The 202,243-nt window shown below is 43.3% G+C and overlaps 4 protein-coding genes across 23 annotated transcripts; all 4 read left to right on the top strand.

Annotated features, from left to right (window-relative positions):
- Positions 1–4,606: 4,606 nt before the first annotated feature.
- On the top strand, positions 4,607–38,570 carry LOC104928535 (filamin-A-interacting protein 1). 5 transcript variants are annotated; one of them, XR_002042914.2, is made up of 8 exons: positions 4,608–4,992; positions 20,458–20,731; positions 23,792–23,965; positions 25,160–25,338; positions 31,451–34,223; positions 35,627–35,684; positions 37,745–37,986; positions 38,335–38,409. XR_002042914.2 is itself a non-coding variant. In XM_019275092.2 (7 exons), the coding sequence occupies exons 2-7, from the start codon at positions 20,465–20,467 to the stop codon at positions 38,370–38,372; spliced, it is 3,489 nt and encodes a 1,162-aa protein (XP_019130637.1). In that variant the 5' UTR covers positions 4,608–4,992; positions 20,458–20,464; the 3' UTR covers positions 38,373–38,570. The 5 variants fall into 5 exon arrangements, 4 of the variants coding, with proteins under 4 accessions (XP_019130638.1, XP_019130637.1, XP_010741138.2 ...); XM_019275092.2 differs by lacking the exon at positions 37,745–37,986 and having other exon boundaries at positions 38,335–38,570; XM_019275093.2 differs by lacking the exons at positions 35,627–35,684; positions 37,745–37,986; positions 38,335–38,409 and adding an exon at positions 34,337–35,127 and having other exon boundaries at positions 4,607–4,992.
- Positions 38,571–41,549: 2,979 nt separating this feature from the next.
- On the top strand, positions 41,550–45,929 carry LOC104928534 (cell cycle control protein 50A). The gene is made up of 7 exons (XM_010742835.3): positions 41,550–42,033; positions 43,206–43,325; positions 43,417–43,524; positions 44,170–44,257; positions 44,332–44,484; positions 44,573–44,782; positions 44,886–45,929. Exons 1-7 carry the CDS (start codon positions 41,791–41,793, stop codon positions 45,077–45,079), a joined length of 1,116 nt encoding a protein of 371 aa, XP_010741137.1. The 5' UTR covers positions 41,550–41,790; the 3' UTR covers positions 45,080–45,929.
- Positions 45,930–46,982: 1,053 nt separating this feature from the next.
- LOC109142204 (cytochrome c oxidase subunit 7A2, mitochondrial) lies at positions 46,983–51,672 on the top strand. The gene is made up of 4 exons (XM_019275085.2): positions 46,983–47,126; positions 47,531–47,620; positions 50,533–50,617; positions 51,418–51,672. The coding sequence occupies exons 1-4, from the start codon at positions 47,109–47,111 to the stop codon at positions 51,471–51,473; spliced, it is 249 nt and encodes an 82-aa protein (XP_019130630.1). The 5' UTR covers positions 46,983–47,108; the 3' UTR covers positions 51,474–51,672.
- Positions 51,673–54,261: 2,589 nt separating this feature from the next.
- col12a1b (collagen, type XII, alpha 1b) lies at positions 54,262–174,851 on the top strand. Of its 16 annotated transcripts, none has more exons than XM_027279114.1 (86): positions 54,262–54,498; positions 55,260–55,376; positions 59,260–59,376; positions 60,509–60,652; positions 62,031–62,090; positions 63,486–63,749; positions 63,847–64,011; positions 65,474–65,647; positions 66,334–66,624; positions 66,731–67,333; positions 69,999–70,277; positions 70,354–70,629; positions 73,289–73,561; positions 81,328–81,597; positions 83,533–83,799; positions 85,270–85,462; positions 86,590–86,714; positions 89,229–89,378; positions 90,440–90,559; positions 90,685–90,849; positions 90,951–91,097; positions 92,135–92,277; positions 97,092–97,221; positions 98,357–98,502; positions 100,657–100,786; positions 102,407–102,543; positions 103,922–104,051; positions 105,650–105,789; positions 107,968–108,100; positions 108,232–108,249; positions 110,022–110,161; positions 114,057–114,186; positions 114,439–114,578; positions 114,949–115,078; positions 115,444–115,583; positions 117,019–117,148; positions 117,515–117,654; positions 118,045–118,174; positions 118,544–118,683; positions 119,075–119,204; positions 119,381–119,529; positions 119,922–120,051; positions 120,421–120,560; positions 120,647–120,776; positions 120,866–121,005; positions 123,394–123,523; positions 123,728–123,867; positions 125,214–125,343; positions 126,477–126,616; positions 126,784–126,913; positions 128,362–128,501; positions 129,295–129,424; positions 129,939–130,078; positions 130,180–130,309; positions 133,943–134,085; positions 137,255–137,384; positions 138,354–138,496; positions 139,590–139,719; positions 140,631–140,750; positions 140,956–141,108; positions 141,253–141,369; positions 144,252–144,404; positions 145,061–145,135; positions 146,402–146,541; positions 146,780–146,903; positions 146,992–147,135; positions 147,247–147,411; positions 147,508–147,546; positions 147,648–147,786; positions 149,967–150,109; positions 151,524–151,633; positions 157,795–157,953; positions 158,937–159,014; positions 162,430–162,516; positions 163,845–163,898; positions 164,095–164,190; positions 165,220–165,273; positions 166,888–166,941; positions 167,048–167,101; positions 167,433–167,504; positions 167,587–167,622; positions 168,119–168,185; positions 168,329–168,511; positions 169,246–169,314; positions 171,192–171,362; positions 171,966–173,112. In XM_027279114.1, the coding sequence occupies exons 2-86, from the start codon at positions 55,298–55,300 to the stop codon at positions 171,974–171,976; spliced, it is 11,931 nt and encodes a 3,976-aa protein (XP_027134915.1). In that variant the 5' UTR covers positions 54,262–54,498; positions 55,260–55,297; the 3' UTR covers positions 171,977–173,112. The 16 variants fall into 16 exon arrangements, with proteins under 16 accessions (XP_027134915.1, XP_027134912.1, XP_027134914.1 ...); XM_027279111.1 differs by lacking the exon at positions 171,966–173,112 and adding an exon at positions 173,916–174,851 and having other exon boundaries at positions 54,263–54,534; XM_027279112.1 differs by lacking the exon at positions 171,966–173,112 and adding an exon at positions 173,916–174,851 and having other exon boundaries at positions 54,264–54,498; positions 119,381–119,520.
- Positions 174,852–202,243: the final 27,392 nt, after the last annotated feature.

The raw sequence follows: 202,243 nt of genomic DNA, 5'->3' as shown, positions 1-202,243 counted from the left end.
CCTGGAGTTTGTACATGTCAACTTTTTTATTCATGCCATGTTAATGTGAGTTTAAGAGGCACACAGGACAGTTTCATTAAAGCAGAGTGAAGGAGGTTTAAAAAATAAGAGACAGAAAGTCAAATTATCTCATTGTGATGTCATGTCTGAGGGATTATGAGACTCTGTCACTCAAATTATTTATTACAAGAGATAAAAAAAAACAACAACATAAATTTAAATCTCAGCTGTTATCTTTGTGTGTATTTCTCATGTGTACATCAGCATCATGATATAATCAGACTGATTGGATTAATAAAAAAGACAGCGATCAGAGCTAGATGGCGATGTTCCTCATTAAAATGAAATAAATAATCATCATGATGATGTCACTCCTCTGCAGTCACTTTAAATTACATTATCAGTTAACCTGTTGATAATCAGTGAATCTATATAATATGTGACTATAAAATGTCACAAAATGTTGGAAACTGCCCGTCAGTATCAGAGCATCGAATTAATTTTATTCTATTTTATTCAAACAAATAGTTGAACATTTAAAGATATTCTGTTTACCAACAGAGAGAAGCAGCAAATTCTCACATCTGAGAAGCTGCAAACAGAAACTATTCTGTTTATGTATAACAAATGATCATAAAATCATGAACAAACGATGATACTGTGGGGGATTGATTTTCTCATTTCAAGTGCAGTAATTCTATAAATAATGGAAGATGGATGCAACATGAAGTTATAATTCTTTATAAAGAGAATACCAGTGGAGACCGCAGACTGTCTAAAACCTGGACGTAGTCTCTGTGACGTCCCCGCAGACTGTCTAAAACCTGGACCTAGTCTCTGTGACGTCCCCGCAGACTGTCTAAAACCTGGACGTAGTCTCCGTGACGTCCCCCCACAGGTTTCTTTCTGAAGAGCCATTGTGTGTGCTGCCCAAAAAATGGGCAAAGCGTCCCCGCTCTTAACCCTGCATAACTTTAAGCCTTAATATAATGTGAACAGGTGAGTTGTATATAAATTCACCCTCAGTACAGTTGTCATGAACGGGGAAATTAGCTACAGAGACCAAAACTGTTTTTTGTACCAGGCTGTAAACATGTTTATTTCTGCTGTGAAGTTGGACATTTGGACATGGGGACTTATGGAGACTGACTCACTTCTGGAGCCAGCCTCAGGTGGACGTTAGAGGAACTGCAGTTTGTGGCTTCACTCCACAGCTACAGAGGTTGACCTAAGCCTAGCTAATTGCATCCTTGCTCTCACTCCAAACTCTGACATTATTTTGGTGTGTTCTCACCGACCTCGTGGAAACAAAGCACACTTCAGACATGACCTGATACCGTCACCGTGCTCGGGCTCCTCAGCCTCACATGCGGTGGTTGTACTCCTGCAGTATATATAGTGCGTGATAATTCACGGTGAAATGTGCAGAGTTGCAGGAGCAGCTCATTAGGGTGAAGTGAGTCGTGGCTTTCCCCTCCGTTAATGCACTGCGATGATTATCACACAGCGGCGTTCATTCATCTCCAGCTCCTCCAGAGGTTTAAATTAACGGAAAGTTACCGATAAAGCAGGAGTGTGGTCACTGCATCTGAATTTCATCAGTTATTATTCTAGTGTTGCATCATTTGTAGCACTGTGGCTCTATGAATGTTGATAGTTCAGTCCACCACTTTTGGTCCAAGGTTTTGTAAGGACATTCATGGTCCCCTGAGGATGAACCCCCGGATCTTGGTGATCCTTTGACTTTGACTAGTGTCACCTGCAGGTCGCTTCGCCTGAAATATCTCATAATCTGCATGCTTTGCCCCGCAGACTGTCTAAAACCTGGACGTAGTCTCCGTGACGTCCCCGCAGACTGTCTAAAACCTGGACGTAGTCTCCATGACGTCCATCTTCTGCAGATAACACACTGACTGTGGATCAGTACCTCAAACAACCACACTTCAAAAACCCTTTTACAGAAAACATATTGGATATTGGATAAAAACTCTACGGCCCAAAGCAGCCATAAAATCTGTTCTGTTACGTTCGTTATCATCCAGATTTTTTCGGTGACACGAGGGAACTATTAGGAATGTATTTTTAAAATTAAAATCATAATAAGAACATTCATCCACTGTTATAATGACGAGAGAGAAGTTTAGTTAACGCCACCTCACGCTGTGTGCTCGTCTCCGTCTGAGAGAGAAAATGGACGACTCGACCCGCTTGAGTCCACGGCACATGTGTGTGTGTGTGTGTGTGTGTGTGTGTGTGTGTGTGTGTGAACGTGTCGCCGTCCAGCAGCTGTTTTATTTCTTGGAATGATCTTTCACTCAACAACATCACGTCTGCCATCGCATCGCCACTTTCCCGAAGATTTCCAGGAAGAAGAAGTGAAAGCTCAGCAGGATTCGATGACCTCTGACATCTGTGTGTGTGTTTTATGAAATGATGTGAATATTTTTCAAGTTTTAAAGTGTTAAAGGGCAAAACAAAAAAAATCCCTCACTGCGTTTGTTCATCAGAAGATCTTCCATGATCAGTGAGTGACATCGAACACAACGCGCTGATGGGACGAGGCGTTTCACGCCAGCTGTGTTGTGTCTGCTGAAGCTGGATGTCACACTTTGTAACAGCACAGAGCTCAGACTCTCACTGGTTCTCATTTAATAACACCCCCGGACTCCGACTCCCTTTTATTAGGAACAAATGTTCGTGTATTTACAGGCGTGAATAAATCACTTTGTGTTTGAAAAGGCTCGCCTGGCCCTCGGCCGCTCCAGCTTCGGGAAAACTGCTGAGACAGTCAGGAGACTCGGTCCAAGTCAGGTTTTTTTGTTTTTTTGTAACTGAGAAACAATGAATAAAGAGAAATTAGCGAGCGCCCACGCCCTCTCATTTACTGAGCTGAGAACACACAGCGTGAAGGCCGACTCACATGAAGACGCACGATTTATCAATGATGTTCCTGCACCTTTTAAAAATATATTATAATTATATACAAAACAAAACTCAAATATTTGTCCTTAAAAAGTATCTTACATACTTTACCGTCTGTGATTTCTCCTCTCATCCCTCCAACAGTTCTTCATCTTGGTTCACCTCTATCCACAACATCTACATCAATGTTCTTATTGTCTTTGCTAGTGAAAGTAAACATGCAGTTAATCATAAGATGGAGGCGATGGAGGTATTTTATCTTTTAGGAAGCTGTCACGTTGTCTATGATCTCATAATGTTGACTAAATTTGGACTAAATCTAAATTCTTTCAACATTTTGAGCGTCTCATCATTTTATTTTTTGTCTTTTGTTACGTTTTATTTGACATTTCTATTTTGTCTTTTCCCGGCTTCCATAACATAAAATCCTCGTGTTCTTCACGTGGTAAACATCAGGCGAGCATTATATTTCCTCTCTCCTCCTCAGAGTGCAGATCAGAGACTGAATCACACATTTCAATCCAGTTTGAAATCAAAGTTAATTGTTTCTGCATCGGCCTCGTGAAAACTTTAATATTGTCCTCATGCTAAAATCGTGAATTCCATCCTTTCTGAACTCTTTCTTTATTCCCTGTCTTTCCAGCTGACGTCTACCACACAGCATCATTATATATTCTTTGTCAGCAGATTTAAACAGTGTGGTTTTAATCCCTTACCAAACTATGTTCCTGTTTTATTCCCCTCAGCGGTTGTTAAAATCATCTCACTCCACACTGTGACAGCGAGATCCAGCTGTTTGATGTTTGCACTGAAGGAAATATTCACGCCATGATTTTTTATGGCTGCATCATTATATCGGATGAAAATATACGGCATGTTCTTGTGCATCATTCCACAAACATCTCACCAAAACTCAGCCTCATGTATCTGGTATCTCTGGAAACTCTGAAAGCTCAAATTTAAAGTAAAGTTTACGATATTTCAGCGATAATTTGCTGCACAGCGTGAGTTTATCATGATCCATCTGTGGGTTAAACCAGAGTAAAAGTTCATAGTAGTAGATTTTCACCACAGACTGTCTAAAACATGGACAGAGTCTCCGTGACGTCACCCACGGGTTTGTGAAGCTCAGTGTGGTCGCTCAAACAAGCCACACTCTTAATCCTGCACAACAACTTTAGTGTTGGTGCTAAATGTTGACAATGAGTGAAAATAATTTGCTTAGTTTTTTAGTATTTCCACACAAACTGCTGCACTGCAAACATGCATGCTTTTATTTGATAGGACAGCTGCAGAGGGACAGGAAGGCGGCTGAAGTCGGGCTGGACTGCTATGGTGAGGACTGGGTGCAGCTCAGCAGCCTGGACCTCTGGATGTTTGTACAACCGCTCCACTGGACCAAACACAAATCTCATTTCCATTCAAAACAAATTTAATTTAATTGAGAATAATTTCACCCAAAATCCGACCTGACATATTTAATATCTTTGGAACCTCCAGTAGAATTTAAAGTGACGTTCTGAGAGAGAAAAAAGAAACTCAACAACCTGCTAAAACAAAAGTAAAGCTACAACACAACCAATGCAAAGCAGCACTCACTAAGCCAAGCCCCTGGCTGTGAGCACAGGGAGGAGTGGTCAGTCGCTGGACTGGCTGATAGTTCAGCTGTTGGGGGTTTGTTAAAGCCTCAGTGAGTCCGTCAGTCAGTTCAGCTGCTAACACAGACTGAGAGCACAGGTTAAATATAGAGCAGACTGTCACTGCTGACCAGGAACAAACAGGCTGAAGAAAGAGGCTGAAACATCCTGAAAAACTGAGTTTACTTCATCTGAAACAAAGAATCTCCCTGCAGACTCTTCCCCTGTCGTCCTGTGAGCTCACACACCAAACTTGGAGAGGAGGAAGCTTCACACCGGCTCTGCTTCTGCCTCCAACTGAAGCTGAAGAGGGAAGAAGATTTCAGAAGTAATCACACAAACAGAGAGATGTCCTGTCAGTGAACGCATCACAGAGGACCAGACTCAGTTTTGGGATTGAACAGCTGAGACACGCTGGACGAGCCGAGGCCAGGTAAGAGCTCGATGACATCACTGACAGGTGTTCAGAACAACTTGTCTGAAAAGATTTGATTAAAAATCAAATCATGTGTTTTTAAATCTTTTAATGTTTAAATTGTTGGCTTGAGTTTGATTTCATTCATGGGTTTTAAAAATCTCAATCTGCCGAGTAACAAGTAAATATATCCGTCATATAAATACAGTCGAGTTTCCCTCTGGGGTTAATAAAACAGTAGTACTACTAGTAGTAAGTAAATCTATGAGGGTTGTATGGAAGTAGAGTACTTGAGTAGTTTAGTTACACTGTAATGAAAAACAAACAAACACATTTTCATAGTTATTTTACGCTTTGAATCTATTTCTATACAATGAGAAACATATTTAATAATGTCTGTCATTTTGTATATTATATTATTTGTATATGTATACTGTATATAGTATATTTGTTGTGTTGAGTTCTGTATACAATTTTAAAAAACTGAAAATTACTGTAAAAAGTTTTTTTTCTTAAATTTCTAAATTTCCGATTTCTTTCACAGTGTATGTTTATTCAGACAAATTATTTATTATGAATAATATATTATTGTCAGTGTTTATTTTACATTGGTTGCTTGGTGAATTACCTTGATTAATATTAGTGTTAATGGTACTTTAATAATAACAAACTTAATATTTGCCCGAGGCCTTCAGTTCAACATGTGGTATTTGATTTGTGGTAATTTAATTAATGACACATTTGTTTGGTAACTCTGCCAAACTAAAACATTAACTTGAGTTGACATCTGCGTCATTACATCATGATGAGGCCTCAAGTTAACTTATTTAAATTTACATAAAACATATTCCAAAATAAACGTCACGTTATAAACTAATTACTGGGCGGTCAATGCGGATTAATCCTGGCTGTAATCCCGTAGCTCTAATCATAATTTCATATTCCTCAAAGTTTTTAAAATATTCTATTTTTTCTCGTCTCATGTCAAGTTCAGTTTATTCAAACCGTCTCTCAGAAGACTTTAAAATCTGTACGACACAAATGAATTCAGAAAAGGAAAAACTATATAACAGATCTTCTTAAGTAAATACAGTCCATAAAACCAGATTAAGTAACATGAAGTGTACTAAGTTGTTCTGGAGTGAAGAGTTACTGGAGTGAAGGTTCTCCCAGTAAACCACAGTGAGAGTCTGAGTGTTCGTACTGAGTCATGAATGGAGTGGCTGTTGGACACTTGCTCAGTGAATCAGTGACTTATGACTCCCTTCATTCACAGCCCAGTAAATGCTTGTTACAGGAAGCGGTACATTAGAAAGCATTAATTTAATAGATCTTTTACCAGAGTACTTCAGCTCGGCTCTCTGCGGGCTCGAGCTGCTCTTAGTGAACAGAGATGATGCAGCAGCTCCATGAAGAGAGATGCTGAAAACACTGAGGTTTGGGTTCAAGTGACGACATTGTTAAGGTTTGGAGGCCTTTGTCTTCATGTTTACAATAATAAACGTGGTTGAAGGATAGGGTCACAGTTTCTCAATGTTCTCAGGCTCAGATCAACAGTCTTCATCCAGCCTTGTGAAGTTCTGTAGTATCCACAAAGACGATATAGAAAACTGTGGTTTGGCCATGCTCATCAGGTGACCTACAGAAAGCTTCCTGAGAGACAGGCTGGGAATATAAAGAGCAGCAAAGGTTGTTTGTGGAGATGAATGGGTTAAAAACTGCTGTCTGTGGTTTGACTCTCATGTGACACAACTTGTTGAGTCATAACTTTCAGCTTTTTTCATTATTTTCAGCTACAGTTTGGTCGAGTTTAGGGAACTAAACTACTTGGTTAGAACAAACAAACTTGGTTTAGATCAGGGAACTAAACTACTTGGTTAGAACAAACATACTTAATTGAGTTTAGGGAACTAAACTACTTGGTTAGAACAAACATACTTAATTGAGTTTAGGGAACTAAACTGCTTGTTTGTGTTTAGGGAACTAAACTGCTTGGTTAGAACAAACATACTTGGTTTAGATCAGGCAACTAAACTACTTGGTTAGAACAAACATACTTAATTGAGTTTAGGGAACTAAACGGCTTGTTTGAGTTTAGGGAACTAAACTGCTTGGTTAGAACAAACATACTACGTCAGGTTTAGGGAACTAAAGTACCTGTTCAGAGTCAGTAAACAAAATGAATAGCTAAAGGCTAAACTAAGGTGGTGAACAGAGTATATAAACATTATACCTTGTTAGCATGCTTTGGTTCAGTGTTGCACTTAATGTCTGCTGTAAGAATCAAACCTGTGACATCTCCGTGTCAGGGCAGTCTATCTACGCTTCTGTTTAAATATGGAACGTGCCCCATGTGATCTACGTGGAACCCAAACAGTAAACAGAGGGGCTCTTTGGCTCTGTGTTATCATACCCAGCATGCTTTGCCCTGCCCAGATCTCGTGGGACCTTTCTCTCCAGTAATAGCTTCTTTTTTTTTTCCACTGTTTTTCTTTGCAAGTTATTCTGAATCATTTTTTCTCTGTGAGCAGCAGAAATACAGACCTGAGTCAGACACAGGCTTTCATTTCTATAAAGAGTTTTTCTGTTTAATTGAAGATGAAACATGAAAATTTCCCCCAAATTAACCTGTGTCAGTCGATGTGTCTGTCAGCAGGAAATATTCAGTTCACAGGTTTCTGTAAAATGTGGTGGACAGATCCTCTCCGGTCCAAGAGGACCACTGATTAGGTTTTGAAGGCGATCCAGATCTGGGATTTCCATCAGTTGTTATGAATCCATAAGGGACGCTGAACGGGTCAAAATATTAATTTCACTCAAAATGTTTTGTCAACACAAATGATGTGTTTGGGTCTATTAAACTGTTTGCCTTCGCAGTCAGCGTCGAATGACCATTACACCCAGATACTGAGTCATGTTTGGACGGTGACGACGGTTCTTTGGTTGGTTTGTTATCTGGACAGATTCTGCCGTTAATATTTCATGATCCCCAGAGTATGATTGCTTTCCTGTGGTGACCCCTTGACTTTTTGTCCATCTCTAGGCCAAAACGCATACGTAATATTTACTTCTCCCAAGTGTAACTATGTCAGTGAGCATGAACAGAGTCTTTATTCCTGCGATGACGGACACTGAAATTAGTCACCGTACTTTACTGTAACGTCTAAAATCCAAATGTTGTGTTTATTTGACTTGGCTGTGTCTGTAGATCTAATCAGAAGTTAGTATTAGATAATGCCTCAATGGCATATTTAAACATATTTGACTTTGTGTTGAGAATGCAGACACAGCTCTCACTTTGGTTGTGCAAGGACAGGATGGCTCGTGGCAACAGTCCCGGTACCTCATACTGCTTCAGTGCCCTCCACATGCTCCCCATGGCTGTAGGCCTTTTCCATGTCAACACATGGTCTGGACTGGATGGTTAAACTCTCATGACCCCTCCAGAACCCCAGCAAGGATGAAGCGCTGGTCCACTGTTCCACAGCCAGGAGCATTGCTCCTCCTGATTCGACAATGGTTGGTGTCTCCTTTCCAGCAAGATAAAACTTTCTTGGGGAGGCTGAGCAGTGTGTGTTACGTCGATAACTGGAGCACACCCTTTCAAAAATGGGAACCACCACCCTGGTCTGCCACTCCACAAGTACTAGTCCTGCCCACCACCAGCCAAGGAAGCTAAACAATGTCCAAAACCTTCAGCATCTCATCCACACCTAGTGCCCTATGGGCAAAGACGTTCTTAACTACCATGGTGACCTCTGCCATAGATACAGGCAGCAACATTCACAGATGGTCACATTTCTTGGTGTGTTTGGTGAGGTGGTGTTCCACCAAGAGCCTCCAGAACAGCTTCAGCGCTTTGTTCTCCAAGTTTCGTCAAACCTTGCTGCATTCAAGAAACACAAAGTAGGACAAAGACATTGGTATCATATCAAAATGCTGCAGATTCCATCAGTGCTGCTCCGAGACCTCCTCCGTCATGAATTCCATCGGTGTTCACCTCGAATCAGCTGCTTCAGTTGGAAACAGTGTCACTGTGTCTTCCAGCTGATAAGACAGGAGCTGTGAGATCATTCTGCTAATTCAGCGCAGTAATCTGTGTGGGAGATTTACATGGAGGGGGCGGGGGGTGTTCAACAATGTCTGCCGCCTTGTTTGGTTTCATAACAGCGGCCCTGTTCCCATGACAACATAACAGGGACGTCAGCCTCTACATACTAGTTTGAGGGGGAGGACGGTGTTTGTTTGGGTACAATTTTCTGCTCCGCACAGGGCATATCAAGCATCTGATAACATCATGATGGATGATGCTGGCAAAAACAGGATGTCAGCTTAAAGACTGTTTTGTTGCAGCTTCTCTAAGCTCAGCTCTGGACACCCAACAAGACCAGAACCAGAGAGTAATACGAACGGTCAGGGGTTAACATGCTTCTTTGATAAATACATATACAGTATATTCAGTCAAATTAAAGCTCAGACACGTCAAAGTGTTTCCAAAAACGTTTCTACAAAAAGTGCAGCATTCAAGAGCAAGTTGCACCAACTGCACCGACTCTCCAGAAAGGCAAATTCTACTGTATGTTCTCCTGAAACCTACATATCATGGTATACAGTGATGACTCCTTCATCTGTCTGTCTGTAGTGTTTCTATACCAGACGATTGGAGATCTCCCCACGATTGTCTTGGGATTTCTAAAGAGTGCAGCTTACACGTTCACTGTCCTGAGCAACGTTGGAGTATTTAATTCTGTATTATAGTCTGTAATGTTATGGACATATATAAGCCGACGTCAGCCTCTAGTTTGGGTTGTCTGTCTTCCATTGTCACTCGTCCAGTAATGCCCCCCCAAAGCGGATCTGAAGTGTTTTTGACCGATCGATATCTTTATATTTACTGACTGTGGTTGAGCCGTCTTATAATACGTCTTTCTTATAGGCAACTTCTGCTTCTCACCGTCAAGTCAACGGTTTGATACATCCGGCGTCAGCTGATGCAATCCAATCCAACCGGTGTTTATAGGGTTGACTCTAACCTGAACCCGAAACTGTTGACAGGACTTTTTTAATGGCAAACTTGAAATTTTCACAACATCAGGAAAGACAAAGACAAAACCCAACATGTTTCTGTACAGAGAGCAGCACTACGAGCACACTGTACGTGAATTTAACAGATTTTTTGTTCTGCAAAGTCACATTTATTGTATTTATTTAAATCTGGACACAAAAGCTGCTGAGTGACATGAGCGACTTCATGCACAGTTTGACAGGTTTCTGTTTTTATTGGTTTATGTGACGGTCTGTGATGGTGATGGGAGCCTCCTCTGAGGTCACTTATGGGATGGTCCTAGCTTATTCCTCTCTGGTGAGTCATTTCTCAGGTCACTGGTGTGTTTGACCACCAACCGCTGGAGATTCATCAGCACTCGGGAGCTAAATGCCTTGTAAAACGTAACATGAGCAGCGGTCAGAGCTTGCTCTTACTCTCATGATATTGTGCCTCTCTCCTCATCCACCTCCTCTCTTCACTCCCAGAGTTTATGAGGGAAGTGACTTCATGCTCATTCCATTTGAAAGGCATGTGAGACTTGGCTGTGGGTCGGCTGCATGTTGGGAGTGATGTCAGCTTTCTGGACTGGTCACCACTGATTAGAGCTCTTGCACAAACCACTGGGAGGATAAAAACCTGCCTCGTCTCAGCCCCAAAATTTCCCCCTGATGACTGACGTGGTCCGGGAATGTACTCTAATTTGGATGGTTAAAAGTCTCCTTGGGAAAGATTTTTATGTCGGGTGCAAGCATCCCACGCTGCTATAGACTCGCCTCAGCGAGTTTAAGGTGTCACGATGAGACAGTGTCTCACAAAAGCAGCTGATAAGTGCTTTGTTGTACAGGACTAAAATGAAAAACATTTAGCATTCAACTAAACGGCCAAACATCAACCAGGACACAGCAAAACCAGAAAACATTTCCTCCATAGAATATGATCCAGTTTCACCAGAATCAGTGAAATAGTTGCTGCTGTGTGACTTAGTGAAGAAATCCTCTTGGCACAAAGTTTACAGATGACTCCTCATCCTCTGCTCAGCAGACAAACCTTCCTGTAAGCTCTGTGGAATAACCTCTGACCTGGTTTTCTCTCTTGGTTTTTGCATGTATGATTTCTATTTTTATAGCAGCCTCTTCACCGTCCTGCTGCTCACTCATCTGTGGAGCCTTAAGACCCCATAAAAGGAGGCAGGTAATGAGGGCAGAGGTTATCTGCAACATGATACTGTATTTAAACCTGAGGGACCATGTCATATCAGTTCACACGAGGCAGCTACTGCAGATATGACAGATAGAAATGATCTCTCAGCTGCTGTTTATCACCTCGTCTCTACGAAAAGTGCAAACGTCAAAAAGACAAGGAGTGATGTATGTCTGAAATCTGGACGTAGTCTCCGTGACGTCCCCGCAGACTGTCTAAAACCTGGACGTAGTCTCCGTGACGTCCCTGCTTCACAACATCTTCAATAACAAACAAATACAGTATGAATACTAATAGAAGCAGCGTGGATGCAGCCGCTGGTGTCAAGTTCAGGTGTGAGCTTACAGAAGGTATTTAACCCTCCTATCGATGGTCCTGCCTCGGAGGGTTAAAGGACGGTACAGGTTGAGCCGGACTTCAGAAGAGACACAAAGCAAACCCTCGCAGCTCGTTAAACATGTATATTCAACATGTTCCGTCTTAAATCTGAATATAGAAACCGTTTTAATGATGCGGCCTCGTCACGTGCCGTTCACTGACGGGTGCTGATAATAATTGTTCTATTCTGGATGTGGGATGACGTGCTAAAGATGGTAATGTGAGCCTGTAGTGACATTTAAGCCTCCACTGTAAGTGTCACTATTTCAAGCACGGCGGGTGCTTGATAGACTGATATTAGTCGAGGCTGTACAGGATGCTTGAGCCTGCAATGTCGAGAGCTTTTCCGAGGATCCATAAAGATGCTGATGCAGGGAAACTCTGATTTATATGGAACCTGATACAGAATATGTATTTATGTAGTTATAGCACTCACAGTGCAGATAAACTTTATACTTTATCACCAATGCAGGAAATGCAAAGTTTCATTGTGTTCTCTGAACGTCTCATGACGTATGACCTTGACGCTGAGGCTGTCGAGTATAATCATGTGATTTACAAATCATGTTTCATGTGGGACAAGCAAAGTCTGTATTTTACTGTCAGATTTATTGACACTATCCCCCAGATATGACGTCACATTAACTTTACTATTAATAGTTTACCACATGATAACCGCATGTTGCCGTGCATGTCGTACATCTCATCATCTTTCATGATGTTTCTTCTTCTCCATGTTGTGTGGTGCCAAAACCAGGAGAGAGGCAGATTAATGCAGAAAAAACAAAAACAAAATCTGCAAATTGTATCTTGCTAAATTCTCTGTGAAGAACTTTGTGATGCACGTTTGCACCAAAGTTTAAGTTTAAAGATTAAATGACAGAAAACAACGAATATTGTTGCATGACCTCTGTGTTTGGCAAAACACACGTACGGTCATTTAAGGTGGAATTTTCACTTTGCAAATTGCAGACATGGTAGATTTACACATGATGAAGATCACAGAGGACCTGTAGGATTATTTCAAATGACCAGAAGTCTCTTCAGTAATACTACGCTGCTGTGAACGCAGCCAAAGACTGGATGATAGCTTGGACATGTCAGGAGATGTGAGCACTGTTTGATCTGTGGTTGGTCCACACAGAACCATCTGAACAACGGTTTGTATAAAACATTCGAGGTGCCCAGAGAATGAATCATACTGACTCCAATCCGTCCAATACGTACACACTTATACACACAGTGTGGTGTGAAATATCAGATAATACATGGTGTGTTCTCTGGATCGTGGCTGAATGACCTCATTGTTATGAGTTAAAAATAATCATTTCCTCTTGTGAGTTCTGTTTGACTTTGTCTGATTTGGCGTCTCCGTCGGACTCGTGAAAAGAACAGCAGCTTTTTGTGAAACAGGCACAAACGATTAGTAAGCCGCGAGCTCGAGGTAACCGAGTACGAAACAAAGAGCAGCGAATGCTGAGGTCACATTTTTTCAGTAAGGACGCTGTGACATCACCACGAAACTTTTTCACCCTCGTTTATGATGAAAGAAGGGAGTGAACCCAAAGATCAGCTGATCCAAATCTTCTTTAGTGGAGTCTTAGATAAGACAGAGGGCGACCACTGTTTGTTTTTTCATGCAGTAGCTGTCACCTCCCAGACTTCCCTCACACAGTTTTTAGGAGCTCAGCTGAGTTCACGGAGCAGACGAACCTCCGGCTGGTGGGATCTCCTCGTTTGAGTTTGAGGTTCTGTTTGGATGAACTGCTCAGCCACAGCGTGGTGCCACTTTATGACTGTGTCGCACCTTTCAACAACAAGGCGAGTCAAAGGGTTTTTTACGTAAAGAGCTGGAGTGCAACAACAGCAGACCCAGCAGCAGCTGATATCACTGCCTAGTCCAGCAGCAGTCAGCACAGAACCAGAACCAGAACCAGCAGCAGCTGATATCACTGCCTAGTCCAGCAGCAGTCAGCCCAGCTCGGCGTCTGTCTTTCAGCCTTTTATTTCACCAAGCTCTCACCAACCACTAAAAGTCAGTCCCACATTTACTCTTGTAACACTCTCCCAGTGCTCTGAGCTCACAGCCCGACTAACAAACTGAGCCAAATGAGCTAACAGCAGCTACCCTACGCCTGAAAACCTCCTCTTCTCTTCCCGGTGGTCTGTAGCTGTACATTCTTCTTAGTTTCCTACCTGCTGTTTCATGGAGGAAATTAGTTTCTGGAACTCGTTAAAGTTAATTCAATAAGATTTATTAAAGAATAACTGCACCACCCACTCATCACCCGCTTACTGTCCAACTGCCAGAATCCAGACAAGTCGATCAAAGTGGCCATTTAGTCGCCTTCGGTTATTTAAGCTTTGCGAGCAGGACCGAGTGATTTGCAGACATCTGTGGACTGATGGTGAAAACATGCAGAAGAAACAAAGATGAAATGACTCAGAACATAAACTTTAACGAGCTGTCCGGTGTTTCTTAAGTTAAGTCACATCAGTATCATTAAAAGAAAAAGTTCAGATGTGAGTCCAGCGGAGGCAGAGCGGAGAACAGAACAGGATGAGGTTGCTATGGTGTTTGAGATGGTTGCTATGGCATCGCTAAGCTCACAGGATGTTTCGAGTGAAATAAATCTGATATACACGTCTTTATTATTAAGTTGTGTCTCCAGCCGGCACACAGCTCACACACACACACACACACACACACACACACACACACACACACCGGTATGAATAAATATCAGTTGCAACTTTCTCTGACTTTAAATCTACAGAAAATATCTGATTCGTGATGATTATTTATCCTGGTGCAGTTTCATAAATCCATAACCCATCATGCAGCTCAGGTAGTCGAGCCGTGAAGTGATAATGGTGATTGTTTTATGTGAGGAGGTGCAGAGACATGAAGATGTTGCTGGTGTCACTCTGATGTTTGAGTCAGTTTTTTAAACAGATACATTGACATTAGTACTAACAGTGTATGTATGACAGGAGTGTTTGTTCTGGCTCTGCTGTGAAGTTATTCTACGTCTGCCTCCGAGGACCCCCCCCCCCCTTTATGGTGAGTTACAGCGACAGGCCAGACCTCTTCAGACCTCCTCGTGGAGCCGATCGTTCCCTTTTATAGTCATTTTTTAAAAATCCACATGACTAAATCATGTTTTGAAGAACGACAAACTGGCGAACGTGGACGGCTGCCAACGTCCAGGGAGCACCGCAGCAGGGAGCTCAGCACAGTCGCATTAAAGTCAATGTAACATTAAACCGAGCTCGGCTTCACATCATTAACAGAAAAATAAAAACACCACAGTTTAAAATAAACACCACTAAATCAGGCTGATGCCTTTATGTTTCTGTTTTTCCATCGTGGAGCAGAATATTTGGAAAGGACATAACGCTTTAAAGCAGGACACACAGAGACAAACAGCCACTCACATTCACACCTACGGCCAATTTAGAGTCCCAGTTAACCTGGTAAACCTGTGTTTGGACTGTGGGAGGAAGCTGGGGTATCCGGAGACACTCGAGAACATGCAAGTGAACCAAAAAGAACCTGAACCTGGTTCAAACTAGGAACCTTCTCGGTATGAGGCGACACTACTAACCACGAAAGTTCCTAAAAGATGATGGGACATAGAGACCAGCTTTAGCAGATCCAAAAGACAAACCAGAGACCGGCATCGGTTTAAACCAACTCAGGAGCAGGACTGGATGAAGTTCTTAACAGGCAGAAGGATGTGATGCTGGGACAGGACATGACCAGAGAATGACTGGCAGCCTAAAAGAAGAATCATGAGTGTTCTAAAACTGAAACTTAAAGAGTCATTTTTAGTTCATGTAGTTGGTGAAACGAGCAAGAATTTCAACACCAACGTCAAGAAGTTTGGACCAGCAGCATTTCAGCAACGCAACCGATGATTGAAACCTTCAAGAAAAGCTCAAGAAAGCAGATACTGACCAGTTCTCCTGCTGTAATTACAAGTTTCCAACTTATGAACACTGTTTACATCAACAGAAGTCATGGTCAGGATTTGGATTTTTCTGGTGTTCTGCTTGGTATTTAATAACGCAGATAAATAAATGTCTCAAAATCTAAAGGAGACTTTGGGACGTGCTAACCCCAAAAACCCTAAAATGAATCCTGCACTCGAGTCGTGTTGAGCTGAAATCGTAATGTTAACCAAGAACACGCTGTGAAGATGTCCAGTATGACAGATGTCATCTTTGGTTTGAATGCGATAATAACCAGCAAATGGCAGAACTGAAGTGTTGTCATTAAGAAAACAATTACTGACCGCAGAGTGCAGAAATGTTAACATGATCTATATTTACTCTGTGACACAGCCCGAGCTGAAACAAACACAGAGAAACACGAGCCGCGGATGTTTGCTTCCCGCTCTGGAGTTCTTGTCGCTGACCGTACGTGACCTCTTGTTCAGCTTTTCGAACGCCGTGATAAAAAGTCAGAGGCCGTTTATTTACAACGAGCGCTGTTGTTGTGGAGAAGCATGAGAGCTGCAGCTGTGAAGTAAAATGGAGGTTCAGGCATCCGTGGGATTGCTGATGGATCATAAAGTGATAGCCCGGGAGTTTCCCCCCACTCTTGTTGGACACAAGTGGGGAGACCCTAAAAATACCCCTCCTTTAAAAATTTCACCAAACAAACAGCTGCTCGGCTCGAAGGACAGCGATACGCTTCAGTGTTTGTTGTGGACCGTTGAATGGAACGGACCACACGCTGGGGCAATGCTGGTCCCAGTGCTTCTGGGAAAACTGGCCTGTTATCCTGGAAACATCAGAAGTGATTATGGTGCGTTCACATTATGTACTACAGACCTTAATCACACCCAGTGGGAGACTAATGAAGAGCCTATGTTCGTAGCTCTGTGAGGCTGTAAACACAACAGTGCCTTTAGCGACATGTTAGCCTCAGCTCAGAATGTTAATATGCAGACGATGAACTTATTTATATCCACAGTCTTAGAGGCATTTCTATTAACATACCACTATATAGTATGTATACAACCTATGTTTATAAGCATAAAGCATGCTAACAGTGATGTTTTGCATGTAATATGTTGGAGCCCATGTTAAAATGCTTAAAGTAGATTTAGATTTCGACATTTCAATAAGAAACTTGTCCCACTTCGGAGACATTTGCCAATCCTGGGATCAAACCTGTGACCTTCTCATTAGCGGATGAGCTTTCTACCCACTAAGACACTCTGCTGCCAACATACCTCCTTCTACCACTTATTCTCTGTCGGTCTCGTGTGTCGACCACAGGCCACAGCTGTCTGAGGTTTTATCCGAGCCGAAGCGTAAATCAGAGAGAACAGTTTAGCCTCATCGTGTCTCCGTAAATATCTCTCCTCCTGGGAGGACGAAGGATGCAATCTACAAGTTATATTTTTGGTTTATTTACATTTGTTCCATAGGAGTTTGATGTGCAGATCTTCCACAAGATGCATGTAAGGTTAGTCATCACATATTTACAGCCCTGTTATCAAAAGCTTAGATAGTAAAGCACATTGTAATCATGGGTCAATCATGGCCGAAAGTATACGGACATGGGAGCATTACACTCATGTGATTGACATATTAAAGTTTGGTGTTCCAGTTCAACCCAAAGGTGTTGGGTTGAACTGGAACTTGTGCTTTTCTTTGTGCTCAGGTTCAATGCACAAGATATTCACATAGTTTTGGAGAAAGTCGGCAGCGTTTTAAGGAACTCTTCTCAAGTGTCCTCTTTCCAAGGACGTCACGAAGCCTTCGCGTGTGGAATCTATCATCAGTGCTCGACTGTTCTTCTCCATCGCGGTGTAACGCTGATAAGGTCACTCTGTGAAACGACTCTATGAATCAGAGTTCCTCTCCCGCGGAGGGTAAACTGTTTACACGGATCAGTTTGCTTATCTGGGATTCGATACGACACCGCGCTGACATGTGGAGACTTGGTACAATTGTGACCAGCAACACTTTGATGTAACACTTGGCAACCCGATGAAAACTCCACAACAAAAACAAAAGTGTCTCTATTTACAGACCTGATATTCACTGTTGATGAAGGCGCCCTAAATCTTAATGATGTTATTTCAAAAACCTGCATGAATAAAATGTTTTTACTTTAATTAAAGGGGTGTGCATCAGACTGACATGACAACATCATAACCATGACATGACACTTGAACCACGAACATGCAGAAGTCTTTATTATTTGAGAAATCTTTGTTGTGACCACTTACTAAACATGCTATAGCAGGCCTAATTACTTAAACCTAAAGAAACTATTTAAAGCTAAATACTTTCTTTAATAGTTCTGCTATGGCATGTTTATGTCCAGACTTCACAACCAACATCATTGCCTGAATAACAGTCATAAACATTCATTCAAAGATGGCTACGTGTGGCAGCTGTAGTTCATATATAACAAACAGTCAATCAGCAGATGAATCCCGAATGAAAGGTTCAAGGAATCTTTATTATCCCCGATTGGGCAATTTGTTGTGCAATTAACAACAACCAGCAAAGATACAATGAATACATACAACATAACATTTCCTCACTCCACTGTCCGTTGTTAATAAGGCCTATAGCAGCTGAGGAGTTTGTGTGTCTATTAGTTTTACATTTAGGTAGGTAGGTAGTTCAACCACCTAGTTCAACTCCACCTCAACCAGCTATAACAGAAAAACTCAGTTTTTACATGAATGCATGTCATGATAATCTAATGAGATCAGATAGAGGAGGACATTTTCAGTGCTTGACTTTATTTGTACTAGAGTATTAGTACACTTACGCCCACCGCTGCTGTAATGTGTATCTGAGTGTAGGTACAGTAAATGAGGTAATATAAAACTTGCTGCACATGACAGAGCTTGTGATTGACTCCAGGCACTGGTCCAAATCCCCTCAAAAGGTTCTTCCTCTGAAGCCCAAACCTCCAGCTGCTGCCTCAGGCTTGTCTTGGCTTTAGTATTTGCCCACCAGCTCTACCAGAGACTCTTCCAGCTCACCGATCTGACCATCAGAAAGAAGACAGCCCTGTGGTTTCAACACGTGGGAGATTTTGGCATCCCCCCTGAAATAACTATTAATAACAGGCAGCGGTAACGTGGTTGCTACCGCTTCACTGCCAGGATTCTCTCTGGTTGAGTCACGGCCTTCTTTCATCCAGACCTGCAGCCTCGGGGAACTTTGGCCTCGTTCAGATCCAACAGGCTTTGACCTGTTCCTCCGTCAGGACCTCCATCAGATCCCAACCCCCCACCCGGTATCAGCCTGCCCAGCTGTCGATTTCGTCATTGTTTGTTTGTGCTCAAAAGACTTTTACAACTTCAATCAAGCTAGTGTGAAAGAGTGAGAACCGTCTGACTGAATGTGTTGATGTGTTTAAAGGTATCAAACTCAGCACACGATCAAAGCGGGCATCTTAAAATGGACCATTTGGACTTTCACTCTGTATCATTTGATGTAGTTGACAGTTCAAATCCAGACATATCCACCAACCATCATTCTTATTCTGATATTGGACAAAACCACAGATTGCGTTCATCGATGTTTTATTAAACTTACAATTACATTTTTCATAATACTTGTCCGTGAAACCACAAAGTTGTATGGGTAGGGGGAGATTGTGGTTATGGATAATTAAAGTACATGGCAGCTTCAAACTTTGACACTTCGTAGTGTTTCTTCTGGAAGCACCTGTTTGGCGTGATGTTTTGAAGTACCATTGAAGTCAGGCAATGGAGTATAAAGAATAAGACAGTATCCATACAGAGGAAGTTCAGGTGGAGGGATGGGTCAAACAAACACAGAACTTCCACCCAGGACACTTCTGTTTGTTTGTAATGTGAAACCAAAAGACAACAAGTACTTTAACCTAATATAAGCTGTGTAACATATTATGTTGGGTTAAGTGATGAGTTGGGAGAGAAATGTGTTGAGAATTCTTGAGGTTCGGATTAGGGTTACAAATCTGCTTCATCAGAACCTTTAAGGGAAGTCCAGGCACTCTTTTTAACTGATTCCCAACCTGGTGGATCTGAACCCAACTATGGGTCGTTAAAGATGTACGGGGGGTTGTGAGGAATGTAAGAAAACCTGTACTTCTGCATTTTATTCCTTTTCTTAAAGATAACAAAATAAAATGCTCAAAATGAAATACATAGTTAAAACAACAAAATAGTTTGTGGAACAATGGTCAAGCATCATAACTTGGCGATTCCAGGGTTCATTGTTCAGTTTATGAGCTGTTCTGTTCTTTTATTGTTATGTATTTCAATATAATCATGATATTTCCATAAAAAGCCACTGTTACTCAAAGAGAAAAGAGGTTCTTTAAGGACAAAGGTCAGGAGCTGCTGCTTTCTATCAACACTGTGAGCTGTAGTTCAGTTTAAGGCCTTTAAAGTCAATCCTGGTGTTTTTCTCACCTAGCTAGTCCAATCTATTTTACATAACCGCCTCACATGTTCCAAATTATACTTTTATTTTTTTAGATTTACCTTCCAGGAAGCTCTTGGTACAAGATAAGTTGATGAAAACCATTTTGCAGAATTTCGATAGGTAAGACAGGTAATCCATCATTTTCTTGTCAAATTCATCATCACTTGCTAATGTGCTTTTGTGGTGGAAGTCAAGAACAGTCAAAATCTGAGACTTGTCTGCCAAAAACTTTGTAATAACGGGTCGTGTTGCTGGAAAATCAAGCGAATAAGAGAAAAGATAAGCAAATATGGACGCTGGGTAATGAAGTTTGGTTGTAAATCTCAGTGTGTTGGTGTTTAAAATCACTCCACCGGTCACTTTCCTGGATTGTTTCATTATTGGCGTCCTTTTTATCCTCACAGGTCAAATATGCGATCCAGGAACTGCACCATGGAGGGTCCAGGTGACGGACACATCCAGCCCACGAAAGGTTTTATCAAACAGGAAGAGGAGAACACACCAGAGCTCACAAAGAGGAAGATCAAAGTCCAGCGAGAGGAGAAGGACGGGAAGACGGCGATGTCCGGACCGGCTAAGAAACCTCAGAAACCTGCAGACAGCCGGAAGACGGCGCTGCCGGATCTGTCAAAGAAGGACCTGCTGCAGCTGCTGGGAGTCATGGAAGGAGAAGTTCAGGTATGAATCACACCAAACGAACCAAACCCAAATGATAAGTTCACCAAAGTTGACCTTCTAGAGCGCTGAAACAGGAGAAACTCGGAACACTTCTGCATCTTAATTGATCTTTTTTAGGCACTTTTAGCTCCTAGTTTTTGTTTTGCTTCACCTTTTGTCCCAGTGGGTTTTATGTCCATCCGAGCCTTGACGTCCTCCACCTGTCAGTCACTTTACATTAGAGAATAAACACCTGAAATAATCCACACTATAATCACTCATCATGTAAAGACATCTCTTGTAACTGGTGGTTGGTCAACATTAGCTCAAACGATTTGTTAACGAGCAGTTTTTAAGTATGTAAATGTTAAATGAGCTGTACTTATAGAGCCTTTCTGGTCTTCCAATACATTGATGGCTGCAATGTAAGGTGCGAAGTGCTCATCAGTTTTTAGGAGCTAACCATTCATATGCATTCACAAGCAATCTGGGGTTCAGTATCTTGTTTAAAGACACTTTGACGTGCTCGCCCAAAGTGTTGGTGGGTAGATTGGGAATCTTAAAGGGGAACTTTATTGTTTCCTAACTGGAACCTCTTTTTCCACGTTTTCTGTTGAAGTGACTTGTGAGGACAAGATTTTTTTTAAACTTGTCCATTATTGAGCAAGAAACCTGCATCCGTGAAAGTGGCTGCCACCTCATCCTTCCAGGCAAATGCCCACTGTGAAAATACATCCACTAAAAGTGCCACTGGCTGCCTGACAACATTACGGAAGATTCAGAAACAGTAGTTATATCGCTGTGTTCAGACTCCTTTGACAAAAACCGATAAAACTATCCAAAATCTTGGTTTGTCTTTCCACAATCAGCAACTTTGGTTTGGTTAAAATGAGAAAATGTTGGAAGAGAAGCAAGAGGGAGGTCCAGGAATTTCAGAAGATAATGAAAATGATAATGTAAATGTTGACTTGATCAGTAACTAATGATATTTGTTGTTTTATATAGTCTGAAGTTTTTGGAAACATCCAGTTAGTCGCATTCTTCATCTTTTCCCCCTAACGCGTCGAGCTGATGTCGTCCCCTTCACCTGCAGCTTATAAACCATGAACACAGAGTCATGTGTTTGTGACATTTCTCAGTGTGTGATGAGTTTACATTTGGAAAATAACCTTTGTTGGTGTGAAACAGGCCCACCGGCTGCTGCTGCTGGGTTCCAGTCCGATAATGATTTTCTAATGGAGGCACATTTATAAACTCGTCTCCAGAGAGGCAGGATGCTGCTGCCTCACCCTCTGTTTCCATCTGTCAGGGCGTGTTAAATATTTTCCATTAGCGATGAGACAGAGAAACACTGAGCACAGAGCGACATCACACAGGAAGAGCTGATTCGTTCTGCTTTATATCAAACTTTACAAACACGGAGCTCAGTGTGTTTGAGGAGAATACATACATTTAATAATAAACTTTTGAGTTAGGGACAAATCTGAATCAATCTGCAATGCATTGTAGATATACTCATACTAATGTGTTAACATACTGTATTTATAGCAATATTATGACACATTATGTGTCATAATAAGTCATTATTAGTGACCTGCTGCAGTGTTTTGTTCTGACAGATTAATGCACTGATGATTGATATTCAGATAGTTGTTGGTGAAGGCCTAAAATGTCTCTATGAGCAGAATCATAGCGTACCATACTCCGAGGTCGATGCAGATCATCTGACAGAGCAGTGATGGATTCATTGTGTCTATATAAAGATAAGGCTCGGTGATGTTTGCTATCTCTGTGCAGGAATGTGTGTCATGGCCTTGTTGTCTGAAAGCAGACGCTGTGCAGAGCAGAGCACAGTGAAGGGAACGTCGCCCTCTGCTGCTGTAAAGCTGATTTCTGCCACAGTCAGTCACGTGATATCCGTGATGAGGTAATATGTTGGCTCCACACGGGTGCAGCATCACATTCAGATCACATTAGCAAAGCTGTCGGTGATGCTGCTCAGCTGATGTCTGAGCATCACTGTGTAAATATGCAGCGTTAGACTCTTTATGAATACTGACGTGCATTTTTATATCTGGAGACGTTTGAATGAGTTCATTCTGTTTTTCAAAGCAAATAAATAAAAGACAATTAACCCAACATGCTTCACAGGACACACACAGGAAAACAGGAAACAAACAAGGAGACAAACAGAGGAGAAACACAAGTCATAATCATAATAATAATAATCATAATAGTCATATTTAGGGAACACGGTGGGAGGCTGCAGTGCTGGATCTCTGTCAGATGATCTCAGGTCTTCACAGTGTGATGTGGAGACCGGAGACATGTGATGTAAGACGTAACAAAAACAAATATCAGGATTTTAAAATCAGTGTTGGAGCTGACAGAAAACCAAGAAGCTGCTGCTGCATTTTCAACTAGTTGGAGAGAGACGGGACTTTAATCAACTTTCTTTATTCAGGTCAGAGTTTGGAGATGATGCAGAGCCTGACTGAGAAGACGAGGAGACGTGATGTTGGTTAATGAAGTTTGCAGCCATCCAGGATTTGATGTTACGAAGTCAGGCTTTGTGTAGATCGCAGATATATATTTTGATTGGGGAAATGTCCCTCAGAGGTTTTAATGCAGAAACTAAATATTAGTGCTTTTTTATTTTTTATTTATTTATTAATTTACATATTGATTATGTTTGACCATTTGTTGGTTTGTGTCAGGCGTGCTTTATAAATAAAGTTTTAATTGCAAAGCACTTTATTATTTACGGCTTCATCAACAAGCATCAATATCACCAAAAATCTGTTTTTGTTTTTGTTTGTTTTGAAAGAAAAAAACATTAAGAGTTAGTTCTGGTAATAAATAAATGAAGATTCTAATAAAACTTTATTTGTCTGTTAAAGTGGTTCCATCCCTGAGTACCATCTGCAGTGTTCAAAGGTCCAAACACATTTTTCCATCCATAAAAACATCCTGATAACGCCGATCACCAAAAACAGGAAACAAAAACACCAAATAAAACTGTTCAACTTGAGACATTAATGTTCTCCAGTTATTGTTTTACACTCTGACGTGTCTCCTCAGGCCAGAGAGGACATCATCGGCATGCTGAAGTCGGACAGAACCAGACCGGATACTCTGGAGGCCCACTACGGCTCGGCGGTCCCCAGCAAACCCCTTCAGGCCCTGCAGAGAGACGGACTGCTCACCCACGGCAACAACAGCACCGAGGACGTGTACGAGAAACCCATCGCCGAGGTGAGACAAGGAGAACACTGAGAAGTTTCAGAAAGTTTCAAAATAAAAGACTTTTCATGGTCATACACAGAATATTTTACCTTTAAATGGAGCCGTCTTTATTTCGTGTTCAGTTAACACCAGATTTCTTTCCTGGGAGTTTCCAAGGAAAGTGTCAGGAAGCTTGGGATCTGTGGGAGTGGAAGAAAAGTCTTTTACTGAAGTAAAAGTAGCAAAACGAGACTGAAAATACTCAATTACAAGTACAAATAATAATACCACAAAGTGTTTTTCTTCATCACTTCAATAAAAACCAGCGTTCTATAAATATAAAACATGTATGAATAAATTAACAGACAGGAACTTTGAATAAGTGCATCGACGAGAATAAAGTACAATGAACTCAAAAGAATTGAAAATAAACTTAAACATTTAATACTGAAGTTGTGGCCTTGAACAAAAATCAAGACGAGATCGAGTAAAAATTGAGTTTTGATCTTGAGTACTACAATACTAATTAAAGTATTAAAAGTAAAAGTACTCATTCAGCAGAAACATGACAGCTGTGAGTGTTTTAAGATTATACACTTGATTATTACTGATTCATTCTGGTGCAAGTGGCCAAAGTAGAGTTTGAACTATTTTATTGGATGTTTGGTAGTTCAAAAAATATTTTTACATGTTCATCTGCAAAATAAAGTAACTAAAAACTACAATACTTAAGTATAAAGTAGTTTAAAATGGAAGTAAAGTACCTCGAATCAGTCTTTAAGTGACTGTACTTAGTTACATTCCACTGCAGCCTGTGAAATGAAGTTTGTTTACCTCCACGATCGTCTGAATACTGTCTTAAAACTCGGTGAATCTTAAAGTTTGTAACTGGGGTAAAAAAAACAAAAATCTCAGCTTGGATACCAAGACTGTCCAAACTTTATTTTGGCGGTTCATTTACAGCAGAGGGCTGGAACGAGCTCCTTTGTGTGTTGAAAATATAATTTCACGCTCAGTGAAGTCTGCTCGGTGTGAACACTTCAGAATAAAGCTCATGACTGTGTGGACAGAGTCTCTCTGCTCATTGTTAGCCCACAAACACAATACGAGCTCGGCCGTGGCCAAAGGCTCGGGATACTGTGCCGGCAGATGTTTGTGGTGTTGTGTCATGAGTGTGAGTTGTTGTCTGTAACGAGTGTTGACGTGCGTCTTCTTCGTCCTCAGTTGGACCGTCTGGAAGACAAACAGAAGGAGACGTACAGACGGATGCTGGAGCAGCTGCTGCTGGCTGAGAAATGTCACCGGAGGACGGTGATGGAGCTGGACAACGAGAAACGCAAACACACCGACTTCATGAACAAGAGCGACGACTTCACCAACCTGCTGGAGCAGGAGAGGGAGAGGTGAGTGTGCCCACATGGATGAATACATCAAACAGGAGGGGGACTATTTTCAGCGGTGGATGAATCTACATTTGTTGCTGCTTGCTTGAGTGTTTGGATGGAGTTGGAGCTCCATGGCACCGTCGATACGTTCACTAGATCAGCATACTCTGATGCATTTTGAAGTATCACATTGGAAAAGTTGGTCCACCAATGATCCGGGTTCTGCTCGAGGTTTTTGCGTCTCGAATGAAGGTTTTCCTCGCCACTGCCACCAGCTGTTTGCTCATGGTGGGAATGGTTGGCGTCACTGTTTTTGTCAAAGAAGTCACATCGATATTAACACTTTAGTTTCCTGTTGGAAAGGTCTGTTACTTAAAAGACGTTTAAGTTGAGAGACTTTTCGTAGCTCAGATTCGGATTGTGTTAAAAAATGTACGCTGACAAACGTATTTCCTTTAACGAGTGTTTGCAGATGCATGTTTATTTTTGCCTGGCACGTCAGATAAGACCCGGAGCATCAAGGTTCTGCATGATGGTTCTGATAGGAGGGGTGATGATGAATAGTGCCTTATCGAGCCATCGAGTTCACACAGCACAATGCACAGACACGACTCATTTCAAGCTGGAGCTGCAGCAGAATTCAGAATTAATGTCATCGCAGCATCTTTCGCTTTATTCTGATGGATTTTTACTTTAGTGTCTTGAAGTAAAGTCCGCAGACTGTATAAAACTTGGACGTAGCCTCCATGATGTCACACGAATGCATCTTTTGTAACCCGTCTCCTTCACCTGTCTTAAAAAATGAAGCTTGGCTTGCGAATACTTTGAACAGATGACCAAGGCAAACAGCTGTTTGGACCCGATGTGTTATCTGAAACCTCCTCGTGCTGGAATCAGAGCAAAAACAAACCAACCAGACGAAGGAGATGACAGAGAAATCAAACATCACGTCAGATAATCTCTCAGAGCTCACGCTCCGTAAAACTTAAAATACCATCCTGAATATGGAAGAGACGCTTCACTGCACCTCATTTACCTTCGCCGAGTCTCGTAATCTCTGTACGGCCTGAAGAGACGTCCATCAAACCGTCTTCTGTTTTATTCAGTGTTTGTGCAGCTGATATCACTGCCTAGTCCAGCAGCAGTCAGCTCGGCCTTTTATTTCACCAAGCTCTCACCAACCACTAAAAGTCAGTCCCACATTTACTCTTCTCCTCTGCCATCATGTCCATAGAAGCTGCTGAGCCTGGTTACCTCCTCTTCTTCTTCCATAACGCCTGTTGGTACAAACACTCAGTTCGTCAGCTTGGTGGTGAGCTCAGAGCGACGGGTACCCGTCGCTCTGAGCTCACCGCCAAGCTGACGAACTGAGCTAACAGCAGCTACAGCTGTCAGCAGTTTACTTCACTGTCCATCATAAACTCTGTAAATCACAGAGAGTTGAGGCGGAGGTTCAGTTTTTGTAGATCACTGTTCGCTTCATAGACCGTCGATTTGATTTGGACTCTGCAAGTTTGGGTCGGATTCTCACAGGTTTGATTTTTAACATCTCCTCCGGGCTTCAGCTTCGTCCCGTCGGGCTCTCGGCTCTGTCTGATAACACATTCCTGTCTGCTGCAGATTCACTGCAGGTGATATCACGAGTCGACCCATCAGCAGAGATCCTGCAGGACGATTAGACGCTCTGTCACAAGAGTTTTCTATAACGCTGGTCCACAAAAGTGTTTTAGTTCATATTAAATACATAAATAAACTCTATATTCATATTCACATGGATTTAAATGTGTATTGATTATTGTATTCAGGATTTAGTTCATAGTTTCATGTTCAGTTATTTCATATATTCATTATTTATTCATTAAGTTATTAAATATTTACTATAAACCATGTTTACGTCACAGCTTTTTGCAGAAGATGGAAGTGTGTTTTAGTTTTTTGGTTGTTATAAGGTGACACAGCGTCGACATTAATGCTGATCTGATCTATTAATGAACTCGAGGAACCTCCAAGAGTCTGCTACTGATGTGTTATCACCTTTCAGCCTCTCGTTAAGCTCCTGAGTCCTTTCCTAAACACTTTTCCTTGACCTTGATGGAAAACATCACAAGGTCAAGGAAGGACGTGAAGGAGAAGACGACTGCTCTTACACTAGACTACGTCATGACGTGATGGTGAATGTTATTGACGTGATCTGTGGTAAAACTACAAAGTTCAGAAGATGGACTACAAAACGATCATCTGAACGTCGTGTCGGTGTGTCCTATGCTAAAGAAAACAATACAGGAAGCATTGAAGCTCCTTTCCTCAAACGTCCACTTGAGGCCGGCTCCAGAAGTGAGTCAGTTCTTTAAGGAGGTCAGAGTTGGTCCTTTTTGCATTTGCTGCCATTGTGTCGTATAAAACCTACATGTTGACAGTCGATGAACATAATTCACCGCTGTGTTTCTCTCTGTATTTACTGCTTCATATATAAACTCAACTTTTAAGAGACATCAGCTCAAATTTGGGAGCTGCCGTTTTCTTATGGAAATGCGAGGCCACCTCTGAGGCCCCTGATCCCGGTCTGGCTTGGGTTTGTGTGGTTTGAGAAGTTACGATTTGAACCAGTAAACCATGTCTGTCTTCAGAAAAATGTAGGTTTGATTCTCTGTAATTTCACAGCGGTGGACAATTTGGATTCATGTTAAAATGCGGCCTGAAAAAAAGTCAACAGCCTCCTCGGTGTCAAAGCGTTCTTGTTGACTCGTCTGTTCAGAATGTTAATAAGGACGACGGTAATTATTGTGACTATAATTAGCTGCAGATCAGCATCTCCTCGTCTTGTTGTGTTTGCTGTGGGCTCAGCTCGGGTTTATGAGCGTTCAGGGCTCTCTTCTCTTCTCTGACGGGCTTCTGTCAGCACCGAGGCTATGAATAGACCCGAACAGAGAGAGACAGAGGCTTTCTGCAGAGCCATCAATGAGGCTATAATGACAGATCCTCAGCATCCTGAGAGCGGGGCGGGCGCAATCTGAGCCGTCAGAGGATTATTATTATTATTAATAATGTACATTTACCATCCAGTCATTGGTGCTAATCCAGAATGGAGGTTTAACCGCAGAGATCGTGTATTTAAATGAAAGTCTGGTGTAACGTGGCAAGACTTCTACCTCGTTAGGGTTGTTGAGGTTGGGAGAAATTAAAAAATGATTTTCCCCAAAGGCACGAGGGGAATGAGCCGGTGGCTACATGACATTTGGTGTCAGGTGCACCAGTTGGTCCATTTGACATTCATGGTCCAGTCTCAACAGCTATTGGTGGATCCTCACAGATTAATGACCAAATTAAAGTAATTAAAAGTCCCCATTTAACGTCATCACAGTGAACACTGAAAGTTTAGTGGTGGTGGCGTTGAAGTCGTGTGACTGCTGTTCATCTTCTTACTTCAGGCGTTTAAGCTTCAGAAATCCTGAAAGTTTTGGTCGTTTGTGAAGATAAAGATAAATATTCTAAACTTTTGCATTTTGTCGAGGGAACCAGCAGCGATGATAACTTCCTCCAAAAATACGTCAACCCTGCAGCTCTGTATTTGACCATAAACACAAGTCACAAGACATTTTTAAACGTGATTTTCTGGGCACAATTAATGTGTGGTCAAGATTTTCGTGGCAATCCATCCAATAGTTGTAGAGATATTTTAGTCTGGACCAAAGTGGTGGTTTGTTTCCCAAAATGTGGCCTTTTTTTTTTTTTTTTACTTATTTAAAACTGTTTCTTTGGTCTGTAACGGGAAGGTTCGATGAGGATGCTCTTCTCTGCTTCTACTCCAAAGCATCAGTAAAAAGATTAAATAAAAGTGTTATACCTGCAGATTTGACAAGATAAAAACGGCAGGAGAAGATTTCCTCCCGTGGATGCATGCCAACAAACGGCATCAACATGTTCATCTGTTTTATTCTGATTTCCCGACACTGGAAATTAATAGAAGATATATTGAAAGCTTTCATTCAACAGAAGATCTTCAAGTATCTGAGCCACAAGAACAGGCAATCAATGTAAAACGTGCTCTTGCATCCTGGGTGTATTTATGTATAACATGTATTTGGAGTAATGAAGAGCAGCATAGAAAGTCTCTGCATCTGTAAGCTCTTTGCACTGCTCATATTTGGCTCATTTAGGAGCCTCTGCAATGCAAACCACAGGCCTCCTCTGCTGTCTGAAGCTATGATCTCACACACATACAATTTAGCCACTATGGAGAATTTATATCCATGTGTCTTCTCCCTTTGCACGATACAGGGGGATTATAATGAGAAAGGCTGAGCGGGTCTGGCATTGTCCTCTCCAAAACAACAAAAAAAACCCTCTTGCATTGTTGCCTTGTTTCTATGGAAACAGTGCGGGCTGTGAGACGGATAGGAGACAATTAGGTCAAACTGGAGAGACATTTTGAGGATTTGAAAAATAGAAATGTTTGAACTTAAAAGTCTTGTGTTATGTCATACCTGCCGCCCAGTCGAGGGAGAACAAAACAGGGAGAAAGAGGAGGAGGACTGTTTGAAAGCCTCCTCCTCCTCCTCAGTGTCCAAACAAGGGCAGGGCCTCTTTAGCCATATATGGAGGGGTGGATGACATCACCCGCCAAAGCGGAGCGGTGCCGTTTAGCACAACATTCACCTTTTTCATTGTCCACTGATGACATGTTTGGAATGTGACGGCTAATTCCCCGCGGAGCTGGGCCCCTCCTTCCCTCCCGCTCTGACCCCCGTGAGAGACTCAGCAGCAGCTCAGCCTTGAAAACACTCTCAGCCATGGATCAACCTGCCCTGCATCACAACTCGTTGGTAAGTTTGAGTTTGATTCAAACTTTGCAGGATCTGTTTATCTGAGTGAGGCTGCCTCAGCCGCACAGACTCCCGCAGAGATTAGTTAAACATCTACCAACAGCACATTAACTCCGGCAGGTTGAATCACTGCTACTGTTGCTCTCCGGGTGTCGGGTTCTGCTCATTCACAACAAGATACCAAGCAGCTGGATTCACTTTTTTTATAGTAGCATTGCATACAAAGTGACTGGAAAGATGAGGCGAGGCTGATGCAAAGTGAGGTGCATCGATGCCTGACTGGCTGCAGGGAAATAAAAGATCAGTCTGAGCTCCACACATGTACATGCAAATCAACATGAGAGCAACATTTGTCTGCAAAGAGTAACTTAACCTCCATTGGTTTAACTATCCTCAGGTGTACCCACATCACTGCTGGGTGTGGTTACAGGTGTGACAAAGCCCATTTCTGACCGCAGCCATCACTGACTGTGGGTTTGTTCAGAGGTGAAACCTTTCAGCCTTGGTTTTGGGTTTCCTGTCTGGTTTTGATTGTCTGTTCCACCCTGATTAGTTTCACCTGTGTCTTGTTGCCCTTGTCTTCACCTGTGTATTGAAGTCTGTGAACTTCCTGGATTCAGTGTCACTTCATTGTCTTAATATATGTCAAGCGTTCAGCCTTGTTTTGTCCTTGTGTTTGGGATCTTTGCTTTTCTTTTGGACTTTTTGACCCTTGCCTGCACCCTGCCTCCTGTGGCGTCTACGTTCAGGCCTTTCCTCGAGTTACCTTGCTTGGACAACTCGGACAAAGTTACTGGTTAACATTAGAAGTCAAAATGGCAAATCCAGAAGCCTCGACTTCTGCATCAGCCTGAAACCCGAGCCAACGACGTGTTGCAACTTCACGAAACTGACATTCACACCTAATTCATACAGTGAATACCCAGGCGTACATAGATTAGGCTCTTGTTTTAGGCTCTAGTGTAAAAGGTTTAAGTATATATTTATATTCAATACAGGTATGCCTTGAAACCTGGATGGAGATGTTCTTATAGTTTTGTACAAAGTTGTTTTAGCACTTGTGATCAGTGATGGTGGACTAAAAACTCTTCATTTCATATCTAACATGATATATAAGAACTTGTTGATACCAGTGAAGCCAATGCAGGAAGTATCAAAAACTGCAGTTCCTCTTGTCGTCCATTTGATTCTGGCTCCACGTGACCAGTTGGGTAACTCATCCAGGATTGGTCATCTCCATTGAAACAATGTTCTGCTGATATTAACCTCCACTTATTTGTATTGTATTTCCTCTGTTTGTTTCTTAGACTCAAAAGGCTGTTGGAGCAGGAAAAGGCCTACCAGGCTCGTAAAGACAAGGACCACAGCAGGAGGTTGGAGAAGGTCAGAGCGGAGCTGGTTAAGCTGAAGTCCTTTGCCCTGATGTTGGTAGACGAGCGACAGCTGCACATTGAGCAGATTGACCAGCAAAGCCAGAAGGTCCAGGACCTGACTCAGAAGCTACAGGAGAAAGAGCAGCGTTTGGCGACAGTCACTGAAACCGCCAAGGAGGACGACCAGAAAGTCCTCAAGCTGGAAGCTGAGCTGGAGCATAGAGCAGCCAAGTTTGCACAGGAACACGAGGAGATGACCGCCAAGCTGGCCAGCGAAGAGTCCCAGAGCCGACAGCTTAGACTGAAGCTGGCTGGGTTAGCACACAAGATTGAAGAGCTGGAGGAGAGCAACAAGATGCTGCATAAGTCAGACGAGGACCTGCAAGAGCTGCGGGAGAAGATCAGCAAAGGGGAGTGTGGGGATTCATCTCTAATGGCCGAGCTGGAGAATCTCAGGAAGAGAGTGCTGGAGATGGAGGGCAAGGACGAGGAGATAACCAAAACAGAGACTCAGTGCAAGGAGCTGAGGAAAAAGCTTCAGGATGAGGAGAACCACAGCAAGGAGCTGAGGTTGGAAGTGGACAAACTGCAGAAGAGAATGGTGGAGCTTGAAAAACTGGAGGGAGCCTTCAATAAGAGCAAAACAGAGTGCGCTCTGCTTCATACAAACCTGGAAAAAGAGAAACGTGTTGTGAAGGATCTGGCCGGTGAGCTGGAGACAGTGAAAACCAGAATGAAAGAACTCGAGAGCTCTGAGTCAAAGTTTGAAAAGGCAGAAATGGTCCTGAAGGACGATCTCATGAAGCTGAAGTCCTTTACAGTCATACTGGTGGATGAAAGAAAAAATATGGCGGAGAGACTTAAACAGGAAGAACAGAAGAGTGATGAGTTAAGTAAGATGTTCAAAGCAGAGCAGGGCAAGGTCACGGAGGTCACGGAGAAGCTGATCGACGAGAGCAAAAAACTTCTCAAATTCAAATCAGAAATGGAGATTAAAGTGACGAGTCTCACTAAGGAAAAAGATGAGTTAAAAACTAAACTTGCAAGTGAGGAGGAAAGATGTAGGGAGCTGAATACCAAGATAAGTGGTATGAAAATAAGAATGGAGGGACTTGAGGAGACAGAGAAGGAAATGCAGAGAACGTGGGCCAACAGGGACAAACACAGAAATCCAGATGACGACAACAAAGTCAAAGAGCTCACGTTAGAAATCGAAAGACTCAAGAGCAGGCTCAAACAACTCGAGGTGGTGGAAGGAGATTTAATGAAAACAGAGGATGAGTATGATCTACTGGAGAAGAAATTCAGGACAGAGCAGGACAAAGCAAACACCCTATCAAAGATGCTGGAAGAAATGAAAGGTCAGATCGCAAGAAACAAAGCCATCGAGAAAGGTGAGGTCGTGAGTTCAGAGGCTGAGCTCAGAATTCGCTGCAAGATGGAGGAGGCTAAAACCAGAGAGCTGCGGGTGGACGTCCAGGCCCTGAAGGAGAAAATCCATGAACTGATGAACAAGGAGGACCAGCTCTCCCAGCTCCAGGTGGATTATTCTGTCCTCCAGCAGAGGTTCATGGAAGAGGAAGAGAAGAAGAAGAGCATGAGCCATGAAGTCACCAACCTCACCAAGGAGCTGGAAGCCTCCAAGCGATACAGTCGTGCCTTGAGGCCCAGCATAAATGGTAGGAGGGTGGTCAATGTGACCTCCACAGCAGTGCAGACAGATGTGATGGTCAGTGAACCCGCTGAGGATGAGACGGCGGCAGGCTTCATCCGGAAATCAGTCCTCGAGGAAAACCACTTAATGAGCAACCTCAGACAACGAGGTCTTAAAAAGCCAACAGTTCTTGAACGATACCCTCCAGCCTCAGCAGAACTTGGGGCAGGAAAGTCCTGGATACCTTGGATGAAAAAGAAGGAGGCCATCACTCTCACTCAGACAACTCCTCAGAAGACTAATGGGGCATCCATGCTCCATCCATCTGAGATGACCATGTCCCAAAAGCCAGGACAGCCACTACACATCCGAGTAACCCCAGATCACGAGAACAGCACTGCCACCTTGGAGATCACCAGCCCGCGAGCTGAGGATTTCTTCTCCAGCACCACCATCATCCCAACTCTCGGCCTTCAGAAACCTCGCATCACAATCGTCCCAAAGCCCACAACCGTGTCGTCAAAGAGCAAAGCCTGTGAGCTGATGGGAGATCCTGATAGAGCCAAATCTCCGGTCATGATAACCACCATCTCCAGGACCAAGAGTCCAGACAAGACCAACGGCTGCAGCTCTAATAGCCTCCAGTCACCGGTGTCTATCATCACAGTCAGCGCCACTCCTGTAGCCGAAGCATGCGCTTCACCTGAGCCTCACAACATCACCACAGGCCGCACGGTCATCAAGATGACCCCGGAGAAGCAACCCGGGCCAGCACCTTACAGGAAATACAACGGCAAAAGCAACATCATCACAACTGAGGACAACAAGATCCACATCCACCTGGGTCCACAGTTTAAGAGGCCCTCTGAGGGCTGCAGCAGTCCAGTGTTGACGCTTGGACTGGGCTCAGAAAGCAGCAAGGAAATGCCAACAGGAACGGTGCTCCGCTCCCCACGGCAGTCATCAATGGGGAAGACGACTCCGAACAAAATGACAAGCAGCATAACAATCACACCCGTCACCTCGGCATCCTCCAGGCCGACACAGTCAGTGGTGAGAGCTTTGGAGATCATTATGTTTGGTGTCCGTCTTGTGTTCTTTCTGTGTCATGATGCATACAAGGATAGAAGAAGGATCTGAACCATGTCTAATCTTTTACGTTGCAGTTGCATCTGAAATGTTTCAAAATGAAATCAGGTGGTGTGTGCTCCCTAGATAGCACTCTCTCCAGGTATAAAACAGTGAATTTATAAACATACGATCTCACTGGTCTGAACTAACACTGGAATGCATTAGATCCCACATCCCAGAGAGGTCTTTAAGGGTTCTTGTATGAACGAACACAAAATTTACCAACTGACAATGTCACTCCTTTTAACCAAACACAGGCAAGAAGTGACCGACTTTAAGAGGTTTGCACCTTAAGAGGTTACATTTACAAATAAATAATATGGTGTAATTTAATATCCAACAGGGTCAGCCCCAGTTAACCCCGACACACCTCTGTAAATGGACCCAGTAAGCTTTGATTTCATGATTTGCATGTCACCAAATCAATCAAGTCTCTAGACCTGATTCAGGACCATCAGTACTTGGACATTTCAGTCGCTTAACAACTGGATGGTAGACGACCTTCTTAGCAACTTAATGATCTATTCCTGGCCAGCGTGATGGTGTGGTGGATAGCACAGTCCCGACACAGCAGTAACGTTCTTGGGTTCATGCCAGTCGTCTTGGGAGTTTGTGAAGTTTTCATGCCTGCATGGGTTTGTTTGGTTTCCTCCAGTCCTGACATGCAGGTTAGGTTTATTGGTAAATCTAAATTGCCTCTGTGGGAACTTGTCAGCCCTGTTCAAGGCGTACCCCACCTTTTGCCCAGTGTGTGCTGGAAGAGGCACCAGTCACCCTGAACCCTGCAAGGATTATGCAAGAATGGATAAATGATTGACTCAAACCAAGAAAGGACTACAGTCACTAGAAACTATATGACAGTGAACTTTGGAATACTTTTTCAGATGATATTTTAATCTTTTTCATGTCATTTAACATCAGTCCAGATGCTGAATTTTATGTGTATGAGTGTTAGACGTGCAGGAAAGGACAAAGTCTCTTTGTTGTCACTGTAATGATTGGTGACTTGTTACTTTGCACTGACCTGGCATCTTTTTTTTACCACATTTGAAGTTGCTTAGAAGAATGCCTACCATCGAGTTTATTTGAATTTTCAATCCTGTGCCTGTAATAAAGATGTTAAATGAAATGTCTGAGTTATGGGGGATGGACAGTGATAGGTAGTACAGTGTCCTGAAGCAGGGCTAACCAAAACCATGCTTACTGTGGAGGTCACCTTTTCTTCATGTCCCAGTTACAGAGAGAAGTTAACAACAGATTTGTGTTTTTGTGTTTCTATGATCCAAAATCCTTTCCTCATGTTGTTTTTGCTGTTTATTTTCCAGCCCAGTTCGGATGTGCAGTCAGCTCGGAGCGCGGCCACACGGATCCCTGTGTCAAAAGGTATGAAACCGAGCAGCAAGGCCGTTCTGGGCGTGTCGACAGTGACGCGGTTAGAGTCGCGGGCTGAAAGCCACTCGATGAAAATCGAGCTGAGGAAGTCGACAATTTGCGGCTCTGCCTCCACAGCAGGAGGCAAGATCTGAGCCACCGACGACTCAATGTGAACGTCTCATAATTGAGTTTGTCGCTGAATCTGCTGCCAAATATTAGTTACAGGCCACATCCATACACAAACGGGACTGTGGGACGTCACCTCCTACAACTGCTTAGCTTTCCAAACATTACTTTATTTAATTCAGATCTTCAGTTTGCATTTACACATGATTTTATGTCAATTCAAGGGCAGGTTTTTCAGGTGTTATTTGTTTCTCATGAGGCATCTCTTTGCATGATTAACTTCATCTTGGTGATATTTGGCAGTAGCTCTAGACTTGTTGTCATCATTTACATTTTTCATAGCATGTGTTTATTTCACCGCCGCTTTTTGGAGGTTTCCAGTCACTGGAGCACTGTGAATTGTTTGTGACAGTATGAATTGTCCTCATTTGTGACAGGCACCCAAATAAAAACTATTTATCTCTGAGTATGGCATCGCTTCGTAGCATTCATTTGTTCATGTGTGTGTGTGTGAGCTTTGTGTGCGGGTAAGAATCAACAAGGAAACCTCCATAATATTAACCCGTGCTTCTAAACAAGACAGCCACGAAAACTAATTTTTACAACTTCCATGTTCATGTATGCTTCATGTGATGTTTCCATGGCCTGTGTGAAAAGAATACAAGTCTTATGAGACATAAAAAAGGTATCAATTCAAAACAAAGTGTAAGATGTTTACCACGGACATGTTTTCAGAGAGCACACACATACATAAAACTAATTTTTAAGTCCAGTGTGACTTACACCTTCTGACGATGTAATGTCCCGTGTCCGTCATGAATAAACATCCATAAATCTATTTGGAAGAAGAAAGGCGCCCCTTAGAAGTCCAGAATTTGTCAAGTCAACTTTGTCATCGCTGCCCTATGTACAGGACATACAGAGAACTGAAGTAACGTTTCCCTGCTGCAAACAGCAATAAACATGAAATATAAAATATATATACAAGTTTAAAATATAAAAAGATATTCACAGTGTAGATAAACAGCATGAACAGTGTGAATATATGAAGAATAAAAGATGTATACAGTGTAAACAGTTTGTGTAACATACAGCAACTGACTGTACATCGTGCAATGAAAGAAACAGCAACAGGTTTGTAAAAGTTTGTAAAGTGGCTGGTGCCATTAGTTTGAATTTTAGTTTTCTTCAACATCACAGCGATCCAGTGGAAGTTGTCAGCACAGCACATGGGTGCGTGCAGGAACTGCTATTTGCTAATTTGGCATATGTAATGTTGCTTTACTTTGAAAACTCCTGGTCCAGAGCAGCAAAGACATTTTTTTCTGGAAATATAAAATAAAAATCAGTTTACATCAGAAATCACAGTCATGGGCATCTACCTGGTTTAGTGGTTAATACACACACTAATGTTCTTGATTTGATGCTATCTGGGGACTTTGTTTCTTGATCTCTTTGACCTTTTAAGCATAGCAGACTCAGTAAGTGTCTAGCTCTCTCTGGTGGCCAAATACAACATTACAAAATGACTAAGGATTCTCTTAACGTTGATAAACTGATGCAAATTAAAAATCTGACATCTCAGAATCAGACTGATGTCACAGTCGAGGCCTCACATATCCTCTAAATGTCTCATTGTAGACAAATGCGACTCAATAAACCACAATTATCTGCACGCTATCACGTCTTCTAAAGAGGAGACCGGGGACCAGAATAAAAGATCTCCACAATCTGCCGCCTTAATTAGCTTCTAATAACCAAACAACCAAGAGGATGAGAGGGTGCTGATGTAAGGAAGCTGGCGAGGGAGGGATATGAAACAATGCAGAGAGAGCTGAGAGATGCTGTGATGAGTCTGGAGGAAGCATCTGGAAAGCAGGAGGGTAAACACGAAGAGAGTATAAAACACTGATTTATATCAAGCTGAGTGTTTTTTGTTTCAGCTGCAGCGTGTCGGCCATGACTCCCCCGAGGCTGCTGCAGAGATTTAGGTGGATCAGATGCTCTTCCTGGAAACAACATCAGAGGCTGAGCAGGATTATTAAAATCACATCTGAGCATGATCTCGCATGCCGTTCCTTTCACCCAGAGAAAACTGTTTGAAAACCAAGTGTAGGACCAGGACACGGCTGGGTGACATGCTGAATATCAAGAACCATGATATGAGACTAGACAGCTGCAACTGGTGATTATTTTTTATTACCGAGTCATCTGGTGATTATTTTTTACAATGAATTGTGTCCCAAATTCTGATAGCCTGAGGAGATGTCTTTAGATCATTTGTTATGTCTGATCAACCGAAATATATTCAAATCAAATCAACATGGGAGGAACTGAAACCAGAGAAAATGAAATCAGAGAAGAAAAAATGACTCAATGACGAGGGCTTGCAAAGAAAAAATACAATGTTTGTAGATTAACTGATTAATCCATCTATGAAATAACTACAACTGTTTATGTATTTGCAGAAGGTCGCAGAGGGCTGGAGCTGATCCCAGCTCATGACATGATTTGTTGCGATTTTCCACCACAGGTTCGCTGACGGACTTCAGCTCAAACAGCCGATGCTGAGCTCAGATCTCCGATGTCATGAGACTCCAGGACAAACAGCAAAGCATCGTTTCACCTCTCACCTTACAGCAATAATACAAGACATGATACGAACACGGCTGCAGCAGTCCTTTATGCAGATAGAGTGGTATGTGTGTATGTGTTACGCAGCTAGGAATGCAGTCACTATCTGAAATATAGCTACTTTACAGCTCACACAGGCAGGGGCGCAGATAGTGGGTGTGTCAGGTGTGTCATGACACACCCACTTTTGAATGACCGTAGATCCGTCCCACCCACTTTTATGTAGCTTAACGTTTTGTTTTTTTTTGTTTGTTTTTTTAAACTTTGTCTTCTTCAAATCTTCTGATTCAAGCATCACGAGGAAACCAAAATATGAATTAACATAATATTTGGTTTACTGAGGTGTGTGCTGATGTGCATGCGTTGTGTGTAACAACGCGTACGCATCAAGCAAGTGACTCGTTTGGACTGTGCAGCAAAGAGTGTGGAGTCGTCGTCGACTTTGGTTGCCACGGTTACCAACTGATCACTTGGACAGCTAGCTGCACGTTCAGCACGGCATGGCATGATGAGAAGGACAACAAAAAAGCAAAAGACTATTGCGTCATTTTTTCAAAAAGTCACTTCTGTAAGTAAATTGTACTTTTTAAATATATACTTCATCACACCACATTGCATTTCTGAGAGTCTCGAAGCAATGTCCTCTCGTGAAAGTAAAATCGTACGAGGCAAGAGACAAACTTTCGCCTTCTGTCTCCGCGTAGCCTGTAGCCTACATGTAAATACCTCGTTGGACATTAATAACGTAATGCCGTTTTAATGTTAATCTGACTTTCCTCGCCACGCACGAGCATAGGCAGGGCCGGTCCTAGCTATGGGCAATGTGGGCGGCCGCCCAGGGCGCATTCTCCGTGGGGGGCGCACGAACGCCCGAACGCGCGGGCGCCCCGGGAGCGGGGTGTTGACAAGGCAGAGGGGGGCGTCGGACAGACCGACGGGGGCGCACGCATCCCGGGGCGCACGGCGCATCCAGGGGCGCACGGGCGGCCGTTAGGGCGCACGAGAAAATGTTCGCCTCGGGTTGGGAGGCATTGGCGTCCCCCCCAGTTTCTCAAACCTATCTGCGCGCCTGCACACAGGCTGTGTTTGTAAAACATGATGATGTGCCCTCCAGTGTACCCTTCCAGTGGAGAAAATGTAATGCAGGACTCTCTTTGGTGCCCTATCCTTTGGAGAAAACATGATAAGGTGCAGTCTAGGATACCGTTTCAATAGAGAAAATGTGATACAGGGTCCCCTAGGATGCCCTTTCAGTAGAAAGATGTGATGTAGAGGTGCCCTTTGAGTGGAGAAAACATCATGCAGGAGTCTATAGGTCGGTCTCCAGTGGAGAAAACACTACAAGGTGCCCTTTCGGGTGCCCTTCCAATGGAGAAAACATGAGTCAGGGTGTCCTCATGGTGCTCTTCTACTTAAGAAAGCATCATGCAGAACCCTTAAGGGAACCCTTCTAGTGAAGAAAATGTAATGCATGACTCTCTAGCGTGGCCTCCAGTGGAGAAAACATGATACATGACCCCCTAGGGTGCCCTTCCAGTGGAGAAGGCATGATTCTATTGGAGAAAATGTCATGCAGGGCTCTCGTTGGTGCCCATCTAGTAGAGAAAATGTGATAAAGGGCCCTTTTAGTGGAGAAAACATAATGAACTTTCTGACTCTTCCAGTGGAGGGACCTAAGGGGTGCTGTTTAAAGTGGAAGAATTGCGATGCACAGAGAGGGAAAAGGTTTCAAAGTGTTTCATGTGTTTAAAAATTGCTTTTTGAAAGTTGCTGAATGGAAAGTGTACGGAGAGTATCACAGGTAAATCAGTGGCATGTTGGTTTAAAGTGTATTTAATGGTAATAATAAACATAAGAACCCATGATGACATCATGTGGATATAAACAGGAAACACATGAAGTGTTTGCGAATGTGTGGTTTGTTAAATACACATGCTGCACATTGTTTTAAGTCTGTGTGATCACAGACAGTTTTAATCACACATAATGAATGATCTCTGATTGGTGATGGAAGCAGACACAGGATGAGCGTCTGTACTCTGACTCTGTCCAAAGTGATAAAAAATAAACTCAGTGACATTAGAGACAAATTCAGCTGTTTCTGTGACTCATTGTTTCATAATGTTTGGCTCAGTGGAGACAGACAGCTAAATCATTTCAAAATGTTTTTATGTGATTAAATTATTGCCATCTTATGATGCCTTCAAGTGTCTCACGTAAAATCTTCAAAATTCAGGTATCTAAAATACTTATTTATCATTCCAGATGGAAATATATAGCAAAATTCAGTCTGACTGAAAGAGAGAACACACAGCATGTCAACATATCAGATCAATAACTGATGGTGGAATTCATTGCTAATAAAGAAAACAAAGTTTAACACATTTAAAATCAATCAAACTTTATTTGTACAGCACTTTTCATACAAAATATGTAACACAAAGTGCTTCACACGAAAACCCCGCTCCACTCCCAACACCCACAGTAGCTCAGTCCATAGGGACTTGGGAACCGGAGGGTGGCCCAGTATGGACCAAAGTATGGAAAGTGGACTGAGTGTGCCGGATCACTGCCGAGGTGCCCTTAAGCAAGGTAGCGAACCCCCACAACTGCTCGCAGGGTGCTGCTCATCACTCCACCACCTCTCTCTCTACATTTGCATTTATGTTAAAATGCATGTAAAAATTGGGTGAAAAAATAATTTCCCCTCGAGGGATTAATAAAAGTATCTCTTCTTCTCTTCAAAATAAAAGAAGAAGATATACTTTAACAGGTTTTCACTCAATTTTCTTATTTACATGCATTTGTAAACACACATACAGTACAAGTACAAGGCTCATAGACATGCAGGTGTGGAGAGAGATGGTGGTATAATATAATTTAATATAATATAATATAACATAGCAATCATCTACTCCAGCAGCTTAAAAATAAAAATAAAGGTTATGAATATAAACATGTAGCTGTTTAAATGTAACACCTGTCACCTGTTTATCTGTTATTAGAACAGCGCACGTGCCCTAAACATGTCTTTGGTGGATCTTTGTTTGTGTTCGCTAATTTCCTACATTTCCCGACAGCACTTGAACGCGTCGCCGCTATGTAAATGAACGTGTGACGTCACCGCGCGGTACGTTCACGGTCTTGTTTATAAACTTCCAGCAGGAGCTAGCTGTTAAAGCTAGCCGCGAGGATGGAGACGATCAATCAACCCGCCAAAATCTCCCGCCAAATATAAACCACAGCTGGGTTTATTCGTTTTGTTTATTATTCGTTTATTTATTATTCGGTTATTTCTTGGAGTCCACGGTTGTCGTGCGTGTGTCGTTAAAGGCGGTGCGTTCAGGGACCGATCATGATGGCGTCCAGCTACAACGCCAAAGACGAGGACGGACACATCACGGTGACCGGGCCCGGCGGCGGGACGCTGCGGAGCAAGAAGCCCGAGAACACCGCGTTCAAGCAGCAGAGGCTGCCCGCATGGCAGCCCATCCTCACCGCGGGCACCGTGCTGCCGGCCTTCTTCATCATCGGACTCATCTTCATCCCCATCGGCATCGGCCTGTACGTCACGTCCAACAACATCAAGGAGTTTGAGGTGAGGCGACACCTGCGTGACACCTGCGTGACACCTGCGTGACACCTGCGTGACACCTGCGTGACACCTGCGTGACACCTGCTGTGTCCACACATGATGACACAGCGGGACTCGGTCACGGTCATGTTCATGTTCATGTCTCCGCCCGAACTCCGCCTGAAAAATGCGCAATTTCTGTTTCATCCGTCGTGTCTGTGAAAAGTAACGACTTCTGTAACGTAACTTTAATATTTTCTGAAACGTTACATTCCATCCTTTAATTCGGCAAACATGTTACTAAAAAAAAAATCAGATTTAATTTCATTAATACTCTTCATGTGTCTGTGTGGTCAGAGATCAACTGTGTAGAGTCTGAGCTCAGAGGAAGCATTAAAATGCAGGATTTATGAATGGACTCTGGTATATAATATAATATAAAATAAAATACTATAATATAATATAAAATAAAATAATATACTATAATATAAAATAAAATAATATACTATACTATAATATAATATAAAATAATCTGCAGCACTGTTGGCATTAGACATAACAGGATCTGTAATGACTCAGGATGAACAGGGCCGTTTCTAGCTGTTTGGGGGGCCCTGTGCTCGATGCTGTTTGGGGGCCCCCTGTTTTGTTGTTCCAAACCTTTTCAGATGATCTGATCCCAACAGGCTCGAGTGCATTGATGAATACAGTATAAAATAAATAACTTAATGAATAAAATACAATGTAGCAGCCTCCATATTAATATGCAAACAATAAAAAACATTTACAACACTGCGACCCCTTCAGCACCATGTGATTGACCATCTTTTGGCTGACACATCTCGCAGTGAGTGACGTCTGCCGACAGGTATGACGGGATACGTGACAGTTGCATCATGACTCAGCCAAATCTGATGTGCAAACAATAAAAAAACAAAGAGAGATCCATCTTCGATCTGCTTCGTCTTGCTGGTTGTCGAACCCACCTCCCACCCGTACGCTCAGGACAATCCAAACCTTTCTCGTCTGTTGTTCCCCGTTGGTGGAACGTCCTACCAGTTCCTACAGATCAGGGGTGTCCCTCTCTACCTTCACAGACCTCCTGAAGACCTCCAGCTCTTCAGAGAGGACCTCCTCTTGGTTCTGTGTGAGTAGTCTTTATTGCTACATGTTAATGTGAATGGTTTGGCTTACAGGTTGACTACACGGGAGTCGACATGTCCAGTCCGTGCTTCAACTGCTCCCAGAACTTCAGCTGGAACAGCACGACACCTTGTACCTGCACGATACCCTTCTTCCTGGAGCAGCCGTATGAAGTGAGAATAATGTTGTCATATACAAAATGTTTCCTAAAAATTCACACAGCCAGTTTGAACTTTGTTTTTATACTTTTATCTGAACCAACAGAGCAACGTCTTCATGTACTACGGCCTCTCCAACTTTTACCAAAACCACCGTCGCTACGTTAAGTCACGAGATGACAGCCAGCTGAACGGAGACATGACCTCCCTCAAGGTACGACTCGCTTCTGCAAGACGTCTCCACAGCGTGACCGCTGTCACAGGCTTGAAAATGAATGATCGCACTGCTGAAGCTGCACGAGAACGCGAGATTTCAACTTGGGGAGCCGTAAATCCTGACACGGTTTATTAGTTACACTTCAGTGCACACAGAACTTTGTTTCTAACCGGTCTGTCGATCAATAAACTTCATTTAAAAAAACGCTAAAGTACCTGAAGTGAGATTGTATCTCTCTGGAGTTTGATGCTTCGTATCAAATGAACAAATACTTCCCCTGCTTCCAGCTGTCGCCTTGACAAACTGGTTGGGTAAGAACGTGCTTTGGATCTGTGCTCTGTTGGACAGTTGATGTTTTCTGTTGTAAGCACCGACCTGCATTCTTTCTAATGGCAGCATTTATTTGCACGGTTTATGATTTTATGGTCCCAGTCTCTAGTTCCAAGTCTTCTTCCACACGACATGATGTTCATTTAGTAAATTACGGTCCCATTTAGAGTAAAATAGATGATAAAGCAGGGTATGCTTTAGGGAGTCCGTCCAACTCGACACGCCGAGCTTAAACTAGCAAACCTGAATCCAGATTCTGCACGAACAGATTTTAGTTTCTATTCAGCTGTAACACTTTTTTTCCAACCTCAGGAACCCAGTAAGGAGTGTGAGCCATACGCGTATCACGACAACAAGCCAATCGCACCATGTGGAGCCATCGCCAACAGCATGTTCAACGGTAAGCCAGTTTCCTGCTCTGTGGACGAGAACATGACTGAAATATTTCTAATCAAACCTTTCCTCTTGTTGCAGACACATTGGAGCTGTTTTACAACGACCCCAACGGCACAAAGGTCCAAATTCCTCTGACCAACATCGGCATCGCCTGGTGGACCGACAAGCATGTGAAGTTCAAGAACCCTGGAGCTGGAGAGGCCAACCAAAACCTCACCGCTGTCTTCCAAGGTGTCACTACAAACCTCTGTCAAGATCAGCTGAGCTTTAGTCACCACCGGACCTTCACTTCACTGCTGCTCGTCTCCTTCGATTTCAGGTACAACGAAGCCGCTGAACTGGCGCCGACCCGTCTACGAGCTGGACGCCGCTGCGAATAATAACGGCTTCATCAACGAGGACTTCATCGTGTGGATGAGGACCGCCGCCCTGCCGACCTTCCGCAAACTCTACCGCATCATCAAGTCGCCAAGCAACGGCATGATGCCAACCATGCCCCGGGGAAACTACACCCTGGAGGTGGTCTACAGTATCCTTTACGTGAAACCCACAACATGATATATCGAATATGTTTGATGTGATAACAGTTACCACCATGAGCGAGCAGAACCTCTTTAACCAGTTGAACCCAGACTATCCCGTCCGCAGCTTCGAGGGCAGGAAGCGGATGATCCTGAGCACCATCTCCTGGATGGGAGGCAAGAACCCGTTCCTGGGCATCGCCTACATCACCGTGGGCTCAGTCTGCTTCTTCCTGGGCGTCGTCCTGCTCATCATCCACCACAAGTGCGGCAACCGCAACAACAGCGCCGACATTTCTAACTGAAGACGCCCGCTGACCTCCGGCTCACCTCTGCTGCAGCGATCTTTATTCATCCAGAGGCCAAAAAATGTAACATCCAGCTTCACTGAGGGTTCAAACCGCCGGACGCTGGCTGATTATCGCCAAAATAAATGGGAAAGTAGCCAAAAATTTGCAGCCATAGTCAGATTTTTTAAAATTAGAAATGTTCTGGGATATTTCTGGGGTTAAAATAAGTGTCTGTAAAGTTTACCTGACTTCTCAGACCTCTGTAGGATCTGTAGTAAAGGTGAGCTGGAGCGTTGCTGCTTTACGTCCTGAGTTGCATGCTGGTTAGCCGAGACGTCAATGTGATTACCGAGCTGCTCGAGCGGCTCGTCTTTGTGCCTCGTTTCGTCCGTAAAACACGCTTTCACTGAGTTGTTGCACTTCTAAATAAATAAAAAAAACGTGGAGAGCAAGTTCCACGTCCGAGGGAACACGATGACATGTGTGATTAAACGTTTAGTTTTTATGTATTCAGAGATTTAACAAGTGTTTGCATCGGGGAGCCAGTATTTGCACGTCAGACCTCGGAGGGTTTGAGTCTTGAACGCCGTCTAATCGCTTCATTCATTGTCGTTTACATGCAGTAACAATAGACGATCAGTGCAGCATGATAGAGCAGTAACATGTGATGTCAGTGTGTTGGTCGTTCAGCATTTACACTAAGAAACTAACGCACAGGAACCTGCCAATAAAACAAGCTGCATGTTGAAATGTGTCAGATGTTTAATTTATTTTGTGTTCATGTTTCAGATGGTTTGTTCTTTCTTTTGATACTTCGTTGTGTTGTACTGTTGCTTTAAGAGAATAAATTTGTCATTTAAGTCGACCGACGTGTTTGTTCCTCTTCAAAGTTCATGAAGTAACATCTCTGTAAATGAGTTACACACAGACAATAAGACGCCGTGAAGACGTCATGTCCAATATTCAGAGCATGAAACAGCAGAACAGGTGACACACCTGAGAGCTTCATCAGGAACAGATCAGCCGTGCAGACAGACAGGATGTTCAGACATTCAAAACTCAAGATTTTGTTTCTGATTCAGAAGCTCAGAAGAGAAAAGACAGAAAAGTCTGATTTAAAAAGTCAGATCTAACCACCAGGCAGCTGTCTGTCTTTGTCTGTCTGTCTTCAGTTGTCTGTCTTTGTGTGTCTGTCTTCATAAAAATCTTTCAGGTCCATGTTTGGACAGACAGACAGATGAAGACAGACAGATGAAGACAGACAGACAGACAGATGAAGACAGGTGAAGACAGACAGATGAAGACAGACAGATAGACAGATGAAGACAGGTGAAGACAGGTGAAGACAGACAGATGAAGACAGACAGGTGAAGACAGACAGACAGACAGATGAAGACAGATGAAGACAGGTGAAGACAGACAGATGAAGACAGACAGGTGAAGACAGACAGACAGACAGATGAAGACAGACAGGTGAAGACAGACAGACAGACAGATGAAGACAGGTGAAGACAGACAGATGAAGACAGACAGGTGTCTTCTGTGGACCAAAGTACAAACACAGCTACCTGTCAGCTGACTGCACGGTGCCATGGCAACAGAGCAAACACCGTTATCCCAGATATCGCGAGAACACGAAGGAGATACATGAATACACGACTGAGTGTGTGTGTGTGTGTGTGAGTGTGTGTGTGTGTGTGTGTGTGAGTGTGTGTGTGTGTGTGTGTGAGTGTGTGTGTGTGTGTGTGTGTGTGTGTGTGTGTATGTATGTGTGTGTGTGTTTGTGTGAGTGTGTGTGTGTGTGTGTGTGAGTGTGTGTGTGTGTGTGTGTGTGTGTGTGTGTGTGTGTGTGTGTGTGTGTGTGAGTGTGTGTGTGTGTGTGTGTGTGTGTGTGTGTGTGTGTGTGTGTGTGTGTGTGTGTGTGTGTGTGTGTGTGTGTGTCCTGCAGGGGGCAGCACGTGGATAAACCTCTGTAACCAGCGAAGAAGAGTCACAGAGCGGAAGTGGGTCTCCGGTGTCCTTGTGCTGAAGTGACGGATCAAAGATGAACAGACACGTTTATGTGAGTTATTCACCTTTAATTCACCTTTAATTCACCTTTAATTCACCTTTAATTCACCTTTAATTCACCTTTAATTTAACTCAGAGCTGGAGTTTAATCAGAAGACTTAATGTGTAATGAAGCAGGCATTACTCAAAGGCTTTAAAGTATCTTTAATGTTAGTATTTATGTAGCCGTTAGCTCAGGGTCAAAGGATAACGTTAGCATTAGCTTTAGCCTCCGTGATGAGAGGCGCACGAGCGGTTTGTCGGTTTTTACGCGGGAAATTATTCTGAGTGAATCAGGTTAAATGTTTATAAATGTGTGTGTGTGTGTGTGTGTGTGGCGTACGTGACTTCCTTCGCGCGCGCGTGTGTGTGTGTGTGTGTGTGTGTGTGTGTGTGTGTGTGTGTTGCTGTTCTCAGGCTCTCCAGCAGGTGGCGCGGCGGAGCTTCTCCAGCTCGGCCCGCCGGCAGGTGGAGAACAAGGTGCCGCAGAAACAGAAGCTGTTCCAGGTGAGAGGAGGAGCAGGGAGGAGCAGGAGCAGGGAGGAGGAGGAGGAGCAGGGAGGAGGAGTTAAATAACCTAAACACTGTGAGACAGGCAGACTGTGTGTGTGTGAGACAGACAGACTGTGTGTGTGTGTGTGAGACAGACTGTGTGTGTGTGACATGACAGCAGGTGAACTCAGGTGAACTCAGGTGAACTCAGGTGAACTCAGGTGTTCACAGTTCAGGTTCAGGTCATTCGAGGTCACGACCTGAACTTGAGACTTGAACCTGCTCAGGTTAGTTCCTGTTTTCTGGCTCATGTGCCTCTAAACTGTGTGTACATGTTTATTAGGGATGCACCGAAATGAAACCGAATAAATGCACTTGTTAAATTTTTCACTATTTTTTTTTTTTTTTATTATTGCACAAATATCCTAGAATAAATTTGTAGACATGTTTTTTTCAAAGGAAGTAAATGTTTATTTAACATCTTTCAAATATTCCAGTTAGTATAATTATTATTTCATTCATACTGTTAGAAAGCCCGTGTTGTTTTAATCACTGTTAATTTGTTCTTGAAAGAAATACTATTTAGTTTTGTTATTTCTGGTGAATTTCCATTTTTCCAAAGTTCACGAACGCATCATAGTCATTCCGACGGTCATTGAACGCACCTCACCTGTGTGAGATGCCGTAATGTAGAGAGAAGTTTATAGCTCCTCTAAAGAGCAGTGTATGATGTGTGATGTATTTCTCACTGTGTTTTTCCTTTATCCTGCATCGTGGGTTTATTGTGTGTGAATGAGAAAAGAATCAGTAACTCAGATCGCCACGCACGTTGTTTCATTGCATCAACTGCGTCACGCCACTATTCGGCCACTTCACCGAAAGCCGAAATGCACTTTTGGACAATTTTCGGTGCATCCCTAATATTTAAACATATGTACATATTATATTGCAGTTTATGTACGCACACTTGCACAGGCTAAATATATGACAGATCAGAAATACTTTATTAATCCTCACAGGGAAATAGTTTTTGTTACAGCAGCTCCCAAACGGTCAGTGAGATAATAAGAAAACAAAACTATGTGCATCTCTATAGATTTATTATTATAGACTGTTCATAACAAACATTACTTCACATCATCAGTTGTTTTTAACTGTCCTCGTCCTGTTCTTTGTTTTTATTTATTTTCTACCTCAGTATTTTATTCTATTGAATTTCTATTTTATTCAAACGACCTCATCTCCCGTTTTCTGTCTATGCTACGTACTTCAGTTGTTTTTACCATCAGCAGTTTGCACAGTGACTCGGCTGTGTTTTATTTTGAAAATCCACCTGTTTGTGTGTCTGACGTCCTGTCAGCTCGAGCTGCTACATGTAGAAACAGATTTAGAAAAAACATGAAGCAGGAAGATGAGAAAATCTGAGCAAGTAAACAAAGTCTGCAGGGAGAAACGCTGCTGGTGTGTTTACAGCCCTCGATGTCGTCATTAATATCTCAGGTTCTCTTGTAACTATTAGATATTGTGTCATTATTGTTTAAATACTGTTGGTAAGCTTTATTTAAATCAACAGGATAAGCTGGTGAATTATTAGTTTGGTCTGAGTCATGTGATCTGTGGAGGTCGTGGTGTTGGATCAAACTTGTTGATGATAAACGACACAGATCATAAATCTATGAAGTCTGACTGCTCCTGATCTCCTTACATGGTGGGAGCAGCAGTCTGTAGCTGCAGGAGGTGAGAAGACGTCCTCCTCTTCCTGCACCTCCTCTGTGCAGTCTATAGGGGGCAGTCCAGGACAGAGCTGGACCTCCTCACCAGGAGACAGTCCTGCACGCTGCAGAGGAGCTCAGTCTGTCCCAGAATATTAGAAAACAACAACAACCTGACGTTAGTGAAGGCAGGCGACAGGTGTGACTAAAGAAGCATCAGGTGAGTGTACACCTGTCCGAGGTTCGCTCAGACAACAGTCCAACGTTCCAGTCTGAGCTCACAAAAACATCTTCGCAGCTGCTGGACGACAGAGCAGAAATAAGTTTTATGTTTCCCAGGAGCTTCGTGTCGAGGCGCAGCTCCTGGAACGCCGCCCACTTCCCGTCTGTAAAAAAAACCCGATCACAGGGGACTTCTTCTTCTTCTGGAGGATTCACCCAATCGTTTCCAAACAGTGACTCAGCCTGCAGCCCTCAGGAGACTCTGGACAAATGTTGCCTCTTTTAGCTGCCGACAACCCAAATAAAAGACTTGGAAGTTGCCTTGAAAGGTCTTCGGACTTTCAAGGCTGACAGGCGAGTCACGCAGTCGCTGCTTCCTCGTTCTTTGTTGGCTGAGAGAACGGAAACGGTGAAAGACGATGAGCTTCAAGTCACATGAGCAGGTTCTCCTCAAAGATAAGTCAGTACTAACTCTGCATGTTTGACGTGCAGCTTCACTGCTTCATCATCAGGCCGTCCTCACATAGATCGTACATGGTGTCATAACCGCTCACACTAAGACGAAGAGCTGATGATGTAACCGGCTGCCAAAGTGTCTCGTAGACTAAACAAACCAGTTTTATGGTCGGATTGTTCTGTGCTGCTGCTGGATCATTTAATCCAGGCTGCACTGAAACTCTTCATCTGTGAACGTGACACAAAATTCAAACCTAAAACATTCAGAGGGGACAAACTAAAGTTACTGCTGGTCCTTGAAAGTCAGTGAGTTTAAGAGGAACATCATTGAAAGGGCTTGAGTTTATTTATTTCGCACAGGAACAGAAATGATCGGCTGGTTCTTGTTTGAGTTGTGTTGAATTGGTCCTGGAAAGTCATTGAGAAGTCCTTGAATCTGATGTTTAAGGTCCTGTGTGTGGCTCTCAGCTCATTGGTTCTTACTGACGGCGTACCTGATCTGTGTCTGAGTGTCTTGATGATGTTTGTGTCCTGCAGGAGGATAACGGCATGCCGATCCATCTCAAAGGAGGCAGCGGCGACGCTGTTCTGTACAGAACGACGATGGCGCTCACCGTCCTGGGTGAGGAAAACTTTAAATTCTCCGATCGTCAGGCTCGACTTTAAAAACAAAAGATAAATGTCAGACGGATGTCGTGTATATCTCCATCTCTCTCCTCACAGTCAAAGTGTTTCAGGTCGTCGCTGCGTTCAATAAATAAACAGCCTGCGATCAAACTACGCGCCGCTCGTGTTTAATCTGAGAATCTTTTCTCTGTCCACTGTGACATTAAACCAGATTTCTACACTCAGAATAAAGTCATGTGGTCGTGTTGACCTGCTGCTGCTACGACAGTCGGGTGTGGTTTGATATGAAGGGTGGGTGAACAATGTGACTCTCTGAAGCTTGCGCAGGTTCGTTGGTGTCCGGGATAAACAGAGCAGAAACTTTAAGGTTTATTTAACACAAATGTCCGTTGTGGTGGCAGCTGTCTGCAGTGCTCCATCCTGTGCCTCGGTCCTCATGCCACCACCCCCTCGCCTCGTCCCTGCCTGGCCCCGCGCCTGGCTTCCCCGTGCCCAATGTTCCCATCATTGATCAACACACTCTCATCCCTCCTCAGACCTCCCGGAGCATGCTCTCCGGCCTCTGTCGCCTCGTCTCTCTCGTCTTTAAAACTCGAGCTCTGCTCATTGACCCAATCATCAGATCGTGGTGCGTTCAGGGTCGTTGAACAAAGCTCGATCTCGTCTTGCACAGCGCTTCAATCCGACCAACCTGAGCTCAGAATATCTTTTGTCTGTGCTGTCGACTGAAGCTGCTTCTTTAAAATGATTATTTTTGAAGTGTTCATCCAAACTAACGTGGTGTTCTCCTTCCAGGTACCGGGTATGCGTTGTACGAGCTGGTGAAGGCGTCGTTCCCTCAGCAGAAATAACTCAGCAGCTCTTTGTTTCCATTTAAAAACCATCCAGCAGCTCTTTACTGTACAAAAACCTACAAATTATCCTCTGTGCACCGAGCTGCAGTCTCCTGTCATTGTTCATGTTCATGGGATCAATATTTATTTGGTGTGCTCTTCTTCTGATGACATGAGGATCAATAATAAATCAATAAAATGACTCATGACCAAAACCTGCTCAGGAGTCTGTCATTGATCTCACACACACACACACTGTAACTGATTATTGTCATGGTCTGTGAAGTACACTGACTCCAGCCGCTCAGATGTTTGAGCTGAAGATCTAAAGTTTTAATCTCAAACAGGTGAGTAACTTCAACGAGTAAAGTCCGCTCTCTGTGTTTGGCCTCTGCTCACTCTGCCTTCTTGTTTTAAATGTTAAATTAATCTCAGTAGGGATGTACGGTACCTGATTGGACCTTGAAAGTTTGAGAGGAAGAAAATCAAGGCCTTGAACGACACTGGATGTTTCACACAGGACTACAGGAGGACAAAGTCATGACCTGTGACTCGTCTCAGCAGCTTGTCTTCGTTGGACTATCAGGTAAAACGAAGGTACTGAACCTCGAATTTGTCCTGTAGATGCAGTTTATATTAAAAACGCTCACTGTAGTCGTGCAGACTCTGAACCGGAGTTCAATATTTCTAAATGTTTCACTTTGCACTGAGCAGTTTCCTGTGTGGGTGTTCAGTTTGTCGTCACTGGAGGGCGATGTTGACCAAGAAATCACCTCAGGATGAACTCTTTGTTTTCTCGCATCAAACTCTGTCCACATGTTCAATAATCACATCCTGATATGAACTTTTGCTGCTTCCGTACAAAAACAAACACAAAACCTCCCGAACGGAGAATGTTTGACTTGGCGGACGCCTCGTGTTCATCTATAGTTTGGGTCTTGGGTGGATTCTCGTCTGTCTGTTTCAATTTGAGTCAGAGAGCAGAGGGAGACAGGCCCCGGGCCTGTTCTGGTATCAGCCCACACCCACCGCACATCATTTAACACTTTAAAGTAACCAGATGAGCTGCAGCTCTTCTTCCATCCGCCTCCTCCGGAATAAACTCCAGCACTGATCAGCTCTCAGGAATCTGCTGTGTAAGCTGACGACGCCTTCTGATTGGACGGTGCTGAAAACTGAGAAGTGTCAAGTGCCAACACGAATAAAACTCATCTGATTCCTGTCGACATTTATGTGAAGTTTGATTGACAAACTGGCGGAGTCGGTCGGGGACACGAGCGGAGCCGAAGGGCCCCAGAGAGGCCGCTCGGCCACCAGGGGGCGTCTAAACATCGCGGAAACTTTAGTTAGTTAGCCGAGCGACGATGTTTCCGAAGATTCTAACAGACGTGATGACAAACTGCTGATTTATTTTGGGTGCTGCCCATGGTTTTGTCATCTTGATGCACAATAACAAACAAATGTGTGAGTTTTGTGAGCGCTTCAACAAGTTTGAAGATCGTAACTCATCACACGGATTGTAGAATTCTGCAAAATGAGAACAGGAGGTGCAGAATTACACGTTCAGTCACGGTTAATAACCGACTCAGGGAAAACTGACCCAACAACGCGACAAGGATAGATCCAAAAATTTAGTTGTCAACACGAAACATTTAAAAATTGTCAGCAAATTTGGATGCACCATAACATTTTTTTGATATTTTCCTGCTTCAGAGAATTTTGATATTTGAATTTGCTTTTAAAAAAGTTGAAGTTTCAGGATCATAATTATCAATTATAATTAATTTTGTCGTTGCTTTTACAAACTTCCGAACACCAATTACGTGATTATGAATAAGGAAGTTTTGATTATGGTAATTCGCATATTTTACAAATGATGATTTGTACAAATGATTCGCTGGGACAAATCATTGTAGGATTCTGCAGTTTGAAATATTTAAACTAACAAGGTGACGAAACAAAGTTTGTCATCACTTTTTTTTACAAACTGGAACACAATCGTGATTATGAAGAAGGAATGTTGTCAGCATGAAAAGAATTTTTGATTTTTTTTTTTTGGCATTTTGATGCAAAAGTTTTTGACATTTTGTGTTTTCTGCAAATGTTTGTGACTTTGGCGGCACTGTAACTACAAATCTTTGAGAACTTTTGAACAGAGTCGGGTGGTTTTCATGCTCTAACACAGTTTGAAGGTCTGTTCTAAACATTTGGAGAACTCAAACAGGTTTAGAAGTAACAACAAACAGACTTTAGGATTTCAAGGTGCCATCGTGGATGGATTCTGAATGAAGCTGGGACAATTTTTGACTCTTTTTTTGTGGAGTTTTATTTTTAGTTGAGAGTTTTCTCTCTCTGTTTGACTCATTATGGGTGTTTGTTAAAGTGATTTTAAATCTCCATACATACATGGAGAGTTTGGAGCAGCACTTCTCCATCAGCTCCAGCTGAGGGAACCCAGAAGCCTCTGTCAGGAAAGCGGATTGATCCATTAAAAAGTTAAAGACTGACTTTGGTTTTAGTTCACTAGACTGTGTAATATTTTCCCATTGATTCACTAAATAAAAAAAGTTTGTGTAGGAGCCTGTCAGTGATCTGCCCCCCTCCTCTCTTCGTCTCGCTGCGGCCGAGACGCACAGAAGCCCTCCATCAGCGGAAAGGAATGCAGAAAACTATGTAAAAGTTTCCGAGTGTGTGTGCGCGCTCGTCCCCGTGTGCGTGCATGTGTGCGTTTGGAGAGGTTACACATCATTTTTGGCCCGGCTGGATGTCGTAAGAGCTGGCGGCGGGGCAGGCAGAGCTGGGAGCAGCCCCCCTGTTAAGTAGCAGATTGTGTGGAGAGTCTTCCCACTTGGTAATAGGCTCGCGGACGCGTCTGGGAACACACAAACCCGCGGAGCGCTCAGACTCAGACCAGGACCAGGACCACCTCACTCTGCTTTGTCTCAGGTTGGGGGTCTGCAACAGAGACTTAAACTTTTTTTTTTTTTTTTTTTATTTTTCATTTCTTGAGCCGAGTCACAGAAACCCGAAGTCTCCTCTGTAGGTCAGTCCTGCATGGTTCGTTTTTCTGCAGTTTCAGGTAAATTTTAGAAATAAAACTGTCGCGTGCTTTGAATCATTTCTTGCACTTTTAAAAGTTATTTCCAGACTTTATCATCTCTAATATTCCAGTTTCCATCCATCCATATGTTTTTTTTTTTTTTAAAGGGGATATTTGGTGAAACGCGTGGACTAACTCTTGGCATATTCCGGTGCGTAATTGCGCACGGCGCCAGGACTGGATGCTTGGTTTGTTCTGGAAGTGTGTAAAGATTTTCTCTGCGTTAAAGCGGGAAACAGTCATCAGCAGATATCACAGATATTAGACATTGATGTGGAGCCTGTGCAGTGTGAGGAAGGAGAGCTGAAGCTTGCTTGCTTAGATTTAAAGCAGAGAGAGATTTGCCTTTGCGCGCCGTTATTCCCACATTTTGAAGGTTTTCCGTTGTTAGCTCGGTTTTATTGGTGGTTTAAAGCTGTCAGGTTGAGGATTCTTGGAGTTTGAACATTAATACATATAAAGTCTGTCATGTGTTAAGTTTCTGGCTGTGTGTGGAGCAGTTTTTACGAGCGCAAAGATCGTGGAAATGAGACTTTGTTAGTAAAAGCTGCGTCTTCTGGTTATTTTTAAGCAGTTCGTCGATACTAGATGAATGATTATTGGTTATTGAGAAGCAGGTGACGGAGGTCTGACACTTTAAAGGTCTCGTGAAGCCCGAGGCTGCCGTTTGAAAGCTCTAACCGCCTCCTCCGTTCCTCTCGCAGCTTCATTCATGCGCTGCTGAGGCTAAAAGGAGCTGAAGATGAAGAGCAGGCTGTCTCTGGCGGCGGCTGCTGCCCTCCTGGCACTGCTGCTGTCCTCCACTCAGGCCCAGAATCCAGGTAAAGCCGCTCCTCCTCCTCCATCTCCTCCTCCATCTCCTCCTTCTCCACCTCTCTGTGATCCAACACATCTGACTTCACCTCCTCTCACCTCTCTGCCTCTTTTCTTTTTCACTGTGTCGTTGCATATTTAGCCTGAATAAAAACAAAAATCACACGGTGAAAGCAAATGTGTGTGTTTGTGAATTAATTTGTTTAATCAGTGTAACCTTTTTAATTCAATGATTTGTCTTTTTTTATTCCAATAAATGTTCCCGTTTCCCGCAGGAATCCGTCAGAATTCTTCAAATATCTGCTTTGAATTTACTTTTATGAAGTTTAGTCGTGAATTTAACTTGTTAGAGCAGAAAGTGCAATGTTATATCGTCAGAGAAACTGAATTCTTTCACTGTTCTGGCGTTCTGGTTCTCCTTCATGCCTCCAGTTTGTCTCCAGAGACACAAATCGATCTTTGAAAAAGTAAAAAGAACCTCCTCCTCCTCTCCTCCTCATCCCCTGTGAGGCTGCAGGGCTGAAATAAACGTTAAAGCAGACATCCCTCCCTCCCTGCCTGCTCCTCCGACAGATGAAGTTTGATCTTCTTTACACCAGGAGGTGCTCTTGCTCAAAATCTGCTATCTTATTACTGTAGAAAAAAAAAAAAGAAGACAGACAGCACGTGGCCAAGTTTCCTCCCTATGTCCTTTCTCCTGATGGAACGGAAAGACAAAATATGAGTTTCACATTATTTTCCAGAGGTTTTAGAGGTTAGGAGAGGAGAAAATCTGAGAGCTTTCGACCTCCTTTAACCCCCCTTCCCCCTCCACCTCCTCTTTAAAGTCCCAGAGGAGGCTCGGGCCCTCGTCACAGCATCGCTACCCGCTCGTATATATTCTACCCGTGTGGAATGGTTTGACATGTCGGGGCCCGGAGTTTAAAGACTCCTTAAACACCTTGAAGAGAAAAGTCCAAACAGGAAGGCCTCTGCTCTGAACTGTCACACTCAAGGTTGAAAAATGACAAAATAAAAGCAGCTCAGAGCAGAGACCTGGATGCCGAGAGCTTCAAAGAAAACCCTGGATGTGAGTGTGTGTTTGCAGACGTGTGTGTGTGTGTGTTGGGTAGTTTTTTGTCGGTGTGGAAAACAGAAGCAGCAGCTCGAAGTCGCGGCCTCTTGAATTGACTCACCAGGTTGGTGGTTCCTCCATTTTAATGACGTCCTGTGTCACCTCTCCCCGGTCAAGCCTCGACCGGGTCAGCTGACCCTCGGTCTTGGCTTCACGACAATATTTTACAATGATATTCTTCACTCCCACACTAACAGATGAACTGGTTGGCGGTCTAGAATAAAGAAAGATCCCGTAAACTTGATGTGAACTCTAGCTAGATTATACGTTTTGTTCGTTAGATTAATGTTCCTCCAACATGAGAAGATGTAAGCATTGGTCAACAAGCATCGATGGGACCGATCGTTCCCAACTTCTTTATCGCGTGTTTGACAGTTTAACCGATTTCTGTCCGTAGTTTACTCCTTTATAGTTGTTCTTTCTTTGCGTTGCAGTTCATGGCGCCCCCTACTGTTCTATTTTAACGAGAAATCACTTGCAGATTTACGTAGACGTCTTTATTAGAATCTTCTCTTTCCGTTAAAACAAGCTCGTTATTTTTCTTCCAGAGCATCGAGCTCTTTCAGAAGCAGGTTTAGCTAATCTCGTCATTACACTACTTCTTTATTCGATTTTTTAAAATTTAGTTTATTAAGTTTAATTCAAGCGGGTCCTGACCGCTTTGTAGCGAGCTAGATGTGACGTTTAGGCGTTCCACCCCCAACCTGAAGAATATCATTTTAAAATATTCACAAAGAAACAACACGTGGTCGTCTGTGTACATGGAAACTTTTTGTCCGTTTGCTCCAAGTTGTCCTCAAACAACTTTTCATGTACACGTGCATGATTTCCCCTCATGCCAGTGATCACGAGTTTAAACTTTAATCTGTCTTTTATCTTGTTTGTTGGTTTAAAGACCAGCGGTTCTTAAATTATAGTCCAGACCCAAAAAAATTAGTTTCTGACAAAAGCACAAAAAAGTTCTGTGATATTTTTATTTATTTATTTTAAAATTTGGGTCTGGAGCTGAAATAATTTAAGAACCTCTGATGCAAATTTTTGGGGAAACGAACGAGCAGACAAAAGACGTACACGTGTCGTCACCGACATCGTGTCGTCTTTTACGAGGTTTGCAATGGAGACGGAGAAAGTGCTCGATCTTTATCCATTGTATAATCAGTATCGGAGAGTTTCATCAGATTTGTGTGTTTTTATGTCGTTTAGTCAATTCAACGTCACGAGTTGGATTGAGGTCATGGACAGTCTGCCCGATGTCAGCCCGTCCATGTTGTAGCTTGTTGACGGTGGGGAAACATTTTATTTTTTTATTTCACATAGCTGGTGATTTTCCAGAATTTATCAAACACTTCTTCTGCTACGTCACCAGCTATGGAGATTTTTTGATTACAACCCACAAAAAAATTTGTTGGTTATCTGTTAAAGTGACTGTACGGAAGCAAAGAAAGGCCAAAACTATTTACATTTGATAAAAAAGTGTGGTTTACTAGTTTATTGATTTTAGTTAATTTATAGCATTTAAATGTTTTACTTTTAAAAACAATTTATTTAAGGGTAAAAACTCGCTTGATCTTGATTTTCATTATAACTACAAACTATTTTGTTTTTTAAACAGGTTTCAGAAAAGTTTTGTGTTCTTTTGTCGTTAATTAAATTAATTTATACAACCCTAACCCTAACCCTTTTTTGGATTTTCCTGAGCTCGTTAAGTTTTCCTGCTTTCAAAAACTTAATATTTCAACAGAAAATTCTAAATTAATTTTGGTATCTTTTTTTGACTGAAAATAACCAGTTGAATGTTGAAAATGTGGGGTACAATAATATTTTCCAGCTGGCTTGGAAAAACCTAAAAAAAATTAGCTTTCAAGAATTTGGAAATTTAAAGCACATCAGTTCAGATAGTTTCCACAGTTTACATATTTCAGTGTTATAAATCCAGCAGTATTTAGTAGTGGATATCTTTTTTTACAACTGTATTGGCTATAAAAAATTGGCCGTCTTTAGTCGTCTTCATGTTAATCCTCTTTCCGTTAAAACAAGCTCATTATTTGTCTTTCATTAAGCTACTTCTTTAATTAACAGTCTTTTATTCATTTTCAGCTCTTTTTTGTCGTTAATTTAATGAATTTATGTTGTTTGAATTGCCCTTTTTCGGGGGGATTTTCTCTCAAATGCAATATTTAAACAGAAAATTCAAAATTTAAGTCATTTTGGTATCTTTTTGACTTAACTTGAATCCTTAGATTTGAAAATAACCAGTTGAGTCTTGAAAATATTGGACACTTTAATATTTTCCCCCTTGCTTGAAGAAACCTAAAACATTTTTTGAAAGCTCAAAAATTTGGATATAACTTTGAGAGTATTTATTCATGGAATTGGCCATTTTTTGTTTCCGTACATCCGTTCACAGCCAAAATTCAAAGTTTTCCATCTTCCCGTCCTGTTTGTGTTCCTTGTTGAATGTTCTGTAGGACGGTACCGTTGTGTTGTTTCGTTGTGTTTGTTGTCTCAGTGTGTTTTTGCTTGAGTTGTTGATCGTGGCTGCCGGCCACTCGAGCTCAAACCGAGGTCATTTTTTGTTTTACTGTTCCTCCAAAATGGCTTCCCTCACATCTGTAGTTTGGTTTGTCTTGTGTTGCCATTGTTGCTCCAACAGTGAACGTGTCAAACTTCACCCTGGAAGTGTTGACTGTTGGGGAAAATCCTTTTATACTTCACATTCGTATACACTGGCCTCCTAAAGCTGCAGGATTAACTGTGTTTACTTCTTCTCTTCACAGTCAACCCTCCGTCAGATTTGAGGTTTAAGATTTTAAATGAGAACACAGTACAGATGATGTGGAGCAGACCACAGTCGAGGATACAGGGCTACAGAATACAAGTGACCTCAGACACAGGTGGGTGCTCATTAAACTTGCGAGTTATGTCCTGCAGAGCCTGCAACATTACAAGTGCCATAAACTCTGTTAGACATCAATCTGCCTGACAAGACTCAACACTCCCTGCATCTGCAGATTTTTGCAGACACATGTTTGGCTCCAGGAGCTTTAATGGTAAAAGATGAGGGGGCAGAAGAAAAACATTAACACCGCTATGGAAATTTAAATTGTCAGCATTTGTTTAGCTCTGGAGTATGTCACATCCAACACGGTTCATTAAACAGCTGAGATGCTTTGGAAGTAATGTCTCAGCTCCCCCGACACCACATTCAAACAACGTGCTGCAAAGTTAACGTTACGTACGATGACCTGTCGAACCAGCATACGGGGTGTTTGACCATGGTTGGACTCTTAGTTCCATTAAAGAGAAATCTCAATGTTAAAGTGTAGCATTCATATTTTTAGACGATATTCTGCTTCAGACTTTGTGGCACCTTCTCCTGTTTCACCATGACATTGCTGCCATGCATGCACGAAGCCAGGAGCTGGTTGCCAGTATTTATTTACTAAATATTTACACATAGCAACAGCAGCAGCAAACAGAGCTTATTATATTTTATATTCATTAACTGTCAGGTGTGGGCCTTAACTAGATAACTTGGATATGTAACTAACTGTGAGAACTGATGCCAGCGTGCATTTTAGGCTAAGAGAACCAGCTAAACGACAGAACTAACGTTACTTCTGTATTTATATTCAATGACTACGAGATGTAACTGTTACGTACTGTCGGCTAATGGATCAAACTAACTTTATGCCAAGCTGGGCTAACAGCGGGCTTGATTCCAGCTCTTTACGTCACACAGACATGAGACTGATTTAAGGACGTTGTCTACCTGAGGTGAATAATTTCAAGTAAATAATTCATGCTTGACTTAATGGAAGAATTGTGTGTTTTGGTTCGTAGTAATGCGGAACGTTTTCATTAAATTGAATCATACTGTTGTTGCCTGTTTACACGGCTCTTCCAGTCCTCAGGTCAACAGTCGGCATCGGGTTTTTTCTGAAGCCCTGTTGTGACTCTGGGAAAAATGAAGTAATGCAATAGTTTCCTAATGGCTTCCCTCTGACTCTGTGTGCATTCTTGCAGAAGAACCAACGAAAGAATTCTCCCTGCCTGCATCTGCGACTAAAACCTCCATCTCAGACCTGAGTCCAGATGTGGATTATGTCGTAACAATATCCGCGTACGCCGGATCAGAGGAGAGTCTGCCCATCACCGGCACCATCACACGTGAGTCACAGCGTCCCCACTGAGTGTGTGTGTGGAAATTATCCAACCAAAAACCAAACCGATAATAGAGTTTGTCTGCAGCTGGTCTGTTTTGGAAGGAAGTCACCGAGACCGGGTGGACAAAATAACAGGAAACAGGAACACCTGATGACGTATTATAGACCAGAGTTTGTCCCTGGAAGCGACAATTTCACATATATAATCTGACATTCATGAACCAATCTATCAACATGAACAAACCTCTGTTATTCTGCAGCACAGGGAGCCAATCAGGACAAAGTCCAACCAAGTGAAACAAAACAAAAAAAAAAGCCATTAATTTATATTTAACTAGGCGAGGTCAGACAGATGTTAAGAAAACTGTCACCAAGAAGAGACGAGAAGCGCAAACAAAAATCCTGCTGATGAAGATCATGCACAAAAGCTCCAGAAGAGTTTCTTAACTGATCCTGTGGTGAGGCTCAGGAATGAACTCAAACCGTTCGTATTCAGATTGTAATTGAGGATGACGTTTTGATATTTGGTGTTTTTTACAATGTGGAAGAAGTGGTTTTTGTTAAATAAAAAAAATCAGTTCGGTGGTTACCAACCTGCAGGGTGGACCACCCAAAGGGTCGCCAAGATTCACATGACGGGCCATGAGACAATTAAAAACATACTTAACTTTCTTTAAATTTTTTGGTTTATTCTCGCCTCTAAAAATCGTTATTAAATGTTCATTCAGGTCAACAGTAGAGCTCCTCAAATGCGAATATTTTCTGGTTTCTCTAGTCTCTGATGACAATAACCTGAATATCTTTGACAAAGTAAGACATGAGGCTTTGGGACAGTGATCAAACATTTTGTCGACCAAACAACTACTAAATGAATCAAGAACATGACATTGCTATATTTGAAAGGGTCTTCCAACTGTAGATATTAAGAAGAACATCTGCAGAAAGCTCGAAGACATAAAGGTCCAGTGAACGTTAAGTCTCAAACATATGGATGATTATCCGAGTGACCCAGATTTCCAGCAGTGAGTGAGGTCTTCGCTGATGTCATGGCGGCCGTTGGGGGGGGACGCCTGCTTGGCACCGATGCAAACTCTGATCTGATCTCTGAGATTCCCTGTAAATCTGTCAAACAATGACATCAGCTTGTTAGTTTCTCCGTTTGGGAGCGAGTTTTGCGCCTTCGCTGGATCTACGTTTTGGGAAATGTTGCACAAGAACCCCTCAGATGAGAGAATAAATCTCATGTATGGAAACAAAAGGCCAGTTTTGGTCCAGTGTGAGCGGCCGGCTGTTTGTTGAAGGAAAACAGTGACGGTTGCTGACAGAAAATGGGACATAAATAATATTAAAATGGGTTGATGAATTGTCTTATTGTCTTTCAGTTCAGTCAAGCGGCAGCTCAAGTGGAACCTCCAGGAAACCAGACGCTTCAGATTCAGTCAGTAAGTCCTTTTGTTCATTCACGTTAAACGTTAATTGGTCGAGGGGTTTCCACTCACTGCTAAGATAATGAGTCACCAACGATCTTCGCTCTTCGCTTTGCCTCCTCGACTTTTCCACTTTTTGTTCTCGGACTTTCTTCCTCACTGCTGGGCGGCGTCCATCAGCGTGAGCTCAGCAGCGATGGGAGGCTCTTACGGCACAACACCCCATTGTATAGCAATAATCAAAAATTAGGCCCCCATAAATCTCTGAAGTATTTGGTCATCGCTTTGGTCCCCTGCCGGCCAATTATGCCAATGGCAGAGGAAGCCGCACATGCTCAGTGTGGGGGTCGTAGGTGGGGCGGGAGGCCACAGTGGGAGCTGGGGGAGCGAGCTAAGACGAGCCCAGCCCTGAAGTGCTGAGAGAAGTGGAAACCATTACAGATGCTGATTTACAAGAGCGCTGCTGCTGCTGCCGCTGCTGCTGCCCTGGCCCAGTTCTGCAGATGATGACGAGCTTGGGCAGATTTTTTTTTTTCCTTCTTTTCATGAGAGGAAAGTCAAAAGGAAACTCCCAGAAAGCAGAACGGTGCAGAGAGTCCTGTACCTCTACCTAATGCAGTCTGATTCAACATCCAGTGTGAGCGATTCTTAAACCACCAGAAAATCATGGATAACGAGCTTTAGACAGGTTATTTGGGTTAAACCAGTTACCATTAAATTAAGGTAGCAGTACATGGAAGTCCACCAAACCAAACCACCATTGAGCGGGTTCATGACCACGTTTTTCTGAGTTCTTATTTGAACACAAAACAAACTGATCTGCAAAAACCTTTGTTTACTTTTGATGCTGCGACTACATAGTTGTCACGAAGGCTTTGTTCAGACTTCAGATCAGATTGATTTCTAATTAGACAGACTGTCTACACTGTTATCTGTGTATCCAGACATCACCAGTCTATCTGCATGGATTGCTGTCGTAACAATGCTAGAACCAATTTCTACATACGCTGATGATGCACCTTTCTGTACAGAAGCCTCTCCACAAAGACTCTGAGTTCTGGACTCTGTTTGAAACCACGTCCAAATGTGGCTTGAATTTGATTTTCAAAAATCTCATTTCATGTATCCAGACTTCCTAATAACAATCTGGATACGCAAAAAAACAGACTGGGCCTAAAAGTGCCATGTACTCTCAAATAAGTTTGATCCTCTGAGGACCATGAATCTGTATTTGAAACCTGATAATCCGATTGTGGTGGATCATGGTTAGAGCTGATCTAACAAACCTAATGTTTGTTGGACTGAAACAGGAAGTGGATCTCATTTCTCCGGCCAAATTAAAAAAATCATCCTTCGTATGTCCATTTAACCTTTTTCCTCTTCTACCTACTTTATTTCTTTTTTTCCCAGAATGCTCTTACAGCGCCATCGCTGACGTTGCGTTCTTGGTGGACGGCTCGTGGAGCGTGGGCAGGCCGAACTTCAAATACATCCAAAAATTCATCTCTGCGACGGCCGGCGCCTTTCAGGTCGGAGAGGACAAAACCCGGGTGGCCGTGGTCCAGTACAGCAACGACGCCAAAGCAGAGTTCAACCTGAACACGCACATGACCCGACCGGCGCTGCTCCGGGCCATCGGCTCGCTGGCGTACAAAGGAGGAGACACCATGACGGGTATGCGGTTAAAGTGTTTATTTGAATTTTTTACATTATTTTGCAGTTTGGCCCAATAAAGAAGAAAACTTCCTTCCTGTCTGCCTCATTGCTTTAGGTGATGCTCTCAACTTCGTCCTGCAAAACACTTTCACCGAGGCGGCCGGCTCCAGGAGCAGTTTCCCCAAAGTGCTGGTAATCATCACAGATGGCAAATCTGAGGATTCAGTGGAGAGCTACGCCAGGCAGCTCAGGGACAGGGGGGTGGAGATCTTTGTCCTGGGTACGTAGCCAAAACAAGTTTATTACATTCCACCTCTTACATTTTTCCATTCGCATTCAATTCTTTAAACTGTGGTTCGTAACAAAAGCAGCTTTTGTGATGACGTGAAAACAGAAGGCGAAATTCCTCCATCATTAACGTTACAAGCGAGTGATAGCAAGTTTTATGTATGTTTAGACTCTGCCTTCGCAGTCAGACTTTCCACAACCTTGGGATGGAGAAACAGAAGTGGGCTGTTGCTATGGTGTTAAAGAGGTGGTTAATAATAATAACAGCTCATCTTCTCTGGTCTCTGAAAGCAGGTCACAGATTGGAAATTACTTAGTGAAACATGAAATAAGCTCTCAGCTTTTTGCAGGAGGAGCTGGAAACGTGCAGGACTAACACTATAAATGTAGAAATAATAAATAAACAGACCTCGTTAGACTCCTGGCCGGTGAGTTTCTGGGAGGTTTTCCATCCTTGGAGAGGATTTTTAAAATACTGAGGGTGGTGGAGTTTTCTCAGATCACAGAGGAGCTGAAGTCAAAGCTACATTTTGTGTAAGAAAACACAGAGGCCTTCAATGTCTGACATTTAGATATATTAGGACCAAAAGTGTTGAAATTGATTTGATAAAGAGTAAGATCCAAGTAAAAGTCCTGCAGTCTGTCATTTTCCACAGTAAAGTACAGCACCAATAATCCAGAGGAGTGGAGTTTAGTTTGATGTTTTCATACTGTCAGATACGTGATGAAAGAGGGAGGAGGAGCAGGACAGAAGGAAGGAAGAACAGGAATGAAAGATAAAAGACAGGGAGGAAACCATAGAGAGAGAAAAAGACAGAAAAGGCAACTTCAGCAATACCCGATGTTATCTTAGGCTCGAAGTTCATGTTCAAACATCTGAATGAGCAAAGTAACCAGAAACAGAAGATGTCAGAAGAAATGTAGAGTAAAAACATTATTTTCCTCCCTCCTTCCTCAAAAATGGAAATTACCATGAAGTACAGTATTGACTTTGCTTCGAACTTTGAATAAACTATCGCTGTAAATACTCAGCTTCTTAATAATGTTACAAAAAAATATAGGATTGTAAAACTCATATTTACTGCCTGTGCCGTCAGACTTTCCGAAGCTGAGGCTTGGCGTTTTTGTTGTCGATTCGTTGTGAATCCAGCTGGAGAGCTTTTAATATGCTAACGTGGGAAGCGAACGTTTAACTTTACGTCTTTATAGATCCAGCATTTATATATATATGGAGGAAATTCACCCTTTACCTCTCAAACAGAACTCCTCACATGATGCCAGCGACTTTACAAGGACTGCTATGAATTCACTGGTGTCGCCTCGTAGCTCAGAGCGCATAAATGTCCCTGAATTGGCTGCAATTGGTTTCAATGGCGCGATTTCAGAAATGATCACACTCTGAGCATTTACCACAATTTTACAACATTTCTTTTGTTTTTGTTTTTTCTTTGTAGGTATCCAACAGGCCGACGAGGCGGAGATGAAGCTCATGGCCTCCACTCCTTACAGAACTCACATCTACAACGTCGCCACCTTTGACGCGATCAAGAACGTGCAGAAAGAGTTCATCGCTCAGGTGTGCGCTGGCGTGGACGATCAGCTCAACTCACTCATCAGCGGAGAGGAAGGTGAGATGTGGCAACAGATCATAGACAGTCTAAAACATGGACACCTGTGACATCACCTGCAGGTTTCTAAAGGTCCATTGTAAAGCTCAGTGTGGTCGCTCTGGTCGTCTCCATCTTGGCAAACTCAAGTGGTTGTTCGAGGAACTGCAGTTTTTGGCACTTCTGCGTTGGCCTCGTTTCACAGCCACGGAGGTTGCGGCTTATAAAAATTTGTTTTATACAAACGTTTTCAAGTTTTCCATCTTTTGTCCTCGTGCACATCATTTTAAAGCAGTAGTTTTGGGAAATATGCTTCTTGTTGGAAGTTAGACGAACCGATCAAAACCACTCCGTGCGCCATATACAAAGGTACAGCCAACAGCTGGCTAGCTTAGCTTTTCAACGAGAATGGAAACAGCCAGTCTGGCTCTGTCCAAAGGTAACATAACAGACCTAGCAGCATCTCTTTTATTAAGTTCTGTTCTTTGTGGTTAATTTAATCCATAAATCTTTGAACGGATCCAGGCTTGCGGTTTCTCCATTTTTCCAGTCTTTATCCTGAGGTAAGCTAGCCTGCTGCTGCTTCGAGTTTCATATTTGACTGACAGATTTAAAAATGCTGTCAGTCCTTTCATGTAATTCTCAGAAAGAACTAACTATTAACTGTTCCTGTCTTATGTATAACTAATAGTGCACATTTTTTACAGTTGTTGAGCCAGCCTCCAACCTCCAAGTCCTGGAGGTGGCCTCAAAGTCCATACGGGTGAACTGGGATGCCTCTATCGGAGAAGTTACAGGATACAAGTTGCAGATGATCCCCATGATGGCCGGCAGCAAAAGGCAGGAGCTGTACCTGGGCCCGGGCCAGACCTCGGTGGTGGTCAGAGACCTTTCTCCAGACACAGAGTACCAGATCAGTCTTTTCGCCCTGAAGGGCCTGACGCCCAGCGAGCCTGTGATGGTCATGCAGAAGACGCAGCCAGTTACAGTTTCACTGGGTGGGTACAACAGAATGATGGTACCATTTAACCTACTGACGATTTATTGCAGAGACTTCAACATCAATACCTGTTAAAACTTTGTACTTTTGTTTTTCCAATCTAGAATGTTCTCTTGGCGTTGATGTTCAAGCTGATGTCGTCCTCCTGGTTGATGGTTCCTACAGCATCGGTCTGGCTAACTTTGCTAAAGTAAGAGCCTTCCTGGAGGTGCTGGTGAACTCCTTTGACATCGGACCAAACAAGGTCCAGATCAGCTTGGTCCAGTACAGCAGAGACCCTCACACCGAGTTCTACCTGAACACTCACCATGACCTGAACGCTGTGGTCAAGGCTGTGAGGACTTTCCCATACCGTGGCGGTTCCACCAACACCGGCAGGGCCATGACTTACGTGAGAGAGAAGATCTTCCAGGCTAACAGAGGAGCGCGTGCCCACGTTCCTCGTGTCAACATCCTGATCACTGACGGGAAGTCGTCCGACGCCTTCCAGGACCCGGCCACCAAGCTGAGGAATTCTGATGTGGAGATCTTCGCGGTGGGTGTTAAGGATGCTGTACGAAGTGAGCTGGAGGCCATCGCCAACACGCCTGCAGAGACCCACGTGTATACCGTAGAGGACTTCGATGCCTTCCAGAGAATTTCCAAAGAGCTCACGCAGTCCATCTGCCTGAGGATCGAGCAAGAACTTCGAAAAATCCACCAGAGACGTGAGTAATGCTGCTTTAATCCTCTATGCTGATGACACCGCCCTTTATTCAACTTCTTATTCTGTTGTTTTAGGATTGGGAAAACTTTGATTTGATCAACTCTGCTCTGTTTTTTATTTTCAAATTCTGGGTTGATTCTTGTCTTACTGTTTCAGAACAGAAAGCATGTTAATGTTCAGCAGGATTAGCTTTTAATAGTCACTTGTCATGGTTAAAGTAATTTGTGATGAAGTTAATGAAAAAGTTTCCATGCACAAGTTGCTGTTGGATGTCCGCTGGATTTAACTTAAGTTGGATCATATCTTTTGGTTGTAGAGGTGAGAGTTGAATGAATGAATTACTTGGTTTATTTACTTGTTTAATATCTCAGGGTCCCGAAAAGATTTATTGCATCATAATTGTTTTGATTTCTGGAAATGGGTTGTGCTGACCGAAGGCAAAAGATTTGCTCAGTGACACTGATTATTCTGCTTCCTCAGTTCAGTTTGAGGGTTTGGTTTTAAAGTTTGTTTTTTTCTAAGCTCGGCGAAATTACAAAAATGTAATCTTGGTCTGTGACTACACTCGTGTCTTTTCTGTCAGAGCAGCTGTGAGTGGTTGTAAGAATCCTCTGAGCTGTTTCACCTGTTGTTCAACAGTACGAATAGTATGCCAACTTTAATTTAGCATGGACAACCATGGAACACCAAATTCTCAGTGATTGAAGCGAGTTTGAGTTCTCCATCAAAAAAGAAAAAAACAGAAATATGCAAAATGATTTGTGTAGCCTGTTGATATCCAGTGTTTGTTTCATTTGAATGAGCTCACATTCATTCATCTTGATCATTTTCGAAATATGTTAATACTTTTAGAACTTCCGCCAATCCAAACTACAGTTCCTTCAGCAAAAAAAGTCATCCAACAGCTAACACTGGTTTTAATTAGACACGTACTGAGAACAGTGATGAAGGCTTTTCATCAGCATGTATTTCTTTTACATTCATGGAGACCTACCGGTCAGCTAATGTGACTGAACATTTGAAGTGATTAAAACATTTCAACAATCGATTACTGCAGCAGTCAGACGCCTCTACCACCCATCCTGATGGGGGAGGATCCAGAGTCGTACCAACAGTCTTCCATATGCACACAATTACTTTGTCACTTCTCCAAGCGTGTCTATGTCAACCGATCCCTCCTTTTTTTTGCCTCAATGTGTTAAACACATGTCCACCTTTTGATCTTTCAAGGCTAGAGAGAGTTCCTGCAAGTGGAAATATTAGAACTGGGTCAAATAATGGACTCACAGATTTCTTAGCTTTTGTTTAAAAACTAGTTGAAGCACCAGATGACTCGGTTATTACCACTTTGACCATCAAGTGTGTTGTCCGGCACGTATCCGTAAACAACTCTGAGACGAATCCATTCGCTGTGCTGAAATCATTAGCCACCCCCGAACATCTGCTGGTCAAGTTTAAATAAGCAGGGAGAGTTACTCGCTGGTTCACCCACTTAAAGCCAAATATTAATCACTCTGTTACTTTGCCAAAAGCTGCTTCCCGCTCTGCAAGCGCAGAATGTGACTCACACCAGCTTTGATTGCCGATTATATAATTCTTATATAATAATGACTTTGTGTCAACAAAGGGAAGTGTTCAGGAGCCTGAATGAAGCAGCACAGTCACAGCTTCCAGGCAACTCGCTGGCTCAAAGAGCTCCCTCAGTGGGGAGTTTCACAGCAGCCGCCCTCCTGATGTTTGTTTGAATGATGGAGCTGTCAGATGAGTTGTAGATTGTAGATCTTCATTTAAAGGTCATGCAGGTCAGCTCCTCAACCCTTTGGATTTCTTTGTATGCTACTGTTTTTTTTGTTTTTTTCTTTCTACAGTTTAAACCTAAATTTAATCAAGATATCGACTTGGCTCTCAATGTTGTTCTGCCATCCACTATTAATACTCTTTGGATGCCCTGCGAGTACAGAAGGATGGTTTTGAAAAGATTTCTTGGAATCTGAATAGCAGAACTGTTTCCCACCAGACAGACTGAGCTGATTGATGATGTAGGTTTTCAGACTGTTAGAAAGTTCTTTAAGTTGGACTGTGTTGAGTCTAACCTCAAATGATCATGGAGGAAAACAACATCTGATGTCGATCATAAAAAATATAATGACAGGACACCCATAGATATTACATCTGCAAGTATTAGCAGAGTAGCGTAGTTGTTGTTTTTTTAAAAGGTCAAAATCGGACACAAAAACAAAACAACAAATCTGGATTAAAAGATATTGCGTTGGTTCCCATTGCGATTTAACCTCTGGGGTCAATGACCGGTTTCCGGTGTAGATATCCAGAAGACGGATAACTGAGACTTCCTCTGCAGTCTGATTAGCCAGTTTAAAACCAAGAATGAAAAGAGAGACACATGTCTGCTAATCTGTATAAACAGATATCTGCATATGAATGCATTGTTGAGGGTTGCTGATGGGTTCAGTTGCTGTATTTCAGCCAATATGCTTTGCCAAACCTTTTTGTTCAATACCACTTGGGCTACAAATAAAAACTAGAACATGCCAAAATCTTGGTCCCTTTCCTACAGATTCATGTGCAGATATCTGCTTAAGTTGTACTGAGATGTTGAATATCTGTATATATATATAATACCTTTTGTCACCTTCCGCTCTCTCCAGGACTGACCCAACCGAGAGACCTCCACTTCTCAGAGGTTGGCTCACGAGGCTTCAGGGCCACCTGGGAGAACAGCGCCACTGATGTCGAGTCCTATTTTGTCCAGTTCAAGCCTGCAGATGATACCGATGGTCACTACGTGTCCATGGCTTTGCCCGGAGAGACACTCACCACCTACATCCCCCACCTCAACCCACTCACCCGCTATCAAGTCAACGTTATTGCTCAGTATGAAAAAGGGGACAGCTTGCCTGTGACCGGCTACGAGACAACTTTAGAAGGTATTCATGTGACCTTTGTTTTTTTAAGCTGATAAATGGGAACAGTAGCGCTCTAACTCATTGACATTTGTTTCAGAACAAGGACCCGTACAGAACGTAAGAGTATCCGAGGAAACCACAGACAGTTTCAGAGTATCGTGGCAGCCAGCTCCAGGCGCCGTCACTCGCTACCGGTTGACCTACGAACCAGTCGGGGATGAGAGCTCCAGGCTGGAGACGACAACAGCCGGGCCCGAGACGACGACGGTTCTGCAGAAACTTCAACCTAAAACCAAATACCGCGTCACCGTCAGTCCTGAATACCCGTCTGGCCCTGGAGTGCCGGTGCAAACCTTGGGCACCACCAAAGAAGGTGACTGTTGCTTCGTATTGTACTGTTACAGTTTGAGATGTGGCTCAGGGTGTCCAAACAACAAGGTTCTCATATTACTGGAACAAGACATGTCTGTTTCAACTCATTTAGAAGTGTCTTAGCAGAACATTCCATACGAGTTAGGACACTTTTCTAAATAGCCTAATTCATCTTGAAATTGCAATAAAGGGTATGACTCGCCAAGACTTACGTAGTGTGAAAACCATGAAAAAAACAGCCAAAGTGTTCAAAGGGTTAACAGATAATCATCAACAGATCATGAGCGTTTGAAGCTCCAATTGGTGGCGGATTTTTGTTCCAAAACACATTTTGGGCCAGAAGTTGAGCTCTGAAGTCCAGAAATCTGAGGCGCTGGTTAAGTAATCGTTGAGTCACTGGTTCTGATCCACAACAGGTGCCTGCAGATGTCTTCTGATCATTTTGTTTGTGCAATGGGACAGTAAAAACTATAAAAATCTAATCGTAACTTTCAATCACAAAACATGTTGGACCACGAAACCGCTCTGGGTCCAAGCCGTCTTTTCGTCTATTTGCGTCATTTTAAAAAACCACCATGGAAATAAGTTCAGACTTTCTTCTGACATCCTGAGTGACTCCACTGTTTTGTTTTGTTTTTTCTAAAGACGCCATCTGCCATTTTGGCGTTTGCTTTCATTCCAAAATTGTCTGGGAGTGCCAGGAGTCCACACATTTTTGACCCCAGTGGAAAGTGAGCTCAGTGTAGTGTTAGTACAACCTGCCACCCATCGAGCTCCTCGTCAGATCTATCCCGCCTTGCAGGACGAAGGAATGAAAAACACGAGGACGCACAGAATGCTGGGAAAGAGAAGATGTGCTTAAAGGTGATAAACAACCGAGGAAGGAGTGCGGAGGAGAGTTAACAACCCTCCACACTCGAAGACGGTTTCGTGATCTTTCGTGAGATTCTTGAAGGGTGATTATCTCATGGAGAAACTTCCAGTGGGGGCCGTTAGCTTTAGCACATTTAGGGAGGAATTACGTGTCTCCTGAAGATTATCACCCCTGAGCCAAAACGTTGAGGACACAGCTGGAAATAAACAAATTATATTCCTGCCTGCCATGGCAACAGCATTTCTTACCGTGTGTGAGCGTACTGTTCCCCCTCCCGGTTCTTCCAGCTCCTTCAGACGGTGCAGCTGCTTGTCGTCTGAGGTGAATTCTTCTTTTTTTCTGGATTTTTTGACGGTTTATAAAAAGAGGCAGAATTAATCCCAGCTTGCACCTCTTTGACATGAAACACCCAGCTGGCTCTCAGATGGATTTATGTCTTTCTTCCATCTGTATGGCTTACATTATTGTTCCCATTACAATGTTTACCGTGCCATGACTTTATCTCAGAACTATGAATTGATGCAGGGCCTTGGGGGGTTGCATGAGTAGAGCCCCCTCATAGTCTTTTCCACTAACCCACTTGTGGGGACAAAGGCAACATAATTACAGCAGCTTTACTCTGCTTACTTTTCTGCAGTTTTTCTGACTACTCTTGGGAAAAAAACAAAGTGTATTTCACTTAAAATCTGGGACATTTTCATCACTCTGTAGGAAAAACCATCGTCAGACGCAACAATAAAACGGTAACACCCAGCAGTCGGCTTTTGAGTCACCACTTTATTTTAACAATTATTTTTCAAAGGGGGGTGTCGTGTGAACACGCTGCACTTACTGTAAATCACATCCTGGTGGCTGCCCAGTACAAACACAGCAGCTCAACTGGAGCAACTGGGAGTTGTGTTGTTGTCTTGTCTTATCCAGTCAGGGACGTTAGTCCATAGTCATACCAGTTTGTGTAAATCTATTTTTGCTATTAGGGCACTCACTTTTATTCCTCAATACAAAGGCCAACAAAGGTTACACAAAGCAACTAAATGACATTGAAAAACACTCAACGATCTGAACGCATCTTTGTAAAACTGGCGTTAATCTCGGTAGCTTCCTTCCCAGAAACCCGTCCGGTAGATTTAAAAGGTTGGGAACCACAGTTATGTATGTTTCCATGTAGCAGTATGTGTTTCTTTTTGTTTGTAACCTTGAAATGATTCGATGATTCACAGTTTTAAGAATCAGTTGTATTAGATACATCAATCATTGGCTGGTTCCAGCCACTGACTTCATGATTAATTGCGTTTTTATGTTTTTTTAATGAGTTTAGGACAAATGCAAACAATTTACTAGCACCATCTCTGCTTCACTGAATGTGTGATGACATTTTACAGACTAAACAGTTCAATCAATCAAAAGGTAATTAAACTAGATTGATCAATATTGAAAATAATGAGACAATTATGGTTGTTTTAGTTAAAATGTTAAATAAATAGTAATGGTGCAAAACAAAGTCTACAGGCGTCCAGACGAATACGTTAAAATGTGTTTATTTAATATTTTTATGTCTCGTTTCCGAGCAATCATAAAATAATTGAACACGGAAAGAGTTTTAATGTCAGAAATATGAAGTAACACAATCTGTTCTCGCCTAAACAAAAACAGACATTTCTGATTTTAAACATTTCTCAAGAAGAAATTTACGTCAAGATCAATTTAATTTTATTTCTAGAAGTTAGTACTCGGCACGTTCTTGTTTGGCGGCTGGCTTCATTTTCTTATTTTCCTGCCTCTTCAGCCAAGGGTTCCCCTCGTGACCTGAGGGTTTTCGACGAGACCATGTCCACCATGAGGGTCTCCTGGGAGCCAGCACCAGGGAACGTGCTCCAGTACCGCTTGGCTTTCAGACCCTCCGCCGGCGGCCCAAAAAAGGAAATATCGGTGAAGGGTGACAACACGGCCGCCCTCCTGAAGAACCTGCAGCCGGGCACGCAGTACGACATCTTCGTCACCGCTCGATACTCGTCCGGCCTCGGTGACCCCCTGCAGGGACAAGGCACCACGCTGGAAGGTAAACCAGCTTCTTTTTTTGCTCAACCTGTCGTGTTTTGGTGGGTTTGCAGAAAAGACCCAGCCTGCACATATCCATGGGTTATAAATCCCATTGGAGTTCTTTTAGCTCTGTTTTTGGTCTCCACCACCTCCAGAATGAACTATCTGCCTCTTTAGCTGCTAAATGCGCCTCTATGTTCACCAGAGTCTGTCTGCTGTTTGGTGCTGAGCAGGTCATGTGATGTGGGTTTATTAAAGCTAAAAAAAGGTCAAAGCTATGAGCGTAGTGTTCCCAAGTTGGGTATTAACTGTTTTGGGTTTTTGCCAGCAATTAATTCACTTCATTGTGAGTCAAAAAATCAGATTTATTATGAGTTTGTATGCTGGAAAATACTTTCTCTGACATGAAATGAACCTTTAGTAATCCAGTGTCTGCAAAAGAAATGCCGAATAAATACACATATCAAGATAAAGTCTATTTTCACAGCTAATATGGAAACGCCAAATAAACAGTCTTAATAACTTAAAGCTCGACATTATTCCTATGTCAGTTCTGGCACGCAGCTGTGACCTGCTGATCCCCTGAGATCAAGCGATTACTTTACTTTTATTATGACTGCGTGGCTCAACAACCGCAGCTCATGTTGGAGGTTTTGCTCTAATTGCTGTGACTAAATCCTGGAAGGTGACCAAGTCGTCGGTAAAGGCTCTTAAACAAACACGGTTAATACGGTTTAAAACAAACAGCGATATCCAGAGGGGCTTCAAGTGTCTCGCTGTTTAGTGGAGAGTGATGATAAACGGTCAGAACAAGAGCAAAGAGACGTGGTGAGAAGGAAAAGACGGTTTCTTTACTGTTACTCCATAGATTTACAACATTGACCAAGTTTAAAGATGGGACTAAAACACAGTTCAACAGGTCGGGAACATAATGATCACCTAAACAAGAGTCGAATCTAATCCCTCAGTGAAGTGACAAACTGTATGTGTCTACGATAAACCCAGCAGGTCGTAGTCTGGTCTGTAATAAGGCTCATGATAATCTTTATTTTGTCCAACAGATATTTAATATTTATCTAAACCAGTGTTCAAAAAACTTTCTTATTGGTGACGGTTGTCGAGTCCTGAACAGAACGAGTTGTGTGGAAAAAAGAATTTTTCTGATCCATGCTTCTCTTCATAATAATAATAATAATAATAATAATAATAAAAATAATTTACCTATATGTCACATTTTAGCCTGTTAAATAATAATAATCATTTACTAATTTTAAACTTATTTTAAATTACATTCCTGCAGTCTCATAGTTTGAGTATTTTCATTCAAAAGAAAGTGTTTTAATAGTATTTGATGTTTCTAAGTAATTTCAGAGATTCCTCCATGTACCATGAGTGGTACTTGATGATCATCGATTATCAACATTGTTACCAATGAATTGAAATAATCAAACAATTGTTTCAGGGTTTTTTTATGCATTTAATATAAAATTGATTATTTATTAAGTTTTCCAGCTGAATCAAGAGAATTTTTTTTTTGGGATATGTTACGAGGCAGTCGTGTCATTGATCGGAGCTAGTAGAGTGTGACAGGAAATGTGGAGATATTTGTTGACTCGGTACATACGGACCACTACAAGACATGTTGGACTGCATGCAGGTGGTCTGTCAGCAGATAACATCGACTGCTGATGGCTGAAAAGTGGCGATAGTGTTGCTTTCCGGTGGCCCAGCAGTTAAGACAGATCTGGGGATGTTTGTTGCGTGTCTTCGTGTCACGATGGACGTCGTGTTTGCTGACTGGTTTTGAGCTCTGACAGTAAAAGTGGACGCAGCAGCCTGCCACACAGGCTCAGAGGTAAAGATGAGAAACAGCAAGACTGGACAGGAATGTAACCCTGAGCTGTGAGGAGGAGCAGGGAACACTGACTCATTCCGTCTCCGTCCTCTCTGTTTATGTCTCCATGCCGTCTCCCTTTCTCACCTTGTGTCTCTGTCTCTCTCGTCTCCCCTCCCGTTTTTAATCCTGTTTTCTTTATTTCTTTATTTTCTGTGGCACTCTTCTTTCTGTCTCTTCATGTCTGTCTGTCTGTCTTTGCTGCTGTCGATTTTTTTTTTTTCCACCTTGTGAGGGCTTGCCTGGAATTTAATAGCGTTGTCCACGGTCTCTGCACAGCCTCCAGATGTCTCCCTGGTCGTCGCAGTGCCATGCAATCAATACAACCTCCTCCTCCTTCTCCTTCTTTTCTTTCCGATCTTCACGTGGCCGCTGTCTTCCTGGCACAGCACGTTTGTCAGTGTGAGGACACTTTAAGTGTGTTAGTTGGTTGGTTGGTTGAAGCCCCCAGACATCCCCCGGTGTTGGCCCACATCAGAGGCAGCTGGCAGGCAGGAGGTTCCTCATTACCTTTGTTGCCCCCCCCTCACATGTCGAGTTAAAGCGGCAGTGGAAAACAGCTCTGATACTGTAACCACATTAAAAGCAGTGAGCTCATTCCTTCTTATTGTACAGTAAGAGCTCATGTTAAACTTCACGGGGGCCTCGTTTGTGTTAACGACCAAATGGGAGCTAAAATGGAAAACTAAGATTGGTGCCAAAATCAGCAGGTTCGGACGTTTTCTGCGATATATCAAATCTAATTCAGGTCGTCGCTCAAACTACTGTATAAATGCCACGGAGAGACTTCGTTTTCAGTCTTTCCTAATTTGTTCACACAATGGCACAGTAGATCCCAGGATGAAGTCCAATGACAATCTGTATACATGTGGTCCATTTGTTTGGTGTAAACCTGTCCACAGCTGAAATATTAAGGTCATTTTTTTTTCTCTACTTCACTTTTAACAATCATTTGGAAAAAACCCAAAAACTTGACATGAACCAGGACTTCCTGATTGTGGGACCGGGACTGCGTGATGCTGCCGTGGGGTGGAAAACCTTCGGAAACTGGAACATTTCAGGAAAACTTACTGTCAGAATGATGAAAGTGCATCCTTGAAATTACACTATTATTTTCTGATGGCTCAGAAAAACTCCAAAAGTTATTAGAATTGGACTGATGAGGTGCCTCAGGAGGTTTTCCAGACGAGTTCTGTGTCCTTTTCGTGAGCTATGCGTTGTCCTTTCATACATGAGTGATTTTCATGTTTCCATTAAAATGAGATCTCATAAAAACCTAAATATACCCGACTGTTGATTTAAAACCAGTCGTGTTTGTGTAGATTAGAAAAGTTGAAGCTGGTGTGAAGTTCTTTCTTTCTTTAATTGCGGATGTTTGCTTGTTCTACCTGTTGCTTCAGCGTTTGTTGGTGAGGTTGGAGTTAAGTTTTTGAGGTTTGGACTTATTTTCCGAACACGTAACGAAGTCGTACTTTTTCAGTTTGGCCAGAAAGCCGCAGATTTTGGCCTTCGCTCAATGTTCCTTGCTGCGACTCTGGCTGACAAAACACTCCATCTCAGTCTGGTTCCCAGTTTAGAGTCGTGATCAAAGAGCGCGACGTAAATTTGTCCTCACTTGTCACATGAAGGTGATAAAAGGGCTGTAGGGTGTTATACCTGGCTGTGAACGGATATTTTCCCTGTGGTGCGGTGGATTCATAAAAGATGATGTGTGAAAGACTTCAGATATGTTTCCTTCTTGTCTTCCATCAGTCGTTAAATCAAGTGAACAAATTAAGACGAAGGCTTGGAAGTACAGCTGCAGTTATCACTTATTCTGATGAGTTAAATTAATCTCAAGGCTTCGATACCTCTGCGATAAATGTCGATGTATTTTGTAGGAGTGTGATTGGGGATGTTGGAAAAGAACCTGAATCTCCTGATTGGACTGTCAGTGATCGTGTTGCGGGTTCTGACAAGGAAGATAATGTTTCTGGTTCTGCTGCATCGATTTTCATTCTTTTCTGAAGAAAAACTGTCTATGGTGCGTCCGACACTGTTGTAGGAGTGCTAAATTGGTGTTTTAATGGACCCACAATTAGAACATTTGAAAGCCATTACAGTTTAGTGGTTCTTGATACCCCACCATACCTTGAAAGGTGTCGATATGCTTGAAACGGATGTTTCAGTCCAGCACTCGTCATGATCGGCCACATTCGAAGACGGGATGAAGCCTCCAAATGGAGATGATGGAAGTATTTGTGTGAAGAATGAAAACTTGCCTTGAACACATTTGTCTAAGAAAGTTCAGAAAGTTGTTGGAAGTAGCCCCTCGTCTCGTCTCCAGGGAGGTTTCCTTTGGACTCCTTTGGTGTTGGTTTGTTGATTCGGGTACTGATGAGATGATAAAATCAGATCCAGAAAAGCTGATCAGAGGAACAGATCCATGAGTTTGATGGCTTATCACAGCCAAACACTGCATGTTGGCAATGAGATAAGTTCAACTTTTTGTTGGAGTCTTTGGCATCAGCACCCCGCTGACCTAACCCAGTGGTCCCATTCAAATGAATGAGGGGGGTAAAATGGCTTCTTGAGCTAGACGGGATTCCTCCTTTGATTTGAAGCAGCATCAACAGGACTGGGCCACCCGTACGAAAACTGCACTCACCCTCTGCACTTCAAGGTGCTCTAAACGGCTGATGGTGGATGGAACATGTCGAGAAGCCAAGTTTATACAAACTAATAAGCCAAGAGACTTTCCACTGTGACTGTAAGGTTTCAGCAGACGGGAGTCCCAGACTCAGCCTCCTCCTCCTCCAGCATTGTGTCAACTCGCTGCTTAGAGACCAACACAAGATCTTTGAGAGGTTGACCTGACCTGGACTTCAATTGTGTTGCCTTCAGGTGCTGGAGTTGAGGTTGTATAGTTGTTTCTTGTTGTAGGAGTGCTTAACTGGTGTTGGTTGGTTTTTGGATCTGTCAAACTTCACCAGTCCAACTCGTGACATGGTACTTTCAAATTATGAGCTCTTCTGGATCTTTCGATGTTATTGCACAGTCTTCTTCAGCAGATGAAGTTCCAACCAAGCAACCTCATTGGTCAACTTTTGGGACCTCACAATCACAATCATCTTGGTCTTGACTGCAACACCATCGTGCCAGTAATAGACATTAGAGAGTCGGTGATGTTGCTTAATTTAGGGACCCTCTGGCTCACTTTGTTCAATTATACCAGATAAACATGGTAAATGTTGAAGATAGATAGATAGATAGATAGATAGATAGATAGATAGATAGATGAGGCACATATGCGGAGCAGTGGAAAAATCTTTAAAAGTGCATTAAATTTCCTGCGGTTTTGTTCAGATTCGCCTCATGATGGCTCTGTGGAAAAATCGGTCTGAGTGTGTCTGCAGCACGCCAGATATTCCATCCTCCATCTGCGGCTGTTATTTATGAAAAAAAGCCTCCAGGCTCGGCTCCCAGCTTTGAGAGACAGCACTCCTCTTGAGCGGGTAAAAAAAAAGGCTAATGGCGGCGTCTGTGCGGTGAAGACTGAGTGACGGTAGACGAAAATAAACGAATGTACAGGATCTATGTGGACGAAGCAGCTTTGTGCGGCGCTTCCAAGAGGGGAAGAAGTGACATGGAGTTTAACGCACCCTGTCTGCTGGAGGATGTTTTATGCCACGCTTGTCGATCTGTTTTAATTCTCTAAAGGAGTTTTAATGGAGTGACAAACCGCTCATCCCTCCGTCTGTCCACGTTTAAAGTGACATTTCCTGAATGAGTCGGACATATTCGGACTTTCTGGCCCTTCAGTTCACCCAGAAACAACTTTTTTGAATCAAATATCCTGAATTTTGTTGTCTTGAATCTTGACCAGAAACAATTTTTCCAACTCTAAACATTTGTCTTCCTCCTCTTTCTCTCTCTCTCTCTGTTAAGATCTGTATCTATTGGCAAAAGCTGGAAAGGAATTTATTTCATGCTCATTCCTTTTGATTATATAGCTGGTTCTGATGTCTTTGATAATTATCATGTTGTGGAAACTTGGCCTCTCGCTCTTTCCAGCGCCTCCTCTCTGCACACTGTCATCTGCTCTAATCTGAAGATGTATTATAATTTGATATCAGTCCTCCTCCTCCTCCTCCTCCATCTCCATCATTCACAAATATTTCCAGCCTGCTGCTCGGTCTGTATAGGAAAGTGACCGTGTGTCTGCTTGAAGCAACACGAGCCGCTTCGGGAATTAGATTTGGTCTGTGTTGGTTAAACAAATCTATAAGAGCTTTGGCTTCCGTGTCCCGCCGCCGCCGCCGCTGCCGCCGCCCTCTCAGAGTTGAGTTGAGGTCACGGAAACCTCTGAAGACACTAACACTGTGTTTGTACGCTCGTGTTAAGAACCAGAGTTCAGAGCGACGGAGCGCATTTCTGGGAGCTGATGTCATTTAGTCGAGTGTTGAATGCGTGGTTTATGTTTACAGGTTGAAGTTGGACTTTAAGATTTGGAGTTCAATTAGTGGATTTCTGTGACAAACGCACAAACAAAAGGGAGCTCGCCTGTGTCTTATAACGGAGATGTTTTAAACAAGTCACAGTTGGCTTGCAGTGTTCCCTCTTAGAGGGGCTTTAAAAGTGATTACCGTGTCTTCAGGTTACAGAAGGTCTGAAGGCTGCTGGTACAAACATGCTGAAGCCTCGATGTGATAACAGTGATGCCAAGTGGTTAAAATATGACCACGAGTAACTACGAGCACTTCCAACTTACTACTCCTCCAGCAGTCAAATATGAAGTCTGTGTGCTCCCAGGCAGCTACAATAACAACAGTTCATATCTGCACCTCTGCAGACAATAAATCCACTTTTTAAACCCAAAGGTTTCAAAATTAACCGTGAGCCAAAAAGTTCCTGGAGCCAAAGCAGAAATATCTTCCTCTTGTTGTCTATGTTTTGTCCTGAGGGTGGCGCAAAAGAAACACACAAAATGTTTCAATTTGGATAAGAATCATTTTAAAAATACAATTTCAGTATTTTGCTCTTTTTGAGCTTTATTTGACAGACGGCTGAAGAGTGACAGGAATGTGTGGAGAGAGACAGATGGAGATAGATCCACAGGTCGGATTCAAACCCTGGGACTGAGCCTTCGCACATGGGGCTGATTCTTTGTTTCTATTGTTTCTGCTGCTCAAATAAGTCTAATGGTTTAAGAAAAATGTTAGACAAACTCATTTGGAATAGAAAATGTAGATAAACCGTCCAGTTTGCATCCAACACCCCAAAAAAACTTCACTGAAGGTTAATAGAGGTCAATACAAATACGTTGACACCGATAGAGGGAAGCACTGATCGGATGGATGTCCAATAAACTCTTGTTCTTCTCGTGGACACTTCGGGTTCATCTGGTTCCTGACATGTTTCATGTCTTTCCGCTGTCGCGTCTCCGACGCTCTGCGCTCACTAATGAAGCCGAAACGTTTTAAAATATCCTCACAGGTCTAAAAAAGTCTTGATGGCTGCGGTGAGTTGTTTAAATTCTTCTGTCCACTCGATGGCCTTTTAATAGTTTCCATTTTAGAGAATGCTCCGATTTGCCAGCACGTCCAAATGGTTCCTTTGTTTTACAGAGAAGATGGATTCACAAAAAAAACTGTCAAATACTGGAAAGAACATTTGAGCAGCGCAGCCAGTTTGACTTTCTACAATATAAAAATGCTCACAGTTGAGTTTTAAAACATCTGTTGTGATCTGGGAAGAAACTTTTGTGGGTTCTGGGGCGTTCCTGTGCACAGAACCAGGGAGTAACTCATGTTTGGACCCAGAAAACATTCAGTTTAATCTGTATTGTGCAGTACAAACTCCATGTTTTCATTGAAGCATATTAATCCGTACCTTTTGCTTCTTATTTTCAGAGGTTGGCCCTCCTAAAAATCTCGTCACCAGCGATGTGACTGACACCAGCTTTGCTGCGTCCTGGACGGCGGCGCCTGGGAACGTGAAGGCGTACCAGGTTCAGTGGCAGTCGCCGTTCTCAGACGAGTTCGGAGAAAAAACGGTGCCAGGAGACTCGACTAGCACGGTGCTGGATGGCCTGACCCCAGAGACGCTCTACAAAGTTTCCGTGGTCGCTGCCTATGATCGCAAAAACAGCGACCCGCTCACCGGACAGGAAACCACTGACGGTAAGACCGCAGAGTCCTGGAGACGATCTGCAGACGCTCAACAAACAAAGCAAAGATTTTCAAGAATAAAACGGCTCATGCCTGTTTCTCACTAATTGTCTCCAGAGAAGCTCTGCCTTTAAGAGAGGACTTTAACTCCCATAATCCTTCTGGTGTATTTCATTGTTTATATTTACCTGATGCACATGCAGGAAGCAGCAGCGGAGATTAACGTTGCTGGAGGCTGCAGAGATTAGTCGCTCTCAGATCTCCTCCGCAGGGTCGACCCAGGTGTTTTAGAAGTCAGCGTTTGGGTCGTGAACCCTCAGAGGGGAAGTTCAGGAAGTTTTTACTATATTCTCCGAGAAGACAACTGGCAGAAAATCCCATGTTTTGATTACGAGGCAGCGTGCCACATGAATATGAGTCAAAGTAGATTAAATACTTCCTTTTATCACAGAAACAAACCGGATTTTCAGAGTTTACATAATCATACAGTTGGCATTCGAACGGTTTCAGCTTTCTGGTGTGTGGAGAAAGTCCAAATTGAAATGAAAGTGTTCACTTCTGATTCTTTTCAAGCTGTAATTTAGAGCGTGGCCTCAACATGGTGACAGTCTGCTCTCCGTAATTAGCCGGCTCACGTCTAAAGGGAATATCGCTGCAACGTGTGTGTCCCGTGAATGACGCATGGCGAACGGCACGCTGACATCATGCATCACACACAGATCACACTTTAGAAATGTCAACACGTTCCTCGTGCTGTATTCACACACGCAGGAAAACAAAGCAACACGTTTGAGGACGTATCGCCGCTGGACGCGGAAACATTTAACGTCTCCGCCTTCGCGGATTTGTCCAAGTCTATCAACACGTAGACGAGCTGGATGGCGTGTTTTTTTCCGCCAATAAAAGGGAAATCAAGTAGTCTGAAAAAGTTTCCTCTGGATCATTAAATATAATAATATTCCCTTTGCAATGTTTTTTTTTTGTTTAATCACTTGCAGAATCATCGGAATAAGTTAATTTCATTTTATACGTCTTCGGTTGTTTCGAGGGGGGGAAAAGGAAAATGTGGTTATGGCATTTGCTCTAAAATTGATCACTTCTGGGCAAATGCCTAATTCATAACCAATTAGTTTTGGCATGGAGCTGGTGGCGTTACTCAACGTTTATGTCTGCTGTTATGAAAACATCACGATTACAGAAGGGATATAAAGGGAAACCACAGCTGGCCTGAAAGCAGGGAGGGAGAGATGATTGTTTCTAGATGGAAAATAACTGCATGTTTATGGCTGTAAAGTAGAAGACGGGCGTGTTTGTGCACGATAATCCTGCACATGCAGAAAGTATGAACTGTTAAAGGAGTTCTGATGGTAGAGAGAACATCGGATTTATCGTCTCCGTCAGATGAAAACCACAAAAATCGCTTCTTTCGTGAGGTTGCAAAAACTCTGTAATGAGACACGTTTAACACCAGATATAAAAGTCTTTGTTTACACAGTCATCAGTTTATTATTTAAATGGATTACGTGGTTTCAAGCCTCGACTCTGCTGCTTACGTCCACATCGGTTGTTATCTATCAAAATCAAGACTGTCCTTCATGTTTCCACAGAGCACATCGGCCTGATAGAAGCTATTTTTACTGTTTTAGATTGAATTACACTGACACGACACTGACGTCCGTTCATTAATCTGACTCGGAGGTTCAGAGACCACAGAGCTCGTCTGGTGTCCTCCTTCTGTCTGTCCTACATACAGTACATAATGTGAATAAGAATATGCTCATTACATATATAGATATATGGATGTTTGGGTATATTTTCAACTTTTATATGAGAGCCCTTTGGATGAACAGTCGATGGTAGAATTGATCTAATAATCTTTTGGGGAACCACAGAAATTTTAATCCAGTTCCACGTGGTTTTGAAAATCTGTTTATGTTTTGTTTTCAGCCAATGATGCCGCTAAAATATTGATCGTGTCGGACGAGACCGAGCATACCATGAAAGTCACATGGACGCCGGCGCCGGGCAAGGTGACCCACTACCGGCTGAAGTATGTTCCCGCAGACGGAGGAAAAGAAGTGGTCCTCAGGATCCCGGGCACGGCCACTTCCACAATCATGAAGCGCCTGCAGCCCAAAACCACTTACAACCTCACCGTTCACCCCATCTACAGGCACGGGGAAGGAAAAGCAAGGCAAGGAGTAGGAACGACACGTACGTTGGTCCATAATTCAACCCTATGACAGACAGTACACTGCAGAACCATCTTAACCAAAGACGTTTAAACCTGAGCGAGTCCTTCAAACGTTATCTTTGGTGGAATGAAACTCAAAAATCTGCTGCTGAGGTAGAGTTCAGCTTTTTATGAATCCCATCCTCGGAGTTCTTAGGGTGTCCTGTGATTGGCCTGCCAAGCTGGATGTTAAAATTTAGGTTTAAATTTAAAGGTTAGCTTTGGCTTTTGGGTAGTCCTACATATCCAGAGTCAGACTAACTCATGGATGTGTTTCTTTGGTCTCTTTGAAGCTGTGTTTAATGGTGAGATTTGCACATTTTAGCAAAATTTCTGGACGTCAATGGGATCCAGTAGCGGTTCCTCTCAAATTAAGGTAGTTGTATCTGTAAAGTCGCCTGTCAAATGAGTCTTTTTCCATGACTGACCCTTCTTTCCATCACAGAATCTGAATTTGGACTGAACTGTCAGTATAAAAGTGACCTTCACCTTCCATTAAATGGATTCAATGTATCTCATGGCACTTTCCATGTAGATTAGATCTAGACCTTTAGATCTAGACCTTTAGATTAGATCTACTCTTTATAATATTATTTACAGGGACCCAACAATTCTAACCATGAGCAAGCACTTGGCGACAGTGGCAAGGAAAAACGTCCTTTAGGAGGCATAACCCAGGTTATGGTGTACGGCCATCTGGCCATTAACCTTTGATGCTCCCAGAGTGTACATTCTGCATGTTTCTGATACATGCAATGGCTTTTTTTTTTTTTTTTACTTGAAGGTATATTTCTCTAAATTTGAAAGGAACTGGTGCTTTATCCCATAGACATCCACTTAGGCTAATCTCACTGTTAAACAAGACTGATCTGAGTAGGATTAGTAGTAGGAAAGAATTGTTGAAATCCCCTGAAATGAAAATATCCATCGATCACTGGGATAAGGAACTCCCAGATGTTCTCTTAAATGTCAGTTCTGGAAAACAAAAAGTGGCTTATTTGACAGTTTTGACAAGAAATATTAACACGAGTCACGCTGTTTTGGACACACGTGGGATTCTGTCATCCAAGTTGCAGTTTTTTTTTTCCATTGTTCCACCAAAAATAAGATTTCAGGACCAACCTCAAGTTTAAACGACTTGTTAAGATGAATATTTTTCACACTACAGGCGCTTCTGCAGCGTCTTTTCACTCCAACACTAAAATCACAGTTTTTTTTCCCCAACATATGCTCAATCACACGCTACCATTACTAACACACAGCATGACACTGGGCTTTGTTAACCAATGACAACGGGTTCAAGGTATTGTATTATGGACTAATGAGAAACTGGCTTGAATGTGGTGTGGCTGATCTGTTCGTCAAACTCTTTGCCAACAGTTGGAGATGTGTGAAATGTTTATTCTGCGTGAGTTGGTCCTGAAGTTCTGCGCCGGGTTCTTTTATTTCAGTGTCGCCTTACAAGGCTCCGAGAAACCTCCAGACCTCGGAGCCCACCAAGAACAGTTTCAGAGTCACTTGGGATCCAGCGCCCGGAAATGTTAAGGGATACAAAGTGACTTTTCATCCCACTGGGAATGATGTTGATCTTGGGGAACTATTGGTTGGTCCCTATGACAGCACAGTCGTTCTAGAGGAACTCAGGTAAGCTTTCCTAATTACTAAATATTTAAGAGGAAGTTCATGCCTTAATTCAGAGTTCACCATAAAGGGAAACCATAAATATTGAAGGACAGACTAATGTACACATTGACCAACCATCTACAGATGTAGCACCCTTAAAATGCAGTAAAGGGCCAATCAAGCATCGCATTAAATGGAGGAATGCTTGTGGTGATTGGCTGCAGACAAAGATGTACAAATTTTGTCCCATGTTGAACCCATTTCTGGGCACAACAAGGATTTAATTCAGGTATTGCTTGACTGGAGAAGTTGGGATACTACTCGGTGCTGGATTATTTGGCTGAAGCACTAATAGCCAGTTCTAGTCACAGGAGAACATGGACCTTACCAGTTACCAGTTGTTATACCTAAAAGAAACTTTTGAAACTGTGTCAGATGGTTAGTTACACAAAGCCATCAAGACCATTGTCAACCGTTGTTGGAAACTGTTTATGAAAAATACTTGGGCTGGTGTTTAGCTCAGTTGGTCGAGCAGCCGCCCCGTGTTCGAAGGGTTCGAATCCGACCTGTGGCCCATTTCTCTCTCCCCACATTTCCTGTCACTCTTCAGCTGTCTCTATCAAAATAAAAAGAATGAAAAGGCCAAAAAAAAATCTTTAAAAAGAAAATAAAAAATACTTGTCAGGTTCTTGGACAAATCAAACTTCAACCAGTAAGTTTAACGTACCATGAAACGTAGTCGAACTCTTTCCGAAGTCATTCGGAAGAAGATTAAAAACGTTTTTCCTTCAGCGTCCTGTGCTCTTCTTCCAGTGAAGAAATACTCTCCAGTTCGGATATAACCGATACTAGATTTAAACCACACCTGTAGCTCATGACTTTGCTTGCAAGTGCTTCCTCAGTGGACGCTGGTTGGTCTAAATCACTGTTGGCTGAGCTCGAAGCCTGGCGAGATGGATTCTTGTGTGATTTCATGATCTCATGAGTCAAGCTGCCTCATTACCTGCAGCTGTAGGAGATCCAATAAAGGGTTTTCTCTGGACCAGGAGCTACTTTTTTCAAATTTCATCATCTCATTATGGTATTAGTCTTCTAAATGAGATTTTAAAGGACTGATGTAGGTTTGTTTCATTTCCTCTTTCCTTCAGGGCAGGAACAAAGTACTCAGTTGCCGTGTTTGGGATGTTTGAAGGCGGGGAGAGTCTTCCCCTGGCAGGAGAGGAGAAGACGACTCTCATCGAAGGTCCAGATCCGCCTCCTCTCGACTCTTCTGGTAAAAGCCGATAACTCCACCACACTCCAACCCTCGGTCCCCGATTAGCAGCCCTTAAAAGAGCAGGCCTGCAGACCAGACGCGCTCTGATGCAAATCACTTCAAAACAGGAGTGCCGCCCCGATTCGTGCCAGAACGTTGAGTTATATGTTGTCGTGGGGAATTAATATCACTGTCTCTGTGGATTCACGCACCGAAATTTGGTGCAGATGATTATGATTACTAAGAATTATTTTGAGCTGCTTGGCTCACTCCTCACCTCCCTCATATCTCATTTGCAGTTTGATCTGGAGCGTAACGACATGCCATTTAACAGACATGTGCTGAAGTGTTGACACTAACATTTATAAATTGCCCAGTTTGCCTCACGTACACATCTGCCATATTTGTGTGCGCAGCTACCCCGCGATGTGCTGACCTTCAGCGGCGTCGCCACACACATATATCTTCATTATCTGCAAGACGGGTTACTACTGAACTCCGTATCTGCTGCACAAATGTTTTTTTCAGTCATGCAAAAGTAGATATTTCCCATTTTTATGTTTTTCAAAGCACAGAGATGAGCTCTGCTTGCAATTACAGACTTTTTTAAAGATCCAGAGGGATGTATGCAGTAAGAAAACTGTTATTTTCTCATAAGACCCCGAGGAGGTGCTGACCCTGGGCAGAAATTCTTGCTGTAATGGGGAGCAGACACGGTGACCAACTGCCCACTGAGCGGGGAACAGTCCAGGATGTTCCACCGAGGTTCCACTTGGAGATCCTCGTATATTAAACCGTGCGTTGGCGGGCTGCTTAGCGGAGGCTTCCAGACTTTGTGACAGGTCCATATGGTCTGGCAGAGCAGCTTCGAGCCGTCCTTCAAACGCTGCAAAAACGTTCTACATCAAACGCTTGATTCCTTTCTTAGGTTTTGTTCTTTAAAACAAAGTGTGAAAAACTTGACAGGGAGGTGAGAAAATTCAACTTGTTTCCAATCACCTGACGTTTTTTGGAACAAAGTCGTGCTAAGATTTCTGAACAATAAGTGAAGCGCCGTTGGAAACGTTAAAATTCGACATGATGATGGATTTTTTTTGCCATAACTTTTGAAATTTATGTTTTTAGACATTAAGAGACAAACGGATTAGAGGGTAGCTTGTTAAAACCTCGACTTCCATATCGAAATGAGGCGGCGGGAGCACTACCGCTTTTGTCCACAGGGGTCGCCAAAGACAAAAAAAATTACACTTAGTTTTAATTATTTTAGTTTCGTCAAGAGAAAGAGCTGCTTTCACAAAACAACCTCAGCTCAGGGTCGCGTGGTCTTCATCCACGGTCAATAATGAACTTGACTGTCCAACTTTATATAAAAGACACCCTTCATGCACTCCTTCGAGGTCTTTAAGTGTAAACAGTTTGATAACAGACAAATTAGCATCGAAGCTTGCCATGATGTAACTAACCCGCGTACATCTGCGGCCATGAAACACTTCAGATGGCTCCCTCCGGAATGATGTCACTAAAGTTGGCGCTGTCAGTTTGCGTTTCTGACTTTTAGATTGAAACATCATTTTATTTCAGACTCGCAGCTGCTGCCGGCCTGAGAGCGAAAAACAGAAAGTCCGAGTCGCCGCAGGTTTGTTGCAGGGCCTCTGATTTATCTCCCACAGTCAGGACTGAGCTGCATATTTATTTTCTGAGCCTCTCAGCTCGTGGAGACACTGGATCCAGCCGTCGTCTGCAGTGTATTAGATGCCTCTTAAAGCTGCCTCTGTTTATGACATCTGTTTTTATTAATGAATGTCGGAGGGACACATGAGCATGTTGTTTACCAGCGGTGGTATAACTCAAACAGACTGCGGCCAAGCATCCGACTCCGTTCTTCTTAGCGTCAAGCATCTGTTTCTTCAGCCTGCTGAAAGAGAACAAAAAATATTAAATCGGTTGTGTCCTAACCCTGTTTCCATTTGTGCACACACACTGGCTTTTTCAAACAGGGCCAGGTCGTCCTAGAAAATGAGGACGAGGTGGCCGTTTTTCACCCGTACAGGTGCCTGGAGCAGGAATGTACTTTTTGGAGCAGGAGGCCTCGTATATCACGGTGTGAGAGAGGCTTAGTGCTGCCGCTGGAGGTGACAGCAGCAGTTTGAGCCAGAAAACGACCACAGGGCCGACTCGCCGCTGGATGTAAAAACCCAAACGACTCGGAGAAAGAGAGAAAAACAGAAGAAGAAGAAGAGAGCAGTTAATCCAGAAACGACAGCTGTTACATAATGTGTCACCAATGTGAATTATTTGCTGTAAAACATTCTGCTGTGTAAACATCTTGTGATTGTGAGACTTTCTGTGATGTACTCCTTCTTCTTCAAGTTCATTCCTCACTCTTTTACACTTCTTCACACACACATTCATCTCAAATGCTTCGTATAAAACCGAACGGACGCTCGTGGTGGTGAGTGTCTGTGGTGTACCAGGTGTGTCGCTCACCGCCTTCCTCTTCCTCCTCCTCCCTCGTCGTCCTTCTGTCTGCAGACACTCAGTGTAAGACCGCGGCGAAGGCCGACATCGTGCTGCTGGTCGACGGCTCCTGGAGTATTGGCCGCATCAACTTCAAAACCATCCGCAACTTCATCGCTCGCATGGTCAGCGTGTTCGACATCGGCGTTGAAAGAGTCCAGATCGGTACGATTTTCACCTCCATTACTACAACTGTGATCACAATTAACTAATCAACAAAACTAATTCTAACATTTTCAGTGCTAATACTACAGCTACTACTATGACTTAAGCAAACGTCTATTAACAGTTTCCAAACAAACTCTTCTCAGTATTTTAACATTTATATATTGTCACTCGGTTGTTTATTTCAGCGATTTATCATATTTTATGTTGCATGTTACGTACAGCTGTTAAATAAAAGTACACGTGATGTAAGAATATTGACTTCTGAGTCTCAGAACTGTCCTAACTTTCCATCTACAACTGCTAAAACTACTATTACTGTTAAGACTACTTCTGCTAATACTGCTGCTACTGTTCCCACTACTATTACTGCTTCTGTCATGACTTTAAATACACTATATGGACAAAAGTAGCTATAACAGCTTCCACTCTTCTTGGAAGGCTTTCCACAAGATGTGTTTCTGTGGGAAGTTTGGGAAGTGTGAGTTCAGGCACTGATGTTGGACGAGGCCTGGCTCGCAAGCTCCAGTTCCAGTTCATCCCAAAGGTGCTCGATGGAGGGTTGAGGTCAAGGCTCTGTCCATGTCTTTATGGACCTTGCTTGCTCCATCAGTCATGTTGGAACAAAAAAGGGCCTTTCCCAAGGTGTTACCACAAAGTTGGAAGCATAGCATTGTCCACAATGTCTTGGAGCATTAACATAGTCCTTCACTGGAGATAAGGGGCCGAGCCCAAACCCTGGAAAACAGCCCCATACCATTATCCCTCCTCCAACAAGTTGTTGTGTGGCCAGATACTTTTGTCCATATAGTGTACTTCCAATGCTCTAATACTCACCCTGCTGTCACTACTTTAAGTACTGCTACTAATGCTGCTATGAATACTATTCCTACTACTGTTGTATTAACACAGCTTGTACTGCTTTGACTGCTGCTGCCAGCTGGTGATGTTACTGCATAAATGAAGGTGATTGCATGGTTTTCACCTAATTCTCGCAGTTTTTGTTGGTAAAATTGTGTAATTGGTGGGTTTTTTTACACATTGCTGTGTGTTTTCTGTAGGTCTGGCTCAGTACAGTGGAGACCCGAAGACCGAGTGGCACCTGAACGCCCACCCGAACAAGGCGTCCCTGCTGGACGCCATCGCCAACCTGCCGTACAAAGGCGGCAACACTATGACAGGTGAGTTAACAGCACTCACGTTGTTTGGGTCTATTACCTGAAGAAAACTGGAGCTCAAAAAGTGCAACAGGAAAGTTTGAAGTAATGCACGGCCAACAACTCGCTGGTTTGTTCCCGTCACGCAGGAATGGCTCTGAACTACATCCTCCAGAACAACTTCAAGGAGAACGTAGGGCTGCGTCCAGACGCCCGCAAAATTGGCGTCCTGATCACTGATGGAAAGTCGCAGGACGAGATTGTCTTCAGCTCGGAGAGCCTGAGAAACAGCGGCATCGAGCTCTATGCAATCGGTGAGTGAATCATCAATCTTTTTTTTTGTCTTTAGGACTCGTTTTAAAGATGCAGTTTGTGACGTTGATGTCGTTTATTTTTTGTTTTTTTCCTCTCTCAGGTGTGAAAAACGCAGACGAGAACGAGCTGAGGTCCATCGCCTCCGACCCTGACGAAATTCACATGTACAATGTCAACGACTTTCAGTTCCTGCTGGATATCGTTGACGACCTCAGCACCAACCTGTGTAACAGCGTCAAAGGTCCAGGTAGGAATGACGGCCACGTAGCATCAACATCAAACTTCTATTGATGCAAGAACCGATTGAAAGAAATGCCAATCGAAAAGGAGCCAAACTTTGTATTTTGACAGTAAGACATAAAAGATCAAAACTTTGTAAAACACACTTGACCTTTGGCGTACATCCATGCAGAACGGCGTGGGATGGACCAAAAAGGTCAAATTCTCAAAATGTTTCCTTCAAAGAATTTTGCAAAATGTTGCAGTTTCATCCAAAGTTGACGTATTTTCTTGAATCTGGTGCTATAAACAACACCTTAGAGATGCATTGTATATAATTCAGAAGAAGCTTTTTCGCTGCAGCTTTTTTTCTGAGTCTGATTTACACCTTTCAGCAGTAACTTCTGCTGCTGGTGGTGGAGGTCAAAAACTTCACAACGTTCGGCTTTTCCAGAATTTGTGTTTAGACTGTCAGTCATATATTTTTTTTGAATAGTTACTGCAGGCTTTCATTTGGTTTTACAGGTGCTCGAGGGCGTGAAAGTCACTCTCGACATACACCTTTAGTCCAAGTAAAGACACGAATATGAGTAACATTACACTTCCTCGGTACAGCTGCTTTTCGGATACTGACACTAATGACTGTTGACAAGGAGAAAGTAGAAACAATGCGGCCCCTGCTGCGAACAAAGCGTTCTGTTATTCACAAATCTACTAAACAAAAGATCAGATCCAGAAAATTGCAGATAGATAAATTTGACTGAAGTCTGCCTGACAACAGCCATTATTTCAGACATTCAGAAGATGTTGCACCACAGATCCAAGCATCTCGTCTCCTGGAAACTTTCACATTGGAAGTGCTTTGAGAGTCTGTAAATCAGTTTTGAGAGGAAATACAAAAATGATTTACGGCACGCCCAGAGGAGAAAAAAAAAAGTCTCTTAAAGAGTCAAAGAGCTGAAATATACAGCGAGCCAACAGCTTCACTACACGACGAGGGCAGATTTGTGGCGGCGGGTTTTACGGTGTGAAATACTTGACGTGTCGGATCATATTCCCTTTCAGGACTTGATCTGGATTCACCCACCGACCTGGTGACCTCGGAGGTGACCCACCACTCCTTCCGTGCCAGCTGGACGGCACCGGGCAGCCCTGTTGACAAGTACCGCGTCACCTACATGACCGTGGCCGGAGGACCGACCCAGGAGGTGAGATACAGCTTCTTACCTCTTCCTTCCTCTTCTTCTTTCTCCTGTTGGTCCTAACTGGAAACACAAGGATGATGTCATGGAACTGGTTTCGATATTGTTCCTTGGGAACACTTCTACTCCACTGTTCCAGGTATAAATGCTCAAAAAGAGTCACACAAATGCCCGACTTCATTGAACTTAATTGGAGGAATCTGCACTTTGTGCTTCCTGGTTCAAAAACTTTATCCCTCCCATCTGTGAGCGCTGGATACGATCCGGAATATCAAACAGCATCTTGTTTGCTTATTAATTCCCCTTGGCTCGCATTAGACACGCCTTAAACTGCAACAGATAACTCTGTTTGTTGTGAACCTTACAGCTCAAGGTGGGATTTACTACTTCCTGTGAATTTAGGTAATGGCAGTAGTTCCTCCTGTTGTTTTAATCTTCCGGTTTGTGTAGCACCGTGTGGCAAAGGTCACAAAACAAACTCCTGAGAGCTACCCAGAAAAACCCAGACCTGGCTTCCATTCAAAGCCCCTCCGGGGAGCTGAAATCTGGATGCCAGTTGCTTTTTGGGGGAACCTGCATTTAGTTTACACTTAACCTCCTGTCAGTCCTGTCTTTAAAGATGCAGCACTGGGTCCTTTCCATCTTTTGTGTGCTTTTATTGGCCCCTGTCAGACGGAGTCTGTGCGATTATAATCGGGCTCGTCTGAAATCAAGCAGAGTTTCCATCGGAGCCCCTTAGTTTAATGTTATAGACCTCACACTGGGTCTGTTTACATTGGACTGTAGAACATGTATGAGCATAACAGCATGAGATATATGGTATTTACACGCTGGGTATGTAGTGCTGCTCTTATCGACGGTGATTTACAGCCAGCGTAACCGTAAATTACAAGCAGCCGGCAACAAGGAGGGGCAGGGTTGAGGTCATGGCATGCAGCCAAGAGATGCAACACATATGAATGCAGAACATTTATGCATAAAGTAGAAACAGAATGTGTACAATAAATACAGCTGACGTGGATGTTGTTGAATCAGTGTAAGCATTTAAACTTTCCAGGAATTCTCAGGGGGAAACCTAGAACCTTCTTAACGGACGCCTCTAATGGTTTTTGCATGTAAATACACAAGTTTAACTTCAGGGGTGGGACAAAGTCGTAGTTTTGTAAACCACAAGTGTCGAGAATGGATGTATAAAGAGGACAGGGCTCCGTTTATTCTTATTGAGGCTGCTCAGTGGGTCATAAAGTCCCCAAAAGTTTCATTTCTGGGCATAAAATTACCCAGATCTTCTGCATCATGTGGCCCATAGAGCAAGCACACTAGCTTCCATCTACTTCCACCTAGCCAAGATGATAAACTTCCTCTTTTCAAGAAACTTTTCAAATGTTATTGGACAAAACGGATCAAATTCTTGTAGTGAAACGAGTCATTTTTTTTGGAGCATCACAACGCCCCCAAAAATGACTCAAATCCACCGTTTTACAGCCTCTTTTTTTACAATGGAAAACTTTTGGCTGTCGTTACACGGTTTGAGGCCTCGGCGTTGAGTCTTTGCTATGAAGTCCCGAGTCCTAAACTTGGTGTTACAAGTCTTGAACCGTTTTTGGGTTGGCTGTTGGGTTGTAATCAAACCCTCGGTACATTGGGTGCTACCAGGGTGTGGGAGTCTTTATTCAACCTGTCATCACATTCTCTGCTTAGTAAACAGACTAACAGTCAATTTAATTACAGTAATAATGTGTTTTGAAGGTGTGCATCAGGTGTGTCTTGTTTGAATCAACATTGAATCAATGTCGCCGTGCTATCTGGGATGTTTCCATCAGTTTTTTGTTGACCACAGAGGCCATACGGGTACCATATGGGGCCCATATTTACATCTGACTCTGATAGTCTGAGCTATCATCTGTTGTCTGACTGCTCGTCTACGGCGTCTTCTCTGCTCACGCAACGTGATCGGCTCCTGTCATGATTGATTTAAAGTATCTCCAGTGTTTCTTCTGTGTTCGTTTAGTGGCGATGCACCACCACTGCAAGGAAATGACTACAGCTGCACACATATGTGTAAACACTGTAATTTAACTTTAATGTTATCTACAACCAAACTCATTGTAGTCCACATGCTTTAGTTTATAGAAGTACTGTAATGATTGTATAAGATTTCTATCAGAACTTTAAATATAACTTCGACAGCAACAGATATGAGATAAAACTAAAAGAATATGGCCCAAAGCAGCACAGCTGTATTAAGATTACAGAGGAAACACTGATATCCGTTTTATAATTTTTATTAATTATTTTTTATCTTTGAGACGATATCAAATCACTCCAAGCCCGAGTGAAGTCAGGAGTCATTAAGTCGGCTCGAGTTGAAGTCACGACTCGGGTCCACGCCTCTGTCTTCCATTACCGCCATCCACGTCTCCGTGCATGTTTGTGATGCTGCGATCTTTGAATGCATCATAATAAAACACGTCTGCGCTAAAATATTTGTGTTCTGACAACATTCACGCCAGATTAACTGACCCAGCAGGAAACTGCACACGAAAAAGGGGGATTGAATGTCTCTGCTGTGAAATATCGCCAAAACAAGAAGATAATTTAATTACAGAAATTATAACTACTGTGACTAATTAATGTTGATTGATGCTAAATTGATTGAGGCGTAACCACAATATGTTCGGGTCTGTTCGGCTGTGTGTCCGGTCTCTCTCCTTTTTATACCGACTGCAATCAAAAAAGAAACAAAACAAAACACCAGCCTGGTTCTTTTAAATCAGGAATGTGGACTGATGAGGTTATCCCGATAATTGGGTAACGTTGCTGCACAAAGCACGCTACAAAAGATCTTTATTTCTGAAAACGGGTAGAAAAATAAGAATATTTCAACCAACAGAAACCAAGACTTTTCTAGAAGTGTGTGCTCAAGAAAAACTAAAGCTGATTTTAGAAAATACTTGACTTATTTTGCATTGGAAACAGGTTGAATTTAATCGATCACAGACTCAAATAACTGGACAAAAAGGACCACAGAAGTGAACATACCACCAGCTCGAGAAGCTGCAGCCTCTTAGTGTTTGTTTGTCGCTTCTCCTCTGGGTTTGATTTTCCAGCAGAATAGTGCAGGAATGTAACGCTGTTTAGCAGCCAACTTGGACGTCCCCACATGAAGACTTTCCCACCAGCACATGAACGTAGCACGATAAGTTTGGACACGCTAAGACTCAAATCATTTAATGGTGAAAATACGACACCTGGACCACCACCAGTCAGTGAGAGACGGATCCTGATGAACCGATCGCCAAGAGAGATCAGACTGCCATCTTTCATCCAGATCTTTAACTTATGAAGTCATTAGCTGATCTTTTGATGTGACGTTGATGTTATATTCCATATTTAGCTGAGTCAAATTTCTGCCTGGAATTGACAAAAGAAACCTAAAAAAAGCCTTTATAAATCATTAAATCATTTCGGGTCTCAAGTTCATGAGACGATCTGGCAGACCGAAGAGAAAAGTAAGTTTCCAGCCCTCCTAACCCGCCCTGTGTCCTCTGAGATGGATTCGAGTCAGTTCAACTTGAAGAAAGTCAAATTTCATTCCTGGTTTCTTGCGGACCAATCCTCCGCAGCTTTTGAAGTTTTGATGTGTTTGCATTTGGCTGATTGGTGATCAGAACTTTTTATTCTCAACCTGCTGTCCGTTGATCCTTTTTCTTTTATAATCAGCAGAGAAGTCCTTTTCAGACCGCACTGATTTTTGTTCATGTGCGGCTGTATGAGTCGAAGATATTTTATCCAAAATGAGATTTGGTTACTTCATGAAAAGAACAAAAAGTTGGCAGCTTCACCTTCAGCTACCGGCCTCCCAAAACATAATGACATACTTTACAATAAGACTAGACAGCACTCATGCAGAATACAATATATCTATCTAGATTATATTTGAAAGATGTTGTTATTGATGAGAATGAACATGACATTTGGTGGTTTAAGGTGAACAGTATAGTAGAAATACAATATTTTAAGCATGCGGATTATAGCAACATCTGTAACTCAGCTAAGAGACAATTAAGACAACAGTTTATTCAAAGAAGCCAGCGATTCTTCTTCGATAGCTCATAAATACAGTCAAGAGCAGATTTAAATCAAGAACTGTCTGATAAAACGATTAAACAAGATTATGAATCAGACACACGACAATTGATGCCAGCTCTCGAAACAAATTTATTTCAGTACAGAAAAGGATTTAATCCCCACCTCTCAACAGCTCACTCCCATCTATCCATGCAGAAAGTTTTGGTTTTATTTGGCCAGATCTCCGTCATTGAGTCTTCTCTGTTTACCTCAACTTGATCTCAAAACTCAACACTGTTGAAAATTCTCAGAACTTCCTGTCAATGGAAATATTTTTCTTGCAAAACCTAAAAATATGGAAACTATCTTCAGCAAAGTCTTTAAATCATCCTGAGATTTCACTTTGCTCATATTCTCAGACCAGACTCGCTGAACTTGTCCGCTTTTTTAGGGACATTATTATGTAATGTTTTGGAATGAAATCATCCTTGGATACAGTTTTTTCTGACCGTCATCGCGACCTCTGCTGATACCTCACCTTAAGGTGGGTATGTTTTAATCTGGCTCAGATTTGGTTGAACTGTCGGCAGGGTATGCGCCAGTGTTTGGCTTCATTTATGTCAATAAAACTTTACGACGTGCGAGAACTTTGTCGTAATTGTTCCATCCGTTGGGATTAAATCTTAAAAAATTAGTCAGACTGGAAAATGACTGGCCATGATGTAATAACCAGACCTTTATCGTTTCAGATGATGGTTGACGGGTCGGTGACCACCGCTGTCCTGCCAGGCCTGACTCCGCTGACCGAGTACCTCGTCAATGTTTACTCTGTGGTCGGCGAGCAGAGCAGCGAACCTCTCAAGGGAACCGAGACCACCTGTAAGTGTGTTTCCTCTTCACCGCCGTCTTCCTTCTTTTTGGCCTTCACCACTGAACTTCAAGAGACTTTCCCCTTTATGAGAGAAGTCCTTTTCACAAGACACTGGCTGCCCTTTGGGTGTGATTAAAGAGGGCTGTGAAAGGCGGATAGCATCATCTCTCTGCGGTGGGAAAGTGTTCTGTTTCTTCCATATGTTTTGTGAGATAAACATCGTGATCTCTGCTTGTTATCCTGTTTCACACACATCGTTGGAGCTTGTTTATTTGCTTTTTTTCTGCTGCAAGTCCACTCCAACATCTCTGTTTATACGGCATATATTTAGCATCTGATCTGAGGCGGAAAACTGCAAACACAAACAACACCCCACGATGCAAATGTTGTGAGCAGCTCGCACACAAAGTTATTCATCATGGCTGCGGTCTTTGCGTAATCTTATATAGACTGTTCAGATCATTTAAGAGCGTTTTTAGTGCACAGCTCTGGGTGCTTTTATTTGCTCATGTATCCTCAAATGTTCACTTTATTTGTTCTTAAATGTAACAACAAGCTGTCATAAAACAACAGACTGTCGATTGGTGGACGACGCTCAGACTCTGTGCCACAGAGGAACAAGATATGTTAAGCTTTGGAAACCCACACACCTGTTAATTGGATTCATTAATTGTTAGTTTGAAGGAAAGTAAGGAGCATTGTCAGCCTGGTTTGCATGATGTTTAAGAAATCAGTTTTCAGACAGTAAACAGTGACCAGGTTGCTTAGGTCCATTCAAAACAACAGTGTGTCATCCAACTAAGCCAAAAAACACAAGATATAAATAAAAACCAGAAATCCTTACTGGACATGTGATACCACATCTTCAGAAATCAAAAGTACAAACATTTTACGATCTCTTTGGGACACACTTGGATTTTTTTAAGTATGACCTTGATGTTGCACGCCTGTTTGTATCATCATCCCATTTTCTGTGCCAGAACGTCTTCCAAATATTAAATTTATGTATAAAAAGATCATTTCTGACCCACTTAGTCCGTCAGTTGGTCCAAAGAATCTCCAATTGCAGCACTGGATTCATGTTAGAAAATGTATACGCCAATCTTTGGGATATTAAACTGAATGTTCCTGTTGTCCTTTCAGTGCCCCTGTCAGCAGCTACGAACATGAAGGTTTATGACGAGACCTCCACCACCATGAGGGTGAAATGGGAAGAGGCAGCTGGTGCCACAGGTTACATGCTTCTGTACCAACCCACCAACAGCACTGAGCCCCGGCTGCCAAAGGAGGTAAAGTTATTCTACTTTCAAATGCAGCTTGTGAGGTCGTGTCTCGCGTTCATGTGACAAACATCCATTTAAACACCAGTAATTCATTTTCAAGAAACTCTACAACAGAGAAGAGGTGACTAACTGACTTTCTTTACCCACTGGAGGTTTACACCAGCTGAGATTAAGTTGGCTGGCATTGGTTTTCCAGTAGCAAACTAAACTACCTAAAACAACAAACTGACTTAATTGTATGTTAGTCATCCCCTGTTAGCTGGCGTGAAGTTCATCCCATCTGATGTTTTGTTGGGGGTCGTCAGCTGATTGGTGGTGATTTTGCTTGGGTCGACCCCCCCCCCCTCAACTTCCTCCTGTCTACATGCTGCGGTGTCCTTGGGCAAAACATTGAACCTAAGGTTTTTTTCCTTGTCCACTTGCGTCAAAAAAGGGCATCTGGTATAAAAACCTGGAACTCAAATATGCAGATCTTCCATGCCGGGTTGGACAGGGCTTGGTTTTCCAGCGACCCCATCCAGAGAGAAGAAGGAGAAGAATGTTTTGTTAGCCTCATGTCCTGTTAGCTGAGGGTAGAATTCTTGTAGCTTAGGCTGTAAGACAATGCTGTAATAAATCCAACTGGACCTGCCAGTGAATGATGGAAAACTGAGTCCTCACAGGAAATCAGGAAGGAATATAGAGTATATAAAAGAAGAAGGGAAACATTACCCTTACACTAAGTGTTAACAGCATTTTGTCCCTGAATGTTAGGTGAGACCCCGTAATGTGCTGATTAAACAGATGTCCCCACAATGTAGGAAAATCAGGAATATACAATAGATCAATAAGAAGGGAAACGTTACCCTTACACTAAGAGTGTACTGGTCCATTAAATTCAAATTTAAAGGCCCCAAAATGAAGTTTGTCCCTGAATGTGAGGTGAGACCCCATAATGTGCTGGTTAAACAGATGTCCCCACATTGTAAGCTACACAAACACACTACAACACCAGCGATACGAACACACTTAAACATAACAAACACACACACGTTAATTTGTGTGCTCAGCATTTCCACATTGATTTTATAAGAGGGGCTTCTGCTCGCGCCCTCCGTCCTTACTGCTTCCAGATGGCAACACGACGAGTGCTTTGCAGAACGGGAAGTGGACTTTAGCAGCACAGCTCAGGCCAAAGCTACAAAAAGCAGAACCCACAGACACACACACACTGGGTAATGGGAAAGGATTAGCTCACGGCGTGAAGTCATCGGGATGATATAAACAGAACAGATGCTATACGAGTGGGACTGAATGCCTGTGTGGTGTTAACCTTTATGTGCTATTATACAGCACAGGAAAATGTAAGGGATGATTTAATGCACAGCGAGGTGGTCTTCACTGGAAAATATGCACCTGAAGTGTAAATCAGGACCTCAAAATGAAGTGAGGCGTCGCATTATTTATCAGCATTAATCATTTGACGTGAAATACTGATTTTAATAGTGTATTTCTGTCCATTTAATGTCTCTGTAAGCAGGAAGGAAACATTCATGAACTACACAATACTCGCTGGTATTTGCTCCCATTTATCCACAAAAGGATTAGTGACACTGACGTTTGGTGATCAGCTCTGGCTTGCGGTCGGAATTTCAGTTCATCCCCAAAGGTGTTGGAGGCGGGTTGAGGTCAGGGCTTTTGTGCAGGCCAGTCGAGTTTTTTTTCCCAAACCTAAAACTGGGAAAGACATCTAGAGCTTTGCTTTCCTGGCTTTGCACACAGTTGCATTGTCATGTTGAAGCAAAGGAAAGGGACACACGCACAGCGCTGACACAAGATTAGAAGGAACTTGTGCACAAAAGCATTAAGGATCTGTCTTCACTGGACTGAATGATGTATTTCAGTTCATTAATCTGTTAGTATGCTGTAGATAATTTGTGATAAATTAGGCTAAAAACAGGGTAAACATCAGAAGTTTTGGTGCTGTTTCTCTACAAGGCCATAGAGTGTGTGTGTTGTTTTTCAGAGGTCAGCAGGGATGAGAGTCAGGCCTGTTCACCAGGTGTTGAGTTAAAAGTGCAATAACAAAATAAAACACTTTCTTCTGCTGTCCGACCCCCACCTGCATTCCTTTTCCCCCTCTATCCACCCCCATCCTCCCTCTTGTTTTTCCCCCTGTAGGTTCGTGTTGGAGGAGGTACAACTAACACCGAGCTGGTGGAGCTGATACCCAACACTGAGTACGCCATCACACTTTATGCCCTGCATGGAGAAGCTGCCAGCGACCCTCTGGAGGGGAAAGGAGTCACCTGTGAGTAACACCTATGAACTCTGCATGACATGAGCTTTACCGACGTTTGTTAGAGGCCGAGCTCCTCTGGGGACAGCTGAGTCAAACCTCAGTTGACAAGGCAAAAAAAAAAAAAAAGTTACTGGGTGAAAGTGACCCATAGAAACTGAAGCGTAATCCTCGCTCCACTGTCAAGATGTGTAAGAAATGAAAGGAAAGTCCAACAAAAATGTCGACGTTGTTCCCCCACAAGCTTCCAATAAAAGTGAATCTTAATTTCTTAAAGTCTCTGAACTCTACAGGAGGGATGAACACCGTTATTCCAAAACACGTTCCCTCATTTGGTGTTTCGAAGACGGTGGTGGAGAGTCAAGTTTCTAACACATTGCTCGGAAATCTCCCAAATGTGTTCAGTTGGGTTGAGATTCCCAGACCAAAAAGCTGAGCTGCAGGACTACACCACTCTCCTCAGGAGGCAACTTAAGTGTAGCCTGGATTCAGACCTCTGAATGCCACCCACAACATTTTATCTCAGCAATTTAAATAACGGCTGATTCCCTGGTTAGAGAAATTAGGTCTATTGCTAGCTACCATCCTTTTCATGGATGTACCATGAACATTAACAATAAAGGAATGGTGGGAACTTTGGAGGAGATGTCTTGAACCAATATACTTCTTCAAACTTTGTGAAACGTCGTAAGTCAACTGCTCCTTACGACTACTACTGTAGCTTCTGTGCCGAATGGTTCGGACAAAACCTGACAACAAGAAAAGTGGCGAACTTGAACACGATATCGAGTTGAGTTGAGTCTGATTGTTAGGCTAACACAAGGTTTAAGAATCCAGTAAAGTATGCAGGTTCCTGCTGACACCTGATGTGAAGTGGCTCAAAGTCCGCTGGCTGTTCCTTCAGTCGAGCCACATGTGATATGTGCTGCTGCTGCAGATTTCCTGTAATGTTACTTTGGTGTATTTGCAGTTCTTGAAAGTTTGTTTTCGTCGTTGACTCCCACGTCGGGGTGATAAATGAAAAGACTGAACTCAGCTTTTAAAAACCAGTTCTGAAATATCCTGTCATTTCTCAAGGCTCAGTTTCCTCAAGATGTTGAGTTACTTTTCTTAATTACATGCTCAACTTTGGCTGTAAAGTTTAGCCTCCAGTCAAAGAGTCTTTCCAAGTACATAAACTGCTCAGCTGTCACTCATAAATTGATTGTTTTCATATGCTTCCCAAGTAATGAGATTACTTCTGTCTTCAGAGGAGGTTAGTCCAGCAAAAACAATTAGTGCTTATTAAGAAATGTTAGTGTTCGAACACATTGTTTCACAAATGTTTGTATCATGTTATGCATGCGTTATTTACAGGATACCAGAACTTACATAACTTTATTTTATTAGAAAGGTTTTAATCATCAAACGTCTCCCACATGCTGGATTGAGACCTTATAGATAGAAAACAGATGCACTGAAAACCTGAATATAAATAAAACTAGCTGCTGTCTGTTCAGCTATTCAGTAAGTTTTTGGCTCTGCCGTGTCCGTCAGCGTCTTTTAATGTCTTCATGAAAAAGACTGATAGTGATGCTGGGGTAGGATGGTTACAGTTTTAATGGATGTCCGTTCCCCCCTGTCTTCCCTCAGTGCCCATACCTCCTGCTGGAGTCCTGACAATCAGTCATGTTACTCACAGCACCATGAAGCTCACGTGGGAGGCTGCTCCTGGAGCAGTCCGCAAGTACTTGATCACCTACAAACCGGAGGACGGAGAGCTGAAGGAGGTAAGACTGACGTTTTGATTTAAAAATGCTCCTTTGTGCAGACTTAAAATGCTCAATGATCAAAGAAGGGGAGAGGACCTAAACGAGTCTTTGCCATGGGGCGAAGGTTAGGGTCCATCCATTTGCTTTTCTTCTTTGCATGAAAACATTTAGGTTTTATTTGTTTTGGAGTCCTTCTTTGTTCTTGTTTAAATGCTTTGAACGTACCGTCTAAATGAGTTTCACGTGTACAGCAGGGGATGTACAGCTGTGACCTTTTCTATTGGCAGGTATCAGTTGTTTTTCCCTCACAGTGGCTGAGAGACTTGTTTGAAAGTTTCGTATTGTTTGAAAGGTCATTCAAAGGTACTTTTTAAACAATAAAACCTCACCGTGAGTTTTGTGAGGGTGAAGCTTTAGTCAGCGGTGATATCGTCATTCTGGGAAAGTGAGAAAGTCAGAACCGAGTCAAGAGTTACAGCCGGACTCTCAGCAGCTCCGCTGTGTTGGCCGATCTCGATGAAATAGCAGTCTGCTGGCAGAGGAGCCGGGCTCAGGCTGTCAGCCCAGCCTGATTGGATCATCCAAGCACCACTCCGACCTCATAATTTCTCACTTGGATGTCAGCGGAGGACAAACAGTCTGGGGTGAATCGGCAGCCGAAGGTGTTGTCGGTGGTCACCTGCAAGACGTTTCCAGAAAGTTTGATGGATGATATACATCAAGCTCAAATCCTTTTTAAGGATTACGGCTGAACGCTTCTTGTCTCTAGAAGAGGCCCATACTTTGGATTAAAGCCTGCTGAGTGCTCAGTTTGTTGTGGCTCTGCTGCTATTATTTCACCAAGCTCTCCTGTGAAATAGAAAATTCAAAGTTAATATTTGATTTTTGGGAAAAGCTGTTGGCAAAACACTTCAAGGTCCATTTAGTGGCTGTTTTTGATCAAATCGCAGCAGCAGAGGGAGTTTGCTCAGTTGTAGGTGTTCAGTGAACACTTCATCCAGGAAAAGTGAGTTTGAGGCGGCTCGGCTGAGAGTTTTTAAAATCCTGAAATTTTAAAATCAGGCCACGTCACATACGTGAAGAGAAATTTATTGATTTGTGTTCAGATTCACATTGATTAATAATTAAAATGACATTTGCGTGGTTGTTACCTTTTTACTGGTTACACAAATAACACTAATTCAAAGGTGTTCGGTTATACTGTGCTATTATTAGGAATTAATTAACACCTGCCGGCCAATCAGAATTGTGAAGTTGTCAGTCTGCATGATATAAAACCACATTTTTCCAAATGATAACCATGATGATGCAGATTAGCAACATTTAAAAAGAGTAGATGATTGTGCAGCTCTGTGACTGATGTTTAGTGACTAATAATTAAATTTCTGACCGGCAGGTTGAAGTCAGCGGTGATATCACCACCTTGGACCTGAGCAGCCTCATCTCCCAGACCGAGTACGACGTGGCCGTCACCCCGATGTACGATGAGGGACCTGGAACGCCGATGCTCGGAACCGCTATCACAGGTCTGAATCTGCTTCTTCTTTGTCTTAAACTTTCTCACCTCAGAGTTGCTCAGTTGGACCACAGAAGCTCCGCTGGGCATTCGGTGCCTTGCATAATGGTTCCCCAGCAGAGTTTTTAACCCCAATTTGTCAACGCGTCCTTGTCTGTGTCTGCATTTAATTTTCTACCATTGCATCTTCTAGATTTAGACTTTTGATTTAAAGCTCTTAAAGGCTGCTGACAGCGAGGTCTGTGGGTTGTTAAGTGTACTTTTACTTGAGTTTCATTGGCCTCCATTATATCGGAGTGGCAGCAGAAGGTTTGGTTGCAATTAAATCCAAAACACGGGCAAAAAAAAAAGGAATCTCTATGGCAAGAGAGCACCAGGGATTAGTGAAAAAACATTGTAAACTTTAACTACATTAGACTTGATCACCGTGACAAACCCTGTGCAGCACCTGAACAGTACATGTGTTTTGTGTACGATGTCTGCGATGGTGATGAGTTCTGTATTCACTTCCTCTCCCGGAGTGAAAACAGCCTCCAGAGAGAAACTGGACTCTCTCTGTGCACCATTAAATCTGTGCGTGTGATCATTCACTGCATTGGCTCTGTTTATCATTATTGCCAGGTGAACTGTGGAAAATCGTGTTTTCCCCTCATTGACATAGATTCTGTGGCTAACTCTGAACGAACCTGACGTCTGAATGACTGCCCACGTCTCAAGATTTGTCCAGTGATTTAAAATGTCTGGTGTGATTGTAGAAGCAGCTGACTAATCAGAGCTTTGTTGGCAGGATTAAGAACGGGGGATGCCATCTTCTTACGTAGCGAGCTGCCCAGCTACATTTACAAAACATAGTGACAGAAATCTGGCCATAAAAATGAAATTTGACTAATCTGTACAGGTCAAATTGTAGAAATAACAACCAGTTAACTGACATTTGATTAAGAAGGATTACAGAGGAGACACAGCGGGTGAAAACATGTTTTCTTCATGCACTGGTCAATTTTAAGATTTTAAGATCTGTCTTCTTTCAGTTAAGTGGAAAGAAAATACCTAAAATCCACTTTTAGGTGTTTCTTTGACTTAATTTGTCTGTTTGTGTCTGTAGATTTCACCAAAGGTTACATTAGATAAAGCCTCATTTACATGTTTAAACACCAAATTTCAGAAAACAAAAAAACTGGTGATCAACTGGAGAAGTTTCATGATGATACCGGTCAAAAGTCCTTGCTCTGTTTACCTGTAGTGACTCCCAATCACTAAAGAAATGAAGGCCAAAATAATGTCCTCATATTTCAACAATGTCCTCACTTCAAGGTTAATAAATCAGGTCCTCCGTTCGATATGAGAACGCGCTCACATCCAAGCACACACACATTAATATGTGCATGCAAACTTGTACACGAATCCAAACACAAACCACTTGCATATAATACAAGCACACACACACACACACACACACACACACACACACACACACATGTTGGCCTACAAAGTGCAGTCATTTCCACACTCGTAGCTGCAGTAAATAACCTTCACATGATGTTGCCTCATCTCTCAGACCTGCTTGTAATCACCGACACATCCTTCCTCTCTCTTGTTTCTCAACAGATGTCGTTCCTGCCCCCAAGAACCTGAGGTTCTCTGAGGTGACCCAGTCCTCGTTCAGAGCCACGTGGGAACACGGAGCCCCGGACGTGGCCCTCTACCGCATTGGCTGGACCAAGAGGGGCGAGAGCAACTTTCAGTTTGTAAGTTATATCAGTATGTGACGGGGCTCGTTCTTAAATACTGTGTTCAAATGCAGCCTGTAAAAGATCCAGACAGGACAAAGGCCAGACCAACATAAACAATATTTTGCATATATTTTAGCATGTTTTACTCCATTTATGCCAAAACAAATACTACTGTACTTAACATTTCACAAGGCACGTATTTTTTTTTTTTAGATTATTGGTACATCATTCCTTCCTACATTAGTGTTGGAACATTCAAGAATTTTTGGGAAGCTCCAACAAGACTTGTAGGTCAGCTGTGAATAGTTATTTTTTTTATCATAAGAAAAAAAACATTTACAGGTTAAGTAACATGACTCAGTGTGTTACTTTCCATCATTAACAGTTGATTCTTGCAATAAGTCATAAAATTTCTTCTGCAGTGTTTGAGTCAGAGACGTGGAAGTTAAAAAGAGAGTTATAAACAAACAGAAAATACTTGGAAATGCTTCAGTCCTTGACAAAATAAAAGAGCTTTGAACTCTTCAACACATAAATGAAGGTTTTTGTGGGTAACTTTAAGTCGTAAATGTTCTACATTGTACGCACAATAATTAAAACAAAGAGCCATGCGGACGTCTCCAAACTTGTGTTTCAAGTGTTTTCTAATCCTTGGGAAAAAAAGACACGTCTTCAAAAAGTTTTAGAGAGTTTGGCAAATCAGCATCCATGACTGGCTACCAGCTAAAACATCTGGTATGTTGACTTGTATCCAGAATGTATCTGGGTTTGTATTGTCCACTTTACATTTATATTTGTTATCAAAATTGCATCTTCAGCAGCTGGATACTTTTTTGAAATATGCAAATGAGCTTTGTTTGGACAGCTCTGTCTGTCTGGAGTGGCACTAAACATCTGGTTTGAGTCGCCTTGTCCGTACAGAATCCAACCAGCAGTGGAGGGTTTTTGTTGCCTGTAGCCTCACGGTATTTCCTCTGATTAAAGCTGGAGCCTGAACTCAAAGACGCAGAGTTCAGGCTACGAGCAATTCGAGCACACCTGCTCGATACTGCTCAGAACTAGTCCAGACTTAAACCCTCCTGCCTCTCGAACACTCTTCAGTAAGTGTTCATTAAGATCCGATTATGAAACCGGAGATGGTTTTTGTTTAGATCTTAAAAAATGAAACAGCCGTGCTGTGGAACTGTCGTTTAAGATTTTCCTTATTACCCAAGTCTAAAAGAAAATCAGAAGAATGGTCCATTGTGGTTTCACAGATCCCTAAAACTGACATGCTTCACAAAATGTAGTTATTGTGAATGCCAAGACTTAAATAAAAACATCCAGTTCAGCTGAAGCAACAATAAAGCTCCCTTTGTTTTCTTTTTGTTATGCTTTGGCCCTCCAAGGTTGTTTTTGGGCCCACTTTTGTCTTCCCATCCAACATACACTTCAGCACAAAAATTTGTGAATGAACTCAGCGCCAGGTTGTTAATTACCGTCACGATTAATCTCAGAATTTCATATTATTCGTCTTTCGTTATCGACCAATGAAAACACTGCAAAATGCTTCTTGACTTGGAGGTTGGGCCTAAAATCTGAGTTAATCAGTGTCAGAGTCCATTAGGAACACAACTGGCAGTGCAAGGTTATTCCAGTTAACTTAACCTAAACTGAAAACCAAGACATTTTAATTAGCTGATTAGATTATAAAAGAAATGAAAACTAACTGAAATGATACTGTGTAATTAAATAAGCTCAAATATAAAGGAGTCTTTAGTTGAAGTCTTTCTCAATTTGACAGATTTGTCAAAACAAGCATGAAGAGGAATAAGTGCATAACTCTGTTTATTTAAACTGAGACGTCTACATGACTGAGTCAACCTGTTTGGATTGTAATACCTATACTGAACTCCTTAAATCCTGCCCTTGATAACTATGCTGTGATTTTAATAAATAAAACTAACGCAAATAAAAAGGATACCGATAGGATGGAACAATAATTCAGTCCAAAAAGTTCTGGTATATAAATTATAACTGACTTTGATCCCACCCTGAACTCTAATCAGGATTTCTTTCTTGTTAATATCACAGAAAAAGTTATTTTGGTGGACTGCAAACTTCAGCTACTCAAATAAAATATCATGTCTATCATGTTTGTCACTGTCTGGATGTCTGTTAACATTCTTCTTCTCCTCCCGTGTCCGTCCCCAGGCCATCCTGAATAGCGATGAGACCTCCCACGTTCTGGAGAACTTGGACCCCGACACCGAATACTCTGTAACCGTCACAGCCATCTACCCCGACGAGTCGGAGAGCGAGGACCTGTTCGGAAACGAGCGCACATGTAAGCAACCCCCTCTGCAGCCACGTCCTGCCCTACCGGCCCCTGAAAACCAGCCATCACATTTTACAGACTCACAGATGTAACTCAGGTTTAAATAATAACGCTGTTGTTTTCTCAACGTCTCTTTCTAGTGTTAAAGGCTCCGGACGGTATGTCATATGAGAAGGACAGGTTCCTTTTCATTGTAATGTTCATGGTTTTGTGTGGAATGGTTTTGTGGACCACGAGGGACACAGTTGATGGAAGCACACTTTTTTTTGTTTTCTCTTTTAACTGCATGTATGTGCATTTCAGTGCTTCACTGTGCGTTCACACCACAAACAACTCGAGTCAGGCGATGTTGGTCAGAGCTGTTTTTTATCATCTTGTTGCTTCAGAAGGGCTGAACAACTTCCCTGTAGGCTTGGCTAAACAACTCTCTTCACATCTGGACACCTTAAACGTAGTTTTACTCATCCGTTTATCCACCTTTTTAAATGAGCGCAAGTTAGGCTGCCGGTCACAGAGCAAAGACACAGATGTTTTTTTATATGTAAACAGTTGAAATTACCTGATAAATAAAGCAAAGTCACTTCATTAGTCAAAACTAGTTTCATCAGTTTAGTTTATTTCTTTTCATGTTTTCTAAACACGATAACGCACATAGAGATGATCTGTTATAGAAAATAAAGAAACCTGACGGCGGACCGGACTTGGTTGCCTCCTGGACAAATATTATTTTAAATCAGGACTGATTATTGTTTACTAATCGCATAATAAAGTGACTAGAAATTTACTAAAATTCATTAGTTAGACAGATTTAACTTACCTGTAATTAATGACGGTGGGAAAGTTATCATGACTTTCACTCTGTATATTGAGTGATTTTGGTATTAACATTCATTTCCTTATGAATTTTTGTGTCATAAACAAACATCAAGCCGTGCATCATGTTTAGAAATCTACATTTGCAGCAGTAGATCTAAATGTGTGGTAGATTGTGGTGTGAACGTAGATTCAGAGCTTTAAATGCAAAAAGTGTGTAAGTTAACCTGTAACATGTCATCCTCCACAGACTTCCATCCATGTGAATGATTGTTTTAATTTAGCTGTCAATCATTTGTTTATATCGCCCCCCCCATCCTTCATCATGTTGTCATTGTAACATTTCTGTTGTCACGGTTTCATTCATCTCACATTGTAACGCCATTTTATCATCATCACGTCATCCTTCAAGTGTTCATTATGTTAATGTTGTTGCATGTTGTTGCATTATTGTACAGTGTTTCTGCTGGAGGTCAATGAGCTTCGAATTCAACTAAATCAGCAAGAAGATTTCATTTAATTGACAGAAATTTTGATATAGAGCCAAATTTATTTTATACAATAACAAAATGTGTTATAGGGTTACCAATTCCCAATTTTGTTAGAAACCGTCAATTTTATTTGTTATATTCTCAGATAGAGTTGTTCTCCTCCCTGAAATGTTGTAAACCCTAAAGTTTGTTGCATGCCACCCTAAATCTATTAGTTCTAATCCCCAAATTGGCTATTTGCCCCCAAAACCAACCAAAATCCCCAATTCTTTTGCCTGCAAATTTCTTGGTATAATCTTAAAATGTTACTTCATAACATTATTATTTGTTATTTGTGACCTATATATGCTTAAATGTTGATTATTTGATGTGAATTAGAACTTTCTGACCTCCAGCGCTGCTTTAAACAGCTTCATTGACCAAACTGCTGCTCCTGTTTTGATCCTCAAAACTCTGCTGCTTTCATGCTAAAATTGACCCTTCCAGCTTTTGTGACCCGCGGGATTGTGGGAGCATCGCCATCACTGCCATCATCATCCTCACCATCACCATCATCATCGCTAATCAAACACCCACATGCGTTGATTTTTCTGTCTATCTCACTGGAGTTCTCTGTGTGCTCCCAGTGCCTCCCGAGCCTCCTCGAAACTTGAGGGTTTTCAACGCCACCATCTCCTCGCTGTCAGTGAAGTGGGACGCCGCCCCCGGGCCCGTCCAGAACTACAAGATCACTTACAAGCCTGTTGCCGGAGGCGAGCCTCTCTCAGTAAGTTCACTGCTTTTACAGTTTTTTAAAATAACACCAGGTAAAAGTTTTGGATAAAAATAGGGCGCTGTCATCAGCATACGTGGATCACAAAAACGGGTTTTTAAACTATGAGAACGTGAATTTGTTCTGTTTGCACAAAAAATCTAAACTGGAAGTAATCATTGTTTTTTTTAAGGATAATAACAGGGTTTTTTTTAGATGGGTTCATCTTCACCAAGTGACTTAAGGCAGATTTATTTACATATATCACCTTTCACACACAAAGGCAGTTTAATTTTCTTTGCACAAGGCAGAGATTTAGAATGACATTTAAAGTGAGAATACACGTATTTTGCTTTAACTCATCATTATGAAGTAAATGTTGATTGCAGTGTGTTTGATGTCTTTAGAATAATAATATAACATCTGCTTTTAGATAGTTTCCCTATAAGCCTCACTTTCATTATGTAATTCTGTCTGCTACCGGGCGTGATATATCCCGGGAAAACCTAAACATTGTGTATCGACTGAATGAGCCAACTTACTTGTTTGTGCAAAGTGATGATGTTACTCAAACTATGTTATTACCATCACTGCAGTAGCTTTTTTTATAGTAGCTCACATACAGAAAAAATATCCAAACTTCTATTCATATACAAACCGGAGCCAGTTGATGGTGTAGATAAGTGTAGATACAATTCTAAAAATTCCAGCTGTGAAGCGAGCCTCAGGATAAACACATAAAATACTCTCTGACACACACACATACACACTTGGCTCTTCCTTTTATCAAGAGACTAAAGCTGGAGCTGCTCTGCTTACAGTGAACAATAGAGTGACTGAAGAGATTTTTAAAATGTTTATCTAAGTTTTTACACCCAAACTGGCTGAAGTTCACGAACAGCAAATCTGAGGTTTACGAGAAAAGAAATCCCTCGCTCTCGTCACCACACGGCTGTGACCGCACACCGGGTAGCATCTGTTTGTCCAGGGTTACAGGAACAATATGACCGGATTCCTTTTTAGGGTGGATTTTCCTGACACTGCCTCACAGTGGTCCACTCTTTTTGGGGTGTGGTGGTGCTTTCTGACCACTGGGAACATCTCCAGCTCGCTCAAGCTGCTCGATGACAAATCGATGAATGTCTCGACCTGATGGAGAGCTCTAAATCTGTCAGACAAGTTCAAAAACTAGTCCCAGTGCACATATAGAAACAAGTCAATTATAAACTGCTTAATATGATGGGAAGTCCTGTCTCCCACTGGAAGTACATGTTCAGGACATCCAAAATGAAATAAAAGACATGAACTTCTGCAGGGAAGGAGCTGAAAGGACTGAACGGGAAACAGCATTTTTATAAAATAGACTATTTGAAGTCAGAAATGTTTGAGTTAAATGAGTTAACTCTGCAAAAGTCTGACTGACTGTCTGATACATGAGACGAAAATGATGTCAGCTGAGATGACGATCATCATGAGCCACAGTTGACATGTCTGAAGACACAAAAATTCAATAATTCAGAGAACGCCAAAAACACAACATTTAAAAGGCAAGTTCAGATTTTGTTTTACAGCAACATGATGTAGCAATTTGTTTTGTTTTTTTTGCCATTTGGCGTCCCGAGTTTCACAGTATAATTCTTTTACACACTGCTGTCATAAATATGGACAGTTGGACTCGTGTGTTTGTTATGATTATGATCAAAAACTAGGGAGTTGACAACTTTAAGAACACAGCCAAACATCGAGCAGGTGCAACAACAGCAGACACAGCAGCCAGCTAATATTACTTACAGCAGTCGGCCCAGACTTTTAAAAGTCACTCCCAGATTTACTCTTAGCTTCCTCCGTCAACGTCCTCTTCACTCTCTTCTCCTCTGCCATTATGTCCATGAAAGCTGCTCACTGCTGGGCCTGAAAACCTCTTCTTCTTCTTCCCAGGGGTCTAAAACACTTCCCCCGGTGGTCTGAGCTCAGAGTCCTGGGCAGCTAAGCTAATAAACTGAGCTAACATCAGCTAACAGCAGCTACAGTTGGCAGTTTACTTTACTGTCCATCAGGAAACTTTTATGTTAGAAAAGTTGCACAATGTCTCTCAAAATCTCGTCTCCCTCCTGAGGTCAACAAAAACGTCCTGGAGGTCTTGGTAAAACGCCCCTGGTGCTCTGCGAGAAACATTTCTGGCTATTCTTGAGCTCCTTCATCATATTCTGATGTTTGGTTTATGACAGTGTCGCGCAGCTCGGTTGTATAGTTAAGAGGAGTCCTGGTTTGGCCACAAGATCGCATTCCTGGTCGATGACTACACCACGATTGGCCGTGGAAATAAGTTGAAAGGAAGCTGTGGTCTGTATGAGAAGAATTTCAGTGAGTTAGAAATTTTATTGTGTGTTTGAGATGTTATGACAGTGTTCCCCCAAACAAAGTGTCAGGGTCGAATCATGATGTCAGCGGTACAAATCTGTGTAATGGATCTCTGATCCCTCCGCTACATCGAAGACTGAGAGCATCTGGTGTCGTGTTGTCGTCTGCAGGCTTGTTGTTTTTAACATCAGTCATGTGAAAGCAGACAGGATGTTTGTGCAGGATGAGCTCAGGGTTTTATTATGTATGGAAAGTATGGAAACTACTGTGTTTTTCAGGTCCAGCTCTGCACTGATGCTATAACATAAAATATAATGAAATATCACAGTTAAGAAGAATGATGGCTTCAGACTGAGGTGGTCCTGCTGTAACTCAGAGCAGAGTAAATCAAACCAGACACCTGCAGAGATAAAAAGGTGATGAATCTCAGAGTCTGCAAGCTGGACTTGATTTCAGCTGCAAGTCTGGAGATATTTTGTGTTGTTCTTGTTCTCCACTGAGAAGTATTGTGTGTAACAAAGCCAGAAATACTCACTGCAGCACCAAATGTGGATTAATCCGCCACTGAAAATAGTCCCCAACAAAGACTGTGGGATCATTTATGTTTAATAAACTTAACCTGCAAATATTCGTCCCTAATCTGTTTTACTACAGATTTTGCAGCGAACATTTCACCTTGCGTTCGTTGTGAACCCACGAACACGTAACATATTGTTTGGTTTTTTGGTCTTTTCATGAATTTGTTGGGAGGAAGGACACAAATGGAATAATGCCAGACTTCCTCCTCAATAATCAAGATCATAAAAATATATTTTATAAAATATTTTCGAAGCAGAAGTTATAAAGACAATATGGTGTTTTGATTTTGGAGTGGCCTGACGAAACTTGTTTAATATTCAAGATGATAAAAAATGATTTCCTTGATTTGTTGTTACAAAATACTAATATTTATGTAATGACATAGCTTCTGTGATAAATACAGTGTTATGAAATTAGCGGCTCGCTTACCTCATCATTAAAAGATCGTCTCATAAACAAAACAAGTTTCTCAGAATGGAGATTCAGCCAAATACCTAAAATACTGATGTAAATGTGATGCGATACTCTCTGTCATTTATCTCTTAGCTACCAGGCAAACTGTTTACACCCTCCATGAATGTGTTTACAGTGATGTTTCCATTCCGTGATATACTGCAGAGTTGTTTGCTCAGGATTTCCCACAGGCCTATTTGGATTCTCTTCCAGAGAAATGCTGAACTTACTCACGGATAAATAATGTAAATAGTTTGCTGACATTGTCCTCGGGAACTGCGGATCAGTCTCCAAAACATGACACACTGCGGATTGTTCTACATTTTAGAGTTTGCAGTCGAGTGTTTTTGGAAGACTGAGCGATGACAGCGGGGATAAATGATCACAGATTCAGAGACACGATGATTTCATGTTCGGATTTGCATTTTTATTTGATCTTTTGTAACTTTTTGTTCAAGCTGAATCCCCCCGACACTTGACGACAATGACTCACAGCTGGCATGTTTCTTGTCAACAGACACAGGTTGGAGGGAAGAAGACCAGCATCATCCTGCAGAAGTTGGACCCTGACACTCTGTACTCCGTCAACGTGGCCGCCGTGTATCCCACTGGCGTCAGCAAAGACATCGCTGGAGAAGGACAAACCAGTAAGGACGTCCAAAAAATCTGATAAATCTGACTGCATGTGCCTTTAGCCTTGAGTTTCGAACATTCTCATGATTTTAAGGTAAATTAAGGTGAAATGCTTAGGAAGTTGATGCGGTTCTGACCAAGGTTTGCTCAACTGTGATTGGTCCACTAAGTGAAAAGAAGCGGGACTTAATACGGGTTAGTTGCATTATCTGAAGTTGACGTTTGGGAGATACAAGAAGAAAACACCTGTATTTCTGCACCGTCAGAGCCTCTGGGTGGAGTAAGGAACCTTCAGGTGTTGAACCCAACTATGACCACCCTGAACGTACGCTGGGAGCCCGCCGAGGGCCGGGTGAAGGAGTACAAAGTCATATACACTCCTGCAGCCGGTGGACCTGAGAGCATGGTAGGACTAGTCAACCATTGGCTTCCTGTTGACTCACACTGTGAAGCCAAATGATTGACCTGTGTGGACACGTCCGTTCAGTGTTTGCACCTCTGCAGCCTGATATTACAAGTTTCAAGATTCTCTTTGATCCAGTCTTGCCTGTTGATAACAGCTAATCTAATGAAATATTTCACCGCAGACTAACCCGCTGCAACCAGTCTGTTAATGTTGGAGCATAACTGGACTGGGGGTCAATTGCATGGCTTTAAAGGCGCATTGAAAGCTCATGCTGCTGTTATCATCATCACTAACTTTCCGTGGTTATTTCTAGTTGCATGCTTGTTTTCTGTCCGGGTTTGGAAGCAGCTAATTTGTTTGTTAAATTCAGGAAACAGTATCCGCAGGCACAACCAACACCGTGCTGCAAGACCTGCAGCCCGACACCCTCTACACTGTTTCTCTGGTGCCGGTTTACGCTGCCGGAGACGGAAAGACAATGTCTGAAAATGAAAAGACAAGTAAGACTGAATTTGCTTCAGATGCATCATGTCATCATCGTGTGTTTTGTGTTACAACTCATCAGGGGGCATTAAGTTAGTCTTTAAATATGTGTTTGGAAACAAAGACATGAATCTAAAAAGAGCAACTCAACCACAAATTGTACAAAGGATCGTAAAAGTATCTAAATTAAATGAAACAAATGAACAACACCTTTATTCCAAAGACCAGTCAATGGCCTCGTTACTTCCTCCTGACTCAGGAACTCTAATAACCGACAGCTGAGAACGCTTTAAACATGAAACAGAAATCAAAATATTGGAATCATTACTCCAGAATCTTCAGATTTCAGGTCTTCATGACCCTGACCTGTCCTCTTGTTTAGGACCACTGGGAGCAGTAAAGAGCCTGGTGGTGACGGACCCAACCATGACCACCCTGAACGTACGCTGGGAGCCCGCTGAGGGCCTGGTGAAAGAGTACAAAGTCATTTACACTCCTGCAGCCGGTGGAGCTGAGAGCACGGTAGGACTTGTCAACCATCCGCTTTCTGTCAACTTGCAGCGTTAAAAAAACCTGAAGCCAAATGATTGACCTGTGTGAACACGTCCGTTCAGTGTTTGCACCTCTGCAGCCTGATATTACAAGTTTCAACATTCTCTTTGATCCAGTCTTGTCTGTTGATAACAGCTAATCTAATGAAATATTTCACCGCAGACTAACCCGCTGCAACCAGTCTGTTAATGTTGGAGCATATCTGGACTGGGGGTTATTGTTATCAGCACCACTAACTTTCCGTGGTTATTGAGTGTGCCTGCAGGAGCACACTCTTTAAAACCTCTCGGGCTTATTCTTCGTCTTCCGTTTCTTCTGTGTTTTTTTCGGTTCGCTTCTCCCCCCAGAGTTTTTGTCGCACATACACAAAACGGGTATCAAAACGACCGGCTCGGCCGGGAATCGATGGCTATGACTTTTCTAAGAGTTTCAGCAAACGGTTTTGGCAAAAATCGCCAAAAACAACACCAAAAAATGAATGGGTGTGTATTGCGAGAACTTTCCAGAGCTAGAGTGCGTGATGTCATCACTAGAGTGGAGGGGGAGAAAAAAAAGTCGTCAAAAAATAAATTTGTAAACTGCGACTGTGGCCGCAAATGTGAAGCTACAGACATAATTTATACATAGAAACGTAGAAAAATTTGAGGCGGTCGCAGTGACAACACTGTTGAAGCTGTCTCTGTTATAGTTTTGGCTCGCTACGTCCTAATTGATCGACTACTCCCCCCCACAGCTTTATAGACTCCCATGTTATTTTGAGAAGAGATTTTTCCGGAAGGAGCAGGGAGCACCTGTGCTTGCTCTGACTCCTAAGGCCAAAGTTTATACAATTTTCGCCTGAAACTTGACAAGGACATGGTCCACGAGACGAGGATTCTTGTGGTCATTTCGGATTTTGGTTTGAGGCATACCTTATAGGTTGTTTTTGGCCACCTTCGAGGGGGATCATTTAGAGATTTACTGTGCATCTCAGTGGGAAAGACAGAGCATGCAGCACCTGTGTCTAATTACTCTGACCTGTAGCCCACCCTGGTTGCTTGGCAACCTCAAGCATGCCTTTGACTAACTTTTTTGAAGTCTCTGTATGATATCAGACTATCAAGACTACATTTTTAATGTCGGCCATTTTATCCTTGTCTCTCGCAGACACAAACACAGACACCTGGATAGAGAGACAGACACACAACCAACAAACAGACAGACAGAACAAGCACACATGCATGCACACACACACACACGACAAGTTTTTCAAAACAAGAGTCCCTTCAAAATAAAAGCCCATTAAAAAGGCAATGATGACACAGCTTGTTGTATTAATACTGAATTTTCTAGTTATTAGTTGCATCCTTGTTTTCTGTCCGGGTTTGGAAGCAGCTAATTTGTCTAATTTGTTTGTTAAATTCAGGAAACAGTATCCGCAGGCACAACCAACACCGTGCTGCGAGGCCTGCAGCCCGACACCCTCTACACTGTTTCTCTGGTGCCGGTTTACCCTGCTGGAGACGGAAAGACAATGTCTGAAAATGGAAAGACAAGTAAGACTGAAATTTATTTCAGATGCATCATGTCATCATGGTGTGTTTTGTGTTACAACTCATCAGGGGGCATTAATTTAGTCTTTAAATATGTGTTTGGAAACAAAGACATGAATCTAAAAAGAGCAACTCAACCACAAATTGTACAAAGGATTGTAAAAGTATCTAAATTAAATGAAACAAATGAACGACACCTTAATTCCAAAGACCAGTCAATGGCCTCGTTACTTCCTCCTGACTCAGGAACTCTAATAACCGACAGCTGAGAACGCTTTAAACATGAAACAGAAATCAAAATATTGGAATCATTACTCCAGAATCTTCAGATTTCAGGTCTTCATGACCCTGACCTGTCCTCTTGTTTAGGACCACTGGGAGGAGTGAAGAACCTGGCGGTGACGGACCCGACCATGACCACCCTGAACGTACGCTGGGAGCCCGCTGAGGGCCGGGTGAAGGAGTACAAAGTCATTTACACTCCTGCAGCCGGTGGACCTGCGAGCACGGTAGGACTTGTCAACCATCCGCTTCCTGTCAACTTGCACTGTGCAGCGTTAAAAAAACCTGAAGCCAAATGATTGACCTGTGTGGACACGTCCGTTCAGTGTTTGCACCTCTGCAGCCTGATATTACAAGTTTCAACATTCTCTTTGATCCAGTCTTGCCTGTTGATAACAGCTAATCTAATGAAATATTTCACCGCAGACTAACCCGCTGCAACCAGTCTGTTAATGTTGGAGCATAACTGGACTGGGGGTCAATTGCATGGCTTTAAAGGCGCATTGAAAGCTCATGCTGCTGTTATCATCACCACTAACTTTCCGTGGTTATTTCTAGTTGCATGCTTGTTTTCTGTCCGGGTTTGGAAGCAGCTAATTTGTCTAATTTGTTTCCAGGAAACAGTATCCGCAGGCACAACCAACACCGTGCTGCGAGGCCTGCAGCCCGACACGGTCTACACTGTTTCTCTGGTGCCGGTTTACCCTATCGGAGACGGAAAGACAATGTCTGAAAATGGAAAGACAAGTAAGACTGAAATTTATTTCAGATGCATCATGTCATCATCGTGTGTTTTGTGTTACAACTCATCAGGGGGCATTAAGTTAGTCTTTAAATATGTGTTTGGAAACAAAGACATGAATCTAAAAAGAGCAACTCAGCCACAAATTGTACAAAGGATCGTAAAAGTATCTAAATTAAATGAAACAAATGAACGACACCTTTATTCCAAAGACCAGTCAATGGCCTCGTTACTTCCTCCTGACTCAGGAACTCTAATAACCGACAGCTGAGAACGCTTTAAACATGAAACAGAAATCAAAATATTGGAATCATTACTCCAGAATCTTCAGATTTCAGGTCTTTATGAGTGCCCTGACCTGTCCTCTTGTTTAGGACCACTGGGAGGAGCGAAGAGCCTGCTGGTGACGGACCCAACCATGACCACCCTGAACGTACGCTGGGAGCCCGCTGAGGGCCTGGTGAAGGAGTACAAAGTCATTTACACTCCCGCAGCCGGTGGACCTGCGAGCACGGTAGGACCGGTCAACCATCCGCTTTCTGTCAGCTTGCACTGTGCAGCGTTAAAAAAACCTGAAGCCAAATGATTGACCTGTGTGAACACGTCCGTTCAGTGTTTGCACCTCTGCAGCCTGATATTACAAGTTTCAAGATTCTCTTTGATCCAGTCTTGCCTGTTGATAACAGCTAATCTAATGAAATATTTCACCGCAGACTAACCCGCTGCAACCAGTCTGTTAATGTTGGAGCATAACTGGACTGGGGGTCAATTACATGGCTTTAAAGGCGCATTGAAAGCTCATGCTGCTGTTATCATCACCATTAACTTTCCGTGGTTATTTCTAGTTGCATGCTTGTTTTCTGTCCGGGTTTGGAAGCAGCTAATTTGTGTAATTTGTTTTTCAGGAAACAATACCTGCAGGCACAACCAACACCGTGCTGCGAGGCCTGAAGCCTGACACCCTCTACACTGTTTCTCTGGTGCCGGTTTACCCTGCCGGAGACGGAAAGGCATTGTCTGAAAAGGGAAAGACAAGTAAGACTGAAATTTGCTTCAGATGCATCATGTCATCATCGTGTGTTTTGTGTTACAACTCATCAGGGAGCATTAAGTTGAAATGAATGAAACAATAATCAAAATATTGGAATCATTACTCCAGAATCTTCAGATTTCAGGTCTTTATGAGCACCCTGACCTGTTCTCTTGTTTAGGACCACTGGGAGCAGTGAAGAACCTGATGGTCACGAACCCGACCATGACCACCCTGAACGTAAACTGGGAGCCCGCTGAGGGCCGGGTGAAGGAGTACAAAATCATTTACACTCCAGCAGTCGGTGGAGCTGAGAGCATGGTAGGACTGGTAGGACAACCATCGGCTTCCTGACGGTGCAGTGCAGCGTTAAAAAAACCTGAAGCCAAATGATTGACCTGTGTGAACACGTCCGTTCAGTGTTTGCACCTCTGCAGCCTGATATTACAAGTTTCAACATTCTCTTTGATCCAGTCTTGCCTGTTGATAACAGCTAATCTAATGAAATATTTCACCGCAGACTAACCCGCTGCAACCAGTCTGTTAATGTTGGAGCATAACTGGACTGGGGGTCAATTGCATGGCTTCAAAGGCGCATTGAAAGCTCATGCTGCTGTTATCATCACCACTAACTTTCCGTGGTTCCGTGGTTCTAGTTGCATGCTTGTTTTCTGTCCGGGTTTGGAAGCAGCTAATTTGTCTAATTTGTTTGTTAAATTCAGGAAACAGTATCCGCAGGCACAACCAACACCGTGCTGCGAGGCCTGCAGCCTGACACCCTCTACACTGTTTCTCTGGTGCCGGTTTACGCTGCCGGAGACGGAAAGACAATGTCTGAAAAGGGAAAGACAAGTAAGACTGAAATTTATTTCAGATGCATCATGTCATCATCGTGTGTTTTGTGTTACAACTCATCAGGGGGCATTAAGTTAGTCTTTAAATATGTGTTTGGAAACAAAGACATGAATCTAAAAAGAGCAACTCAACCACAAATTGTACAAAGGATTATAAAAGTATCTAAATTAAATGAAACAAATGAACGACACCTTTATTCCAAAGACCAGTCAATGGCCTTGTTACTTCCTCCTGACTCAGGAACTCTAATAACCGACAGCTGAGAACGCTTTAAACATGAAACAGAAATCAAAATATTGGAATCATTACTCCAGAATCTTCAGATTTCAGGTCTTTATGAGCGCCCTGACCTGTCCTCTTGTTTAGGACCACTGGGAGCAGTGAAGAACCTGGCGGTGACGGACCCGACCATGACCTCTCTGAAAGTGAACTGGGACCCGGCTGACGGAGCTGTTCGCCTGTACAAGGTCTTCTATATTCCCGCTACTGGTGGCCTCGAGGAGATGGTGAGACTCTTTTACGCCCGTCTTCAGCCAGCCAGCCAGGAGACCAAACGTCTATATGACATTTTATTTATAATCTTTTTAAACAGGAACAAGTTCCTGCCGGCACCACCAACATCATCCTGAGGAACTTGCAGCCCGACACGCCGTACACGGTGTCTGTGGTGCCGGTCTACCCTGTCAGGGAGGGAAAGCGCCAGTCAGAGAACGGAAAGACATGTAAGTGTTTTTATGTAACCAGTCAACTTGAAACGTGATTGGATTGTCGTAAAGTTAGCCAACAACAACGATCCTCCTTCTGCTCCCAGTGCCTTTGAGCGGAGTGGGCAACATGAGGGTGACCAACCCGACCATCACCACTCTCACCGTGTCCTGGAATCCTGCTGACGGCAACGTTCAGGGCTACAAAGTGATCTACGTTCCTGTCGATGGAGGACTGGAGATTGTGGTGAGATCCTAAATCTTCCTAGTTTAGTTTAGAGAAACATCCATTCATCAATTGAATTCAACAAACAAATAGAATCATTTGAAGCTACAGATTGGTTTAGATCAGCTATCTGGAGTCAAGTTGAACTTAAGTCGAGTCAACTTGGGTTTAATTGAGTTAATATAACAAATATAATAAATGAGTTGAGTCAGGTTTATTTTATTGAATTCAATTAACTTGGTTTGAGTCGAGTAAACTTGGGTCAAGTTAACTTGAGTTGGGTTAACTTGAACTGAATCAAGTAAACTTGAGTTAACTCGGGTTTCTTTAGGTTAACTTGAGCTGAGTCGAGTTAACTTGAGTTTAGTTTGGTTAAGACAGTTTGAGTTATTTCGAGTCAAGATGCGTTGAATTACCTTGGATTGAGCTGAGTTAACTCGAGTTAAGTTAATTCAAGGTGAGTTGATTCGGGCTAACTTAAATCAAGTTAAGCTCGGTTGAGTTAACTTGAGTTCAATCGAGTTGAGTTAGTAAGTTAACTTAAGGTGAGTCGAGTTAGGTAACTTGAGCTGAATTGAGTTCACTTGAGTTAACTTGGGTTTCTTTGAGTTAAGTCAACTTGAGTTTAGTGTGGCTAAGACAGTTTGAGTTAATTCCAGTCAAGATGCACTGAGTTACCTTGGATTAAACTGAGTTAACTTGAGTTAAGTTCATTTAAGGTGAGCTTAAGCTAAGTCAAATCAAGTTAATTTGAGTTTAAAAGTTATTTTGAGCTCAGTCGAGTTAATTTTACTTGGGCTGAGTTAGGACAATTTAAACTAAATTTACTGGAGTTGATTTGATTTCAGTTCTTCGGTAAACTAAATTTGAACGATCACTGCTGCAGAAGAAACAGAACGACTGAGAAGATAATGAAGGAAATTAAGCTGATTTAATAAAAGACCAGACAAACATACTGACGACGACACAAGTAGAACATTTAGATCGTCATCATGCTTCAGCCGATACACTCTTTTTACTCACGGCTGGATATCAGCCCGTCATTGTTGACCTGAGGAGTTCTGGAGGCTTTTAGACTGAGATCATCTTTCATCAACACACATGTACAAAACTGAGTCCAGACCGGTCCTCTTCAGTTCTTTTAAAGCTGTTTAAGTTTGTTGCTGGATTACTTTTGAAACCTGATCTGGAAAATGATCAAGTTTGAAATGTCTTTGGCACGTGGCGTCACGTTGTTAACACCCTTCCACTCGAGTGTTTTTAAACATGAAAAATAGATTCTGGACAAACGTTTCAGTGCTCGCTGTAAAAACAAGAATATAGGTTAAATTTCCAGAAGCACCGTCAAATATAGACAAAAGTCACAAGTTTCACAGCAGAAGTTAATAAAAAAGCTGTCAGACTTTGTTTGAACTGTCGTTCTTCTTAAAAGCAACAAAACGATCAAGGCCATCAGCGGGGATTTAGTGATGTCATGCCGTTTGACAGGATAATCCCATCATGCATTTGCCACACAAAAGCATCTAAATCCCTTCACCAAAGAGCATCTGTCATCGTCTTTTCAGAGAATAAGTAAATCCTGTTAATCAGACACCTGCCGTTGGTTTTCAGAGTGCAGAGAGCCATGAAATAACAGCTCACAGCTGATGCTTTGGCTGCTCGTGTTTGTCTCTGCTGATGACATAAGTTTTACACCCAATTAGTACGTCAAAGTTAATTTACAGAGGACTCTGAAACTTCTTTACCAGAGGAATTCTGAACACTGTTCATGTGGGTTTCATATGTTGCTTCTGCGACCAGGAAGAAACTGCACGTCCTAGAATAACTGGAATAATTTGAGTTACAGTTTGACGTCCGTCCAAGTTCAAGGAAATTTGTAAAATCCACACAGACAGCGTATGAAATAAAGAATGTTACACAGAAATAACTCAGCTAAATCAATATTACAGCCGTAGTTACCTTATGAATAAACATTTTGTTTTAAAAGTTACATTTTCTTCTAATTTCATGGTTGATTGATCAAGTTTTTACCACATTTAAAATTTAAGTGAAGTAAAATGTTAGTTTTTTTCCCCCTGTGCTATAAAAAAGGTGTGATGGATCAAATTATTATGGAAAAATATCACATTTTTAAGTTGAAAAACTGTCTTATTGTTTTTAAACGTCTGTACTGCTCTAAAAAAGTTTTTTGGAAAATGTTTGCGCTTTAGCACAAAGCCAGGGCCACCTGCAGCGAGGACTATAGCCTCCACACACGGGGCGGCTGCTTAACCCACTATGCTACCGACCGCCCCCCTCAAGGGAGGTTTTGTCTTTCCCCCTGCTGGAGGTCAAAGCTTGCAGCTCAGTAGGAATTTAACCCCTCGTTATGAAGGGTAGTTTGCAAGTTCACCACGTGTGTCTTTGCAGGAGCAAGTGTCAGAGAGTACCACCAAAACCATCCTGGACAAGCTTCTACCGGATACTCGTTACACCATCACCGTGGTCCCGGTCTACGCTGAGGGAGACGGGCCGAGCCTGTCTGATGTCGGGAAGACAAGTGAGTACCTCCGAGAAATCATTAAACAGATCATTTCCCCTCCCAGTCTTATTGAACTAGTGTGAACATGTGAAAAAGTTTCTTTGGCGCCCAACGTTGGAACAAACGGCCCCCTGGACACCACTCACCTTTGATCAGGCAGCAGCTGTGTGACGCTCACACCCAAGTACTGAACTGACTTCCTGTTTGGTGTTTCCCGCTCAGAGCCGCTGGGTTTCGTGAGGAACCTCCAGGTTACGGATCCCACCACCAGCACCCTGAACGTCCGCTGGGAGCCCGCTGAGGGAAACGTTCGCGAATACATCGTGATCTGGGTGCCTGTCGCTGGAGGAGAGCAGGATGTGGTAAGACTGCGCCTACGCCATGATTTTTTACTAAGAAAGGAGACAGTCAATGGCAGAACAGTCAGCAGAACTCTGCCAGTTTTATGTTACTGTCAAGATTTGCCAGTTCCAGATGTTGGACTTTTACCAGGAGCTTCGTCCATGCTTCATTAGTGCCTTGGTTTTTATGACTGCCTGAAAATGTGAAATGAGATATGTTTGTTCTAATTCAAACCACTTTCAGGCATTTTAGCTACCTTAAAACAAAGTGATTGTTCAGAAGAGCCGTATTAACCTTTATTCAACCGGGTAAAAACAGACCCTTATTTATTTTTATTACTGTAACTCCATCTGTCTTTTACTGTGCTCAGAGTTTCTTTGAGCTGTCGGTTCACTGTGATTAATGTGCTGTTCAGGAAAAACAAGCCAAAGTGACAACGTGGCAGAAATGCATAAAAACACAAACGAGATCAAATGAACGAAATGTTTCTTCGTCAACTTCTTCTTCTTCTTGAAGTAGGTCGTGTGAATCTGCACAGAAGTTAAATCTCTTAAAGTGAGAACTGTTCGGATCGCCACCACACCGCAAAGAAAAAGTAATATATCACGTTTAAGAGAGCAGGTACTGTTCTGTGTTCTGGCCTCAGATTCTCGTTCTCGTAACCCGAATGGAGAATTTCCAGTATCGTCAGATGATTGCGCTTGTTTCCAAGGCAGTTTCATGCAAGAACTTTCTTTACTTGTTCTGGAAAAATGTACAATATCAAGTTATCAAAGGACTGAATGCCGCTGGATGACGATGTTGCCTTTTTAAAATCTACATTTACTTACAACTAATGGAAAACATTTGACGTGATTGTGGGACAGTTTGACTAAGTTCCAAGCGTTTTCTTGAGGGGGTCTGTTTCATTACCGTCAAGATTATGTCACTTGGTTTATGAAATGAATGATTTAGTTTGGAAACAGCTGAGGTTATCTTAGCTTATTGGCAGGTTTCCTGACCTATTATTAAATTAAACAGACAAAGAGCTAATTTATATTTGCAGCAGAAGACTGAAGAATGCATTCAAAGCAAGGCACATGCCAACTCGGTGGTTTTGCTCGAAGGGCCAGAATCTTTCTGCTCAAATCCATCTTTATCTCTGAGCTTCTACTGTTCCTGTTGCTGAGCTGCACAAAGAAAGTTACCGACTGATGCTGCATCCAAAAAAACTGGGCTCACAACAGCCTGAACTGTGACATCGCTCAGCCCAAGAGTCTTTGTGCCTCTGCCAAACGTCTCTTTTCTTGATAATGTCTTTTCTAAGAATTCCCCACGTCCTAGAGTTCGCCCAGTTCAAAGTTGTTTCTCTTCCTCCTCCAACCAGGACCAGGTGTCTGGAACCACCACCTCCACCGTCCTGAAGAACCTGGAGCCGAACACCGAGTACACCGTCACCGTCGTGCCTGTCTACCATGAGATGGAGGGCAAATCTCAGTCCGAGAACGGGAAAACGAGTGAGTCTGGGGATAGATTTGTAGCTATGGGACGTGACTTGGACTTTCAGAGAAGAACAAGGCTGAGCCAACTCATCTCGCTCAATGAATAGAATAAAGTCAAATACAAGTTTATTGCCTACGGGGGACCTTGAGCTCACCAAGACCTAATAAAGACGAACACACACAGACTGACAGGACACTATAAAGTATATAAAGTAGAGCATAGAGAGTCTAACAGGTCAGTTTGTAGAGTTAAAAAAATGCAGATTACATTTGAAAGACTTCAAAACAACAGAAATACTTTCTGTGTGACAACGTGATGGAGCAGCTAACTCATCAGGCAGCAAGTTGATTTAAAAATTCAGCAATTGTCAGATCATCCTAAATCATGAAGGGTTGCTGTAATAGAGACTAATTTGGATGCTGTAGATTTATCCGCCACGATGAGTTATAGGACCATAAACATTGTAGAATTAGTGTCAGGAACTCTTTGAAAACACTGTAAAACATGTGTGTTTATTTTTGCCACCACGTCCATTTGTGCTGATGCTTGACGTTTGTGAGATCTGTTTCTGTGCGTGGGAACAGTTTCCTTTCAGAGCTTCAGCTGCTGTTTGTGTGCCGTGTGAGACTAAAAGTCAAGTTATTATTTAAACCCAAACCACGATCTCTCCCTAATCCAGACAAGGCTGTTTTGTTTCCTCGATTAAGTCTAAAAATTAAGAAAATCATTGTTGATTTTGGCTTCACACGGGACACGAACCTTGCTCTCCTGCCTGAAAGTGACTTCCTCAACACTTTGTGAAGCTCTTTAAAACCACAAATGTAACCAGCAGATGAGCGTCGAACTCAACAAGACAAAGGTGCATGTCGGAGAGTTTGCAAATGTCGACAAGACCAATAATAACCCAACGAGTCAACCTGACCACAAACTAACTTTAAGCACAGCTGATCCAGCATTCAACTTATCAGAGTCAACATTATCATCCCATTTGAGCGTCTATCTTAGTGGGTCGCAGGTTTTGTTGAACTTTTAACTTTCTGAGAAAATAGACAAATATAGAGCGAGCCTGGGGTCCAGCGTTGAGCGAACAGTCCTCAAACTATTTGTAACTTCATGGACAAATAACGTAACTGCTCCTCCTCCTCAGATCCTTTGGGTGGAGTGAAGAACTTGCAGGTGATTGACCCGACCATCAGCTCTCTGACGGCCCGTTGGGAACCAGCCGTGGGCAACGTCCGCAGCTACAAGGTCTTCTACACGGCTGAACCCGGAGGAGAAGAACGAATGGTACAAACTTTGGTGTTTTTACAGTTTCAGACTGATTTGAAGATTCTCGTACGCCGTCTGCAGCCTTGAAATGTTTCAGCTCTGCTCTGTGGACATTCTCACCTATATTAGATTAAGTTGTTATCGTTATTATCAAGGTATTTTAACCCCCCCCTTCCCCGAAACAGGAGGAAGTGTCAGCAGGAACCACCACCACTACCCTGAGGAACTTGGATCCCAATACTGTCTACAATGTGGTCGTTGTTCCCGTCTACCCAGATGTGGAGGGCATACGGGAGGCAGAGAAGGGAAAGACAAGTGAGTGACTCAGCATCTTAGCTCTCGTCCACGTGGTAGACGGAGCTCACAGAGTTGGCATTGTTCAGAAAATCAGGCCTGACATGCTTTGTGTTGGATTGTTTGCGTCAGATGGGAGACGGGAATTTATTCGAGAGCCAACAAATGCGTCACCTATCTGATGCTGATGCACCCTGCAGGTCCATAAAATCAATTTTTAAAGGATCATTATGTTTGTCGGCCTTTAAAGACCCCACGAAATATCATCTTTCCTTCATTAATGTTGTTTTTCTTGTTGAAAGACAATCGTGCATCTCTCCCTCATGTCATTAGACGGACTAAGATGGAAGGAAAATATGTAAATGAGGGGAAATGTGGAAGCAGTTAAGAGAACTGAAATGTCCCGGAGCTCCATCGGCTCTTTAAAAACTGTGTCCACCTTCGTTAGACGGACACAATACATTTTCATATCAATTTCATGATGTTACTCGCTTGAACTGGTTAGGTAATTTCTCCCTGTTGGTGCATTCAAAGATCACTTTACAACCAAAGAGCTAGTGTTGACATGACATAGAACAAAGATCAAACTCAGTGTTTCATACACGAAACTGGTTAGCACGGTGGACGACTGATCCGCCACATTACAACTCGCAAATGAAGCCCAGCCGACGTAGCAGCAACAGATTATTGTATTACTGTGTGATGTAACTCCTCTTGCTTTCCCTCAAGTTAATAAATATCTTCTAAAGCTCGGACAGGCGCTCTTTATTTCAAGCAAAGTGGTGCGACTCCACGAAATACCCTTTAAAACTCGCACACCACCAGGACTTGAGGCGAAATCCTTTGATTGACGTCTTCCTCTCAGCCGAGCTGATAGATATAAATATAATCTTTTCAGCAGCTGACTCACCACCGCAGCATTACAGCACTACAACAACATATCTCTGAGAAAAAATCGACTTTTTCTATGTCAGAGTACTGAAATGAACCCAAACCGGTGGCTGCCTGGAGGACAGGAACTCCGTCTGAAAACCTTCCAGTAATGTGAAGTAAACTTTTGTAGTTAATGAACCAAAACAAGAGAAACAAGAAAACCACCCATGCGCTCCTTTAAGACTGAGTACAGACTTTGTGTATCTGAACATTCGTGGCTCACAAAGAATACCAGAAAGTTGAGGCAACCTCTGATCCATCTGGACAGTCCTGATGTGGTAAACCACCCATCTGGTGCGCCCCGCAGGATAAAACAAAAGCTAAAGATTATTTGCAGCAGTAAAAAAACTAAAAAACATCTTGATAGGGACGTTTATGCCTCATATAATATGGGGAAGTTTAGAAAAGACACTCCTCTGTGATTGACAGCCGCCCTGACAAACATCTGGACTGTCCTGATGAGGTGAACCCCACCCATCCGATGCTCCCTGCATGATAATTCTTCAGACTGTGACGGGTCTCCATCTCTCTTTCAGAGCCTCTGGGTGGAGTGAAGAACCTGCAGGTGATCGACCCCACAACCAACTCCCTCAGGGTCCGCTGGGAGCCGGCCGAGGGCGACGTCAGGCAGTACCAGATCATCTACGTCCCCGCCGCCGGAGGAACCGAGACCATGGTTGGTGTTTTCTGTTGGGATAATAACATTAATTCTACTCTGCTTCCTCTAAAGCTTCTTATACTTGTTAACTTTGTTCTTTGTTCTTTTAAATGAGCTGATTAAACCGGGTCTATTGAGCAGCTGTTCTGGAGCTTTTGATTGGATCTCCAGATCTTCCTTCAAAGCTGAAATTTATATGCCAGCATGGACAAGAAATGTGGGGAGATAGAGATGGGGGAAAGAGCCACAGGTCGAATTCGAACCCTGGGCCGCCGCGGCAAGGAATGAGTCTTCGTACTTAAAGTTAAACGACACCCCAAGAAATGGAAATTTGAGCATTGAGCAATCATTGACCTGTCCTTTTAAACAAGAACAAGCAGAAGAATTAATTTCTATTCATACGGTGCCAAATCATGACTTTCGTCCTCTCATGACCCGACAATTCCCACCATGAGGAAGCACTTGGCGGCGGTGGCAGAAGAAGACACTCTTTAGTGAAGATTGAAGCCAAAAATAAGAAGAGAGCTCTTTTGTTTCCTTTGAACTTCACTGACCTCTACAGACAAACATCATTCCAGTCCACAGAACTTCTTTTTATTTTGTTTTCCAAGTTTCCAAAGATAGCAAACATGTCTGCATGCCTGAATGTGTCAGAAATGTTGCACACGATGTCCGCCTGACAATGTTGAATAACCATCATTCAGCTTCAAGACAAGATGACAGCAACATATAAATAATACTATCGGACATTAAAGCGACATTTGTCCGTGGCCGAGCTTCCTTCACAGTCGTGTTATCTTGTCCGTTACAGACTACAGTATCCGGCATGTCGACCAACACGGTGCTGAGAGAGCTGCGGCCCGACACCGAGTACAAAGTGACGCTGGTGCCTATTTACCCGGACGCCGAGGGGAAACGTATGTCGGAGAACGGGAAGACAAGTGAGTCAGCCAAAGCTGAGCAGCTGTAACCACATCTGGATCACCAAGAGCCAGAACTTGTCTTAGTTGGTCTGAGCACGCAGACCGCAGATAATCCGCTTATCGAGTCTGAAAATCAAGATGCTGACAGCTCTTGTAACTTAATTTTCTTTACTTGTTTTGAAGATAATGTGATTTCAGACGATGAAAAATTATTGTTTTGCACATAAGAAATGTGAAAGCATCAAAGAAAAGCAGTTTGTTTGGAGGCATAACAACGCACTAACGATAATCTGCAGTAATGACAGGAGCAGGAAGTTTACACAGTCAAAGAAAAGTATTTTGAAAGTCACTTTCCTGTGATTGACACTTGACATCGGGCTTGTTGAACCTCCCTGTGGCGGTAACCCTCCACACATCTGTTGCCCCGTTGAGGTCAAGCTGAGTTATTTGTAGCTGCTGGTCTGACTTGTCTGAGGCTGTAACTCAAACAGGAAACTGACAATCATGTAATGGCTGTGTGGTGTGTTGACAGAGGCTCTGGGCGGAGTGAAGAACCTGCAGGTCACTGATCCCACCACCAGCTCCCTCAAGGTGCGCTGGGAGCCGGCGGAGGGCAACGTCCGCCAGTATCGCCTCTTCTACGTTCCCGCATCCGGAGGCGCGGAAGACATGGTGAGACTTCAGAGTGACCGAGCCGATCCACGGCTTCATTCAGTCCATGATGTGAAACAAGAACTGTTATAATCCTGTTTTTTTTTTTTATGCGTGAGCAGGAGCAGGTGTCAGGCGGCACCACCAACACCGTACTGAGGAACCTGCTGTCCGACACTCCCTACACCGTGACGGTGGTTCCAGTTTACCCAGAAGGAGAAGGTCTGCGCCAGACTGAGAAGGGAAAGACACGTAAGTCCTCGACTCACGTCTGATCAGATCAGGTCTAGATCGTACTATTGAGATCTAACAGTTCCAACCATGAGCAAGCACCTTGCAACATAGACAAGGAAAAACTTCCTTTAAGAGCAGAAACCTCGAGCTGAACCCGGATGAACATGTGCTGTGATTGGTTTCAGGGCAGGCTTTCAAATTAGTTTAGCACCTCCGTGCTCACAAAAACATTAACGTAAGCGTCATAAAAGTGACACATATGATATCGTGATTTCTGACATCTGTCTTTAGAAAGCAACTTTTTAAAAGTACAAAAACTTTTAATCTAAGGCTGTGGGGGAATGTTTTTAAGACTTGTTTAATCCAAGGACGAAATCTTCTTTGAAGCCTTTTCGCTTGTAAAAGTGAAACGTGAAATAGTTCCATTAAAGCGGAACATAAATCCCACATTTGTCCAAATATCACCCGCACAGTCTTTCTGATGTCGAATGTAAAATCCTGTGACACCGGATTCTTGGCCGATGATTTAATCCTCCTCGAACACAAGTCGTTAATTTAAATTGGACTTTAAGGCTGATTTACTCTAAAAGATAAAAAACAAATAAAGCAACGAACAGAAGAAAACAGATGATGGTAAATATATCGATATCATTCAGTGTTTGAGTCATCTGAGGTCGTTAAGACTGGGAGAATTAAAGTTTAGCATCTTTAACATCTGTGTTTTTGATGTTTAAACCGCTTAAAGCGTTTTTTAAAATGACAGCAGACTTCTGTTGAGCTTCCCTCGAGCAAGACTTTTAATCATCTCCTCCAGCAGTGAAGTAAAGTCACAGTTGCTTACAGTTCTTTCTATATATATATGAATGTAGGTACTGTATACAGAAAGAAAATCAGAATCGAGCACAATCGTCTGTTGTTTAAAGGTTATCGTAGGCAACTTAGTTTATTGAAGACGATTTGAATCTTTCGGTTTCCTCAAGAAACTAAACTAGTCGACTCGAGTCTTTGCAGACTTTTCACTCAAATACAGATTTAAAATCACGTTTTAGCTGAAGTCTTGGAGAGTCTTTGTGCTCATCAGTTTGGAGTTTTGTTGTTGATACATGAGCAGGAATGTTACCACAGACAGCCGCTTCATTTTCCCACAAATATATAAATACTGAAATACAGGCTCTATCAGTTTAGTGTTACTTTGGCGATAGACAGTGACTTTATTTAAATGAAAGTCTTCGGGACTGATGTAACCGTGATGAATGTTGAGTACGTTTGCTTTCCTGAAGTGAACCTGAAACTGATCCTCCTCTGGACTGAATCACTTTGACTTTGACAAGAGAAACATCTTTATAGACAAACAGCAGTATCTTCCAGGTGAGCCCTGAACCCCAGTGGAAAAACTAGAATTTGCCAAACCCCCTAAACCTCCCCTCATGGATGAATGGATGGAACAAAAAGCTGTAGAGTTCTTTCAGACTGATGGATGTCTGAAAATAAAACCAAGATAATGTGGAGTGTAGAAACTACAGTTGGGTTGAGAGAACCGTCGAGTTGCTGGTTCTGGTGTGGTTTGACGTCCCGTTGAGCACGTCGGTTTCGTTTCTTGCCCAGACGGTATGCCATGCTCAGTCAGCAAAAATGCATCTTAGGGTTTTTTTAATTGGGGCACAACCGCTGCAGTGGGTAAACACAAACCTCAATATTTTATTTCCTGTCAGGTTAGTTTGGAGGCTTTCTTTGTCGAGTCATCCAGATGTAATGTGATGCACTTTGTAAGTTTGTGTTTGTGGAAAGTTTACATCCAACTAAAAGTCTTTTTATTGGTTGGTTTTGAAGCATTGTATATACTACGCCATAATGCACCAGTCAGGGGACACGTTTGGCTTTTGGCAACTTAACGGTGCTGGTTTTTTGGTGGTTTGATTGCGACATGTATTGGGCATTTGGACTTTTGCCGCCGTGTTTCTGCAACATAATCCTCTGAGATGAGACCTCGTCTGGTAACCCACTGTGGAGGTCAGTTTAACTTTAAATAACATGTTAACCGTGCAGTGTTTGTGCTCTGTTAAACCTTCAAACCTTTGTGGATTTATTACTCAGAACTTGTGTCAGTTTGTTTGTTTAACCTTGGAATAGTTCTTCACCCTTCTTGGTTGGGGTTCAGGGCTTGGGTGAGTTTTTGCTTAGCCAGCGTAGAGATGATTGGTTGGGGTTTTGGATAAGTTTGTTCTCAGGTCAGTGGTTTTCAACGAGCCCCTGGACAGACGTGGATGACCGGTTGAAAGAATCTGATTTATGGAGGAAACAAAAGAGTTTATTGAAGCGTATCGTACCAACCTTTATTTCTTTAAAATTCAAACTTGCTTCTTTTGGCTGTGCATGCTGCACAACTCTCCAGCTTCATTCACCAGGTTTTCTTGTGTCTGAGGTTGTTTCTAGCTTCTTTGAATACAAGAACCAAGTGTGGTGTACCGGAGAGCAGTTGTGTCTGATGTGTTTGAATTGTTTTTGACTTGTACTCTTGCTCACACGGGTCGGTTCCATTAGTTTGAAAAGGTTGTGTGTACACATTTCAGCACTGACACTTTAATTTATTAAGAATGACAGCGAGGACGCTTTAGTGTTGGCTTCAGCAAGAGGAACACCTGTCTGCTGGTACTCATTGTGTCAGTCAGTCAGTCCGTCATTGAATCTGAGCCTGTGTTGTGACTTTAACGATCTTTTATGACTCTGTAACTCAGTCCAGTTTTAGTGTTTGTGTCCTAGAAGAATTCTTTGACATTTTGTCCTGACTAAAACATTTTGAGTCCAAAAGGAAGAAAAATAACCTCAATAAAACGATTAATAACACAAAATTAGATCAAGGTTATGTAATATCTGAAGGAAATAAGGTTTATTTTGTCCTTGGATGATAGAAGTTAAACTTTCTCACAGACTTTGTCCTCCATATTTTAGCGGTATTAATAACATTTTTTTGATAAAGTTATACAACATTTGGAGAAAAGTTCTCTGGAGGTTTTTCCCTCACCGTCTACCTACTGCATCTAGTTTTGTTTTATTGGGTAAAGCTCCAAATACCGAGGGGGATATGCACATCTGGTTTGGTTTAAAAAGGAAGTTAAGGGCTTTTGCATAAACCCAAAAACTGTGCTACTTCTCTCCACATACACTATAAAACGACTCTGCTGCAGGAGACTTTTGCTGCACTCAGCGTTTGAGTTCAACCTCGAGTCTTGAGTGTGATGTAGTGCGTCCCACTGCAAAGGCAATTTATTCTTCCATTAAATGTTGATAAAAGCCAGAGATTCTGTAAGTTCCTCCAACAAAAATCAACTCGTTCTAATTCTGAGCTTTAACTAGACAGACTTTAACTGATTCATTCGTTTATGCTTTTGACTGATTTGAACGTTCACCGGGTTTCTGACCTTTTTTGTTTTTTAAAAATGCACAAACTCTCAGTCTGGTCCTTCCTCTGGGGAGCATCTCAGGAATGTAATCTCTTGTGTTTGTGAATCCGTCAGCGTTAGTCGTCATATTCTGAGTCCTAAAATGGGACATAGCTGGAAAATCCCTTTTTAGATGTTGGTTGCTAAGAGAGAGTCCGCATTCCTCCCTCGCCCACTTCACTTTCTCTTTAACCTCTGTGACCCTCTGCAGTGCCACGCACGCCACCCAGGAACATCCAGGTGTACAACCCCACCCCTAACAGCCTGAACGTGCGCTGGGAGCCCGCCTCGGGCCAGGTTCAGCAGTACCGCGTGGCTTACAGCTCCCTGTCTGGAAAAAAACACTCCGAGTCGGTGAGTAAACCCTCTGCAGGCTGTTAAAACACAAACTGTCATTAGCATCAGAATTTGCCCCGAAGGCAGGAAGAAGTGGAGAGGGATTAAAGCTACGAATGTAAAGACCAAAAAAACAACAAACTCTGACATGTTGTTTTACTTTTAAACACTTATAAAAATCTCTTAGCGAAATCAGATGATTTTTTTTTTTTCCCGTTGCAAAGGCTGCAGGTCAGTTCTTGTTGCAGATAAGTGAAATTATTTCGGAAAAAAGGGAAATTAGCTCATCCCACAGGCACTTTATCATGACAGACCAGGCTGTGACTAATATTTATCTTCATTATTGACTAATCTGCCCTTTATTATTAGTTAATCAATTCTGTATTTAGTCCTCTAAAATGCCAAAAATGTCACGGAGCCCAAGGTGATTTTTCTTTTTTTGTCTTTGTTATTGAGTTTCCAATAATATAAGAGAGAAACCATCGGGTAATCCTCACATCTGAAGAGATGGAAACTTGATGACTAACTGAGGAATCATTTCAGACACGAGCCACGTTTTTAAAATCTGATTAATTAGACAGATCTAAGTAGAGGTGAAGACTCAAGAATTATGAAGCTGTTGACTTTAGATTTGACGGATTCAAAGAAAAACTCGACTTCCACTTGAACCCCGATGATTTTGCAATTTCACCTGAACTTTGGACTTTTGACTTGGAATAACTTCCCCAAGTGACAAACTGGACTTGGGTTTTGCAGGTCTTTGTTCTTGACTTAATTTAAACTTACTTGGAGCTTTACTTCAGACTTTTTACTCTTGACTTGAAGATTTAAGTTGTTGGTCCTGACTTGAAGATCTTTGATCTCTTGATTTAAGTTGTAGGTCCTGACTTGGGACTTTACTTGAGACTTGTTAGTCGTGACGTGAGACTTTTTCCAAACCTCTGGATTTTCTTTTCTTACACTGCACAGCTGTATACTGAGCACAGGCCTACAGAGTAAACTCACGTCACCAGGTTTCATCTACTTTGGTTGTCTGCGAGTCTAAATCCATTTGATCCGTCTCTTCTGCTCCACGTTTGATTAAACCGGTGAAATCAATGCAGGGTCACAGCTTTCACCAGGTCGCTGTGTTTCATGGAAACAAACAGGTGGCCGCTTTTGGCTTTCGGGTCCTTATTTGTTTCACTAAGTGTTCACGTTGATGTTGCACAGATGTTTTGAGCAGTAGTTATTACGGCCATGCTCTTAAAAATGGAAATCATGACTTCTCAGATATTTGAATTTCTCCATCAGCACAGATTTCATGCTCCAGTGCAGATATCTGGATTGCGGAGAGAGAAAGAAGTTTGAACTCTGTGACTGAAGTTTGGAAATATTGCACAGCGAACACATCTGTGACTGACTGAAAGCTTCTATGGTTGAAGCTTTCAGAGCCATGAGGCTGTAATCTAATTTGGCTGTTTTGATGATTAGGATCTGCTTTGATGATGCTGTGAAGCTAATCGTCCCGTACAGTTTGTTACCACTCCTAGTTACCACGCGGAGAGCTTCATTGTCCCCTGTGGTCGGCATTATCTATTTTCACTTCTGTTGTATTTCATTTTAATTAGCTTTGATTGTTTTCTGTCTGAGAGGAAGCTGATTTGGCAGACGCAGAGACGCAGAGCAAAGACAAAGAGATGAGCTCTGAAATACAAAGTTTCACCAACTCTCGATGACTAATTCACTATAATTATGCTCAGACCGGCTTTATTTTACGTCACAGATATAATTTAGGACATGAAGCTGCTGTGAGCACGTTAATCACCAGAGAGAGGAGCTCATTCTGCCGCTTTGAAGGAGAAGATTCTGTTTTATATTGAGCGAGGCTTCACAGGGCGGAGAATAACACTTTACGGCCAAAAGTATGTGGAAACTGTAAGATTACACCCGCTTGTAAGAGTCGAACAGAACTATGGGCATTAATGTTTTTCTCAAACAGCCCCCACTCCTCTGGTTTCAGTCTTTCCATCAGACTTTGGAGCCTGGCTGCAAAGATTTGCTCCCATTCAGACATACGAACATTAGTGAGGCCCAGCGCTGATGTTGGGTGATAAAGGTCTGACTCACAGTCGGCATTAGACGGAAAAGTAAACCAGCTATAGAGTTTAAAAGACAGACAAAGTAAACCTGCAAATGGTGAAAATCAAAGAGCTTGAAACAAGAGACACATTCCTGAACCTTTATTAATTTCATGAATCCTTTTAGGGTGGAAGGAACCACCATAAAGACTGTGACAGCTTCAGTCAATGAAGAGACTTGTTTTCTTCACGGGCTCCGATCCCAGCTGAGCCCTGAGCTTTCACAACGTTTGTACATGAGCAGCACATTGTGGATCATTTGAGTGGACTCTTTAGCGCAGTAATCACAGTGGCTCTTTAAAAGTCCATTAATTACGCAGAAGAACTGGGATCGTTTGGCTCCGCTCGCTGTGGTTTACCTCAATCTGTGAGTTACATCTCGACCCTCGAGAGCGGCTCTGCCTTCAGGAAATGACTGCATGGCTACACCGCCAGTCCAACGTAATTCATTGTTTTTTAAAAGGACAATGGCCGGTGGGATTTGACCTCAGGCCAGCAGCCGTATATGTGCTTCCAGTTGTGGGATGAGGAACCCGTTTCATCACCTCATGTGCCAGAAGCTTTGGGTCCAGAACCCTTCGAGATCTGTGCTATAACCAAAACAAAAAGCTCCAGATGACGGTGGACTCGAGTTCAACCAGCGGATCTATTTCCCATGATGTAACGGCACATGGGAGTTTCATAGCCCTCAAACCAGCAGAGGATAGATGCCGTGATAATCCCAGTGACAAGAGACGGTCTGCAGTCGTTGTTGTCGGGGTACACCACCTGAACCGGCTCTGAGTCGCTGACAGACCTCGGGCTCTCCCGCCGCGTCGTAGCTGTGACTGTTTATCCGTCAGTCCACTTACAAAATGAATGATTTGTTCGGCGTCGAACCTCCCAGGACTTTGTTAGTGTCTGAGGAAAGCTTTGGCAGCAGAATGCTCAGAGAGATAACTGGATGAGCAGTGAGGTCATTATGTATATTATCCCTGCCAGATATTTATGCAATGCATGAAGAGGCAAAGCCTCTGACGACGATGTTGTCTATAGATTATTTGACCGTTGGGTGTTTTTCCGTAAAGGTCCTGGTTCCAGGGAATACGAACAATGCCTTCCTGGACAACCTGATCCCGGACACTCCCTATTCAGTCACCGTCTCGGCTCTGTACGCCGACGGAGAGGGAACGCCGGTGGCAGACAACGGCAGAACACGTAAGTACAACAGCAATCTCACATGCTGACACTGTATACATACAAATGAATGACTCACGCTGACCCTTGTTTACATCCACATTGAGTCACATGCATGGATGCATAACAGCTCGCTGGCCACACTGCAAGAGGTGATGATCTTCATCGGTGTAAACTTGGAGCTGCTGACCGGTTTCTCTAAATAAATGATGTCTTATGAGCAGCACTTAATGATTTAGTGGTGCTTCGGATTTACGATTTAGGTTTGGCGGCGGTCACAAAACAAATAAGTGCTGCGATGAACAAACAGGACCAGAGAGGTTTTTTTTTTTTTATTACTTAACAAATAAATAAGACGCGGAAGCCTCGCTCCGCCTGACACCCTGATGTACTTTTACACCAAATGAAGGCTGATGAAGTTTTATTTTGTAGGTTTGTAGGCTTCTTATGAACTCATAGAACTGGAGTTACCAGTAACTGTTGGTTTACTTCTGTTAAAGCCTCAAACCAGATAAATGTAGATGGTTTTTAGCATTTTTGATCAGTTCGGGTCTTTGCAATTGGCTGGTTTTGGAGGCAGGTGACATACGGTGGCAGCTTACATCACCAAACCCGAGGCCGAGCCAGAATCTGGTGGTTTAGTTACATTCTGAAAGAAAACTGCGGCTCAGTCCAAATGTTCGGACTTGACTAATTTTGCGAGAAGTCTGCGATCGTTTGCTGCGGTCCAAACTCATAATTCATCCAGTCCACAAGGGGCCTTTTATGCAGGCGTTCAGAGATCAGCTTGGCGTGCAGACTTTGCTGATTTAATGACCGTTTATTGCAGTATGGATGTAATGTTTTAGTTTTTCCAATTGCTGCATTGCTCCACAGGGCGGACATTTGGGTTCAGCCCTGGATACTAAGTTAAGTCAGAACTAGTCAAACACACAGCTGCGATCAGTTGATGGATTTGTGTCGTAATGTTCTGATGTGTTTCCGGTGCAGTGCCACGTACCGGTCCCAGGAACATGCGTGTGTTCGATGCCACCACCAGCACCCTGACCATCGGCTGGGACCACGCTGAAGGTCCCGTGAGGCAGTACAGGATCGCCTACGCTCCCATGACCGGAGACCCCATCACTGAGTTTGTAAGTACAGCACACGGTGACACCTCAAGGCTCATTTAAACGAGCTCACATTGAATTTCTTCCAGATTTTTGGTCCTACCGAGGTTGATTTCATCCACTTGACCCTCGATTAATTTCTGCTAATGACGCTTTTTGTTTTGGATAAACTCTTCCCGCTCTCGGCGTTCAGCGTACACCGCGACGTTCACTGCGAAATATGCAGTGAAGTCACATTTCAGGATTCCCTTGGCTCGTTCAGGTTATAAATCACCGATTAGTGAGACTAATTACAGGCTCTGTTAAACAAACAGTATAATTTGGGCCATAATAACGTTATTAATAGTCCTAAGTAATGAGTTGGAGCGGTGGTGAAGGGCGGAGGCGGCCCAGCTGTGCTCCCCCCTGTTCTTGTTAGTGAAGCACCTGTTCTGTATGAGTCAGCTCACTGCAGCGCAGGGACGGTGATGAAAGGATTTGTCCAGACCCGGACCGACGGGGGAACGTCGAATATTACAATTTAGCATCTGTGGCTAATGGAGAAGGTTTGTGTTTGTAGACCGACTCCGCGAGCCAGCCGAGCTGCAATTTTCTGCTTCGGGACAACCTGATTCCTGTTTATTAGAGATTACTCAATCCTGAAGGCCTGTGGGGAAATTCACCAGCTCAGCAGTCCAACAAGTCCAGACGTCTGAAGACGGAGGGACTGTTTCAGTTATTGTTATTTTCTTACATTAAAAAACAACAAACACCGAGAACCCGTGAAGGCGTCAAAATCAGATGTTTTTGGGTGATGTAGTCGAGTTAAAGGTCCAGTGTGTAAGATTTAAAGCGGATCACATGTTTTCATTAGTGTTTAATCACCTGAGAATCAGGTAACCCAGGATGGACAAACTAAACTAGGCTCTAGAGTGTTTGACATTGTGAGGCCATCGTGCTTAGAACAGGAGGGTGAGTGGATCCACAACTACACCTCTAGATGACACTATGATGATTAAAATCTCAAATTGTCGTGACCAAGAGTGTTTAAAGTGACCCCCGTGATATCGAGTCTCTATCAGACACCTGACAGCACTGAACCATCAGCCCTCTGACTCTGAGCTGTCTTCATCCTCAGACCGTCGTTCCCGGGAACAGAAACAACGCCATGCTGCAAAATCTGATCCCCGACACCCCGTACAACATCACCGTGGAGGCCATCTACGACGACGGACCAGGAGGGAACCTGAACGGGAATGGACGCACAGGTGAGGCCACCACAGAACAGGACTGCATGTAGATCATCGTGTTTTTTATTCAGTGCATAAAATAGGAGAAAATAGACAAATCTTCTACTACAGAGGAGGTCTGTGATTTCAGCTTTAATGGCACAATGATGTCTTCATTCTGTGTGCTGTAGTTAGGTGTCAAGCAAGGTTTAAAAATCAGATCAATTAGTGGGAAAAGTGAAACAAAACAGATCTCGAACATCTCAGCAGTCCACGTCTCCACTGTTAAACCATGTGATGAGTAAATCACAGAGCCAGCAGATCTCAAATAGTCCTTCAGTGGAGGTCCGGAGTCATGAGGAGGTGATTGAGCAACTCAAACGTGGTGATTTTGGCTTTGCTGCTGTGGAACATCAACGTTTCAGAGCCAGCTTTCAGACTTACACGATACCTGATACCTCACAGGAGAGCGCAGCGAGTAAAAGTGAAGCGTTCTGCCGCTGACGCAACATCTGAGTTCAACCCGCCGACAGCTCGCAGAGGCAGCGCGGCGAACATAAATACAGACGCCGTGCGTTCGTCAGCCGTGCCAACACGCGTTAACGTGACCCCGAGGTCTCACAGGAGCCAAACTCACTGCTGAGCTTTAGATATAACACAAACACGTTTTCAGGCGTCGGTCCAAGAACACATCAGCCGCCCGGCGCAAAGCTGAAACCTAAACACGTGAACCACATTTAATGAATGAACAGAGCGAAGGGGAGCGGATCACTGAGGAGGCAGAGATGTTCAAGTTAGGAGTTCAAGATATTGTCACGTATTTCACGATAAAGACGAAAAACAGTTTCATCTTAAAACAGCACGTTCACTTCGCTTCCAGTCACGTGAAATGGACACCCCCCCTCCCTCCTTCAGGTTGTTGTTGACACGTTGTCTCCTCTCTGTCGCAGTCGGCCTGTTGAGTCCGAGGAACCTCCGTGTCTCAGACGAGTGGTACACCAGGTTCAGAGTGGCCTGGGACGCGGTGCCGGCTCCCGTCCAGGGATACAGACTCATCTACTCCCCTGCAGGTGAGACCCGCCGGTTCATGAACGCTCCGTTATTAAAGATTAAAGGTTCTTTGGGTTTTTTACCCTTTGAGATGAAGTGTTGGAGAAAAGTGAGACAGAATTTGTCTCTTTCACAACTTGGAAACATCTTAAAGACAATAAAACACGTCTGTCATCACTACATGGGAAGTTTTTTGTTGAATGTCTTTGTGCTGCGTCCTCTCAGGCTCCACCACGGCACAGCCCGTTGACATCTTTGTGGGTGACGTGACCTCGTACACTCTGCACAACCTGCAGCCCGGAACCACCTACGACCTCAAAGTGTTGGCTCAGTACACCGGAGGCCCGAGCGCCCCGCTGCCCGGACAGGGAACAACACGTACGTACACTGGAGACTTGGACCTGACCTGCAGGACTTGAACGACTTGTCTTGGTCCTAAATGACGAACAGCTCAGCTTTCTGTTGTTTGTGGTAAAAAATCTTTTTGTCTCTTCTGATGTTTGATTTCTTTTTCGTCCTCAGTCTACCTGAACGTGACCAACATCGAGACTTACAACGTCGACCACGACAAGTTCTGCATCAAATGGTCTCCTCACAGGGCGGCCACGTCGTACCGCATCAAACTGCACCCCGTGGACCGTAAGTCTCCTCGACTTTATGGATTTATGCGCCGTCATAACTCTTTAACCCAGTTTGTGTCCAATCCATCAACACTAACAAGTCTGCGTTGAGAAAACTGAAACAAAATCAATGACATGGTTCCCAGGGGTCATTGAAGTCCTTGGAGGTTTGTGAATTGTAGTCCTTGCCCTTTGCCTGAAGACAGTAATTCACCTTGATCTATGTCTCAGTCTGTGACACGTTTGGTTCTTCAGTTTGAGGGAACTGGGCCTGGAAAGTCCTTGATGTTGATGTTTGATTCTGATTCACATACAAGGTTCTACAGTTTAAGCAGATCTTCAAGTTTGAGAAGCAGAAAACATTTTCACTCCATGAACGACCTGAACGGTTCTCAGATCAACACGTTTCATTTCGTCGCCTTTCACCTGCAGCAGCTTTCAGTTCATGCGTGCACCTGACGACGGCGGCGGCGGCGGTGTGGTCTGCTTTAACGCTCGGATCGCGATCGGAGGCGACTCGTTTGCGGCGATGCGTGTACAGCAGATGTCTGAAGGCGTTCCTCCAGATGAGGTCATCTCTGCGGCTGTAGATGTTCAGGCGGACCTCCTTCACGCTGTTCAGATGTCTAGACACAGACTGTTTATGTTTAGACCTCCTCCTCGTGATTATTACTCGAAGCAGGACGTGGGATTTGGCCGGTTTTGAAAGCGTCCGACCTCTCTGAGCTTTAATTGTGTCTCTGTCTGCTGACGATGACGTCCCTTTCAACTGAATCCCATCTGGTTCATATTGGCACGTGGACGCGGGTTAAAGAGCAGGAAAAAAAGCAGACAGGGAGCATCTCCATCTTTGAATATCTATATGGTAGTCATTAGGCGTTCGGTCGGTATGACAGGTTGCCAGAACAAATTCGGGGTCTGCTAGCGTGAGACAGATGGCCGATTAACCACTACCAGAGGATCCCAATGCGTCCCGGCGAGAGGCAGCAGACGGTGCACTCGAGTCAACAAATCAGTCAACTGTTTGTTCTCAAGTGGAAAGGCAAACAGCGGTCGGAGACGGTGGTGAGATGAGTAAGTGGAAAAAGCGTCTCCGCTGATATTTCCTCCACAGTTTAAAAGCCATGGAAACGTGGTTAGAAGACGAGGACTCTCCATCTCCAGCTGAAACGTCTCCCGTCTTCTGTCCTGATAAACCGAGGCTGCTGTTTTGGAGTCGGACAACGATCTGTATGAAGCGACTTGGATGGTTAATGTCGACATCTCAGAGCTGTCTCTGAAGGCTTTCCATCATCTGATGGAGTGATGAAATCCTTCAGGACTGTGAGGAGCGGCAGTCATCATCCGTGGCAGCTGTCTCTGCAATAAACACGTTGTGTTTGTTTGTGCTTCCTCCAAACGCTCAGTGTAAATAGGAAACCTTATTTTCAATATATCAGCATGTAGCCACACACACGCGTGTAAACATGTCATCGGTGGTTGACAGCGTGGAGAGCTTTCGTCCAATTTAAGCTGCATTAACTGACCTTTTATTTTCCTCTGTTGGCAACAAAACCTAAAATACAGCAGCACGCACAGAGCCTTTAATTCAAACATGGTTTCTCTGTGTGATGGAGCTTCGTGAAGGACAAAAAAAAGAATTCAGAGACAAATCACAAACTACCACAGGACGCACCAATCAGAGACCTGTAATTTTAATTAATTCAACCTTTATTTTAAAAGATCTTCTATGCACATAAAAAATATTTATCTCAAAAATGTGTTCACAAATTTGTTTAAAAGCTGATCAAACTAATAAGATGATATGACTTTGACACAGGTGTGTCTACTGTCACAATAAACACTGATGTGCCAGGACCCTCCCTACTCTGCCTCTGATTGGCTAGTACGTGCATATCACAACGAGCCAGCCATTGATTAAAAAAAAAGTAACTTCAGGTGATAAAAGAAGAGATTAAAAACTTGGAAACAAAGGATGGAAATAGTTTTTCCAGGTTGCAGATGAGAAAACCTTTGAGTGCGCTCTATGAGGACTCAGTGAGGTCATGTGAAGAGTAAAGTGAAATATAACTCAGCGTCTGTCACACCCAGACCAGAGAGAGAGAGCACAGGTCACAATGATGAGCATCAATATCTTCCACAGTAATAAATGTTGCTGAAGTTTGGATGTTTAAAACGTTCCCGTGATCCCAAAACTGACGTAAGGTTCCTTGAACGAGCGTCTTTCAACATCACAGAGGAAACCTGTGAAACGAATGTTTCGCATCGACTGTTGGGGGAAAAAAAACAGCAAAATGCTGTAAAATAAAAATCGTTTTTTTGTCTTTTGCGAAGCTGAATTACCGCCTGAAGTTGCCAACATTTAAGGCCAGCGGGCCCAGTTACTGGTTTTAAAAGCCAGAATGTAAGTACCTGGGGAAGTAATCTTTGAGTCATTGGTAATTATCATTAATGCTATCCTACCCCCACGGGATTTATGAATATCTCTGTTTTCGGCACTTATATTAATCTTTCAAGATGATTCAGAGCTCAAACTCTATATAAAAACCCGCTGGGTGTGGTTTACAAGGCTGGAACTACGAAACTGCAGCCATCCAGGACGAACTCTGGAGAAAGTGGCTCCAGTGACAGTCCATGAGTCAGTGTTTCCCCCTTTGAACGTAATCGATCCAACTGATGAGTCCCATGAACATGTTGTAGAACAATAAGTGACCCGCTAAAGGGTCTTTTGTTTGATTTTGAGCCCCGTGGCTCGAGCAAGCTGCGGTTGGTTTGGTCTTTTAATTTGATACCAAAGCAACAATTTTATCAGAAGTACTGAAGATGGAGAACCTGTTTACCCCCAGTCTGACTGTTCATCTGTGACTGATGGTGCAATAACCACATCTCCTTCTTCTGCAGCCTCCAGTAAAGGTCAACATGAGATCACCATCCCCGCCGGTGTACCTCAGTACTGCTTCACCGGACTTTCTCCTGATGCGCTGTACACCGCCACCGTCTTTGTGCAGACCCCGAATCTGGAAGGTCCAGGAGTCAGCACCAATGAGACGACATGTAAGTGTTGCATTGAATCTTCTCAAACTGAAGGGGAACTCTTCAGATTGGAAGTTGTATCGACTGAGCTTATTGGACAATTTCAGAGTTTTGCAGTATCTCTCATAGCACTCAACAGGCACCATCTTTGGGTCTAGTACTCAGATCTACAATCCATAATGAGCCTGAGTACTAAATTAAAATGAAATAAGAGATGTTGCCGTATGTCCTGTTTAAATTCAGTAAGAACACTGTCTGAAACGACGAGGTAGAGCGGTGTGCTTGTTGTTTAACTGGATAAAAAATGAATCAGAATCAAACCGGACATGTTTGAGAAATTATCCAACACGTCAATAAATGTTGTAAAAGTTTCAGATGCTGCCAGACGGCAGTGACATGTTTATGTTCTGTTTGTTTTATTGGACGTAAACCAGCAGGCCTGGCACCTCCAGTTCACGACATAAAAACACCATAACAAGCTCCATCTTTCCACCACGCCCGGTCCAAGTGTGACCTGTCTGAATGTGTCTGAGATATGAAGCGTGATTCAGGGTTACATCACCGGAGCGCAGGACTCGTCCAAAACAATGACTTCATCCAACGACATGTTTACTGTTGTTCTGTATTTATTACGACTGTGTTGATTGGAATTTTTAACTTGTTTGTGTTCGTCGTAGTGGTGAAGCCAACTCCTGTTCCAACGCTCCCACCGACCCCGACGCCTCCACCCACCATCCCCCCGGCATGGGCAGGTAAGAGTTTCATCACACGTGTAGTTCTTCGCTGTCAATTCAAGATCTGCTGAGGTTGTAGTTTGTGTCTTTGGGTTTTTCTTTGATGGTACAACAGATTTGGTTTCATGATGGCACCTCCAGCCCTCAAATCATCGTGAGCAGTAAGGTCATCGTACGTTGAACCTTGTTTTGCCGACTAGACAAACGTCCACTGCACCGCTGAGGAACCACACGAGGTTTCAGCTTGGAAAGAATTCACTCGCTTTAATTAGCACCCAGCAGCTAACTTGCGTTGGTACATGTAGACTCTGCCGGCACGCTTCTGCAAGCAGAACGTCTGACTGAGGGATTTATTGCTCCAACCGTCAACACTTGATTAGACATGACGACATTTTGTTATGCAAATTTGTGCTTTTGACCGAAGGCACAACATCAAGCTCAGAGCTGTTGTGAGTGTCTATGTTTGAGCGATCAGTGTTTCTGTTTTATAAACTTCATCTGAAGTTAAATAAAGTGTAGAACTGGTCATTAAAACGTCCTTCCAGAACATCCAGGCCGAACAGAACCCAGAACCCAAAAAGCTCTTTGACATGGATGAACCGAGCACTGAATGGATCGAGTGTCTTCATTCAAGCTCGGCTCTGATTGGAAACTCCTCAATGCAGCGTTTTGGCCGAGGCGACCGTTTGAACGCTGACTCCTTCTGGATCCGGCTCGTGCCAGCGGTGGATTAATAGCCGCCACATGTGCTGTTTGGCCCTGTGGGGCGTGTGAAGCGAGGGGGGGTGGGGGACGTGACTGTTGAGAACCAACAACCTAGGTGTTGAAAAAGGAAAGTTGACCGGTCCAGAGAATCTGTTTGTGCCGCTTGGTTTTGTGTAAAAGTTGTTAATGAATGTGAGCAGGCGAAGATGGAGAGGATTTCAAAGTGCTCTGCGCCACATGAGGCAAAGATTATTCAAAGCTTTGTGCCCAATTCGTTTTCATCTGAGAGGAACCGATTAACGAGAGCTCACTTTCAAACCTTCTGCTCACCAAATGTTGCTTGTTTTTGTTTTGCCAGTATTTTTTTTGTATCGGTGGAACCCATAATTACGATACGTGGCCTCATCATCGTTATGTTGAGTTGCACGCTTTCAGCTGACTTTGTTTTTACGCGTTCCAGCTCACAAACGATAATCACGCCGTGTGTTGATGCCATTTTCTCTGCTGGTGTTTGCGACGCTGCCCTGAGGTCTGGCCGGTGGTCGCTCCGTGCTGACTTGTCGTTTTTTCTTGCCTCAGTTTGCAAAGGTGCCAAAGCAGATGTGGTGTTCCTCATCGACGGATCCTGGAGCATCGGCGAAGAGAGCTTCACCAAAGTCGTGCACTTTGTCTCCGGCATGATCGGCGCCTTCGATATCGTGGGACCGTCGGGGATGCAGGTTTGTATTTGAGACGCTCTGACATCATGCTGTAAAATGTTTTCTTCATGCTTCAGGAGGTACAGTAATGAAGCTCATTGGATATGAGGCTCATTAAAGTCAGAGACAATAAAATGATTACATCGAGTTTAATCAGAAACATTCGACTGACGAGAAATAGAGGAGCAGCAGGTTGAAGAAAGATGGAAGCTCAGAATCAACAACAAAAGACGTTACTGATTTCTGACTTTCCAAACAGGTGTCATTCGTGCAGTACAGCGATGACGCAAAGACAGAGTTCAGGCTGAACGCTTATCAGGACAAAGGCATCGCCATGTCTGCGCTTCATCTCATCCGCTACAGAGGAGGAAACACCAAGACAGGTTCGAACGCACGCCACGTGACACGGCGACAAAGATACCCAGACGGTCGGTTAAATGTTTGTCTGACCCGGTTTGTTGTGTTGAGCAGGAGTGGCTCTGAAACACACGTACGAGAAGGCCTTTTCTATCGAGAATGGAATGAGGAGAAACGTCCCCAAGGTGGTCGTCGCAATCACTGACGGACGCTCTCAGGACGAGGTGAAGAAGAGCGCCGCCAAGCTGCAGCATGCAGGTAACGTGTTGACAAGATCCATGCTCTATCACCAGAATGTTCTCCAGTATCTTAGTCCACATGATCTGCTTCTTTATGACCGCTTGATGCATTTCTGCGTCCCGTCTTCAGGTTACAGCGTCTTCTCCATCGGTGTCGCCGACGTGGATTTCGTCGAGTTGCAGGAGATCGGCAGCAAACCCAGCGAGAGGCACGTCTTCGTTGTGGACGACTTTGACGCTTTCGACACCATCAAAGAAAACTTGATTACCTTCATCTGTGAAACCGCCACGTCAAGTAAGTTCGCACAGTATCCTCTGCAGCTAAACAGTCAGGAAGGTATTGAAGGTTGTGTTCAAAAAGTCATAAATGTTCATCTCTCTTGTTCCACAGCGTGTCCCCTGATCTTCCTGAATGGATTCACTTCACCTGGTACGTGCAAACAATCCTCAGCAGCAACAACCATCGTCACTTCTGTCGAATTCTTCCAAATTTGTCCTGAATTCCTGTTCGTTCTGTCTGTCGTGTTTCAGGCTTCAGGATGCTCGAGGCGTTCAACCTGACAGAGAAGACCTACAGTTACGTTAAAGGCGTCTCCATGGAGACGGGCTCCTTCAACAGCTACACCGCATACAGACTGCACAAGAACGCCTACCTGACCCAGCCCACGACGTGAGTCTTTACGTGATTAAACTTTGATTGGTTTTTGTCTGGACGATCTTTTCCCTGTTGAGTTGTCGATTTGACTTGAATGTCCTGGATGGAAAAGCTGCAGAAATGATCTCATAGTGACTTAAAACTCTTTTGCAACTGACAGACTGGTGGTTCTTTGACTCAGACTTGCAGTAAAAGGCAATATGTTCATATTTTATGAAGTTCTTGATAGTAGAAATTAGCATTGCACGACTTTAGATGGTCAACATCTATAAAGAACCCATCCCACATTCAAGGGTCTCTTTAATCCATGTTTCAATAAAGACTAAGACTAAGGTGTTGATTGCTGCTTTTGTTGCCCAGAAGAGAAGATGAAGACAAAGTAAATATCACGTTTCAGTGTTTAGAAAAGAAAGAAAATCACCGTCTAGTGGAACAGTGGCTTGCCTGAAAATATAGTTTCCATTAGTAAGACGAAAGTTTGCTGTTAAAGACCAGAGAAGCTGTTCTCCAACCCCAGCTCGACCAACGTTTACACAAAGGAGGTTTTGGGTGTTTGTGATGCTCGTGAGAAGACACCGTTTGACTGATCCACTGATTGTGTAGCATGATACTGATGCACAAGTCATCATCATCATCGTGAGGCAAAACCAGGTTTTCAGTCACCAAGCAACGATGCTTTCACAACAAACCGCTTCAACGCCAAACATATTTTGTCCTTCACGTCCAAGAAGTTCGAAGACCCTCGAAACTCTGCAGGGACAGAATCCACTGCTGAGTTGAAGCAGCTTTTTTCTCTCGGTGACGCTGCAGATTTATCGTCACTGTTTATCCTCTGAACGCTTCCAGCATGCAGCGTCCTGCACAGCTGCGTCCAGACCGACTGAGCTCATTCTTCTGCACTAACTGGGTCATGGCCGACGCTCTGTTCTGCATGCCTTTTTTTTTTTAAAGGCCCCTCAAAACAAGCCTCCATCAGGCCACTGAGTACAAACCCCACCGCAAAACTAGACTGTTAATACTGGCCACCACCCAACGCAGACGTCCTGTATCCAGAAAATCACATGCAAACAGCAAAGTGGTGGAAAACAGCTTGAGTCCTGACTGTTTACCAAGTTTGACTTTCCAAAATGTGTAGTGACATCAGAGAGACAAATGAGAAACATCCTGCGCTGATATAAAACCCAGCCGGCGGTGGAAAAATGATTAAAATCCTTCTTCTCGTGTTGAAGCAGCAACACCACCATGAAAGAACACTTTATTACAAGTAAATGTGAAACAGTCTCAGCAGCTACAATGTGCTTCAGTCTGAGAGGAACTCCATCACCGGCGTATCATGTCGGCAATAAGGGTATAGTTGGATCTGTGGCATGAACACGACTAGAGGAAATTAAGTTAGAAGTTCAACATGGAGTCTGTTTCGTCTGGTGTCAACGGATCAGGCGGTAAACTTGTTGTGTTTCTACAGTTTGGGAAGATACTTTGGGCAAAATACTTTATTTCTAGTCCAGGTGGGACACCAATCTCTCCGTCCCACCACAACAAACCACTCCAGCCAACCAAAAGGTCCAAGTCCTTCAATAAAATGCTATTTTTGACGTGTCCACTGGATAAAGAAGGAAGTATGAAGTACTTTATTATTGTTTAGTTCAAATTATGTGATTAGAAGGTTTGTGATGATGATTGTGTGTAAACTATAATGCAGATTTAATGACGGCAGACTGACTGAATGTGGAAAATCTGACACATATCAGACCTCTGCGGTGCTTCCTGTCCTGGAAATCGGTGGTTCGTTAATCAAGTTAGTTCAGAATGTTCTTCTAAAAGGAAGGGAACAATTTGGAGGTTGTTATAAAACGGTTTTACTGGTGCAGAACTTCAAATCAGCCCAGATGAATCATACCGATCTAATTCAACCTGATTAAACACTGTGGGGTTGAAGACTCTCCAAGACCTTCCAGAAGTGTTCAGATGGGTTGAAACCCACTGACTCTGAAGGTCATGATGTATTAGTTCATGTCTCATGTAGAAGCATCTGTATCTGGGAGCTCTGAACCAGTCTGTGGACCCTCATCGTTCACTGTTTTCAGGTGATCCATGGTCTGTGCTTGTACTCTAGTCGGGATGAGAACGACCAATAAACCTCCAACATGTCGACGGTAAATCTAACATGTCGTCTCTTGTTGTCTCGTGAACAGAGAGATCCACCCTGATGGCCTTCCCCACGCCTACACCATCATCATGATGTTCCGCCTCCTGCCCGACTCGCCCACCAACGCCTTCGACATCTGGCAGGTGTCAACCAAAGACCACAAGCCGGAGACCGGCGTCACTCTCGACCGTAAGTATCCTCTGTTCTTATCCCGTGTTGTGTGTGCTGTCAGAGGAGGGCATGGTAATGTGTGAGGGGATGAGGAGCAGCTGTGCCTCGTTGTGTTGTATCTGTTCATGAAGGGAGCTGAGTGGGGTGTAATGAGCCGGCTGTGCCCTCCAGGCCGCTTCGGTCTCGGTTGATAACCGAGCTGACTGCTTTTACCGCAAGAATCTCGTGTCTTCGAGAGCTCAGCTGGCTCTCGTAAAGCCTCAATTTTCGGTCTGTCAGCAGGACTCTGCTGGGCTTCAGTAGAAATCCTCCAGTGACGATCTGGTTCTTGGATAATGATCTTTGGACGGCAGCGAGGTTCAGACGCTCCGTGGGGAGAAACAACGTCTGGATTATTAAAGAAATAGTTTGACGTTTGGGGAAATATGCTGATTTCCTTTCTGGCCGAGAGCTGGATGAGAAGACTGATGGAGCCAAAGTTAACTTAGCTGTTTCCTGCTGGTAGCCGACTTTGTGCTAAGCTAAACTTAGTCTTCCATCGAACTCCCCACCAGAAGAACTAAACAGCATATTTATTGGTAAACAAGTATTTGATTAAATTATATTAGTAAAAATAGTTAATATCACTGACTAGTCCAGCAGCAGTCAACCCAGCTCGGCGTCTTTCTTTCAGCCTTTTATTTCACCAAGCTCTCACCAACCACTAAAAGTCAGCCCCAGATTGCCTAGCTCCTGTTCTGGCACGACACTGGCTCCACTTCCCATCAGCCTGTAAACCTCCTCCTCTTCTTCCCGGTGGTCCAAACCTCCTGTGCTACAAACACTAACACTCCCCTGGTGCTCTGAGCTCACAGTCCAGCTAACAAACTGCAGCTACATGATTTAAAATCTGTTTGTCAGAGAAAAGTTACATAATGTCACTTTTAAAGGTGGAAATTAATAAACTGAGGAAGTTTCATGGTGATATCTGCCCTTAAAATGACGTTTAAAATCTTTAGATGGAGATAGATCTTCTAAATCTGAGGAGCTTTGACAAACTGAGGAGTGTAGGGTTCAGAGTTTCTTTAGCTTGATTCATAGACTAAGGACTAAAAGTTAGAAGATCTCAGTTTCTGCTTCTTCAGTTTCTTTTTTTAATCAGATCATCACCAAACTAAACTTCAACAGAAGCCTTTTAAATGTAGAGTTTTATTTCCGGGAACTTTCTAACTCACAGCTGAAGAAAATGAGTCGCACAAAGAAATCCTTACAAAGCAGAAAACTCCCCAAACGTCCTGTCCATCAGCAGCTGCAGTTTGTTCCTCTCATGTAAGCACCACTCCATCATATCCGAGTCACAGCCAGAAGCCAGAAGCCAGCAGCGTTTGAAGTGTTTCTGTGAATAATCCAGAAAACTTTAAAGTTGACCTCAGTATTCTTTCTCTCTCCTCAGCCGCCAGCCAATCTCTGTCCTTCTACAACAAAGACGAGCGCGGTGAGATCCAGAGAGTCAAGTTCGACACAGATCAAGTGAAGAAGATCTTCCACGGAAGCTTCCACAAGGTAAACACTCGAGTGACGTCGTGCATCGTGCAGAAAAGATGCTCAGAGCAGCGTGAGCGACTGTCCAGACGGGTCTCATCATATTTAAGTTGAACAGAACAAAGCTGGACGTCCAACGTGTCTTTAATGGTTGAATTTTAAAACGTTTTCTGAGTTCTGAGGCGTGACCGGGCGTGACACATCAATCGAATCGCTCCTCTTTGTTCTCGCTGGACGTACCGAGGTCATAGCGATAACCGTGCGTGCCTCACATTCCAAATGTGTTGTACATTACAGTGGGAGCACCTGAAATGCACCTTCAGACGTGTTCCTGTAAAGGTATGAGCGCTCAGACCAGCAGATGGTCGTCTGCAGGCCATAAAGCGTTCGCTGATTACAGAGTTCAGAGTCTGACGGGGCTGATGGAGGCGTCTGCATCTTCTGGATGATCAATAGATCCATGTTGAAAAGGTTTGGTGGAGTTATTAACGACAATTCTGCTGATTTATGATGTGAGCTTGAGTTAAGAGAGTCTCGAGTGAAACTTAAATCCAAACTTTGGAAAACAAAGCTGACAATGAAGTTGATTTTGAAGACGCTGCAAGTCTCCCCCTGACCTTTATGATAATATTTCATCCATTCTACTATAAAAAAAAAGATTTTTAGTCCTTTTCAGAAGATGAAACTTGTTTATTTGATGGTCAGACCATCGGGACTTAGAAAATTTCAAGGATTTCTTACAATGCTGGAAACTTTGGAGGCAGAGCCACCATAACTTCAGGTTTCTAGTTTTAATAACTTCATAACTTTTTCATCGTCCCAGTTGTCTGTGAGTGTCGGATAATCAGGTTCATTGTATCTATCAGTCTGACTTTGCCGTCTTTGTCCGGTGTGTTGTGATTAGTCGGTAAAAGAATCAGAATCTGCAGCTTTCAGCCACCTCTCATGGCCTTCATCAGCAGATGGAGTTTTGTTGCTACCAAATGACCTCAGACTATCTGCTGATGAAAGCAGTGAGATGTGGCTGAAAGCCTCTTACTCTTACTCTGTAAGTGATGAGAACTGTTTGTCTGAACCGTCGTGTTTGGAACCGACTGGATCTGTGAACGTAGAATCGACCGTTTGGTTCTTCGCCTTTTATTCGAGCTCACTTCAGCTCAGTTTTACGACACAGCAGAAACACAAACTGTGGCTGGTGCAGCAGCTATAAAACATCTTTTCTTTTTCCCTCTGCATAAACTTTGCTTTGGCCCGATGACAGACGCTGCAGTGGAGGTCAGAGCTGTTGGTGCTGGTGGTGACACTCATTCACAGGACGTAGTCCTGAGTCCTGCAGTGACTTTCACGAGGATCCGTGAGCTGCTCCTTCTGAGAGGCGGAGAGCATTAAAAATGCTGCAGCAGTCGCTGCTGGGACGCTCGCCTGGAAAATATTGGGTCACTGCTATTAAACAATTACATCAGAGCGGCTGAGGAGCGCCAGCAGGGAGGCGGCGCTTCTCCCTCCACCTCCATCCGTCTCTCTGCAGTTTCCCCTCTCAGGAGGAGTTTCGGATGGCAGGCGCTCGGTCTTGCCTCTGGTAGCCGACCGCAGGGGAATTCTTGCTGCTCTGTGGTTTTTTTACCTCCCAGCATGCCTCTGCACACGGCGTCTGCTGCAGGGCGGGCCAGACGCCGGCTTCTAAAGGTCCGCTGGTTTAGATTACCTGCAGTGACAGCTGATAATGCTGCTCCTCTGGGCACTTTAAGCAGTAATTTAGTTTTGACACTAAACGCCGTTTTCTTCTCGTCCCTCGGGCGGTGGAATGTGAAGACGGACGTCTCTTTAGCTCAGAGTTTGTGGGATTAAATTCATCCACTCAGCTCCAGCTCCAGCTCCAGGGCTCGGTGAGAAAGAGAAAGTGATGCTGATCCCTCGGGGTGAAATTCTTCCTCCCCCCTCCACAGAGGTCAGAGGTCAGAGTTGGCCATAAAGCTGGAAGCTTGCAGGAGCTGCTGCAGGGTGGACACATGCACGTCATGAACGTTCAACCTTTTACTCGGAATAGTTTTTTTCCTGCAGCGCTCATGAAAATAATAAAGATTTAAAAGCCTGTCAGGTCTCGGGGGCGGGCGAGCCGTCACAGCTGACTGGGATGTTCTGAACTCGCAGAGATGATTTAGAAAGTCGTCTCAAGCCTGACCTGATGTTTGGCTCCTTACTGTGAGATAAAGCATGTCAGGGTCCGCCACATCACCACGTCTAATCCCTCCATTTCCCCTCGCTGCATTTTACCCACTAGATAACTCTGAAATCCTCCCACAGATGAGTTTAACAGCAGATCAGTCTGACACACTGATCTGCTGTGGATACCTGAAAGGCTTTCTGAGCGTCTCTGTGATCCGGTGGGACCAAACAGGGATTAGAACACAGATCCTCACTGCGAGCTCTGCGTTCACCATCAGACATCGGAGGACGATCTGCGCCAACTGCAGAGAAATAGATTAACAGTCCTGCCAGTAACTGTTCTCTGTGCAGAGCGAGAAACAACAGAAAAACAAAGGAGATGCTCTGACTAATGGGAACATCTGGGAGACGTTTAAACAAGAGCGAGCCTGAGGAGGCATCTGGACGTTCAGATGATTCCACAGGTACTCGTTTGTCAAATAATCTGAGCTAATCAACTTCATAGTTGATTGGTGTGGTGTCAGCAGTATTGTGGACGTTGTGCTGGACCGTTGTGGTTCAGAGTGAGCTGAGCCAGAAGGGAAAGCCCGTCACATTCCAACCCTCATCGATGGTCATGGTTTCTTCTGTAGGGTGAGAAAAATCCCGGAGGAGTTTGGCGTGGAGCCACTGCTCCTTCGTAATGAAGGATCCAGCTGAGGTGGATCAGGCATCTGACCAGGACCTGCCTGGGCACATTTATCTGTGAGGAGACCCCGGGTCAGACCCAGAAGCAAAACTGGAGAGACCTCACAGCCCATCTGGTGTGGGAATGCCAGAAGAAGCAAATGAAGCTCTTTGGTCCAGAGCCCGGTTTCTGACCTGAAGGAGATCTTGCATAGTTTTAGCTTTAGCTTCAGGTTGTCCTACTGACCCCGAGGTCAAAGACGACTTTCCATCTGCAGCGAGGAGGAGCGTGTGCGACACATTTCATCTTTACTTGTACAAACATCCTCTTAGAACAGCCTGTAACCCAAACAGAGCGTCCAGACATGACTGAGGAGCCGGCAGGTGTTATTTCTGGACTGTTCTCATCCCACGAAAAGACCGAAGCTGAACATGAACACTGAACTATGTTTTTAAATGCTTCTGGTTGACAGTGGATGACACAGAGGAGGCAGATAAATCAGCCTCTGATGCACAAATCACTGAAATCACTTCATTGTTGGTTTTGGTCTTTTCATTTAAAAAATCAACACAGCTGTCGTCTGTAGACCGGCTCTTACCTAAACGTAAAAGTTTAAATTTGGAGGCTGTAAAGATTTCCAAAAGTTTGAGAAATGAATGGAGTTTTATTTGAACAGGTCTCGTGCCAGTAATAGCTGATGTTATGAAAGAGGGAGGCCCACATCTGACCGATACATCAATCTGTGTTTCACAGGAACAATGTTATCAGTTTCCTGTAAATCTCTGAGGTTTTTCCAGCCTGACAAGAATAAAAAACTCGGAGTGAAACAGTTTCTTTGGCCTGAGGCTGATCTCATTTAAACACTGGCAGATTCAGTTTCACCGTATCACTGTTGAAACTTGAACCTCACATCTCGTTCTGAGAGCTCGCCGTCAGATAAACGGCTGAAATCTGAAGCGTGCTTCCCACCCTGAGGTCTTTGTTGGACGTGTCAGTGTTTCCGTCTGCTCTCTGTGGTCACTCCGACATGCCTCTGGATCTCCGTGGACGCTGACTGCGACCACAACCAGCGAGCGGCGTTTTCCCTGCTCGCAGCTGGACTCGCTCTGCCTCAGAGGGGCCAACCTCGAGGAGGAGTTGTTGTAAAGACAGCGCTCATGGCTTACCGCAAAATGACATCATGAGATGTGGCGAGGGAGTTCTGAGTAAGGAGAAATGCTCTGTGGTACTGTGTGTGACTGAGACGGATCCGCTGCTGCCTCTGTTATTTTTACAGTTAAAGGGTTGAAGTGGAGGAATGTGGCTGAGTGGGATGTCGGATGATGAGTGGCTGGAACTGTTTGCTCAGAGCTGATGGTATGTGGAGACGCTCAGCCCTGATGCTGACCCCACCGAGTCCACCGTACATGTTCCGTACATGAACTAACTGAGATAAGTGAACTTTAATGTTCAGACGCTGGAAGACGATTTGTACACCTCAACCCAGACAGATAATAAACTACAGGTTCCACCTCAGTCCTGTTTTTATCCAGTTCAAAGTCTGCGAACGTCACTCGACACGTTTCGCCTCGTTGCGTCCTCTTCTTCTGGTTTTTCCGGTTGGAGAATTGGCGCCATGACTCGAAATTCAGTTGAAGTTTGCGACACAGTTGGATGAATGTTCACCATGAAATGGATCGGTTCTGTCAGGGCCCCGGTACAATCTGGTGCACTGATTGGTGCAGCTTTATCCTCAGACTGCCACTGTCGTCAGGAAGTCGTTTAAATAATTGCACAGATTTTATTACACGCGACAAAACTCGATAAACAAGACATCTTATTTACGATAAACTCACTGTGACACATTCAGAAATGCATATTATATAATACTATAATAATCTTCTCTAGACGAACACATGGCACAGACATTGGGTTCAGTATTTTACCCAAGGACACTTCACCTGGACTCGTTACCACCTGAGCCACATGTTCTGTTCCTGAACATCTGTTCAGACGTTTCATTTCATAAGGAACCAGAGGAAACAAAGACAGGATGCAGAAGCATGCAATTAAGCTCATCAAGTGTAATTACGTGAAGCCTCTTTTTTTGCCTCAGCTGTTCTGTGGACAGCGTCGACGCTCGTCCACCACCTGTAACCTGAACGGTGTTTTGTTGTGTGCGTGTCCTCGGGTCAGGATGTGATGAACTGAGAACCGAACAGATGTCGATGCTTCAGAAAGCTCGTTAAAGCGCCTAAAAGTCAGTCCCACATTTACTCTTGTCCGGCGGCTTCTTGCTCGCTCACTCTCTCCTTTTCTCTTCTTAGCTTCCTCCGTCAGCGTCCTCTTCACTCTCTTCTCCTCTGCCATCATGTCCGTAGAAGCTGCTGAGCCTGGTTACCTCCTCTTCTTCTTCCTGGTCGTCCATAACGCCTGTTGGTACAAACACTCAGTTCGTCAGCTTGGCGGTGAGCTCAGAGCGACGGGTACCCGTCGCTCTGAGCTCACCGCCAAGCTGACGGACTGAGCTAACAGCAGCTACAGCTGTCAGCAGTTTACTTCACTGTCCATCATAAACTCTGTAAATCACAGAGAGTTGAGGCGGAGCAGCCGGAGGACATCAGAGGGAAAACCAGAAAACATTTCCTCCATAAAATATGATCCAGTTTCACCAGAATCAGTGAAATAGTTGCTGCTGTGTGACTTAGTGCCGTAAAGCGTTACGGACTTCTCCCGACCCGGAGCCCAAAGTTACAAAGTGTGAGAACAGACAGAGACACCGTTCACCTGATCACAGGTCAGTTAGTTTATGGGAGGAAAGATTTAAGACACGTGTTCTACAGATTTTCAATCGGTGACATCACTGATCATCAGTCCTCGGTATCAGCAGATATCCTGAGTTTGTTTTGGATGGAGGACAAAAAATATGTCCTAATGTTTCTTCCCTTCCTGGTTTTGGTATGAAGTCACCTCTTTAAACGTTTTCCGTGCACAACAACACGGACGTGGATCGAGTGATGTTTCCGGAGCCAAAGCGCCGCGTGAGCTTCTATACGATCCAAACTTTGATTTGCTTCCCTGCAGCAGCAGCAGAAGCAGCAGCAGCGTCGTGGCTCTGATGGAGCACCTCTTTCTTCTGAATGAACAGAAAGAAGCTGCTTTTTGCTCTCTGACATTCCTGCAGAGTTTTAAAGAAACAGAACTACAGCGGAGACGATGGAGCACGTCCACCCCGAGCACAGTCAGCATAACCTAATAATTTGCAGGCCATCAGGATAGAAACCAGACACACGACTTGGTCTCAGAACAAAGAATGTGCCAATAAAAATCTCTTCTCCTTTTTGTGCTTTTTCTTTCTCCCTCTGCGAAGCTCCATATCCTGGTTTCATCCACCAGCGTCAAACTGAACATCGACTGCCAAGAAGTGGCTGAGAAGGAGATCAAGGCCGCTGGAAACACATCCAGCGACGGCTACCAGGTCCTGGGCAAGATGTCCAAGTCCATCGGCTCCAAAGGAGAATCAGCAACTGTGAGTCAACTCTGATGAACGAAAGGGGCGGAAAGCAAAGACTCAGCTTTGACTTTAGCAGGATTTCAATGTGTTTTATTGTAATTATCAGTATCTGAACATGGTGGCGCCCCCATGAGGATTGTGTTTAAAATGATCAGATGTGATGACGAGAAACCAGATTTCAGTAGCTCGAATATGATTCATAAAAATGATGTTAACGCCCCCTTTTCATTTAATTTATCACGGCCTCAAGAGAGATAATCTCTCTTTTAGATTCTTAGATTTATTTAGAGGCTTAATGTCTCAGAGCATGTGCAGACAAACACTACAGAGAGTACTAACAGTGGTCGCATGGAGCTGATAGTGTGGCTGTCAGTGCACAGCGTCCTCTGTTGGATCCTCTAAACTCTGGAGGATCGATCGGTGAAGATACAGTTAATAAGACGTCGTCACATCACATGAGTCAGAGAGGATCGTCTGAACTGAAACCAGGTCCAGACGAACACGGAGAACAACACGTGTGGTCTGTAGCAGAGAGATGACCAAACTAAACAACTCCCGAGTGTTTTCTATCAACTGTAATGAAGAATAATGTTAAAAACATTGCTGGGTTGTCTCTCAGCCATTAGCTTGTTGTGAAAGCCTCATGGGAAATGAAGTTCAGGTGTTTGTAAATCACCGTCCTGTCGAGATTTATCTCAGAATATGAAGAAACACTTTAACGAGTCCTTGAGGTTCAGATGCCAACCGAAGTATCTGCAGCGATAGCCACATCTGAAGGTATCTGGAGGGTTTAGGATGGTGGATCTTCTTTGAGACGTACTCTGCCGTACCGTACTGTACGTTAAGCCGCCAATGTGGTTACAATATGAGCCGTTTCCTGTGTTTCCCGGGGCTGATGGGACTCGGCTGTGCTGCCTTCTGGGAGCTGTGAAGGGCGTATCACAGACACATGTACCACAACACCATTTCCATGTTTTCTTTTTGTTTCCTCTCCACAGTTCCAGCTCCAGATGTTTGACATTGTCTGCAGCTTAGGCTGGACCAGCAGGGACAGATGTTGTGACCTCCCGTCTATGGTAAGGGAACCCCCGGCTCCACGCAGCACGGACACAAGGACTTTTTTAAAGACATGTTCAATATGTTCAGCAGCTCGACTCACTTCTTTAACCTGCAGCCAGAATGATGGCAGAACTAGATAATCAGCTGTCGTCTCCTGTTTTGCTCCTAAAATATAGAAACTTGTCGGTTTTTGGCTCCGAGGATGATTTCCTCTGAATTCAACAAAAAAATCAAAGCAAATTTTTGGATTTTCAAAGCTCGATCAGACAAATAGTTTCAATGCACTGCTTATTTTTTTAACCTGGACGTGAAACAAAGATTCAAACGTGCGTCTCAGTGGAAAAACAGGGTTGTATTTTGTCCTTCTGTGTCCAGGAAAGTCTCTGAAACTCACATCTGCTTGTGTGTAAGTGCATTATTTCCTGTTTGTTTGTTTGCTTTCGTACATCTGTGGAGCATCTTGGCTCAGTTATCTTATAGGAAACCGTCAGGCCAGCTGCTTTCCCTCCAACGTGTTCAGGCGTCCAAACTCGGGGACAATGCAGAAACGTTTTATGACGTTTAAAATGTTTAATGGTGGTAATTACAGCCTGACAGTAAAAAAATAGATAAAAGAAAGGAAGAGTGTTTATCTAACAGGCAGCTGCAGGTCCAAACAGCCGGTGTGTCCTCAAGTTTTTCAGATTCAGCAGCGGATCAAAGCTCGGAGTCAGAACCGGCGCGAATCAAAGAGACAAATAAACAAGGTTTATATGATACGCAGGAGCGCGAGCCAGCCGATACGTCTGATGAAAGGGCGGCGGGGTGTGGCGTGTAATGGAAAACATAATGTTGACTCTGAGAATGAAGACATTTCTACAACCTGACGATTGTTTTCATGACTGCAGTTCACGCAGGTTCACTTTAGCCCAAATATCTTAATCATTTACATGAAAATAAAGGCAAACATAGAAATGTCCTCTGACCTACACCGGATCTGGATCAGCAATAGTTTACCTTTTTTAACAAGGCGCAGCAGTTAACTTGTCAGATGGAGCTGAAACATGCTTTTTATGACGCTGCTGCTCTGTATTAAAACGCTTGAAACCTCACTGCGGATCTGCAGAGTTTCTGATCTGGTGTCAGCAGATTCAAGCTTTGATGTGTTGAGATTTTTAACATAATTCAGCGTAATTAAAGCTGCATTTAATGTATTCTTTTTGCCTTTCAAGGGCAAAACAACAGTTCAAACATCTGGCGAACGTGCGAGCAGACAATAGAGGTCGTCTCGTGGGGTTCTGATAATCAGCAGCTTGAATGGAAAGAAAAAGAGAAGCTGCAGAGACTTTGATAATTTACAGACGGTAAAGAAGATAAAACACAATCAACGTATTTACGACGTTGTTGAAACGTCTCCTTCGTTCTTCACACATTAACTCCTGTGAACAACCATCTCTGGTGTTTCTCAAATCCTCCACGAGGCTACGAAGAGACGAACATTTGTTTGCAGGCACTTAAACATTTGGCCGGCCCTTCGGCAGCTACAGTATGAGAGTCTTTAAACGCAGCACAGTGCAGCCTGTTGTTCGGCGGCTGGACTCTGGCCTTTCTCAATATGAAGCCTTCTCACTTCAGTCCCAGCAGAGATCTCCAGAGACGCTGTAACAAATAAAGCTTTGTCTGAGCGCGGCACGTCTGCAGCTCGGACGTCCAAAAGAGTTTGAAAAGGATTCAACTCTGGTGGATTATTATCTCAATTGCTGCAGAGCGAGGACAGCTGCTTGATTGGCCTGTTTTTTACTGACGGTTATTAAATGATCCAAAGTGAGGCCATCAGTGGAAATATACATTGGAAACATCAGGAGCTTGACGCCCACGCGGGAGTAAATATCCTGCATGGGCTCATTCGTCCACTAAACAAGTCCAGTGTGAGTTCAGATTACTGTTTATCCAACTCTCTGAATTATAACAATGACATAAAGCTATAGTTAACGGCCGCTCTGCTGCCTGACAGTTTAATGCTGCTGAAATAAAAAGTCCAGATATCGAAGGAGTCCCACGTCTTGCAAACTTTTCTCAGGGAGCGCCTCAAAAATCCAACTCCTCTCATCTATAAGGTATGTGAAGGAGGTGTCGGGGATTTCCACTTGCACAATATCAAGAATCTTGTGGTTAGTCGGGAAAAATTCAAGATAGTTGATTTGTTGATCTTCACGATGTTGGACGGTAGTTTCTGTCATTTCGTGTTTCTGATTGGTTGGTTCAGTTGATGAAGGTTGTAGCTTACCTGACTGGTTTACTACACTGAACCATCTGGGAAGTCGGTATTGGGAAAGGTGCTTGGCAGGTGACTGGATGAACCATCTGTCTGTCACGGGAAAAAGACCAATCAGAATCAACGAAACAAAGAACGTATTCCAACTTTCAGTCCAGCATCGAGTTTCTGTGTCGTTCTTTAAATGATGCAGCTCCTCAAAGGAGGCTGAACCATTGTGATTCTCATGATTTCCTAATTTTGAATCCAACCTTGCGATGGTTTAGTTGTAGCTGCAGTCACGTTGAGAACTCAAACTTGAAATTGTCCATTCTGTCTTAAAGTTTGTGACCGATGACCAAAGATTTTGCCAACGTTCTTCTTGGACATCCCAGAACTGCAGAATGTCCAGGTCCTTTTTCTAGGCTTCACGTGGTCTCTGCAACTACACTAAATTTCTGTTGTCACAGTAAATTACCGACTTCCACCCTCGGGAAATTATATAATAGACGCTGAGGCATCAAATTTAAGTGACATTTGTAGTTCTCAACAGTTCTGGATATCCAACAAGAAATTATGCATCAAAGTTGATAGAGTGTCTGCCTTGTTTCGATGTGTCTGTTCCTGCTCGGGACTCCTTTAAACTCTGAGTTTTAAAAAAAAAAAAACTACACTGTTTACTTGAGGTTTTACTTTGACAAAAGCTTAATTTCATCGTTGTGCTGAAATCTCTGAACCAGAACATGTACCCCCTCTTACTGGGAAGATCTTCCAGAGTGCTGCACAGCTTTGTTCTGGGGTTCTGACTCCTGAAAACGTCACTCGAAGCCATCGTGGTTCTGCTCTTTGTCTCAGGTTTAACCCACAGAAATGTCCAAACGGTTTATCTCTTAGCAGTGAGAGGAAACATGAAAGAGACTGAGCGCTTTGGTTTTATGTTTTTTGGACGATTGTCAGAGGAAACACTTTCTTGTTCTCACCTTTTTTAAGACGCACACTCAAAGTTTATGTCACTAACCGTTACGTTTCATGTTTGAACCTGACTGCATGAATCATCTGCTGCTAATGAACTGACTGTTAGACATTGAGTCCACTCTAGCCCTCAATCCAAAGTTAAGTCAAACTTGGAGTCGGTGGTTGTTGGCTCGTAGGATCAGACACTCTGACACTTTGTCTTTGGGTTGTTTTTTTTCCACCAGAGAGACGAGCTGAAGTGTCCGTCTCTTCCCAACTCCTGCACCTGTACCTCAGCGGGCACCGGGCCACCAGGGACTCAGGGACCAGTGGTAAGAATCACCTGAATCCATCTTCACGACCTGGGAACTGTTGAGTTTAACATGAAGTGTTTCCACATTGGAGACTTTCTATTTTCCCTCTGCGACCTTTCACAGGAAAGTCTTGCATTATTTGACAGCTGGACTCTGTCTCCTAGAAGTTATGTTTATAAACCAAATGGATTTTGCCAAATACTTTTTGGAGGAAACATAACTGCTGCCTGGATTATGATTACTGGCATCCTTTTTTTCCAGTCCAGGAGGTTGTGTGTTCTTCTACCCCCACTGGGGTGGATGGTGGGTAATGCAAAGTGCTGGACTTTGACGCCACAGACCGGAGTTGTTGGACTCGATGTAACCTTCTTGGCACCTACATTACCCACAATGCGAATCAATCACCAACAGCTGAGTCAAAGATTCAGGTGCAAAATGAGGTCACACAAACAGAGTTTGTTTCATTTTCAAACGTTTAGCCGTCAACCGATGCCGACTCAAGTGACATCACAGTGACCTCACTTGAGGACGTTTATCAGAACGACTTTTAAAACATATCGAAGACCTGGAAACTGGTTTTGGTGAAAGATCAGGTTACATCACCGTAACATGTATGTAGCTACTTAAATGCTTTTTATTTGTAATGGAACATTTTTCCACTGCTGGAGTAAAAAGCTTTCCCCTGTCAGGTAATTTATGGTTATTCATACACTGTATGTTGTACAAGGGAGAATATTGCGCCCTGAAGCACATTAACCACGGGAAACTTCTTTGCAATGCCTCGTAAAAATCTTTTAAGAGGGTGGAGAAGGTAAACTGTGGTGCAGCATGACGGAGGCTGACACTGTCTGACAGCTTCTCCTCTCACTGCACTAATGTGACGATGTGGATGAGTCTGCTGGATGGATGGATTTTTATTCCCATGAGAAAAAGAAAAGCAGCAACGTGTTCATCAACAACACCTCCAGACTTTATCCTCTGAGGAAAATGAATAAATCGAACGTCTTCAAAGTAAAACAGTCAGAATCAGATCTCAGATCTCGCTGTTAAAGGTCCTGAAAACATTTTTCCTGCTGAGAGTTTGGACGAGATTATTTCTGCCAAACTTCTCTGGTTATTTAACAAGTTGGTCGAACCACACAGTCCTGATGAAGCAGATTAACTCAAGTTTTAAACTCCTAATAAATGACACCTAAAGATATTTTTATGACTTCATTTTCATACTTATCCGGGACATTTAAAGTTATATTGAAATGCTTAATTGAAAACCGAGTTTCCAGGGTTTTAAGGTGGAAGTTGACATATTTTCTCCTCCTCCTCCTCCTCCTCCTCCTCCTCCTCTTCAGGGTGCCCCCGGCAGCAAAGGACCCCGAGGTGAAAGAGGAGAACTCGGTCCTGCTGTAAGTATCTTTTTCTGTCTCACCTTTGTTAATGAAGTCTTGGTGCTGACAGCTCTGAGCCGGGTCAGACTCTTCAGTGTGAGCATCTGATTTTCTTTCCTGTCTATTTTCAGGTTGATATCAGCAGATATCAACACAAACAAACTCCGGTGTGTTTAAATGTTTCTTATCTGACCTTCTCTTCTGTATTTCACAGGGACCGGTCGGCCCACGTGGAGATAACGGACCACCGGGGCCCATGGGTCTGCCCGGCCCTCAAGGACCCAGCGGGATGTCGATTCCAGGAGAGGCTGTGAGTGTATAAACACACCTGACATGCACACACACACACACAAGCTGGACATAAATCCCAGGATGCCTCAGTGCACCAGAGGGAGGATTATTTTGGCCGTTTATTATAAAGGGAATTTACAAGCTGGGGAGTATCTGTGGCAGAGATCCACATTCCTCCAGAGAGAGACCTGAACATCGCTCCATGAATCAGTCTGACACAAGCTGTACCCAGATTAAATGTTCCCTCCATCCAAAGGTCGGACTCAAACGTCGTCCTGTCGTCCCGTGTCACCGAACAGCTTCTATTTACTCTGAACCGAGGCTTACGACGATTTATGGAGAGAGATCTGGAAGAAAGAACAACAATAACAAAAGCATTAAAATATCAGATAACACACATTCATAACCTGACAGCATGCGATAACACTCACCTGGTCTTCATAAGACTTATCTGCACGCCGCGTTGTGATTGGATCTTAATGTGCACATTAGTCTCAGCGTCACATGACAGGCGTGGATCAGATTCAGCTTCAGGTGTGTCTGAGTTCTGAGGCTTCAGTTCCAGAATGAAATGTTCATTACTCGTGTTTAATCACCTGAACGTGACAATAATCGTTAGGAGGCGGCTTCAAGTCCGACACGTTGAACCGCCGTGTTTCTACAGTAGAGCAGACAAACTAAACTCTGACTGATGGAGACAATAAGCAGCTACACTGCTGGAGAACAGCTTGAAGGGTTTGATCCCATGAGTCCAGACATTGAGACTCACACCAAAAACCATCATGTGATCTGTGTGTGAATAAATCAACGATGGTCTGAACAGTTCAGAAGCAGAAACACTTTAATTCTCCAGACACGAGGAATCTGACTCTGGTCACACTTTGCTCTCTCAGTACAAACATCAAACATATAAAGACACAGGTCCAGTTAAAGAACAGAGTGGCTGTAACATGGATCACTACATGAGCTTGATCTGAATGTGTTTATGTTGGATGAATGTTTAAATTATTAAAGAAATGTTCATGTTGCTGTTTTTTTTTCCTTTCAGGGCCGCCCTGGACCGAAGGGAGACCCTGGTGACTCCGGTTTACCTGGACAGAAAGTGAGTGCATCGGGCTCGAGGAGGTTTTTAAACAGGGAACTGGGATGCTTCACAGTTTGACTACTATTCTGGCGTCTGACGGGACTCGGCCGGTTTTTCCAGCTGGGGAGGATCCATAGAGAGTTTTTGAATATTACTTTTAAATTAAATTTCTGCAGAGAACCGAGGAGCCAAGAACAAGTCACCGTGATTAACGGTGCTGGTGAAGTGTTGGCGTGTGCTCAGCTGCTACATCCTCCTCTTAATGTAAGTTGTTTTATCTGGGAAGAGGCGCTGTGGTCCGACCTGGCAGGTCCAGAGTCTGGAAGAAGAAAATGACACCTAAGCTCCTGAAGCAACAGTTGGCCTGAAAGTAAAGAACATCGAGGGTCAGTGTTTGAAATACTGAGTGGTGAATATCGCGTGTCACTTTGATTCCTCCCTGGATACCGTATGTTCGTTTTACGAGGTTAAGAACGTTAAATCATTAAAGTGTCACGATCTTAATGAAAAATGAAGAAAAGGCGACGGCGTCCCTCCAGCACAGTTTAAAGGTCGGACCTCGTTAAGCTCAGGAGAGGATGAATGATCCCTGAATGCTGCAGGGCCGCTGACCCCAACTGTGACCTGTGACCTGTTGTTTGTTTAACCTTTGCACCTTTGACCTTAAAGGCACAGTCAGTCTTCTAATGTTTGCATGGAGAGATCAGTTTTCTTGCTTTAAGCCGTTGGAGCTTTAATTGCTTTAATCTAATAGGCAGAGCTGCAGCAGAGGTGGAGGTCAGTTTAGTCGAGCGAGTCTTGTCAAATCTAATTGAATTCATGGTCGTAGTGGAGCGAGACTCGCCTGCATGTTCTCTCTGAAGTCAGAATAAAAGATTACACTTTCATAAAATACAGGCAGCCAACCCTAACCCCGGTGGAGGGTGGAGAAGGTCGAAGGTTTCGAACAAAACTTGGAAACTTCTGAAGAGGAACACTTTATCGTTGTCTGGAATCAGCAGGTGTCACGGTCGTTCCTACAGACGTAATACTGACCAAGAGAACGCGCAAACGATTCTTAAAAACAAACCTCGACGCCAACGTCAGTTTGGATTTTCTGTCCTCGTCCTGTCTGATCATTTCTTAATCCTGAATCCGTTAAATGTCTTTATCCTTCCACATCTCCACCTGGTGTTGGAGGAAGTGGAGGCGTTTGGTGTTGGTGGTGGTCATCGAGTGAAGTGATGACGAGATCAGTTCGATCCAGCTCAGTGTAAACGGGGGGTCACCTCCTCCAGAGTGAGGCTGATTAATCGGCTCTTCATCTCCACGTGGACGCTGTTGATGGAGCGGCGGCTGCAGGTGACCACGTTGTAGCAGATGCTATAGCAGCATGCATTTAATGACTTGCAGACCATGCGGGTCCCGGTTTATAATGGCCAATAAAACAGACCTGGAATAAATTATGTTCCCTGTAAATGTTATGCCGAGGCATCAAAGAGCGGAGAGGATTGGCAATAAAAATGGCAAAAAAAGAAGATTTACGGTTCAACGCACAGAAATTTGGCGTCGGTTTCCATCAGAGCACAGGCGACCTTTTCAGTTAATGTGGGAAACGAAGATAACGTGATTTGTTTTCTCGTTGCTCTGCAGGGTTCACCTGGTCCTCCTGGTCCTGCTGGCCCGATCGGATCAGCTGGCGTGAGGGTGAGTACACACACACGGGCTGGTTTTAATAGCAACCATGCTCTCCGAATTCTTCGAACATGAACAGTATCAGTTCTGTTGTTCAGTCTTGATCTTGTGTTTCCAGGGCCCTCCAGGAAAGGAAGGACAGTCTGGACCCAGAGGCCCCGCGGGCCCCATGGTAAGACTTTTAATGGTTTGTTGGGAGCTTTGACACACCTGGGAGCTGCTGTTGGCCGAGAAGCTCGGCACGTAAAACCCGGCTGAAGCAATTAAGCAATTTAAGTGCCTTGCTCAAGGATAAACTGGCGTCAGTTTTCAGAGAGCAGAAAGCATGACTCAGCCATTTTATCCCCAGATTTAACAAGCCGGTGGTGTCGATTGAACTCGAGGTTTGTGATCACAAATGTTCAAGAAGGGTTTGGAGCTCTGAGCGACGATCTCGAAGCTGAAGCTTTGTTCACGATTATATCCGAACTGTTCTGACAGGAGCTCTCTCACTTTCCTTGCAGGGGCCTCCAGGATCTCCTGGAGTACCAGGTGCTGCAGGAAAACCAGGAAACCCCGGAGACTCCGGTTCTCCTGTAAGAGTCCGCACCGTGCGAACGAACAGGCAGAGATTAAAAGTTTCAAACGATTTTCTGATGCCTGATTTTCTCTTTTCAGGGTTCCGTCGGTCCAAAGGGAGACAAAGGAGAGAGAGTGAGTGAATCTGAGTGTTTTCGAAATGTCTCGAGTTTCAATCCAAGAAAACGTTCCTGACAAATTAATCTAGGATGTAAAGATGTTTCAGGACAAAGTTTCACAAAACAAGACAAGAACATTTGTTCCCGGTGTCTCTCAGAATAAGTTTTAGTATCTCGAAACCAGAGAATTGGCGGATTGTTTTGATATGGTCATTTATGATTTTGGGACTTGTTAAATTAAACGATTTTCTCTGTGCACGTCTTTGGACGACCAACGAAGCCGAAGGTGCAAGAAAGCCAAAAACCCAAAGCCAAGTTTAGTCTTTAGATGAGCTTCTGTAAAAAAACACCAGCTTTGTTTTATGCAAGGACTCATGGGAAGTGCAGTTCTTGATGTCTAAGCTCTGCAGACCAATCGTGTGATTGAACGGAAACCTGCACAAACTAAAGGAACCTTTTCTGGAACCTCTACGAATTCACATTGAGTTCAACTCTTTCCTCTTTGTACCCAGGGCGACTTTGCTCCTCAGAACATGATGCGATCCATTGCCAGACAAGTTTGCGAGCAGCTAGTAAGCGGTAAGTCGTGCATTTTTTCCCCTTTTGAAAGAGTTTCTGGCACCGCCGAGTGGCACCGACTCCAAACAGGCTCGTTCATGATGTGGTGACTCAGACACTCACTGTTCTGTTGCTTCTTTCTTTCCTTTCCTCTGTTGTTGCAGCACAAATGACTCGTGTCAACACGTTACTGAACCAGATCCCCAACGGCATGCAACGTGCCATCCCCGGCCCTCCAGGGCCGCCTGGAACCAGTGGCAGGCAGGGACCCCGCGGAGAGCCCGGCGCAGCGGGAAGGAACGGTTTCCCAGGAAGTCCAGGTTTACCCGGCCAGCAGGGAGAGAGAGGTACGATCCATGTGCTGTACGGGAAGAGCTAAAACAATAAACCTGAGCTGGATTTGTAAAGTGTGAGCACAGAAGGCAGAACAGAGATTATTCAGAGTGAGGACGGTTTATTTAAAAAGCACAAAACCATCACAGGATCCTAACGAGGCTCAGCTTCATCAGGGAACAAATCTCTGCTTGATTCTGTAACGCTGCCTTCCAGTCGTCTGAATTTCATTTGTCTCTTTAGAAGAAAAGCAAAGTCTGGATGTGACGGCTCTGATGCTCGATCATCCACTGAAAAAACATTCCTGTGTTTACAGACGACGATGGGAAGAAACATTCAGGAGTTTGTGCAGAAAAAAAAAACGCTCAGATTCCAACAATGTTCTGACAGAATCAATGAGTCTATCACCGATCCGATGTCACGTAACTCATTGGCCTCGAATTGAGATCCGTCTACCTCAAAGCGCCGTCGCTTTCTTTCCCAGGACTGTGAACAGCTTGACGTTATTATCCGAACCATGACCGAGTCATGTCTGACGACACGCCAAACCCACAAACGCCGGCCAATCAGATGCTGAAGCTGATTTCTAGCAGTGTGACATTAGCCAGAGACTGAATTCATGTTTACAAAGACTCTAACCTGACTGAGGCCACACAACAATCCTAACTTCAATCTAACCAATAATCTAAAACTTCAGGATCACTGAGACCTTTAATCTGACCTGAGCCTGATCTCGTGTTGCCTTCAGGTCCCGCAGGAGAGAAAGGTGAACGAGGAGTGTCAGGAGTCGGACAGAAAGGACCGAGAGGACCTGCTGGTGAGTCTGTTTGTCTGCTCTGCATGTGTTCACATAAAGGAAGAAGAAGTTAACGTCCCATCGTGGGTTCATGATTTTTATAGATTATCATATTTTCTAACAGAATCCAGAAGACGACCGTTTGGCAAAGCTCGGTTCTGAGAAAGAGATTGTGTAAATTTGATCTGATGTCAGAGTCCCTGAATGCACCGTCAGGGAGGGTCGACCTTTCTCAGAACCGCACGGCCGCACAACAATAACTGCGAATTAAAAACGAGGAGCGGCACACGCAGCTCGTTGGAGATCAGATTTAAAAGCTGCTCGGTGGCGACGTGAAGCATGAGGAGTTAGTGAATGTCAGATGTGTTTCTGATGCTTCCACCACAGACTCTGAACTCTTGAAGCCTTTTGGGTAATTTAGCTGAAACCCTGAAGCAGCAGAGAGCGGTTACTGCTGCACAGCGAGCATCGTGGTTCGTTTGACTGATGACTACATTCATTATCGATTATCTGCAGATCTTATTGATCGTTAAGTCTAGAAATGAGAAAAATGCTTTCATAGTGAGGTCTCTGTTTGGTGGATCAACCATCTGCAGATGTAAGATGGAGGAAGCTGTCGTGGAGTAAAAGTTGCAGACGACTTGAGACGACTTCTTGAAGGTCACGCAGCGTTTACGGCTGAGACCACGACCCACCTAAAGAAATCTGCCGAATGTTAACGTCCTGAGTGGGCGGTCCATCGCCTGGTGTTGGTCTAAAGACAACGCTGCTAAATGTACTTAGTTACTCCAGATCTTCAGTTAAGGAGCAGCGAATCCTCACGTTTGAGGAGCTGAACCAGAGAATAGTTCGTGGATTAATTGACTTGTAGTTTCATCCATGACGCAGAGCAGTCTGTAGTTTGTTCACTGCTGCTGAACTTCAGTTCCTACGTCGTTTTTTCTCACTGTGGTTGTCACGACAACACGACAAACATTAATCTGGACGCCAGCAGCCGCCGCTCGCCGTCTTACCGTGCTGATTGAACCAGACGGAGGCTGTAACTTCAAGTTTAAATGAAGCGACACTGTGATTAAAGACTTCCCGACAAGCCTCTGAAGCTGCAGCTCGTCCTGCAGAGATCAGCTCAGACAGCGGCTGCAGAGTCGTGACGTCGTCCCGCCTTCGCTAATCACGCGTCCGTCCAGTCTGTCAGACGGAAGGAGAGCAAAAAAAAAAGAGTTTGTAAAGCAAACAGGGTCAAGTTGTGGAAACAGGAGAGAGAGGGAACGGGCTCGGGAAGAGGAGGAAGTGGACAGCGGTGAGTCACGGTGGAAGGCGTTCATTCACAACACATGGCGAGGACGGCGAGGAGGAGACGGAGCGGCAGGGAAAGTTTCCAAGCCGGCTTTGTCCGTGTCTAGACAGAACGCAGAGAGGGAAAAAGGATCAGCAGATCCTGCCTCTTCCTTTTTTTCCCTCGCATACTTCACTTTCTTTTATTTCCATGTTCCAAATGTCGTGCCCGAGACTGTCAGCAGCACTTACAAACCTTTTCTAAAATATTTATGATGTCTGCAGCTGGAATTCGAACGCAATGACAACGAGCCATAATTATCTGTTTGCTTCAGAGATCACGAAACACCTCCTGGAGTTTTGGACTTGGGAGAAATTTTACAAGAAAACAATAAAACTTGAATTTATCTGAACATTAATGAGGAATAACAAGAGTAATAAACTGTTTTCTATTGTTAAAAACACGCAAACACATGGAGGAGATTCACTGAGCGTTTCTGAGAATAAAACTTGACTCATTAAAACTTCACAAACCTGATCGAACTTTCTTTGAGCGTCAAGATCCTCTCTCCAAGCAGATCTCTGCTTTATTATCCTTCAATGACTCTTTGTTTTCCCTCCAGGTCCTCCAGGAGAAAGCAGGACAGGAGCTACAGGCCCTCCAGGCTCTGCCGGAGCTCGCGGTCCCCCCGGACGTCCAGGATACGCCGGAGTCCGTGGACCTCCCGGACCTCCTGGATACTGTGACTCTTCTCAGTGTGTCGGTATTCCTTACAACGGGCAAGGATACGTAGGTACGTATGGAGACGTGCACGCGGATCGTTAGTCTGCTGTGTAAAGAGTTTTAAATAATCGTTGTTAATAATCAGCCGGGAAGGGGTCAGGGTGGGAAACACAACAACATTTTGAGAGATTTCTGTTTTCTGTCTATGGATCGAGTTCACACGTCCAGGATGTTTAGTCTACCTTAGCATAAAGACTGGAAGCAGCTCCACCTGCCTCTAATCTTTGTGCTAAGCTACTGTAGGTTCAACATATTTATTTTCAAGTTCTGGTCTGTTACTTCAGTCCTGGACTTAGAAGGATTCCTGGGAACCGACAGTGTGATGGAAGTCCAGTAAACTGTCGCGTCACCGATCCGTTCATTTCGTCCTTAGTTAAAAAGACGTTAACCATGGACACATCCTGCACGTGTCCACAGTGTCGTCCGATTTCAGGCAGCAAAACGAGGATTTCCCAAAATGTTGGCGTGTTTTCTGTCGTGAGGATTAATGCATGCGTGGATCTGTTCTCATAGACACTTACTGTAGGGTGACTAATCTGTAGAGAAACTCTGAAGTTGTTGATTCGCTGTCCTCTGCTAACTGACACCTTCCATCCTCTTTGGCCTGTTCCAGGTTCACCATAGTAGACTTTCTATGCCGCCTGTGCTGCTTTCACTGACTTCCTGAAAAAAACAAAACTCAAAGTCCTGTAACTGAAACACTTGCTCACACGCTCTAGAGCTGTTTAAAGGATAACCGCCAAAAGGAAACCCATTAACAAAAACAACAACAAAGAGGGAAACCAGTACTAACATCGACTCACAGCCAGTAGAACAAACCCCACCAGCAGCAGCGGTGATGGCACCGACCTGTTGTAGTGGCCTGTTTTGCATCTTGAAGCCAAAGACCAAACAAAGAAACGTTGTTCAGGAGGAGCATGCGCCCAACAACAACAACAACAAACAACCCAATCAAATACTAACAAAGGTGGATTTGTAACAGAGCAACGGCTACCACAGCATCACCGGCAACAACAGCAGCAGCAACTCTGTTAACAGCATTTCTCTCCAGGTGACATGTAAATAAACTAATTTGTGCCTTGTAAATGATGTTTGAACCAAGTCCACTAAATTTAGTCTTTAACATCTGTAGTTTTAAAGCTTGTGCCTTGCAAACAACAACCTGCTGCTTGCTGAATGCCAACAAAAACGCCTCTTTTTTTTATGATTTTATTTTCCTGCCCATGTGTTTGTAGCTGTTTGAAACTGCTCAGGGCCTCAGACTGAATCACTCCTGCACATGTGACCCCGGAGGTTTAGATTTGCCACCTGGTTTTTGTTTTTTACTCTTCTCCCTGTTACCTGAATGTTTAGAGAATGCTAACAATGCTATCCTGAAGACGTTTCTCCAGCTGGAGGCAGAAGATTTTAGTGTTTTTGTGGTTTTTATTTTGGAAATGAATGACCTGTAGAGAAACTGACATGGACTAACATCTGAGCGTCTAACACAACGGGAAGAGCACTGACGTGTTGAGCAGGGGTGTGTTCGAGGGAGCCTTGGGTGACCCCCATCCCACTAAACCTGACTAAAGTTGATTAGTTGGTATTTAGATTTCTCTTGTAGCAGCAATAACTCAAAAAGTATCCTGATATATTACAGAATCATATGCTCATACTGTATGTACTGCACTGTATAACATGCGGCCTGTTGCACCAATATCTGACGAGTTAGTGCCACAATCAAGGTCACGTTGTAGAGAGTGATAGGAAAGAAAGACGAGACAAAGAGGTAAGAAGTAGGAAGTATAGACGAGCATTTGATGGTTTAATTAATAGAACGTAGGCGTACGTTTGCCTAATAACACTGATGATCGTCAGCAAAGACACGTCAGAGCTTCAGAAGTCAGTTTCTTCTTCTGGAAACCCCAAGACACAAAAGTTTGGTCATAAATAATGAACTTAAACAAGAAAAGTAAACACGAATTTTGCAAAACATCTTCTGTAACCAAAAACCAGCGACCGCAACAAATCCCATTGACAGAGTCCAAAACTGACACTCGAGCCTTCATCTGGTCAGTGTCAACGGATCGACTGAATTTAAACGATGACAGAAAAAGATTGGAACGCAGTAAAAGCTAAAAGACTCCAACAAGAAAAACAAGGCTCTGTGAGGAAACTTATTGTTGGTTTATTTCCAATCCTTTCATGACGGCAGCATTAAAAAGCAGAAAAACTAGAAACTACATTTTGCAATAAGTTGAGATTTCCGTCAATCAGTTGGTGCAACAGCATGCGGGTCAAATGTAAGAGCAGATAAATTAACAAACGTCCACTAATTGAGTGCATGAGCCAAGCTATTGTTGAGCGGCAAATTAATTGTACTGCTGTATCGCACAAGACGCTCCCTCAAACAGCCGACAAACAGCGAACACGCCCCTGCTGGTGACTAACATCTGAATCAGTGCTTCAGCGAGCGGTCAGACAGAAAGTCAAATACTTTAACCCGTTATTTTTGTGCATGCTGAAGACAAAAACAGTTTGTCAACCTGTGCTCAATTGGCCCAAACACTATCTATCCGAGCAGGCCAGTACCCACCAGAACCCGACACCCGAGTAGTCCCTGTCCCAGAGGAGGATGATGAGTTGCAAAACCAGCGTCGAAAGAGATCACTATCAAGAAAGGCATCCAATAGGCCATCATCATAAGACAAGTCTCGTTTTCTTTTTTTTCTTTGTTCAACCTGTGTTTGTTGTTGGATTTATGCACATTATACACAAACAAAACGGGGTTTGACACCTCGACTTTATTGGAAAATACCTTTAAATGCCTTAAAACGTATGTGAATATTCATTTCTGTGGCAGGTGAAGGGTGTGGACGGACGGAGGGAGGGAGGGAGTTCGAGGGCGACTGATTCAAAAAAAAATAAGTCCATGACCAAAAAAAAAAAAAAAAAAAAACCTGTGAGATTTCTTTTGCCACTTGTGTCTTTTGCTTGTAACATATTTGCATCAAGTTTGTTTGAACTAGCAGTGTTGACCAGTGCACTCATTGTAACAAAGAAAGAAAATGTTTGTTCACAGTGTCGGGACATCAGATCTGTCACAGTTCATTCATTATGTTCAGTATAATCCTTCATGCAGTGTTGTCTTCTAAGGAGGTTCAGTTTCATTATGGCAGTTAAACACAGCTTTCATTTTGTATCTCTAGACTTGATATTTATCAGTTTTCCTTTTATTCCGTCACAGCTAATTTTAACAAACGTGGAATTGCATGTCTGTGGTGTATATTTAGTAATGTTTTTGTTACATTTCATTTTGTTTTAATCAGAATATAGTTGTTGTCATTCTTGTCATTTTTCTCAGTATCTAATGCGGTCGAAAAAAAACCTGCGTGCAAGACTATGGAAATGGTATTGCTGCTTCATGTTTGAACTGCAGATTGTGAATTCCACAGCCTTATTTTCTTATTTATTTCTGAAAACAGAAGAGGCATTTTTCAATAAAACTACTGAAAATTTACACCTGTGTGTGGGGTTTTTTTTTTGGTCTGTATGGGGGTAAAAATAATGGAGGGGGACCTCTAAATACAGTTTAAGTCGGTGTGGGGTACACTTGAACTGACCCGTACCCTCTGGGTATCCCAAGTGCCCTTCTGGTTTTTCTAATATAGCAGAACTGGGACCACATTGGGAAGAACTAATTAAAGGGGTACACAATCAACTAAAGCGTCACCCAGGTGGAATAGAGGGGCATTTGGACTGATTGGACTGGCACTTGGGGGGTTCTTGGATCAACTATTAGAAAACTAGAGGAACTCGAAGGCACTTGGGTCAATCAGAGAGGAGTCAATCTGCAAATGGACTAGATAGTTAGTCCATAGAAGTCAACCTCTAGTCAGCTCAACTGCCCCAGCTGCCAGACTAGGGTGGTACTGTAGTTGGGCTGATCTAGTCGCTAAGCTCAACTACTTAAGTGCTTGATAGACACTTGGACTAAAGGTACAGGCTCATCAGAGGGAACCTGGTCCTGATTAAGGGGATATATCGACTAACGAGAGCTGAACTTTGGTGCAACACTTGGCAGACGGGGTTAGATTGGCACTTTGATTCACTACAGGCACATTTGGACTGACTAGAGGCACTTAGACTGAATAAGAGTCATTTGGGGGGAGAACAAGGTAAAAATCACTTGAGTAGCCCTCGAGCTGCTCTACTTCTGAATCAGTGATGGAATGAAGCTTTAACAGGCACAGACAAACAGATGGTTAATGATTAACTAAAAGTTTATGCCACCGGCTCATTGGCACATTTGCACTGTTATCTCTGAGTGAACGATCTTCATTATGAAGTGGAAACTTGGAAGCGCATAAATAGGGCAGTCAGGAAATTGGGGAGAGTGTCTTGAGGAGCTGTTCTCCTCGGCCTCTTCGAAGACTCGCTTTGTTTTTATGACCATGAACTCAGGGGCTGCTGAGGATTAGCTAACTCCTCTGGCCTCGCTCGCTCGCTGCTATTTTCTCTTCAGATATTTTCCCCCTGAATCACTGCCACAAACATAAAGCTTAATAGCCGAGCGGGAGTGAGACGCACTAATCATCTATAAGCTGTAAACATCACATCTCCACCATGGAAACACCTCATCATCGGCGTTCGGCTGCTCAGATGAGTTCATCTCTACTCGAGTGTGACTCATCTGTAGCTACCAGTTTCAAGGCAATGATCCCCTAAAGACAGATCAGATACCTGCAGAACGTCACGTCTGGTCTTTGAATCTGCAGGAGTGTTTCAGCACTTCTACACTTGTACTGATTTCTTAACTTTAGGAGGATGGTATGTACTTGAGATTAAATGTCAAACTTGGTCTTTTAGAGGTTCTTTGACTCAGACTTACAATGATTAGTTGAAAGAAAATTTATCTGGAACTATTTTAATGACGGGAATTTCAGATTGTGTTGCTCGATGGTTTTCTGGACGATGATAGACGACAGGAAGGTTTGTTGATTCAAGACTAAACAAGAGCTTTTACATAGTTTCCCCTTTGTTGAGTCAGAAAACAGCAGCGGCCACAGCGTGCTGAAGCATCCACAAAAAAAGAAAAGAAAAGAAAAACAAGCGCCGCAGAATATGTCCTATCTGATGTTTTTAATCAGAAACCTCCTGCGGTATAATTGGAACGGGATGACGAGGGTGGAACAGCCTTGCTCCCTTCGAGGGTCGAGCTTATCAGGAGCTTTGAAGTTCCTCCCTGGACCTTGCAACAGACTGAGATGCGATCTTTGATGGTGGCAAAATTCAAAACATATCTGAGCGTGATGAAATGTTTTTTCTTCTCGGGCTGCTGCAGACTGAAGGTCATTAGGAATAAACTGTAAACTGCACGCACATCCTACTGAGTGGAAATCTGATTGAAGACACTGAAGGACCAAAGGAAAGGACACCGGCAGCATGGAAGACATCAAGGACACTTTCATATCCTCCTTGTTCTTTGTATATGATCGATATGAATCAACTGGTAGCCACCAGAAGTGTTCTTCACGTTCATGACTCCACAAATTAACACCACATTTCCCATAAACCCTGTTGTTTCCGGTTGCAAAGAGGTCGTTGCTTCTTTGTTTGACAGATTTCCTTTAGGCTTTACTAAAGAGAACAAACATGTTGAAAAGCTGTTTCCAACCATCAGCAGGGACTCAAAGCTTTGCTTCAGTTTGTTGTGGGACAGCGTCGCATTCTTCCAGATTCTTTTACAGTAATTATACGGCAAAATTTATGTTCAATGACTGATTATTCGAATCCAACAGAACATGTTGGACCGGCGTCCAGCAGCAAACAATCTCAGGTTTTGTCTTCTGATAGTTGGATGGAAGAGGAGAACAAAATGAACCTGGCTCCATATTTTATAATAACGAAGTGAAACTAAATTCAGCCTATTATCCGTACAAACGTGGAGCCTGCCATTGTTCCCAAGGCCCAATATCGTACGTGCCAACCATGAGAACTCAGAACTTTCCAAAATCTCAAGTTTCAGAGACTTGAAAATAAAATGAGTACACAACAACGGCATTTTTATACTTTTACATTAATTCTAATTCTCAGGAGAGATTATGTATTGCAGTAAAACGGTTCCTGGTTTGAACTGAATGGTTGATTCTTTGTGTTTGCACGTTCTACCCATGTCAGCCTGGGTTTTCGTAGTCCAAGTAGTATTTACCAATCAGGTTTGAGCCATCTTTGGTTGCAACAGTCAGTGCTGAGACTTTGTTTAACGTGTTTAACCGATTTATATCATCAGATCATTAGATTAGATTATACTTTATTTATCCCACAACGGGGAAATTCACTCGCAGAGTGTAACTAAAGAAGTCGAATAAAAAGGACAAACACACAGGAGGATCTTTCAACCTGTGCAATGAACAAACAAACAGTCAAGTGTACAGACGTGCAAAACGAGTACCAAAGGTAAATATCGCCCATCAAGTTGATAATTGGACTGCAGAGAAAGTCAGATATCCGTTAACGGTTCTGCAGATATCTGCTGGCGACATCAAGAGTTGAAGAATGCTGTACTGTTGTCTCTGGTCTACTCTTTCCACCCGGACACCAGGCTGATCCACGATGCACGGAGCCAGAAACAGAAACAGAACAGAAAAGGAAAAAAAGGTTTGGAAGTCCAGAGAAATGCAGGAGAACCGTGACCCGAGAGGAAACCGGGAGAGGGCGATGAAAGACGGAAAACACAACACGCCGACATCATTATGACGACCAAGGTCACATGACTTCTTTTCCGGCATGTTCAGCTACACAAAAAACTCCAGGGAGAATTCAGAGTAGTGTCCATTTGTTCTGGAAACATTTCCAATTTTTCAGATTATTGAGGTTTGGGAATAACGGGACGTCAGAACAATGAAAGTTTCCCCCAGCTGTTGAAGAAATCATCCTATCAGAGCTCTGGATTAAAGACGTCCACAAGTGTGGACAAGACTGATGCAACTGTCAACGATTATCTTTATTAACAATCATCAATTAATCATCTGATTGTTTTCCTGCTTAACGAAGTCAGAGGAAACTTTCTCACGTTGCTCGACATGTGGGAGTCTGAGTTTGGTATCTGAAGGTCTGAGCTCGCGTGCCTCCTTCTCACATTTGGTGAAAATAATCAAAGTTCGGAGTGACGCCTCATTTGTCAACAGGCAGCTTCTCTGACTGATGGAGCCGCTCAAACAAACACTGCAGAGCTCCGTCCTGTCTGCAGCTGCACAGACGGAGCCAGGGTTCAGTCCAGGTTGGTTTGATGACACCTCGCTGTGTTGGGATGTTCATGTTGAGAGGAGCTTTCAGCGCAGAGCAGGCCACTGTTTATATGTCGCTGTTAAGTGCAATAAAAACTCATCCTCCATCTCGGTTTCTGAGGCTCTTAGCAGAACTATAAACTCGGAGAGGTTGGCTGGCCAGAGGTGACCTCATGGAAAGTCTGGCAGCAGTCTGAGGTGTCCCACCAGCCACCGCGGTCCAGAAAACCAGCATCACTGCAGTCCACAACTACAGGATTTATTAGAGGAGTACTCTGTCTCGGCCGGATCGATGCTGTCAGACATTCAGCGCTGACAAACACGATAAAGAGTCGGACAGACTGAAGCTCACTGAGTTTGTCTCGGCCCATTTGAAGACTGAATCTGTGGCTTCACACACTGAGGCCTGAATCAAACCCACACACACATTTAATCTAATTAAACATGATTTGTTTATTATAAAAATCATCTGATCTGATCTGAGATTTACTGTTTATACTGAGGAAGGTGTCACTTTAATATTTCTGCTTTTATTATGGCAGGTAATCGATGAACAGGATGATTTATGACTGCAGGACTTTGATTCACTGGATCAGTCAGAAACAGACAAATGAGCAGGAATGTTCTGTATCAGGACACTGATACTGTACAGCCAGTATTTTCATATTTTAAATATTAATTAGTATTTAATTAGTATCAGTAAATTCATTCCACATGTTCATGTACCTCCATAGATCGACCTAAACACAAACAGAAAATGTTTTTTTAAAGACTCTTGATTTTGTTTATTTGAAAAATGATGACTCATGCCTGATGCTGATTATCAAATAATTAAAATGAAAGCTGCACTAATTCATTATTTCCATGCAGCGTTTTAGCCTCTTTCAGCTGATTGTTTCGGTTTTACGACACATTTTTTCCAGCAGCAGCTGTTTTCGGTATAAACGCTCTCAGTAATTAATTAAGATACATTATTATAGTTTATTACCGAGTGAATTCTGGACCTACCTGTGTGGAAGTAAAGCAGCTGTCTGATAATTATTTATTTAATTATTTATGTGTTCACAGCTTCTTTCTGTAACCCACAAAGGTCTGACAGTGCAGCTGAATGTGTCCTAACCCGGCCACCGTACAGAGGATGAAGGTTCAGTTCTCTGGTTGTTCATGTCCAGAAGAATCCCGATCACATGACATATCGGTATCGGCTTTAAAATCCAGTATGCGTCACTCTCTGTTGAAAACACCCAGAGCTGTCCTTTATAGCAGATCCAATAAAACTCTGAGGTTTATTAGACAGTTTATTAGACGCTTTAATGGAATTAATTTAACATGGGAGAAACAAACACTGCACAGCTCGCTGCTGCAGGGTTTGTGTTCCACGTTTCGTTTCCTTATTTATTTATCTGTCACGTTAGACGTGGACGCTCTGCTTGATTCATCACGTGGAGTCCATATTTCTATAGAAATGATCTGAGGATGTGTCATGATGGGACAGACGAAGTCTTCATCTTCTCGTATCTTCATCTCCTTCTGTTTGTTTTTTAGCTCTCTGCAGCGTTCTTGAAGAATTAGAGCAAAAGCTTCACACCTGGTTTGGATTTCCAGGTTTTCCAGGACTTCATGCAGGTCGACGGTGCGATGAATCCGTCAGATCAGCTGCAGAGTGGACGTTACTTTCCCTGGAAAGTGTCTGTGCCGACTCGTGTCTCCACGTTAATGTTACGTTCCACTTGCATCGTTACTGTCTGACCCTGTGATTTAGAGTTTACACTCACAAATTAGTGAGGGAGGGTTTGTTCCTGTATCATTACAGAAAAGCAGAGAGCGTCCTGTGAGGCTGAGAACTTCATGACACCAGAACCTGAAAATGGAAAGTCACGTTTTGTTGTTTTCATGTGACTGAGTTAAAGTTCCATCGCTGTCCTGTGGAGACAGTTTAGAAATGTGACCTCTGAGGTCAGATCTGTTTCTGTTATCTGGCTTTATATTATAAACAAGAAGGAGAGGAAGAAACCAAAGCGTGGCTTCAGTTCATGAAGAAAGACGACAGCAGTGTTCATAAACGTCTGTAGGATCTGCTTCATCCACCACGAGGGGTGAATCTCCTCCATCAGCCAAAGATCTCCACGTTCATTCTGAAATATCTCAGCAGTTCATTATGAAACTCGATTTATTTCACGAAGCAGCTTCTACATCTGCAGAATAAAGACACCCAGAAGTTTCCTTTGGTTTGTGTCCGATGATTTAAGACAGAGAGCCATGTCGTCTTCTGCACACTGAACCCTAGAACTGGATCAGAACCGGCAACCCAAACAAGCATGAATCAAGAAAGTGAGACACTCCAAAGCTCTTCTGAACGGACGATAAACCGCTGACTCAGCCATGGTTCTCCTCAAAATACCACAAGCGTCACGTCATGCACACGGCTCATTTCCATCAGAATTACTTAATGATGCACTTTAATTCATCAGACTGTGATCAACACAGTGTCACAGCAGCAGAGGTCACCGAAGAACTGATCAGGATTTATCTGCAGAACCCGTTTAAGAAGAAAGGAAAGCTTCAGCTTCAGACTTTTATTTGACAGAAGTTTGACTTGTTTGAGTTTTCTTGGTTCGAAGCGTCTCAGCTGCTCTGAAACGCCGCGAGCCTCATTTGGAAAACAAAAACATTTTTCTTGGGTTTGATCAGCTTTAATTTGGCGGTCGGTGTCGGCAGCAGCAGCCGCGGCTCAGACAGATGCTGACTGTGCATTCAGTGGGAGATGTCGTCAGTGTCACTGGAATATCATGAAAACTCATCACAAAGAAAAAGTTTCCATAAACTGAACTATCGCTGCCGTCACTGTTTCCCTGGAAATGTCCGACAGCGTCGACCCGGCTTACATGGAAATCACTGTGAGCAAGGACAGACAGAACCATCAACGATAAATCATCCTCAGATCAGCACGTTTTATTGATTCACGTCTCAGTTTGGAGATTTAAAAAAACATTTTCAGTCTTAAACTACTGACGAGCTCCAGAGCTGGGAGCTGAAGAAGAAGTGGCTGAAAGCTCAGGACGATGATGAAGGACCTTTAATTGAAACGATAAACAATGATTAAGTTTTGTGTCTTTCACAGATTTTAATCAGAAACATTTTCAAACTTTTTCCTGGAAACAGCTTCCAAAAGATTTTTGTACTTTTAACTTTCTGCATTATTTTGTCACTTTGTTTGTAGATTTAGTTTCAGAAGTGTAAAGTCTACAACGATACTATGAATGAAACATTTGAATATTTATTTATATATAATATCTTTCACATTTATAAGTGAGACTGAACTTTATGCAACTTAAACAACAACAAGTTTAAAATCCAATAAATCTGATTTCAGACATTTTAAGTTCTGAACGTCAAACTGAATTTATTTGAGACTTTTCCAATGAGAACAAAGTGAGGACGTAAAGGTCAAACACTGACTGATGGACAATATGAATATTAAACAGGATAAACTGATCCCTGGTCTGTTATCAGTTAGTTTTTAGTTCCACTGTGAAGCTTCTTGTTCATATTCATGAAGTGGCTTTAAGTGAGCGACGTCATCCTGCTTCATCATCACAGATGAGAGCAAACAGCCTCGTGGTCTGGCAGCAGACGGCGTGTGGACAGCTCGTGTCCAACAGAACAAACGTCTTCTCCGTCCACACCTCGTCTTCATGTCACCAACTTATTAAAAACTAAAACTCTGGTGTCAAAAACTGGAAACTCACAGTAACATTCCCCAAAAATCTGATTTAAAACTGAGACTGTGTTTAAGTCAAAGTGTCCAAAAAGGTGATTTAACGAGCTCGTAATCTTTCCAATAAATCCAGCTCCTCTGCAGATTACATCATTTTCCACACACGTCCTGTATGTGCGACGGATTCACTGCAGCTAATCTATCAGCACAATGAAAACAGAGCAGAGACAAACGTCTGCTGGCTCGTCTCTAACGAACTTTCACTAAATGAGCCGGATCAGCAGCTGCAGCTCGTCCACAGAGACTCAGAGGAAATTTAAAAAGTTCAGATTCATTTTGAACCCCCTGCAGAATCTGATAAGGAAACTGTCGCACACTTCACCTCATGAACGAGGACAAAGTGTTTGAGTGTGTGTGTGTGAAACAACACAGACGGTCGTCATGGTGACAACACTTAAAGCTCTTTGTATTATTTCAGAGACACAATGAAAAATGTTTGTGATCGTTCATTTGCTGGCTGGAAAGTAACTAAGTACATTTAAAAAGTTCCACACTCATCTGCAGTTTGAGATATTTGACTTTTCAGCTCGTGTTCAAAGTTCTCTGTCATTTCCCTTTAATGATGATTCATGTATAAAACTTATAGATTCTACAGACACAGACTGTGTGTGACTTCTTTCCTGATAAACCTTATCGCTCGCTCATCCTTCATCTTTTCCACCTGGTTCATGAACCACGTCACAGTTATTGGACTTTTAAAGGAGCAGCTCGGTCATGTTGGTATCTCCTGCTCTGATGCTCATCCTTCATGTGTCTGGCGAGCTGCATTTCTTTCCTTGGACGTCGAAGCATGACTCGGTTTCATGAGAAATACTTAACACATATTTATGTGGGTGTCTCACTCGTTTTATTTATTGTAAAATCTGCAACTGTTCTGTGGCTGAAGCTGATTTCAACATGATCTTAGTAACAACTTTCTCATTGTTGAGTTAAATATGAAGCGGTCTGACATGTCGCTGTTTATTCTGCAACAAGCACAAACTGAGGCCTTGAGCTAAAAGTATACACGTAACACACTACAGACACGTAACACACTACAGACACGTAACACACTACAGACACGTAACACACTTCTACAGACTCTGTGATATAATCTGACCTGAATGCTCACGGGGAGTCACCAGGATTCTAAAAAGAAAGATCAATGAAACAATGAATAATGCCAGGACGAATATATGAAACACTGAATCTGTCAAAAAAGAAACGTGTTAAATAAATAAATAAATATATATATATATATATATATATTTATTTATATAAATATAAAATACAGACAGAGAATTGAACAAATTTATGCAAAATTTGCCAAAAAAAATATCTGAAATTTGAAATTCAAACTTTCTGCAGTCACTGTTCCTCACTTCTGTTATTGTTATGCATTAAATATAATATGAAATATAAAATATGTCAGTGTGTGTGTGTGTGTTGGAGACCTCAGCTGAGACTCATTGTCTCGTCAGTGTGAGTTGACTTAAGGAGGCGTCTCTCTCTCTCCTTGCCTCTTGTTTATCTCTGGTTCCCTCATGCCAGGAGTCCGTTGATCTGTTTGGTTTTGTGATTCTAGTTCTGGTTCTGAGGTTCCTGGTCGTTCTGTTTTCGGTCTTTTCTTTTCATTTAGGTTTCGTGGGCTGTATGCAGGTTTAGTTTGGGGCTGGCTCAGTGTTCTCTCTCTCTTTTGTTTTGTTGTTTTCTTTGGAGTTATTTCATTTGTTCTGAATTAATAAAAATTATTGTCTTACTTCATGTTTTCTTTCAATGTTTCGGGCCTTGGTCTGTAACAGAACCATCGAAACATCCCACCAGTACAATCGCCACCAGCCGGACCCGGCGTGACCTGCAGGTGGTCTACATGTGGTCACTGAACGTTGCGGCGGGTCGTGCTCCGCGTTCATCTGTCAAAATGATGGACGACCTTCAGATTTTTCCGTCCTTGTTTTAAGGAATTCCATGATGGAGAATGTTGTGTTAACGTGACCCCTGAAGGGAAGAGGACCGGTCTGATTTCTACAGATCCATCACTGTCGAGGTGATCACGGAACCTCGCGGAGCCTGATCACAGAGATGCATGCTGGTTAGTCTGGGAAACATCGTGTGAGTGTTTTCTGTTTAAAGAAAGACCACGGACCACATTCACAGAGACGAGGTCGCTTTTTGTCTTTTAACAATAAAAAAATCAGATGGATCAAAGTCCAAATCATGAAATGGAAATTGAATATTGCCTGTAAATCAGATGAGCGCCTCCTCATTCTCCCTCAGGATCGACTTCATGAGTCAAAGTTCCTGAAAGTAATCGTTATAATATATTAAATTACAGTTTTAAAATTCACTTTGGTTGTCGTTGGAATTTTGACGGGATCGAAAGCAAAACCAGGTGTGAAGCAGCCCGAGCTAATACGACTCTGACAGGGAGCCCGTGGAAATGTGGCATCAGAGCAAACAGTTTGTCTTCAGTCTGAGAGGAAGACGTTGGACTTCATTCATCTCTGGCTTCATCACAGACGGACGGACAGGCCCAGGAAACGTCTCTCCATTAAATTAATTGATAGAGACGTTCAATTGATTCACTCTGAAGACGTTTAATTGGTTTGAGTGTTTAAAAATAACTCTGTCTGTCCTGATTGAAACTTGAAACACCCACAGCTCAGAGTCTGGTGGGTAGAAAGCTGCATTCAGTCACGTCTTTGAGATCCAGGCGGTCAGATTAGCTCATGGGGTTGTGCAACTGCAATTATGGAAAGAAAATATCTGGTTTTATATTCGCGGAGGCACCGCAGTCTAAACTGATAACTGAAGGCACAAAAACATGATGAGGTCTGAGGTCTGGACGATGTCTTCTGCTGCCAGCGTGTGGTGGACTGCACGGTACAGGACAAGAACGTCGTCAGTCGACAGGATTTGACGTCGACGCAGGACGTGTCCACGGTCACATGGAGGATTGTTACAGCTGGGCTGCATAAAGCCTCCGTCATGAAGATCTACAGATGAATCATCCATGACCAGATTCTCCACGACGCTACAGGCCTGAAGGCTCGACCCTACAGTGAGGAGACGAAGGTTCACTGAAAGGTTTGATGAGGATGAAAACTATGTGAATCAGAAGCTACGCTCAACAAACCCCAACCAAACCCAACAACTACAACGTAGACGGTGCTTCCAACACCAACTTGTAGAATCTTTACGTCTGGTATTAATAAATATCAGGTACAAGTTCGACAAAGAACTCTGGGACCAAAAACCTGACGGGACAAGTCAACATGGCAGTAATTCTAGTTATGCCATTTGGATAACACGACTAGTGATGATCTTTACAGGAACTGAAGCCAACAATTTCATTTTAGTGAGAAAAACTTCCTAGAAACTGTCTGAAAGGTGATGCAGTGCATTCCTGCCTGGATTTCTTAATGTTTGTGTGGCACAATACTGAATTTTTCTGGTGCTCAGCTGGGGATCATATCAGTGTGACCATCAAACTATTTACAACACTGTTCACAAAGAGTACGTCTAGACTGAACTCGTTATCTCAACAGTTACCCAACAACGTGAAAGATGATAAACTACATTTTACCCTTTTGAACAATTGGAAGTTTTGTTCTTGGCACAGAACCTGAGGTTAAATCTGGACTCAGGAGACTTTAGATTAGACTGGAGTCTCTTCATTTCCACATCGGCTGCATCATTTGGCCTGTTGTCTCTCCTGACTGGAAAACTATCATTCGATATCTCTAAAGTATAATATTTAAAGTCCAGAGCGAGCTTCTGTTGACCAAGAAAACAAAACTGGGACATCCAAAATTCTTTCGTCTTAAATTGTCTCCATTCAGACTCTAATGAAATCATGGAGAAACGCAGCGATAGCATCAGTAACCTAACATCCTTCTCTGAACAGTGTCAGTCTCCATTCCAGATTTTGATTTTCGCTGTTCGACAAACAGGATTTTCCAGCCCCAGGAGTCAACGAAGGAATCAAAGATCTCAGTAATGACTGCCACATGTGACGCTCCTCTCTTTGAAGAAAATGTTTGTCCTGAAGGAACCAGCTGCCTCACAGAGACTCTGTAAGGTCTCTGCATGGAAAGACCAACCTGAGTCTCACTCAGAGGTGTAGTGCTGTCTATACGCAGGTCTTCTAAAAATAGCCACATTAACCTCTCGCTGTTCATCTTCAGTCTTTCATTTGCTCTGTAACTTCAACTTTCTCAAAGTTATTTAGTCACTTTTGTTCCCGGAGCCTCAGCACAGGCGACTGAGCACACAGTAAAGTGGCACCAGCATGAAATGATATTATTGGATGAATTACAATGAACTGGGTCAGCAAATAGATGGACGGTCTGACACATTTATTTTTAATTGGTTGTAAATTAGACGCTTCTTCACTGTGAGACAACGAGCCTCTGACAAGACTTTTGTAAATTAAAGGTTTTAAAACTTTGAGGACAATTTTCAAGGATAATTAAATCAGTGCTTTATAAGATTTTTCAAGCCCTGCACATACTGTACTAACCCTACACCACTCAACTGCCAACTGAGCTATTACTCAGAAAAATATTAAGATCTGGTTGGCGATCGCAGATCTCGACCTCCTTCCAGTCAAGATGCTGGTGAAGCTGAAGGAATCCAGTTTTTACTGACGTTGTACCGTGACAAACTTTAGTGGATAAAAACAGATCAGGTATTTAATTAATCTGCAGATACTTTGGTTCAGGTTGAGACTAAACACGTCTTTGGATGACCAAAATGTGGACGACAACTAGAGCTGCCACGATTAGTCACGATTATGTCGACGAACAAAATCGTCGACAACTAATTTAGTAGTCGGCGCATCGTGTGTTTTTTTTTTTTTTCACTTTGCTTTTCTATCGAAACTGCAGACCCTCCAGGAATTCACGATGTTGCGATTTGCAACTTCAACGCAACTTCAGTGAATCCTCGTGAATTCAGGGCGGTGTTGCAATTTTAACCAATCACCGCGATTTTTCCGCAACTTCCGTGCAGTCTGCCCGGGGGATTCAACTCGGTGGGTCAGGGAGGGCCGCACGGTGTGGCAGGATCCCCTCGTGGGACCTCTCCCCGGCGCTGGCTGAGCTCCACTGGGCGCATTTCCTCCGCGGCGGCTCTGGGTCGGCATGGAAAGATTTGGGGGCGAAGGTGGCTCACGGCTCCGTCCGCAAGCTTTACAGCACCCGCCCCTTTCTGAGACAGTCATTTACGTATGATCCGATTAGTCGACTAATCGAAAAATTAATCGGTGATCAGTCGACTATCAAAATAATCGTTTGTGGCAGTCCTAACTGCAACACACCAGGTTAGACTGTTCTTCAGCCCAAAGAGTTCATCAAGGCAAGGAAGAAAAGAAAGGGAGAGACGATGACGAGTCATTAATTAAGCAGAAAAAACAGTGACTCAATGATAATGACTTGATGAACAAGATACAGGACAGTCGTCTTTAGTAGTTCAGAACTTTTTAACCACCCTGTAAAAACAAGAACCCATTTTCAAGGAGTTCCAGGACTTGAGCTGCTAGAAATAAACAAAAGCATGAAGTCACCTCTCAAGTGAGCAATACACACTATGACAGATTTAAGATGCATTCAAGGACATTAGTACTTGTGGTATATCATGTTCATGGTGTCACTGCAGTGGGCGAGCTGGCTCTTTATCAGAATAACTTTTGTAATGGGAACTGTGTCCGCTGGGTCCCCGAGCACAAAGCTGGTCCAGGTTTCGGGTATTCGAGGTGAGCTGCTGGCTCCTCTTCCTGCTGTTGTGTTTATGAGTTTTAGTTTACAGCTCATATAGGATTATACGGCAGCTCCAATAAATGCGGATATTAAACAAACGGGGAGCGTTTAACGGCTGTGCAGTTTGTCCATTATCATTTACGGCCCCCCGTCATAATCTGACAGACGTCTCACATTCCTGCGCGATCACAACACCGAGCCTGTAAACGGAGGCGACAAACTGCAGGTAAACATTCTGCGCTTTTATTGTCCCAGTTAAATGTGGTTAAAGTGATTACATTAATGATTTTTTTAATCAAAACTTTTACGTCTTCTTTCCAGAAAGAGAAACTGGCAGATTGAGAGCTGAGCAATCAATTTGAGCTCACGTCTCATCAGGTCAGACTCACGAGGGACTACGACTGACCCACTGAACACGGAAGAGCAACGTAAAAATATTTATTTTCAGATTAGACTAAGGACTGACAACTAGATCTTCATCATGCATGTTTCATCCACTCTTTATACTGTCAGTGGTTCGTTAGTGCTTCTTGTTGTTGTCATGACTGTCACTGGGATCCAGTATGGAGACGGTGGGTGCTGGAGTCACATTAAGCCAAGTGTGCATTGTTCTTGATCCCACCCAGGCTAAAACACCCTTGAAAGAAAACCAAGAACCCTCGTGAAGAGGTGAAACATCTTCATGGATCTACAACATGGAGTCCAGTTGCTCCGACCTGGACGACCGAGAATCTTCACAGAAAACCAACAAATACTTCAGTTACCCTCTGGGAACCGATCAACCGACCCGCGACAGACATCGGCATCCACAACGTTAACGTCTACAATCTAACAGACGGTTTCTGTGCTCTGCAGAGAAAACAGCGGGGTCAGAGGTCACCTGATGGATCTGTCAGCAGCCTCTTATCCTGCTGCTTCTGCAAACAGAGTGAAAAGACACATGGTGACCGAGACTGACGGAGAGAGCCGTCCCCCTTCTGGTTACCGAGCGGTGGAAAACACCCTCCACAGTCCAGAGATCATTAGTGAATCAGCTTCAAAATAGAAAACAAGAAACGTTGGGTTCACATGCAGAGCTCCGTCTCTGACCCAGGCAGCTGGTTCCTGGAGGACTTGGATCTCACAAAGTGTGAGCAGCACGAGTCTGATCTGACATGGATATTAATCACAGAGCGTGAAATCTTGGAAACGTGACCGGCTGACTCTGCTGTCGATAAAACTCCAAATGAAAACTCATGCTTAAACATGAAAATATTTTAAAAAGCTGCAGTTTGATTATTGAAGTTATCGTGGCGAACATGCAAACATCTGGCTCTGTCTGCTGTTTGGGCGACGCCCTCCTCACCTTCCACCATCAGTAACGTCCGAGTTAGTAACCGATCCCCCGAAAATGCCAAATCACCCAAACCCTGAACTCACCGTCGCTAACGGTACGTCACAGTTTTGCAAGGACAAGCGAGCCAGACCTTTTCCAGGCACTGAACCCAATGCACAGTGGCTTTATTAGAGCCGGTTAGCTGCTGACAGACTATAAGAGTCCCTCAGGCTTTCAGTAACCCGCCACATATAAAACTATGAACCAAAACAATGAGCTGATAGAGGCTAAAAGCTGCAGGATTACTGAGAATTCTCTGTGAATGCATCGAATGTTAAATTCTAAATATTTTGCATTTTTCACTTGACTTCTGCAGACGGCTGTCACGGTTACTGTGCCACCTCAGAACTTTGCATAAACATCTAATAGAGGTAGCAACTAAAACTACATGAACAAGTTTTAGTTGCCTAAACTCAACCACGAAGATCAGAAAACACTCTGTGAGTAAAGCAGGTGGAAAATGTTAGTTTGCTGGTCCGTGTTGGACTTTTTTCAAACCCAAACCACATCTAGCAGCCACTCTTTTAGGTACGAGCTCGTCGTTTTATCTCGTCTGAATTGTGCAAATGTTGTGCGTTCACGTGCATTCACGTGCAAAGATACTGACGTTTTATTTGTCAAATAGTGAAATCCAGACGTCACGCGACATAAATGGTGATATCGCACATCTCTAATAAAGGGCTTGGACAGCTGAAAGCTGAAATGTTGGAGAGGCTTCATATTTATTTCAGATTAAACAAGGACGAGAAAAAAAAGAAACTTTCAGCACCGTGTCAGCCGCACATGAACTGATCCCAGCATGGGTCCGGTCCTTACGTTACTGTGGATCTGAGTTCTTCGGGTTCACACGGTGAGCAGCGCGTTAGTCATGCTGGTTCCCAGAGTCACAGACTATAAAACCTCCGTGTTGTACAAGTCCTGCATTCATCGCCGTGCTGTGAGAAGCGGGTCAGTGGTGGGAGGCTTGTTTGGGTCAGCATGTTTCTTCATGTGGTTCAGGTCTGAAACGTCGTGGCTGGAGTGTGTGGGTTTGTGTGGAGGAGGCATTACATCATCATCATCATCATCATCATCATCATCTCAGCAGATGTTTTTGGTTTGCGTCCAGCTTGTTATCTCACCCTGCAGCCGCAGGAGAGCCGAGGTCCAGCGCCGTCCATTTTAGAGTTCGGTAACGTCGGCTACTCTTCTTTAATTCGGTTTACTCGGTGCCGTCTTCAGATTTCATGTGATACTTGTCCTCCGTCCTCAGGTCTCCTGCAGTGTTCGGTCTCTCGTATCAGTTTCCAGCCTCTGAACGCGGTGCTCTGTTTTCACTTACAACCTCTCTCATCTTGTGTCATTACACCCTCTCAGAGCAGCTATTGAAGTGATTAATGAGCTTCTTCTCGACCATTCGTTCGCCATTAGTGATGACTCACTCTCATTGGTGACAAACCTGCAGCTCCGTCCATGGAGCTGGTCGGTATTACCTCAATCCATCAGGATGTGCTGGCTCGTATCGGCTGAGATTTGGAGTTATGATCCTCGGTGTGAAATCTAACAGAATCTAAAGTTTCAACGCTGGAATACTGAAACTTTTATTGCCGTGTTGTTGGCTCCGGGGCGCCGCTCATGTGTGTTTAGTTGCCATGCGTAGTGTGAGAGAAAACAACAACAGTGTGGCTTCCTATCATCCCCACATCCTCTCCTGGACTCGCTGCCAAAGGCTAACAGCCGACCTCCCAGAAGGAGCCGGCTGCTGACGGAGCTGACCGAGTCCAGAGAGCGCTCTGACGGGGGGCGACACCTTGTAACCCCCTGATGCTCCAGCTGCGTCGCAGAGCTGCCATGGCCTTTTGCTTTGCTTTATTTTTTCTTCTCCTGCAGGTCTGCTGACAACAAAACCAACGCTGGGTCGACTGTTAACTGATAAAACTCAGAAATTTGCATCGATTCTTAATTGTTTGAGTCATTTGTGGGGAAAACAGCAAAACATTGTCCTGTTTGAGCTTCTTAAATAGACGGATTTGTAGCTTTCCTGTGTTTGATATCACTGTAAACAGGAAGTCTTTGAGTTTTGGACAGTTCGTCAGACTAAATGTGAAAACTCATGTTTGGACTCTGGGAAACTGTGATGAGCGTTTTTCACTGAACAACAAAATATTGGAAGAGAAATTGTAATGTTTGCAAGACAAACATGGGAATCAAGAACCAGTTTCAAATGGTCTCGACCGTGTCGATTCCCTTTATTGAAGCTGACAGCTGCCAAACAATGACGTCAAACCGGAGCGCTCACGCCGCTGGAAAGGAGTCACGGCGGAGACAAAGGAACGGGTCCAGAGCTCGGCTTCATTTCAAGAAGTCGGATGACAGAAGGTGTCTGTAGAATGATCGTTTCAAGGAAAGGTGGAAATTTTTCATGACACCCAGCTCGTCTGTTGCTGAGGTTAAATATCCTGTTAGTGAGCTCAGCAGACTTTTCTTTGACCTAAATGAAAATGAATGCAGAACAAATATTCTCTGATTTCATCCATGTATAATGATAACAGACAGACTGCTGCTGCAGCCAGATCGACTCGCCCTTCAGCTCCACTTCCCTCTCAGACAATAAAACAGTTTGTTCAGGAATCAATAAATGAAACAAAGAATGCTCAGCTGCAACATGCTGCAAGTTAAAAACTTTATTCAAACATCAGAGGCTCGTTCTAAGGTAACAAAGCGAGAAACTCTTAAGATGCAATCTATAATGTAACAACAAATAAATATGAATAAGATCTGACTGCGACGCAGCGCAGTGCACAGTCTGCTCGAGGCAACAACATAGAAAACATGACGTGTTTTGCAATCAGGGATTCAAACCAGCGTGCAGAGGTATATGTTCTTTATCAGATGTTTCCTGCTCACCAGACAAACTCTATTTGCGTGTATACAAGCTCGTTATCCGCCCCGCTTCACAATCACACACTTCAGCATTTTCATATCCGTGAGCTGGACGGGGGGAAATCTTTTGAGTTACACAACAGAAATCTGCAACACTTTCATCTAAATACAACAGACAAACAGATATAAACACGGCGCACGAAGACACGAGAACGGGTCAGCGCAGGTTCAGCAGCAGTTATCGGTATTATCATCAGCGTAAAATCATTTGAGCAATCAGCGCAGGATGTGGGGTCATGTGAAGACGGTCGCTCCACAGAGGCTGAACCAGACGTCCATGCAGCAGGTGCATCAGTCGAGATGACTGAAAAATGAATGTCCAGAGACCCGTCTGGAAAATCGTGGCCAACCTGCCAAACCAAATATGTCTCGATTCTGACAACGAAATGATCAGAATTAAAAGAAACCAAACTACTGGCAGAACATTTTGTCATCGACCTTCACCCTAAATAATGTCAGGTCTGGATCGGCGACTCCAAAGACGTTTTTACGACGTCTTTAAACGCTTTTTATTCGCAGATATTTACGTGCTCTTCTTTTGTTGATCCTGCTCGTGGAGGACACACCTGGGAATGAGTCGGAGATCTGTGAGTTATAAATAAAGAACGAGTGAAGGCTCGGCTCCCGCCCACGCTCTGATTAAAGAGCAGTTGCATGCAGATATCAAATCTGCTGAGGAAATTTGCCTTTTGGTCTGACAACCTTCATCGCTCTCATGCCGCTGGAAGAAAACAGCTGTTTGAGCATGAAGGATAGTAATTTAGAGCGATGCAGGAGTCGCAGTAAATGCCAGATGTTGCACTTCTCTGCCCACCGTGCATTGATTAGTGTCTCTGGGATGACGCAGAGAACTAAAGTGTCTTTATAGAAACACTGAAGCTGCAGCTGCAAACATTCACACAACACCTCATCTCCAATCAGAACAAAGAGGAGCGCTGCATCAACATGTAACTGAGACAACAGAGTCACCTCCGCCGACCCGAGTGGAAATCTGGTGTCGGTTTGTGCGACCGCATTCGAAGGCAAAAGTGAAAAGTCAGACACCGAAGAGCTGAAGACTTTCAGACAGGCGTCTTTCTGGGAGGTCATTTGTCGGACGCTGTGGTCGTGGAAAGAATGAAAGCAAACCTGTCTCGGACCAAACCCTGCACGAAGTGGGTCGGTCTCGACGGTTCGAGAGGGTTCCAACGATCTGACAAGAGCTTTGAAACAAAAAGTCTGAACTTGAGTTTGAAGCATTCATTCAACACAGAGTACCTGCATCGTCGTGTTACGGACAGAATGGCGACCATAAACGTGATGTTTGGACAAAACGAACATGAAGTTCAAGTTATGTAACTTTACATTTGATCACAGAACAGCCAGTTTGATAATTAACTTGGGTTGTGACATTCTGGGAATTTTCAAAGTTGGAAACTTGAAGGAAAACTGAAGGTCGGCCCTTTAACAGGGAACTTAAATATAGTTGTGGAAAATATATTTTGTCATCATCTTGACTTAAACAACCAGATTTCATGAAGGTCCACTTGAATATCTGCTGTTCCTCCATCACATGCACACAGCACACTGCTTCCTGCAGGGCTGTCGACTTCGACTCTGAAATGTTTTTATAATTGTTTTATTTTGCATGTCCAAAATGTTTAGATTCATGTTTGGATATGATCCAGTTTGTTTCAGTTACACACACTTTAATTCACGTTAAAAGTTTCAACAATATTTCCACAATTCTCCAGTTTAACCTTGAGTGGAAAAGTGGAAAGTTTCTGGAAATTTACCGGAAACTTGCTGCCCCTTTGCAACCCTACACATGTCCTCATGTATTATCACTCAACCGGTTATTTAACGGTCCATAATCATAAAAATAACAAAGAAACTGAAGTCTACACACGAGTTCTTTCTCTTATTGTTTGTTTAGGCGTCACTGCACTGTTGCTCTGCTTGATTTAAAGAGAGGACTTATGGGTAATTTTATTGTTTCCTCACTTTCCCAGAGTCAGAAACTAATAAAAGCTTTTTATGTATCTGATGTAGTCTCAATCAAACAGAGGTATGAGGCTGTTCTGGCTCCGTTGTTGATGATCATGAATCAACGAAACTGAGGAAGTGAACTACGCGGGGGTGACGGCGGCGGCTTCCAGCGGAGGTTTAAAAAGTCCACGTCCTCACAGACCCTCATTGTTTCACAGTTCCTGTACCTGCTGTGACTTTTGTTCTGAAACACACATGGTCCGGCTTATTAGTTCATCGTGTTCACACGTTGGGATAAATTCTGCTCTGCTGTTATTTACTCGGCGGATAAACATGTTCGCTCTGCGCCGTGTGCGAGCGCTGGCTGCACGCCGTCCACAGGGAGGCAGAGTGCTGGCTCACATGACCCGTGTTGATGTGGACTCGTTCAAACAGCGTGGGAACACCTGTGTGAGCCCAACACACACACACACACACACACACACACACATATATACAGAGACACATAATAACATGTCAGCCTGAGACAAATAGAGACAAATGAACAGCTTGTCAGCCACACACACGTTTGTATTGCATTGCTTGTAAATATGTTCAGTCAACCTGTCCGGCCTTCTAATGTTTCATTTACTTAATTCCTACATTTCCCAGAAGGCCCATGGTAACCCGCTCAGTCATCGGATGCCTTCAAGTGGTTTGGTGTTTACCAGAAGAGCCGTGGACGCGACCCACTGATGTGACGAGTCAAAGCTTCAGAGCGTGGATTACTTTAATTACTGCAGTTGTTTTTAGACTTTTCGTTGCCGCTCGTTAGTGAATCTGCTAAACTCAGCACATGAAGCCGGGTCGAGGATCTGGATGCACTTATGGCTGCACGGCTGTTGCTGCTCTTTAAACCAGTTTTATGTGGCGGCCTTGAGACAAACAATGACGAGACACAAAAGGCCAAACAAGCCTACGTATGTTTTGTTCTCATGATTGAGATGACGTGATTCCTCTGTAACTCACTGGGGACTGTTTTATTTTGAAAGGTCATGATGGAGTCTGATTTCCTGTCAGTTTGAGCTGTGGACAGTCGCTTCAGGCTTCTGAAACAAGCTGAGGCGCTGCTGACTCGAATACCGCACACATCCCTGGAGCCTCTGGGGCAGATAAACCGTGATAAGCTGCCTTAGCAGCGGAGACTACTCCATGCAGCTGCCCTACATGTTAGAGAGACTTTTATTGGATTATAAGAAACCCTGAAGCTGCAGGAAGAGGAATAGAAGCAGTTTGAAACAACAACAAGACGGGTCGGGTCATTCGAGGGCCTCAGAACCAGCAGAGCCTGGTTCTGTGCCATCGTGGGTGCATGAGCGACATGGACTCAGGACTGTAGTCCTGTTCTCACTCAACACATCTGCATGCTGTTAGCCCGGGCCTCAGTCAGTTGGTGTTCATGTTGGCTGCTTTGGGTTTGCAGCAGTCAGTGTCACATTGATGGACACAGGAAGATGACGTCCTCATTCTTTAATCCGTCAAAGCTCTGAGGGGGCAAACAGCTGCAGCAGACCTGAGCAAACCCGTGGACCCCGACCATCCGAGCGGGTGATGACCTCGCACTCAGATGTAACTGATCGTTTCTCGCTGCTTAATGTCGTCAGGACCCTCCATAGAGACAGATCAGAGTGAAATCAGCTGGTTCTGACCAAAGTGGGACAAAGACGCTGGACCTAAGACGGTCCAAACCATGAGCACCTGAGACGCCACATTAAATAGTTTAACTGACTGAGTATTTCTGGTGATGCACATCACTACAAAAGCACCCAGCATTAGAAACAGCTCAGCAGCCACAGTACATCAGCGAGCTCCGAGCAGACCTACATCATGAAGACATGAACGTCTCCGATGTCTGAGCCTGAAACTCAAATTCAGTTTCATGAGGATAAGAAGAAACGCTGACCTCTGACTCTGTTCACTTCATTATGTGATCAACGTTCTTTATTATCACTGTTAAAGTCGGCGACGCGTGAACGCCTGTTTGGTGTCAGGGTGACGTTTGTGAGGCTGCATGTCGTTTTACTGCGTCCTACATGTCACACTTTGACTTTTATTGCTGGGCTGAAAAAAACTCTTTCACGGCTCAGCATGTATGTGAACGTATGAATGCATGTAGGTGACGTTCAGGGCGAGGTGAAGTGAAATGCTTTGCTGTGGTTGGCTGAAACCTTCTTGCCCGTGCTGTGATGGAGGCTGATGGAGGCTGATGGAGCTCAGGATAACACGGATGTTTAGTGCCAACGTTAACTACGTCAGCCTGCCACTTATTCTGCAAGAATTATCTGAACAAGACTTTCAAACAGCATCTAGATCATCGTGGAAAACTCAACTGTCTGAAAACAGATGGCTGAAATTGAATTTGTTGATTTGCTTCAGACGTGGCTGAGATCCACGAGAGAGCAGCATGTAAACAACCTTCAACCCCGGGAGGCTGCGACAGTTTACAGGTCAAATAATGAACCGCAGTTACTTATTAAAACTGATCACGGGTCTGTAAAACAGCCAGGATTCAAATCAGAATAAGTCAGAAAATATTAAACCAGAGTTTGTGTTTTACAGTCAGTACTGGCATCATAGTGATGAAGTGCCAATAACGACGGTGAAGCCACGAGTGTGATACTGAGATTATACAAGAGAAATATGATCCAAATGTTTCATATTCATATTCATATATACTGAGGACTCTCTGCAAAGCAGGTAAAGAGAGCAGGGACGACACACAGCAAAGGAAATGTCCGTGGACCACAGACCAGAGCCAGAACCGGGTTGCAGAGACTCATATGTAATGGCACACTTAGAGTCAAATCCAACACAGTCAACAGGTGACTCACCAAAGACGAAAAACAACATTTAGACGATTAAATCAACCCGTCTGAGATCATTGCGTTAGCTGAGACAGCAACAAAACCTCCATAACATGAAGGTACATCTCATTACAACACACAGTGTGTTTAAGCAGTTTAACATCCACAACATCAACACAGAGATTTAAACAGCTCCTGCAGGAGAAAAACGTTAAACAAACAGTACTGTAACGTTAGAGTAACGTTAGAGTAGTTGTCCATGTGTCCATAAGCTGCATAAACAATGATAATGGTTAATATTAGTATTATTATTTGGATATCTTCACTATCTTTGGCGCAGTCACTTCATAGTTTCCACATGATCAAACTGTTACAAACTCATCAACAGGTGGTGGTTCACCTGGTGGTTCACCTGGTGGTTCACCTGGTGGTTCACCTGGTGGTTCACCTGGTGGTTCACCTGGTGGTTCACCTGGGGTGTACTTAGTTACATTCCTAACCACACCCACTGCTCGTCTCTCCTCCTGTAAAGTCTCAGCTTCCTCCTGTCTCGGTTCTCCAATGAGCTGTGATCAGGTGACTCCTACACCTGAGAGGTGAAGCTCAGGTGATCGCTGCTGTTCTTAAAGCGTGCACACTCCTGTCAGGTCAGAGCTCTGTGTGTCTGCACAGTGAGAGGAAACAGTAAATCAAACTGTGAAGCATCCAGTAGAAGGAACAGCCTTGTTGTTGTGTGATAAAGAAACATTGGATCTTTTCATTGAGATGACACTGACAGCCTGTTTGAATAATGACAGAGCGCTCGGGCTGCGTTCACTAAACGTTAGTGCAGCGTTCAGCGGCTGAGCCAGATCTTTCCCTCAGGACAGGGTGGAGCGCAAACTGAGCTAAAAGGAAAGTAAACATTGGACTTTAAAGCATCAGGTGGAGCCCAGACCAATGTTAGTGCTGCTGGACGTGTAAACAGACAACTGCTTTTTCTGAAATATCAGTTCATACCAGCAGGAAGCAGAGTGCTGCTTGCTTCCACATTTCCAGTCACAGATATTGATCGGCATTTGCAGTAACCAATAACCGAGCGTGCATCACACCCCGTCACTATGCAGCTGGTGTCAGCCGGACCCGGTGCAGAAACACAACCTCTGAAACCAGCTGCTGCCGGGTTTGGCTCCTGGGCACGCACCGGGACGTCTGAACCTTCTGTGTGAGAGTTCACTACATAATAAAGTCTCACTCAGCGTAACTATTATCTATTTATCCGAGCTGTATATCACACAGTCCGGTTACAGTGCTGATTTATGATCTGTGTGTGTGCACCAGGCGTCTCTGCAGGAGCAATGAGCTCATTAAGCTTTTAAATCTGAGCCTCCTTGGCTGCCGTACAGAGATGTTGTTAAGCTGAGTACAAGCTAAAGGTGGAAGTATGGCGAAGGTGGCCAGCCCGGCGAGCCAACAGCTGCTTCACATTGAGCCGGCGAGTGACGCTGATGAAGCAGGATGGCCGTGCCACAGAGCGGGAGCAGATCCTCTGACTTTACACTTTGTGTTTCCAGAATGGACATGAGGTCAGTGGAAACATTTAGCTGTTTAATGAATGGGCCTTTCTGAGCGGGGATCCCTCCTCCCCTCAGCCGAAGCACGATGGAGTGGAGTTACATTTGATACGTCGTGAGGGAGTTATTAATGTGAAGCAGTGTCGAGAACGTCCGTAATCTTCATAATTGTTCTGTTGTTTGGAAAGGAGAGTTTGTTTGTTTGGTGTCTAAGATACAATATAACATGCAAACATATGAGAATACATCTTTTTACTTTAAAACTCAAACTACAGTTTTTATAACTTAGACTGAAGCAGTGAAGACAATCCATCGATCTCAGCCACCACGATACCCCGCGTATTTTATCACATTGCACACAAATGCTGCAGAAGAAATAAATGACATAACATTCGAAATCATAGGAAGACCCTCCAGGTTAAACATTTTAACTCGGATGTCACCATGAAACTTCCCTGCTTGATAAGTTACGTTATGTATTTTTTGTAGTACAAGTTTTCTAAATGTTTCAGTTTGAGGGATTATCTCATTAAAAATTTTCTAATTTGTGGATAAATCCACTCCATAAATCAGAAAACATTGTCAACAGACATAAAAAAAATAATTTTCTCCATGTTTTTATGAATCAAATGTTGAATGAATGTGACAGGAATCACACTGGAAGGTTTGGTGCTGCTGAAGTGAGGATTTGTGGCTGAAAGTAACACGGTCACCGCGACACTTCCCCCGTTCATTACTCATTACAAGTTTTAAGACATTTAAATATGCAAATGAGGTGTAACTGCTGAAATCCGCACACAGACACAAAGTGAAGTCAAACACTGAAGCGTGGGCTGGGTGTTTTCTGAGAGTCGACATGTCAGGGAAGCGAAATAACCCGAAGTGAAATCTGTTTTCATTTTTGAACGTGACAGTGATTGACAGCTCGGGGTCAGAGCTCTTTGTTAGCAATGCAGGAGAGGTCAGAGGTCAAGTGTCTGTATTTGTTTAACCTTTATTTAAACGTGTGTGTGTGTGTGTGTGTGTGTGTGTGTGCTCTCTATCAGCACCACCCTGCCTCAGTTACACCCATGAAATGCAGCCACGGGGCTTTAATGCACGCGCTCACTTCACCAGGAAAACATCCAATCACGAGGCAGCATTTGGGATCATTTCTGTTTTGGAACCAATAAAATTTCAGCTGACACTTCAGATGAAAGAGAATTATTATTAGAAATTATCCAGACATGGATGGATATTATGGACCGGCTTTAACCTAATGTTATATAATACTGTAAACAAATGGTTGTGATTATTTCACATATTTAAACCACATGCTTATTTAGAAACAAACGGTATGAAGAGCTATTTATTTGTTTTATTGTATCATATGACATCAGTTGGCTCAAACATCTATGTAGCAGCCTTTTTTTTGTCCAAGACGAATCTCGCTTTGGGACCAATAAAGTAATCTTGAATCTTGAGTGTTTTTCGAGGGGCCTAAGTAGGAACAAAAACAATGGAAGGCTGATTATCATAACTGATAAATTCAACTGATTTGTTTCTTTATGGCAGGGATTTAAAAAAAAGCATAAACGAACAAAAGAAAAGGATAATTCGAAACATTAGATAATAAAAACGTTCTGTCACAGTCGGGTGAGCAGTGAAAGTTTTATCAGATGAATGTTCCCAAAGTGATTAAAAACTGACTTTATTGGACTGAATCAGTGTTGGAGCAGCTTTTTGCAGTCATAGCTGCTCCAAGTGGAGGTGCTTTTAAATACTTTGGGTCACAAATCTGAGGTTGTGAGTTCTGTTTCACAAATTTGTAACTTTTTTTAAAATATATTTTTTAGTGAAATATTGAAATGAAACCAGATATTTCTCTCTGGTGGAAGTGATTTCTCAAAAAACATTTGAATGACAAAGACATGACCATTGGATTTCAACCTGTTGGACCCAGACTCCTGCATCAGGTTGGTGCTCATAAAAACAGACTATCCAGTGTTTTTGAATGTTGAATGTCACTGAAGGGTCGACATCGCCGAGAGCTTCTTCCTGCGTCTCTAATTCAACACTGCTTGACACAATATGTTTCAACTTACGTTCCCATACATCGCCCCAGGGCTTTACAGTAAGGCTTGCCAGGTTGTCACTGGAAACCATTTTCAACATGTAAAAAACATGAGCAGCAGACAGTAAAGTGTGCGCCCCAGAAGTACAGTTATACAGTTGGACTTTAGCGTCTAGGCTCCGACCTCATCACTCCCGTCGGGTATGTATACATAGAGATACTGAGGGTGGTGGTGGTGGTGTTGGTGGGGCTTAAGAACAGGTGGTAATGCCGATGCCGGGCAGCAATGGCAGAGGAAGAGATGGGCCCTGGATGAACTCCCAGTTGAGATCAACTGAACTTGACACTTATATTTGTATGTGTAAGTTTCTATAGGTAAACTATGTTTATTATGTTTGTTCATGTAAAATCTACAAAGTACAAAATGTGTCAAGCTACTTTCCAACAGTGCTGATCTGTCACAACATCTGGCCAGAGTCTTACCATTCAACACCTTAAGATCTCTGCTTAAACACCCCTCGGGGCAGGACCCCTCCTGACTACATCGGTTAAACATCTGGACGATAGACTGAACCGGCACCAGAGACTGAACCAGCACCGGAGACTTCCTCATCATCTGTGAACGCCAGACCAAAACCAACCACAGCACCACCTGGGATGAGGTCAAGAGAAGACATCCACATCCGACACCAGAGACACTGATGGAGGTTACCATCGCCCGCCAAACGCAACCATCTGTGAAGTGATGATTCAGGCTGTGAGATGTGGTTAGAAGCTCCTAATGAAAACATTTGCTTTAGTTTTCACCATTGAAACAATGAATTGCAATTTTCTGGTTTGGGCCCCCTGGGGTCTGCACAAAGAAGCTGCTTTATTCAGTTATACGTCGGCATCTGGCCTTCATAAACTCCGTCTGTGACTGACAAATAGTTAAAGTTTGAATATATGTTGCATTTTGATGAGACGCTTTTATTAGATGTTAGATAATGACATTAAATAATACTGACAGCAGTGTGAATGCGTGAGGTTTTTAGAACACTCAATAAACACACACAAATCTGCTTGTGCAGTCCAGGCAGCATTAGACATTAGTTATAATTTGCTTGAAAGTCAATAAAAAAACAATATTTAACAGTGTGATTTTGAGTTTTTGGATCTGGCACTGGGTTTTATCAGCTATTATTGAGAGTGATGCTTTGACCTACAGTACAGAAAATGGTTTCACTGAAGCGCAGAAGCCAGGACCTCATTAGATGGAGATTAATCTGGCAGATCAGACCCCGAGAAGGTTTAATGGATCTGCACAAGTGTTGGTAGCACAATGGAAAACAGAGATACGGTTTACAAGCTGCAAAATACTCCATTGTATAGAGTCCATGGATGTTTGGGGATA

This window comes from Larimichthys crocea, chromosome VI (genome assembly GCF_000972845.2).
Source record: "Larimichthys crocea isolate SSNF chromosome VI, L_crocea_2.0, whole genome shotgun sequence".
Lineage (NCBI taxonomy): Eukaryota > Metazoa > Chordata > Actinopteri > Sciaenidae > Larimichthys > Larimichthys crocea.
The sequence above is the reverse complement of the archived record's forward strand: the minus strand, read 5'-3'. Positions and strand labels throughout refer to the sequence as shown.

Bases quoted from the DNA above. Each gene is read 5' to 3' on its own strand.
- LOC104928534 (XM_010742835.3), top strand. From the start codon at position 41,791: ATGATGGCGTCCAGCTACAACGCCAAAGACGAGGACGGACACATCACG. The intron at 43,326-43,416 runs GTGAGAATAATG...CTGAACCAACAG, and splicing joins TCCTGGAGCAGCCGTATGAA to AGCAACGTCTTCATGTACTA. The intron at 44,485-44,572 runs GTGTCACTACAA...CTTCGATTTCAG, and splicing joins CCTCACCGCTGTCTTCCAAG to GTACAACGAAGCCGCTGAAC.
- LOC104928535 (XM_010742836.3), top strand. From the start codon at position 20,465: ATGCGATCCAGGAACTGCACCATGGAGGGTCCAGGTGACGGACACATC. The intron at 23,966-25,159 runs GTGAGACAAGGA...CTTCGTCCTCAG, and splicing joins ACGAGAAACCCATCGCCGAG to TTGGACCGTCTGGAAGACAA. The intron at 34,224-35,626 runs GTGAGAGCTTTG...TTTATTTTCCAG, and splicing joins CCAGGCCGACACAGTCAGTG to CCCAGTTCGGATGTGCAGTC.
- LOC109142204 (XM_019275085.2), top strand. The intron at 47,621-50,532 runs GTGAGAGGAGGA...TGTGTCCTGCAG, and splicing joins AGAAACAGAAGCTGTTCCAG to GAGGATAACGGCATGCCGAT. The intron at 50,618-51,417 runs GTGAGGAAAACT...TTCTCCTTCCAG, and splicing joins GATGGCGCTCACCGTCCTGG to GTACCGGGTATGCGTTGTAC.
- col12a1b (XM_027279111.1), top strand. From the start codon at position 55,298: ATGAAGAGCAGGCTGTCTCTGGCGGCGGCTGCTGCCCTCCTGGCACTG. The intron at 141,370-144,251 runs GTAAGTCTCCTC...CTTCTTCTGCAG, and splicing joins CAAACTGCACCCCGTGGACC to CCTCCAGTAAAGGTCAACAT. The intron at 164,191-165,219 runs GTGAGTGTATAA...TTTTCCTTTCAG, and splicing joins TGTCGATTCCAGGAGAGGCT to GGCCGCCCTGGACCGAAGGG.